Below are 281,170 nucleotides of genomic sequence, written 5' to 3' on the forward strand. Positions count from 1 at the left end.
AGGGCAGCAGTAACCTTGTGAGACACTAGAAGGGAGAGATGTCATAAACCCTATGAGAAGGAACACTCGCTGGCCCAGACTTAGACCAGCACCTCTGTGGTGGTGAAGCACAGGACCTGAAGACTGTGACAGACAGACTCCCAGGAGCAAGTAACACCACCAGCCATGGGCAGAGGCCAGCACAGGGGACAGGGAGGCGACATCGCTGCACTGAACCCTGCAAGGCATGCACTGACGAGGAACTCCACTGGCTTATCTCCACATGCTTCTGCTGATGTGATCACAGCCTCTGGTCCACCTGAGCCTCTCTGTTGCCTGCCTAGGTGTGGCGGCTGTTTGTTTTTTAGCAGCTCAGACCTTTCCTCATCCCTTTACCCAAGGTGATTAAGCTAACCCTTTGACCTGCTATACCCCATCAACATGCCCAGGCTTAGCCTACTCACCTTCCACAGAAAACCAACTAGGTGGAAGGACCACAGCCACAGAGCTTGTTCTCCCTGCCAACCTCAACTTCTGCTGCAACACCTTGGCCAAACACAGTTCCCTTGCCAGCAGTCCCCTTTCTCTTAGCCCTTCCGTGGCCACCAACTTATTCTAGGAACTGCAGCTCTTCCTGAGACAGCCAACGCGTCTCCTTTTAGAGGGATTTGCCACACTCCTAATTTATGCAATGCCACATTATTAGCGTACAAAATGCAGACACAGAGCCTGTTGGGGACAGGAAAGGTGAGGAATGATTCATGTTTTCACAAGTAGGTGAGGGGAACTTTCCCTTGCTGGAGCACGGTGGGAAGAATCACTGAAGGAAAGACAGGAAGAATGGCCTTGTGAGGCACAAGCATAAAAAAAAAATTAATCCCAGCTACAAGATTCTGGGCATACTATAAACCCAGAGCTGCTTCTCCTGCCCCAGGAGATGGGATTACAGAAAGAGGAATGGATGGGCTGCAGAGACGTGCAGGGAAATAATCCTATCAAGGCATTCAGGGGACATTGTGAACCCTGAAAGCAGAGCTCCAGTCACCAGAAACCACACACAAAACACTCAGAGGTGGAGTCCCCTCACTTAGTATTTACTTATGCATGTGGGTTTCTATGCGTCTAAAGTCTACAAAACCCTGTGGCTATTTCTGACTTTCTTACTACAAGGAATGTAGGCAGAGCCTTGGGAACCAAACCAGGAGGCAGGTGTACCTGGGCAAAGGTGCAGCAAATAGACATGATTTTTATCCGCTGCCTGCTGTTCTGTATAACCACATTAACATACATCTGACTTGCTTATGCTTCTACTCCAACAAACGATCAAAGGTCTGTGTCCCCGGGAACCTGTCACACCACCATCAGCAAGACAGCTCTCAAACCTCCTTCCTTCATGGCTACGTTTGCCCAGACCTGCAATCCCTCAGCGCTTCCGCTCAAGTCCAACTCCCAGCCCGGGCAACCACAGCCAAGTGAGCTGCAGAGGCCAGGCAACAGGTCCTGGCAGGGTCCCTTCCCCACCAGGGCACAGTGGTCACTGCTCTGCAACACCACAGTCTCAAGCTTAAATTTGGTCCCACCCTTCTGGGACAGGCAGGAGCCAGGTTAAGAAGGGTTTTGCACACAACGAGGCAGCAGGCCTTCTGGCTGATTAAGCAACAGGCTCCAAAGGGGAATCTAAAAAATGCTCCAGGGTGAGGGGGTGGAAGCGGAGAGCAGAATAATGGAGTGAAAAAATCATGGTCTCGCACAGCTGTCATTTTGCCTTATCTCCCCCCCAACACACACACACACAAGTGTGCTTAGAAAACACGGGCAGAGGCCAGCCGGAGAGCAACAGCCTGGATTCGTGGTAAGGGGGCAGGACATGCACATCCCACCCCCAACAACTGCTCCAGGAGTTCAAACATCCACCACATTTGCTTCTACTTCACACATGTACCCCCACCATCTACAGCTTCCGCCCTTACCATCTGATCTTCAGGTCTGTTACAAGAAGACAGTCAATTTATGAAATGTATATTACTCCCTATGTATTATTTATACATGTTAATTTTTAAAAACTGTCCCTCCCCCCAACAGGCTTAAGCCCCCCTGGCCTGCCACCCTTCTTGCACTCTCCAGCCAAGGCAGGTTCCCAGGGGCTGCAGGGCAATCATTTAGTTAAACCATTTAGTTTTCCATAAGGGATTAACACACACACAACCTCAAAGCAAGTGTGTGCTCTGCATGAGCGTTTGCATACGTGAATATCCAACATTACGCAGACACCTACGATATACTACACAGCCTCAAAAAAAAAATATTACTATCCAGCCGCCAGCGCTGCTTCCCCACACACACCATTTTGCACCAATCCCCTTTTATATAATATAAAATACCCACGTACAGGCACAAAGGCCATTATATAAACACATGATAGAGTTGATCTCACACTGTTGTGCCAGCACCGATGGTGACTGAAGATGCGGGGATCATCTCGAGGGGTGTGGGACAGGAGGGCCACCTCAGTCCCACCTGAGAGGGACAGGACTAAGAAGACGCCCTGCCTAGCAAAGGCCACGCAAAATGTAAACCCACAGCTCCATCATGGAGGCTGCCGAGCCCAGCACCACTCCGGCTTTCAGGGGAAGTGTGGGGAGCAGGGGCTGCCTTGCCCATAAAGGCTTTACACGGCTTTTTTTTGTGTGCGTGTGTGTGTGTGTGAAGAGAATAAAGGAACAGGCTGGAAAAACAGTAATTTGAGCAGGCTTTAAGAAAAAGGGAAGAGAAAGGAGAAAAATTACATTTTGATTGAAATGCAAAACATCAAACCCCTCCCCAGCCTCTTTCACACTTGCAAAAAAGGAGAGCGGCAAATAAGATGGGGGGGGGGGGGGAGAGAAACCCCACATACAGGGCATTTGGACTACATCTGAGGAAGAAAGAGCCACAATAGGAAAACGGGGGGAAACAAAAAAATAGTAATAAATATGTCCCTTACACCCCCACCCCCTACAGGCAAAACACTACGAGAAGACAGCCTTACCCGGGCTGTTATTTTTCCGGGTAGGTAACAAAAAGCTGCCACCCCCGAGAACGGCGCTGAACTTCTCCTTGTACCCCCCCACCCGGCTCCCAGCCGCGGACCCCCGCCCCCACCGCCCCCCACTCCGCACAAAAGGAAGCGCCGAGCCCCCACACACCCCACACAAACGCAGACCCCCCGAAACAGCCGATGAGGGGGGCTGGGGAGGGTGACAAGGAGCATCAGTGAGCGGGAAGAGTGGGGGGGTTAAACCACTCAGGGGGCGCCCCCCGCGGGGACCCCCGCAGCCCCCCGCCGCGAACGGTACGGCACCCCCTCCCGCTCGCCCCGGCCCCGCCGGCAGGCAGGCAGGCAGGGCCCCGGCAGCGGGGGAAGGGGAAGGCGAGGGGAGCCCCCCCCCCCCCCCCAAATCAGCCGCCGCTGGGGAGGCGACCCCCTCTCTGCGCCCCCACAAAGGAGCTTTTGTCCCTCGTTGCCCCCCCCCGGCCCAGCGCATCGCGTCCTGCCCTCCCTTCCCCCGCCCCCTCCCCCTTCCTCCGCGCACACAAAGAGCCGGAGGGGCCGCCTTTCCCCCGGGGTTTGCGCCCCAAGATGGAGGCGGGCGCCCCCCATACCCACCCTGACGGAAAGGGGACCGTGTGGGGCTGCTGCTCCGCCAGCTGTCAGGGGGCCAGGCGGCCGCGGCGGGGAGGATGACGGAGGATTGGGGAGGGCTGGTGGCGGCCGTGCCCGGCGCGTCCCTCCTTCGCTCGGCTCGGCTCAGCGCGGCGCGGCGCTGCCTGCCGCCTCCCGCCCGCTCGCCGTCCCCTCCAGCCGGCGTGTGCTCGACACAGCCCGGCTCTCACCCAGTTTCCATTGAGCCCCGGAGCCAAACCCACTGATGTCACCCAGCGCAGCCCCGTCCCTCCTCCTCCTCCTCCGCCCGCCGTTAAAGGCGCAACCGCCCGCCGCCGCTCCCACTGCCCATACGGCCGGCGACCCCCTCAGCCCCAGCGAGGGGGAGGCCAACCGGCCCCCCCACACGGGGCGGGTTTTGGGGGACGTTTCTCCTCAGCGGTCGCCGGGTTCCCCGCTGAAGCTTTCTCCTCAGAGGGCTGCTGGGGGCGGGGAGCGGGGAGAAGTGGGCAATGGCCCACCCGTGGCACCACACTGGGGCGGGGGGCAGCCCCAATATGGGGCCGTTGCCACCATGTTGGGATCACCGGCCCTCAGCTCTGCTTGGCGATCCTCACCCAAGGGCACCGGGTCCCACCGCGATGGCGGTCGATGCCAAGCAGGGGGTCTGGCAGGAAAGTTCGTGAGGTGTCGGAGGAACCCCAGCCCCATAGAGAGAGTCAGGGCTCCTCAGCCTGTACCCCTCTGAAGCTGGGGGCACCCCTTGAGTGAAGCACCTGCAAATCCCCACAAATGGCACCATGCGTGCATTAAACCCTAACGCAGATGGACAGGGGCTCACGGGGCACCCACCAGTGGACAAGTGCAAAGCCAGGGGTACCCCCCAGACCCCAGGGTGTCTGAGGGCCAGGTGGCCACTGCGTACAACAGTGAGCCCTGGAGCAGCTCAGAAAGAGCCAGTTGTGTCAGAAGGAGTCAACCAGGGTGTCCCAGACTGCATGGGGGTGTAGGAGCGGAGCCCAGTCTGGGGAAGCATTTGGGGCGCGCCAGGGGTGCAGGGCTGGGGTTGGATGGGCAAAGGAGGAGCGAGGCACCGCTGTGCAGCTTTGGGAGCAGGAGTGTGGGGGGAAGCTGGAGGCCAGCGTGGGGTGAGAGAGAAGGGAACAGAGGTTGGGTACTGTGGAGCAAGAGCCAGGCATTCCAAGCTTCACAGGCATCAGGATGCCTCATTATGGAGGGGCTGCTTCAGCGCAGTCATCCCAATGTCAAGAGCTGCAGTTTCTGTGGTCAGGCTAAGGATGGAGGAGATAAGTGTGAACAGAGGAGAGCTCAAGAGCTGCCATGCCAGGCCAGCCCCTTTGTGCATCTATGCCAGAATCCCCATGTCGACTTTCAAATGGCACAACATAAGCACAGGCTGCTGTCACCAAGAAGCCCAAGTTGCAGCCCTGCCGGCGCTGTGCGGTGCACAAAGCTTCAAGTTGCTTCAAGTCATACCAAGATGGTGGGACGCAACGCTCTGAATCCCGCTGCCAGTCAGCGCCCGTGCTGAGCTGATGGGCTATTGAGACCTGAGAATGGTTCCTGGTTTATGCAGCCCTTTGGGAACCAGTGCCATTTCCTTCTCTCACCACTGGGCCAGCTTTATCACAGAACTTTGTCTCCATTCTGAGAAGTTAAAATGTAATTGAGTTTCTTGTAGTAATGACATTTCCTTACACATGCTCCATTGAACCTCTGTAGTTTCACAGCTTACGTAACAGTGAACAGATGGGAAGGCAGGTAGTAAAGTACGCAGCCGTTGCTGAATCCAGCCGAGGGCTTGCCCTCCTACACTGGTGGGTGCACACCAGCCGAGAGGGAATTTGCTGGAGACCAGCACTGCTCACGACCTTGCTGTAAGAGGCAGGCTTGTATGGGCACTGAGCGAGGTGGGCTCTGCCAGAGAGGGCTCCTGGAAGGATGGATCCAAGTTGGATCCCAGGAGAGCCGGCTCTCAGTGTGCCAGGTGGGAGTGGAATTTGGGGTGACGCTGCCTGGCAGGTGGGTGCAGGGTCTGGGGGGATGGTGGCCACACCAGATCTGCCACTGTTGCTGGCTGCAGTGGCGTGAGGGAATTTGATGAAATCCCAAACGTACATACAGCCCTTGGGGATGAAATCAGAATGTGTGTATGGACACCTCAGCTACCTTTATTTTAATCATTTAGGGCTTAAAATAAGAAGTCTTTAATTAGAAACATTCCCTTAATTGAATTGTAATCAAGCTTTTAGTACTGTTAGCCAGGCTAACCATGTGATCTAATAACACCCACCTTCTTCTCTCCAAGCATTGCCTAGTTACATCTCTTCTTATGGAGAGATTTGTTGGGGAGCCTGGGCCAGGGGCTGCTGGTTTTGGTTAAGTGTGTAGCAGTCAGTACAGCGGGGACCCTGTCTCCATCGGGACTGTCGGTGCTTCAGTGGTACAACCGGTAACTTCTGCCCCAGTGTCTAGAAAAGAAAAGGTAGGTGTTATGTATAATAGAAGCAGCAGGACCCTGCCTAGAGGGAGGCTGGGGTTGGGTTAAGAGGGGAAGAAATTTGAGGGACAGGTAGAATCCATACTCAGAATCTGTGCTGGGTCATCTCCATTCCTCTCCAGTTGCCAAACCAGTGTGCAGTGGTAGCCACAAGCATCTTTTCCGCTTTGTGTAACTCTCCAAAAACGAACATCCCCTGAGGTCTAGCCCTATATTAGGCAACAGAATACAACAACAAAGGTGCATTAAGACTTTGTTTAAATGACAGCACCCGGAAGGATGTTTAACCTCCTAGACCCAGCCGTGACCTGTGGCCACACTCGCAACCCCATGCCCGGATGGCACCCCAGGAGGCCTCACCTCACCCCTTCTCCTTGGTTTGCCTGGGAAGGATCTTTGGTTATGGAGCATGAAAGGGAGGTGAGGCTCCAGCCAAGCCCCTTAGCTTTGCAATTGGGGGATCTACACATGGGACACCTCACGTCTACCTTTTGTGGGGCTCAGACATATCCAAAGCACCCCTGAATGATCCAAGGGCTGCTGCTGCTGAAGGCAGGCAAACAGAAGATGGTTGGGTGGCTTTGCTTGCAGGTCTTTTGCCTGCTGTCCTGTTTGCATGGGAAGGACCTTGGGCAGTCCACGGTGCTCATGCTGCAGCACCGTAGAGGGAACCCAAGGCAATGTGTCTTGGGCTGACTCTTGTGGGCTGGTGTATCCAAGGGGGTTATACCTCACTGGATACACACACAATCTCACCACTGCCTGCCATGACATTCCTCAGGTGGGAAAGGAGAAGAAGGGCTAGATTTGCCCTGTTTGTTCACACTCTCACTGCTGGGTGGCCTTCCAGTGTCACCGTATGTGATATTCAGAGCATCTAGTAAAACTCGTGGGAAAGCTGAGCTCCAGTGATCTAGCAGACCTCTGAGAAATGCCAGGTCATATTTGGCAGCTCTGCCTGATCCACAGTGAGCAGAATCCCATTTCACCCACTATCCAGAGAGGGATGTGCTGCTTTGAAGACCAAAGCCACTTCTTCAGGGAGAGACTTCTCCATGCTAGGAAAGTGCGAGGAAGCAGAGAAAAGAGCAGAGAAAACTTCAGCTCTGTGCTGAAGTTCTACCTCTGCAAGGCCACTGAAAGCAAGAAAAGATGAGAAGTGAGAACAAACATATTTCCACCTACAATTTAAGAGCAGAAGTTCCTGAGGAGGAAGGTACCTGTGGCTTGACACATCCAACAAAGCAGGACAGAGTTGTTCAAAGCTCTAACTCACAATTTACTCAGAATGTGCAGCCCCCACTCAAAAAACCCCCAGTTATTACTGTTCACAGGGTCTTTTTTTAGAGGACACACACTCAAGTTTTTCAGTACTTCCCAAACAGTAGTGGATTTGCCTTTTCTGTACTCATACCAAGCAAGAGAAGAGTGTTTTAGAGAAGACCTCGGATTCCTGAAGGGAAGGTGAAATGCAGCCTGCAAGGTGGAGATGCTGATCTGAGTGCTTTGCCAGAACACTCTTAATTTTAAAGCCTTTTCTACAGTCAAGTGTAAGTCCCCATTCAGATGTAGCAGGGAGCAATAAATACTCCTGCAAATGAGACATCAGGATCCTAGGATAGCACAAGGCTAAAAGCAATGCAAAACCCAAAATAAATAAAACATACCTAATAGCTACCTCTGAAAAGGCTGCTGTGAGTGACTCGCTCAGCATCAGGTAGGAAATCCGCAGCAGGGGCAGGGATGCAGGCCAACACACAACTGTCTCAGCAATGAGTCACTCCTTTTTCTTCACACTTTTTGGGGAAAGAAAAAAAAGAAAGATGACGCTGAGTCCAGGCAAAGGGCCTTCTTCATGACACAACCCAGACTCATCCAGAGCATAATCTAACCTGTGTGCTGCAGGTGTCCTGTGGAAAATAAGTCTGTGGCCACATAATTAAAGACTAAACCATAATTTGTATGCATGAGGACATTGAAGGGTGGTTCTACAGCCAGCCTGGGTGCTGCCATTTCTCAGTGATGAGAAATGTGTAATCTGATATAACAGATAGCAATAGTGGCTTGTTGCTCTCAGTGAGGAGCAGAGCTGGTGGGAGGTGGGATGCACTGTTCGATGGTGTTTGGGGTAACAGCACTGGAGCAGTAAGACTTGGGAATAAGACTTGGGAGAAGACTATTGTTCGAGCTCTGAAGAAATGTGTGGTCCCAGAAACACAATTTAACATGGCTGCCCCCCTGGCTCCCCTCGTCACCTGCAAGCTTTCCCACTGTTGGCTTCCCTTCTTCAGGCTTGTCAGGAAGCCCTTGGCTTTGGGCTCAGCCATTGCCTCTCCCCGGACCCACTTCACCTGTCTCTTTGCTGTACCCCCAGCCCAGTCTCCTGCTCCCACAGTACCAGTATGGCTCAGCGTCATAACCTGGCCAGTCAGTCCCAGTGTTCCCACCACATGTTGCTCCCTGTCACCAGTCCAAGTCCTCCTGGGCAGTGGGTTGGTGGCAGCCCCCCTCCGTCCCCAGTCCCCATCTGCCACCAGGATCCCCCACTCCCCAGGCAAACAGTTTGGGTGCTGCCTGACTCCCCTCTGTTCCCCCTGCCCACCCTGTTGCTGATCCCCCTTCCTCCACCCTTCCCGTTCTCACCTCCCTGCCCCAGCCAGCCCTGCTTTCAGCTCCCAATACCCCTGCTCAGCCAGCAAGTCACTCCAGCAGCTCCCAGGCAATAACCCCTCACCCAACCAGCCCCAGCATCTCCCTTCAGCTCTCTCACCCATCTCCCAGTCTCTTTTGCTTTGCCCCAGATTTTTGGTCCTTTCCCTTTGAGTTTCATCCCTTCCCAATCAAATCAGGGGCTTTCCTCCACTGGGCTTCCCAGAAGCCGAAAGAGAGGTGGCCAGGTGCGCAGGGCAGAGAGAAGCACCGAGGGATTCAGCCTGGTGTCTGACGCAGAACAGCCCTAGAAGGGAAAACCCTCTCAGTTTCCTTTAGCCCTTCTCTGTGGGAAAGCCCAGACATCGTCACACCAGCCTCAGAAGCCAAGTGAGGGCTGGGCAGTTTAGCAGAGGCTGAAATCTTTGTAGCTGTGAAGCTGTGACAAGTCTTCCTCCTGCCTTTGGCAAAGCCATGTAATTTATCCACGCTGGTGAGGGAGAGCAGCGGTGTTTCATGGAGTTGGCAAAACACAGTCTCTGTGACACAGTGTCCTGCTCAAGGCCAAGCGCTTGCTTGAAAGCCCAAATGATCTGCAGCTTTCATCCCCAGGGCCATATGTATACCTTCTTCCGCCCAGAAAACCTAGCAGTGGGTCAGCATTTTCAGAAAGAACGAAGTAAAAGTACTCAATTCAAACTGAAGCAACCGCTTTCTACAGAAAATTTCTGCTCCAGTGTTGAAACTTTGACAAAGTCATATGCAAGTGAAAATAGGGTCTTAAAAGGGGAAGTGTTGGCAACCATAATAATAGGAGCTGCTCCTGGCCACACCCATAATTAAGGGCCTTTATTGCTTTTTTTCCCATATACCTTGCCTTTTTTATCCTCATGGTATTTCCAGCTTCTCTCAGTTTGTAACTGTCTCTTTGTTACACCCACACTGGCTTGCTTTGGTAAAAAACAAACAAACAAACAGGAATATTCAGAGCTGCATAGGGCCAGGGCAGACTTAACAGAGGACTATAGAACAGGGCCAAGGTTCCTCAGGAGGAGCTTGGCTCAGGGCTGAAGCAGCAGGATCTTTGCTTTAAGACGTGTAACCTTACCTTCCTCACCTGCATGCTGAGTGCTCCCCAGGCACCAAGGCATCTGAGTGCCTGGGGATGGTCCAAGAACCTGGCCCAGCATCCTGGGCAAGATGAAGGGATGCAGGGGAGGCACCACCTCTGCCTTGCCAAGTCTCATGGATTCCTCCTCACCTTGAAAGCAGCATGTATCCCTCTAAGAAACTCCGAGCCTCTAATTTTTTGGAGAAAAGGAGCTGAACTGGTCTCTCTCTCATAGCCTTTTGCTCCATGTCCTGTGGCAGAGCCATCAACTGAGGCAGCCCCATCCCATCTTCCTGCAGGGGTGGTATCAGGCTGCTCTGCTCCCTTTCCCTTTCTGCATGGCACAAGGGCTGGCTTCTGGCAGCAGTGTGAACATCTCAGAGCGTCTACTGAGAGGATGTGCAACCCAAGGAGAAAAGGAGCAACCCTGGGGCTCAGAGACACAGCCCTCTGTCTCCCTGAAGAACCGCGTGAGCAAGGCAACGAAGAACTGAGAAGCCACATTTGTCCCTGCAGGAAGATTTACAGGTCAGACCAAACGAAGTACAGGACTGGTCAGATGGGAGACAATTCAGCTGTTAAATGACTTATGTTTGAGAGGCTGGCTGGAGGACAAGCTAGATAGAGAAGCACAGATCAAAAGAGGTCTCACATGACTGGAAAAAGGCAAATCCTGCATTCTTCTTAAAAAAAAAAAAGGCCAAAATGTTGATTCTGGGAACTACAGGCAGGTCACACTTGTTTGGGCCCTGGAGCAGGCCCTCTTGGAACACACTCTTCTGGACACGTGAAGAAGAAGGTGATTGGCAACTGTCAGTGTGGATTTAACAAGGGTAAATCCTGCCTGAACAACCTGTTTACCTTCTTTGATAAAGTGACTGGATTTGTGGGTAAGGGAGGAGCAGTGGAGGTTGATTATCTCTAATTCAGCGAGGCTTCCAACACCATCCTCTATGATGCTCCTGTACCCAAGTAAGGGTGTTGTGGTCTTGATAGGTGGACAAGCAGATGGTTAAAAAACCTGGTTGGCTGGCCAGGCTCAGGGACAGTGGTTAATAAGTTGTGCTCTGCCCAGAGGCTAGTTCCAAGTGGGGTGCCTGTCCTGGGACCTGTCGTGTTTAACATGGTTCTCGGTGCCCTCAGGAGGTGATGGAGTGCATTCCTGCCAGCCTTGCAGATGACATCTGGTTGGGGAGGGAAGCAGCCAGCATTCCAGAGGACCCAGCTGCCTCAGAAGGACACAAGGAGGCTGGAGGATTGGGCCTGCAGGAACATTCTGGATCCAGCAAAGGCAAATGCACGGCTCTGCACCTGGGAAGGAAGGTGCCCTGGCCACAATATGGGCTGGAGACCTGCCAGATGGAGAACAGCTCTGTGGGAAATCACCCAGGACCCTTGGTAAAAGACAGAGCCAAGCTCTTCACAGTGGCGCACAGTAGGAAGATGAGAGACAACAAGTCTAAGTTGAAAAAAGAGAAGTCCAGCTTGGATATAAGGAAAATCTTTCTGTCCCGAAAGACAGTCGAGCATGGGGAAAAGTTGTCTGTACAGTCTCCATCCTTAGAGATGCTGGATAAGATAAAGACAAAATCAGATAAAGCTCTGAGTGACCTCATTTAACCTCTTTGCTGACCCTTCCTTGAGCAGGAAGCTGGACTAGAGCTGTCCTGAGGTCTCTTTCAACCTGAATTATCCTCCGACCCTATGATGCGCAGTGCCCCATTTGTGTATGGCCTGTGCTTGGCATATGCCAGGTACATGCCACACATGCGTGTCCGTGGCAGGGCTGAGGTGCAAGTCTGTGGCACAAGTCCTGTGTGCAGGGTACAGTTGCAGGAAGGCAAAGTATCACACACATGTGATGGGCAATAGGTGAGAAGGAGCAGCTGGGACAGAGGCTCTGAACACGTGTGACAAGCACGCCGGTTTTGCGCTTCCTGGAGAGCTCACCGAGCCCCACGCGTGTGCAAAGCGAGCTTGCGATGTAAGCATGTGGTGGCAGCATGTGCCAGGGGAGCGAACATGGCCATAGTAGAGAAATGCATATGCAGTGTGCAGATACTGTGTGCATCGAGGGGGGGAGCGCAGCGCTTGTGTGGGCTTGTTATTCACAGCGGCGCAAACCGGCGGTAACTAACAAGCCTCCCATGTATGAGCATCTCCCATGCGGACACCGGGGGTGGGGGAATGGGACGTAGTGCAGGCGGTTATGAAACCAGCTTGCCCAGTCAGGATAATTCACGTACTGCTGTGGGAGGGACAGGAGAGATAAACAACGCATGGAGAGAAGGGAGGGCAGGGACAATGGCTTAAAATGCAGCTTCCCAGCATGCCGTGGTGGATTAGTTCAGCATCTCAGCCCAGCTCCTCTTTAATTCTTATGCAAGGGGTTTCTCTGGAAGGGACAGCCTGTCCTCGCCAGCGGAACACCAGGCACAGGGCACCAATTAACAAAAGGCCATCTCACCACCCATCCCACGCAGCCAAGGCAGCTGGGGACTCATTCCCTGCAAGGACAGAGGTTGTGGATTTTCACTTCTGCTTCGCATCGTGCTGTTTCTCACCAGAGACCTCAAAATATGCTCATCTGAGCCTGCCGTGGCTTCCTGTTCTCTTTTTGGTGTGATTTGAAAGTGCTGATTTGTATCTGTAAGGCCTCATGAAGGCCATTCTGGGGGAAGCACTGCACCCCAACAGCTCCCAGTTCTGGATGTCTGGAGGCCAAGGGTGTCTTGAGTTGGGAATATGCATTGCACTTGGTCTGTCAGAGCTGTGATTTGGGGTCATAAGCAGTGGTACGAAGGTGATGGGTGTTGTGTACATACCTGGGGAGTTCCAGTGTCCTGGCTGTGGCTTCACTGCAGCTGTGGATGCACGATGGGCAGAGAGCTATCCTAGGAACTTTTGTGGTTCGTTTGTCACTTGCGACATCCCAGGCTGTGCAGAGAGGTGGCAGGTTAAACCCACAGTGGCCGGTTACATTCCTCCTTGTGCCACTGACTGCTTCATGATCTTGGGCACGTCACTTTGCCTTGCTGTCAGTTGCTTCTGTTGCCCTTTGCTTTCTTGCTGACCAAGACTGGAGTCTCTCTGGAACAGGAGCTGCCCCTTCTCTTGTGACTGCAGAAGCAAGCACAATAGGGCCACGGAACAGCTGAAGGCTCTGGAGACTCCTGCATGGAATAAATGATCAAAAAATTACAGTAACTCAGAAATTCTTGTGTTTCTCACAAACCGCTCTTGCATTTTAACAGCTGACAATGCATTTTTAGCTCCATGAGACCATCTGACCACTGCAGGAGAGCTGTGTCCCAAACAGAGCAGCAGGGAGCGTGCAGCTTCATCTGGCTGGTACAACTCCACCAACACATCTTGTACCTCCTCTGCAGCAACTGCTGCTGTCTGCTCTTGTCCTGACTTTCCTCCTCCACTGACTTCAGACTGCTCTGTCCCACCAACCCCTACCAGCTCGCTGAGCACTGCTGGCTGCTTGGGCACTCCAGTGCTCCCAATTACTTAACCCTGGCACTCCGGGCACAGCCAGTCACCCTGTGGCTGCAGCTCCCTGATCCAGAGTTGTTTCTCATCACAGCTCCTCCTGCTTCTCCAATAGCCTCATGCAGTGCTGGATGGGTCACCTAAGTTTCTCTATTCAAGGCAGCCTGGTTGTTAGTGAGCACAAAGTTGTGTCCTGGAGAGCAGCAGCCTGGAGCTAAATGGAGGCTCTGCTTTGCTTACATTTAATCAGCTCCTTCTGTGTTGTACCAAGTATTCTGCTATAGGTCTGCCTTGCCTGTCACATGCTCTCACCCACTCTCCAACAGATTCATTATTTTATCCCTGAGAGAAGCACGTGCAGGCTGCAGGTCATGTTATATAGATCTTCAAAGTCTTTTCTGGAGTTTCTGCAACAGCTTGTCCTCTGTTTGATACCCCAGGAGAGGTGCACAGGCCTGTGTCAGGTCCCTGATAGACATGCAGAATCTCTTGCTGGATGAGCAACTAAACCCCTGTCCAGAGCAATTTCAAGCTCCTTATTCTCTCAGTCACACGGCTGCTGTAACGAAGCTTTGTATCATACAGGCATTCAGCTGACTCCTTCAGTGACTGTAGCACTGGGACATTCAAACAACTCCATCAATGCATTAGAGCCAGGGCCCTGTATATTACCAGGTCCCAGGTTTCAAGACATGCTATTTCAAAGCTGGGGCCAGTACCAAAATAATCCTGCTAATTTCAGACGCCAAACAAACTTTTAAAGCTCAAATATCCAGTGTCTCACAGACTATTTCAGGATGGTGTTTATGTCCATCCTGAATTTCTTTTCGGGCATCAAAGTAGTGAAATCACACGGCTCCTCTTAGCAACACGCGTTTCCTCTTTCCATGCTGACCTGACTTTGACAGCCAGTCAGTCACTTGGGGTCTGTGTGCTCAGGCTGCCCAGGGACTGGAGACATTGTCCCCACAAGGTGCTTCCCTCTGTAGAGGATGTCCTCAAAAGTAAGCAAATACACTAATGGCCCCACTGTCTGCTCTGTTGGTGTTGCTTTCCCCCCGAACTGAAAGAAGCCTTGGAACTGAGGCTCGGTACAGTTTGCAAGCCAGGTTGTCATTATCTAATGTCCCGAGGGGGTATGAAAAGTTTGGTTGCCAGAAGAGCTCTTGGGGCATTGCAAACCCTCTACCCGAGTGCCCTCATGCTGGTGTGGATGAGTTTGAGTGGGGCATTTCTCCACTTCCACGCAGTTTCACTGCCCATGGCCTGTGGCAGGGGAAAGGGAACAGCACCCTGCTACAGGCCCCAGATTGCATGTGCCATGTTGAGATACTGAATAATAGGAAAGGGCGAGCAAATCTCCTACATTGAGCACATGCAACCAGGCAGGGCTGTAAGGCACTGACTGAAGGGCAGGCTGGCAGCAGCAGCAACCAGAAGGAGCTGACTGCAAACCCAGATTGTCTCTGTCTAATTGGGTTGGACTAGGTGATCTCCAGAGGTCTCTTCCAACCCCAACCATTCTGTAATTCCCAGGGCTGGACCGGCTTTGCAGGCTTCTCCCTAAGAAGAAATCAAATTGGTGGCAGATATCTGAACTGCTTTCAGAGTCAGTGGCCGCTCTGTAAAAGCCCTGGCCTGGCTGTCAGGTGGGCTGACCTTTATTGCAGGTTATGGGTGCAGTGTTGGGTGCCTGTCCTCTCAGAGCCTTCCTTGCCTCAGGATCAGACGTTTCCACCCTCAACACCCAGCTCTGACCCACGACACTGCCCGGGGAGCCAAGTCCCATCTCCAGCCCTGGGCCAGCCCAAGAAGCTGGGACCTGCGATTTTACCGGGACCTGCAGTGATGCGGGGACCAGCGGAGATGTCAGGACGTGTGGGAATACCGGGACCTGCGAGAATGCCGGGACCTGCAGGGGTACCGGGACCTGGGGGGGATGCCTGGACGTGCGGGGCTGCCAGCTTTGCTTTCATCTCTAGATGGAGCTCCAAGGCCGGGCAATGTCCGGGCTCCCCGGTTTGTGCGGTGCGGCTCAGTCTCCAAGCGCCGCGTCCTGCCGGCGGGAACGCACTGGGGCTGGGGAGGGCAGGACCCCCACCTTGCTGATCGTGGCAGGAGGAGAAGCCTGTGTAGCCCTTCCAAGAACCTGCTATCGTCTCAGCCCCTGCTGGTGTGGCATCCCCCAGCTGTGGGATACCGCACTGTGTCGACAGCCTGGCTCCTCTTCCTCCCCATCCCTCCACTGTCCCCTGTCACCTGCCCCAGCCGGGCTGCCCTAGCTGCCCCTACGCTGCCCCGTGTTTTCAGCATCCCAGCAGACTGCCTTTCCCTCTCTCCTCTCCTGCACAGCCGGCAGTAGTGCACCCCAGCTCTGTGGATTTAGCACAGGGCCAGCGCCTGCGGGTTTTTCCAATAGTGGTGCTGCTCCATTAGGGCCCAGCTCTGCTCTTACCACAGGCAATGGCAAAAGTCCCATTGACTTCACAGGGGCAAGAGCAAGGCCTTAATGGCCTGGGAAAGTAAGGCTTATTTTTCTGTTGGACTTTTTTTTTTCTGGCGTGATATTTAAATCCATGACCACTTCATATTGCCCGTCCAAAGGCTGTGAGACACCTCAGGCTCTCCTGAAAGGCAAAGAAGGGCTGCTAAAGCTCAAACAGAAGAGGCATTTTGCCCTGCAGATCTCACGAGCTTGTACCCAGCTGCTTGGACAGTGCCGTGCCTCGCTCTGCTCCTGGCCAGAACCTGGACAAAATGGAGCTGAGTTGAAAAGGAACGCATTAGTTCAGTGGCACAGAGGTTTTCAACACCATTTCCTGATCACGGAAGTCCAAACCCATTTTCTCCCCATTTGAAATTGTTGTTGTGTTCCTTGAAAATATTTTTAGTTGCAGTGTGTATCAAAATATTTTGCTGAGCAAGACTTGAGTGAGTTGAAAGGTGCCAATGACAGTTTCTTTTCAAAAGGGCTGTCCAAAAGTGCCACCAAAAATAAAACTTGAAATAAGTTTCTCAAGTGTCATTTAAAACAACAACAACATTCATCTGGAAGCTGGGAAGAGTGACAGCAGCATCGTTAGTTGTCATGGGGTGGAGGATCTGAACGGGTGCCTGGATCTTATTCATAGGGAAAAATTCCTTCCTCTGCCCATTATCTTTCTGGTGTTTGAATAGCTTTCAATAACGAGCCAAAGAAATAGTTCAGAAGCAAGACTGGGAAAAAATATAGATTGTGGGCAGATAAACAAAGAAGTAGTGTCTTCTTCCTGAAAACCAGGTTGCCAGCCCCTTAGGATTAGGGGCAGGTCTCGGGGAAACAGTCCCTCCATCAAATCCTGGGGCAGGGAGGGAGCCTGGGGACATCGTGCCCTGGTGTGCAATAGAGGTGTCCTCTCTGGAGAGCACAGGACAAGAAAGAACCTACCTGGAAGGCGATGCTCCACATATCATATGCAGAAGCCAGACTATCAGATGTGTTTACAGTTGTGAATCACTTGGGGAGCTGATTTGCAGACTCCTTAAAAATGTCCAGTGAACAGCTTTCCAAGGCGGATTCTCCTGGTGGCCTTTCATGGGCTGCATGAAGGACTCTCCAGCACACAGCCAGAGAGTTACTTGTTGAGATGGATGCTGCTGTTTCATGGCATTTGTGTCTACGTTGTTGGGTGTTTATGGGATGCAGTTCTGGTACAGGATGCGTTATACCTGCATGTGTGGCATATGCATGTAGGTATGTGCAGCGTGCACTTGGACATGACGAGCACTCTGATTTAGGTGTGCAGATACAGAAGTACCTGTGCAGAAGGATGCATGTACCACTGTGTATCAGCAAAGCCTGTGTGCAGGTGTGCAGTTGCAGAGGCAGGAGAGCACTTTCTACTGGGATGAATGACTGCACTGTGCCATCGGATGGGCTACGTGCTCCCGAGGAATGTGTCATTTTGGCAACATAAGCACAGCTGCAAGAGTTGTGCCTGATGGGAGGAGGTTTACCCATCACCTCAGTTCTCCTGCACTCTGTCTGCTTTCCTCCTTCACTCTGCCACATCCCCTCCACCTGCTTCTATCCCTTGGGTCCTCGTCAGCCCTCTCCCCTCTCTAAGGATGTGACAGCATTCCCAGCCTTCTCTCTATTTTTCTGTGAATAGCAGGCGTTTAGCTGGGTTTTCCTCAACGCCTCCATGTCCCCTCCACTGTGATGGCAAACATGACATGAAAAGGTCCAGCAGGTTCAAACATATGTAAGGAGCTGGGATCCCAATGTGGCTGCATGATATTTTTTCCCTTAGCCTTATTGCAACCTTTACCCATCTTTCCCCCAAGAGTCCTGCCATGTGAAGTGGGGGGCATCAGTGCTGACCTGTGTGCCACCTCAACCACCCCAGCTGTGCAATGCCCACGACCCTGATGCGCTTCAGTTGCTCCATCCTTGCCCCTCACTCTTTGAAGATGAGCATCCAAAGAGTGAACAGACTGTGGGCACTTCATCCCCATCAAGTGCTGCCATCTGCCTCCAAAGGATGCTGCACCTTGGCAAAGTGGGTGCCCAGCCGTGTGGGTTCCCCCTCTCATGAGGTCCGCCACCCCAGTCTGTGTCCTGGATGCCTGTGTCCTCGCACAGAGTCCTTCTCTCTCGGTCCATTAGTTTGTTTCCACTGCCATGGACAGTGGCAGGCACCCGGCTCTGAAAGCTATATTAAAAGCCAGGTCAATACCAGCTCCTGCTTATTCCCCCTGGGGAAAATAAATAAATAAATAATGAAAGGAGGGAGAGACTTCATTAATTAGCAATGGGGACGAGAGGTGGGACAGGGACCCACATGGAAAAAATGAAGCTGCATGTCAAGTCTTACATGATATACCCAGGAGGCACCAGGATCCACGAGCTCCTGTCCCCACTCTGTGCCTGACGTGGAGAGAGGGAGGCATCGAGACTGAGGTCTTTCCTTTCCCCCTCCTCTCTCCTGATGCTCAGCTCTTTGGTTCTCACCTGTCTGCTCTTCTCTCATCCTCCTGCCAGCTCCTCTTCCCTTCTTGGCAAAGCTTGTCAAAGGTGTCAGATCACAGCATGGGTGCAGAGCAAACGCATATGCAGGGTGGCTGTCCCCACACAGGACCTCCGCACCAGGACATGAAATGGCCATGTCTGGGTCTAGACCCATCTTGTTAATCTATCCCTGCTCTTTCTCAAATACACTCCCATATCACCCTACTTTCTCTTCTTCTTTTTCCCTTCCTCCTCCTCCGCTTGCCTGCTGTGCCTGCTTCTTCCTCTCGCTCCTGCTATTTCCTTCCTTCCCCTTCTGCTTCTTTCCCCCTTCCTCTTGCTTCTTGAACCAATTCCAAATTGACATCGAGATGCTGTTTTTCTGCTTTGTAGATCATGGGTTGGGTGAGACATCGTTTCGTCTGCCATTCCCCCTACAGCACAACCACAGCACACCCCAAGCAGCTTCTCGAGCTGTTTGTCTTTCTGTCCTCAGATCATCTACAGTTTTGAAGGACTGATTCTGCTGCTCCTAAAGAAAAAGGTTCACCAGGTTTTCACATCTGTTGTGACATGACAGGAAAGGGATGTTACACATCTAGTTCTGGCTGACGTCTTCCCTCATTTTCCCTCGTTCTCACTTGCCTCTAGCACAAAAAAAAAAGGTTTGGGTTTTTTTTTTGAGCCTTACATGTAAAGCAGTGTCTTGCACATCTCTGTCTCTTCACCAAGCATATCTGTAATCCCTCCCTGGGCAAGAGTCTCATTATCTCCAAAGCAAGCAGGATTGTTTGACCCATCCTACTGGTACTTCTAATGCAAATGCTTCCCTCCCTCCATGCATTTTGTATGATGATCTCCCCAAGCAAATTCTCTGAGCTTCTTATTGTAGGTCTCTACTAGGGAGGCCCCGAAAAGGGGAGCCCTTGTGGTGGAGCTTCCAGGCACCAACACCATACGAACAGCAGACACCAGCACTAATAACTCTCATCAGTCTCTATACCAGGCTGCAGCCTTGGGGTCTCTCCTTTGCTTCCAAACCTCCCCCTGGGATATTAGACTTTATTAAAAATAAATAGTTACAAATTCAGTTTTACAGGGAGAAGAACGGAGGAGGTGAAAGGAGCAAGTTGAGGGTCTGCTGTCCAGTCAGGTCTCTTGTCTGTCATCCCAGCCACACTGTGCCGGGGAGCAGTCCGGGTGTGCGGGCACGAGGCCCTGCCTCCTCTGCCAGCTATCTCAGGAGAGGAGCAGGACGTGTGTTTCAAGAGGACAGGGAGAACTGGGTCTGAGTCTGTGGAGCCGAGCTGCTTCTGGAGGTGACAGACGCCAAAAACCAAGGAGAGTGCAGAGCAGGCTCTGTAGAGTGTCCGTGTCTCCTGGCTTGGCATTTTGCAGTGGAAGAATATGGATTTCAGTTCTCATTCTGTTTTATATACAAAGAGAGAGTCATGTGCAATAAGCAATAAACATGCAAGTAAACCCTTCCCTTAAAATCCTTCCCCACTCCCCAGGAGTCCTAAACTCTCCCATCCATCCTCATCTGTCAGTGCTTAGGTATCATGGCTCTCCTAGTGACGGTCACGACTCTCGACAGCCATGTGGCCTACCCATGTCAAGAGGGAACAGAAAGTCTGCTGTCGTCTCAGCAGCAGAAACCCTTGCTGCAGGTCCTGGTCTGTCCTGTTGTGAGGACGGACTCCTGTCACCTCTCCAGAGATGAGAAACCAGGTGTGCTGCTCTCCTGTCTCTGGGCAGGAGAGGGATCCCAGCACAGGCTGTGCACACTGAAAGAGTTGTGTATCCTCACTCCTCTTCCAGGCAGCATGACTTCATGGAAAAGGGAATATATCAGAGCAGCTCCAGGCTTTGATTTACTCGGAGGCTGAGAGGCAGTCACAGGAGGCATTTTTTTGGTGGGCAAGGGGCTTATCCAGCTACATAAGGGTGCAGAACAGAGGAGGAGACGGTGGGCGATGGGTGCGGAACGGGGAGGCTGGAGGAGTTAGATGGCTGACTCCCTGCGGTATGAGATTGTGTCTAGGGGCAGAGTTGCCTGGATCCGCTCTAGGTCCAGGTGGCTTCCAAAATCCATCATCTGGATGACACCTCCCTCCTCCTTGGTGTTGCCCCCCAACACCACACCCACTTCATCATCATCTTCATCTTCATCTTGACTGACAAGAGCCAGCTCATTCTCATAGCAGAAGGCACTGGGAGGTGGGGGAGAAGGTAAGATAGTCATCTTGCTTTCTTGCAGCTCCCTGGCCGAGCAGCAAGGTGTGCCAGCTACCTCGTAGGTCTTGTGAAAGCGCGAATAATCCACTTTGTAGTGGTTCTTCTCCTCAAACACAACTGGTTCAAAACGATGACCCCAAAGGATTTCACTAGCGAGGTAAGAGCTTCGTGCCTGTGTAGTCATGGCCGTGGCTTCCACCATCCCTTCCAGGATAACAACAATCTCAAAGTTCTCCGTCTCCAGCTCTTCCTTGCCAATCCCATAGAGCGGGCTCTCCTCATCAATCTCATGAACAATAATAATGGGTGAGACCAAAAATATACGATCGAGGCCCACGTCGTAGCCCACATTTAGGTCCCGCTGGTCCAGGGGGAGGTATTCCCCTTCCTCTGTCATATAGGGCTTGATGAGCTGGGCTCGGACATGGGCCTCTACGATGTGGCTCCTCCTCAGGTTGCCCACCCGCCACATCAGGCACAGTTTGCCATCCCGCACAGAGATGACCGCATGGTGACTAAAGAGAAGGGTCTGGGCCCGCTTCTTGGGCCTCGCCATCTTGGCCATGATGGTGCCAATCATGAAGGAGTCAATAACACAGCCCACGATGGACTGGACCACAACTGCCATGATAGCCAGCGGGCACTCCTCGGTCACGCAGCGGAAGCCATACCCAATGGTTGTCTGTGTCTCCACCGAGAAAAGAAAAGCCCCTAGGAAGCTGTTCACGTGCATGATGCAGGGCTTGAGGAGAGAGGGACCACCTGCCACTGCTGGTGCATTGAGGTCACCATGGAAGAAAGCGATGCACCAGAAGAGGAAGCCAAAGAAGAGCCAGGAGACCAGGAAGGCAGCGGAGAAGATCATCAGCATGTACCTCCAGCGCGTGTCCACACAGGTGGTGAAGATGTCGGCCATGTAGCGCTGAGACTTGTTGCTCAGGTTGGCAAAGTAGACATTGCACTGGCCATTCTTCTTCACAAAGCGGTTGCGGTGCTTCCGCCGAGGGGCATGACCCTTCCCATTCCGGCTGTGCCCATTCATGCTGCCCAGCGCAGAGACCTTATGTCCATCCTCTTCGGTCGAGACGATGCTGTACCTGCAAGAGAAGAAACAGGCATTTCCAGTAGAAATACATGAAGAATAACAGCAGCCACCGAGACAGCGAGGGTGGGAGACATGTGGGTGGCTCACAGGGCGACAGTACCGTGCTGCCAAATATCACAACCACGTGTTTCCGTGGTTATTGCACCATGGTGCCACCCTGACTGAATTAGTGAAGCTCGGCTGTGACATTTGCCAAGCCTTGCTGCCAGAAAGTTGTATTTAGCAAAGTCCTAACTGGGCAGCAAAGCAGGAGAAGCTTGTAGCACTGTGCTTCCTTCCAGTTTTCGTGGTGAGGAGGGACCTCAGGCTTCAAAACCCATGGCAGCTGGGACAACTGGGAAGCCTGGGAGCAAGCACCCATGGTCTGGCCACATTTTAGCCCTGACATGATACAAGGCTGGGAGTTTCTATTCTCTCCTCTGCCTTCCTCAGTGATTTCATGGTGCATCGGTGACAATGTTTATACACTTCCTGCGCTCAGGACAATTCTGTTGCCACAGCAACATGTGTGGCTCCCAGCATCCTGCAGCCAAAGCCAGAGGTGTAATTTGGAGATCAACAGCCAAAATGCTGGCAGATTTTCCTGGGAGAAACTCCCCCCAGCGCTTTCTGGGAGACTTTTGCCCCTCTGGGTCCCCTCCCTGCCAGGTGGCACCACTGCTGCCCCTCATGTGCTGCTGGGTCTACAGATGCAGATACTCCTTGAAGACATGATGGCAGGAGATGCTCTGACCACCGAGGAAATCAAGGGAATGCACAGACCCACCAAGACCACTCTGCTCTCATGACCACCGAGCTCTGGCTTCCCAGGGCCTGTTGGGCTGGCAGTGCTTCCCTCCCACCTTATAGTGTTGACAGGTCAGCTGAAGCCCTCCAGCATGGCCTCCATGTCCCTTGTCCTCCTCTCATGGGAAAAAGGAGTAGGGGAAGCACACGTGGCTGGAGTTGTGACTCTTGGGGACTCCTGGGGACAGGGGGCCTCTGCAGTACTGCTTGAATAGTTTTGGTTCTGAAACAGTGCTGGACCAGAAATTCTTGAATAGGATTTCTGGTCCAGCACCACACAGGGCTTTGCTTCTCCTCTGCAGCACTCCTCTGATCACTGCCCCGTGTATGTTGTGTCTTGGATTGGAGAAGCAGAGAGGAGTCAATCCTTGAAGCAGGAAAGCCCCTGGCAGATAATTTGGGAAGAATATACCAAGAGGCAAGGTGAAGGTAGGGCCTGAGGGGCCACATGAGGAGAATCAGGGCAGCAGCCATCCTTGAGAAGGGGGTCACTCACCGGTTGACACGGACGCTGCCCATGGCTCTCTGTATCATCAGGTGTCAGGGGGCGGTGGGAGCTGGGGGGGCGTGGGATCTCATGCAGCAGCACTCACATGGGACCAGGCGGCTCTGGGTTTCACCTCTGGTGAGCTGGGACCTGTGCTGCCATCGCGATTGCTCCTGAGCACGCACCTTGCAGAGAAGGATGAAGCAAAACCCAGTCAGAGCCTCACTTGAAACAGCCATCCCAGTCCTGGAGCGGGGCTGCAGGGCTCCCAGCCATTTGCTCAGGAGGGATCTCACTGTGCCCATGGCCACTGTGTCACAGCCTGCCTTGGGCAGGTGAGGAGCTGATGGACAAAGACTGGGTTGCACAGCCTGCAGCCCCCAAACTCCCTGGCATCTACATCTGGGAGAGGTGCAGAGCCGGCTGGTCACCACTCTTCAGATCAAGGACACAGCGACTGAGCAGCTTGCAGGGCCCTTGCCCTGAGCTATTGTATTAATATCATAGCTTACAATAGGACGAGAGCTCAGCCAGGCTAAATACCTTGCACACAAGGACTAACGGAGCACAAACATGCACGGCAGCCCTCAGGGATCCCCATCAGCCCAGCCTCACCCAGAAGGGATTTATTTCCAGGAGGGAAATAAATAGAACATCCCCCCTGTTTGAAAGAGAAGTGAAAGATAGAGCCAAAAATGAGAACTGATGGAAAAGAAGGACTCAAGGGTAGCCAAGAAGAAGCCAGTTAGAGCAAACAAACCTTGCGACGTGTCCTGTGTGGAGCATCCAAGGAGCAGCTCAGCAGCAGAGCCCTGGGCAGGATGTCCAGGAGATGTTACGTCCTGACCTGGTTCTCCCGCAGCTGAAGAACGGAGAAATGGAAGACTCAAGAGCCACCCTATCCCGCCTGCCCAGAGCTGCTGGGAAGTGAAATGCAGTGAGGGGTAATGACTCACAGATTAGGAAAGGCTTTGTACACCCATGCTAATCCTGCACTGTAACCTTTGGATTACAGCAGCCAGTGGGGAGCACAGGACACACACACAGCCAGCAAGTTTGCTGCCTCCTAGTCTCACCTATGAGCAACCAGTGGTTGCCATATCTGAGGCAAAATCAAGGATTTCTGGGTCAAATCCAAGGTTTAGAGCTGCTTGTGAGTGGTCATGCACAGACAGCAGAGAGCAACAGCAAGTGATGTTGTCAGGGAGGGAAAAGCTGGTGAGAACCATTCTTGTCTCATCATCAGTGTTGCAGAATGGAGCTTCGTGTGGCTCAGGGTGACCACCAGCCTTCCCAGTTAGAAGCACAGACTAGAAGGCAGCAAGTAAGGGTATCCAGACACCATTTCTGATGTGCAAGCGCTGCTGTTGTCATGTCTGGGCTGAAGATTAACCAGTAGTCTCTCCTCCAGAGACCAAGGTTACTGAGGCAGTTTAAGCCCTGTGGCAACACAAATGTGGTTGTTCAGGCCAGGGATATTATGGCACCAGGAGAAAACAGCAACCTCATAGTCCACAATTCACCATATAGAGGTAAATGGAACAGCTGCCCAAAAATTCCCATCAGGAAGAAGTGCTTTGGCACTGACCTCTGCCAGCACCCTCACTGCCCTACAAGGTCCAAGTCTCTGAGGAGGGTCAGTTTGGGCACATATGGGAAATTTTGTTGTGCAGCTGGGTAAACCTACAACAGAAACTGCAGTCAATAACCTAAATAAATGTTGAGGGATGATCAGATGATGAAGAAAGGTCACTTCATGCCCACAGATGGTCCCACTAGGATAAAGCTAAGATATATCTTCAGTGATTATGTGGTAAGTGTGGAATGCAGAGTCCCACAGGTCTTTAGGAGGTGACAAAGGCAGGCAATTTGGGTATACCCTTCTATATCAGCTCCAGCCAGGAGAGGAAGAGCATCCGCTCCAGCTCGCTCATCCTTATCCAGCACAGACACTGATACTGGAGAAAGGCACTGACACAGCTCACACATGGATACTTCACAGCTTCCTAAATGTTTCGGACCACCACTACCACCCCAGCTGCAGGAACAGGTTCACAATTGCTAGAGACTTCAGATTTCTGGCCCAGGTGGTTGCCAGCTCCAAAAGAAGAGGAAGGAAGACCTAAGGAGCTTCTGCCCACTGGAACCATGTCTAGCAGCACCCAGATCTCTGCTCTTGCCTTCCCCAGCTCATCGAGAAGGAGCAAAGGAAGTAGATGAAATGCAGGTACTGCAAGGGCTGTGTTCATCTCTGATTCTGGCTGGTACAGCTAAGGGAATCATAGAATAGTTTGAGCTGGAAGGAACCTTCAAAGCCCATCTAGTCCAAGCTGCTGCAATGAGCAGGGACATCTTCAACTAGATCAGGTTGCTCAGAGCCCCGTCCAGCCTGGCCCTGGAATGTCTCCAGGGATGGGGCGCCTACCACCCCTCTGCACAACCTGTGCCAGCGTTTTACCACTCTCACTGGAAAAAATTTCTTCCTCATGTCCAGCCTGAATCTCCCCTCCTTTAGTTTAAAACCATGACCCCTTGTACTATCACAACAGATGCTGCTAAAAGGTCTGTTCCCATCTTTCTTATAGGCCCCTTTTAAGTGCTGAAAGGCCACAATAAGGTCTCCCTGGGGCCTTCTCCAGGCTGAACAACCCCAGCTCTCTCAGCCTGTTCTCATAGGAGAGGTGTTCCAGTCCTTTGATAATTATGGTGGCAATATGCAGAGCCCACCACGGCTGGACCTTGCAGCTCAGAGCCTGGCAGACATTTGTTGCTGGCTCCACCCTGCCAGAATAGAGCACCAGCAGCTAAAACTACATCACTATCTGCAATTTGTACTTAATCCCAAGAAAGGTATTTCCATGGAGAATAAAGCATAACCATTTGAACACACATATTGCAGCACATGAGAGCAAATGGTTTTAGTAGAGGCTGTAGTGAAAGACCAGTGGTTTCAGTCCATACACTCATCCGTAGGACCCACACCAAATTCAGCTCATAGCTCTGTTTCTGCTTCAAGTTCAGAAATTTTTCCAGTAGATTTAAGGACCTCAGCAACAAAATGCAGGGACTCTGCTCCAGAGGTGAGCTGTCTGATGGACCAGTTTGCACCTGTTATTATCTTGTGGAGGTTCTGCAAGGCGAAGTCTATGTTGCCCTTCACAGCCCCCAGGTCAGTCATTTGGCCTGCTCTCAGGTTTTCGTTCTCCATCTTGCAGCTCTCCAGCTCTTCCTGGAGAATAAAGATCTCTTGCTTCAGTTTCTCCACATTGTGTTCTGCCTCCAGAGCCCGTTGGGACATTACATGGAGGCTCCACTCCTTTTGCTTGACAAAGGACTGTAGCTCTTGGGCTTCCCTCCTCTCTTTGTCCAAGGTGACCTGTAGCTGCTTCTCCAGCTTCTGCATCATGCACGCCTGGGTCTCCAAGGAGTTCTGCATGCTCCTGACCACCCTCCTGAGCATGGTGTTCTCCTCGCTAAGCATATCATGGGTCAGCTGCAGGGATGAGAACTCCCTGTCCCCGATGGCCTCCTCATGCAGCATGTGTGGATCTGCTGACCTGGTGCGCTCTGGGTACCCCAGGTAAGGGTCACTGGCATGTCCCCAAGGGGCAAAGGCGTCCACCCCCGAGTGCTTTCCCCCACCACACTGGAAAGAGTCATAGGAGCCACATGATGCCACACTGGCGGTTCGGAGAACATGCGACCTTTGATGCACAGGAAGGTGGTAGGTCCAGCTGTGGTTCTCATCTTTAGACAAGCTGCTAGGATTTTCCATGTCTTTGTGAAGTGGTTCCTGAAACTCCTGAGCTTCCTTCTCAAGCTCCTGTGCATGCTCAGCCAACTTCTTGGCATATATTCTATTTTTCACTTCTTCGTCTTTCACCATGTAAGAGTGCCTGGGATTTACGGAAAAGGGGTTGGGATCCCCCAGATCCTCCACCTGAGTTTCACTTGAGCTGTTGTTGCTCTTGCACTGGAGTGGAGGATGTGCGGAGTGGCAGGGGTAGCTGAATTCATCGTCATTATCATCATCTTCCAAGCCTTGAGATTCTGGGCAGACACTCTCCATTTTCCCAGAGCTGTCAAGCAGCCATGACATTTTTCAGGATGCTTTGGGCTGCAGCAAGCAGGAGGATCCAAATTATCCTCCTGGAGCCCAGGTCACGCAGGCAGGTGGCACTGACAAGCAGTGTGCCAACTTCTGCAGCCTCAGTGATGCTCGTAGGGGAAAACGAGTCACCAAAATCACTCCATTTAGATCACCAGGATGTTCAGGAGGGAACGGAGAGGAAGAGCAGGCATGTCTGTGTCTTTGCTGTGAGGAGGAGTCACCAAGGTCTGTGATGTCATTATGTGACTTCACTGCCTGCTGTCAGGTTATGACCACGGGGGGAGAGGAACCAATCAACTGCAAAACTGGTTTTTTGGCAGCAGGAGGATAAACTGGATCCTCATGACAGCAGCGCTGGCCCCAACTCAGGGATGATCCAGTGGGCAAAGAGGAGCTGATGAAGCCACCTGAGACCTCCAGCATGCAGGAGGGATAGGGAGCTGCAGGCCCCATGCAGGCAGAGTGGGCCAGAGGAGACAACCCTGCCCTGCGGGCTACCGAGTCATCTCCAGCAGCAAGACCAAGGTGCTGGCACTTTGTTGCCAGGGCTCAGCCTGGGCAGAGGGAGGAGACATCACCAGCGCTTTGCTCAGAGGCATCACCCCAAGCCAACCAGCCAGTGAGGGGTCCACGCCATGGTACTGCCGATCTGATTCATCCCCTGATGCCAGCTGGCACAGGGAAGTGTTCGTAATACCGGGCACCACAGACTCAGAGCGGCACGAGCCAAGAGACAAACAAAAATAAACCCACTTACCACTTCCACCCCAACACACCCCCGCAGCGCGCGGTGCCGCCATGGAGAAGACAGACGGGCAGGTGAGGAGCCCTGTGCTGGGGACTGCTGGCATGAGCCCCCCGGAGATGCTGTGCCAGGAGGTGATGTAGCCACCATCCATCCTCAGCAGCTGGTGGCCCAGGGCCATCACTGACAACCCTGCCAGAAAAATGGGTGCTGAGAGCTCAGCAAGGCCAGGGGCTGCACCAGGAGCCTGTGCCCTATGCAGACTCCGTGCAAACATCCATGAAAGGGTCTTTTTGCTTCTTGGAAACCTGAAATGCCAATGTGATGAAGACGGAAGGCTCAGGGATGCCTCCAGCAAAAAGAGATGCCATTCCCATCCTGAACAGGCAGCTGCCTACTGTACAGGAGCGGGAGGAGGAAAGACTGACCGAGGCCAGAGGTGCAAATGCCAGAACATGCCTGAGGACTTTTCTTGGAGCTTTCTCTGCCTCCTGGGACCTAGATGTGGAGGGGGAAGCTGGAAGGTCAGCAGCAGCTCTTGGGGAGTGGGATGAAACCTCGCCAGTGGGTGCAGCATGGGGCACACTGGGAGATGCTAGGCAGGAGGCTAGGATGCTAGGCAGTCCTGAGAGATGTGTCTCCATCCCTTCTGTCCCCAGCATACATGAACACCCACGTGTTTCATGGCCTGAGGAAACCCCCCCAGCACTTTAGGAAGCTGCTGCTGGATGGGCATCACATCCCCTGTCTTGCAGTGCTGACGCTGTGGGACTCCAGGGGCCAGCAGCAGCCTCCAGCCCTGCAGCCTCGGCTGCCCTTCCCTCCCTCCCAAACACTTTCCCCCTCCTGTGCCCTAGATTGAGTGACACTGGGGACACTGCCACCGTACTGTAGTCATCCTGCGCGGGTGACACTGCGCTCCACAGCACAAGCCATCACACCAGCCCACGCTGCCACCCTGGCGCTGCTCTGACCCCGAGCAGAAGCGTGAGGCCAGGCTGCTGCCATCGCTCTCCAAGGGATCTGCAGGCTGATAATAACATCAGGGCACGCGGTGCTGGTGCAATGCCTACGTCACTCCATCCCAGTACACGGTGCAGCGCCTTGCACATCCCAAGCTTTCTCCAGTCCCTGCCAGAGTGGATCATATTTGACAATCCTTCCTTAAATTTGCAGTGGAAGAGTCTCATGAAACAGAACAGAAAAGTCCACGCTGAAGCACTCCCCCACTTCTCTTTTTATAACAACCGTATCTGGTGCTCTGGAATGTACACCGCAAACGATGATGATGGAAAAATCCCAGGGTATTTTTACACTCTTAGTCTTTGCTTTATCTGGACTCGTCTGGCAAATGCATCTCTCCTGTCTGTGGTCAATACCGCAGCTGCTGGTTCTGCTGCACCTTGTGCCTTAATTCCTCTTACCAACTGGGTAGCACTTTCCAGTTTTGAGGATAGCATCCACAGACCCATCCTGTCAGCTCGGGCACAGTGACAGCATGGCAGACGTCTTTTCACCTCTTGGAGAGTCAGGGTAGAAACACCCGCAGCAGAGAGCGGACCCTTTGGCTTTTTGCCGAGCCTCACAGACACACAACATTCAGTTTGTCCTCTTCGTAACTCCATCTTGTACCCTGTTCCTCGCGAATACTCCCGGGCTTCATGCTGGGGCTCGGTGCCGTGGTCCACGAGAGGCAGCGGCCGAGCTCTCCATCCTCAGCACCGGCAGGGCAGGGTGCTGGGCACTGGGTGCTGGGTGCTGTGCAAGCACAAGCAAAGGCCTGGTCACCGTGCAGGAGAGCTTTACCATATTAAAAAGGCAAGTGACATATGGAAGGTGAGTGGAGGAAGCTGTAATCAACTCCATACCATTTTTATATACACACTTCTGCCTTTTCGTTCAATAATTATAAATAGATCGAGTAAGTGCCAGCAGTCCCCATCTGCCCTGCAAGGCACGATCTGCTGACCAGTTTCTCTCGCCAAAAGGTAATTTTATTAACATGCCCCTGTCCAGTTTATATTTTGGGATGGAGTGAAGGGGGGGGATTTTTCCCCTCCCCTGGTGAAGCCCTGGAGCTTGGGGATGGGTAATATGAAAACAAAACAAAATGATTTGAAGTTAAACCATCTCAGTGTGTGACTCAGAGCTATTCATAGCTCTCTGAAGCCAGCTGCAGCAACGGAGCCAGAAGGATTCTGCCCGTATTATTATTCCAATTACCATCTGAATTAAAAGTTTGAGCAGTGATCAGCCCACATACTGACGGGAGGGGGAGAGAAGAAAGCAAAGAGAGAAGGAGAGAAAGACAGAGAGGGAGAAAAAACAGATAAAAATGGGATCCACACAAAGGTCCCCGGGATGACAAAGTCGGGAAGAGGCACGGAAAGGTGACAGCATCACCTCCTGTCAGCTCCCACACCGCCCTGGCAATCCCTGCTCCGGCCACACCGGCTGGGCCACGACTCCGCAAGAGCAGCTGTCTGCTCCCCGGGATCCCGGCTGAGAGCAGGGGAACCCCACAGGGGGTTGGTGGGACTGGCACAGGTGCCTACCCACTTTCATCTGGCCAAAATGGGGCTGGGGGGCCAAGAGGCAGGAGCCGGGGATGGCCAAGCAGCAGCGTAAGGAGAGGATGCTGCTGGGGCAGTGGCTGGGGAGGAGTCCCCGCTTTTTCTTATTGAGTGAGGTAGGTGGGTGTTATTCTTTGGGGCCGGCATCACAGGGAAAATTAAATGCTCAGAAGAAGGTCCCTGGCCTTCCTTGGGTGGTGTTCTTGGCCAAAGAGAAGCTGGGGTTTGTGGCAGCCAGTGTGCAGACCACATCCCACCTGCTTCCAAGGAAGCACTGGGGCTGATGTCCACCCCGGCAGCCATCCTGCCGAAACTGTGGACTAGACCCCGGAGGGTTGGTGCAAAACCCTCAAGAGCTGAAAAAACAAAGCGGCTGGGGTGTCCCCAAGGTCCCCATGTCCTAGATGTCTGCAGTGTGCTCAGGCCACCTCCTCCAGCTTCCCAGCATGACTACATCAGCAAAATGGGCATCTCCCCCAACCCCCACCCCAGGAGCTGCCTTCACTGAGCATCCTGCCCTGCGGCAGCTCTGCCAAAAGGCTGTCCCCAGCAGTGTCCCCGCGTCTCCGCACCTCTCCAGCACGGAGCCCCTCTTGAGTCCATGCCAGCCTGGCCAGGACTGCCTGCACATGGCCTCTTGATGGGTCTTAGCTAGTTGGGGAAGAGGGTTGTTATCCCTGCTTAGGAAAAGGGTGGTAAGAATGGCCAGTGTCATCAACCTGCCTGCTGCCATTGCACTCCCGACAAAGCTCCCAGCAAGGAAAGCACCTGCAAATGGGGTTTGAATGATGATAACAACAAAGACAGCAGTGACAGCAGCAAAGGGTGAGCAATGGGCAGTGCAAATCTTGCTCTGCACTGAGACCTGACCGAGAGAGGCCACAGCCGCAGCTCTGCACCCCACTGCTGCATGAGGGCTGAGTTCCCAGCCTGATCTGAATGCTCAGCGTGAAACCATAAGGGACAGGGAAACAAAAATTGTCCCCCAAACCCCTTGTTGCTATTCTAACAAGGATCCCAGCGGAGCCACCAGCCTCCTGAGGGGGTCCCAGCTTCTCCCCTTTCAGTCACACCTGGTCAGCACCAGCAACAGACCTGAGAGAGCATCCTGGGAAAGCTGCAAAACTGAGTTCCTGCAGAGAGTGGATTGACTATTTCAACTGCAAGCCTGCTGACTGCAGCTTGCTTGGACCAGTTAGACAAATGCACCTGAAAGATATCAAGCCTAAGTGCTGCCCAGTGCCGGTGGTATGCAGGACCGTCCTCTCCTGCTCCCATCTGTCCCCCAGCTCCCCAGCATGGCGGAGGCTGCTGGCACGAACAGGCTCCAGCGCAGGGGGAGAGCGGTGCGAAGCAGGACATGGCTGCCATGTTTGCACACTGCTAGGCCAGCGATATCCCCACCACAGGTTGCTGTTTTAGCCCTGCTCCTCTGGGCTGCCATGCTCCCCCCAGCACCCTGCCTGCTCACCTGCTTCTGGGTGCTGCCTGTGGCTTCTGCCTCCTCACCTCCACCCGGACAGGTGTCCCTTGCTTGAGCAAGGGACAAGGACAGGAGAGGAGAGGACTTCTGGGTCCTCTAGGTCTAGTCCTGTAGCAGGCACCATCTCTTCATAATGCAATTGAGCTTCTTGGAGGGATGAATCTCCTGTCTGTCCACGCTCTGGGATCCCTGGTACCTTCAGCCCCCATGCTCACCATGCTGCTGGCAGGGCCAATCTATAGAGCACTCATGGGGCTATAGGGCTGCTTTACCCTCCTCTATAGCACAGTCTCTTTTGACATCCTCTTTCTATAAGTCTCTTTTCAGCTGACCCCACTGCACAGATGCCTAAGCAGGCCTCCAGCAAATGCCATGGCCCAGGGCAGAAAGGGAGCAGACGAGAGGAGAGGGGGGACCAAAGATGAAGGCAGAGGAAGGGAAACATGCAATGGAGGGGCAGATGGGACAAAGCTGACAGCTCATTGCACCAGCACTGGCACTGCTCACCAGAGCGGGAGGGAGGGAAGGAGACGAGGAGGGAGGCAGGAGAGGTGTGTGGGGGTTTTTCTGCAAGCCTTTCACAGGGGACAGAGCGCAGGACGCTGCCTCTCTCATTTTCACACAGCACCGGGCTCCCTCTGAAGCATTTCTGGAGAAATGTTGCCATAGAAATCAAGCAGCCGTCCAGATTGCGAGGGGCAGGCCTGCCGCCATGGTGGCAGGGGCTGGCGCAGGCGCGGGCAAAGCAGCAGCAGGAGTCCCTGGCTGGAGGACTCCTCATCCTCCATCCTCCGCTCCCCCATCTCTGCTGAGAGCGGCAGTGGTGCTGCCATGCCAGCACGGCTGGTGCCTGCCACAGGTAGCATCTCCTCCCCACATGCACGGGTGTGTGAATGTCAAAGCCACCCCTGCAGGCAAGCTGCCTGCCACCAGCCTCCCGAGAGGCCAGGCACGGAGGTGCACGGGTCTCCAGGACAGCTGGGACAGGGTCATGCTACAGCCATCTCCCACCACTCATGTGCTCAGGCCATGGCACCTCCTTGACTAGTGGAGAACAAGCCTGAGAGGTCTGAAGGCGAGACCCAGCTCAAAGGCAGCCCTTGACCATCCTGAGCCCACTACTGCTGGAGGATCAGCATGTCCTCCAAGAAGGGGCTTCAAGACTGTCCACGCCTGCTAAAGCCACCTTGTTTGAGGAGGAAAACCAGTGCTGGTGCCTCCATGAGCTCTGTGTGAGGCCTCTCCACCCCAGCAAGGGGCACAGAAGCAGCTCCATTGGGGAACATGAGTTTAGCCCGACGTGTCTCTGCAGTGCTGCGAGACAAGCGCAGACAGCTCCTCTCGGTCCTTGCCATTCACAGAAAAATGCGCGCCAGCGGGAGGCTGGGGAGCCACGCGCCTGTGAGTACAGGATCGATCGCTAAGACACGAGCATCCATCTATTGATCCTGGGCTGCGCTGCCGGGTTAAGCCAACCCAGCGCAATAACGAGACAGGACAGCGGGAACTTGCTGAGGGCAGATTGCCATTAACCACTCTGCTCTGCGTCTGCACTGATGTCAGCACGCGGCAGGCACAGGTGTCCATCACCGTGTCCTCCTCCCCCTTGCTGACACCATCTCACCAGCAATATCACCCCAGGAACATAGCTGCTCCTGGGGTGGTGGCCAGTGGCCGAGCTCGGGGTGGCCAAGCAAGCAAGAGACCAGCAGGGACCTGTTCTGCCAGCTAAATCCATCCTCCCACGGACACCTTCTCGCTTTTTGGCTTTCCTTGCAAACCATGGCGAGGGGCTGCAAGGGGCACAGACCACTGCCAGTCCCTTGCCAGCACCAAATGATGTGGCACTTGGTCTTGGCAGCTGAGGAGGGTGAGAAGTGGAAGAGGAGAAAGGTGGAGGGGAGGAAGCCCCACTTTCCTCCAGACAAGCCCTCTCCAGCTCATCTCGTCCGTCCATTGCCATTCTCAACATCGCTCCTCTTCCTCAACATCCCCTGTCCCCACCAGCTCTCATTTCCTTTCTAAGAGATGTAATTCCCAGGGACTTATTATTGTTATCAGTGGCTAAAAACAGGGGTGGCCATGTGCAAGGGTGACTCAGGCATCTGTGGTTGCCACTTCCGATGGCAAATGAAGAGGGAGCATGTCCCCATACCTTGGGTAAGTTGTTCTCCACATGCACCCCCCCATCCTCTTCCGGGCTCCAGGTGACCCCAGTCCCCGGGTCCCTCTCCACACCTCCCACCTCCAGCAAACACCTCCTCTCAAGAAGCCAAGGAGGGCAGGGAGCGGGGGTTGAGGGGAGACTTGGAGCCATGTTGCCTCGGCCACACGTCCCCCACATGTGCTGTCACCACCTGCCCTTGGCAGCACAGTCCTTGAAGGGAGGAAGGGGAAAAGGAAGAGGCCCTGTAGCTGCCATTCACTTTGCCACAGATGGAGCCAGGGCTGGGCAGAGGGGATGGGAGACTCCAGGCTCTTGGCAGAGGGATTTGGTTGCCTCCAGGTGATTTTCCTGGGAGGGAGGGCATCAAGGGCTGAAGGCAGGTCACCAAGGGTGTTCGAGGTGACCTGCCTGCACCATGCAAACCTGTCTGCTCCCACCCTGGTGAGGACCCTGGCCTTGCCAACAGGGAGCAAAGAAAGAGTTCCTCTGGCATTTTCTTCATGGCTTCCTCCTGAGCTCCTTCACCCAAATCCAGTATCCTGAAGAACCTTTGCACCATGCCTATCTGAGGGATGTTCAGCCACCACTGGCAGGATCAGCCACACTGGGGCTAGAAGAGGTGGAAGGCAAGGGAGAGGGGGGAGGTCTGGAGCCCCAAAAGCTCCATAGGTAGGGGGAGAACCAACATGGTTGCTTCAGCCCTGGTTGTGCCCAAGTGCTTGGAGAACAGGTCTCCAGTTCTGTTCTTCTCTGGGAACTGGCTGGGACCACACAGAGCAGGAGAAATGAAAGGTGAGACCCAGCCCCAGCTGAGAAGGTGCTAAGGAAACATGTGGAGCTAAAAAAATTGAGAAGTTACCTGCAGAGTGACTGAAGTCAGGGCAGTGAGGGGAAGGGAGGGAAGTTGGGGGGGTTCACAGGTAGTGCCCACCCCTGCCTCTCGGCCCATGGCCACCGCAATAGCTGCATGTGCAGACACCGTGTACACAGGCAACTTTATTATTCACTGGCACGCTCACATGAAGCCACGCATCTCTCCCTAAGTTATATTTATAGCTGTTCCTCAGAGCGAGCACAGATGAAACAATACATTATTTTCCTAAGGAAAAAAAATAAACCCTTCCCGATCTGACGCCGGTGAGGGGAGCAGCGCGCCCCAGCGCCGCCTCTTACCCGGGTCCTGCCGAGGGCTGCCGCCTGCTCCGGTCCTGCCGAGCCAACATCAGAGGAAGGGGAAAGCGGCCGGTTTCTCCATCTCACCATGAAACGCCTCAGCCGGACCGGTGGAATCGGGGAGGTCTCTCTGCAGCCTCTGGCTTGGGTTTCCCCCCCAACACACTCACCCCGAGGAGCTACTTCTCCACCACGACCTGCTCCTCTCCTAACTCTGCCCTGCCCACGCCAGCGCTCTCCTCCTGCCTCTGCCTCTCCTCAGCATTTTTTGCTCCCGGGAGTGTCCATCCCACAGAGCTCCGATGTGCCTTCACGGCTCAGCAACGAGGTCAGGTCTCCCCATCCTGCCTGGCTCCCTCCTTCCTTGGCATTATTCGCCTGTGCCCCTCGCTGTCCCCCTGCCCTGGTCCCCAAATCCCTCCTCTCTCCCTTCCACTCTTCCTCCCTTTGCACTCCGCTCCCTTTCCCTAGCTGCCTCTCCCCCTCGCTGATTGCTATGCAGTCTGTAGCTGAGAAGTCAGTAACTCTGTGGTAGGATCCAACAGCTTTCCGCTCTACTTTAGCCCATCCTCGCGTGTGAGCTCAGAGCCACGGAGGCACCGCTGCTGAGCTGCCGTGGGGGAGACGAGAGCGCAACCATCAGCAGCGGGAAGGGGACGGCGGGACCACCAGATGCCCCGGGGAGGCAAATCCTCTCACTGGGCTGGCACAAGGGGCTGAAATATCCACTGTGAGGGCTTTTTTCCCACCTGGATTTGGGGTGCTGGGCTGACACCTCTCCCTGAAGAAGGAGCAGGCTCGCCCAGCTTTTGAAGAGCATTTGCTACAGGGTATGAGCTCCCCACATCCACAGCCCGGCCTCCCCACCCTGCAGCGCTGGGGCTGTCCTGCTGGGACAGGCGAGGATGGGGAAAGGGACACGGGTAAGGAGGGACCTGCCGTCAGGGCTCCAGGATGGTGCACGGCCACCTGGCCAGGAAGCCTGGATCTGGAAACCTTCCCTGGGTCTCTGTGGCCAGCAGCATCTCAGGGGCTTTGAAGAGGTCAGTTCTTCATGGCAATGCAAGGGGCCAGGGGACCCTGTGGCAGTGAAGATGCCCCTTTGGCGCCAGAGAGAAGGTGGAAGCTGAAGAGAGCCCTGACCCTGCAGGCAGCAGCTGTAGGCACGGGCTCCCAGGGACAGCCCTGCAACAGCCTAGTGGTGTCCATGGGCATGGTTTCCATCTCAGTGTCTCATCTGCCATCTCCAACATTAAGGTCTCTGCTGGAAAGTCAAAAAAGAGCAAAAACCCCACTTTTTGAGTGCCCTCCGGGTCCCAGTCCTGCAGCAATCATGACCCTCCCTGCCAAACCTCATCCCAAGATCCCCTGGCGCATGGATGCCCCCTTGCACAGTACACTGCAGGGACCTCTGTCTCTCACCTGTGGCAGCGAACACCACCATGGTGAGGACCATCTGCTCTTGCCTGGCAAAGCCACCCCGCGGCAGGGCAGAGGGTGTTGTGGCAGCTCTCTGCACAGATGGGGACCGTGGCAGCCTCCCGCGCCAGCCAGCTTGCCCCGGCCCAACCGTGGCCTCTGCCCAGCGCTCAGCCTGGGGTCCCAGGGAGCCATGGTGCTTGGACGGAGCAGGGTCAGCCTGCTCCCTCTAGCCGCTCTACAGCTGTCCCTACAGGGACCTTGTCCAAGTTCAGGGAGGGGACTTACTTTCCCAAAAGCCGCACTCCCAGTGCCTGTGGCACTGCATCCCAAGAGCCACCACCTGAGAGCTCCACAGGCACCCCATGATAAAGCATCGCTGCCCTCTGGCACCACAACAGGCCTTTCCTCTCCATGTGGTAAAGGGATGAAGATGCTGCTGAGACATCTTGCCCCTTCCCCAGGTGGGTGAAGCCGCCAGGCACCCACTCACACCTGCAGCTCCCTCAGGTTCAGGCTGGGTTTCACCCTCTCTGCCTTTCACTCCTCATTGCCAGCTCCCCCCAAGACCTTGCTGTATTTCTCTCCACCTGGGCAGTAAGAGAAACATAGAATGATAGAAGGGTTGGAAGGGACCTTCAAAGCTCATCTAGTCCAACCCCCTGCAATGAGCAGGGACATCTTCAACTAGATCAGGTTGCTCAGAGCCCCATCCAGCCTGGCCTTGAATGTCTCCAGGGATGGGGCATCTACCACCTCTCTGGGCAACCTGGGACAGTGTTTCACCACCCTCTCTGGAAAATGTTTATTCCTCATGTCCAGCCTGAATCTCCCCTCCTTTAGTTTAAAACTATTAGCCCTTGTGCGGTCATAACAGGCCCTGCTAAAAAGTCTGTCCCCATCTTTCTTATAGGGCCCTTTTAAGTACTGAAAGGCGGCAATAAGGTCTTCAAGATCAATAGCTGGCACCTTGTGCATGGCACAGCACCCTAGCATGGCCAAGAGGCAGCCAGCACAGCCAGGGCCATTGTCAGGCACATGGGGACATTGCACCAAGGATGTGACCAGCCTCTCGCTGTCCTTGTGCCCCAGAGGTGCCGTGCCCTGGCCGCCCCAGGCCCACTGGCCCTGGGAGTGGGGTGGCTCACAATCACCACCCCCGCCCGTCTCCACCAGCACCGTCTTTAATAAGAAGCGTGGAATATTTTAGCACCTATGGAAAAGCCACCACAGACGGTGGTGGCAGCCGTTGCCAGGGAGACGCTCCCAAAAATAGCCCCACTCCGCCAACCTTTCCCGATGCTGCTGTGGGGATGGAGGAGGCAGAGGGATGGAGGGATAGAAGGGTAGAGGGATGGATAGAGGATGGAGGAAAAGGGGGAAAGGGAGATGGAGGAATGGATGATGGATGGTTTGGAAGGATGGATGGAGGGATGGATGGTTTGGACGGATAGATGGAGGAGTAGAGGGGCAGATGGAGGGATGGGTGGATGGAGGGATGGAGAAAGAGATTGAGGGGAGGAGGGATGGATGGAGAGAGATGCGGGGGCAAATGGAGGGTGAAGCAGGAGCTTCTGGAAGGTGAGCAAGCACTACCTGCCCCTTCTCCTGCCTGGGGATGAAGAGAAGCACAACCACCATCCCAATAGCCCCTGCTTAGGCACCCAGGGTACAGCTTTTCTGTGACACCAGCTAAGACAGCACAAACCCTCTCTGTCCTGGGCAGGTCTGACCACAGGTGTTTAAACCACACAACACAAATTTGGAGTCCTTAGCACCTGTCAGGCTGCCTCTGCCACCCTCCTCCGATCATCCCTTCTCTGTCCCAAGTGCTCCAGATCTGCCCCAGACGAGCTGCCCTGGTCATCGGGGCAGAGGTGGCTGATGAGGCTCAACCCCTCTGGGGATGTCAAATCACCTCCCGCTCTGTGACCTCTACAGAACAATTCCTGGGGGCTGCCCACCCTCTTAGGGAGGCTGGAAGTGGCCTGAGATATGGCCTACAGCAGAAACAGAGGGGGACTCCAAGCAGTTGCCCAGGGGGAAAAGCGCAGAAGCCTTCCTGGTGGTAGGAAACAAATGCTTCAGCGAGAAGGAAACCTCCTTCTCCCGCCTCATGCCATCGCAGGACAGGCAGAGGTGGGGAAGGGCCCTCCATAGAGCTGCTGCCACCTGGCCCAGCAAAGGCAGAGAGCAAAACTGAAAAACAGAACTAAAGGCTGGGGGGGGGAATAAAAAGAAACACAAGAACCCCAAATTCCCATTTTTAATGCCAAACCCCAGCTTGCGCGCCTCCCTGTAACCCTGAGGACATTCCTTGTGGTCGCCATGGAAACAGGAGGCATGGAGAGAGCATCACCGAGCTGGGCGGTGGCAGCGCCCAGTATTATTTTGGGAGGCAGGGAGACACCCGGTGCAAGGCGCTTCGTGTTGTGGCAGGGAGGGAGGAGGGAAGGTTTATTTTTACTTGCTCCCACCTCATGTGCCATTTTTTCCTTCTCTAAGTGGCCGGGTGCCCCTCACCTTCCCAGCAGCTTTCCCACAGCCCTCCTGCAGGCCACACAGAGATATCCCACGGGGAGACCCCTGCCCCACCACCGTGTCACACCTGGATAAGCTCGGCTGGGCTGCTCCCATGAAGTCCCTCTGGTGGTCACCTCACATGATGGCTCCTGGAGCCACAGCAGGAGATAACAGTGTGGCTCGGGGCCAATCAGCTCTTCTTGGGAAGGTGCAATATGAAGAGAGCAAACATTTGCCACCCACAACAGTGTTATCCCTCTGCAGGAGGGAGGCTTCATCCCTTGGGTAGGGCAAGAAACTGCAAAGAGGAGCAGAGGACAAGAGGATGACGAGGTGTCTCAGATGCTGTGCCCCAGGGGTTTGGGAGGGGATCTGTTGCAAGAGAGGACCTGAAATCTCTTTCTTCCCCCAAAACCTCCCATCCCACTCCATGGCTCAACCCTCTTTCCGCCGACCTGTGAAAGGACCTGGGCCACCAGAGACCTGCTGGGCCACCAGGACTGGGGCTTGGCTTTCACCTGCATGGCCTTGCAGGGCTCTGCTGAAAGCCCCAGTGGCTCCGCTCCAATGCCTGCAAACCAAACTTCAGCCAGTCCCTAAGCCGTTGCTCCTTTGCCGATGCTCTCCTTCAGCCTAACCTGCTCCGCTCCCACCACACCCCCCTCTGCCTCGATGCCCTGGCAGGGCCAGGCAGGGCCCTCCCCAGTTCCATGGATCTGAGCGGGTGTTTTCCAGCCCAGCCTGGGAACACGGCTGGAAAAGCTCAGTGCAGCAGGTGCTGGAGCAGCAGAGAGGGAAAACACGGCAGCCAGCCTAATGGGCAGAGAGGAAATGTATGCAAATGTATTCAGAAAGGAATCCGGTGATGCTAATAGACTTGTTAGTCCTCTCAGTAAGCACCAGGAACAATATTTTTACACTTTAATCATTAAGGATTTTACTCCAAGCGAGCCCATAAGGACATGCCGAAGAGGGGGGATGTGGAAGAGATGGCCATGGGTGACAGCTGGGGACAGGGAGGGTGGCAGCCAGAGCCAGCCACAGGACAAAGTCACACAACTCTTGATTAACGAGATTAGACCCATGGCCAGATGCGATTTGCTAAGGGACGAGGTGACAAATTAAAACATCCATTTGGTTGCATTAAAGCAGCTTTATATTAGTGATTAGATAATGAACATCTAAAGGCCCTGTCTCAACACGGAGGTCCCTTCGCTGCTGCCAAGGGACCTTCCTGTGTAACCGCAGCTGCAAGGACAAGATTATCCCAACCAGGCTGGTCCCCCAGGGCTGTTTCTGAATACATTAAAACTTTATCACCATCACTACAAAGTTCCTTTCTGTTAAATCTATAAAACCAGCAGTACCTACGCGCTGCTTCCACGCAAAGCATATATTAATATTACATTGTTAGTAATCCGTTTGCAGGAATCCAGGATTAATATATTCAGCAAAGTTTGTTTCCAGCCAGTCTTTGGGAGGATCTTCTCTTTCCTCTAGGGCTGGGCTGTGGGATCTGTACCACTCCGGACAGGACACTCGCAGGCAGGGGGGGCTGGTGGGGGTCTGGGGGAGAATGGCTGTGCATGACCTGCTGTGGCAGTGGGGTGTCACATACAGCCTGATAATTCACATCTCTCCCCACTTCTTCGTTTTATCCAAGAGACAAGGCGGAGCACCAGGGAGAAGGTGCTGGAGGCGAGACAGGGCTGAGGAGGGCAGAGGGCAGGAGGCCGCCGGCTGCGAGCAAGACAGAGGTTAATGCACACATGGGGACCGTCCCTGGAAAGCTTGCCCCTTGCGGGACTGTGTATCCCCAAGGCCAGAGGATGGGGATCCCTTTCCCTTTGCCTTTTCCCCTTTAACAACACTTCCGTGTGTAACTTGAGACAAGTTGGGGAAGGAAAAAAAAAAGAGGAAGGGGAAAAAAAAAGAAAACGGGAAAAATAGCGCAGTTATTCCCGCCTCCGCCTCCTCCTCTCTCTCCTCCCCGGCCAGCCAGGAGCCACGTCACCGTCACCCAGCGCTGGCTCGGGGCTGCTCGGGAGGCTCAGCCTGGGGCTCTCCGGGGGACAAACCACAACTTTTGGCCTGGAGCAGGGAGAGAAAGGCCCTGGGGTTGGGAAGAGAGAAAACTCACCTCGGGGGAAAAGTGAGCAAGAGAGACGTCCAGCTTGAGTGCCTGCAAGGGGAAAAGTGCTTGCGGAGAGGGGTGAGGGGAGCCTGAACTTTTCTCTCCCAGAAGAGAGGGATCCATACTCGGGGAAAAAAGGAAAGTTGAGCTGGAGGAGAGTGTCCGCTTGGACGAGGATCAGCGGTGAAACACTCCCTGCCCGCGCTCTCCCCGCCTGCAGAAAGCACCTCGGTCCCTTTGCCCCGGAGGGGCTCCCCCAGCGCCATGAACGTCTTCCGCATCCTGGGGGACATCTCCCACTTGCTGGCCATCATCATCCTCCTGGTGAAGATGCAAAAGTCCAAGTCCTGCGCTGGTGAGTGCTTCTGTACCCCAGGGAAGGAGGGGGGGCTCTTCTCAGTGAGAGGTGCAAGTGAAATGGGTGCCAAAACGGCTAGCAACAGCCCATGCAAGCTGGCAGCCCTCCCCAGTGGACTCACTGAGGGAAGTCATCCTCCTCTGGGAGGTCTCCCTGGCAGGAGAAGAGGGCTGCGGTGGAAGGATGTGATGTGGCAAGGCGCACGGCCTCACACAGGTGTTGGTGGCGGGGCAGTGAAGGGACGGGAAGGGCAGCAAGGCCAGAGGGAGGTGGAAAATGAGTGTGAAAAGGTGTGGCAGCACCAAAACCGGTGACCTCGAGAGAAAGGTGCTGTAGGGCAGCCAGCGGGTGGGCAGGTACCAGAGGCTTCCCCGGCCCTGTGTGAGGAGATCAGGGCAGCAGCTTCCCAGAGGACTTTGCTCAGAGTTCGTAGTTTCTTCCCCAAGAGGCCGTGGGGCCGAGCTGCGGCACCACGGCCACTGTCACAGGTAGAGAAATGGGTGGGTGTGACTGCATCTCCCTGCCAGCAGTGACAAAGCTCCATCAGGGCCCCTGGGCTCCCTGATCCCTGGTGTAGCAGATGTCATGTCATACAACCCATCGCCGAGGTGAGCAGGCGAGGGAGAGGCAAGGGAGGGGAGGGAAGAGAAGGGCATTTTGATGACAGTAAGAATTGAATTGGCCAAAGAAGTGGAGCTGCCCACCAAGTGCCAGCCCCTACAACCCAAGGCCAGGCTCAGGAGTGTCATCAGGAGCCTGCCTTGTTACTTGGAAGACTCTGGCCAGTCCTGGGGTAGGTCTAGAACTGCCACAGCACCTGCGTGCCAGAGCAGGCTCACAAAGCAACACGCACGTATACAAACACTTCCAAAGGCATAAGGGGGGACCACCATCCTAAGGGTCTTTCCTCTCACCTGCCTTACCTTCCTTTCTTCTCCCTGCCACGCAGGTATCTCTGGGAAGAGTCAGATTCTTTTCGCCCTTGTCTTCACAACGCGCTATCTGGACCTGTTCACCACCTTCTTCTCTGTCTATAACACTGTGATGAAGGTAAGGAGAGAGCAGGGCAGAGGCAGAGGTTCCCCTCAGCTCGTCGCGGTTTCTCGGGCAGGGGAGGGTACGTGGTCACTAAGTTTTTCAGTCAGAAGGAAGAAGGAGCAATTCCATTTTCTTCACCTGTCACCCACGCTACAGGGGGTTATACACAGGAAAGGTGAATAAAGATGCTTCTTTTGGTGTCACTGGCCCTTCGCTGGCCAAAAAAACCACCTCCCCACAGGCAGTGAGTGAGCTGAGCCCACCACATTTAGTACCACCAAAACCAGAGAGGTCAGGAATCAAGCCTGGGCGCCCTTGCACAGCAAGAGCATTAACCAAAGTCTACCACCAAACCAGCCTCTTCACACAGAGCCTTAGAGGGCTCAAACAAGTGTGATTCTCATGGCTGGGCAATCTTCAGTTAGCCGCTAGAGTATCTCCAGCAGAAATCAATTCACAAGCCAGTACAGAAGAAGCGTTCACCACCATCTCACCTTGGCACAGCCCCACCAGAACCAGGTTAACAGGTCTTTACTTTGGCAAAGCCATCTTCTCTTCAAGCACAGAAGGTGCAATTACAGGTAAGGTCTTTCTGCCTCCCTTCCCTCCTCTAGGTAATTTTTTTGATATGCGCCTATGTCACTGTGTACATGATCTACGTGAAATTCCGGAAAACGTTTGACAGCGAGAATGACTCCTTTCGCCTTGAATTCCTGCTGGTCCCTGTCACAGGCCTGTCGTTTCTGGAGAACTACAGCTTCACCCCCTTGGAGGTAAGGAAAACATGGGGCAGGAGAGGGGAGGGGAAGCAGCAGCCTGACACCAGGCCGCAGAGTTAGCAGCACATTGAATGGCTGAGGATTTTAACAGCAAAAGCAGGCAGGAAAGGCAAGGCGGGCTGGCTCTGAAGACCCCACCATCTACAGAGCAGCTCAGCGCCGTCTTCTCCCAGTCCCAGCACAGCAGGCTCATCTCCCCCGACACCAGCAGCACTACTCATCAGCGCTCTCCCAAATGAAAACCTTTGGCTCCTAACACGTGTTAAGCAGCACCAAGACTCTCCATTGCCTTCGTTTTGTGTCTCACAGATACTCTGGACCTTCTCCATCTACCTGGAGTCCGTGGCTATCCTTCCCCAGCTCTTCATGATCAGCAAGACGGGGGAAGCAGAGACCATCACGACACACTACCTTTTCTTCCTGGGCCTCTATCGTGCTCTCTACATTGCCAACTGGGTCTGGCGCTACTACACAGAGAATTTCTACGACCAGATTGCTGTAGTTTCTGGAGTGGTACAAACCATCTTCTACTGTGACTTCTTCTATCTCTATGTTACCAAAGGTAGGTGAAGGGGTTGGTATAAATCCAAAATGTTCATTCAGCACTCCTGCAACGTATGGTGGAGCTGCAGCTCGCCATACATGAACCCTCATACAACTTTATTCTTCGCTGTATTTGCGATGCACATTTTCCACCTAAAATGCATTTTAAAAAGCCTAGTTGTTGAACTAAAGTGAGTATCTTCACTCACAAGGCTCCAGACATGCATGAGAAACAAAGTAGAAATTACCCCAAAGCTAAGTTTGGTTTAACCTCACTTCGGGAAGTTAACAATTGAGATATATTCAATTCTACGCACATTTTGAAAGATTATGAATCACGCAGAAACACTTGGGGAGGGGGGGGAGTGTGGAAATAACTGTAGGCAGATTATGTACCTCAGAAAGCAACTGCAGACATATGGAGAGATTATTAAGCCTACTTTTTCTTTTGACGGAAGAGATGTAATGTTCCCAAAAACTTATTCTGTAGGAAGACAGGCATCTGCACGGACAAGACATCTCTGTTTCCCCAAATCAGGTACCCCTTCCACTTCAGCTTTGGTAAACGGCTGCAGATCAGAGCTACCAAGGGCATCAAGGGCATTAAATCTGGTAGAACACACTACAGTTTGCTGAGGCTGAAGTATGCTTTAAAGCACTTTTCTGTTGAGGAGGGTGGAATTTGATGAAATCTAGCTGAGCAAACAATATTTTCTTCCTCCTTCACGTTCCCAAACCAGCCTGCCAAAAGCAGCAGTGACAGCCTGTGCTTGAGGGATGGATCTTTGGTGGCTTCATGCAATCTACCTGCTGACAGAGAGGTGACAGGAGCACTGAGCAGGTGGCTGGCCTTGGCAGATTAAGACTTCCTTCTGTCATTAAAACATTTTTGTAGCCAGAAAAGTACTTTGTGAAACTGCCATCAAGGTGCTCCACATCAATTCCTTTTTATTTTTTTTAACTAATTCCTGTTTTAGCTTCACTCGATTAACGTATCCCATGTCCCTCTGTATTTTGTCAGAAATCCATACCCTTTGTGGTTGCGGATTGTGGAACAAAAGGGGGAAAAAAACAACTGCTGGCTTTCAGTCTCACATCGCTAGTGATAAAGCTGCAAAATTTAGATGATACGGGAGGCAGAAGAAAAAAACATTAAACCCTGGGACATCACAGCAGGAACAGAATTGCCTATTATATTTTTTTTGTTGTTAATTTTGCACAAACGTTCTGGATCATGAGAAAAGGTGACTGAAGATATGCAAATGCTTTGCAGACATTTATGAAAGCCAGCAACATTATAGCAGGTTGCATCTCTTGCAAAAAACCCCATCTTTTCAAAACATTTCTAACACAGACGAGCTCAGACAAAAGGGCAGCGATGCTGAGAAAAAAAGGCAAAGAGGCGTTACATAAAGCAATGTATTTAATAAGACTTCAGAGCCTATACCAAAGCATTATAAAGGGATTTTTATAGAACGTAACTTCTCTTTATCTTGTTTTCAAAACTAGATGAGCTCCTTTCTGTTTAACACAGGGACCTGAAATATATTCTGAGGAAGCTTTCAGCTCCCAAAAGCTTCTGTTTGGCAGAACAGCTGAGGTTGGGAGCAACTGAGGAGGATCATCTAAGCCACTCTCTGCTCCCAGCAGGGTCACCCAGAGCAGGTTCTTCAAGGTCCTATCCAGTCAGGTTTTGAGGAGCTCCAGAATGGAGGCACCACAGCCTCTCTGAGCAACTCGTGCCCATGTCTGATCACCCTCACTGTCAACATTTTCTCTTAAGTGGAATTTCCCATTGGCCCATCACTGGTCACCACTGAGCAGTCTGGCTCCGTCTCCTTTACTCCCGCCCTCATGCACTTATACACATGGAGAAGATCCCCCTCAGTCTTCTCCAGGCTGAGTGCTCAGCTCTCACATCAGATACTTCAGTCCCTTCATCATCCCCGTGGTCCTTCTGGACTTGCTCCAACATGTCCCTCTCTCTTGGACTGGAGAGCCCAGAGCTGGACCCATCGCTCTGGCTGTGGCCTCACCAGGGCTAAGCAGAGCTGAAGGACAATCTCCCTCAACCCACCAGCGATGCAGCTCAAGAAGCTGTTTGCATTCTTTGCCATGAGGGCACAGTCATGGCTCACCTTCAACTTGGTGTCCGCCAGCACACCCAGGGCCTCTTCTGCCAAGCCGCTTTCCAGCTGGGCAGCGCCCAGCAGGTACTGGTGCATGGGATTGCTCCAGCCCAGGAGTGGGATGTGACATTTCTCTTTGCTGACCTTCATGAGGTCCCCACCAGCACATTTCTCCAGCCTGGCACGGTCCCTCTGATCCCATCAGCCACTCCCCCTCGCTGTGCATCATCAGCAAATCACTAAGGGCGTACTCTGCCCTTTCCTCTGGCACTGAACAAAGACCTTGAGTAGTACTGGACCCAGCTCCCCACTGCCCCCACCAGTACCAGGCCACCAGCTTGGACTCCACACCACTAACCACCACATGGCCAGGGCAGACAGTTCCCATCCACCTCACCCAAGCCTACAGGCTCCTGGTATTTCCAAGAAGCTGCCCCCATCCCAGCTTTTTATTGGACGGAGTGGGGAAGGCTCAGGGGGTTCAGCCACAGATCATTTATTCAGGTCAAGTTCTCTATTCAAAGGAGCAAGGGGCAGAAAGCAGTGGGGGTAAAACAGCAGACTCCACTTGACATCATTAAGAAAATATGGGGAATTTAAGAGGGTTCACACATGACAGAGTAACCATGGAAGAGGAAACAAGAACCTTTTCCTTCAGCATGATGAAGAAAAAATAGATTTGGGGTGTTTGCCCCCTTAGAAGCAATTTTGTAGTGGTTATCTCCCATCAAGGATCACATAAACCCTTTCCTTTTCTCCAGGTTCCTTAATTTTACCCTTCTCACTAAAGATGCTCCTTCCACAACGAGCACGATTCTCCAGAGCTTAGTGTACAGTCATAACAAAGGACAAGCAGCTGTGACCCCGAGAGAGCACAGCTCTGCTTCTACCAGCTACAGCAGCACACAGAGGATGCCTGAGAAGGTCCATTCCACAGCTGTAATTTCACTGCCATTTGCAAACATAGCAACCTGCTACCTAGCGCTATAAATAACAAGTTCAGAAAAACACTTGTTGAAACAATGGAACAGTTTAATTATCCCAAGTTCATTCATTACCTTCTCTTTCTCTTTGCACAGTCCTGAAGGGCAAGAAGCTAAGTCTTCCCATGCCTGTTTGAAGACATTTCCACAATACCACACCAGAGATGCCAAAGATGCAGCTCTTAAGACCGCGGCTTTCCTCTCCTGGCCATTTTTCACCGAGGGATGGCTCAGCTGAGTCCCACTCCAGTGCCAGGAAGACAGCGAGGCCTGGAAAGCTGATGCGCTTTTCACCTGCATGAGACATTCCCTCTTTTTTATTTCTTTTTACTTGAATTTGGTGCTAGTAAGTAGTGCTGGCCAATACTGAAGTAGTGCAAATGATTCTATCCCAGCTCTTCCCAGCATCTGCCTCCAAAACACGGCTCCACCCTGACCCTGAGGCAGCACAATAAGTACAGGGGAAACTCACTACCTTTAGACCTTCAAAGAGTGCCCACGGTAAAGGGAACATAGTACTATTAAGTGTGATACCATACACAAGGGCCACTGACCCATTTCACACAGCAGATGGAACAAACTATTACTTCAACTCCGTATGAACTAAAATCCTCCTGGAAGTTAACCCTGCCTGATCCTCTAATTCTATTCAAGTCCCATAACATTCAGGAGCAATACATTCCCTTCAACTGACATGAATCTTCCAGTTCCACAGGCATTCAAACACCCTCCCCACTCACTTTCAGTGACAGCAGTTCCTCATGTTCTATAAATGGGGATCATTTCAATTAAAATTCGGTGGGTTGCCAACAGGTGTTTTCAACTCCTTGAAGTTGACTTTTTTTAAGAACTGGGAAGAACGGGGGCAAAGATGGTTTTACACTCCAAAAATAAAGACAAAGTTCACAATTTATTGACAACAGTGTTTTTATTTATACCTACAAAAGAAAACAAGATGGTATCAAAAGGACAATTTACAAACTAAGAATAGTAACATAGCTCTTAGTATCCTGTGTCTGAACACCACAGATCTATGGATCTCTCAATTCAAGTCTTCATTAATACAACAGGAATGTGTTCAGAGACCAGCACGTGTGTGAAACAAGCAGCTGATCCCACACAAAGCCACTAACTCTTCCATTGTTCAGAGAAGTCCAAACAGTAAATTGCTTCAGGAAGTGGGAGGGGAGGAGACACCCAACTTATCTGACACTCCCACAAGCTTTTACAGATTGAAAACAACGCAAACGATACTAAAAGCTAATATGCTTTATCAACATGGGCTCTCCAGCTGGTACACGGGACAGAGCAGCGAGCACCAGGTGGGACAGGGTAGCACGTGCCATGGGGCGTTCATGGATTCAACAGTCTGGTTAACACTCTGAACTGAACCGAGACCCTGGGCTTCCGCTGACCTCAATGGCAATAAAGCACCGCAAGACTTGGCGTATGTGTTTACACGTGCACAAGTCCTCCCCCAAAAATAAGTGAAAGCTATAGCAGACTGTAAGGCAGCTTTGGCGGTCCAGAGACCCTTTATAAAGCCAGTCAGTGAGATGTCCTACCCCTACACCCCTCAAACACATTTCTGCATTTGAACTCGCAAATTAAAAATAAAAAAACACAACAAAAAAGTCCCCAAAACAGCTCTACGTTTGCTTGTGAGGGAGGCCAAAGACAGGTCAGTGCCTGGATAAACAAAATGCTTCTGGCTTTCACTTAACACAAGCAAAGGAACTTCCCGTCCAAGCACTGGAATTAGAAGATGGGATGAGGGAACCAAAGTTCTGGAAGATCTCTCTCCCTTTTCCCTCTGTGTCAGCAACCTACCTGTGTATCGCACAAAAAAAAAAACCAAAAAGCGCATTCGTCCCCCAAAATTTTACTCTGGGAAGAAATTAAATTGAAAAAATAAATCACTTCTGTATAAGCAAACTCTTTTCTTGGGCTCTAAGAATTGCCACTCTCCTACAGAAGGAGTAGGCTACCTTGGTCATCCATATGCAAGAACACCAACAGAAGAAAAAAAACAAAATAAAAAAACCCCTGCATTCTTGTAATATAAAGAAAATGCCTCACAAACCAGGAGATGTATCCATTCTTCTGTCACATTATCGGATCAAGAGCAGCCAACTCCTGTTATCATCTACTGTCTCTGAACCGTCTGGTATTAGAAATAACAAGTCAACAACATGCTTTACTAAAGGGGAACCCCCCCTCACACCCACCTTAGCCAGTAAAACAAACAAGTTTTATTTACGTATTTACTAAAATTTCACTCTTCTCTAACATTTTCTAAAATGCTACCTACCTGCGAGAGCTCAGCTCAAAAGGACCAATGGAGCAGGGAAATGCACTCAAAAGCCAGGAAAAGCAATAGTCAGAGCAAGGTACAAAAGAAAATAAGCTTCAGAATCAAGATGCACTAATCAGCTCACTGCTTACCTCATGAAAAGGAGATTCCAGGCAATCTCCCCTTCTTCCCTTCCTCCCCTTGCCCTCCCCCCAGCCCACCCTATTCAAACCTCTTAAAGTAAAGTGTGGAAAACTCTGTCACATTTTATTCACTGCAGCAGAATTCAAAGCACTGCCCATGGCTAAAGGTAGTTTGTTCATGGACAAACAAGATACGCTGTTCACCATCTCTGTTACGTTTCTAGGCTCTCAAATAAGATTTTTCCTCCATAAACTCAATAGGAATTTGAGAGCAGAAACTAAATTAAGGATAACCAGGTTCCACACATTTGCAATTCTGCAATTTTACAATCGTAAGGAAATAACTTACTTGGCTAAACATTGTAGCAGTGGTACCTACAGTGACTATCTGGTTTTCAGCTATCAAATCCAAGACAGGTTTGGTCTCTTGACACTGGGGTTTCAATCCCAGCTTCCCTACTGCAGGCTGCTAGAAGTACCAGAAGATGGGGCCACTGCTTCCAGAGCTGCAGCAAATGCCAACATTGTACCTGGGGCATTACTCTGAACACTGCCCAGCTCAGACAAGTGAGCAGAGTTTTCTTATAGAAATTCACCTATGATAGATTACAAGCAATAATAGTGAGCTTTTTTTTAAAAAAAAAAAAAATTAAGATTAGAAGTGAGCATTGCTCCCTTGCATTTATAATTTTAAATGAAGTGCTCTTGGTTCCCCAAAGTTTCCCACCTCTCTTGATACTTCCTGAAATTAAGTTAACATGTTACAGAATAGAAACTTTCACCTCTCAAAAGCAAGTTTTCACACAAACCTTAGACACCAAGATGATCAAGCTGGGACCTATCTGCCTTATACCCATTTCTTTTAGAGAAAATAAGATTTCAAATTTCCTCAACATGCAAGACAAAAAAATTAATAAATTTTCCAGTCAACTATATATATCTCTTAAAAAAAAAAAAAAAAGAAAAAAGAAAAAGAGGACAGGGTCAGCAATGTGGACTGAGGGCCATTTTCGATGGGCTTGAGGGATTTGAATGGTGAATTCTAAGTCTAACCTGCATGAGAAGACATCACAATGGGAGAGAAAGAAAAGGTTCCTTTAAATGCAAGAGGTCTACACTGGTCACCACCAGGTGGGCAAGTGGTCTCATTTGCGGGAGGGGGGAGGGGGTGGGGGAGGGGGCGGATACTGGTAGGTGGCAGTCTGTCCCATATAGCCCATCACGCTAGTGCCAGGGGGCTGCGGAAACTGTTGTGACATGAGCGGCTGTGGCTGCTGGCCCGAGCGCCCCACCATCCCTGCATACTGCTGTTGGGTAGTGCTCTGTGAGGTTCTCCCAGCGGTGGCAGCTGTGGTGCTGGCACCATAGCCACTAGCACTGTACTCTGCAGTGCCATAGCCACTCGTGCCATAGGCAGCTGCTCCATAGCTCCCTTGAGCGTAACCATACTGGCTCTGTGCTGCCCCAAAAGCAGAATTTGGGCTCCCGTAGGCACTGCCATAGGTCTTGTTGGCTCCGTTGGCATAACTGTCACCACGCTCACGGTCTCTGAAGCCACCCGAGTCTCTCCGGCCCTCCTTCACTCCCCGGAGCCTCCTGTCACACTCCTCCTGGTACATCAGGTTAGGGTTGTTTACCGAACTGCTCGTTCGGTAACGAGAACGACCTCCTGGCGATGGATATATTAAGATTTAGTACCATGAACAAGTTTTAAATTATGAACTCTGGTACAATTATTACCACCCTTTCTCCCCATTCTATGTCCACAATTTTGCCCACAAGGAGCAAGTTCTCTTGACTGACTATAACTTCCCTACATCCATCTCTTTGTTTTGTTCAAGGTGTAAATATGAAGTTCAAAATAGGTTCCTAAGGCATGTGCTCAGAAACAAAAGAAATTCAGAACTAACTTAGAAATATAATGAAATTTACTACTGCTTCAGGGAATGGGAGGAAAAGTAGCCTCAGTCCCTGAAGGCAGAAGGCAGTGTAGCCCTTTCGTGATTTCAATTTCGCATGTGCATGCACGTACACCCTGTTGTCTGTGTTTAGGTAGGAACTGAAAGGAATCACAGAATCATTAATTCTAGCAAATTAGTTCCGTGATAACCTTATCAGGAGGAAAAGAAAGAAAAATTTAAAAATCCCAAACGTTATAGCTAAGGCAGAACGGTGGACTACCTCTTCTGGACAGAAATACTACACCTATGAAACAGTCTTATTACTCATGTGCTGTGTGTTACCTTAGACTTGGGTCTTCTATTCCTCTACCCTTATCTAACCCTCCCTCCCTCAAAATGGGGACTCTATTCCCTGTGTAGCCCTTTCCCCGTGTGCCTTTACCTCCACCACCACCTCCTCCTCCTCTGTGGTCCACAAGCTGCATCAGTTTTGGATTGATGGCTTGATTGGCTTCTTCCAACACTTTGATAAGCTCCCTGGCTTGTTTCAGGTTTCCTGGTGTGAAGAAGGTGTAGGCAGTACCTTTGTTGGTACTACGTGCGGTACGACCAATACGGTGCACATAATCTTCAGAGCTGTTCGGGTAGTCGTAGTTTATCACAAATTTAACATCTTCCACGTCTTGTGAAGTGCCCAGGTGCGAAGCACAGTGAAGGGGTGGGGTTGAGGAAAGGGGAGAAGAAGAGAGGACGTGCCAACGAAAGGTGGGGAGCACGAATGCAGGTGACAGTAATAAGAAAAAAAAATACAAAGTTAGTAATTGCACGGAATAAATACAAGACAGACTCATCCCAAAAGAGTAGAAGGCTCAAATTTAAGATCATCAGGAACAAAGATCAGTGTCCTGAAAAACAGTGGCAATTTTAAAGCAGTTTTGCCCTGCACTCAAATTCATCCTCCCCAGAATGCATTTCTTTGTCTTCCTGTGTCAAAAGACATCAAGAGTTGTGAATGAGCTAATTTAATTCCATACTTTTTTTTTTTTTGCTTTTAGAGAAGTGAAAATGCCACCATCAGACAGAGCAAACTGGGGTGGAAGAAGGGCAGAACTGCCATGGCGCAGCTTTTACTCTGTTGGGAGAAGTCTAACAAATACTAACAGTAATGAGATCACTTACCTTCCACTTGGCAACATGAAATAAAAGGCAATCTTAAAAATATTTACTATTATAGGCCTAATAAAAATACAGTGCTTTTCCTAGCCTACAGCTTAAGACACTCCAATTACATTATTATTCAGCCAACTCATTAAAAATTATTCAGACCTATAATATCTTAATTCAGCTTTCTAGTTATCACTAGAATGCATTGCACTAACATTTCACTGTGCTGTTCCATCCAGTTCTGGCAAGCTTTTGTGATCTGGACAATCCTGAGTTACATTAGCAATTCTTTACTTCTAGTGTCAGATGAAAGCAGGAAATGAAATTATCAATTGCTTCTTATTAAAATTTAGGAGATCAGAACCATGTCTCTTACATGAAGCCAGACTTCACAAACTTTTGGGACAGAAACAAAGTAAATGTTAGTGTAACACTTCAGTGAAACCACCTCAAGTACCAGAAGCACCTAAAGCATGGTATTACAGTAAATGCCCTAACAGCTCATTAAAAAAAATTTAAAATCTGCATTTTAAGAATATTCTGAAAATATCCAAAATAAAACACAGATTTTTGTGATTCCCTTTTTTTTGTTTTAAATAGAGAAACATTCTCTGTTTGTTACCAGACCGATGCACACTCCCTCCTCCTGTGGGCAACCGCTGCAGCCGATCCCGTCTCTTTGCCTTTTATTTTTGGCGGCCTCCTTTCGAAAACTCCGCCCTCTGACACGGGACCACTGGAGCGCGGGGAGCATGCATCAAGGGTCCGTGGCAGCGAGAAGTCCCCACACACGCTCGCTCTGTGAACTGGCTTAGATGCTTCTCTGTTGCCCCATTTGGTTGTGAAGCGCCGGAGAACCTGGGTTCAGGTAAAAGTTTCAGGTCCTCCAACGCTTTTTGTCCCCTATTCGGGGCTCTTGGGGGCAATTGTCAAAAAAATGAAGATACAAAAAATTACATCCAAAGGGTCAGGCTGCATCTATTGCCCAGACTGCATCAATTTCAAAGGGGTTATAGGAAAAATAAAAACAAGAGGGTTGTAGTGACAAGAGGGGGACTTTACGTCTGTTTCTTATTACAGCAAAGGGGGGGCTCCTCAGTCTTTGCTGACTCCAAAGTCCTGAATCACACCAAAAAAAGGGAGTGAGAAGGCAGGTTTCACAGGGGGCTGCGCGAGTCTCCAGCTAGGGTCCTTGATGCAACAGTTTTTTTATAAAGGGGAAAGTGAAGTAAAGAGAGGAGTACGTGTGACAGATTGCATCTTCACAGCCAGGGTGTAACTAGTCTGACAAGCTGCAGGGTATGTGATCCTCAGCCAGTCCCGTTTTGCTCATCCATCAGTAGCAAAGTGACTTGAATTACCACAGAGGATACGAGGACATGCTTTCCCAGCAGAAAGCACAGGGAATTTGTAGCTACCGATGCAGACGGAACTGACTTGACTGGGGAGGAGTGGGAAGAATGGGGAGGCAGGAAAATGCAAGGGGTGATTTCCAGGCTAGACAGTGGTCCTGGTAGAGCACGCAGCTTGCTGAAGAAAGACCAGAGCAAGACTCGGCTTCTCCAGTCTAGCATGCTCCAAAGCACTTGCGCACATTCACAATCTTCCTGCGCTTTTAGAAGATAATGTAGCAGGATCAAGAACCGAAACTGTAGATCATTTTTGACAGCTACCAGGTAAACATTCCCTTTGTCAGACCATCAGAATACCTTATGGCACCGACAGTCTCTGATAATTTATCAGGAGAAATATAAACTAGCAAATATGCCAGTCTAGAGAGCTGTTTAGACCGCCAATGTAGATGTGCCCCAACCCCTGCACTGAGAATGATCTGCAGCTGATATCAAAGCTTCTGTTAAAGAAAACAAAACAAAACAAATTCAATGTTTTTAGTTTAATAGACTGAACAAAAAAATAAAGTAAAAAAATAAAAATAAAAATAAAAAAAAAAAAAAATCAGTGCAGAGAGAGGACCTCACTCCAGGGAATTATCACAAAGAAGTCGTTACGGGACTCGGAACTTACCTGGAAGAAGCTTTTTTGAAACCAGTGTTCCATTAGGAAGAGGGAAAGCCCTGGTGACTCAGCCAAAAGGCGCGCGCCCCTGTGTTATGTTATTTAGGTAGAAGCCTTCACTTGCCAGGATCTTGGAGGAAGTCGTCCAGAAGTTTGCCAGTTAAGTGACTTATTTTAAGAAGCAGCAAACTCAGGGCCCCAAAACAAGCAGAGATGTTGTTCAGTAACAAGAAACAGACTCTGGTACCTTTCCCCCTTAGCTCAGGTGAAGTGGAGGATGGGAAGTGGGGAGACTGTTTTCTGAAGTGTATTCCAATTGAGTACTTTTGCAGGGGGAGTGTCAGTTGGTTTTGGTTTTTTTTGAGGTGGTGAGGCTGTTTTAAATGTCTAGGCAAGATGCACAAAGAAGCTACCAGCACATAGCAAGCCTGTTTAAAAAATGCTGCTCCATAAAGCAGCTCTCTTTCATATAAACTGGTTTCAGGCCTCAGTCCCTTCTCCCAACAGGCCCAAGTTCTAACTGCACAGGTCCAGACATGACCCTAGAGGGCAGAGACTGAAGTCCATATAATCACCTCTCTGAGGAAGTGTTGGATGTTTTTTGAGGGGGAGGGAGGGGAAGGAGGGGTGAAGGTTGTGTGAACGAAGGCTGCCAAGTCTAGTAATGGTCTGCCTGTATTAAAGTGACCATATGATGCACAGCACAGCCACCCTTTCAGCACATAAAAAAAAGAGAGCTCAGATACATGAGGATTTTAACAGCTTAAGACTTTTCTGAGCTTATTTGCAATGACTTGCAATAGTATTATCTAAAATTTACTACAACGAGACATCAACCCCCAAGTAGTTTATCTGCTACCAGACTCAGGGAGGGGGCAATATTCAATGTCCATTATCAAGCTCGGAGCACTTCAGAAGTCATCCTCCTCTTCTAGATGTATAAGGACTGTGCTTACTTGGCACAGTGTGTTTCACTATACAAATATGCTTATTAAAAAAGGGGGCACAACTGATGCATCCAGACAGATCATTTTCATACCAAGAGAACAGAGCTGTGCAATTTTGATTCAATTATATGTTTGGGTCACATGATGTTAAAGACCATATATAATCTCAGTGGTCCTGCCCAGAAGGAACACAGAGGAGGGAAGGTTACACGTCAAGATCAAAGTCTGGAGCAGTGCTTTCTCAGATGTGAATACATCTGTGGGGTAAACATGCGTGTACACTGGGGTTGGTATGTTCAAATCTGTGGTGTGTCATATGGGGAGAATATTAGCTATTGGCTGTTGAAATGCTCTCCCACAACTTCCTACTTGAACTTTAATCTGGCACGCTCTGAACTGAGAGCAATCCATCCCTATCATCCAGCATCAAAAGCTGGATTTGGGGAAGAAGTGAGTGTGGTGGAAGGGTTGGGTTGCATAATTGGACGTCTCTTCTCCCTCTTGGCGATCGATTGGTCATGCCTAGGCCTTGCTGCAGACCAAAGCCTGTTCATTAGGAGCAGGAAGAGACTTTGAATATGAAAGAAAAAAAAAAGATTAATGTTAAAAAACGTATTTCACATGTGGGGGAAAATCACGCTTTGAATTTTTTTTTTTAAGAAAACATATTTCAGTCCAAAGAAGAAAAATATGCAGCAGTAGGCAAGAGTGGTCTATGTGTACAAACCTAGCCCACGAGATGCAACGTCGGTAGCAATGAGGATAGGAGCCTTTCCAGAACGAAACTCTGCAAAACAAAGCATGCTATGAAGTAATTTTTTTCAAAATGATAAAGTTACCTGAACTTGATTTACACTAAATGCTCATTTTCCACAATCCAGGTAAGAAGGGTCAATGTCAGAAACCCCAACAAGTCAGATACAAGGTGCCAATTATTTTTCAAAATCCAGCTCTCTGGGTTAAGCAATTGTCTCATTGTGTCTTTGTCAAATGAAAAAAAAAAAAAGGCAAATACAAGTACCAAAATTAACAGTACAAAGGTAAAAGGAGTTCTTCTGAAATGCAATTAGGTACAGCAGCCCAAATTATTCTCCCCTCAGTGATGGACTCACCATTAAGCACCCAATCTCTTTCTGGCTGACTCTTGTCTCCATGGATACACATAGCTGGCCAACTGCCAAACAGAGATGCACATTAGTATAGACAGAAAGTACATACCATACCTTAAAGGCAAGAGGAAACTCTATTGACATTTCAGGAGAAAGAACACAACATAGAAGACTTGGGAAATATTTTATTCCCTGTCCTCTTCTGACCTCTAACTACCTAGCACATATACTGTTTTGTTTCCTCCACATTAAATCCACTACCTACATAAACAACCATCTAAGCCAAGTCACATTTGCTGTATTGATACAGTCTCAATCAGTGCATATGTATCCTGATACACTAAAAGCTGCCCAGCTTTACAAATACTCTCTCTCGCACTAATGCTCTGAGGGACTGGAACCTTCTGGGAAACCAAAACTCAAGTCAGACAAGAAAAGAACAGACGAGTTGTTCCCAACAACAGCATCATGGACATTTAAACCTTTCTGATTTTGCTTACAATTTCTGTTTCCCACTAGAAACAAGAGGAGGGAAGGGGGAAGCTAATCACCCATCTCTGCGCATCCTTCGAGTGAGATCATCACATCGCCTCTTTGTCTCCACAAAGATGATAGTTTTGTTTTCCTTCTCTGCCATGATTTCTTCCATCAGTTGTATCAGTCTAAAAGAGACATAAAAGCTAAGATGTATATCCACGTACACAAGGAGCACCCTCTCAGCTTATGTTGATAACATACAAAACATGCATCTGAATAGGTAAGTCAGTATCACTTATACAGAATTTAGGTGTGTTGTACAACAGTGTGGTTAGAATATATGTAATTGATTAGTTAATTACAGGAGTCACTCATTTTATAACATTCAAAAGTTAAATAACACTACAAGTAACTTCACTATTCAGAATTCACATAAAAAAGAAATGGCAGGAAAATCAGCTTACTTGTGGTCTTTCTCACTTTCCATGCATACATCCACTATCTGCAGGATATTGTGGTTGGCACTCAGCTCCAGGTTTCCCACATTGATCTGAACATAGTCCTGCAGGAAGTCCTCAGCGAGCTGGCGCACTTCTTTTGGCCAGGTGGCACTCCACATCAGAGTCTGTCTGTCAGGCTAAGAAAAAGGGAAAAGAGATTTTAAGTACTGGACTTGAATGGGAAACCAAAGGAGGCTGTCCTTTTACAAGGTACACGCACCCTTATCTGGTCAACAATTTTACGAATTTGGGGTTCAAATCCCATGTCCAACATCCTGTCCGCTTCATCCAGCACCAGGTACGTACACCGGCGAAGGTTGGTCTTTCCTGCCTCAAGGAAATCAATCAAGCGGCCTGGTGTAGCAATGCAGATCTCCACACCTTCAAAACAGAACGAGGAAAAAAGAGTAAGGCTCTTCATTTGAATGTCAATTGGTATTTTTAGTCTGAATGAATCACCTTCCAGAGCAAAATAGTTTTTAAAAAAAAACAGCACCACCCTCATTCGTACCCAAGATTGAGTCATTTCAGTAGAAGCCCTAGTTTCTTTTTTTTTTTTCATTCTGAAATTACTGTTACAGTGCCATTAGAATAATAAATGCAGTATAGAAGCTAAAAGCTTACTGTCAGAAAACACCTGTGAAGAGCTGTCCAAAAATCAGAAGTAAAATAAGCTTCTACTCAAGTCTGACCCACCTTCATCCAGAACTATGCAGTCTAGAGAGCTCTCTAGAAAAATAAGAGCCAATTCCAGCTAAACTCCCCATTTTAATCAAACATGAAGTGCTCCTCTTACTATACAGGTTAAACTACTTCCACTTTTTTTATTTTTTTTTAATATATAAAGCCAAAACATGGGCTTTAATACTAAGTAATTATGCACCAATGGTGACAGGCAACCATCCTGCCTGTATTTGCTAGCACAGAAATGGAACTCAAATATTCACAAACTAATATCAGGTATGGCAATTTATACATTTCCTAAAAGGACAGACTGGTTTCCACCAATTCCCAAATCTTACAGGCAAGTCCTTCAGTGGCACTCAAATGTCCAAAGAAGGTAAGTTTAGGGAAGCAGCAGGGTGAAAAACACCAAAACCCCAATAGCTTTCTCAACACTACACTTACAGATGCAGAGTGTTTTGTGGCAACCCATATTTTTTGCCTGTGTCAACTTGGAGTCCTCAGAGCTGACAGAGTTGGGCATGCTGCTAGTTCCTATAAAGCTCACACAGATTAGGTTTCTAATGGCGACTCGTCTGCCAGGGGGTCTGGATAAACTGCAGTCAATGATGTACTCCTCTAAAGTAAATTCACTAAATACCCCAAAGATCACAACTGAGGAAAAAAAAAAGTTTTGTGGACTCTTAACTACTCAATAATCTTTGCTGCAGAAAATACTAAGAAATCATCCAAAGTTAACACCTGAAAGGACTGAAAGCGCTTAGCCTGCCCACATCAGAACACCTGTTTTAGAGCACTCCAGAAAGGTGTGCAAAACCCCACCAAGCTGGTCCTCCCAAGGTCTCTTTGTGTAACTTCATGTAACATGTCTCTTCATTTGACTCTTCCACTGAAAATGCTACTTTTGAATTGCCATGCACTACCATTTTCTTGAACAGAGCTATCCCACAGCCTTCTACCATGCATATCTTTATCCCATTACTGCAGTTTTCAATAATGACTCTGCAATCTGCAGTGGTAAGTAAAATTTTCTGATTTCTTTAGTAGAGCTATATATATATGCTTAACTTTATAATACTTCTTATATCTTTTCACATAATTCTATTATTTATCTAGTGAAGATGAAAGCCATTAGCACATTCCTGCATTTGAAATGATGTGTAACTAGTATTGAAGGTTAGGTTGCTTGAGCACTACTGTGTTACAGTGGTTGGTGCAGAACCATGGTTCCTCATCATTCCCAACTCCAGTCCCTTGCTAAGTATAGAAAAGGCACTTACAGAATGTTATGAGATACACGAACAGAAATACAGCTCAGTGCTTGAGAACAAACGAACAACAAGAAAACAACCACAAAAAACCAAACAAAACCACAAAAAAAACCCCAAAACAAAAAAACAACCAAACAAAAAAAACCCCAAACTACCAAATCTCATTGTCTCAAAAAGTTTCTATACATTCAGAAATTAAGTTTTATTATTTGAACAAGCCTCGGCAGAAAACTTGAAACCTGTTTTTTTAAAAAATTCCTTAAACTTGCTGCTACTGCATTTCCTCAAAATAACCTGTTATCTTTCTTGTAAGTTTCCTTTTTCTCCTTCCTATATCCTGATGATCTCCACAAGTTCAAAGAGAAAACAGAAAGGAAATTTAATATCTGAAGCTGAAGTTGCTATACTACAAAGAAGCAAACTAACTCATGAACTATCACTGCAACTGGAGAGATAGCCACTCGCCCACACATAACCCCTTCCAAACAGATTTTAAGGAGATTTTTTCTTTTTCTTTTTTTTTTTTTTCCCCACACAGATTTTACAATACCACCTCCACCAGAAACTGCAAACAGCTATTTTAAAATTACCTCTTTCTAGATCTCTGATTTGGGGACCTTTGGGTGCTCCTCCATATATGCAGGTACTCTTCAGTCTTGAACATTTGCCATAATCATCAGCCACCTGCTGCACCTGCTGAGCCAACTCTCGAGTAGGTGCTAGAACCAGACACTGCAAAAGAAATCGATTCAGGATAGCCAAGCTGCACACACAACTCAAACTTAATGGCTTTGCAGATACCGTAAGCAAAGATGGACCATCTGCTCTTCATTAGCTAAAACATTTAAGTATCTTTAGACTATGTCAGCAATTGCACAGAATTTTAACTAATGAGTGGGATGTTCATCACACTGTGATAGTAAACATTTCTCCACCTACTATTTTGAAATACCAATTAAGCAAAGCACGCATTTCATTAACAATACCATGTCATACACACAAAGAGGAAGACAAATGACAAGCACTTACAATAGGGCCATCCCCTCTCTCCAAATACGGCTGGTGGTTGATGTGAACAATTGCAGGCAACAAGTACTGAAACAGAAGAACTTCAAGTCAAGGCACAGGACTTCAATATGCAATGCCAACGATCACCTGACATGACAAGCGGATCATGGCAACAGCCCACTTAGCCAAAGACCCCTTCGAGAAGCCAACACCTGATGTGCGGGACAGCAAGAAACCTTGATTATCTAAAACCCAGGATTCTGAAAAAACAGATACTTGCTATCCAACAGAACATAAGATTTTCAGACCTGCTGACCAATCACATTTGCTTTGACATAAGCACAAAATATAGCTGCTCAGCATCTCTGAAAGGAAAGCTCATTTGAATTTGGAGTTTAAGTTAGTAGAATTGAGCAACCCTGGCTCTAACCGATGTTTTTCATAAAGGATAAAATGCCTCCTTAAGCACTGCAGATAAAATTAATGTATACCTTGAAGAATAAACCATTTTTTAATTTTGACTTGCATAGTTAAGAAAACAAGTATGCTAAAAAGCATCTACTATTTTTTTTAAATCACAAGGTAAGTATAGACCAAAGAGAAGTGACTATGCATCCAAACAGAAAATGTACGCAAAATACATGCCTGTGAATAAGGCAGGCTAGTCGAGACTTAAGTATCACCCATGATGCAATAAAGTAAGATTTAAAAACATGTAACCATCTCACTTTATGCTTGTAGTACTGAGAAGCCCAAAAACTACTAACAAGTAGGCAAGGGTAATTTCTGCAAAGCGACTAGGAATATTAACTGCATAAAAGAAGGGAAGAATACATACAGCTAGTGTCTTCCCAGAGCCAGTCTGTGCAATGCCCACCATATCACGACCACTGAGGGCTAAAGGAAAGCCTTGGCACTGGATTGGAGTGGGTTCCGTGAAGTTCTGGTCCATCAAGGCATCCATCACATACTCTAAGAAATTAAGAAAATAAAAAATTTCTTAAAGGATAATCAAGGCTTCAGAAGATCTTTGAAGAAACAGAACAGGCCTAAACAGTTATTGTTTTCAAGTAATCCTCATTATCTTAAAGAATGGTAAAATACTTACGTGGAAAGCTACACTGGTGGAAGGCAAACACTGGCTTGGGGCAGCCTTCCATTCCTCGAATTGTTATCTCTTTCTTTCTTCGCAATTCCTCAACTTCATACTATTGGGGGGAGGGGGGGGAGCGGGGAGGAAAACAAAGACAAATGCCAAATGTCAGCTGGGACTTAAAGCACATGATTCTAACTATTAAGTCACTTCACACTTCTAGCTAACAGCTTAGAGAAATGTGAATTGAAACATATCTAAAAAGGACTGCTTTCTGAAGGAGTTTGAGACTCAGCTACCACATAGCTCCTTCAGTCCCCAGAGATCTCCATGATCTCTCTATGCAGCCCAGAAGGACCAATGCCTCTGTCTTCATCCAATCAGCCCTTTTTGACAAAAAGTGTCTTGAAATATTTTTGTAATAATTTTACTCTTCTTCCAGAGGCTAGAAATTATCAACAGCTGCAAAAGTTATTAAAAGTAGAGGACCAGATAAGAAATGTGATTTATGTGACGGTCCCAAGAACAAAGTAAACAGACCCTAATATACTACAAACAAGCAGAAGGCAGGGCAGTCCCCATCCTTCAATTAACACATTCCAGAGGCGGTTAAATACAGAGCTCTCGTGGGACAACTTGCAACTCAAATGTTGCCTTGAATATTTTCAGAATCAGCACTTTTTTCTGCACGAAAGAAGACCAGGCACTATCATAATGGTACCTAAGACCTCACGATTTTTTTAATCATGGAACTCTTCAATTATTTCTGAAATGTCTGTATACGTAAGTATAATTTTAGCAGTAGAAAAGTGTTTTATCTTTTTCTAGATTATCTTGCAAGTCCAACTGCACCTTGCAACAAGCCTCCACGATTCATGACCTTATTGTAATGCTCATTAAAAAAAATAGAAAGATATACAACTCCAAACACGCACTTTATCCAAAGCAATAAATTTATTGTTCATGAAAATCTATTGAGCTTGAATAAAACGTAAAAAAACAAACAAACAAACAACTTCTGATAAAAATGTGAAAAGTCTTTTTAGTAGGCTAAGGCAGACACCTAAAGCAGCTGACACTAACTCTGATTCAGTAGTTCAAGTTCTTTTTAAAAAGCCAGTGCATGCTTTATTTCCTTTATACCACACAAGTATCTCATTAATATTTCACATAAAGATTTGTAAGTCTATATAACTGGATAATAACATTTTCTTTGTTTGTACTGTCATGTCAGGAATGAAATCTCTTAATTTATAAATATAAAAATACATTAAAGAGCAGAAAAAAGACTCCAGACGTAAGCTGGGTAGGAAGGGGAAATGATTGTATCTACAGAATAAACACAAAGTATTGCATCCACTTTTGAGTCACCAATGTAAGATGGGCATTGTTTATACAATTATGGGGAGAGAGCTAGAGGCTGAAGTGCAGGCAGTACAAAGAAAGATCAAGAGCACTGGATTTGTTTAGCTTGGCAAAGAGAAGACTAACAAGGGGATTTAACTACTATTTGACGGGTCATTATAGAGGAGATATTGCAAATAATTATTAGGGGGGAAATACCATGAGAAAAATTAAGCCCTGGGACATCACCCAGAGAAGATATAAACTCCCCCCATCCCTGAGGGTAATTCAAATTCAAAAGGACAAAGCACTAAAGAACCTGCTCTACTTTTGTAGATAACTCTGCTCTGATCAGAGGATTAAACTAGACATCTTGCATGGCCTCCTTCAGCCTGAATTACTATTATGATGAAATACAGAGTGTTTCAAAAAGATGGACCCAAATTCAAAGCAGTATATTGGCAAACTGGATCCACCTTTTTGAAAAAAAACGTATTCCTTTCATGTATTTCTGCCACTCTTAGTTCATTATTTTAAGTTCTTTCAGGGCCTGTCTAGTACTGCAGCTCTCAATTCCTTCAAGTCTTGTCTACATTGACAAAGAGCTAGACCAGACAAGTATTAAAATGATTAATTATAAATGACCAAAGGAAAATAGCTCATATAAACACGGCTAAGAGCAGAAGCATCACCTCTGCTAATGTTAAATATCAAGCACAACTAGAACCACTATCTTGCAGAGCACAGAGATACCAAACACACTTAATAAAGAGACAGCTCTATTACACACAGTCCCGGACTTCTTAGGACACATTTTTTCACTTACCACATTTTCTGTTGTAGGCAAAATGGAATAGACAGCACCTGAAAACTTACCGGAGTAAGCCTGGCCACTTCTGGATGTTCCACGTAAAAATTCTTCTCAAACTTGGGCAGCTCATTTAAATCCCATTTTTTCTTACGTAAACGTTCCCCTGGATTACCAAATTTCTTTGGAGGAAGAGGACCTCCACGACTTGCTCCAAATCTGGGATTGTCAATGTTAGTTACAAAAAAAAAAAAAAAAAAGAATATTTCATTACTCTGGAATTTTCAGGTTTCTTAAGCATTTTCAACTCTTTACCCAACCTCCAAGTTGACAAATGAGAACAATATTCTAGCAAAAGTCACCCCTCTAACAATCACTATAATGGCAAACTACGCTCTTAAGTCAGTTCTAAACCCCAAACCATCTTAAAGTTTCCTTCCACTACAGTCATTTGTAAGTCACTGCCTTACACCTTCTGTCTTTAGGTTCCTCAAGGTTCCCTCCCTCAGGACAATGCTGTGGGTGCAGTTATAGCATTTATCTTTTCTTCAAACTGACAGTAAACACTTAAAACATGGCTTCACAACTTCCTCAAGGTTAGTTTTACACAAAAATAGCTACTTCACTGTCTTGCTCTCTCTGTCTTATCAAGCAGTAGGCCTCAAATGAAAAACATAATAGTGAAGAACAGAAAGTAAACAACTTCCAGCCAAGCCTGCAAGTTCCTGGAACCAAAGCAATAAAATTCTAAAAGAAGTATTTTTAGACCAGAGCCTAAGAGAGGGGAAAACAGAAGAAAAATTTTAAAAGTAGCTGAGAAAAAAATCATATCCTCTCTCAAATGCTTTTGATGAAGACTCAAGAGAGTAAGAAGTTAACATTTATTCTGCTCAAAAAATCCCTAACTAGCAGAACTACTCAGAAGTTACTGCTCTTTCTCTCTCCTAAGTTTTCTTCATCCAGTTGATTTAATACACTTAAGAAGGTTAAGTACTAACTGTAATGACTAATTGATGCATTAGACAAAAGAGCTGGCAATAACCTGTAAGAGTAACTGAAAACTGAGTGACATAAAAAGATTATTTACTGTAAATATTATAAATTATGTATTTTAAATGCCACAAAAAGTTATAGCTCTTTCATTAGTATCATACAAACACAGCAGAAGGTACTTTTCCAAATGCTATCAGGTCAAATTTTGTCCTATTAGAAGTTCAGATTTTGGTTAATAAAGCTACAGCTTTTTGCAAAACATTCATTTATGAGAAATGCCTGTTCAAAACAAGACTTTAGATAGCAAATCCAAAGTGCCTGCACTTCACCGAGGAAGTCCACTAGTAAAAAATATGTAAGATCTGAAATAAATTTCTGAATTATCTTAAGCACAAGACTATCTGTTCAGCCAGTAAGAAAATATGCTCTCTTGAAATCACTTTCCAATCAAAACTACAAAGCATAGTGGTTAAGAAAGAAATAAAAAAAACAGAACTCAAATAAAGGTATTAACAGGGAAAAGGGATCAAAATAACAGCTATTTCTGTATCCAAGTAGTTCTAACAAAACCCACAGTCTCACTGAAGTCAGCCAGAGGTTCAAAGTGCCAATGAGTTCCCTTATCGAAGGAAACATATTCAAGAACCGATGGCAAGACTGGACACTGAAACAGCTGGGTACTAGGAATATTTGCTCCACAGCTATCTAGAGGGAAGAATCGATCTATTTTACATAGAAGTCACATAGTTTCAGTTTTCCATTCCTATACACAACATGGCTGTACATGGACCTGAAAGAAGCAAGCCCTGCAGCAGCCCTCACATGCTGCCTCTGCTGAAGCTTACCCACTAAACTGGCAGTAACTGACACTTTACATTCCAATTACAAGTAAAACAAGATTCCAATCCCACTTAAACTGATTGAAATCTATGGTTATTCCACCAATTTGCCAACAGTTCTCTTTTCAAGTAGAAATTCAGACTGACTCAAAACATTCTTCTCCAATAGAGTGTGTCATCATTTCTGGGACAGAACAGAATGAATTTGTTAAATTCCAGAGCAAAACAGTACAACTTTCAGTTCTAAGAAGTCACCTACAACTCCTTCCTGACAGGAAGAAAACAGAAAGCCTGCATTTGTTTACCCTACCGGAGAATCAGCACTACAAAGCTGATAAACTTTTAACTAGCATGCTTGGTGGCCCAAAAGTTTACAGAGGTTATGAAGTATGAGGGTTGTTAGTGGTTACAAATATTTTCACACCTTAAACAGACATACATAACAAACTGAATCCCAATGCATTAAAGCTTCTGATATAATATGCCAAGAAAACTATTTTCCATGCAAATGTCAAAAAACTTCATAAAGCATGTAGGCGCTCCTTTTACTTATGCAGAATCCCTGATCTAAAAGAGAACCACTCACCTATAATCAAAGTCTTTGCAGAAATAAGATTACACAAATTTTAAGGCATGTCAAGTGGTGTAACAATGCTTTGGACAGTGTTAAGTAACTGTATATAAATCTGCATACTCAAACTCACTCCCTAAACTCCAAAAACAGCTGGTGTCTGAACTAACTCAGACTTGCCAAAGCATTTACTCCAATGTCCCTGTGTTAAGCTGAGCTGGAAATCTCATAGTGGAAAAACACCAGAACTCTCCTGTGAAAAAAATGAAATTATCTTTTATTTTCATAGTGTGAAATGTGGGTGTAAGATAAAGCAAGGATACAACTATATCTCTCTCCACAGACGACAAGGAACTAAATGTTAAAATGCATTGCAACATACAAACAAAATATTCCCGAATTTGCCAGCAAAGAGGGAAAACAAGGAAAAAAAAAAGGGGGGGGGGGGGGGGGGGGGAAGGATTCATTAACCAAGCTCTAGTCTGCCATATTAAGAATAACAGAACCCAGGTAATGTGTTTATTGTTAATTCTTGAGAATGGAAGGCTGACGACTTGTGATCTAAAGGACAGAAAATGCCCCTCTCCTAAATCACTTCTTTCTCTTTAAAAATGCCTGGGATGAACCTTTTAATACTGTCAACCCTAAAGAGGAACCTCAAGTCTCAAACTAGTTATATACTATAATACCATTGTATTTATTGTTGCCATCCTCGGGAGTGAAAAAAAAAAAAAAAAAAAAAAGAGATAAAGAAAAAAGAAGGAAAAAAGAAAAACCTGCAAAAACCTCTTCCAAGTCAAGCTTCCTTTAAATAGCAAAATAAAGAACATCAAGCCCTAGGCCTCTGCATTGCCACACAGACAGCTCCAGTCTGACTGCTACACAAGCTTGGCCAAGCTCATTAAGTGTGGTCCAGGGCCATGTTCTCCAAGATCAGCCGCCCGAGCATGCAAGTCCCCGGCATGGTAGCAATTTTCAATCTCATTTCCTCCAACGATAACCATAGGAGCGCAACTGAGAAAGATCTTTCACCGCCTGCCATCTTTCTACTAAGTTCAGAAGGAGCAATGACAAACAGAAGGGCAGAGTGTCCAACCACCACTTGCCAGGGCCACCGAGACCTTGGTGGCTTGGGGGACGTGGGGGATGGAAGGGAAAGGGGGAGGGAGGAAGAGGCTGGAAGAAAATAAATTAAGGGTAAGGGAGAAAGAAAAACGTAGGCCTTAAAATTGCAAGCAATGCACACACGGTTACACATGAGCGATGGAAAAGCTAAATAAAAAAAAAATAATAATTAAAAACAACCCACCACCCCCCCCCCTTGCTGCCAGAACAGTACTAATGAAATCTCTAGCTCCCCGCAGCCCCTACACGAGAATTTCAGAGGAAAAAGCTCCTCAAATACCGCAAGCAAAACATGGACCCCTCGTCCCCACGGCCGCCCCCCACCCTTCCTCCCGCCAGGCCCCATGGCGGGGTGACTGCTTTCCCCTCCCGCCCCCATGCCGTGTCCACCCCCCTCCCCCCCCCCCCCAAACCCGGCCCGGCCTGCACTCCTTCCCCCGGCCCTTACCCGCCGCGGTCTCGGTCGCGGCCCCGGTCCCCGAAGCCTCTCATCGCCCCCGGAGGGGTGGGAGAAAGGCAGCGGAAAGCCGGCCGTGGGGACGGCGAGGGGCTAGGGGTACGAGGAGACGGTCCAGCCAGGGGCGGCTGTGTCTCGGAGGAATCGCTTTGCGCCACCTCGCTTCTTTGGTGGGATACAAAAGGAGAAGAATTGGTCAGTGGGTCAGAGACCCGCTGGACGTCGGTGGAGGGAACGGCGGGGCTCTCGGTCGGCTCCAGGGCCCGTGAAGTGTGGAGACACCAGCGTCTTGCTCCTCCGTGCTCCCGGCACAAAATGGCTGCCGCCGCCCCAACCCGCTTCAGTTACGCTACGGACGGCCCGGCGCTGCGCAAACAGCGGCCCTCGAAAATACCTACGCCTATTCCCAGAAGCCAACTACGCCCTGAGCCCTCTTGGCGAAATACTGCTCCGCGCGGCAGCCGGGTTACGAAAGGTGCGTAGCGTTCTTTACTAGAGCCGGGCCTCCTCGTGAGGAAGGGAAGGAGGAGAGTAACGCTGTACCTATTCCTCAAAGTCTGCTACGCAAGAAGTCAACGCCGTAACCCCTTCTGGACAGTAGAGAAAACCCAGGCCGAGGCGTACGTTACGTAAGTACACGGCGTGCGCAAGTTGCGTAACTCAGGCTGGCGTAGGGCAGGAAGAGCCCGTGCGTTTTGCGTAAAATTCTTTGGCGGATTGTGGAGCCAGGGCTGGCGGAGGGTCGGAGTGTTACGTTACTTTTGCAGCGTAGTCGCGTTTCCCTGGCAGATCATAGGGGATTTCGGCGCTGGGGCAGGAGCGGCTGCGGCCATGATGGTTGAGTTCGCCTGAGCGCCTGGAGCGGGGAGAAAATGGCAAAAGCGGCGCCACCGTGCAGCGGCGGGTCACACACACCCCTCCGCAGCTGCAGGGGGATCATGGCAGCCTCTCCAGAAAGTAAACTGGTACACAGTCACCCCCCGCTGTGGCAGTATTGCAGGTGTATGAATAAATGATCTGAAGTATCGAAGGACAGCGGGCACACTGTGGGCACCCTGTTCGTGTTCTGCTGCCGTTTGATACCCAAATCAACCAGAGGCTCCTAGTTAAAATATAAAATAAGCCATGAGGCAGTTATGCGGGCCGTAAGTTCCTTAGTGCTGTGCATATACTTGTAGCAGCTGCTTCACTTTCAGACCCTTGAAAGAAATAACAGCCCAAAATGAGACACCGATCATTTACCATTCTAGCTTTGCTTGCTGTATGTATGGGATTTGTCAGAAAAAAAAGCAATCTTTGTGCTTAAAATAAAATATTGGAAGAAACGTGGGCCTTTCTAAGTAGGTGGGAGGGAGCCAAGTGACACTGTCAGTGACACTTGGTACGTGGCCCTTAGACATGAGGGCCTGGTGTGGGAGAGACTGGTACACACACAGAACTAGATGTTACATGAAATAACAATGGCTGATCTGTTCCTGGCTCTCTCAGATCAGCCGGCCTCCCAGCCTTTGTCCCTCTAGACTTCACGGTGAAAAATAGCACTTTACCTCAAGAAAAATAGCAAATGTAAGAAACCACTCAAGGAAGACAAGCAAGGTGAAACCTGGCTACAGTGTCAGGTGTTTCTTGGATGAGTTTAGGGTCATTGCTGTCTTTTTACTTTGCGTTATCTAACATGCATTAATCAAAAAGAAAAAAATATCAGGACAAGCTCTCTAACCAGATACGAAAGTTAGTCCCATACTAATCAGCATTTTTATACAACAGGACAAAGTAAGGCCTTCCCTTAAAGTGTCCAATATATAAATTGTTGTGTTTATTTTTAAAAAAGCAATTCCACCAGCACTGGAGGTAATATGAACTGAATTGGTATTTTGTCCCCGAATCCCTCATTTCTTTACTCCTGGCTTCACCTTCTCCCCCACCCCCCGTGATGTACAACTCTGGCTAGTTTGGAGCAATGCCTGTGCTGTCTGGCCAGACCCTCTCTATCCACTGGGTTTGTTTTCCTATGCTTTTTCGTAATAATATTTAATATTCCTACTCCTGTTAGGAGGCCGACAAACCAATTATGTGAAGTATGTTTCTTTTGAGAACTAGACAAAAGGTTTTAAAATATTGGGTTGCACCCGGTTTATTTCTCTCCTGAAAGAGCAGTGAGATTATTGAGAGCAGGGTTTGATTCAAAGCAGCCAAACACAAGCAGAGTGCTGTTCTATTTCATAATCTTTATTTTTGATTTTAATAAGAACAGTTTTAAAACATTCTCTTCAGAAAGTAGAAAATGCTAAATAAAAGTACAAAAATTAGCTAGTAAAAATAAAAATGCTTGAAAACATATTTGTTAAAATAACTTATACCATCTATGGTACATGAGAGTCCATCCAGTTCTTGGGCTGTTCCTCCTGCCACTGTCTTTTCCATCTATTTATGTCAGTTTTATAACTGAGGTTATTCCATTTCTGTTCCATTTTCCACTATTAAATTCTACCACATTGACCTTCTCTTTGAAAGAAACTAAAAGAGTCTATTAACCGCATATAAAGCTTTGATTTTCACAAAATACACAAAAAGGATTATTTGAACAATTCACAAGCTTATTTCTTAAATCTTTGTCTGCTGGAAGTCCGATTGAAAAATTAAGACCCTAAATGAACCAAATTCTGTTCAGATCAATATAACTGAACTGTACAAAGTTCATCCCAATGTACTCTCGAAATATCTAAAATGTTTCACAAAAGGCAGAAATGCAGCCAGGCAGTCAGTGACCTTGCACAAACAAATCTTCATGCCAGCTGCCCAGGGGGTTTTCAGCTGTACATTTACATTGGTTTTCTGCCTATTCTTTGGCATCCCCAATCCCTCCAGCAGTTATTGCAAACGTGGCTTCGTTTTCAGGCATCTCAGGGCTGTGAAAAAAATAAAGGAAGCAAAGAACTTATGGGTTTGCCCATGTTAATTGCAGTTGAGAAGCAGTCCTCAAAATGTTGTAAATGTAAGCAACCTGGAATACTTCAGTATCTTTATGTGCAAACTGTAGAATGTTATCAATATTATCAAGATCAAAAAATGTAAATCCACCTCTTGGAAGATGACAAACACAAGGGAGGGGAATGGAGAAGGTGCAGGAAAGGGAGAGATTCTATCCATGCAAATTCTCATTTCAGTTTCTTAGTTCCTGACCAGAAACACTGGTCTCTCCATGCAGTTCCACTAGTACTATTTTTAATTACTTGAGTCTGCCACAACTTTCTAGGTAAACTGATACTAATTGTGTCAGCAAAATTTAGTAATTTAACAGCTCTGCAATTTTCTTGCCAAGGGACCACCAGTCTTAACAAACTATGTGATGGCTCTTCTTTAAGAGATGCGCATCTAATAGGATTTATGATGAAAGATTATGTAACTTAATGTATATGATATGCAGGACAACTTTGAGTCCATTAATTCATTTGTCCTTTCAGATCTTCTCTCAATTTACCATTCAGAAATGTGGTTAGTTTGAAACTTTGAATTGGCTGTCAAGCCGTTAAGTTTCAGTACCATGAACTTCACTGCTCGATGGTTGCTCATATCACAGCTTCTTTCCTGTGAAGGAAAACTGATTTACCTGTCGTATATCTTCGCAATACGCAGCTCCCCTCTCCCTTTCCTCAAGCTAATCCTGGTAGTTGAAGCATGAGCAAGGATGTGGCCCCCAATAGGCTTTTTTGGGTCCGCCTGAAAGCTAAATTAGCAAGAAAACTGTGGATGATTCACTGCACAAATTCCGTAGGTTAATACTGTGTTTAATTTTCAGATGAAGCATACTGAACGCAGTGATGAATAATAAATAGGTAAATATATCAAAAAGGGACTTTAACACACTTGCCTCAAGATAGGATGTTCAAATGCTCAGTGCTGTCTTAATTTTCCTTTCATTAAATTCAAGAGGTTCAAGGAATACACAACTTAAACTACACATAGATAAGCTACTCCAGAAGAAAATGGGGTGATTTTTCAATGCTTTTTATGGCTTGTTTGCTTCATTCAAGTCACAGTGAAAGAAGCCATCATGCCAGGCAGCAGGTAAATATAAAAAAACTCATTACAAACACTGAAACATATAGGTGTCGTCCATTAATGATCCATCATACTGGAGAAACCAAAGACCCATCCAAACCTCCATTTCAGTGCCTCTTTCTCCACACAATCTCAGTTCTCCTCTCTGTTACATCAGTAATACAAAAGAGAAGAAACTTGAAATAAAGAGAAAGATAAAAGGTATCTTACGTCATAGTGGCTCCTGGATCAGCAGTCATCTGGTTGGTCACAAACACAGCCACATTATATTCTGCAATACAATGCAAAGTAGGTGGACTATATCCAATTAGAGTTCCAAAATATTCTCCCATCAATGGTAAAAGCAAGGCTGCTGCTGCTGAAGCACTTCAAATTTCAAATTAAAGAGAAGCAAATATTCTTTATGTCTCATGGCTGGAGTTAGTCAGGAGACAGCCTAAATTTGCTCCTGTGTGAGTTCAACCGTAATACTTATGCGAAAAATGTGCACTTTTCAGAATTTCACTGAACAAGTCTTTCTTAGTTCCCATCTCTGTTGGCTCCCTGCCCTCAGCCCCCTCTACCTCCTTTGTTCTATACCTCTTTTTTCTTTTATTTTCTTAATTTACTGCATGACTAAACATTTTCTCATTGATCATCAATATTTCTGAGACATTCCAAAGAGGAGGGACCCTGTTCATCCTGTCATCATCCCTCAGACCATTGCAAAGCACTAGGGCACGGCTTTCCTATCTCTCTGTGCCTTCATCCTTTTTTTTCTGTTCTTCATGTTTCTTGGTTATTTAGACTGTCAAAATCTAGGGAAGACAATTTCTCTTACTGGATATTTGCCCAGTTCTACAATCTGTTCTCTCATTTAGAACTTCTCTTCATGGTATTTCTAGGAAAACTCTAAATGTTGAATAGTTCTAAAGAATCCTTAATGTGTCATCCTGTAATAATACATCAGTTTGATCTTTTTGTTAACTGACAGATACGTAAAGTGAGGAAAGATTCCTGGGCCAATGCCTGATTGATGGTACTCTCGGACTCCCAGGTGGTCATGCAACCAACAGCTACTGTTTCAGTAACTCCAGTCCATGTTTTCCAAATTTTGCAATGCCTCCCTTACCTTCTGATATTTTTTGGAGCCTTGACAGCATCTGAGCCAGTTTCTGTTGTCGTTCAGCCAACTCTCCACGACCACTGAAATCCACACGGAAAAGTGCCATTATGGAGTCAATGATCTGCATTGTAATTATGCTAGATAAGTAAATATAGTGAAAGAAAATAGGAAAACATATTCTGAAAGAGGTAAGCACACAAAAAAAATTAGTCTTGTACCAGTAGCTTGAAGATACCAGCTTCCTCATGGAACTTGGCTGCTACATAGTCAAGCAATTCCATCTGGTGTTCACCTGGTGGGATGTACAGTTGCCAAAATAAATTAGGACCAGAAAGAGCTTTGCAGCAGCAGAAGCCTAACATATAAAATCCCACTTTAAACATTTCACTGTTTGTATTTTCATTTCCAGCAGTTTAAGATCCAGTGTCCAACAACAAGCTACCCCTACAATAACCAGCAGTGCTTGTGCTTCTGCAGGTTCCAGTTTCCACTCACTCAGCTAACACAACTTCTTTGTGAAAAGCTGCACAACAAACCTATGCATGAAGACAACTTTTTTGTTGTGTTAAGAACTGAAAAGCATTATAAACATTTGAATTTAATGTTGAATTATGCACAGAAATTGTATTAATCATATTATTCATGTTCATACTGTACTCTCAAAATAAAAGTCCCATTTAAAACTTCCTTGAAGTTTTAATGCAGTATCTTGTGAGAGTGAGAATTTCTCAACAGCATTTATAGAATTAGCTTACATTCAGGCTACATTAATTGGTGCTTCTCTTACTAAGATGCTATGCTGATGCTCATCAGATACATGGCAAAGTTCACTTAATGTTGCATCAAATTGCAAAACTTGATTGTTTATGTAGTTCAGCAGAGCTGGAATACTTACACTGTCTTCTCAGTGTACAACATCGGTCTGCTCAGTGTACAACATCAAAACTAGACAAGCTCATAACTTCTTTTGTTAGAGAAAAAAACCACGGATATCATGCCACTTGCAATAATGGTCTTACTAGTATATGCACGTGCATACAGCACGTTGTCAAGTACTGCGTCGTGGTCAACATTGAAGCGATCAGCGATGTCACGGAGACGATCTGGTCGGCTGACATTAGTGAAAGTTAAGGATTTCTCTTTGTACAAACCATGCTCTGAAAATAATAAAACTCCATTCCAAAATAGAACTATGGCGAAACAAAGAAGAGCATTTATTTTTATCCTAGAGAAGACTGACTTTTTCTCTTCATGCTGTCCCACATACCCTAAAGATAGTTTAGAGCTCGTGATGATCATTGTTTTGTGTTTAGGGTTTGAGGCGGGTGGGGGGCTGACAGATGGATCTCTGCACTCTAGCAATTTAGCTGTGAGCAAAACCTATTTATACGCAGTCTACCACAGATATGAAGTGTTAAAAATAGTGTTTAGTACTTAGATGAATTTTTCTTGAAGCAAATGGAAAAGCTTCTATCACCTGTATCATTACCAAGAAAGTATATTAGATCTCAAAATACCCAAACCAAAACAATACAACAACAAAATGTTAAAATAAAATCCTAACTCCCTTTTTTTTCCAGGTTGGATTACATCAAATTACAGAGAAAAAAGTAATTGCCTGTGGGCCACTACACACCGTGCTCTCCAGACTTTCTCTGTCTGTCATAATGTTTTACATGTATGAAGCTCTCTGGAGCCTCCTACTTGCTTATAACAAAATGAACTGTCTTTCCAGTTCACCATACCTGTAGCTTTCAAGAGTCCAAAAGATACAAAGTGTTTTCAGTATCAATGAAGATAATCTTTCCACCTGTGTAGCCGTTTGATCCTGGAAGCTGAGCTGTCACTACAGTGAGTCATAGAAGATCAAAACGAGAAAGTGGGCAAAATATTTTCTTACTCCCTCTATTATTACTTTTTAATAAAATACAACTGCTTTTCCATATCACAAAGAACCACCAGTTTTAATCAATGTGGTAATCATGAGTATCTCAAGGGTTACTACAGCTTGATCAGAAACTCAAGCCACTTTTCTTGATTGGAGATCAGATCAGGTTTAACTAATGGTGTCAAAATTGTGCCTTACTCAGTACCATCACTAAATCTGTATATTTTGTATTGAAAATAGGTGAGGATATTATTGATAAATTCTTACGCACAAAGCATCATATTAGTCCTCTGCCAAATTAATGGTACTGATTTAGTAGGGTTGTTTTTTTCAGCTGTAACTCATATGATCAAAAATTCTCTGAATATAAATTTTTCCTGATATGCAAATAGTTACTCATTGGGGGATTAGTCTCTTAGGAATGAATGAGCTAAAATACTCAATTTGTTCAGTTGCAATCATGCATGCAAAAGGGTATGACTCTGCTGACCAGCTGACTGTACTAAATGGAAAAGGCCATATTTTTCCAGAAGGTGCCATAATTCCCTTTTAAATATAGGGTTCATTTAGGGGAATGTTTGCCTATCCAGTGTCTGGTAACTATATTCCAGCAGCATTAGTAGTTACATTAGTTATTATTTACTACTATTTACACATGGAGATATATGGTTGGGAAATCAGAGTCCTGCTGTATTGGGCACTGCCCAAATACGGTGACTGCCAAAATCTGTTTATCCAGTTCCTGTTAGTCAGTCACATCCTTTTAGTGTCCCTTCAGAAAGTCACATTCAGCAAAACCTCTTGAAACTAGGAAATTAAAAGACTCATTAAGAAAGAATCTTGCCTTTGCCCTTTTCTGAGCAATGGCCCTGTCCACCTGTAACCCATATTTGTGCTCTGCTTTTCCAGACAGTGTGTTTCACTGGTTTCTCCAAGATAATCTGTTACCTTCTCTCTCCTTGTGGCAAAACTTAGGTTGATGCGAGCAGTATTAAAACCTAATAATTTCTATGATTTCTCTATTCAAACACTGTTTATGGAGGCAAGAGTCACCAAGGCCTGTTTCACTGTATTTCTACAGATAAAATATTCTGACTTGCCACTTATGTGTTTAATTCTGATAGAATTGTAACAAATGGATTCACTGAGAAGAAACAGCTCTGTTTTAAGTTTATGCACCTACCACAAAGGGTGTGAGATAGCTGGGTTTTGCCTGTCCGAAACTCTGTTAAATAAAGAAAAGAAAGGTCAGGGTTTATTTTTCTGTGTTTTTCCAGATTCAGGAGTTACTGCAGTTAGAAACACTCTTACTTACAAAATTCACCTCTATCTCTACCTTTTAAAATAATTTAGCTGCAGTTTATAAATCATATTCAGTGAAGTAGAAATGTGTTACATGAAAAGCAAAATCCAAAATGCTTTCATTTGATCATGCTTGACTGCTAAGGTAATTTATTTTCTGACTAGAACATAAAACCACATGACACCTGTGGAAAAGTATGAACTGAGGGAAGGGGAAGAAAGAAATGGTTGATTCCACTGACCTGGCCCAGTATTATTTTCAATAAATGATCAAGGAGAAGCATATGAATTTATTAATTTCATATCAAATCATGTCAGTCTCCAGTATACCTTTTCTAAAGGGAAGAGTACTGTGTTTTGTGAACTGTTGTTGGAGTGTTAACCACTAACAGATCAGGTTTACCATAACAGTAGCTTAATTGTGATTTCAAAGTCTTATATGAAATGCAGTGTATCCTAAGTGTGCATAAATAAAATATATTTTGTGGCAGTTTTGTTACTGGAAAGGAACACAGATTACATCAGCAAAATTATTCCTGTGTGACACGTTAGTATTAATAATGCAATTTTGTACTCAACCTGTATGCCCCAAGTCTAATGATTACTCAGCTCAAACTTAGACTGCAAGTAAATGAAGGGGGAAAATGGGAAAACATTAAGAGAAGTGAATTCTTCTTACGCTCATGCAGGTATTCATCTTTATGACTACAACATGATAATTTTAGTTATCCATCTTGATTTAAATCTAAATCTAAATCAAGTTGCAATTCTTTATTCAGTAATAGTCATTTAATGTGATTGTCTCACCTCCAAAGGCCTCAGTGATTGCCATGCTCTCAATACCACCACCCAGAAGTTTACTGGAGAAAGGGAGAGGATTATGATATAGCTAAACCCACAAAATCACAAGAGGAAAGTAAAAAGGATATGTTTTTGCTACTTTAAGAAAAGTTATTCCTGCCCCAAAGCCCCTCACTTGATGCATTAAGTGCAGGGCACTAAATGATCACTGATTCATCAAGAACTAACTGTATCTTAACCTTCCTTTCTGTGTGCAAGATCTATAGAAATTATTACAAGAGAGAAAGAGAGAGAAATCGGGAAAAAGAGAGAAAGAAGGAAAAAGAGAGAAAGAGAGGGAGAGAGGGAAAGAAGAAAGGGAAGGGAAGGGAAGGGAAGGGAAGGGAAGGGAAGGGAAGGGAAGGGAAGGGAAGGGAAGGGAAGGGAAGGGAAGGGAAGGGAAGGGAAGGAGGGAAGGAAGGAAGGAAGGAAGGAGGAAATACCATTGAAAATATAACAGTCCATAAAAATATCTCAAGGGAGATCTTGAAGACTTATAATTTTGAACTGAAGCGTGCAGGTTGTTTTGACTAGGCGTAAAAATGCTGATACATTCAGGATTTCTGGATGCAAACTGTTGATTTATGCTGACTGTACAAAGTCCAGTTTCCTCTCAAAAAAGGGGGTTGATTTTGTTGCTTACTGATGCAGGTATCTTTGAGCCAGCACTAGTTCCAAATGCATGGTAAGGTGTGTTATAGCTGGATATTTGTTCCTTCATATTTTTGTGTCTCATTAAAGACAATAAATATGATTATTGGAACAATTTGGACTAAGGAAGTATTTAAGTAGACATGAACTTACTCAAATTCCTGGCTGCCAGTAGTAATGTGAAAGACCATCTTCCGTTTTTCACTGTACTCAAAGGCGGTCAGGAAGCCTGGTTCCTACGGCAGGCCAAAGAGAACATGAGAGGTTGATTTTAGCTTTAATCTGAAGGTAAAGTGCAATATTCCACCTAAATAATTTTTCTCCACTCTAGCCACTTTTACACAGGTGGGGTATGAAAGGCACCACAGCATTTGTCTGGTTGTTGCAGAGTGTAAAGTACTATCCTTTTAGAGTAATAAGCAGAATAATTTTCAAAATTATCTTGGTGATGTGGTGAAAAAAAATCTGTAAAATGTTGCACGGCATCTTGGAGAGGCCAGAATAAGTTTAAACTGTCAGGAAAGTGATTGACTTACAATAAGCTTGTTTGCAGCTTCTTTAATCTTGTCCACTTTGGCTTCTGAAAGCCCTTTTACATTGCACAGTGCCCGTCTGGTGGTCATCTGGATTCCTTTGATCGTGCAGATCCCAACTGACTTCAGTTTTTTAATATCTGCTACGTTCTGTGAAGAAAGATCTCTTCTGTGAGAACTTGTGACAGAAGGCGAAGTAAACATTTGAAACATATTTTATTATACATTCATATGCATGTGTATTTTCGCCAAGAAACAAACAGATGTACAGTAAACTCTTTGTTATGTAGTTTGTGACACCAACAACAGAAAATTTGAGTTAACGTTGGTGTGAGGGACCATGTTGCAGACACCGGATTCTGGTGCTTTTGAGAAGAAGGTGTCTTGGGTCCAGTTGTATTTACTTGTCCCTGCTTAGTGTCAATGTTTGTAGATCCAAGCTGGTAGTAAAGAAACAGTACAGATTATTTCAGATACTGTGGAGCCCAGCCTAGTAAACCATAGAGCACTGAAGCCCTCCTTGGTCCCTTAGCACAGATAATCTGATCATGGGTAATTGGGAGCTGACTATAACAGCTGTGCTGTTTCTGCTTGCTCACAGTGTGTCCAGTTTAAAACACACGTATCTTCCAGATTCGACCAACTCTTTGGGCTGGAATTAATTTACTGTTTTTTCATAAATTTGGTACAGCATGACTTCAGTCAGGGCTCTGTGGACACATTTGCCTCTTCTCACCTCATTTTATGATTATGACATCACTGGAAACTTAAAGGCAAGCAACAGATTACTCACAAGAAAATATACCATGTGAAAGCTTTGGGATAATACTTCAATTTACCAATTCCAGCCAAGTTTTTTCCTTGAAAAAAACTATGAACTAGATGTATCATCTATTCATCTAGAGTGTGTGGGTGCATAAGACATAAGATTGGAGCAAAGCTGTGTTAGAAATTAGTCATGTTCATTGGAAAGCTTACTTCTCATCCTGTGATGTGTTTTTTGATTATTACATCAATAGAGATGGATGAGGTAAAATCGGTCACGAATAAAAATTGCTCTTACACCCAAAAGAATATCATACCCATATAAAAAGGACTGAGCTTTTTTTACTGTGTTTTTCTATTAAGACAAGACACTACTGCTGCAAAGATGATTTTTCCGGACCAAAATTTTAAATGCATTATCCTGCTTCTGCATTTCTTCCGTCTTTCTTGTCACATCAAACTTAGGGCAGTTCTGCATTACAAGTCTCTGCGTGGCAGGCCTGGTTATAGTTCTTGTTCTTTCTCTCACAGATATACCTTTCACCAACAGCTTATGAACCCACCAAGGTTTTAGGATATTCTCCTCCTTAGTCTATAGTTCAATGCTACACATTGTTCAGCTGTACTCCTGAGTAACATACTGACACACCTGCCCCCTTACACCAGCACCTTCGTCCTGATCCTCTGCCTCATGCTGCAGCCCTGTCCCAGTTGTGGGCCGCTGAGTTGGAAAAGAAAGCAGACTGAGAATTTACAAAGCAAAAAAACCCTAAACCACATTTTTTGTTGCAATTGTATTTGGACTAATTGATTCACTAATCCACTTCACAGGGTGGCTGCAAAAGCAGATTGCCAGAAGAAGAGATAGCATGCTCCATGGGCAGGAATACTCAGCAAAGGCTGCGGGGTCACAGCACCTCAATTCCTACCTTTTGAACATCAAACCACAGCCTGGGTTGTGCTAATCTGACTCTCTGACTATGAGATCTAGTAAATATTTTTCTCTCCTAGGGAAAAAAATTCTAAACCCACAAAAAATACTTGTTTAAGCAAATGAATTTAACAGATATGGGTCATCATATGTTTATGCAAACATTTTAACTGGCACAGCTGAGAACAAAAACTTCCCCTGGGGTGTAGGAATAACCACTTGGAAGGAAGAAGGGAAAAAAAAGAAAGTCTTATTAAGCTAGAAGAACAGCCCAAGTCATTATTCTTTATTTTCAAGATGTTTCATACATTAGTATCATTCTCTGCATACCATGCCTCATTTAATATTGACAGGCTAATACAGCTCCTTTCCAGCTCAGGAGGTCAGCCTGGTCAGCCTCTTTGGTCAACTTGTTGAATTTTTAACACAGGAATTTGTGTATTATTCATGTGTCGCCCCATAGTTAGAGTTCCCAACCTCATTATCCATCTTCGTAACTCTCTTTAAAACCATCAGTGAATTGCCAATAAAAAAAGTTGACAACAATTACACTGTTGACATGCTGAGCCCAGTAACTATAGGGCTGACTAACGCCATCTTGTTGTGTCTGTATCCTCCCATCCATATCTGTCTGTAGGCATTTATATTAAAGTTAAATCTTACAATACTTCAGGCAAACCTAACTTTCTATTATGCTTCTATGACACTGGATGTAATAGATTTCCAACCCATGAGCCAATTTCCTGGATAAACATATAATAATAGTAATTCAAATAAATAGGCGATGTTTAAGTGATAATAATAACAATTATAGGAATTCATATTTGATTAAGAAAACTAACCACTTTTTTTCTCTAGCTACTAATATTTTCTTCACTCCCACTTTCCCCCCTTCACCAGCATGCTGACAATAATATAGCAACAATTGTCACAGTGTAATTTCAGAGGCACCAAAAATGCGGGAGTAATTACAAAGATTGGCAGGAACAGGAAGGAATCTATCACACAGTTTTCAAATAAATTAGCAACTAGCTGGTTTTTCAAGAGTGCTGGGTGCTAAATACTTTGAATGTATTGCCACATTATTTAGGAATCTGGTGGGAATGAGATTTTCTGAAAACCTGTCTTATCACCAAAGGCAAAATTTGTCTTTACATGACTGATGTAGAGTTTATTGCACGGAGGAATTTCAGTTATTTGTATCAATGTGCATACGCTTTTGGAGAAGTAACCTTACACTAGCTTTATGTAGACAATTATTTGTGGTTAAGTCATTGGTAATACTTACAATTCCATGCTTCTGCAGCAGGTCAATATCCTGAAAAAAAGATTCCTAAAAAAATAGCAGAAAAAAAAAGGTTTTTGCTTTTTCTTCTAATTATATCCGCCTCATTATGTGTCTGTTTCAAATTCATAAACACTTAAATTATTTTCCCTAATAATCCATAACTTGTCGGACTACCCAAATAAGCAAAGCCACAGGGAGCCAAGAAGGCCTACACATTTCCTATCGCTTTCTTCATAAACTGTACATTCACAGGCAAGCAATCCTATACTGTGCTAATAAAACTTGTGTTATGATCATCATAATCTTGATTCTTTCTGCCACAGTTCCTCAGTCTTTTCAAGCTGATGACCATTAGTTGGAAGCATAAAATTAATCAATAGTTCCCTTGCATTTAATGTAGAAGTGTAAAATATAAAGAAATAATGATAATCTCATTGAAAACTGAGTATAGCTTTTGAAAGGCTAATGAAGAGTACTTGAAGAGCAAGGTTGTACAGGCATTAGGAGAATTAGATTTTCTTGGTATTAGACTGGGACAAAATTTTAAATGCATTGAACTCCCTGATCATCGTTGGGGACCTCCTGTCTCTTCTTGGATTTCATAATACTATCAAAATACCTTCAAACAGCATTTGCTGCACGTATTTTACAAAGAACCATAAGTTTACCTCATCATCTTGGTATCCTGGTTCTTCTTGGACTACTTGATCATCCATGGCCTTCATTGTGAAAGAGCAGGCAATAAAGTGTTGATCACTACTGGGAAATGCAAACAAATATAGTATTGGGGTGGCAATAAATGAATAAATGACTGTAAAAGGACTTTTAAGAAGTCCTTGAACTACAGAACCTTCTCAGTATGCCATTACATATGCATTTAAGCTTAGATTCCGCTTCCAACTTTTTGTTATCAGACCTACCAGACCAAAAGGAGAAAATCTGTTGCATTATTCTCAGACAAACCAGTTTGGCTAGAAAGGGTTTAACAGGTACTAGGAAAAGAGGTCTCATTCCCTTGGAAGAATCTTGGGTCAAAGTGTGAGTTTGGAAGTGGGAACATTTTAATTGAGTTCTCATTAGTGGAATTTGGTAAGAAAGTGAAAGGCAGTCCGTATTTTTATAACAAAAGTCAGCAAAGTTGCAGACAGAATGGGTAATGGAAAGGCAACATCTCAGCTTCCCCATCTGTGAGTGACAGAAATCCCAAAGAATGGTGCTATGAGCAGGCTGCAAATCCTTAGCCACATATCTTGAGAGCAGGCTGTAAAGCTGTATTTGTTTTCAAGTTCGTGCTGGAGTCCAGAATACCTAATAAATGCTGAAAATGTGCAAGTAACACCTGTAAGAAGTATGCTTGCGTGAAAAGAATAAAAGAAGGGTGATGAAAATCTGAGGCTTTTATTATGCAAAGACACAAAGAGAGCTTATTTCATGTTTTTTCACGGTTAACTTGCAGTACTTTTGGAGTGAAAATACGATGCAGTCACTTCTGTTAGCATTTAATGGAAATACTCCTATAAAGTCAGTTGTTTCTGATAGTGCCAGCATATATTTCATTTCTATTTCAAAACCCTGGCAGTTATGGAATAAGAAACTATGCCTTCACATCATGCTTTATATCAATCAGAAAAATAATTACAGTAAAATATTAATTAAAAAATACTTGAAGAGATTTTTAAAAACCCTTCGCTTCAAATACTGAATGAAGAAAAACAATGCTGATTAGGGGCCTAGAGCACCTTTCTTACGAAAAGAAACTGAGACAGCTGAGTCTCTTCAGCCCAGAGAAGAAAAGGCTGAGAGGGGATCTCATCAATGTTTATAAATATCTCAAGGGTGGGTGTCAAGAGGATGGGACCAGACTCCTTTCAGTGGTGGCCACTGATAGGATGAGGGGCAACGGGCACAGACTGAAGCACAGGAGGTTCCATCTGAATATGAGGAAAAACTTCTTTACTTTGAGGGTGCCAGAGCACTGGAACAGGCTGCCCAGAGAGGCTGTGGAGTTTCCTGCTCTGGAGACATTCAAAACCCACCTGGACACATTCCTGTGCGATCTGATCTGGGTGAACCTGCTTTAGCAGGTGGGTTGGACTATATGATCTCCAGAGGTCCCTTCTAACCATTCAGTGATTCTGTAATGCAAAAGGCATTACAATTGTATCATGATCCCCTACTCCATTAAAAATATCCTCCTGAAATGCACATAATCCTGCACTCCAAGCGCAGCTGAACAGGTTTTGGGATTGCTCTCCTACTCCCCATCCTTAGGCAACTGGCATCTCACAGCAGAAAAATGAGGCAGACCCAGACCTGTGCCTTCCCATGGGATAGGAGGTAAAACTGAGAAATCATAACACACCCTACTAAAAGCTTTAGGGTTGAAAAAAATCGTCCTGCTTAGTGGAGAGTCCTCCTGCTACTGGTGTGTTGGAGCGCCGGAGACCCCGAGGATTCGAGCCACCAGTGCCTGCAATGAACCAGATAAAAGGGTGAAAGTCTGGGACAACACAGCGAATCCACGAAGAAACAAGATCTTTGTGAGGAAACCCAAACACTTTTGTGTCACCTCGGGTTCCCTGGCCCTGCCGTTACCGCCCTGGGAGCCACTTGTTAGGGTAGGTGAGCCAGGCCTGTGTGCTGCGCTCCTGCCAACAGACACTGGCTATTGTGACAGGGTTTAACAAGCGGGTTTTGAACTGACAGAAACATGGCAGCTGGCTTGACTGAGCAGAGTCTGCGCCTGCATTAGGGCAGGAGGCGACCTGGCCTGCCCCGAGCTGGTGTAATTTCATGGTAAATGAGTAATCGTGTATCAGCACATAGATTTATTTGGCTTTTCCTTGCCAGCTGCCTTTTCAGAAGATGGGAATTTCTGTTCCCAAAGGGTGAGGCGCTGCAGAATTTCACACACACGCACACGCGGTGGAGCACCAAAAAACTCCCTGTCTAAATCACAATAATTAAAACGCAGCTCATCCCCTGGCACCTCGGGGGGCGCGGGGCTGTCAGGGGTTACAGCACCCCAGCGTGTGAGGATCTGAGCTGAGCACACCAGCCCGGCTGCGGTGCCCGCCCGGCCGCCTCCCGCTGAGGGAACAGACCCGGCGCCTTTCCCGCCGCACCGGGTTGGGGGGGGGGGGGGGGGGGGGGGGAGGCGCTGCCCTCCCGCCAAAACAGGGCGGCCGTTGCTGCCCGCCCGCCCGCGCTGCCGCCGCAGGGAGGAACGGGGGCTCCCCCTTTTCCTCACAGTTGAATTATCATCTTCAATCCTTTTATCTTCTAAGATTTATCAACCGCTATATTTGCCACCTCTAAGGAGTGTTATTACCCTTATTTTACAGCTGGCTTAATTAGAAACACAGAGAGGTGGCATTTTGGAGGGTGTTCAGTTTAACAGGGCTCAGCCTTATTTTTTCGGGGTGCCACACACGTGTCTTCCTAAACAAGGCACGCAGCGTTTTTGGATGGGATGGCCAAAACCTGTCAGAGCACATCTGCTTCCAAAATCTGGATGAGAAGCGACTTGCCTGAAGTCACAGGACAAGAAAATGAGGCTGAGTCATACACATGACTTAATCTGCCATTTTAAAAGGATGGAAAAGGTGCTTTTTAGGATACGAACACTTCTACAAGTCTCCAGTGTTCTTGGAGGGAGAATTTGGAAAGCAACCACCTGTTTTAGCTCTCCTCCCGTAGCACAGTTGGTACAGGCCTGTATATTAAATAAAGGGGATGTGGGTGCCCCCATGGCTGCCCCTCGGCAGCGGGGCCCTGCTGGGTGACCGCGTTTCAAATGGCTGTGGGGATGGGAACAGCATCTCAGCGTCTGCCAAAGTGCTTGTGAAAACTCGCCCACAGGAGGCTGAGAATGCACGTGGGTGCTAAGTTGGGAAACCACCCAACAAAACCCAAAGCCCCTAAGCACCAGCAGCACACTGCAGGAGTGCTCACAGGTCCCTATTGGAGACATCAAGCCATTTAGGTAAGTACCTAAAGCCTAACTCTAGGTGCTCAAGGCTTTGTCTATACAGAGAAACTGGCTGGCACTGCTTTTGAAAACTACATTATTCCGCGAGAGCTGTTCCAGAAGAGCACTTAGGCAGACAGTCCTTTAAAGATGAATTCCTTCACCAAGTATGCTTTTATTCCAGAACAGAATGCACGTGCAGAGAGTGATCCTTGTGGTGCTGCTGTATGGCTCTGCAGTGGCTAATGCTTCTGTAGACAACCTTTCCTCCATTAGCCTTCTAGTTCATAAAGTAGTTCTCAGAGGGGTCAATGAATACACAGAACCTGAAGATCATTTCCCACCCCAAAGTGCCACTTTGGGTGATAAATTACATTCTACATCTTCAAAATGTGTGATCATTAACTGTGCATGCAGCTTGCAGCTGGTGTTGTGCAAATAACCCAACATACCCCATCATATTATACCCCAGCCAAGTGAGCTGAGGCATCCTGGAGGCTGCTCCTGCCCTCTCACAGGTTTTGCTGCTGACCAGTGCGCCTCTGCCTGCAGGTGAGGTGCTGGCAATGAGACACACCACTGTGATCTGCATTTCCTCTCATTTGAGATCTTACACCAGTTCAAAAAATATAAGAACCAAGTCAAACCACTGTCATAAAATACTAAGTATCCAGCTGATTTTTTTATCCTCACAAACCATTTTTATCCGTGGTTGCAGCAGGGAAATCATGTAGGGTTTTTGTTGGTTGGTTGGATTTGATTCAGATTTATGTGGATCAAATGGACTAGTGTAAAATATACAAACTAATGCCTTCTCTGAACTTTGGAGTCGGCAGTTTGCCTGTTCTTAATCAGGGCAGAATAATCTGATATTTGGCCTTCCAGAATATAACGCATCAAGATTCAGCCTGGGATATGAGTGTACATTCATGTCTGAACTGTTTTGGAAGAACGGTGCCTTGTGGTTTCCATAGGGATGCATTTCACATGGCAATCCAAGTATTAACAAGGTAAAAACTTTCTTAGGTCTCCTGCACCAAAGCAATATACAGAATAGAAGTGCAGCACTGCTTTGGAAGTTATGTTAGCTATTACCTCCCCCAAATTACCCAAACTCACAGATAGTGATAACCTTGCATTGACTTCTCACTTCAGCTACTCCCTTAGTCACATCAGAATTAATGATCACTGCTTCCAAAACAAAATCTGACTAAAACCCTTCTATGAGCAAGTACCAAGAAAGCAGATTGTGGCTTCGTCAGTCTCAGGGAACGGCCATGCTGCTTTTATGTGCCCCATGGAATTTGTACTAAATGCACACACACATCGCAGCTCACTCCTCTTTCTCCACGCCTGAAAGCTCTTCTGAAAGCCACTGTTAGCTAATGGGTTATGCCTCTAGCAAAAGAAAAGAACAGCAGGATCGGACTCAGGTTATCAGAACACAGGAGGATGAATTTGTACTTAAGGAATTCTTGCTTATCTTTCTACCGCTTCTGCTCCAAATCCCTCATTTATCCACAGTGTCTCTGGTACACTTTGAATGCTGTGTCCATCTTGTGAATATGCCTGAAACTGTCTGCATGTATGGGAGCAGACTCTCAGTTTGACATAAAGGAAACGGCCTTGCCTATGTTTTCCTTCGCTTTGGTTACAAAAGCTGTAGGTGTACAGTGAGTCTCGGGATACAACTGGCAAAACATCAGACCAGCCAAGCTTCATAGTTCAGACTGGAGTAACAAGAGGGCTACATTTTAAAAATGGAATTACTGGAAGGAATATAGATGGTACCGTGAGACTGAGTGATGTCTGTGTCCCAGTCTTGAGATCCTTAGGCAAGGCCTTGACAAAATACTCAATACTTTGCTGTTGGGAGTGATCCTGCATTAAAAAGACACAGATTTTGCCACCTCTAATTTACCTTGAGTTAATCATTAAGGATGTGGCCAGTCAGGCACTAGGCCTAGGCCTGAGTGGAACAGGAGCAAGGCCAGGCTCATATATTCCCTCTACTTTCTCCTGTTGCAACTCTCAGAGTTGGCCAAAGCTTTGGTCTGAGCCAGCAGGGTGTTATGCTCTCCCTGATCTAAATGGATTTTCATTTCTCTTATGTATATTCACTCCAGGCTCATCTGAACAGTAAAGAAGATGGGTACAGGCAGCTGGGGGATAGAGCAGAGAGACAGGGAAAGACTAAGGACTGCCTCGGGAAGGTGTCAGATCACCTCCAACACCAATGGACTCCCACCACTCCTGTAGCCAGAGGGATTTCTCTGGGACTGAATGCAAAAACAGGAGGTAGAAATTGCATGGCAGCAGCTGTACACATTCGTGCATGAGACAGGAAAAGAGAAAGAAGCAATGCGGATTATTGCTTTAGGAGCAAACCAAGGCAGAAAACTTGATTTAACCACAATAACTTACCAGAAAGGGTGTTAAAACAAGAAAATTCCTCATGGATGGATCTGCTGTGCTGCAGAACACAGGACTGTCTGTGTATTCTTCACATCAAAGAAATTCTGACTCTTACTATAAACAAGCCAGAAGTACTGCAAATATTGTCTTAACTGTTATGTCCGAAAGAGTCAATGCTTTGTAATTTATTCATACACCAGCACTGAAAATTAATCTGAAACAGACACAAAGCAAAGCCGCTTTACCCACAGAACATAGGAAAGCAGAGTTTTCAGTGTTGCAGCTAAAAAAGGATAATTAATGGAATTTGTTTTTCTTTTTTTTTCTTCCCCCTCTAATACATTCCAGCTCACAGAAGCTGAGTGCGTCTGTTGTCAAGCAGGTTGAATAATGACTTCAAGTAATCTGCTCTGTTTTATACTCGGAACAACATTTTCATTGACATGCTTCAGAAAGAAGAGTATATGTAAAGTGCAGCTAGTAGAAAATTTTTAATTTCTAGGTCAGCAGAATTCACTGGTCACATCAAAGAACGGCATTTTACAAGAAAAACATTTTTAAATTTACACTTTGAAGAGGTTCAGCACTGGTATTTAAGACATTTCTGCCTTAAAAAAACCCCAAACTTTGAAGAACCTCTACTTGAAAAATTAATAATTTTCACAGCATTTCCATGTACCTTATGAGTTTGGAAAAGTTAAGGCTTTCTAGTTCAGTTGGTAGCAACTTTTCTTTTAAACCAGCCATGGTGCAGAACTGAACATGCTCTTCTTTTGGCTGTTTTTCTACTCTTGGCTTTGCCTATTGCTTCTGCAAGTGAGTTTGTATATAAACCACAGAAAAACAAAACAAAACAAAACAATCTTACTCCATTTGTATTCTGTTTGTTTGCCAGGCTAGTGGCCAGAAGAGATCATGAGCAGTTTCTTTTCCAAATCGTAAAACTTGGATAGGCACCAACTGCATCATCATAGAGTTATTTTCACTTTAGGATAATTTTTAGAGCTCTTAGGAGTTGTAATTAACTTTAAAATACTGTGTTTGCTTGATTTTGCTACACATAGAGCCTATATTATCAGTAATGGTCTGGCTAATAATTTCCTTAAACCTTGCAGCTTTAAACTTCAGAGATTCATTAACCTTATTATTATTGTTTTATCCTTTGTTCACCTTTCCTTGGATTATCCTGGTTTCTTTACCAGCCTTACTGGAAGTGTGTCTATTGCTTAAACATTTCCTCTGTCCATATATGAAGAAATATTTTAATGTCTCCTCCTCAACCTTTTTTGGCCGAATCGTGATTAAAAGTGACATACCAGTGTATCTGAAACTCAGTACAGCTGCACAATTCCCACTGGGTTCAATATGTCCCAGTACTTCCTACTGCAGTCGTCCTGTTTTGTCTGTGGTTTGTCCCCACTGTTATTTTCCCACTGGATTATTAAGGCATTAATTCCTACTTTAACGGCCAGGCAATCCAAGACAGAGGAATAGATCAGTTTCTGAGACCAAATTTCACACATGGCCTCTGTTCTTAGGGTGATGAGTATGAGACGAGTAGAAAACCACATAACACTCAAATCTTTGATTTCAAAATAGTATTCAGTATTGTAACTGAAGCCATGAGATGTCCCTAACTGACCAGCCACTGTTCCCCATCCCCAGCTATCACAGTGCTAATGCAGCAAAAGCAAACTGCAATAAGAAGCTGAGGAGAATAACAACCATCTTTCATCCCAGGCATTTGTAAGGAGTGACTGAGTGTCTTTGAAGGAACTCTCTCTAAACTAAAAGCATCAGCGAATCAGCTCAAGAGTCTGAAATATCTGGGTGGAGGACTTTTCTGGGTGTTGCTTCAGGAGGAATGAACGTATATTTAATAGGGAAAAAAACATACAGGGAAGGAAATTCCAGGCACAGCTAGAATAAGTATGCAGTATATGGTTTGTCATGAACACTATATTAAAGCTCCTAAACAGCAACTGCTAAAGGAGGCCTGTTGAGGAGCACACATTGATATAGACTTCAGAACTGTCATAATTATGAGATTAAGAATATATACAAAGCACTAAGATTTGGAAGCTGTACTTGTCAATAGTTTAACACAACAGAAGTTGCTTAAACTCTCTTAGAGGACCTGATTCCAGAGAAAGGATCAAAGTCCTCTCACCCGTTCTTCTCAGGAAGACAAAAGGTTTTAATGGAGGATGGGGAAGGGACCTTACTGGCTTAGAGACAGAATCTGGAGAAAAACCAACAAAAACATTAAGAAGTGCAAAGCAGTCCTACTTACACACTCCCTTTCCAAGAGCAACTGCCCTTAAGAATCTTTTCTGTATTGCAGGGCATACATGGATGCCAAGAAGATCAGCCATGGCAGCGGGAGAGAGAAAAATTCACTCAATGTTTCACATCATCTTCCATCCTTTTCCAAACACTGCATCACCTCTCTAGGATGAGGTGCTATTTTTAGTCTTCTAGTTTTAAGGATATGTTGAGACTGCTTCCAAACACTTTCATTCTTATCCTTTTCAAGCTTCGCATCTTGAGTCTGGAGGTCTTAAATATTAAACATTAGCAGTCTGATTCCCCTTGCCTACCACGTGTCACTGAATCTGCTACCTTACCTAAGGAAGTATTTGCACTAATTAGACTCACACAAGAGGATACACAAGCAGCTCTGATGGGTTCCAGCTGTCTAGGGTTGACAAATATATACACATATATGTACACACACTCTCCTGCTTCTGGTATGGGAAGCACATATTACAGCATAGCAAAGGCCTTCAGAACAATGAGTCTGCAAAGTCTTCATAAAATAAACAATATTTTACCATTTCTTCCCCATTCTATACCTGGAAAAGTCAGTGTTTTATATTTTACCCGTTTGGACTTGGAAAACTTCGCTGGTTTGATGAAGCTTGTACTTGCAAGAAGCTTGTCCATGTTTCAGTTCCTTCAAGTAAAATTAAAGGAAAAAAAAAAATTGAGTATTTTACCATGCTGGTAGGATTAATGCCATAATTTTCCTGTATTCTCTTTAAAAACTCTTGCCCATACACAAGTGAAATGTAGCTGTTTCTAGAACAAAATGCAGCAGCCACTAGTGCTAGCAGCACCACATAGCAGTCATGGGAAAGGGAATAAAAGCATCCTCTTCTGCTGAAATGGCAGGAAATATTTCAGGGTGATAGAAGGCCATTATAGGCTTGCAAAATAACTATGACACCAGGGTAATGACCTTATATGGTAAAAAGTAACTGATGGAACTGTTCCATAAATGCCCAGCCAAGTCAGCTGTCTCTAACAGAAGCAAGTGTGGAAGATTCCCTCCCTTCAAGATTTATTGACTCCATAAATTGCTTTAACAAAATAAATGAAGCACAACACACTCATATGTGTTTCAACACACAGATTTGGGTAATAAATGGCACTAACATCACATGGTTACTGTTGTTTCTCTAAGCCAGTTTTATAAGCAAACTAAACTCTCCCAAATATCCACTTCCCGCATAATTGCACAGTGAAATATTTTTCCCCTTGCCACTCCACAGTGACAAAGCAGCACTGGTGAGGGGTCATCTTCTAACACTCTGTAATGGCAAGACCCTTGAGGCAGTGAGACAAACTGATATGCTGGCAGTGTGGCAGTATCACTTTGATGATATTTAAATATAAGCAAAGACATGGATTCCAAAGAATAAAAGTGATCTGGAGCCTGGCATGGTTGCTCTAATAGTGTACATTAAAAGAAAAAAATACACCCAACTCAATTTATCTTTGTCAAGAGAAACAGAAGTTGTTGTCTCTACTTGTTGACAGATGTGTGACAGCACAAACTTTAATTACAAAAATAGTAGAAATCAGCAAGATGCAAGCTGAGTAAATTGTGTCTTATGCTGAGAGAAGTAAAAGTCCTCTGCAATACAAGTAAATACAAAAGAACATGCTTGATATAACTAATTTCAGATTTTAAGGAGAATAACTTGCTCTCCTGCCAGCTTGTTTTCCAGGACTTTAGATTTTAGCAGCACAGGCAGACATTATGACTGATCACTTATTTCTTTTCCCTTTCTTCAATGTACAGTACAGGAAAAAACCCACAAAGTGTATAACAATACACACATTGTTCTTAACTTTGATTTAAGAACAATATAATTCAATTTATTTCCAAACCATTTATAGATAAATAAATTACTATCATTACCAACTTTGAATGTTCTCACTGGCCTCTGTCTCCCAGCCTCCCATTCCACGCAGCCTCTGTGTACATTTACTACTACCATTCCTTCCACCATTCATACTTTTTTCCATGCTACTTTGCCCAAATACCCTTCTCTTGCTTTTTTCTTCTGCTTTACTTCGTTTGTTCTCTATGCTTAGAACTTTGCCTTTCTTTATATGACAAATAACCATCTTTTCCTTTCTGCTAAAATACTAACAAAAATATGTCTAGAACCCAAATGAATTAGACATTTCAAAGTAATTTGCTGCACTGTATCAAAGTACAGAGGTAATGCTTTTGCATTAGTCCATCATCCAGGTCATTCAGCTCCCAAGATTTCAAAACAGGAATTCAATCAGAGGCTCAGAATTAAACAGCCAAAGCTTAAATGCCAGGCATCTGCCATTCCCATTTACTGCAAAGTAAATGCTTAGAATGGAACATTTTGGAAAATGTCACTACCTGTCTAGCTGACAAAATATCAAATTAGGATATTTGTTTTGGAAACGGCAATCCCCATTTTTTCACTGGCTTGATTATCCTTATTTGCAGCCTGTCGAACACTGGCTCACCTGTCCCAGTTTAGATTACACACTGTCCTGTGTTCTACACAAGGCTCGACATACTAACATGATCCCTGACAACAAGTTATCACTACCAGTTGTTTAATCTTGGAACTGAAGTAGCACATCGCTTTGGCAGTAAATGAATGGATGAATTGTGAGAACAGCCTGTCTGCTGACCCATGAAAACAATTTAGCTTTCTTTCAGACTGACAAGATTTAAATCTTCAGAGACTCAGATTTTCATCTGTTTTTGTTTCCAAAATGAATCAAATTACATAGATGAGTGAGCTGGGAACTGTTTTCTAAATATGACACCCCTTCCCTCCCAGTAAGGTTAAAAATACAAGATTCTTCACAATATTTAAGGACTTGGAGCATAAGTCAAAGTTAAATATAATTTTCCTTGTGCCACATTCTTTACTTACTTCTTTTCTAAAGGAAATGTCTGCGGTATCTTGGCTGGAGAGTACCATATAGACAGTGAATGTTGCCTGTGGAATGATGACCTGCAATGAGCAAGAATCCCTAAACAACAAGGGAAGTGTAAAAAAAAATGCTCGTGGGGCATGTGATTGAAATTAGTAAGATCAAACTTAGAAAATGAGAAGAGTCCTGATGACTTCAAGGAAGTATTTCTGAATGGTTAAGGAAAAACTCCTTTTTAGTGTTATCTGACAAACTGATCAAAAAACCCTAAACCAACAAACTTGTCCCTAATAGAAACAAGATGAAGAGGTCAGCAATGGATACTTTTAATTAAAGCCTTAGCTTCTGTGACACATCCACTTGCTGGCTGCACATCTTTGTGAACCTATTTTTATCTTACATTCTTCTACAGAGTGCCTACCAGTCTTCTCTGGACTGCTTGTCATCTTGAAGGAATCTGGGGAAGGGAGGCAGAAAGAAAAACACAGTTCATACATTTAGAATCCAAGACATGAAACCAAGTTTACACAGAGAGAGCACCCTCTCCATACAGCCTCACTTTGCTTGGACATTCAGTGCAAATTCGAAATTAGTATTTTCAGCGTTTTCTTTCCCGTGTGAACTACTGAAGATCCTGCTTTACTGCTGTTGAACACATGGACACCACATCCAGCTATTTATACAACAACTGCTGAGCTATCAAGACCTCCTTCTACCTGGTCCTAGTATGTCTCATATTTGCACCCCTGGCTACTGCAGGGAACAACGCAAAATTAAGACAGGAAAACAAAACAGAACAATCGGATCTTCCACTTTCTGCACTACAGCACCTGGCCTTCATGGGTCTCATGGGAATGGGTTCTAAATCTCCTGGTGTTCCTCAACAGCTTTTACCTCAGGCTAGTTCAGGCCATCGGTGAGCAGTCATCTGCATTCCTCAAAAGCCCAAAAAGCTACTTCATCTACAGATGAGCTTGTAGCAGACACTCAGCACTGGAAAGCATTTTTTGGGCCACGCAGTCCATTCTCATGCCACTGCAGACACCACATCATCTAAAGCTCACAGTATTTTCCATTTTTGCCTTTGGTAAAAGGCCATCCACAGGCATACCTTTCTTACACAAAGAATCAGTATAGAGTAAGACCTGTAGATCAAGGCATCCTGGGGAGAAAAGTGATCACCTGGTTTGGATACAAAACACCTATTTAGATTAGCAGGCAGGGAAAACTGCTTACAACGGTGTTCTTACAACTCTCCTCTCCCTTTGGTGACAGCAAATTGTTCATTTGAATTTTTCTGGTTCCAACTGAGAATAGCCCCAGTTAGTGTAGCTTCTTGGGTTGGTAGTGTGCCAAAGTGGAGAGAAGGAAGGAACACTGAAAGAACATGGAAGAGAAAAAAGATACTTAGCACTTTTCTCCTGTCTTCATAGTGTGCTAACACACCAAGCTTCACATTTTCTCATGATGCAGTTATCACTTGTTTGTACAGACAAAGCACAGTTGACGTTAATCTAAGCCATGAGATAAAATAATCTTAGGAGGGGATTTAGAATGCAGGCCCTGTTTGTGCTCCCTTATACACAGCAGCTCAGCCCCAAGGCCCAACATCTTTTCTCCAGCAGCTGCCAGCTGTGGACGGTTACAACAGAGCATAAGAAACCAGCCCATCCTGAGAGATCCTTTCTGTGGTGCAGCCTCCCTCCATCTACTAATTGGGAACCTACAGGCTAGAGGTTTAATATTTCATCATTTCCCAGAAAGGACTTCTTAAGTGACCCACAGAAACAGATGGCTGTGAAAGCAAGAGATAAAGAGAAGAATGGGAAGACATAGAAACAAGGAGTACCCAGCTAACAGGAACAGAATGAAGTAGAGCTGAACAGTGGACTGTTCAGGACACTGTATGTGTCCTCTGAACCTTCAGTTTCCCAGTCACCGAGGGCAGCCTCATGGCAAACTCTGTCAGGAAGTAAAGGGTTCTATCCAGAGCACATGAGTGGCTGAACTGCCTGTGTATTTGCTTAAACTCTTTAAGGTGAACTATGATTGGAAAGGCTCTTTAGAGGCCTGGGATCTTTGTATACAACATAATGGCTTCATATACACTTTTTCTGCTTCTTAGAGGATACACGTTTTGCACGCCACTACATATAAGAAAGGCCCAAGTAAACAAATGTAAATGTGTGGAAAGTATATGTGTGAATTCAGGGAAGGAGGGCAGAAACAGTTTGAAAGACAAAGGATAACTCAATTTGCAGCCCACAGATGGCACCACCTGCATTGCCACTCTTACCCATCATCCAGTCTGAACTGCATTGCAAAGCTGTGTCTTGGACTCGTCAGTACTGAAACATGACCTTGGAAACCGAAACAGAAGCAGATATAGAAGGCTTGACTCAGCAGTGAAGAGCAAAAGCTAGGATTTAAGAAAATAAAAATTGCAACTCTATATACATTTTGGTTAAGATATCATGGACACATGGTTCTTTTGAATAACAAAGTCTACATTTCAGCCAAAGGAATGACTACAGCTTTGAAGAACCGGTGATTAAGAAGTGCACAATTTAGCAAAAAAAAGGGATGAAAATATTTCTCCTTCCCCCTTTCTTTAAAGAAGGTAATGATAACACAAGAGAACAATTAGACTGTTACTGCAGTTATTTAGAACTTTTAGGAGACACTAAAAGCCTGCTGTGAAAAGTGAAAGAAAATTAAGAACCCAGGAATAAGTAAATAAGAGAGAAGGCAGAGGTGAATTTAGACAGTCATATTCTTTGGGTGAAAGATAGAGGACAGATGTGAGTAGAAATCAAAGCCATGTGTTACCCATTTTATTATTAGTTATTAAGAGCTTTACTATGCAGAAGATAAAGGCATTAATTTCCTGGCTATTGCTTGGTGATTCAATGCAGGGATAACACCCATGACACCCCAATACCCTCAGAAGTTACAGTACAACTAATGGATGGATATTAGGATTCCTGGAAGGATCAATTAATAGATGCCTACACAGCACTCTGAGAATCTCTGTTTATAGGACAAGTATTGTCCTATGGGGACAGGTTTCTCAATCTTACTTCACTGTCCTCCTGTTTTCTTTGCCGAGCTACAAGCTCTTTACTGAGGGCCTCCTGGTGGTGGAATCTGCGACAGCCAAGCAGGAGCAACGTGTAATTCTTTGCAATGTGGTGAAAACAGCTGTTCTCTCTCTTGAGTTGGCTATAATGAAAAGAAGAAACATAAAGAGAAAAAGAGGTGTTTGCTTTGTCAATAAAATGTAGGTGAAATATTCTAATATCTAGGATACTACAGGAAGGGACATAGTTAACTGCAGAGGACTGAAGCAATGGGAATTCTCTCACTGCTGAAGAAATTAATCGGGCATGGAATGCATTTCAGTATGCCAAAAAATCTATTTTATAGGTTTTAAACTTAGTCTCAGTCTACCAGTCAATGTGGCAAGCTTCAAGCAGCAGTAATTCCAATAAATATTCACCTTGACATCAGAGCGATCCCAAAGTATACTGAATTCACTAGTCAGCGGAATTTACCTATAATTACTGGTATAACAGAAAACGATAATAATCCCACAGTATATATGAAAAAAGGCAAGAGACACCACAGAGTTAAAAGTGGCTTTGAGACCACCTAAGCTATAGGTTCTGTATCGCTTGTGAGCCGAAAGAGCTGAAGGGAATGCTGCAAACTAGGCTACCAAAAACATTCCAAAATGTCCATGTCATCATGTGCTACAGCCCTATCTGCTGCCCTGTCTGTCTCTCAGCCTTCCGCCAGCGTTCCCAAAGATGTCGTCATGAAAAGACTTGCAGTTTCCTTACACGATGGCTGCAACAGGGAGGTTCCTCACAGTTTAATGAGCTTTTCCAAACCCTAAGTGATATCTCTTGTTACTGTACTGGGAGAGAAGAGTGCCCGCTACGTGTTTGCTTCCCCACAAAGAGGGGCTCTGGGGCTCCTCGGGTCTGAGATTTGTTTGGAAACTCAGAAGTTTTCAGTGCGTTTAATAACTAAAACTTAATGAAAGCAAGTGTTCAGAGCCCATTTCCTCACTGTCCTGTATAGTCTCTGACTCTTCTAAGCACTTAGGTTAGCTACAGAGTTTTTTTCAGTTCGAAATTGTAATTCTCCCAAATTTTCTTCCAAGGTTCTTGCCCTCAATTCACTTCTGACCCTTCTTACTTTCATCTTTGTCATCCAATATATACACATGCACAGTCATACGGTGTTAAATGCTGACAGGAGCCACAACTACTTCACAAACCCCTTGATCAGAACTGCAAGTTTTTATTCTACTTTTAAGGTTGCTGGTTCTGCCCTTCCCCCTAAATCACTCATCTTATTTAAAACCAAACAAAAAAAAAATCAGTAATTTCCAGTGCACAGACTCTAGTACACAGGGTCAGAAAGATACTGTTTTCATGGCATGTGTCCTGGAAGAGTCAGATATTGCTTAACTGGACTACCAGCAGATACTGCAGCCCCCGAGATAGTCAGCGGGTTGGTACTGTGGTATCTTTCCAATTCTCATTCCAAATGAGCAGTTTTCTGGTTCGCTTCAGGTAGGGTGCCCATTAAACACTCTGAAAGACTGTTAAAAGAGCTTTGTCCTTTTGTGGAGTATTAATACATGTACAAACCAAATTAAAAGGTTGGTGATTCTCTTATTTTCTCTTCTTTCCAGATACTCCTGTTTATCAGTCTCCCTCCTTTTTTTCTTTTTTTCTTCTTTATCAGCATCCTAATATCTCATTAATCTAAAAATTTTCAAGAAACCCTCAAAAAGTCCTCGACAGAAGTTTTTCTAACAAGGAAGCAAATATTTTCAGATCACTAAGTTATAACAGATTGGAGAACTACTTCAAAATTTAGAAAAAGACTGGTATTTTGCCTCTGTGATATAAAAAAAAAATCGGTGGTATGTGCCACATACCCCTGCTGTTCATTCAAAATATCAGCCAAATCAACTACCGAAGCCACCTCCTACAGAATACAACCCAGCAAGTAACACAACAAACCTTAATTTATCCCAGCATGTGCTGAGACGAGAGGACTTTGCAACACGCACAGAAAAATCAGGACACGGGCACTGCTTTGGAGGGCGGTTTGATAAAGAACTGCCTGCTCCTCTCTCTCCAACTTTTAACCCAGAATTCATTGTGTTTGCGCAGCCCAGGACCCCAGAGTTTCTCCACTTTTTCTCCCGTGTTCCCAAGCAAGGACAGATTCTCTGCCTTATGGCGTTTTATTGTTTATCTGAAAAAAAAACCAAACCAAACCAACCAAACAAAAAAAAAAAACAAAAAACAAAAGGTCTTGAGAACAGCTCAAGCATTTTAGGAATCAGCGAGAGGAACATCACAAGCTTCCTGCAGCCCGACCACGAGAAGGGCCCCATCTCCACAGCCGCAGCTCCACCACAGCCGGCGGGGCTGAGCGGGGCTGAGGGGCCGGAGCGGGGCGCGGAGCCGGGACGGCAAGAGGCCGCCGAAGACACCCGTCAACGAGGCCCTCCGGCACGGCCTCCTTGTGCTCCCGGAGCATCGCCCTCGGCCACCGTCCCCCTGGGAGCTACCGGCCCCGCGCCGCCCGGGCCCGCCGCGGCAGTGGGGAGGAGCGGCGCAGCCCCGCCGTCGCCATGGCAACGCGACGGCCGCAAACCGCTCCCGGGGCACGCGGCAGAGCCCACCGGCGCGGGAGGGACGCGCAGCGCCGGCTCTCCGGAGAGGTACTCTGCTTTCTCCCCCCCGCAGTTAAGGCGAACCCCGATGGAACAGCCCGGCCGAGCCGCCCCCGCACCGCGGGGCTGACCCTGCACTCCACTGTGGGGCGGGGAGGGAGTAGCGGGTGTTTCGCATCTGCTCGGCCGTCGCGGACGGGTTTCGCCAGTGAGATGCCGAGGGGGCACACAGGAGGAGGGACCATCCGCGTGGCGGGAACAGCGCGCGCCGCTGCTCCGCTCGCTGCGCGGCGCTCCGGTTGGGTGGTACGGCCCGGTGCCGGGCCGCGTGGCGCTCAGAGTTGCCGAGTGCGCCTGCGCGGGGGGCTCCGGGTGGGGGGCGGTTTCGGGGGTGCCTGGTGTCGTTCGCCCCCCCCCCCCCCCGTGTCCCCTGGTTTGGTCACGTGGCGCAGAAGGCGCGAGGGGCGCCGCGTGCGGGAGGCGTGGGTCCTGTGACAGGGCAGCGGGCGGGCCAGGCCCCAACCCCCCGGCACTGGCCTCGCTGTGACGGGCGGGGGTGCACGGCTGAGGGAAACGGGCCTGGTTTTAGCTGGACACCGGCTGGCAGCCGCGGAACCGCCGAGAAACGGGCCTCCGTAAGAGACCCTGTCACCGCTGACCTGGCCGCCTTGTCACATCGCTGCTTCTGACCCTCGGCCCGGCCGCATCCCCCCTGCTCAGGGAGCAGCACTAGGTCCGCGGGAGCACCCTGGACCCGCGGCTGGCAGCGCGCCATGCCGTTCTTCGGGAGCACCTTCAGCCCAAAGAAGACCCCCCCCAGGAAATGCGCCTCCCTCTCCAACCTGCACTTGGTGAGTCCTGGCGCCTCTGGCTTGCCTTGGTGAGCAGGGGCTCCTGCTCTGAGCACCAGAACCCTTAGAAGAGCTCACAGCTGTGCCTTCCGCCTCCTGTGGTGCGGCACCATTTCTGATCACTGGTGACTATGTGCAGAGATGAAAATGGGATAGCCTAGGGAAGGATCGTAATCACCCCACACACAGTCAGAGACTTTCACCTAGAACTTCTCACCAATGGTCTCTAAGCCAAGGGAGATGAGCGTATCTTTGGACGGGAGAAAGTGCAGACATGGTGAACTGGTCCTCTACTGCAGTAGTATGTGTCTGAATTAGGATTTCAGGGTCCAGGGCCAGTGGGATTAGCAGATTCCATTGGAATGCCAATCACTAAGAAATAGGGGAGCTGGCTTTGGGTTTCTGTAAAACTCTGAGTGTGATTTCCTTCTTCCAGCTGGATCGATCGACCCGTGAGATTGAGCTGGGCCTGGAGTATGGCACCCCCACCATGAACCTCGCTGGCCAGAGCCTCAAGTTTGAAAAAGGCCAGTGGGTGGCAGGTAGCGTGCAGCTCAGCGTGCTTTGATCTGCAGTAGCCATGGTTGGTTGACAGTCCATATTTTGACCATGTTCTTTACTTCCAGAATCAGGAAGCTTCACGGGGGATCGCAGGGAAATGCAGCGTTTGCGCAAACGGAACCAGCAGCTCGAGGAAGAAAACAACCTCCTTCGGCTGAAAGTGGATATTCTACTGGACATGGTGAGTCTTTGCCTAACTGCCGCCTGCCCATAGCAGCAGAAATGTCCAACCAAAGGGTGCTGGGACTGCCGAATGAGGCCGTTCCTTCGCTTCATCCTGCTGCACAAGACAGCTGGCAAAGTGACTGTGGGGTTAAAGTCTGATCTCATCTGCGAGAAGAGGGGAAAGTTCCCCCTCTCAGCAGAGCTTGACTTAAGTGAACACTGTGACCTGATTAGGGAGCAGCCCCTGCAAACACCACATCTCTTCTTTCCTACTCTGGCCTCTGCCCTTACTGTGAAACTGAGTTATAGTCACTGCTTCTGATCTCAGAAGATAAAAGCTTCCTTCTGCTGGGACAAGTGGTGCAACATCTATCCTATGGGTAAACCTGTGGGTGAAAGAAATCACAAGCCCTAAATAAACAGAAATTCAGCCTTAGCCAGAGATCACAGCTTTCATGCTGAAAATCTGGAGACATTTTCAGTGAAACAGAACACAGGTCTCAGCCTGTTGAGTGGTTTAGCCTTTATGTCAGTCTGAACAAACACTTATTCCTTCAGCGTTTTCCCTCCTTACGCTCTTCCTGTGTTGTAAAACCGGCAAGCGGCTTCTTTGGCTGGAGCCCCAGCTGCTCCTCAGGTTTTCCAGGTGACCTTGGTGAGGTGTGAAATCCTGGCTTCCCAGGAACAAATTCCCTTGCATGGGGGCTGGGGGGCTGGCTCATGGCTGTGCCTCTCTGTGTCGTCTCTGGAAAATGTTGTGCTGTGAAATTGGAAAAGCTTACGAGGCACAGACGTCTCGCTGCGTGCCCTGCGGTGACATGAGGTGCTTCTGCAGAGAGAGAGCAACCTCTGAGCCCGAGGGTCTCTGATGTCCCGCCGCGCGTGTCCGGGTCCGTGGCAGAGTGCCGGGAGGCAGACCCAGTGTTAGCCTGGCAGCATGGGCTGCAGGCTGGAGGAATTGCTCACTCTTGCCGTTCACTGTGTGTTGCAGCTCTCCGAGACCACAGCTGAGTCCCACCTGATGGAGAAGGAGCTGGAGGAACTGAAGAACCACAGCCGGAGGAGGAAGTGAAGAAGGAGTGGTGGCTGGGTGGTCGGGAGCGAGGAGGCAGCTGTGAGTCTCAGCAGCGGCGCGAGGTCTGGCTCGTGCCTCCTCGCCGCGTTGGTACTGTGTGTAGGTACTTTGTTCCACAGAACCATGAGTAAACAGATGCCCCCGGCATCGTGTGGTGCTGTAGGTACTGTAGCAAACAATTACCTTTGCAAATATAATAGGCCCAGGCATGATCTCTCAGCAAAGCATATTTTAATAATGATTTTGCAAGATCAGGTGTTCTGCCTAAAGGTAGGCACATGAAATAGGGCAAAAAGCCCCTGCTTATAGCACCCTGCAAATCCCAGCCACAAATTCCCTCCCCTGTTCCCCATTGCTTGGTACTTCAGGGTTTACAGACTGCCTGACACCTGCCTCAGTTTACCAGTCTTATTAATCTAATTCTAAGAACCTCCTCCCCTTACTGATTTATTTAAAATATGGATTCCTGGCTCTTTGGTTATCCTTCCCCCAGCTCAACTTTTTAAATACAGCAATCCATTTGCATTCCAGGATTAGTTCAAAGAGACTTTGTTTTATATTAAGGATTCATAATCTGATGTCTCTCAGTCCTTCCCCGCCAGCTGGGGTCAGGCAGCAGGTTCCCAGTTCGGTAAAAACAACACTCCTTTGTTAAACGTTCCCTACAGGTACCGTGTGGCAGCTGTTGGGACACCCTGACATGTCATTACGCTGTTCATTAACACTCAGGTGCTTTCTCAGAGCGCTTTGCTTTGGTTTCCTCACCGTGGCCCAGCGGTTGGCACCCTCTGACCTAAGGCAGCCTGACCACAGACAGTGCAGAAGATCCACCCCCGGGGGGGCCTCTCCCTGCCTGCTGTGCTTAAAACCACAGGGAAACTCCCGACCTCCCCAAATCAGTCCCCTCGCCGGGGCCCACGGGGGCTTGGACAAGTGTCACCGTCTGCCTTTGGGGAGCAGGATGCTGGAGTTGCTTGTACTCGAGGATTTTGCATACTGTACATAAAAACTTACATTGAAAACCGGATTCTGCGACTGTTTTGTAAGGGGTCTTGCTGCGAGATACGGGGGCGGGAAGGGACCCGAGGTGGCGTGGGGAGCCCAAGTGGAGACAGGCGGCCGGCGCTCCTCCCGGCCGCCAGGGGCCGCTGCCTCCTCCCGAGCCAGGGCAGCGGGAGCACCGCTCCGCTTCCGGCGGCGCTCCGGCCGCCTTTCCGCTTCCGCTGTCTCTCCGTCCGTGTGTGGTGGTGATGGCTGCCGCTGCGTCCCTGTCTCCGGAGGAGCTGCTGCCCAGGGGCGGCTCGGGGGGCGCCGAGGAGCTGGAGGACGAGCTGGAGGAGGACGACGACGAGGAGGTAGCGGAGCGGCAGGCGGCGGGCCGGGGCGGGCCTGGCAGGCCGGGCGGTCGGGGTGACCCCGGCGGGCGGGCGGGCCTGACGCGGCCGTGTCCCTGCAGCTGGACGAGACGCTGGCGGAGCGGCTGTGGGGGCTGACCGAGATGTTCCCCGAGAGCGTCCGCTCGGCGGCCGGAGCCACCTTCGAGCTGTCGCTGACGGTAGCGCAGAAGATGTACAGGTGAGGAGCGGCGGGCCGGGCGCGGGGCCCGGCTGCGGGCGGGAGGCCCTCTGGAGCGGGGCCCGGGGGAGGCGGGGCGGCTCCCGCGGCGGCTTCGGCCGTTGGTGGTGCAGTGCGGGCCGGGCGGGGAGTGCACGGCCGCGGGGGCAGAGCCGGGTGGGGAGCGCGGGGGGAAGACATTGCGGTGCTGGGGAGAGTTCAGAGAAGGGCAGTGAAGCTGGTGAGGGGTCTGGAGCACAAGTCTGATGAGGAGCAGCTGAGGGAACTGCGGCTGTTCAGCCTCGAGAAAAGGAGGCTGAGGGGAGACCTTATTGCTGTCTACAGCTACCTGAAAGGAGGTTGTAGCATGGAGGGTATTGGTCTCTTCTCCCAAGTAGCAAGTGATGGGATGAGAGGAAATGGCCCCAAGTTGCACCAGGGGAGGTTTAGATTGGGTATTAGGAAAAAAATCTTTATGGAAAGGGTTGTCAGGCATTGGAACAGGCTGCCTAGCAAAGTGGTGGAGTCACCATCCCTGGAGGTGTTTAAAAGGCATTTAGATGAGGTTCTTAGGGACATGGCTTAGTGTTAGGTTAGGTTATGGTTGGACTCAGTAATACTGAGGGTCTCTTCCAACTGAAATGATTCTATTCTATAAGCTGCTGTGGATGGGTCACCTCGCAGGTGGAACTGGGGAAGACTTTTGTGTGGGGTGCAGAAAGGAAACCCAGGAGGAATCTGGTGCCTGCAGGAAGCAGGTGAGGAGCCAATTCTTATTCCTGATGTGCTTTTTCTTCTCTAGATTCTCCAGGGCAGCTCTGTGGATTGGGACCACTTCCTTCATGATTCTGGTTCTTCCTGTTGTCTTTGAAACCGAAAAACTGCAAATGGAGCAACAGCAGCAGCTGCAGCAGCGACAGGTGAGGCGGGAGCACCCCAGTCCTTTCCCTCAGCCTTTAGAGTCGGCTCGGGGTGCCCACAACTCTTTGTGGTGACCATCTGTGGAAAGAGCTTAGGGAATAGGAACCAGAGGGTCCAGTTTGTTGTACATGGTGGCCTCCTTCATCCTGCCAGATGCTATGGTTGGATTTTCCAATGGTATGATATTGTTGATTCTCAGTAACAGGCTGGTGGTAAACTCAGGCAAATGTGACCCGGCTTTCACTGGGCTGAAATGCGCAGCAAAGAGTGCATGTGGGCCCAATGCAGCACTGTCTGGATCTGCCCCCTTTGTGTTTGGAGTGGTTGAGTGAAGAACCGACGCTGTAGAACAGTGCCGGTACCTGGCTGGGTGTGTGACGTGCCCGGTCCCTGGGGTGCCGCGTTGGGGAGGGCAGCCACCCCGTGTCCTCGCAGTCCCTCACCCAACTGTTTTCCTTCCAGATCCTCCTTGGACCCAACACGGGGCTCTCGGGGGGAATGCCGGGGGCCCTGCCGCCGCTCTCTGGGAAAATCTAACTTGTAGAAGCTGCGTTGGATTTGTATCATGTGGGAAGACCTTGAGATTATGATATCGAACTGTTGATTTGTTGGGTCAGGGCATTTTTTTTTTCTGGTTTGTTTTTGGTTTCGGTTCTCCTTTGGGACATTGACCTGTTCATAACTTGGGGGGAAAGCCCCCTCTCTGGACCTGATGACAGCTCCTGTCTGCATCCTCCCCCTGTAGAAGCTGTGAGTCTTTCCTTTTATTTGCTCAGCACACCATAACCAGTTACAGACTCAAACTGGGGGAGATCCTCTCCTGGACTCCTTGCCCCCCACAAAACCACCCTGGGGCACAGGTCAGGCTTTGAATGGTGACAGTCAAACAAACCCAATCCTTCCTGGCTGATTGGGGACCTGAGGACACCGGTGACAGGAGCTGCTTTCCCAGCAGGCAAAGTGGAGGAAGGGGGGGGTGCAGGGAGCTGCACCCCACCAAAAACACTCTCCAGGAAGACACATCTGCAAAAATACTGTCACAGCATCTTCGTGTGCATGTGAGCACCGAAGGAGCAGCGGGCCAGGTGCAAGACGATCACATCCATGCTGATCCTCATAAAGTAGAATTTCAGATATCAGCTGCATATTTTTTTGTATTGAATATTAAATAAATCCAACCTGAGCAGTGTGGTTTTAATAGACGTGCTTTAGGGAGGCTCAGTTCTTTTTCTTTGCAGGCAAGAGACCTTTTGGTTTCCTGCATGGTCTGGCAGTTGGGGGAAAGGGAAGGACAAGCAACCAACATTCAAGGTTCTTGACTCTCAGAAAGGCTGCACTTTTATAACCAAAGAAAAAAATTTATTCTTCCTTTACATACTTTGTTACAGAACAATTCAGTTGAACATACAGAAGTGATAGGACATTTATATGGAAACTTTTTTTTTTAATTCTATTTTTAATATTTGGTTAAACAAAATACATCTCTGTAAACAAACCCAAGACAAGGCTCTAACAAAACCAAACAAGCAAGAAAACAAACACAAGCTTTCCCACTCCCAAGCGGTGGGACTGGACCAGCTCGCCCACCCTCTTGGGCCCAACAGCCTCACCTCCTGTGGGGGTGTGAGCACACACCTTCCCTTTACCTGAGCAGCTGGATCACACTGTTCCCCCCCACAGGAAAGGTGCTGACATACAAGGAAAGTAGCCCCAAAATATTTTAAAGCATCTTTGCATATTGTGCACTGATCCATTGGCTTGCAGTTTCCATGCAAACAGGGTTTCTCCAAAGTGCGACTTTTAATCAGCATAGAAAACATTGCTGTTGAGATTTACTTTTTTTCCCCCTCTTGAAGAAATGGCTTCAAGTCATGAGCAGGACGTCTGCACATCCTGCCTGTAAAGTGTTTAAAAACTCTGCCAGCTGGTATTGGTCAGTGGAATGTGTTATGAAATAGGACCTTTTTATAGAAATGTTGGGTCTTTAAAATGTTAAGAGCCATTTGCCCTTGACTGCGGGAGGCTGTGCTCAAAGGACTGCAAAATGATGCTGGCCAGATGCCCAGGGGCCAGCGAACATTGTCCACCTGCTGCCCCATGGCCTCTGTTCTGAAGGTGCAAGCATGGGGGTGTCTCAGCTTCAGGCACCCACTCGTGCTTTGTGGAGCTCTCAAGAAAAAACGACTGAGAAAAGGTAGTTATAACCCCTCTTTTTGCAAGCTCGCACACCAGAAGTGAGACCTGCCTGCGTGATGGAGCAGGACCTTCAAGCTCCATCACATCCCAGAGATCACTGTTTAACTGAGACATCCCATGCATCGAGCGTGGAAGCAAACGGCAGGAAGAGTTAAACACAACGAAGTCTGTCCCAAATTCAGCATTTCCCCCTCCTGCTGCAGAAGGCGTGACCAAGCTACAGCTCGTCCAGGTGACTGGGGAACAGCCGGTGGGGATTCCTCTTAGCATCTCCATATCTAGTCACCCTTCCCCATGGAAGGAAGAAGCAATTAGTCCACTAACGGAATGTTTGTCGGCCACCACTAAAGAGAGGTTGGTTCAGCTACCAGGCCAGGGTCTCTTAACACCCAAAAGTTCTGGTGGACCCTCTGCATCTCCCACATTATCAGCCAGCAACTACAAAAAGGGCAAAACCTGACTATTATAAAGGCTTCCCACCTCAGCCGATTTTTGCTTTGTAACTTTACTTCTTTCTGGGATATTTTGCATGACATTCCTGACTGGGCTGGACCTCTGGAAAGAGGAAAATAAAAGCGAATTAATTCCTCTCAAAACCCCTCTAGTTTTATTCTTTTCTCCAAGCAGCCTCTAAACTATTGGGTGGCCATGTAGAAAACCAAAATAGATATTAAAAAAGAAAAACAAGACAAAAAGAAATATATAAAAAAAACCCCAACCACGAACAATGTAGCACAAAGAAACTCAAGCAGACTATGGCCTCTTTCCAGTCCAGAAACTCAATACTTCTCAATTAGCCTGTGCTCGCTGTTTCCGTGTCGCCTTAGTGATGCTCATGATGCCCAACAACCACTCACCACAGACACAGTGCCTGAGACACTGCAGAAGAACCCTCTAGCTACCTGAAGAATTTCTTGTGAGATGACACTTATTATTGTTTTCCAATTCCTGGCACAAACCATCCCTAAGAAGCAGAGGGGCGTGGTGAGCACCGTACCATTCCTAGTGTTTGAGAGGATCCCGAGAGACCCTCAGGAATTGCAAACATCTTCACAACACCTTGTTTTGGAAGGAGAGACTTGTGAGGAGGTGGCAGTGTGCTCAGCCCCCAAGGGAGCAGCATCACACCACACATGGCCTTGAGTGACATGGGGAAAGGGAGGCCAAAGGCTTCCAGACACCCTCACCCCAGAGCTCAGTTTTAAAGAGCGGAATAGCTAAAGGGCATGCAGCTCATCTGCCTTTGCAATTAGAGTGATTGGCTTCCAGTTTCCTCCACTCTGCCCTCAGTTCTTCCCCACCTGCCACCCCCAATGTCTTACACCGTTGCCCTATTGCACCAAGGAAGGAAGAGAAGAGCCTAACAAAGGAAATTCCAGAGGAGAAGAGTTGGGGCACCCATTATCCAGGTTTCAGGACGTCGGGAGTTCAGTAAAGGGGAAGAGCTGTAGTGGGAGGACAGAGTCAGTCCGGGTCACACGTCAGCTCTCCAGCTCTGATGTGCTTCCACCTCCTCTGGCACCACCAGCAGGAGTTCACAGTTCTTTCCTCTCAGCTGGTGTTTCAAAAATTTCCTGTCAGAAAGAGACACAGAAACAAGCACTACTGAATGCAGAATGTTGTCTTCTACAACAACTAAATGCAACTAACTATGCAAACGTGACAAGAAATGGGGAGGAAATCCCCACACATTGTCTAAAGTTATTCTCTGACAATAAAAACCCACCCTAATGTTAAACTTGCCCCATGAGATCCAACGCACCTCTACACAATAAGTTATGGCAGAATCAGATAAGCATGACTTTAACTTCAGCAGAGAGGCCTATTTAGATATCACTTTCCAATTTTCCAAGGTGGTAAAAATAGAATTAAAACCAAGTTCAGTTTCTTCAGATCTGAGATCAAGAATGCCACTGTATTTTAAAATAATTCAAACAAATCCAGAATACTAGTGGGAACCCCCCTGCCCCATCACTTCAACGTCCTTCTCACAGGCCACAGCAGCAGTGTACCACCTGGTCATTTGACAAGGTTCTGCAGCCCTTTTCTGCCCGTAAGCTTTTTCTAATACCAAACCTGGATTTTCTCCAATAACTGTGACAGTCAAATCGATGTTTTCGCTGATATCTTTCGGCCTCGATTCCAAAATTCCCTATATATGAAGCCCTTATTTATTGCTGAAGAACAGCACACCCAGGATAAAATCCACCAGAAGCTCTGCACAGCAGTTCCAGAACCATGTTACTTTACTCCAGAAGTTCAGAAAAGGCTGGCATTCACTTTCCCAAGACTTTAATGGCTTGGTAAGCTCTGCAAATACTGCTCATGTGCAATCCCTGCCTCAGAACAAGTCTGGCTGAGGCAGCAAAGCTGCCTGTGGGCTTTAGAACAGGATGGAATGGAAGATGAATGGCAAGTAAAAGCAGGTGAGACTTTATGATCAAAGTAATTACACAAACCATCTCATGTTAAGATTAAAGATGGGAGGGGAGTCAAGCCAGAAGTACAGCACGTGCTTACATGGGCAGGTGACTCCCAGCAAGCAGCTTTCACTGTTGTCAGGGATACGGCTACACTTCTGGTCTGGAAAGCTCTCTCTTGGGAACATACACCCAGGTGGTTACTAAAGAGGCAGAGGAAGGCTGATATTCTCAGGTTTGAGGAGAGGGTAAGAGCAACGAGCACATCTCATTGCAGGTGTCACCCACTGATACCAGACTTGGCCTGTATCTCATCACTAGTGACAGAGCCCACCACTGAGAGACAAAGGCTCTCCTGAGCTCACAGAGACCACCACTGCTGAAAGCATCTTCCTAGCTTCGCATAAACAGAGTATAAATCTAAGTGGAGGCACAAGAGCCTCATTACTTTCAAATCTTTGCTACTGAAGATCACCCCGAAATGTTTCCACTGATAACTGTTCACAGACAGCTTCCCCACTTCTAACAGGAAAGGATTAGAGGGGGAACAGAGTACAAGAAGTCCTACCTGAGCTCACTTTCACCCCCAATCCACTCGGGCACCTTGAGTTTGGAGTCAAGGTTGTAGTAGGTGCCTCCCACCTCCCGGACGCAGATCCAGTGCTGTCGCTTGAGGGGGAGCTTCAAAGGGCCCCAGCAGAGGCTGGATGGCAGATTCATGATGAAGCCCATCACGTTGGACAGGGCAATGACGTTAACATCCCTGAAAGAACGCAAAAAACCAAGACAGTGATAAGATGATATTCTGGTACTTTAAGTTAATATCTTTCCTGCTTTTACAAACAGTGGCCACTTCCAGAATTACGTGACCCCTCAGTACCTGCGCTTGTCCCACCAAACTGCCTCATAGCCTTTGGTCTGAAGCGCTGCCATGATCACGTTCACATCATAGTTTCCGTTTCCCAACATGCTCTTCTTGTGGGGCGTCACCATGGTGTTGGGAGACAGCCTGCAAACAGAATGGGAGACTGTCGTAGCAGGTGTTGGCTGAACTTACATACCACAGCTGGAAGGGGCTACTCACTGTATAACCTGAAGCCCGCTTTCAGGGCTTTTGTGTTTAAACACAAACTACCCTGTTCCCCCTCACCACTCAACAAAGGGGCAGAGAGAGCTAAATAACACATTAACAATAACTCTGACATACAAAACCTCTAAAGATCCTAGCTTTGATGTGAAAGAAACTGCAAAGCAGCAAGCTCTTTTCCCCTTCCTGGAACTGGTACTTCTGAAGGATGTTTCAATTATTTTTTTCCTCAGTTCATGATTGGAGTAAATGCCAGTTTGCCATTTAGAACAACAGCTATCACTATTTCATGAGTTTAACATTCAACACCAGTCTTGAAGACTGGGTGAGATAACAAGAGGCGGAACAGGTTCGCTGTGGAAAAAGTTGCTCTCCCTCACCCCCCGCCACTTATAAATGAAAAAAAATATTCAGATAACAAAGCTGTGAAGATATTTGGGTTTGGGAGCTTTCTAAAGTATTGCTGTTGTTGTATGATAAAAAATATCTGTTGCTGTAGGTAACTAAACAGCTAACCATGTTGGAAATTAATCTTTTCAGCTTCAACCTATACCCTTGCCTAGACATCACTTGCATTACTATAGCATCTAAAAATCCAAAATCATGCTCCATCACATTACACACAGAAATATGAGACAGCCTTTGCACAAATGTAGATAATGAATGCAAGGTATAAAACATAGAGGGGGGGAAAAAAAACCCCACCCTAAACCAAAACAAAACAGTTAGACACTTTTAGGCTTTATGTCTTCCCCCCCCCAAAAAAAAAAAAAAATTGTAAGGAGGGGAAACGACAAGGGGGTGAATTAGTACGAAGGTGACAGACGGGCTTCAACAGCTGGCAGAGCAAGCACAGGGGAACACTGGGAGCAGAGAACAGCAAGGTTCTCGTGCCAAACTAAAGAAAGACAAGCCCGAGATATATTCTGTTGTGATGAGTTGCTCTTTTAATTGGTAAGGACTCCATTAGCTCTGCTGGCACAAGGTTCCGACATTTCATATCATCTGAACACCCAGGTTTCACCTACTTTTCCCTCATGTCAATTCCCTTCCCAAAACTCATGATGTTTCTGCACATTTTTCACTTGCAAGTGCAAGTTCACTTTTCACAGTGCAAGTTCTGCATGCATATTTCTTTTAGTGAAAATCCCTCAACCCTGCTGCATTCCTCCCCTGACAACATAACGCATCTGACAAGAAGAAGAAAGCAGTGGATTGAGTAGGGAATTTCACACCAAGCAAGGCTAGAGAGGCTATAGACAGGGAGCTTCTTGCATCAGCTGGGAGTTTTTTTGCAGTGGAGCAGACTGCAGAAGAACCGCCTGGGAAGTGACTTAACTACAGAAGGGAGAAGAGTCTGAAACAACGTGGTAATAGGAGAAGCTATTAATAGCCACCACTGGGCATTTCTTAGCCAGGCAGTGACATTTTCAGAGAACCATGGTTTCCAGTCTCTAAAGCTCTACTGTACTTTACTAATCACAGAGATGCTACTGTAGCTTGTCACAGCTCTTCCACCACCTTCATAAATCAAGATCACTTGGCTACAACTAATTCCTCAAAATCATTGCATCAACCTATTGTGAATGCCAGTGAGCTAGAAAATCCCCCAAATTAAAAAAGCCCTTTGGGTTGCACAAGCACCTCTGGTGGCACCATTTTTCCAGCCACAAGCTTATCTGAGAGCCGAACAAACACATTTATCTTTGTTCCTTCCCGTAACTTTCAGAGCCCCAGAAATGAGACTTAGAGATCAGGAGCTATGACACACTCAAATAGAGCGGTACTCATCAGCAAACTTTAACCAAGAATTGCCTCAACATCCCTACACACACACCTAAATAGGGTCCACAGCTGAAGGATTCTGATTATACAAGGAACTAAGCTGCCCCCCGCAAAGTGGTGGTGGGTTTTTGTTTGTGTTTTATCTAGACACTAATCTGAGGAAGATCAACAAAGCTGGACAAAAATGCAGGTAATAATCCTCCAAGCTTTCTAAGTTAGAAACTTTTATCAACATGTTGTCTTAACACAACAGGCTCCAAGATTCCTGTACGCAGCTGTCTTTCCTAATCAGGTCTCAATACACAGGCTCCAGTGAAGCGAAGAGATTTTGTTTGTATCTCCATGCAACATTTGGTACATGCAATCTTTCTTCCTGCAATGAAAGCCAGAGGAACAGCAAAAGATATTTCTTGTGCTAGAGGGAAGACAAGAGGAAGGACTACAAAATCAGAGAGAAGCCTGGACCAAGTTTTGGGATACACTTGAGATTATAACCATCTGACTACACTGGCAATGGGACGCAGCAAAAGAGAAATTAATGGTTAAATAACACGGTTCAATCATTCTTCAAGGGACATAGTAAAAGCTAGAGAAAGTTTAAGCTTATTTGTGATTTTGTTACCTTGTCAACATCACGTTTAAAAATCACACCTCACCACATTTTGGTAGCTTATTAAAAAAATATTCATCAGTCCTTTATCAGAGTCATCAACACACACAACATGACTAGACACAAGAAAAACAAACTGAAAAGTGACGTGTGAAGGGCAACTAAATCCACACTTCTTAAAGGCAAGTCAAAGAGCTGGACATGAGTAGCAATCCAACAAGGGTACAAAGGTAATGGCAATTCTAATGCAAAGCCAATAGCTCATCCATTTCTGAGAGGAACTTCCACATTATTTCCATACTACCATGGGGCTGAATCAATCTGTGTATCGTGATCCAAATATTAGGGTGGAACAATACTAGACTGCAATCAAAGACAAATTCTCCCTTCGAGGGCAAGAGGTCCAACAAGATTAGCATCCCAGCTCTTTCTAAGAAATTTCATGCTGCACACTAATTCTCCCTCACAAAACGCCAATTAATTAGATCATCACACTCCTCCTACCACATGAACTGCCTTTGTTTGCTTCAGGCCAATAGCAATCCATCTGTGACTGAGATTCTGACAACTGCTGCTCTAGAACAAAACGACAGCGTCTTTGCATGGGACAAAGAGTGACCTGAGCCTGCCACAGGCCAGCTCCACTTCTCCAACAGGAGTTTTGTTTACAATGCTATTAAAAATAGCATTTCAATCTTATATTTGCTGTTGTCCATCACCACATTTCTTTTGCCAAAGGAAGACAGGCAGGTGTTTGATGAGTCAAGCACCAGTTCCATAAATCTGCCAAATTTCAAGACAGCAGCAACAGGCACACGGTTCCCTGCTCCTCAGCACAGGGCACCGCGACTGCCTTGTACAACTGTACCTGAGAACCGCTGTCATGAAGTGCGATTTTCTACCTGTTAGAAACACAAGATGTTGTCAACTGCTGGTAAGGGCTATTCAAGTGTAACCTTTGCAATGAGTACAACATGCACAGACTGAGTATCTGAGGAGACTCCTTTTCCTATTTGACTGCTTAGCTTCATTGATGAAAGCTCACCAGAATTTTCAAAGGCACGCACACAGAACAATTTCCACAAAACATCAAAATAGTGAGAAAAATAGAAGCTATTGTATAGGCCACATTAATAATTTACATTTAACACAGTAAAACTCAAAACCACTTATTAATTATCTGAAGCTGCTGTGAAACACTTAGCAATACCACAGAAAATGGGGATCTAGCTACTGAAATTAACTCCAGTTTGAGACTACACAGGGTCTCACTGTATTGAAAAAAATCCGTAATATTTGAAGAATTTCATTTAACCACTTGAATAAGGAATCACTCACTTGGCAAAGCTCCTAATTTCAAACAAACTTGGAAGTGTTGCAGTAATAAATCAGTAAGTTTTTATGATGACCCATTTGTTACTCCTGCTGCCTTCCCTCTCTCAAGCCAGTCCCAAAACCTGCTATTAACATCAATGAGACAGGGGCAAAAAATAGGGAAAATGGGTAGATGATGCATTAAGGTTGGTGAGGGAGAAGACAGCAGTCCAACCACATGACAGCATCTGCAATAAAGCCCTTGGACACAAAATCGGCAGCTAGAACAGTTTAAGTAACAAGGAGAATTTCTGCATGGAGGGGAAAAAAAAGGAAGAATTTTCAAAAAGCAGCTACACTCAGTTCAAAGCAGTGGCATACTCTGAACCCTTTCTTTGCTCTAATCTTCCCCCCCAAATATGATCTGAAAATTCCTCTGAGCAACAGAGGACAAGGGGACACTAACACCAGTGCAGAGCATATCCTACCTCTGGAAAATCTCCTGCAGGGTTTCCCTAGTGAAGGCATTGCTGTCCTGGAAGACATTGTTGAGGGCATGCAGGGCACACAGCTCCCTACGCTGCTTCTCATGGTAAATATGTAGTGGTGGTGGCTGAGGTGGCTCTGGTGGTTCCGATTTGGTCTTGTCACCTTTCCATGGCATGCAACTCATTTTCTCGCAGGGTGGATGGAGAGTAGGTGGTGAGAAATGAAGGAGGCTGAAGTTTCTTCCTCCACAGTCACAACAGCGACCCACTGTCCCTTTCTTTTGCAGTCTAGCGCTGCTTCCAGCTCACAAACCCTCCTCTTGTGCTTCAGTTTATTCAGTAATTGCCTCTGATTGCTGGTTTTAAAAACCACATAAAGATCTGTAAAATATTTTTCTTCCCTCCTCCCATACCCCATAAAATGTAGCACTCCCAGGCCCCACAGAAAAAAAAATAATAATAAAGTCAAAAGATACGAATCCCCTTAGTCTCAAGGTACCAAATGGAATTTATCACATCGCTCCTTTTCTTCCATCTCCTTTGGTCTGTAGTGCCACTAAAAATGTACCCAGAGCAGGTAACAGAGAGGCCCGCTCCCAAGGTGCCAGAGTGGAGAAGAAGATAGCTTTTGGTGCTGCTTGTGGGAGCACAGGGTGGTTAAGGACTTATCAGCTGCATTCTCCCATTTCTTTGGGAATGCCTGAATCCAGGCATGAAGATGCCAACAGTTCGAGAAAGGAAACTGCCCTTTGCTAGGCCACAAAAACACACAGGTCCAGGCTCCGGGGAAGGCAATTTCCTCACAAGTCACCCTGCACGCCGACAAAGGGAAATCTCCGTTAGCGAGGAGAAGGGGCGGCACCAAGCCCGTGGGGACGAGAGGAGGGCAGGCAGTGGGCGGGACCAGCCCCAAGGCCTCGCACTCCCCACCGCCCCGGGCCGCAGCCGTTGCCCACAGCCAAGGCCCAGCCCCGCGCCCCGGCCCCAACAGCCCCCCGGCAGGCCCGCGCTGGGGAGAGGACCCGTCTCACCTCCCCCGCAACGACCTCCGCCTGGCGGCACCCCCCCGCCCCTCGGGGCTCGCTGCCGGGCCGAAGCGCCCGCCCTTCCCCTCCGGAGGGACGCGAGGGGACTCGCCAAGCCCCGCCGCCGCCTCACCCGCCGCCCGGCCTCAGCCGCCCCGCCCCAGCCGCCCCTCACCGGCACCGCCCGCGCCTGCGCGCCAGGCCCCGCTCGCGCCGCTGTTACAGTCCCCCCCGACCCGTGACCCCCGCCCCGCACGCGCGCCCCCACCCCCTGACGTCAGCGGGGCGGCCTGAGGTGGGAGGGGCCCCGGCGCGGCGGCGGGACCGGACCCTCCCGCCTGCCCCCGCCCCGGGGCTGCAGCGGGATCCGCGCTCGCCGCACAAGCGCGGCCCCGGAGCGGGGCAGGCGGCCGGCTGGGTGTGCTGTGCTGGGAGGGGAATGCCCCGGCGTGCTGCAGCTTCCCGGCCCCGCCGCTCATGTGCTGCATGGCCTGAGGCAAGTTAATTTCCCTGAGCTTCAATTTCCCGTCCCTTCCCTTCTTGCTGCTTAATTAATAAGAGCGTTGAGTCTCACGCTGCGATAAATAAGCCGGGCCGACTGAAGTGGTTTACCGCCTGGTGAATAAATATAAACCCACCCCGCGTTCGCAGTGTGCCGAGCTGGAGCCCGCGGCGGCTGAGGAGCTGATGCGTGACCCGGCACAGGAACAGGACGGACCGCTTCCTCCCCGCCGCTCCGGGGTCACCTGCCAGCCCGCAAAACCCCTCAGCGGGCGGGATTTTCTCCTTCTCTCGGCTCTGGCGTCCTGCCGGCGTCCCCCAGGGGCTGCACCTCACGGCCTGAGCGCCCTGGGCTCTTATGGCGGGCAGGCGGGGAGGTGGAGGGGCCGTTCCTGTTCGTACCGCGGGCGTTGGGCTCCTTTGCCGACCCCGAGCCGACTGCGGGAGCCGGAGGTCTGAGCAAGGCGTGAGCGCTGCCGGCACGCCGGGCCCCCGACGCCCGTCACCTCAGCGAAGGGCCCGGGCGGGACAGCCTGGCCCGCGGCTTGCAGACACACCAGGCGCGCTCCCTCCCTGTTCCATTTGTCTACACACCTGTCCGTGAAAAATCTTCTCTTTCTCATTGGCTATCCTTAGAGAATATCCGCCCATTAGGGCGGGCCCTGCCCCTGTGTGTGGCAGTGGTTTAGACCCACCCAGTCCCTGGACCTCTGTTATTCGATTGGCTCTTAGGGTTGTTTGTCACGAGGGGCAGCTCTTCTATTGGTCAGAGAGCACCTGACACGTCGAGCGGGCTCTGTTGTGTGTGTGTGTATATAGAAAACAAGTCGAGCTGGCAGTGGTTTTCCCATTGGCTTCGCGCGCTTCGCGGGGGCGTGTCCCTCTGTTCTGAATAACAGCGACCCCGCCCACCGTCGTCATGGCTACAGACTAATCGCCCCGTTCCCCCGCCGGCGATTGGCTGGCTCCGCCGCGCCCCGCCTTGGAGGGCCGGGGGCGGGGCCGCCGCGCCGCCCGGGGCGGAGGGGCGGGGAGGGGGTGGGGGAGGAGGGCCGGGGCAGGGAAGATGGCGGCGGCGGAGCGGAGCCTGTCCCCGATGGGGGGCTCCCCGGTGCCGGCCTGTATGTTCGCCCCGGAGCCCGGCTCCCCGGGCGGGGGGCCTCGCGTAGCGGCGGCCGCATGTCCCCTCGGCGCCGCCTTCGACGGCGAGGACGGCGAGGTGCTCAACGGCGAGCCCGAGATCGACCTCACCAGTAAGGTAGGCCCGGCGGGGGGGCGGCCGGCGGCGAGCGCCATCGCCTCGCTGGGTCCCGCGCTGCCCTCTCTCCGGCGGCTGCCTTCCCCGTGTGGCTGCCCCCCGTCCCGGCTGGAGCGGCGCGGCCCATCAGCCGGGGCCGGCCCAACGGGCGGGCCCAGCCCCTCTCCTCCGCGCTCCCCTCCCCTTCCCTCGGGAGAGTGAGGGGCCGGGGACCCGCCGGCCTTCGCCGGGCTGGGCGGTCACCCAGGGGCTTCCCCGTGGGCTGCAGTTGCGTCCCGGGGGCTGTCCCGGGCCGGGCGGCAGAGCCCGCCGTGCCGCGAGGAGGCGGCCGGGAGAAGCGCGGAGAAGTTGAGCTGCGGGGAGCTGAGAACCAGCTGCGCCCTGGCCGGGAAAGGTGGGTGCTGGCGGGCTCGTCCGCCCGGCTCCATGCCCTCCTGGGCTCCCCGGGGAAGCGCCTGCAGCGGGTGCCGAAGCGTCTCGACGAGCGCGGGGCTGGAAGCTGACAGCCCTTTGACGTCTCACCAACGTTTTTCCTCTTCGCCGGTTCTCTGTAGTTATCTCTGCTGCCAGTCGTACTGGTTCCCAGGGCTTTCTTCGCAATCTTAAAAGCAGGTCAGAGCTTGTAACTTTCCAAGTTCAAGGGCTCAGTGACAAGGGTGCAAACCAGGTTGCATCAACACAAAAAGGTTTGTTCACCTTGCATGGTTGCTTGCTAGGATCACACAGTGGTAAAGCTGTGTGGTGGTCTTACTCTGTCAGAACTTGTTCTTGCTTCCATCGCGTCCGAAGGTACGTTGTAGTAACAGTCCCACCACAGGCTACATTAGCTGCCCTCCTGTGCCGTCTTCTGTTTCGTCCCCCAGTTGGCTCGTCTCTTTAGCTGTGTGTCCTTTGCTGTTAAGCGTTTGATGTATCGTGATGCCATCTCCCATTCTAAAGTCTCCTGAAAACTTGGTTCAGTCCATTTGTAGTTATGTGATCCCGAAGTCAGCATAGCTGGTGTTTCCTCCTGGTTTTCTGCCATCCATTCTCTTCATCCTTCCAGCTGGAGTTGTTCCAAAGTCCTGGATTTTCTTGCCCTCTGTGATGAAATGAAGGTAGAGGAATTGTGGTGTGTGGATGTGGAACCGTTTGTTTTTGAGGGGATGACTAGATATTTTACAATGTGGTGCTGTATTAAAACAAATGTTATGAAGATGTCTCGTAAGAAAGTAAAGGACATAAATCAAACCTGCAGTATCTATTGAGCCACCTGCTCGTGTCTTAATGAGCTGGACAAGGTTTTGATACAAGATGCCAATATTGATCTGTGCTTTGTCTTGGATGTGGCTGATGTGGAAGAAGGCACAGGAGGAAGCGGAGAGCTGTCTCACCGATTCTTGCCAGCCAAGAACCTGACCAAAACTCTGACGAAGAGAGAGGAATGCTGTTCTCCCACAACTGTTTGTGTTGTCAGCCCATCTTCCACTCCTAGAAATCTGCAGGTGCTATGGAGGAGATAGGTAAGCGGGTTTTTTTATATATTTGTTACAAGTTAGTTTTCCATACAGCAGTGTACACCTGCTGTATTTCCCCTAGACCTTTCATTCATCCCCATCTTGGATGAGAACTAAGACTACAAGCTGTGCCCAGTCTCTTAAAGTTAGTCTCCTGCTATGTGCTCAAAACAGCAATCCCACATGGTGATAATGCAGTAGCTAACCTGCCATCCCCTGATCTCCCCATCTTTTCTGCTTTCAAAGTTAAATTGCTCCCCTCCAATTCCTGCTTGAAATGGTGATTCCTACTACAGTCAGTTTATTTGGAGCTGCTACTTCGTTCTGACCCACCCCTTTACTGCCTTACATACTTTTCTCCCAGTCCTTCCCCAGTGCGTTCATTGTGAGGTGTGTTCTTTTTTAGAGGGGAACACTTTGGGATTCAGTTATGAAGTGCACCTTGTCAGCTGGTCAAGCAAACAGTTCTATTCATCAGCACAAATTCATTGTCATGTCAATCTTAATGGGTATTTGCTTTCCCTTCAATACTAACACACTGCAGTAGTAATCACCTTTCAGGTCAAAACCGTATCACACAGGCTGTTAGTGAAGCTGATACTTATATTAAATCTATATTGACAACAGACCATTAATAGCACTTGAACTATGTAGGTCCACAGGAAATAGAAAGCAAAATATGACATTACAGAAGGTGCCTTTCCCCTGATTTCCCAGTGGCTGGTGATGGCCTTCCAGCCGTCAAAAATGTCAGGCTGTGTTATTCCAATAAAGAGCAGCACTACGTACCACATAGTATTTGGTTTGCCCTTAATCTTTATAGTTTGTCCATCTTATGGATATGGGATGCTTCTTTTGTAAGGTCTCCTTATAGAGCTGATACAAACTTAGCTCAATCTCAGTGGTGTCTTGAAATTGCTATTAATTAGTACTAAGGCCTCTTGCTTGCTGTTGGGCAGTGCAGCATGGTGCAGTCCAACTGTCCCCCTGGAGAAAGCTCAGTCAGCTGTAGCTACTACCTACCTGTGGTCTGTGTTCATCCCAAAACTGGTCAGAGGAAAGGTGGGAAAAACCACCTCGCCCCAGAAATTGGGAAGGGACTTTAGAGATGGCATCTCAAGCTTGTGAGATATACTTCTTTCTGCCGTCATGAGAATAAAACAATAACTGGTTGTTACTTTTTTTTGCCCTATAGGAAATCTGAGGTTGCTAGACACACATGGCTCCTACTCTTAACTGCTCAATGCCTGGCAAAGTGGGAAGAACAAAAGTGAAAGTTTTTGACTTGTGAAGAGCTCTGAAAAACGCAAATACGTGGTGCAAGCATGGAGGTGCAGGCATGAAAAGGAAAAAAAGCGGAGAGACCAGGAGAGAGGGCCTCTGTCCGACCAAGGAAATGGCAAAGAACAGGCCCGCTCTGTCCAGGAAGTGAAAGACCTCTTCAAAACAGCAATTAAAATCATGCAGTGACCTGGGAAATTGCAAAACTGTCTGGGCGCTGAGAAGCATTGGAAGGTGTCATCCACATCCTTCTCTTGACATCCTGCTATAACAGATCAGCTGGAGGCCTCATCAGCCCCGGGACAGGCTTTGGAGGCAATCTGCCGCTGGAACACCCTTCAGCAGCACCTTTGCGTGGCAGTGAAAGGCGCCAGGTGGAGGAATGGTGGTTTGAGCTGATGCGTGTGGATACTGTGCTGTTTCAGCCTCCAGCCCTTCTGCCTGGCACCAAGAAGAAAGGCTGCACCGAGCTGCTCAGCTGAAATGTGCCTTGGTACTTCAGACAACACCCTGCCCCTCACACTGCTGAAGCATTTGGACTTGTAGAAGAACAAAGTTAGTGATGAGACTTGAAGGAACTGAAGTTAGTGTGCTTCTGCACTGGTGGCCCCTGTTATTTTATTGATCTTTATGTATATGGCAACCTGTTTAATAGATATTCCTGAGTCCCTGACTTGTGCTGGGGCAGTAGCCTTAGCAGTGAGCTTGTCTGCTCTGCTTCCAGGAGTTCCTGAAAGTGCTTGCTGGGCAAAACAAGCCCTACACATCAACACACAGCCTTCCATTCCTGTCCAAATCAAGCCTCTGAACAGTTGCTGATTTTCCTCTCAATACATTTACATCAGTGGTCTCTTTTAAGAAGAAAACAAAACCAAAAGAACAATTAGTATAAGGCAAAACTCGATCCTTTGTAGCTCTAAATAGAAAGATTATGTGGCCTTCCAGATCAGAATGTTTGCTGCTCTTTGCAGACTGCACCAGGTGGTTCAAAACCTTAGGGAGGGCATGCATCTAAAGAAGGCACGTGAAGGTGATTGCTCCTCATAGCTCCCTGGCCCTTGCAGACACATCCCTGCTCTGTGTGACCCTGAACATCTGGGGAAAGTGTTGCTTTGGCTGCCTTAAGCCTTCTAACCAGCACTTGCTGTCTCTGCTTCGGTTTTCCAGATGCATGCGTTGCTGTAGTAGTCGTGAAAGCCGCTTAAGTTGAGGGGTTTTGGGTTCCCTTACACTCGAGATTTCTAATCATGGTCTTCATTACCTGTGAAGTAGCAGTAGGTGTGAAAGGTAGTTTTTCTTTGAATGCACATTGTGTTAGCTGTGCTAGCAAGGCAGGCTGTGTTAGTAGAGATTGCTGGGCAGGCTTGAAAATGTGGTCATTTACAAACTGCTGTAAACCATATGTCTTAGGCAAATCTGGCACAGATTTCAGACTGACCTTGGTGCATAGATGTACTAGAAGTACATCTTTCTGGGTGTGACTTTGGAATGTGTGAGAACAGCTAGTGGAAGTATGGAGTTCGTTGGGTTCTGCAGTGTGGCACAGGAGTGCTTACCCATAGGGCTATTGTTAGGCGATAACTTTTATGGCTCTTAATAAAAGTGGCTTTTTAACAGAAAAGCACGTCTCAACCACAGCAGCTGTTGAGCCACTGTACCGGGATGCTCAGCCTGCAGCAGGTTTGTAAGACTGGACGCAGGCAACTGTTGGTTCTTGATGGATGTTGAAGGTCTCCTTGGTCAGCCACAGCCACGCCACCATTGTGGCCACTCCGTATGAGTGTTTTCACCTTGATTGTATGTGTGACACAGATTTTTGCCTGAAATGGTGCTACACCATTCTGTTCTAAGAAAAATCCTCTCTGAAACACCGTCATCTTGCCCTCATCTTCTGATTTGTTTCTGTTTACTTTTTTCTTCTCTTGATGCCTCTGCAGGGAAGGGCAAAGGAAGTTGAGGTGGTGCAGTAACTGTAGTCAAAGCTTGTTGGTGACACAGCTGCTGGCTGGCAAAACTGCAGCTCTCCACTATAGCTTCCAAATATATGTGTACAACCTGCTTTGTATGTCTGCCTTTCAGCATTATACTGTAAAGTACCTAAAGTCTTGTCAGCAGTTGGAAAATAATCTTCATTTGTGTTTTAATCTGCCCCTTTGGAAAACAAAAGGAGACATTAAGCATGTGAAGAACTTAGCAGATGCTGTAGGTTTTGTTGCCTGGGTGTGCTCTGCAGTGAGATCTTCCTGGGTTCCTCTGGCTGGCCTGTCGTGCCTTGGACAAGCAGCAGCACTCTATGCAGTGGAGATGGTGGAGCACCCACCTAAGGGATTTCTTTGGAGGAAATCTCTCCTCCCCTTTCTGTTTTCCTTGCACGGAAACGTGTATTACACAGAAATAGAAGTGGGATGTTCGCTTAAATGTGGCTTTTAAACATTGGTTACTTCAAAATGAGGTGCTTGGTATTCTTATTTGCTTTGAAGTCAATCTTCCAACATAAATGAACTCTGAGCTCAGACAAATAACCTTGTACAGTGTCATAAGGAAATAGCTGTCAGTGAAGCTGCTTTAAAAAAAAAAACACACACAAAACCAAAACACCAGAAAGCGGTCCTTGCAAAAGGGCCCTTGTGTTTCCCTAAAGCACATGGATTGATTGCCTTTTATAAGTGCAGCTGGTTGTGAAATTGTTTGCTTGACATCTGCAAATTGGGTATTTATTTTCTTTTTCCAGCTAGTGATGGTGAGTCCAACTTCAGAGCAGTATGACAGTTTGCTCCGGCAAATGTCAGAGAGAATTGATGAAGGATGTGGGGAGACCATCTATGTCATTGGTCAAGGATCAGGTGAGTATAGCTTCCTCAGGAAAACAGCAAAACCCATTGAAATTAAAAGAAAAACCTAGTTCATCTAACTGGCTGCTGCAAAAGGTAGTATTCCTTCTCCAGAATAACTTGGAAACCTCCATAAAGCATAGCAGACCATGTGAGACAGATTCTTTTTTATTCCTGCCAACAGCTGTCTTATGTAGTAGATCTAAACACATTTTTGTATAAAATCATACATGTTCTTTTTGGAAATAAGGCATAAGTTGTCTGGGCACACTAGGAAGAGATGAGGGATCTGGAATTACAGTAACAGTTTTGGTGTAGATGTCTGCAATGTCTGATGGAGGTTCTTGTTCTGTCTGGTTTTGTTCACTTCTCCGTTGTAAATAACGTTATTTTTTACCCCACAGGAATGTATTTGAGATACTTTGTATAGCCAAAATCTTTGTTCATGTGTGTCTGTACTATGGAGAGAAAGGTTTTCCTTTTCTCAGTGTGAGGCCTTTATTGTTGCATTAACTCGGGTGTGACTATCGTCATTTGCCTTTGCAGGTTTTAGCAGTTAGCATGGGTTACTTTTTTGTTCTTTTTCACAATTTGAGTATTTGCATCTGATGCTGTTAGAACAATATGGAACATGGCCTTGCTTTGAAATCTGGATTTCTTTTCTGAATGCAAAAAAATGGTCTATGGCTGTCATAAGGCTAAAGGCACGTTTCAAATACATTAGATATCAACTGGATTTCAAATTATGATGATCAAACATTCCACTAGTTACTGCATTTGAGGAACAAGACAAAACTCTGGTCATCAGTGCCAGGGTTGGCTGAGATAATGGAGGGAGAGAGTTGTGTTGCCTCACAACTGTGTGCTTTTGAGGTTTTCCTGGTATCTTGTGAAGCAGCCAAGGTAGAAGAGAAGCCAGGATTAGATGGCCAGTGGTCATGCAGCCAATATCACAGGGATAATGCTCTTGTGTTCAAGTGAGCTTCCAACGTGTAATCTGAATTCTTACTGTTTGGGATAATCACATCTGCAGGCTAGTAACTGCTTTCTCTTCTAGGATACCTTGTAAGTCTGTTAACTGGTGGTTGTTTCTTAAAATGTGAGCTAAAATTCTGACTTCATTTTAGGTTTCTGCATAGTCAAGGAAGGTGGGGATATTTTCTGTAAACTGGAAACAATAGCCAATAGAAAAAAAAAATCTTGATATCCCTGCAGCCATCCCTCCTCCTCATTTGAGTGTCTGTGATTTCTGTCATCACGGATGCCCAACTGAGAAGCGAGTGAAACCTGCCAGGAGGCTCAGAGCTTCCTCAGCAGTGACCCTTCCCTTTCTCCCTTGTCTTTTCCCTTCTCCTGTCTACTCCTTCTCATTCGCCAGCCATGGTGCTTTTTGTTTTCCCCACCATCTCAGCAGCTTCTCAGCCAGCTTATGAGCTATGTTGGGAATCACCCAGCAGCTCTACTTGTAGAGCTGCGCAGTAGTTAAAATGCTGATTAGTTCATGCAAACTGCAGTTGCTGCTCACCAGCTGATGAGTCAGCCATGCGTATGAATGCGCACACAGCAACAGTATTGCTCATCCAGGTGCCATGTGCCTCTCCACTTTTGTTGGTTTTTGTTTTTTGGGGTTTTTTTGTTTTGTTTTGTTTTCTTTTACCCACAGAGGAGATTCTGGCCTGAAATCTGTGCAGCTTCTCAGCACCTGAGTTAGGAGAGAAGCTGAGAGCTGTGCTGGCCTTTAAGCTGTCCAGGTAGTTGCCTCTGGCTTGCTCTGACTGTCAGCTCTTTGCTTGGGTGGGCTGTTCAGAGACAGCAGTTGCTTCTTGTTTTTTTTCTGGCCTCATGTGCTGTCAGTATTGCTTTCAAGTGCCAGGACAAAGGCAGTGAGACATAACAAAACTGTAATTTTAACTGGAGTATTTGGGGGCTAAAGAAAGTGCTGTGCAAGCCAGACTTGCAGAAAAACTGCACTTGAGATGTGGTCTTATAAAATAAGCTGATTGTTTAAATTGGTCCCACGTTCACTGGTTAATTGTGATGATATTTCAGGTATTCTCTTGTTAATATTTTTCCTTTTATTGCAATGTGAGAGGAGATGTTTTATCTGGCCAAAGGAAATTGCACGAAAAGTACCTTCAGCATGTGGAGTAAGGGAATTAGACAGAAATGTGTCTTGCTTGCCAATACCCAAGTATTTGCTTGTAGAAGTTGTGAAGAAACCTCCTCTAGATGAAAGATGGTGATTTTCTAGTATCTTTTAAGACTTAGAGTGAAGACCATCCTTCTTAATTGTGGGCAAAGGGTGCTTATTCTGTTTACATGGCTAACATCTCCAGTCCACATACAAATCCCAATGGGTGTGCAAGTCCCAGGCAGGGTGACATTGCCAATGGCCATTGCCAGGTGGTGCTCACCGACTGTCCTTTGTCTCCCCAACATCCTCCTAGACGGGACTGAATACGGTCTGAGCGAGGCAGACATGGAAGCGTCCTATGCCACCTTGAAGAGCATGGCGGAGCAGATGGAGGCCGACGTCATCCTCCTGCGGGAGCACCAGGAGGCGGGGGGCAAGGTGCGGGACTACCTGGTTCGGAAACGTGTGGGTGACAACGACTTCCTGGAGGTCAGGTGAGGAGCTGGGTGGAGACAGGGTTAGTCAGCAGCCCCAGCTGCATTTTTGCCCTGTGAACAGTCCATGATGCTGAGCCAGCAACGCTGGTTCCAGTCTGGGTGTTGTAGCAACAAAGGGAATTGAGCTTGACCACTCCTTGCTAATGAAACCGCCGTTTTGTTGTTGTTGCTGTGTCTTTTGTGAACAAGCTGTTTGTGGGGATTTGCCTGTGTTTAGCTCTGAGGGCTCTTGATCTCTGGGTGACATCTTTGCAGTTTGAGAATTTTTTGTGTGCTGGAATCCCTGCAGGGAGTCACATATGCATGTATCTGTGCATATGCACACACTGCTGGCATACATTACTTTTGACTAAGGGTTAAATTCTATTCCAAGACTGTGATGATCCAAGTCACCTTTTAATGGACATAAAATAGCTTGTGCAACATGACTTGAGAGACTGCCCAGACCTGGGTGGAATGGATTTCCAACATTTGCCAATAGCCATAATAGCCACCTCTATCAGAGACAAGGAAGGAGGTTGCTGTAGGAGAGGATTTTCCCCTGAAACATTTCATTGTTCTTTGAACTTTTCTGGAAACAGTAATTTAAATTTCTGTGCTCTCCCTAGCACCTGGTGCCATTGTAACATGAGGGATATGAGAAAGACAGAGGTATTCTAGACCAAGTTGAGATTTAGCCTTTATTTTGATTTGCCACAGCGTACGTTTTGGATTGCAGAGACTCGGAGTTGGTAAAGAGAGATTGTGTGTGGCATCAAGTGATGTTGGGTTCAGCTGACTGTGTTCTGGACACCAGTGACGTTTCCACAGTCTTCCACATCCCAGTCTCCAGAGTCTGGGCTCTCTGCTGCTAACTAATAACTGTGAAAGAATCTCTGCTCTGCTTGTGGAGGTCTAACATTTTGGATCTCTGTTTGAATGTTAGGGAGAAAAAGTTCTTTGCACAAGCAGTGGTGTTTGATGGTGGGCTTTTTTTTATTTGTTTGTTTGTTTTGATTGCTTGTTTGCTTCTTTGGGTATCAAATTTTACCAGGTTCCTTTTTGCTTTCCTCTCCAGGGTAGCAGTGGTTGGCAATGTGGATGCAGGAAAGAGCACACTGCTGGGTGTCTTGACACATGGCGAACTCGACAACGGCCGAGGCTTTGCCCGGCAAAAGCTCTTCCGCCATAAGCACGAGATAGAGTCAGGCCGCACCAGCAGCGTGGGCAATGACATCCTGGGCTTCGACAGTGAGGGCAACGTGGTGAACAAGCCCGACAGCCACGGTGGCAGCTTGGAGTGGACAAAAATCTGTGAGAAATCCACCAAGGTCATCACTTTTATTGACCTGGCTGGTCATGAAAAGTACCTGAAAACCACTGTCTTTGGCATGACCGGCCATTTACCTGACTTCTGCATGCTTATGGTAGGTAGCAAGAAAGATGTGTGGTACCAGCATGAGTGGGGCTGTTCACAGCTTTGACAGCCTCAACTTCTTTCCTTTTGCAAAGTTCCTGTGGGGTTGTGGAGGGAGGCAGCATCTCCCAGAGCTGGAAGGCAGAAGCCAGGACTCTGACACAAGTGCCCTGGGACTCAGTCCCAGACAGACCCAAGATGTGTGATTCTTGAAAACAGAAGTATTTCTGAATTCTAGAAAACTTTGTTGAAACTGAGATGAAATGAGTCCTTAGCCAGTGTCCAAGAGCACTTGAAATAAGCTGGGTCCACTCATACAGTCCCAGCGATGCATCTAAAACCTAATTACAGTCTGCTGCATGTCTTCTCTGTAACCCACCTCACTACAGGAGGAACATTTCCATCACCGTATCTTCTATCCCTGGTGTAGGTTGGTAGTAATGCCGGGATTGTTGGAATGACCAAGGAGCACTTGGGCCTTGCGCTTGCACTTAACGTTCCCGTCTTTGTTGTGGTGACCAAGATCGACATGTGTCCTGCCAACATCCTGCAAGGTGAGTCTCACAAGCTCTCTCTGGGGCTGTTTCTTACCTCTGTATGTGCTGTTGTCCTCTGCTTGGGTTGAGAAATTACTGCTGGAAGAAAACTGCTTTATCGGGTTTTGACTGTGTCTTAAACACTTTCCATAAATCTGTCCTTTTCCCTTGCCAATTTTGCAGGCAGTTCACTCACAGTCACCATTTCAAAATTACCTGAGTTAGGGGTCTCCACTGGGCAACCCAGAAGTGTTTGCTACAAGGTTTTGCATTGCTGAGCTGTAAGGGGTGAAGCAGGCAGTTGGGGTTCTGGTTTTACTTGCCCTCTGGGTGTTTAAACCTGGGGGGAAAGTCTGTAAGTTCTCTTGAAAGCTGCTTTCCTCCTTGCCCACAGTTTGAGTGTGATCTTAAGCTGTGATCAAACTTCTTTTCTGGCAGCTCTTAGGTGAAGGGGCAGCTGCTTGTTACATTCTGTTCACCTGGGCACTTTTCAAATACGCTGAGAACTACAGCAGCTCCTTCCTTTCTCTGAACAGCCAATAAATCATGATTCAAAGCAGCTCCCTGTGGTAGCAGCACTGAAACTGAGCACAGGCAGGGATGGTGATGAGCAGCAGGGGCTTGTGACTCTTTTGCTCAGCAGCAGTTAAAACAGCAACTCTAAACCCCAGCAGTGGCCCTTTGACCTCTGCTTGACATTTTTTTCAGGCTGTGACCCGCTCTCACCTTTAAAATTCTCTTGATTCACTTCGCACCCCTTCAGGAACACACAGTGGTTAATTGGAACAGTGCTTTTTTTGATAAGCAGTCCTGAGAACCAGGAAAGTGGATGCTCCCGGTACTGTCTGTGGTTAGTTAATTATTGTAAAAATCCTAAATATGTTTCAGGTAAACAGACACATATGATCAAAAGATAATCTAAATATCTTTGTAATAGATGTTTGGTAAATAAATGTAAGGCCTGACCACAACATAATAACAGGGAAGGAAGGAGAATGGCTTAGGGTGAGAAGAGCTGCTCTTGGGAGAAACCACTCCTGTGTCATGTTCTGTTTAAATTAAATAGACACGAGATTTGGCTCAAGTGTATCAGTGAATAGCAGATGGCATGATTAGATGTTTGTGTTTCTGTATCCAAAACATAGCTTTCCCATAGGCAATCATTTGTTCACAAAAAAGTCTAATTGGATGACAATTGTAGAATATAAATTATTTGCTCTTTTAAGCCAGGCTTTACTAGCCGCCTTTTTTTTTTTCTTCATTTATCATAAGGCACTTTGCAGGAGGCTGTTGCTAGTGAATCAGGTGTTGCCCCTGCTGGCTCATAGATATGAGGCTTAGAAAATACATGAAAAAAGAGGCAAGAGATCAAAGTTGGAAGCCATGAGATTTGTCCTAAAACATTTATTTATGGATCTTCTCCACCTACACTGTCATATTCTGTGGTGGTGATCTTTACCTCTTTCATACTCCTCTAACCTTTTAGGGCAGGTTGATTGCCAGGCAAAGTGTGTTGAGGTTTGTTTGTTCAAAATTGTTTTCTAATTCACATATTCTCGGTTATGTCAGTTCCTGAGTGCTGCTGATTTTCATTGAATTCAATATGGAAAATCCTTTATAGTAATAGGAAACACCTCATAACTGCTTAAAGCTACTTAATAGACAGCTGTAAAATGTCTACTTCACAGCATTGCACTTGCAGATGCAAATGTATGTGTCTGTTCATGTATGGTGTCGCTTGGCAGCAAGCTAGCTGGCATGAAATGGAAGATGGAATGGCTCCTGAGTCCCACCTGGGCTGCAGCAAACACATGGTCTCGCTCACGCGCCTTTAGCCATCTTCTCCTGTCTATTTGTGGCAAGAGCACCAGTCTCCCCTTGAGGAGAGACCCCACAAAAGCGATTTGTAAAGACGGGAGATGCTGCCCTAACAATATTCATTTCACCCTTTAAGAAACCCTGAAGCTGTTACAGCGACTGCTGAAGTCCCCAGGGTGCAGGAAGATCCCCGTGCTGGTTCAGAGCAAGGATGATGTCATTGTAACAGCCTCCAACTTCAGCTCAGAGAGGTAACGGGAGTAGAGGAGAGTCGTTTCTCTTTCGATCCTATTTGGAGACTGGGTGAGAAGGCTCAGAAAGAGAGTCACGTTGTCTAGATGTGTGAAGGTTGCATCTGCCATCTGGTGTGTTGATTCCATAAGAATGTGTTCATTCTGAGACTGACCTGCTTGTGTTCCCCTCTCTGAGGCAGAAATGAGAGGCTGCTTCTGGGCAGTCAGCAGAAGATGGCAGGGTGTTCGCTTCCTTCAGTCCTGGAACCTTACACCTATTCCTGAATGTCGTTAGAAGGCAGAGGCAATGTTGCAGGGTTTTCAAACATGGGGTGTTGTGCATCTGACTGCTTGCCAGGCCTTCCCTTCCTACCACTGTGTATTGAATTCAGTCCCAATATTTTGGATGTCTCCTTACACGTGGAATTCCAGGCAGGGAGGTTACCTGACTCCATTTTCATCAATTTTCCTTTACAGGATGTGCCCGATTTTCCAGATTTCAAACGTCACTGGGGAGAACCTAGATTTGCTGAAGATGTTTCTTAATCTCTTGTCTCCACGGACCAGTTACAGGGAAGAAGAGCCAGCAGAATTCCAGATAGATGACACTTACTCTGTCCCGGTAAGAGGCCTGGCATTTCAAAGAATTTTCTGCTTCTTTTAGGACAAATAAGATCTCTTAGAGCTCTTCTGCTAGCATGATTTAGTAATCCCAATTATTGTTTTTGATTCTTTGGCATAGGGTGTAGGAACAGTTGTGTCTGGGACAACACTGAGAGGCCTGATCAAGCTAAACGACACCCTGCTGCTGGGGCCAGATCCCCTCGGCAACTTCCTACCTATTGCTGTCAAGTCCATCCACCGCAAAAGAATGCCCGTCAAAGAAGTGCGGGGAGGCCAGACTGCCTCCTTTGCTTTGAAGAAGGTGAGGTGATCTGCTCTAGACCTCCAGAGCAGGAACTGCCCTCCTAATTTTAGAGTGCTCTTGGAGTTCAGCTGCAGTAAGACTGCTTCTGCAAACCTCAGCTGCTTCGTTTTGCAGCAGAATAAAATCCCATGGAACCTCTGTGGTTCCCGTGTCCTGGTTGTTCCACCTGACAGCTGCCAGGTAATAGCAGTGGGACCCAAGGTAGTGAGGAATAGTGCTGCAGATGTGTAATGAAGTGGAGGCATTTCAAGAAAAATGTCCTCTTGTGCTGCAACTGCATTAGTATCCTCTACACTATTCCTCTCAGCTTGTAGGACCAGCTGCATGATTTACTGGTTTAAAGTTAGCAAAATTTGATGCAAATGCTCCTGTGAAAGGCTTCTGACAGTAGATTCTGCACTGACTTTAAGGGGTTATGGATATAGCTATACCAGACTTCATGTGTTGAGACTTATCATGTTGTGTCAAGAGACATCATGCTTCTGGAGAGATCATCTGCTTGGATAATGTGCAACCAGGATGTATGTTTTGCTTTTAAAGGATCAGTGACTTAAAACTTCTGTGTAAGTGTCCAGCATTCCCAGCACTCTAACTGAAGCTTCCTTAGAAACTTCAGCTGAATTCGAGTTTTGCAACCTTTGCATAACATCATCACATACTGCTAAACGGCTCTTGTTTTGCCTTTTGGTGAGCACAAGTTAATATCTGTGAAATCCCTCTAGGATCCTTCTGGATGCAGTCAGCCAGTGAAGCACATTTCTTCCCCAGAGAACTATGCTAAGGTTTTTGTATCTCTGCTTCTCAGATCAAGCGCTCTTCCATCCGGAAAGGCATGGTAATGGTGTCACCGCGCCTGAATCCACAAGCATCGTGGGAGTTTGAAGCAGAGATTCTGGTCCTCCATCACCCCACCACCATCAGCCCACGATACCAGGCCATGGGTACGTGTCTGAGTGTTGTCTCATCTTTGTTTCCCAGTGATAACAGGTTGTATCAGCTCTAGCCTGAGATAATTTTGCTCCTGATGACTCTGTTAACATGAATATAAGCCATGGCTCCTGGTTTTACCTTTCCCAGCAACATGTTGAAGAGAGGGAAGGGAGCTGACAGTGGGGGAGGTTGCAGGTAAAAAGGACTTGTGTGAGTCCAGGTGTACCTGGAGCCTGCCTGAGCCAGATCTCTGTGGTGCAAAGATCCTTCGACTTCAAATGCTGATGGAATGGCTTATTTAGGGTCCTACCCTCTGGACCAGCTGCTTGGTGTGTAGGATTCTGTTGAGGGTCCTTCAGGAAAGTCTCTGTTTTAAGGCAACTGTTCTAGCTTATGTGTTTGCTTTCTGTAGACTGAATAAAGGCAGCCACATGACCCATATGGTCTTCGGTACACCATAGATTTTTACATTGCAAACTCGGTGCTGTTAGCTGCAGAGTAGCAAGAGCTGCCTGAGATTTCTGTCTGAACCTGTTTCCACTAATGGCACTGACTGCTGAAAGCCTTTGTACATTACATTTGCAGTGCATTGTGGCAGCATCCGTCAGACAGCCACGATTCTCAGCATGGACAAGGACTGCCTGCGGACAGGGGACAAAGCCACGGTGCACTTTCGCTTCATCAAAACCCCAGAATATTTGCATATAGACCAGCGGCTGGTCTTCCGTGAGGGCCGCACCAAAGCTGTGGGTACCATCACTAAGGTAAAGGCTCAGGAGTCCAACTTTTTTGTTTTGTTTTGTTTTTACCAATAGACTAGTTTTGGCGTGGAGAAGCCAGCAGGAGAATCCAGATGGCTCTGGAAAATTGAGGGAAGAAGACTTCCTGTGATCACAAACGTCAGCCCTGACGTGGGTTGCTTTGTTGTATGATGGGTCTTTAGCTGGTGTGAACCGGGGAATGCAAAGGTGGGTGGGGGTTGAGCCAGCTGCCTCTGATTCTTAAGGCTCAGTCTCTTCTGACAGCTCGGTCCCTTTGAGTCATGCTGTGGAGGGCTGAGTGTCACCTCAGCCCAGTGGCCCTTTGCACCTTGTAAGGGTTCTTGAGGACAGGTCAGAGACCCAGGTTTCTTTGAACAGCTGCTGTGGTGTTCTCCTGATGGCTATTGGTATCAATTTTCTCAAGGCTTTTTGTTAAAAAGCAGCATTGGACCTTGCTAGGTAGGCCTAACTATTTTAATGCTGATTTTGACCTCTCCCTTTATAATTTTCAGTTACTCCAGACCACCAATAACTCACCAATGAACTCCAAGCCACAGCAGATCAAGATGCAGTCAACCAAGAAGGGAGCAGTTACGAAACGAGAGGATGGTGTTCCCCCATCTGGGATGGCAGCTGGGGGCCCACCACCGGCGGATGAGGCCCCCTCAACAGCAGCGGCACCACCGACTCCTACTGCCCTGCAACCATTGGTAAGTGAGGAAAATATTGGGTCTGTCCTAGCTGTTTGTATCCAGGTTTCATCTGTTGAAGGAAGCGCAAGCATTATCTCCTCATACCCTTTGAACTCGACTTGGGACTCTCTGTGCAATGGAAACAAATAGGAGTACAAGTACTCTCACAGCAGAAATCAGAATTCTCTGATGACTGGATGACTCATTGTCTGACCTTTCAGCAGCTTAGAGTCCTGGGACAATTCAGGTTGCACCTCAGGAAGTGTCTAGTCAAACCTCCTGCTCTAAGTAGGATTAGCTGTGAGGTCAGAGCAAGTTGCTCAGGGTTTTATCCAGTCATGTCTTGAAAACATGCAAGGAGGAAGATGGCACAACCTCCCTTGGCAACCTGTTTCACCGCTTCACTGGGTTCATGGGGAGGAAGCGTCTCCATATACCCAGTAGCTGAACCAGCATAGCGTCTAACAACCGGTCACAGAATGAGTCTCTGCTGTCTGAATGAGAGGTAAAACATCCCTGCACTAAACAAACTACAACTTACGTAGTAGTATTAGGCACAGGTTGTCTGCCTTGTCAAGGAGGGAGGATGGAGACATCCAAGGAAAAGGAAAGGCTTATCTCTTTCTAGATACATTTATCCAAGTTGTTTTGTTGGTTAGGACTTCTCAGCTCAGCTCGTCTGAGAAGGATACTTAGCCCTTCTGGTCTGAAAGCTATGAAAGCTCTAACTGCCAGCTTTGGGAGCTGTTTATCAGCTTTATTACATGGGTCTTCTCCTTTTAGCTTATTTATCTAGGAACTGATTCTGTCAAGAGACCTGGTCAGTGTTACTCCCCTTTAATTTTAGGAATTTTAGTTGTCTTTGGTCAAATCTCACCCTATTGAGCCAGGCTGGCTGCTGAAAGAGGGCCCTCTGGCAGGGGTTCTCTCCCTCTGCACATGCCTGTGGCTTCTTACCGATCCCCTGTCTCCTCCTTGTGTCTTGTAGCATCACCGTGGTTGTAAGTAGTGCTCCCAGCTTGCCCTTTGTTTCATCCCTGCCCCTGAGAGTCTGTGTTGCTTTTATTCTTGCTTACTTCTGCCTCTTTCTCCTCGCTGCTTCCCCTCAGCCTGCTCTGGATGAAGAGCCCCACATCCGTGAGGGCAATAAGGTATTTGGCTGCTTTAAAAGAGAAGAGTTGGCTTGCTGGCCTGAGGCTGGGAACAGAGTCAGATCAGCAAGAAAGCCCTGGTGGTGGGGTGGGAGGGCTCTCCTTCCATTCTCCACAAAGCCAAGGAGCCTGAGGCTTCAGTTTGCTGGATGCTGAGTCCCATAACACCTGCTGATTCTCATGGGAGTGAAGCATTGCGAAAATTGAGGAATCCTCCCCAGCTTGAAGGGCTGAACTTCATGGTGTGTCTGTATCTCCTCCTTCCTCATGGTGTGTCTGTCTGCCTTATTGCCTTCCTGCAGCGGTGGGAAGCTGATCAGTCACAACTGCCCTCGCACTGTCTGGACGTGTGTGCAATCCATCTCAACTCTGTGTTGATGCTCTGATTCAGAGGGCGCTGTGCGCTGAAGTGTTTCTTCTTGTTTTTCAGTCAAAGGTCGGAGGAGGAGGCCGGCGACGTGGAGGTCAGCGCCATAAAGTGAAGTCTCAGGGAGCCTGTGTGACTCCTGCCAGTGGCTGCTGAATTTCTTACTCCTTCTCCCTCTGAGGAGTTCCTCCCTTTCCCTTCATTTCTTATCCAAAAGATCCAGAGCAGCTTAAACCAAAACCCATCCCAGCTGATTGGCTGCAGAAGAATCGTCCCTCCTCCCAGAAGGAAGCAACGAAGAGGAGCATAATTTATAAGCTAATGAAGGTGATAAGACACACAGAACTGAGTAACTGACACCTTCCTCTTCCCCCTGTCAACACATTTTTGTACATCATGGGCTTAGTTTTTATTCTTATTAGTTTTTATTATATTTTGTGTGCATGAAGATGAGAGGAGAGTCTGGATAGAATTGGGAAGAGCCAGTTAGCTGCCTCCCTCCTCCCTCACCCCATTCTGTCCACAGGACTTGTTGCTCTCCTCCTATGGGCCGTCTCAGATCCAGGGGTTATCAAACACTTGAAATTTCAGACTTGCAAAGGTTAAAACATGTTGCTTCGGGTGGCTGCGTAGGGCATTGTTTCCTCAGCACTGTGGCCCCATGCCAAATATGTTTCTGGATTCCTTCCATCTTAAACTATTTCTAAATGGATTTAATGTTGTGGCAACTGAAGTTTGAAGGAGATGATAAGAAAATTCAGTAGTTGGAGACCTAAGAAGGAAGCAGATTGGAAAGCAGTTCTTGATGTTAAGTTGTGGAATCCTATACTAAATATCCTTCTCGAATATGTTGATAGCACTTAAAATTTTAAATAGAGACAGAATTAAATGGGCAGTCATTTGCCCATCCTGTTCCCCTTCCATTATGCTGCTTTTCCTATTGTCTGTTCAGTGCACATCGGAGCAAATCTAACCTGTCTCTCAAGGCAGTGGCAGCTCAATTGACAGTATTAAAAATACAGTGCAGGAGCACTCACTCTGTCCCTTGAGCCGGAGGAAGCTGCCTTGCCTCGACAGACAGAGATCACAGGTGGGAATATACTTTTTGGAACAGAGACACCAGGCAAACTTGACCTCCCCTTGATTTTGTTTACTCCAAGATTTCCCAGATCTTTTGTGGAACTCACTGGCCAAGCTTTGCCATGGCAGAGGTATGGTTTGTCACCTCCCCTCTTGGCCAAAGAGGGAAATGATGAATTGTTACCAAACTTAGAGAAGTGCTTTCAGGTTTGGAAGTATGTGGTAATTTTTCTGCCTTTCATTTAATTTTTTTAAAGATTGTATTTTTTTTTTAATGATAATTTCTGATTTCTCCAGGAATGCCCTGCAAGGACAGTCTATGAATTAACATTGTTATCACGGTGGGGGTTTTGTTTGCCTTTTTTTTTTTTTAAACCCTGGGTTATGCAAGTGATCAGTCCTCTGCTTATTTTGATCTCTGTTCTTCTAACCTTGCCCCTTCCCTTGGCTCCTGTGAGGACAGGAGTTATCTATCTTCTGCCAGCTTGTGGTAGCATTTTGAGGAGGACATGGCACCCTCAGCAAACCGTTGCTCTCCCCAGCATGTGCGGTCAGCCTCGGTTTCTTTGAGGGGTTCATCCTCCAAGGAAGGACTTTTATATTAATTAGAGGGAGACTGAAAGGTTTCTGTCCCTCCTTAGCGAGTTGTTCCCATTTCTCACTCTGTGGCACCCATGTGAAGTTCATTCCAGTGCACCTTGTGATTCGAGGCAGGCTTTCAAGCCGACTGACTGACAGCAGGCTCGGCGAGGCTGGAGCGCATCTCCCCATGCCGGCACCAGCATCCAACAGCATTAAGCGGCGTGGGAGAGGTGAGGAACGTGGTTTGGAGATGAGGGTACTTTGCCTTAGAGCCTGCAAGGGCCTGAGTGTGGATGGAAAGCAGGGGGAGGTCAGACGGTCCTTTCCAAGCTCCGTGCCTAAATACCAGCACTCTCCTGGTGAGGGGGGAACTACAGGCGGCTACAACACTAATAGCACCCGCGTTGTGAGGGGGTGTGAAGTGTGGCTAAGCAGAACACCAGGGCCTGGTTCCTTGTGGCCCTGCAGCAGCATCAAACTGCATCTGATTTCACTGCCCTCTGCTTCCCAGGGGAGCAGGGAGCTCTGGGTAGTGTTCTCTTTCTCCATTCCTTGTGCTCCAATCGAAGGAGACAGCCGAGACTGGAAGAGGGTTTACTTCAGTTTGTGCAAAGGAGGTGGTGTGATCTCTCTTTTGTGACCAGCATTCAAAGATCACTCTGGCTGGTGTGATCTATAAAATAAATTTTAAAGAAAAGTTTGTTCCAAGTTAAAGTATGTCTTTGTTGCTTTTTGTCCCTCTGAAAAACCAGTGCTTGCCACTTTAATGCCGAAAGTCAGACTGACTGGGTTTGCTTGGCACTGTGCTCCTGTGCTGGCTATGAGAGGAGGCTGTGTTCATGGTGACAGCAAGGGAGGACATGCCATGTCGCAGGAGAGCTGCCACTGAGCCTCTGCCCAGCCCTGACAGCTTTTACACTGCATAACACTTAGTGCTTCTCGGTGACGGAGTGTTGGAATGAGACTACTTGCATGGTGCAAGCTCTGGTGTGTGATGGGTACGTATGTGTGCGTGTGAATAGCTGCTATAGCAAAGCATTTGGGGCCAGCTCCACTGGAGACCCTTTGCTAGAGGACACAGTTTTAGTACAGCATGTCCCCTGCCTGAATGAGCTTGTGCTCCCTGGGCCCTCGCTGTGACTTGCACCTCACCTGTTTCTGCAAATAGAGGGACTCTCCAGTTCTTGGAATGGGCCTTTTCATGTCTCCTGCGTTGGTCTCAGAGGTTCGTGAAGATTCTTCCTGCCCTGTGCAGCCCTTTCACAGGTAAGTGTTGGGCTGGTGGTAGCTACAGCAAAGGCCCTTCTCCTCCTCCTGGAGGTGGCAGAGAACAAGCCTTTCCCTGGGGTGACCTTTTGCAAGGAGCTGCATGGGTCCTCCTCAACATGAGCCTGCCTTCAGCCCATTCTGGTTAAGCAACCACCAGTGTGAGCCCTGAGCCCAAACGAATCCAATTTTCCTTTTTGCAGCCTTTTTTTATGCTCTAGGTTAAGTTCCTCATGCTGAGGACAATTAAGTATTTCCTTTCTACTCGCTCTTAGCTGCCTGTTGAGTAATTTACAGCTCTTGTTAAGGAAAAGACAGCAACACACAGCTGCCCTTATTTGTGGTTTGCGTTAAGCCGAGCCTCATTTGCCACTCTAGGGCCCAGCTGGGTTCTGCTTATGGCCATAACAAGGTAGAGGGCAGGCTGATAGCCAGGGACAACTTTGAGGTCACTGGAGGATGGACTGAGGACACAGCCTTGGTCTGTCACAGACCTAGACTGCTAAAAGTCATCAAAAATGCAGTATTTTAAATGCCCCAAGAAATTCAAGTTTTTAAGAAGAAGTCTTGTTTTCACCATTGCTTGAAGCAGCTTTTGCATCCTAGAGCCTACCTGATGACAAGGTGAAAACTGCTGACCCTAGGTTCAGTATGTCAGGCTGGAAAATAAGGATTTGTGTTCTAGAAGAGCTATAACAATAGCTCTGTCTACCACCCCTGTATTGTTCCCACCAGCAAACACCCCTGCAATGCACCCAGAACACAGCAGTTTTGATATAATTTATTTGTCTTGGTCTTTTTTTTTTTCTTGCATAGGCATAAATTACAATCTGTTGATTAAAAAATAAAATGAACAAAACGGTGCAGCATTTGCAACAGGCTACAGCATCAAATACAAACTCATCTCCTGCCTGTAACCGTCTGTTTCTGCAGGGCTAATTCGTAACACACGTATGGGGCAAACTGACGAGGAGGGAGAATAGAAGAGGGAAATAGAGTAAGTAAGGGAAATCTGCTCTGACAGCTGTTTTGCATTTCTCCTGCCTCACCAGCTTCACCTTCTGCATCAGCACTGGGATTAAATATCCCTGGGCGGAGATGCACGGTGCTGAAGCAGCAGTTAAGTGCCCTCTTTTCCTTTGCAGCTTGGGAAAACGCCACAGAACGCTGTGAGCTGCTGCTGGCGCAGGCAGCTGCCTGGGCCCCTGTGCTTGGGCTGCAGGTAGCCTCAGCACGTCCCCCTGGCAGCATGGCAAGGAGGCCTCTAAAACCAGCACTAGCCCCTGGAGAAGGGTGTAAACCCCAGGGGTGACCTCTCCCTGGTGGCTCCAGGGGGTTTTACCCCAGAAGAGTGTTATTTTCATCTCTAAAGGACCAGTAAGGCTTGCCCTATAAAGCCATATGCTCCCTACACCAGAACCTGTGGTTAACACCCCCCTTGGAAGGAGCAGAGACCCTGCTCCAGCTCCATTCCCTGGAAAAGAGGTTCCCCCTGTTCCCCACTTCTCACCAGCATGCCTGATTTACCATGAAACTGTTTATTCTTGGGCAAAGACCCAACAGCCCAGCCCAGAGACCAGGGAGCCAGAAGGGAGGTAAGAAAAGGGGTTTTCCAAACTCGTGGTTACAGCATTTGCTCCAGGTACCAGAAGACCCCTGGGGAAAGGGGAGAGCTCCATCTCTGCTTTCTGTTTCTCATTCAATTAAATACAGGAGCTGCTCTGCCGAGCCCAGGACAGGTCTAGGCATTCATAAAGCACAACTCTGTGCACGCAGGGCACTCACAGACATGACTCCAAGGCAAGCAGGCAGCTGCAGACAAGTTTAAAATAACTTTGGCAGCAGATGCCAAGAATTAAGACTATGCTCAATAGAGGAGAGAATTTATCCTCCCTGGATCTGGCTGTGGGTCTGCTTTCTCCCAGCAGCAGGGCCTCCCAGCTCTGCAGGGGGCTGCACGGGGTAATTTTAACTTGTCAGAGATGGGGCTGCACCCTTCAAAGTCACTTCCCTTGCTGGAAGGGAGGAGACCTGTCCAGAAGGGACACACCACCATCGCCCTGAGCCCTTTGGGCTGGCACAGAGGGGTGCAGGGCTTGGCCCTGCTGCCCAGCACCCATCAGGGCATGGTGAAGGGAGATGCTTCTTCAGCCCTTTCCCCTCCTCTACACCCCTCACCCTGCAGCACTTCAAACAGAGAAGACCGGAGCAGGGCTGGATTTGGGGTGCTGCCCCAGTGCTTACAGATGATGCCAGCATCAGACAGGGCTGAAATGTTAAACACCAGCCCTTTAGCTTTTCTTTCAACAAAACACAAGACAAATGTGGAGGTCGTAAACACTGTCCAAGAACATAAGCCAAACTCATTGTGTGCTGCAAGCAGCCAGGAGGTGGAGTGGCCAGATGGCCCTGGTACTCCTCAGCTCGGTGAAGGTCCCTGTGCATCCTTCCTGTGGTCCCCTGCCACAGCTCCCCCATCACATGCAGGGCACAGGCAGGATTTACATGCCCGATGCAGGCAGAACTCCTTGTCCTGCTCCACCACAGCCCTTTGCAGCCAAGGCTGAGCAAACACAGAGAGGAAAAGGGAGCACTTCCAAAAGAAAGGAGGCCAGCCCGCACCAGCCATCTGCCACAGGGCACCGGGAGGTGACAGAGGCAGCCCTGAGCGCTGCAGGTGGGGGAGGCCCTGCTGCCACCACCCTGAGGTGCAGCAGCAGCACACCTGCACCAGTAACCCCTGTGACTGCCCCATCTCCCACCCCAGAGACCACCCAGGCACAGAGACAGCCGTGCAGAGCAGCAGCTCCCACTCGCTGTGAACAGTCACTCGTGCACCGGTGCAGCCACGGGTGACAGGCCACAGCCACACGCTGCAGTCTCGGAGAACATCTCCGGAGCAAGGAGGGCAGCAGTGCCGCCAGCACCCTGCCAAGCAGCAGTCCACAGAGGACCTTGTCTCCCAGGTCCAACCACCACGCCACTGACAACCCAAAGCTTGTATTTAAGAGCTCCGCTCATCTCGTTCTAGCTTATCTTACTGTGCATGTGCACTATTCTCCTACTAAACAAAGCTCTAGCCCTCTCTGCATCTAAGCTACTCACCCAAGCGGCACCACGTAACATTCTCTGGTTAAGTAGAAATTACATGGAAAAAGTATTTTTTTTCCTTTGTTACTACAAAAAACAAAAAACAACAACAACAAAAAAATCCTCAACATCTCAACAGGAAAACACTCCCCTCCCCACACCCCAAAAAAAACCAAAACAACCCCAAAACAAAACAACCCCATTAGAACAAACCCAAAAGGAGAAGCAGGCAACAGTAGTTTTCAATAGCATTGTCAAGCTTAACATGGGTAGGCCAAAGGCATCATCAAGACCCAACACAGCCACCAGCAGAAGGGCTCAAGCGGATGGACAGCAGCACTGGGGCAGGCTCCGTCACCAATGGCTGCTGAATTTCTCCCCTCCTGCTGCCTCAAACTGTTACTTTTATGTTAATACTTCAGTAATACTGTCTTATTTCCCTCCTGCCAACCCAGCATCGAAGGTCTGGAGATCTTTACATCACCAACACCAAGGGAGGAGAAATGACCTCGTGCATGGAGGGGAGAGACTTGGTGGCCGTGTCGGCTCCCACCTACTCTGGCAGCACCAAGCCGGTCACCACGGTCCCGTGCACCGTGTTGCGCTCAAGCCTGCGTGAAGCACATCACAAAACTACACACCCCTTTCCCAAGCCCTGGCCACGCTAGGCACGCCATCAGAGAGGAGCAGGGTAATGGGGACTGGGGGCTGCGCAGACCCAATAAAAAAATTAGCTTAAAAAGTTAAAAATGTCCAATACGCACTGAAAACAAGCCAGGCTGCGCTAGGACCCACGTAGGATGCTCTTGCCTCGCCACCCCGGTCCTTGGAAGAGTGAAAGCCTCGCCCCTTAAACACCAGCTCTTCCTCCCAGAGGGGAGCATCTCCCCAGGGCGGCTGCTGGTACACCCCGGGATTTTTATGTGCGAAGCAGCAAGCCAGACGAATCTCCTCCTGCTCTCAGCCTGGCACCATCCTCATCTCACGTGGGAGCCGGGGATCAGTGCACCGGCTCTCCATGCACGCGGAAGCGGTAGATGCAGGTGTATTCGGGGTGGCCCCAATTGCTCAGCACCCGGAGCTCCACCAGCTGGTACGCGCCTATGGCATCACCCTTGGGGAGAGGAGGAAGAACAAACCTGAGCTCTTGAGGGCTCAGAGACCCCAGATGCCTCATTGTCTTCTTGGTGTCAGGTGCTCCAAGGGCAAAGCGCTTACCTCCAAGTAAAATGTTTGGATGGGGTTGCCATCATGGTTGTAGGTGAACTGCCCCAGGAGAAGTCCCTCCTCCTCTCCCTCCTCCTTCAAGCCCTATGGGGCAGCAGGGAGGCAGAAAGTGAGAACCAGGATGGTCAGAGAGGGAGAACCAGAGTTGAAGAGGACACCCAGGATGGGAGAGGGAGGTGGAGACACAAGCGCACTTTGGCCCCTGCTCCTGCTCTTCCAGGCCAAAAGAGACAAATGGGGTCAGGGGCCAGTGGGGAGGGATGAAGGGCGAAAATGGAGAATTATGCCCTTCCCATGGATATTCCCCAAAATCCTTCCCGAAACCCCTCTCCTCTCCTCATACTGCTTCCTCGCCCTCTTCAGGCTAACACCCACCCCCCAGAGCACCCCACAGGTGCATGCCAGGTATGGGGCTCACTAGCCTTCCTGTCCTGTGCCCTTCACCACAGCACCCTCCCAACATGTAGCCCTTCTCCTCCCGGGTCCGGGCGAGGGCACTCACGTAGACAGCGAAGTCCTTGGGGGCGCTGGGGATGGTCCCCTGGGGTGAGAGCGCTTTTGGGATGTGCTCCAATGTCACAGCTGTGGGGCGGATGATGCTGGAGAGGCGGATGACGGCAAAGCCCTGGGACCCGCGAAACGCCCAGCAGTTCCCAGGGTTGACATCTGGCTACGAGCGCAGGAGCGAGACACCAACGTTATCACCACCAGTACTGCTGTTCTCCCCCCAAAACAGCAGCCTGGCCGCTTGCTGGGAGTGACAGCAGGGGCCCAATAAAACCCACCAAACTCACATGAGAAGCAGCCTGGACCATCCTCCCCCTCAGTGGGGTCTTGCCCCAAGGGTGCTCACCTGCAGGATGACACGGGGGGACTGCGAGTGGTACCACAGGGGGATGCCGAACAAGCTCAGCAGTGCCGTCCGTGTCTCGTAGGTTTCCGAGCAGCGAGTGTTGATGACGCTGGCCCCTGGGATAGAGAAGGGACGGCAGCTCGTAAGCTGCACACAGCACCCTGCGGTCCCCTCCCCAGGACAGCTGGCTCATCCTGGGCAGCTGAGAGCCCCCACCACCTACCTGCTGACTCCAGGGCGTAGTCAACCATCCCCACGCGGTCCTCGCTGAAGCGCTTCAGGGCCTGGTCCACAATGAGGTGCACTTGCTGCAGTGGGAGCAGAGGGGACAAGAGCAGTGAAGGGCCGGGGCGGGTGTCCTGCCCCAAACCCGCCTGGGAACAGACTTCCCACAAAACAGCCGGGGGATGAATCACCATGGCAAAAATGAGAGGACACACAATTGGTTGAGAAGCCTTGTTAGAGGTTGCTAAAAATAGCCCAGACGAGAGGAGCTGTGCAACCAAGGGGCAGTACCCAGACACACTGGCCTTGCCTGTCCCCATCCCAAAAGAGGGGCTGACCCTCTGGGGAGAAGGGGTACCCCCAGCAGGGACCAGACACAACCTGACATGCCACCCAGTCCTCTCCAGGATCTGCTGGTCCCTCCTGCCCCATCTTGCAGGATCAGTGGGAGGAGAAAACAGAGGGCTGGCCAGAGCATCCCTCTGGAGACAAACCCAGCCCCAGGAGCTGGGACCCTGCAGCACCACTCTAGGTCAAAACTTTGTGGCATGTGCAGACTGTGGGGACTGCTAATACCAGCCTAATCCCTCCCTCTGCTACCTCCCCAGGGAACTGCCAACAACTTTTTCCAAAGCAAGCAGGCTCATTTTTTCCCTTGGTGTCATTCTGCTGAAATGCTTTGCCCTGAGTGACTCAGTGGCGCTGCTGAGGACACAGTTAAGCAAAACACTCAGCTCATGGAAACCTTGCTGGCACCTGCCCCACCTTCTGGGTGAAAGACGCATGAGCAGAAATTTAGATTTTAAGCCAACAAGAGCCTCGCAGGACTGTGGATGTAACCACTTGCAACCCCTTCCAGGGCAGGGCCGCAGCCCAGGGGAGGCTGGTGGCAGAGAAGGAATGGATGAGTTCCAAGAATGCTTTTGCCTGGTGAGACGTGAGCCCAGGATCAATGTCCCAGCTGTAAGAGCTGTCCCCACAGCTCTGCTGTCTGCCAGGCACGTGTCACCTGCCCCGTACACACACAATGGGACACACACCCTGATCCCACACCTGCTGTCACCATCATGTCCCTGGGGCTCAGGCCAGCACTCACCTCCTCTGTCACCCCCGTGGCTCCCCCTTGTCGCAGGGCTACTCCGATACCGGCCTGAGCATCCCGTGCTGACAGCCTCCTGTCTTCCAAGACTTTAGCCAGGATCTTGCTCTCCAGGGCCTGGAGCTCTGCTTGCAAGTCTTCCCGCTGGAGAATGAAGCCAGCGGTGCCATCCCGTTGGGACTGCAACAGGAACCGACTGACCCATGTCGGGAACTGTGCTTCCAACTGAAACGATGGGGACAGAGCTCAGTCCTGGGGCAGGGACTCTCACGTCTCCCTCTGACAAACAGGGTGGGGACCAGGGACTCACATCAGCCCGCACGGCCTTCAGCTGCTCCAGCATCCCCTCCAGGTGCTTCCCCATCACCTCCTGGTCCGACCTGAGGCCCGCCAGCTCCCTCCTCAGTGCCGCCACCTCCTGCTCCAGCTTGCCCACCTCCCGCTGGAAGCTCCCTCGCAGGCTCTCCTGCGCCGAGCTGTGCCGAGAGAAAGGCAGCAAAGCCTCACACCACCAGTCCCAGCTGCCTTCTGCAGACTGGGGAAGGAGGTTCATCCCACATCACCTATGCTCAGCCCCATCTCCAGCCTAAAATGGTTTCAATTCCTGCAGCAATGACCTCTTCCACTGCATCCTGTGGGAGAGCATCCCCAGCTCACCCCTCGGCTGAAGGGCCACAGCAATGCAAAAAACAGTGGTGAAGGTCATTTTCTGCCGCTGCCCTTTGAACCCTTCTACCAGCCAGGGTGCTTTCTTGCCAAGATATCCACATATCCATCTGTCTTTTCTCCCCCAAGACTGAGCATCTCGGCCTCTTTCACCCCAAGCAAACCAGACCTGGAAACCCCTCCCCAAGCCCAGCTGTAGGGATTTCACCCTGCTACTGTCTGTCCCTAACAAAGGCTCTGCCCAGACAGCCAGCATTACCTCTGCCATTCTGAGTTCAGCTCCAGCAACCGTGCCTCCATCTCCTGCCAGGAGAAGGAGAAGGGTTGAGAACCGTGAAGCCAGTGGTGAGGATGGGTACCACCTGGGTACCACCGCATGCTTGTCCCCTTACCTGAGAGGCTTGTGTCATCTTCCCCAGGCGCCCATCTAAATCCCTCTGCACCTGTGCTCGGAGGGCGGCCAGCTCACCCTGTGGGGTGAGGAACAGGGGAGAATGTGAGACCCCAGCCCCACATTTCCCCATCTCCCCGTGTGCCCCCCACACCCCTCACCTGGAGGTGGCTGGTCATGTCACTGCGGAGTTGCTCCTTCAGCCCTGTGTCCCGGCGGCTCATCAGCCCCTCCAGCAGCGCCAGGACATCCCCAGGGGGTGGCTCTCCCCCTGCCACCACTGCTGCCGCCCCCCGCTGCAGCTCCCACCGCGACACCTCGGCCTCCAGCGCCTCGAAGCGCTTCTCCAGGGCCTGGAAGCGAGCCAGGAGCCGGTGCTCACCCCGCAGCCCCTGCAGAGACAAAGGCAGGGTGCAATGCAGCCCCGTGGTGGGGTACAGACCCTCACGGGGGCAGCTGCTCCACAGGGACCCCTGTGAGAGGAGATCCAGGCTACCCGGTCCTCAGAGTCAGTGACATCTTATTAATCTGCTGCATCCCTGGAGAGGGCAGATGTTACCCCTGCTCCATCTCTGGGACACCCTGAGAGCAAGATGGCCACAGCTGAAGAAGCCATTTCCACCAGCCTGGAGCCACCATCTGCCTCATTCTCCACCCCAGCATCTGCTGGTCCCTCCTGCCCCTTTTCACAGGATCGATGGGAGCTCCTTCCATCCAGAAAAGGGAGAGCTGGCCAGAGCATCCTTCTGGAGCCAAACCCAGACAAACTTCCCCATTGGCTGGAAGGTCCCCTTCAGCCACGGACCACGCTGTCCTGATTCTCCCTGCAAGGCACCCACCCAACCTGGGCCCCCAATGTCCCTTCCCCAAGGCTTACCTGGTCCAGCGCAGTCAGGTCCCCTGTCCCAGGCACATCAGAGGAGGAAAGCTTTCCTGCTCCCCACCACGGGAAGGCAGGGAGGCTGAGCGTCGACAGCCCATATGGGTAGAAGTACCAAGCTCCTGGACATGCAAGGGAATGAGATAGTTAAAATGGCAGGCCAGTAATGGGCTGTAGCAGGGGACAGGGTGGATGTGCAGGGGCTCAGCCACCAGCATGGCTTGGGGTTACCAGGAGGACCTAGTGCAGGGGTGGGGGTGCACCAGGGTACCAGGAATCACGAGCTCAGGGCCATCCTATCCCCCAGGTACATCAGAGGGATGCTCTGTGCTGCCCCAGATCTCAGGCAACAGATTGAGCTGGGTTGACTTACCATAGGCAGCAGCAGCAAGGAGCAGGAGAAGAAGGAGCAGAAGCAGGGACCTCTTCACCCATGGGTAGCGCCTGGAGATGAAAGAGGTGCCTGAAGGACAGTAGCCACCTTCCCTCACCACAGCACTTCTCTGGATGGGGGCCAGGGGGAAAGCAAAGCCCAGCTGGGCCTTGGCACAAGATGCCCACCCCACGCATGCCAGGGTCTGCAGGGCACCCCCTCTCCGGGGTCCTGCGGGTGTTCCCCACGCCTCCCCCATACTGCTGTCCCACCACGCCGCTCACCTGGAGAAGGGGACGCTGCCCAGGCGGGGAGCTGTGCCGGTCAGGCGATGCCAGGCAGCTGCCAGCCCTGAGAACAGCCACCCCACGAACCGAACTGCCGGGACAGAAACTGAGCCTCAGGCAGGGTCCCGCCAGACATGTCCCCTCTGTCCCCGAGGACTCTCCCACTCCTCCACCCAACCAGGGACCAGCACACACAGCGTGTGGGGAGGGGAGATGCTGGTGAGGAAGAAAGGTGCTGCTAGAAACCCCCCAGCAGGCCCCCCACTCACCCGGGGAGGTGAACACATGCCAGAGGAAGGAGCCCACCCGGGACGCTGCGGTCCTCAGCCCCGACCCGGAGCTACTCTGGCCTGAGTAAAAGTGACCTGGAAAAAAAGAAGTGAGGCATTAAGTCAAAAAACAGAGCCTGCGTCCCTGTGCGTCACGCAGGGCAAAGGCTGTGCACAGGAGGTGGCATGCAGGGGGCGCTGGCAGCACCCTGGGCACAGCCAGGCCCCGGGCTGGTCCCCTTCGGGAGACCTCTCCAAGCATCCCTGTCACCACAGAGAGGCTAGTGAGTCCTTACCATTGTAGTCATCTTCTGAGGAGTACCCAGATGAAGAGGCGTAAGTGTCATATGTCTTGCTCTCCAGCAGCCCGTTGATCTTACTGGATTCAGTGTCCCCTGTGCCTCTTCTTCTCCTGCTGGAGAGCTCCCCGCCTGCCCCCAAAACAGAGAGTCCCCCTGAGAAACCACCTACCACCATCCGCACATGGGGCTAACCCAGCCAGCTGGCTTGGGTGGCAGTCCCAATGCCCCTTCGGTGACCAGGGAGGTCCCCAGATGCCATGAGAGGGAGGGAGGGCTCACCCCAGTATGTGCTGCTGTCCAGGGCATCGTCCAGCATGGAGCTGCCCAGGGCGGCGAGGCCCCGGCTGCCTCCCAGGTAGGACTCGCTCATCACGGACTCGCTGTAGTAGGAGGTTTGGGTGCTGGGGGCAGGAGAGAGGCGCTTGGTGCTGCTCGACTTCCTCCTGATTGTCCTGCCCGGGGTGAGAACGGGCTCATCAGCCATGTGTGCTTACACAGTGGGAGCTGTCACAGTGCACCCACGGGGGAGAAGTGGGGAATTCACCCCAAACCCTTGTCCAGCACCACTTCCTTCTGCCCCACCCCCACCGTACCGGACGGTGACAGGTTTCGGAAGGTGCAACCACTGCTTTGCAAAAGGCCTTCCCGCGCGTCCCCGGGCAGCTGCCGGCACCGCTTCCGCTCGCACCGCTGCGGTTTTCCGGCCCGGCACTCGCAGCACCTCCCTCCCTCCCTCCCGCCATCGAGCTGCAGGCGGTGGCAGCGGCGGGGAGGGGGCACAGAGCCACCCCGAGCCGCCCGCGCTGGCCTCCTGCGCTGGGGCACGGGGGGCACAGCGGTGCCAGGGCCGGGAGTACGGGGCTTTTGCCAGAGCGGGGGCACAGCCGGTGCCAAGGTGGCCGGCAGCCATGCCGAAACGCAGCAAGCTCGCTGTCATGTTCCCTTCTGCAAGCTGCTTTGATGCCCCACCCCAGGAAAGCACCTGGTCCTTGGTGTGGGATGGAGCGTCCCGGCCACGTTTGGGAGGAGGTTCCCCGCCCGCCCCTGCATCCCACTAACCTGCCACTGCTCTCCTTGAAGGGGAGCTGCTGCCCCCCCAGCAGGGAGCTGCTGCTGGTCGTGGCATCGTCGTCCTCAGGGTAATAGCGAGTGGTGACGAGGCGCTGGCTGCGGCGGGACATGGTGGTGACACGGGGCGGGGGGGGTCACGGTTCACCTGGGGGGTCCGGGAGAGAGGAAAGTGTCGGCGGCAGGTAGCCCACCTGCAGCAGGGGCCCGGCACACACCGAACCCCCGCGCAGGCGGCCGTGGGGGTGCCCGTTGCGGCCGGGGGTGCTCCGAGCCCGCCGAAGGGCACCTGCTGCGGGACTGGGCCGGGATGGAGCCGCCGCCCCCACGCCGCCAGCGCGGCCGCCTCCCTTTACAGGGTTAAAAACCTCTTTCCTTTCCTCTCCTCTCCCACGGGCCACCCACGCCAGCACCCACCCGAGCACGGAGCCGCTGCCCCACCGGACCCCCTGCACGAGCCGGCCCACCCACCCGCAACTCCCCCTCGTCCAACCCCCCCGCAAACCCGCCGTGCCCGCGCCCCACGCAAACCCACCGGCGAACCGCGCAGAGAAGGAGCGAAACCCCCGCGGACCCTCCGGGCTGCCGCCGCTCCGCTCCCTTTTGTTTTGCAAGGGAAGGCGGCCGCCACCCCCGCCCCCCCCGGTTCCCCCCCCCGCCGCCGCCCCGCCCCGCTGCACCGCGCGCGCGCGCCGCCGCCACCGCGAGGGGGCCCCCACCCCCCGTAGGGGTCTCTTCCATACCCCCATTATTATTATTATTATTATTGTTGTTGTCATTATTATTATTATTATTACTACTACTACTATTACTATTGTAATATTGTTATCATCGTTATGGAAATATTATTGTTATACTTTATTTTACTATTATCATCATAATTTGGAGGCGGTGATGGGGAGGGTCCAGCCCCACCCCCTGGCTGACCATGGGTCACCAAACGCCTCAGCCCCCATGTGGGCTTCCCCCACCCGTGCCCACCAGGGGCCACAGCCACCCACACTGCCAGGCAAGGGCAGCCCCCCCTAGCAGGCCCTATGGGTGATGCTGGCCCAAAATGGGGGGTGCACACCAGCACCATTTCGGTTTTGCTGGGGTGGCCGGTTTGCCAGCCCTGGCCGGGTGGGAAACACCCAGCACCCCCAGGCAGCAGCTGCCACAGCCGAATCTGTCCCCGTGGCGCGGGCAGCCCCGCTCGACGCCTGTGTGCTCATGCCGCCTTGACCGGGCAGGCGGGTTCTACTGCTCCATGGGCCCGTGGCCTCAGACACCCCATTTACATCCCTCTCTCCACCCCGGTGGCTGGGCCGGCTCGGCAGAGGGGTGCGAGCCAAACCTGGCTGCTCCCGTGGGACCTTGAACGCTCTGCGGCAGCACAGCCAGGACCTTGTGCAAACTTGCCATGCTGAGAAAACAGCCACCCTCCCACGTCCTGATTTCTAAATCTGATGGTGCCTCGGAAAAAGATTTGTCTGAGGGGAGAATCAGCTGCCTGTGTCCGGACATGGTTGTGGGGCCACATCCATGGGGCACAGGGCAGGAAAGGCCCTGCTGGCTTTGAGTACGGCAGCAAAAATGCATTTATAGAAAGGGTTACAAAAACACGAAGCCGGCAGAAGGGGAGTAACCTGTTGCAAAACAGCCCTGAAACCTTTTCCTCACCATGCTGGGGTTTGGTGCAAAGCTGGGGCAGCAGCAGGAGGATGTGCTGCCAGCTTTGGGGGGGGCACACTGCAACAAACCCCAATTCAGAGTCCCCATGCCCGTTGTGTAATGCAGACAGATCCTCTTTGTCTCTTTTTTTTTTTCTCTCCCTTTGAGCTCATTTTTCATTCCAGCCAAAATCTCCGCCTGGCTTTTCCAGGGCAGCTCCATCTCCTACTGTGCCAGCTGCCCTTTTTCACCCTTTCCTGCGGCTTCCCATCGATCCGTGAGTCACCAGCCCAGCCAGAGGACATCTCTCCTCCCCGCCGGCACCTTTATCTCTGGCCATGCTGATGCCAACCCCATGTGCTGCCATGGGGACACTGGTGGTGGCCGTGGCTGTGGCACCTGCCCTGGCTGACGTAAACCTACTGCGGATTAACCCCCCTGGGAGGCTCAGGGGATAAGCTGGGTGCTGAGCCACCAGGCACTAAATAGGGTGCGCGGCCCTGGGTCAATCTGTCCCCTCCCAAGAGCCATTTTTTTGGGCAGAGAGGGAGTCAGCAGCAGTTCCCAGGGAAACTGGTGAGGTACTGGGGGGGGAGTGGGGCCAGTCCCCCTTGCTGCACCCCCAGTGCTGCAACAGAGGTGGTGATGCCAGACCTGTGAGGGTTTTCGGGTGGGTGTGGGAAAAGCGAGGCAGGGATAAGTGGCAAGTGCCTGGGAGCTTGTGCCTCAGTTTCCCCACAGCAGCGGGGAGCCTCAGCTCTCTTTTTGGGGGTCACCAGGGCATTGCTGTGCTTGGGGTGGGGAGGGCATAAGGAACTTGCCAACTGCTAGAGTTTGGCAGCTCTTGCTGGGGAAAGGCAGGAAAAATCCCTACCCTTTCCTAAAAGGCTTTGGAGGGCTGAAGTGACGCATCCAGGCATGCAAGGACAGGCCAGGGCTGGGAAAACAGCCTGAGTAGGGGAGAACTCAGCTCGCGTCTCCTTCACTAGGCCAACCTTTTTATTTAAATACCCTCCACGTCCTTGCTATCCTTACAGCCTTCTTTCCTGGTGCATGGCGTCGCTGGCTCCAGCACCACTGAAAGCTGACGCTACACAGAGTCAGAGCTCCATGCCGGTCCCCCTCAGCGTGTCAAAACACCCCAATCCAGCAGGGTACCCACCCCCCATCACACCCGTGACCTCAAGTCATTCACCAGCACCTCGTCCGGCTGGGCTGCCCCGGCCAGGCAGTGTTCCACCACTGCCAGCACCTTCCCCAGGCGGCGGTCCAGTGCCCACAGGTGGGGCTCGGCCAGGACAGGGGCCAGGGGGTCGGTGGCCAGCGCCTCCCGCAGCAGGTCGCTCAGGCGGTAGGGCTGGGTGGCCAGCAGCTGCAGCCGCAGGTAGGTTGACTTCTTGATGCTGCCAAAGATGAGGAGGGAGAGGTCTCAGCCTGGGGTCCCTCTTCCCAATGGCCATCCGCAAGAAGGGCGACGGGAGCCCCTTACCTGCAGCACTGCTGGAGGGGGGCCAGGATGGACATTTCATCACGTGAGTGTGTGCCAAAACTGGAGGGGAGAAACCTGCCAGTGAGTGTCAGGGCAGCATCACCCTGCAACTCAGAGCCCGGTGAGGGGTACATTTTGGGCCACAGTTGGCGAGACCCATGGTCTCCCTCCTCCCCTTAGCTGGGATAGTTTTCCCCCATCCTGCTTTACCCACGGCCATTGTCCAGGTGGAGCAGGAAAGTGTCATTCCCAAATTTCTCAAAGGTCTCATAGTGGTGCCGGTCCATGTTGCCTGTGGTGAGGCAACAAATCAGCTGTTGAGTGGTGGCCCAGGAGGTGCGAATGGGGATGTGGAGCATCCTCCTGGTGCCAGATTGAAAGTGGGAGGCTGGGGACACCTCTAGGGATGGTATGGTGGCCACAGCTGAGGAGGGCACCCAAGCTGCAAGCATGGGGCCTCCAAGTCCCTTCTCACCCCAGCAGCTCCCAAGCCACAGAGGGACAACAGCAGCAAATGGAGCAGAAGTAATGGCAAAGGCATGGCTGTGGTGGCTGGAGATGAGGAGATGGGAAGCTCTCCAAGTCAGAAGAGGGGGGACAGGGCGGAGAAGAAGGAGAGGCCCCAGGGAGGGGAGAGGCAGCATGAGCATCATCACTGGCCCTCGCTCCACAGGGGCTACACGTGGGAGCTTGATGGGAGACGCTTCCCATGCCCAGGGTGTTTAGCTGGGATATCCCCAGCATCTCTCATCCTTCAGCTTCTGCCCAGAATGTGTCAGAACTGCACAGACTTTGGCTTTCATTTTGGGTAAGAGCACAGCTCTCTGCAGCATGAGCAATGATTTGTACAACAAAACTCGCAGTGTGTGGTACCACGGGACACAGAGCGCCGTCCCAAGGAGCTCATGCAGCCCATGGTACCAGCACAGCGGGGCTCACCCATAAGGAAATCGAGGACTGTCAAGTCGATGAGGTCAAGCAGGCGATGGCCCCTGTCATAGGGCGGCGTCTCTCGCACCTGGGCACAGTAGTTGGGGTTCAGCTCCCACCTGTGGGCAAAAGCCAGGGCAAGGGAAGGGGCTGTGAGAGCAGCTGTGGGGCAGCCCCCTCCCATCCCACAGCTCTACTCCCTTACATCCCCATTCCCTTCATGTCCCCCTTGTCCCAGCTCACTCAGCCTTCCTGCTCTTGTGGTAGGAGCGGCGCCAGGGGCTGCGCCAGGAGCGGCGCTTGGCCAACGTCTTGTCGGGCAGCAGGGTGGCCATGGAGCCCTCCAGCTGGTCCGGCTTGCCACAGAGGGCATGTTCGGTGGAGCAGTAGTAGGAGCACTCCCCGTAGAAGCAGACATTTCCAGCTGCCGTGGGGACAAAGCAAAGGCTGATGAAGAGCTGGAGGGCAGTCAGCCTCATACAGCCATGCAAGGTGGTCCGGAAGGCAGGCAATGATGCTTCATGCACCATGGCCACATGCCACCAGGAAAGCAATGGCAAGGAAGGCCTTGAGGAGCAGAGCCCCACATCAGGGGACCTGACGGGAGCTGGAGCAGTCCCGAAAGGGACAGTTTGTCCTGGTGCATGGGGAGCTGGGTCGGGGGCAGACAGCTCCAGGTGAGCTCCATGTGGGTGGCCACAAGAGAGGATGGTCAGCGTGAAAGCTCACCTGGGGAGATGAAGAAAGTCTTGGCCAGTTTCTTGTCTGTGGTGATGTCGCGAATCTCCTTTGTTATATTGACCAAACGGCCAGAAACTGGGGGGATTCGCCGGAAATCCAGGATCCTGAAACACAGAACTTGGAACCATTTCTTGATGACCTTGTCTGGTTTTCACAGCAAGTTATTAAAACTGCCATGAGGTGGAGGTATCCCTTGCAATGAGGCCAAGAGAAGGAATGAAGGAGCAATTTCTCTGCCACTTCACTGTTGCGGGAGGGCAGAGTTGAATGCAAAGCTGCCGCTCACCTGTCCAGGTGGAAGGCTGCAATCTCTGCATTGTGCCGCTCAAAATCTGAGAAGTAGAAGAAATCAGCAGGGGTCTCCTGGTCCCGGGTCTGCCTGGGAGGAGAGGGGTAGGTGGGGGAAATGGCCACAGACAGGGTCAACCTGAGTGCAGGCTTTGCCCCAAACCAGCCCTTGCCTTGTGTCCCCAGTGCCACCAGACATGTGGTCAGACTCAGTCACCTCCAGTTGCTCTAGGTTGGGTGGTGAGGCTCCAAAACCCCAACCAGGACACCATGCACCCTCTGCTCCCAACCCAAGGGCTGGTAAGCCCTCATGGGCTGGGTGGGACTGCATGGCCTTCCTGGACTACCTTCTTTCCACCACTGGAGGTCACTACCCCATCACAAGCTGCAGCTACCTTGCCGCAAGCATCACTAGGGAAGGCGAGAGGAAGGGGACCATCCCGATCATCCCCATTTAGGGTGGAGGGTGCCGAAGTGAGGCAGCACACGAAACATTTCACTGTTCCTCCCTCTGTGGTCTTTTCTGGCCGCTCCTCATCACCTAATGGGGCCGTACAGATGGGATATGGGGTTGTCCCCACCTCTACTCACTTCATGGGCTTGAAGAGGGCCTGGCCGTAATTTGGGAACGTCATGATGAGTTTGAGCTGGGTCCCACCGGTCTTCTGGACTGAAAGGGGGCACATGGGCATGAGGAAGGCATGCAACAAGCAGCAGGGCAGAGCTACGGGCAAGGGTGCAGGCAAGGAGGTGGTACCTGAGCTGACGATCCTCTGTGTGGCCAAGTCCCGGAGGAGGATGGGCATCAGGGGGTCCTGGCGGGGGTACAGCTCATAGCGGTTGATGCCAACGTGGAATTTAAGCCAGGCAGGGTAGGTGTCATAGGCCGTCTTCCCTGTCGGGAGGAGCGTCTCGGCTTTACTGCTGCTGACCCTGCAGCCCAACAGCCACCACCACCCCAACAACAACGACAGGTTTAGTTGGGATGGGACGGGTCCCACATCCCCAGGCCCTTCCCAGGAGCTGGTGCATGGTGGGTGAGGCTGGGGGAAGGCCCAATTCAAGCCCTGGTTGGTGGCAAAAGCCCCTGCCCCATGTGCCTTCCTTGGGGCTGCTGGCACCTGGGCAGATCTCACTCGTGGGTGGGGAGACCTGCTGGCATGGCTGGAGGAGGCTGGTGGCTTCCCTTGCAACCCCCACAGAAGAGCCCCAGGCTGATCCTCCTCCTCTCATCTGTGCCTTTTTCTTCCCTGCTGGAGCAGCTCATCTTGGTGTATTTCCCTAAGGGATTAGTTGCCAGTAATACCACTGGCTATACCCCCACCGTGTGCTTGCTGGGGCCACACGTGTCCGTAAAACAGTGGTGGAGTGGGGGCTTCCCCCTACAGCCATCCCTAGCACTGACCTGAACTCCTACCCTCAATGTCCAGTTCCCCTTGGATGGTTTTGTCACACACTATCTCTGTCTCGGTGCCTCTTGCAAACTTGCGGTTTGCTGGCATTCAAGGGGGGCTCCTGGGAGTATCTACCCCCCTCTGCAGCAGCTCCTACCATCACTGCAATGAGACAGTCCAGCTCGGGGTGTCTGTAACACAAATCCATGCCTCTCTCTCTAGGAAAATGCAAACTGTGCCCCAATTTCATCAAACCAGACCCATCTCACATGGTTATCCGTAGGTGATGTGGTCCTCAGAGCCAAGGCAAGTGCCCATTTGTCAAAACCGTCTCTTAAATCAGCTTTTATTCTGTACCATTTTTAGCAGTCACCACATTTGGAAGGTGTGCTTTCCATAAGGAAGCTGCTACGTGTTATTGACGCTGGAGCTTTTAATATCTTCCCTCCTAATTAGAGGTTAGTAGACCAGTGATAAAAATAGGCTGTCGGCAGCAGTGAGTTCACCATACGGCCAAGCCTAAAGAGGTCAGGCGGTGTCCTGCGAAATGCAGGACGGTAATGGTTTCATGGTTAGAGCTAAGCTACACCTCCAGCATTTTGGGAGAAGAGATAAAACTGGTTAGAGATCTGGAGTGGGGACTTCCTCATATGTATATCTAGAGAGATCAAAGGCTAGAGTCTACATTGGGGAAGGAAAGGAGATGAGGAGATGACCTAAAACATATCCTACATCGTACTAGGAATAAATCAAGAGTCTCCTTCAGCTTTGTCATGTTCCACAGGTTCCCAGGTAGAAGCCCAAAAATTCAGGGCTAAGGGAGGATTTGAGGCACAAGTAGAGCGCCTGCAGCAATTCAGGCTTCTCTGAGGTGGGATGCTGGTCTACACAGGGAAACAATGTGTTTGGTCCCTGCAACTTGTCCCCTCAAACCTACATATCCCCCAAAAGCAAGCCAGGGCTGAGTTTGCTCCTCACCATTCGTCACTCCTGCTGCTGTGCAGGCTGAATTTCTCCAGGGGGTTGACAACAAACAACTTGTCTTTCTCCGTCACTTCTGGGATCGGGATGTTGTAAAGAGGATGCTTGAAGAGCGATGCCAGCTTTGATCCCTTAGTCTTTCCCAGACTTCCATCTCCGTGCTGGAGCTGGGCCCCCAGCTCTCCATCCCTTGCTTGTGGCCCTGCTCCCTGCAGCTGGGAGCTTTTCTCCAAGGAGCTGTTGCTGCCACTGAAATCCTGAAGGATTCTCAGGCTCAGCTTTTTGCAGCCAGCAAGCACAGTGCTGCCTGAAGGGATCTCTGAGCCTTTCGCTGCTTTTGCATCACAGCCACAGGGTCTGCGGGCTGTGGGGAGAGACAGATCCATCGTCAGGTGCACCACGAGGGCCAGGAGCAGGAGAACGAGGAGGCTGTCTTTAAATTTCCTTTGGAAAAGTGTTTTCAGCCGGCACCGCATTCTTCCTCACTTGAGATGCTCAGCAAGGGGTTGACACCCTTGCGGGGCTAAAAGAGAGTTGATGCAGCTGTGGTCCCCTCTCTCCTCCGTGGAAAAATAAGAGCAAAGGGTCCTGAATTTAGAGCATCGCAGCAAAAAAAGCAACTGGTGCAAGGGAAAAGCCAGAGGAAGAAAGATCTGTCACCTTGTGGGGTGATGCTGCTGGGCTGGCAGTGGGATGGGGCAGGAGCTTTTGGTGGGGTTTATCAGTGCTGATAAGGGGTGAGCTGTCACGCCCAAGGTTAGAGTGAACAGGGTAAGTTCCAAACCAATAGCTGCAGGGCTGGCTCAGGGACAGCGATGGCCAAAGATAACCCATGTACTGTCCCATCCCTCCATGCTGTTACCTGCATGGGGCTGCAGAACATTTTTGGGTGTGCAGGGCATTACAGTGGTTCTTCCTCTCTTCAGCACCCACCCTGCTCAGCACTACACAGACCCATTACCTGTGTCCATCATATCCACACACTCAGAATCCAGGAGAGTTTTCTCGCTGCTGTTCAGCCAGAGCAATTTTATCATCCCCCCTATATATCCAAGGTCGTTTGTGCACACCCCATTTGAAAACCCACTCGAATTAGGCAAAATGAAGGGGATGTGAGCAGCAGCATCAGTGGGAGCAGTGTAAGGAGCTGGGCCAGGGAATGCTGCCAGGGCCTCTGAAGCAGGCAGGGAAGGTGGGCAAGCAGGAGCTGAGGTGCTGCCTGCTGCCTCAGACATCAGCACAGAGGGGCAGCAGGACTCACTGAGCACTGGGAGGACCAGCAGCTTGTAGTAGGGAAGGGCAGGAGGTCCCTTCCAACCCAAACTATCCTATGATTCTATGATTTTTCAAGAAATTCACTTTTCCAGTGACAGCCAGGGTTACAGAGCTGGACAGCATGGGCAAAAACTGTTTCTGACTTGTGAGGAGGAAACTTTGGATTTGTTGAGGGACAGAGTAGCACGGGACCAACCTGCAATCAGCACAGCACTCAGACAAGCCCGGGACGCTTGGGCAGAGTCCAGAGTGATGTTTTTAATCTTTTTGATTTCCCAAAGGATGCAAATGGCACGTGAAATCCTGTACATCAGGCAGTCCTTCCTCACTGCGTGATGTACCAGCAGCCAGCTGGGACATCCTCACTCCAAGCCAGGGAGGGGAAGGTGAGCTGCGGGCCAGGGGGATATGCTGGAGACCACCCTCCTTTGCTGCCATTCATGCACCACCCTCTCCACACCAGCCCGTGCTGGCTCCGTTTTTGTCAGGTTCAGTCCCCTCCTGGGTGGTAGAACACGGTGTTCCTTCCCGGTGTTCTCAGCTCCGTGTCCCACGACGCAACAGTTGCCTGGAAACTGCCTCCGGCTGACACCATCAGCCGTCCCAGATTCAGCCAGCCCCGCATTCCCTTCCCCGTGCCTGACACAAGATGGCCGAGGGGAACCAGGCCTGTGGGGAGGAGGAGGAGGAGGTGAGCTTTCCAGCCCGGCTGGCAAGCTCCAAGCCCTGCAGAAGGAGCCGGAGGGGAGCAGATGGCTTCCCCGAGGAAGGGAACGCGGCGTCTTGCTCTGGGAGGTTTGCTGGATCCAGTCCGGACGTATGGTTTGGAAAGAAGGCATCTTAGGAGGGGTTGTAGCTGGAACATGGGATCATTAGGTCATTTCTTAGCAAAAAGAAAACACCAACAAAACCCATGTGCTAATGGTTTGCATCAAAGGAGCTGGGCTCGGCTCCTGGAACAGAGCCACAGGTTTCTTTATTACAGAGCCAGCCCTGAGAGACTGAGGAGAGAAGCAGACCCCCCTCCTTCAAATGCCCCAAACCAGCTCCAGGCTGGGCTGAGGCGGGGGTTAGAAACCCCCACTCCCATGTCCTAGAGCAGCACAGGGACACTACGGGCTGAAATCGTCCTTCTGACCAGGAGTCCCATCCCGGGGGTAGGGGAGTTCACAATCTCCCCAGCCCGATTTAGCATCCCCTCAGAAAGCAGAGGCAGGGGGATTAGGTGGGGCACTTGCCACCCTTAGCTCTTCAATGCCGGCACTAAATATTAACCAAAAGATTTTTCAGAGATTCAAACACAAGCGCACAGCAACAGGGAAGAGCTGGAGAGCTTCAAAGCCTGCCTTGCCGGCCTGACAGCATGTCCATGTACCTTGTTGCCATGACATCATCACAGAGAAGCGGTTGAGTTTGCATCTCTTTCTTCCCATCTCCACCCCAACCCCAGCTCTGTCTCCACCTCCCCAGTGCCTTCGCCCCTTCCCAGCAGGTTCCAGTCACCCTTGGGGTGGAGGAGGAGCTGTACCTCTGAGGACATTTCCACTGCTGGCATAAGTCCGGGCTCCCTGGCAGCCGATAATGATGTTGTCCATCTCCCCTAGGTGGGGAGGGATGAAGTCATGAAGCACAGCCCTCTGAGCTGCTATCACAGCTTCCTGGGACAGGCAGATAAGGAAGGGTCATTTCAGCTGGCATTGATGCATCACCCTGTGTTTTTCATCTCCTTTGCTACATCTGACTCAGCCTGACGCTTTGATGGGTAATGGCAGCAATATGCAGGGGGCAAGGAATGAGAGGGAGAAGAGAATACAATAGCAAGCCACCTGTTGTCAACTTCCCCAGCTTTCTGCTGAAAATTTGTACGGTAAAAACCTCCAGCAAGAGACTGCAGTTTTATAGTCAAAAGCAGATAGGCCCTGGAAGCTCCAAAACATCAATCACAGAGGGGTGTTTTTTCAGGAAAACACAGGACAAGGGTCCATACCATCTTGGGCTGCATCAAAAGGAGCGCAGCCAGCAGGCCAAGGGAGGTGATTCTGCCCCTCTATTTCACTCTGGTGAGACCCCACCTGGAATCCTGTGTCCAGCTCTGGGGTCCCCAGTACAGGAAAGGCATGGACCTGTTGGAGAGGGGCCAGAGGAGGCCACAAAAATGATCAGAGGGCTGGAACAGCTCTCCTGTGAGGACAGGCTGAGAGAGCTGGGGTTGTTCAGCCTGGAGGAGGCTCCAAGGAGACCTCACTGTGGCTTTTCAGTACTTAAAAGGGGCCTGTAAGAAAGAGGAGGACAGACTTTTTGGCAGGGCCTGCTACATTAAGACAAGGGGTCATGATTTTAAACGAAAGGAGGGGAGATTCAGGCTGGACATGAGGAAGAAATTTTTTACAATGAGGGTGGTGAAACACTGGCACAGGTTGCCCAGAGAGGTGGTAGATGCCCCATCCCTGGAGACATTCAAGGCCAGGCTGGACAGGGCTCTGAGCAACCTGATCTAGTTGAAGATGTTCCTGCTTAGTGCAGGGGGTTGGACTAGATGAGCTTTGAAGGTCCCTTCCAACCCAAACTATTCTATGATCTCTGATCCATTAGTTGTGCTCACCTGAAAATTACAGGCATGTGCAAAAACGTGCCAGTTCCACAGCAAAAAGAGAGTGAAAATCTTCCTTCTAACACATATAGGCCACCGCAGCATGGCTCAACTTGCAGCGGGCAGGAAAATTGATCTGTCTTACTGAACACTTGCCTCAGAGCAGGGGCCTTGACACTCACAGCAGAATTTTGGGAAGCTGAGGTTTGTGTTTTCACATACAGTGCCGATGACAGGCACACAAACCAGTTAAGACAGGTTAGCTTTTTCGTGGTAACTTCTTGTGGGAAAGCTGTTACCCTTGGAAACAAAAATAGCCCATAAGCCACCTTGCACTTACCTTGGGGGAGTTACAGCGTGGGAGCTGACTTGCTGCAAATTCACACCTAGCTTACCTCAATCTGTTTGCACACTCGTGATTCGAGAAGGCTGAGGAGCGGTTAACGTTCACCTATTGCCGATACAGGTCATGGAGACATTAACTTTGGTCAGCTGGTGGCCAAAGAGATAACAGACTGGCAGCCAGGCCAAAAGATTGTGTGCTGAGGTAAGCAGGTCCCTATGACCACCTGCAGGTCAGCATGACCCTGCAGAGATGCCTATGACCAGCATGTCTGTGCGTATGCACACAGCAGATAATTATTCATTAGTGTGAAAGAAGCATAATTAAAGCAACTGTGGTATAGCTGACAGTATCGTCATGCTCCGTGGTAAGGCCACTACTCCAAAGATGCTTGCTTTACCTTTCCCTCCGGATCTACAGGGGTAAAACCTAGAGGAGATAGGAATTTGTGGAACAACAAATCAGCTTTTCCACCTGCCAGCTGCAGAAAGTGCCAGTCAACATGTAAAGGGAGCCAGCTGGAGTGAGTAACCACTCCAAGAGACAGCTCAAAGGATTTGGACTCTTCTACGCTGCACAGTGATCCTGCCACTGTGGTCCACCACACAGAGCAGGTATCACGGCACCAGCTACCTTCTGATACTACCCTGTTTCCCTGAAAATAAGATAGGGTCTTACATTAATTTTTGCTCCAAAAGATGCATTAGGGCTTATTTTCAGAGGATGTCTTATTTTTACATGAACAACAATCTACATTTATTCTAGAACAAAAAAAAAATCAACATTTATTAAAAAATAGTCATGCCATCACATTGTCACATCTGTCACACTGCATTCTAATTTTACTTTTCTACGTGTATATCTGCCTGGACACTATTTAAATTGACTTTTTAAATGAACTGTAACTAGGGCTTATTTTGGGAGTAGGGCTTATATTTTGAGCATCCTCAAAAATCCTGAAAAATCTTGCTAGGGCTTATTTTCAGGGTAGGTCTTATTTTTGGGGAGACAGGGTAGTTACATGTCCCCCCTGCCTTGCAGTTCCCTTCCACCTGATCAGTAAGGAGTTGTGTGAAAGGATGTGAGGCCTAGCCAGCACAGATGGTCCGAATTTGAAATAATTTCTAGTTGTCTTCATATTATTCCAATTCCTGGATTATATAAGAGCTCCTGACATGTTGAAATGGAGGGAGGACATCTCTACCATCACACTGAGGTTCAGAGAAGGAACAAAAGGAACCATAAAACGCTCCGCCAGTTTGATCCACCACAGCCACTAATGCAGAAAGGTCCTTTGGAACTGAACTATGGACTGGACAGTGAACTCTCATAAATCACAAGGTGTCAGTGGTACTGCTGGTGATGTTCTCCATGGAAAGTCTGAGAAATCATGGAAGACCCAAATGCAAGACCCTGAAGGTCAGAGCAGAGGTGCACTGCCTGGGCAGAGGACACATTAGTTTTGCTGTCACTGCTGACACCTGTCTGGACTTTGGCCAGCAGCACCACACGTCCGGCAACCTTCCTCAGCATCGTGGCTTGCGCTGGTGAAAGGAACCGAACGGTGAGAATGAGAATGTGTCTCTGGTACCCAAATCACCCAGGAAGCACATGTGATGGAGACCTGTCACTGTCCTCCACCTGAGCTACACCACTGCTTGCTTACTTCCACATTTCCTGAACTACTATTCTTTCTCGTCTTCCACTTCGGGATTTTCATTTTAGAACACACACAGAAAAGGACGTTTTACTAAAGTTTTATTGTAAAAACACAGCTCCCCAGATTTATATAAATAAGCCATATACGTAACATACAATTATGTTCACTCCATCCTCCGACACTGACAGCTTTAAAAAAATGAAGCAAGCTAAAAGAATGCAAGTCCAAACAGACGTTAGGTTTCTGATGACCAAGTGATATCTCACATGGAGCCTCCTTCCTCTACCAGCCTCCAAACAAGATGCTGAAAGTACACAGCACTTGCAACACCCCCAGGAACTGACAGGGAGGCATTCGAGCCTTATGAAGAGTTCTCACCCACTCCCCAGGCATCGTCAGCCGCCCATGTTTTCATGCTGTGTCAGTGTGCGGTGGGTGAGAAAGGAGGGGGCAGTTTGCATAGCAACCTCCTACACCCAGGCAGCTCAGCTGTTGTACCCTCAAAAAGAAGCAGAGAAGAGCAAGCAGAGTCTGCTTCCCTGTGGCTGACACCTCCAGAGGCAGCCCGAAGGGAGACCCTTGGCACTGCCAGTTCTGTATGGATATCTGGGAAGCAGGGAAGAAGGTATTCTCAGCATTCGGAAGGAGGAGAGACAGGTGCTGGTCAGAGCCTATACCACATGATAGTGGGGAAGGCAAAGAAGAGAGGACACAACGTTGGGCAAGTGGGAGGAAAAAAAAAATATAGGGCTAGACAGCACCTTTTCTTATTCATTTCCCCCTCCTAGTGCTGCTGTACAGCTCTGCAGCGTGTCACGAGACTACCTGTTCCTCATCTCCTTCCTGCTTTGGCTCAAACACCAAGGAAAGAGCCACAGACAGATGAGAAATCCCACAAGCAAGGACAGGAGAGCTTAGCAAGTTTATACGCACGCACACACCAACTATATGTATCCCACGGAACTGTTAGTCAGTATGAAAAAAACCAATCTTGACGTTTAACTATTAAAAATAAAGCCCCACCTCCAGATTGTACAAAATCTGTCAAGAGAAGGAAGAAATCTCTTATATGAAACAAGTCTTGAGACCCAGCCAGATGTCAGGAGCACTTCCAGACACACACAGCCAAGCTGCCACCAAAGAACATGTACAGTAGATTCTTCACCTCATGAGTGATCTCAAAGCCAAAAGCTTCCCCGATCACCACATGCCAGGAGGACCCAAATTTCTTGTCCATCATCTCTTTGATCATCTTGGCAGCACTCTGGAGAATGTTAAGAAGGAGAGTGTAGGGTGAGACAGAGCAAGCAGTGAATTTTTATGCAAACAGCCCCCTAATCATCTTCTCCTTTTATTAGACTAATCAACAGGTACAGCAGTTGCACCGCAGGAACCAGGACCTCCCCAGAGCTATGCTCAAGGGTAAAACAGATCTCTGTGTTCCCAGCAGCCCCTGACACAGCAGCCAGAAGAAATTAAAGAACCGCATCTCACAATCACTTCTCTTGTTCACACAGTCTGAAGCGAGAGTTCTGGTTCAGCTGCTGATGGAGTTATGCTGGGCAGCAAGCGTTGAGAGGAGATTCAGGTCACTAAGCTGCAGCTATTTTTACAGGAGTCCATTTTTTTCCTCCAGCTAATTACCAAAACACTGAAACTAGGCTGACTTTTTAAAGGCTCACTTCTCCTAGATCACACCCTGCTTGATCTAAAAAAGGAGAGAGGAAGATCTTGCAATGACATGAGGTGTCTCAGGCAGGATGGGACAGAAGGAATCTCTGGTTTCATAGCTTTACCTTGCTCCAACACAAAATTGCTCTGGCAACAAGCAGTCTGTGCCCTGCCCATAGAGCAAGGTGTGTTTTCCTTTATCGTTGCTTCTCAAAGTTAAGGGCAACCTTTCTGAAAACTGTAAGTTCTGCATCACACCCCATTTATATAGTCTCAGTAATTTCATTCAGGAGGCTGAAAGCCAAAAGGGAAGACTTAACAGACTGTACCTAAAGGTTCAAAGACTTTGAGGTACCCATCCTCAAAACAAGAGTCTCTTCCCCACTCCAGTGGGGATGGCCTTGCTCAATGCTGAGTAACAGTTGAGAAGGGCCCATCTCTACACAGTTCTGAACCAAGCCCTCAGGACACAGGGCACTTCAGGAACCAAGTGGAAGCATGTCACAGGCAAGGCAGGATCAGGAAGAAGGTAAGGTTTGGGAAGTGTCATTGCTACTAATCTCTACAGCTTGCAGGAAAGCAAAGTGCTGTTATGGGTCTTGCTGACAAAGGGAACTGAATCTGAGTTCTAGCCAAGCTCTTTGCTTTCTTCTACCCTTGCTCAGTGCAGAGAGAGAGTAATAGGACATCAGTGTCTGACTCCACTCTGCCCCGCACCCTTAGCCCTGCTCCTGCAGGTTCCCTGAGCTGCAGCAGCTGAAGGCTGGCCATTTTGGGATTTAGCTAGTACCTCATTGTTGGTGGCGTATTTCTCACATGCTGTGACACACAGCTCCATGGCCTCTACACGCATCTCCTCCGGCATGTCTGTGTGCTAGAGAGAGCAAACAAACAAGAGGAACTAAGCAGAAAAATAAAAGCTAGACACAAGACAATAGCAAATAGCCCTTACTTTGCCCAGGCTATAGCTGGGGTCTAGACTGCTGGGCATGGGAAAAAGGCAGCTGGTCCCTGAGACTTTTAATGCTTGCTTCAAGATGGGGGCATCACCAGCTGCACAGGCTTGTCTGTACACCGAGTATTTCCACTGTTTCAGAGAAGGGTAAACATAAATATGGCTTATTGCACTACAACTGACCCCTTCATTCCTTTGTCTCAGACAATGTAGAATTTTTCTCTACCTAGCATTAAGACTAGCACTAAGTAAGCCCAGCTTAGAGGAGTAGATAAATACTTTTTTCAGTTTTTCTGTTATAAGATGAAGGGAAAATATGTTAATACTGCTCTAACCACAGTACTTAACTATTGCTATAAGCATAATAAAGAACTCTAAATTACATAGCCTTTTCTTCCTCTTCTGTTACCTGGCTGGTTAGCAGGATCTTTTACTCCAGCTCCTCTAGGAAAAAAAGCTGTATCCAGAACACAGGACAAGGCTCCAAATGCAGCATGTTCAATCTATTAGATGGATCACTTTGCCCCAGGCTTCCCCTGGCTGATGGGTGGAACAACAGTGCTAATAAATTTCCCTGGCAGAGGTCAAGGACAGGTAGAAAGTAGTGGTGATGACTGGGATCCCTCCACAGGACCATCAGTACCCAAATTCTCACAGCAACTTGTCAGGGGAGAAATTCTAGTTTGGAAGGTTGGTAAGAATCACAGAAAGTTAGGGATTGGAAGGGACTTTGAAAGATCATCTAGTCCAATCCCCCTGCTGGAGCACAGGAACCCATTCAGGTGGGTTTTGAATGTCTCCAGAGAAGGAGACTCCACAGCTCCCTGGGGCAGCCTGTTCCAGTGTTCTGTCATCCTTACCGTGAAAAAGTTTCTTCTCATATTTAAGTGGAACCTCTTGTGTTCCAGTTTGTACCCATTGCTCCTTGTCCTGCCATTAGTTGTCACTGAGAAGAGCCTGGATCCATCCTCCTGACACTCACCTTTTGCATGTTTATAAAAATTAATGAGATCACTCCCTCAGTCTCCTCCAAGCTAAAGAGACCCAGCTCCCTCAGCCTTTCCTCATAAGGAAGATGCTCCACTCCCTTAATAATCTTTGTGGCTCAGGTAGAATTTCATATCTATAACATTGGTAAACACATAAGGCATTTCTCTTCTTACCCTAATCAGTGGAAAGCTGTGAAGTCTTTTATAATCAGACTCCTCCTTTTTCCCCTCCCCGGTGTCTGCCATGGTCCTTCCACAGGGACCCCGGGAAGGGGTGGAGGGGCTGCCTGGAGCTCAGCAAGGTGCTGTGGCACTGACAGCCGAGAGGAACACGGCTCTGAGGGCACGAGCAGAGCAGCTTCAGCAGGATGAGATACTTCTTAGCTCAGAGGACACTGCTTGAACAAAAACACAGGAAAGAGAAAGCAAGCCTTGAATTAAAATGGAAGGCAAATAAAATTGTTACAAGAATATTGCCCCATCTCAGTTACTTACTGTTTTTCAGTACCATCTTCGCACGCCACACACTTAGAGAGTTATCCTACAGATCATTAAAGCAAACAAATTTAAAACCCCTATAATTTTCCATAAATGAGGCTTCAAGATCACAGCACTTCCTAGAAGCACCAATTGAGCTTGAGGTAAGAGCCGCATCAGGGTACAGCTTCCGACAAGGGATGAGGGAACAATACATCGGCCATTATGGCTATTGATTAATTCCAAAAGTATTCTCCCAGGATGCTATTATCTGCGAGGGTTTCAAACTGTGCTCAACAAGCAAAGGGTAAGAGTATTTAAGAATATGATCAGTGTACATGTCTGGACGGAAATGTTTAACAGGAACATTTTGGTCTGGTTTGTGCACTTGCTCCTCACATCCCCAAGCATTTGTCAGCTGGGGAGGACCATATGGGAAAACATTGGACCATGGCCCTGGGCCTAATTACCAACCAGCCTCTTCTTGAGCAATGCAGAGGCACAGCACTGTCTGACTGGCCTCTGCACATCACTGTGCCCTTCCCTCTGCTACTCTCACTCAGAACTAAGCACCTTCCTCTCCTACCCAGAGGAGGTAAGGATGATCCCATATTAAAAGGGAAAACAAAACAAACACAGTGTCAAGCAACACCACCCAGATGAACCATTTATGCCAAGCATGTTGAGTTGCTGGCTAAAGTATCAACTCTGACAGACTACCGGCTCTCACATGGGAACATGGAACCTGTAGATGTCCCCACCACAACCTCCACAGGACAAAAAGGCCACCTGGCTGGCACCCGCCTCCCGCAGCGGAGCAAACCCCGTGAGCTGCTTCAATACCAGCTTCTCCCTGAGACGTGCCCGGGGCTGCAGACCGAGCAGGTCGCCGGGGGCTGCCCCACGGACCGGCGGCGGCTTTCCCGGGAAGGAGCCGCCGAGCGGCGGCCGCGGCGGTCAGAAGACAAGGCAGGGAGGCGGTCTGGGCGCTGCCCGCCAGCCGTGAGTCCAGATAGACGCCCACAGCCCCGGAGGTGGGGGTGGCAGCCGGGATCGGAGGCACCGGGCACAGCGGCGGCAGGGGCAGGGCACGGGGGAGCCCCCTCTGCGGCACGATCAAGGGGGAGCGGAACACGGTCTGGGCAGGCCGCACACCCGAAGCAGTCCCCTCACACCAGCCCGCCGCTCTCAGCCCCGCGGAGTGAGAAGGAAGGGCTCGGCAAGCGGCCCCAGAAACAGCAATGGGAAGGGGACGAGGGAGCTCCGGTCACAGCCTCACCTCCGCCGCCGCGGCCCGCACCACCACCCCAGCGCCGGTTGCTAAGGAAGAGCCGTGCTTGTCGTAGCAACGGACGCAGGAAGTCCCGCCTACCCCGCCGTCCATTGGCTGTGAGCGCACTGCCTGGCGCACCTGATTGGTGGTCCGTATTGCCGGCTACCTCGCGGGGGCTTGGGACGGCGGCGGTGAGGTGTCCGCGGGCCGCCGGTCCTGCGCCGCCACCTGTCCTGGGCCGGTGGCCCTGGCGGAGGCGGGGGAGCGGCCGCCGGTACCGCGGAGCTGCAGTCGCTAAACACCCCGCCGTGGCCTGGGGAAAGGCCCCTGAAAAGGGGCTTCCACGAGGCCCCGGACTTCCCGCCTTCCCCAGGGTTCAGGGGGGGTTTGGCCACAGCGACGGGGTCCGAGCCGCACCCATGAACCCCCTTGTATCAGGAGACTTGACATTTTTATGACTTAAAACCCTTTTGGGGCCTAGTTCTACCTTTAGATTTAAACAGCAAAGATAAATATTGGAGCAGTTTGGGGAAATTAGGGAGGTTTGTGTGTTTTCATTCTATGGGACGGGCTCACGTTTGCATGTTGATGCAAATGGAGAAAGTGATGCTGTGAGGGTGGGTTATGAGTTTGCAAACAGCTCCTGTAGCACTAACGCCCATCTGCACTGGACTCGCCACCCCTCTGCTGCCTTCCACGGCCTTTAGGTTTTTAATGGCTGCTTTGGGGTTTTCCTTGTCTCTCAGCTCTCTGGGAAACGTGTGTTGCCTCTACATCGCACTAGGCAGACACTGATTGCCTCTAAACCAGGGCTTAAATGGTTTCCTAGGGGTCTAGAATTGTATTTGTCTGAAACCAGTACAGGTGGAGAAGCAGCAAACTCCAGGATAATACGGAGGGCAAAGACATATCCTGTGCAAAGCCCCGTCTGCTGGGCGTGGTGCGTGGGTTTCCATCAAGACCCGTCCTTGTCTTGCAGAGTAGCTGGTGGGCCAGATCTTCCATGTGGCCTTCTGGCTGGTGTCTATTTGAAATGTCCTCATTGCTGGCAGTCTGCTAAAAGAGTAATTGCTTTCTAGCTGTCTGAGGAGGAAAAGAGTGGGGGAGGAACAAGCTGGGCACTCTCCTGCCCCTGCCAGCTCATGGAGAAGTCCTCTTCACTCACCATAATCTCCAAGCCCCCAGCTCTGCCCTGTAACCATAGGGAGGACATTTTGTTGTCTCTTCCACCAATATAACAGTGAATCAGACCTCCTGGTTGTCGTTTGCCTGACAAAGCAGTGATGGAGGCAGCAGAGCTGCTTCTGGGCTTGGAAAGACGACACACATCATTTGTTTTTCTCTGCCTTTGCTGCCGGTGGTGACAGAAATGAAGTGCTGCCTCCTGTCCCCCTTGTTCTCCAGCCGCTCCTGCCTCCTGCAATGATTCCTTCTCTTTCCTCCTTTCAGTGAGCGCTGGCCTCTTGCAATGAGGCAGGCACAGCACTAAAATTGTCAAGAGACAGATAAAAGCTGGGAGATTTTTAATTTTTTTTAGAGGAGATAATTAGAAATAGAATCTCTATGAGGAAGATCTTTCCATCATCATTACTTTATCTCCAGGCAGCTACTCTAATCTCTCTGGGGACACAGTGCTTTCAAGCACTGTATTCTTGCCGTATTTTTTTTAATGCTTTAATCCCTATGTAGTTCACCCACTTTTGCTACTAAGCAGCAAGTCAGCATGAGCTGCTGTGTTTGTGTGTGTATGGCTCTGGCTGTGTGTGTGGAGGGGAAGCACACATGCATGTATGATTCTGGGTTCAATTAAATGTGGTTTTTTTTTTTCATTAATGTGTCCCCAGAGAGTGTTTCCCTTGGGAAGTGCTGGTTGTAAGGACTATTCATCAGCGGTTCCCAGGTGAAAAGCTAAGGAAAAATGGCCAAACCCAAAACTGCAGAGGATCCAAAGATGTGGACACTGGTTTTTACTGTGGTGTGTGATACAGCATGGATGCAAGGTAGAGATACCACCTGAAGAAGGAGAGCATCCTGCTGGCACGTCCCCATCTGCAATGGCTTCAGTTTAGGAAAATGTAGGCGGTTTGTTTGTGGACCCTCAAGTGCAGGGTTTCCATGGGTGCCCTCTCTACAGTGCCACAAGCCAGTCAGAGCCTTGTTGGGCCAACACAGCCAGCACATCCCTGTCCCTTTAGCTGCTAGTGCAAAAAGTAGATACACAGCTGGCTTCACATCACCTGATCTTTAGTTTCTGTAGGTGAAGGTGAGTCCAGAGCAAGGGTTTGATTGGCCCCTCTGGATCTTTAAGGAACTGCAATGGTTGCTCTGCTCTGGCTGGTCCTTTCTTACTTGCCACTAATCACAGATGGGAACTCTTCAGCCCTTTGCTCTCAGCAGCCACAGTGAAATGCGTTAAAACAAAGAACGGCTGTTTGCTGCCTGACATTAGATTGTGTTGTACTCCTTAGCTGAGAAACAGAAATGCAACTGCTGACCGCAAAATACATGTATCTAGAACATATATACTGCCTCATGTTTTCTTTTAGCTGTCTCCATCATTGATGGTAGGAGACTGGATGGCAGGCTGACTCTTCATCAGGCTGAGGGCACCCACAGACTCTTTCCTTGGCCACTTCTGGCCAGGTTTTGGGACCTCCCCGTCATCTCATGGGCACAGACCTTGCCGTGCCCTGTATCCTCTCTGCAATAAAGCAGGGGGCTAGAGATTGCTGTCCTACCTGTCGGCCACAGGCCGAGATAGCACCAGAGGGCCTGGGGAAGTGGAGCACACCGAGCTCTGCCCTGCAGCTGCCCCGGGATGGGTAAGATGGTCACAGCTCTCTGGAGGCAGGAGGAGCACTCAGGAGGCCCTGTGTGGATGCTAAAGCCACATTTCACTGGGATTAGAGTCCCACCATGTTGTGCTGAGCTGAGGGAAGGCAGTGATGGGGAGGCTGGTGTGCAGGAGCGGTTGGCAGCCAAAAGCAGCCTGGTCTGCTATGGAGGAGAATCATAGAGTAGTTTGGGTTGGAAGGGACCTTCAAAGCTCATCTAGTCCAGCCCCCTACAATGAGCAGAGACGTCTTCAATTAGATCAGGTTGCTCAGAGCCCTGTCCAGCCTGGCCTTGAATGTCTCCAGGGATGAGGCATCTACCACCTCTCTGGGCAACCTGGGACAGTGTTTCACCACCTTCATTGTAAAAAATTTCTTCCTCACATCCAGCCTGAATGTCCCCTCTTCTAGTTTAAAACCATGACCCCTTGTCTTATCATAACAGGCCATGCTAAAACGTCTGTCCCCATCTTTCTTACAAGCCCCTTTTAAGTGCTGAAAGGCCACAAAAAGGTCTCCCTGGAGCCTTTTCTTCTCCAGACTGAACAACCCCAACTCTTACAGGAGAGAGCAACCTGCTTTGGGAGAGCTGGATCCCCTGGGCTGCTGGACAAGGCAGTGCCCTGTGCGTGATCCCATACCTACTACCTATAGTAAGAGCCACTGCTGCAGCACCGGTAGTCGCATGAGGATGTTCCTGTGCCAGATCCTCTGGAAGCCCAGCCCCTTCCCCATGTGAGTGCTGCACGAGTCTTAATGAACCTTCGTGGGGAGGGAGCGGAGGAGGCTCCTGGCAGGATGGAGAGGCACAGGAAGGCAATTAGTGCAGCCCCCCATTGCTAGGGCAACGCGAGGAAAGGGGATGTTGGAAGTGTCACCTCCTGGGGGATGAAGTATGGGCTGGCTTGACCTGGTTTGAGGGGACCGGGACACTGACGCACCACAGGGAGCCATGAGCTGCGAGCATGGAGTTCCCCGAAGCACAGGAGCTCCCCGCAGCCCACTCTAAATGGAGGTCCCGGGGCTGCATGTGTCCCGGGGAGACAGAGCCTGGTGGTGCCCTCCAGAAAATCAGGCAGGGGCTGGAGGGGTTCAGGAATCCTGGTGTTTTTCTTTTCAAACCTGATAATTAATAGCCATCAGGCCTGGAGGTTTCCTGTTGCCACGTTTGACCTCATTGGCTTCCCTGCAGGACAGCTCCGTTCAAGGGGAGTGGTGTTTGAGTCTGGCTGAGCCCTTGGCTGACGGAAAGCCCCACAGCAGTGAGACCCGCAGATTAGGAAGGGCAATGGCCGTCCCTCTCCTCCCCTTGAAGCATGTTAACAGCCCCTTGCTGGGAAGACAGAGGAGAGCATACAGGCGGTATCCATCTCATCTGCCTGTCTCCCCCAAAACCTTCTCCATGCTGCTGTTAAAATTTTCCTTCTTTAACCTCCCCTCAGGGTGACTTTGTTGTTCCTCGTCTCTTCTGTGTGCGACGTGTTGTTTTCCAACCGGCTCCCCTTAGAGAGATGCAAGGCTTCTCCTGAGTGCTGCTGGTTAATTTAGAAGCAAGCAATATGTGTAAGTCATTGTAATTACTCCTTCCAGCCAGCAACGTCATTGATTTGTTCTCTCCTCCACCTTTTAAGCTCCATCCTAGGTTTACAGCTCTTGAGAGGCTCAGCTTACCAAAAATAAATGGTCCCTTTTTGCTCTCCTCCTCCCCAGATGGGTGAGAAGCAGCTTCTGCTTCCTGCAGAGAGCCGGGGCAGGATGGAAATCAAATATTTATTCCTACTCTTGATTTTCTGTCTCCCAACCAGTTTCTAATCTCTCTGTAATGCCTTTGGTTCCTGAAGAGCCTTATACAGAGGCTTTTCCTGTAAGCTTTTAAAACATCTGGATAAATTACATCAAGTTTTCCTGCGTCCCCGCTGGTCTGCCCAGCCCTCTGGGAGAAGAGGTCACCCTGCAGAAGCCGTGCCACAAGGCTCCTCCATTTCTCCTGTCCCAGCAGTGACAGATCCACATGTGCCAGGGACATGGCTGGGGTTGGGATCGCACCAGCATTGTCTGACAGGGAGGCTGAGGGCAGTGCCGAAGTCCCTGCCTGAGTATCTCTTGATGTCCCCTTTGTTTCTGCTTTTCTGATGGGGGTTCACACGGATTTTGGCATGGGCTGGGTTTCCAGGCTCCAGAGAAACAGCTTTGATGCCAGTAGCCCACCCCAGCAGCCAGGCTGTTTCCACCTTTGTACATCCTCCTGCAGGTCTTCTGCCATGGCTGGCAGCCCTAAAAGCCCCCTTGCAGGGCTCCTGCAGTCTTAAGAAGAGAGTTTTCCAGACCGGTTCCCCCACTATTTCACCTCCTCCTAAGTTTGTGGCAATTGTTTTGGACATTTCCTCCTCTAAAAAGTGCTATCCTTACTAATTAGGCTGCTGTCACTTGGGCACAGGAGCAGAGGTCACCTGTTGAACCCCCTCCTGTTAGCGACATGAGGGTAAGCCTCCAGCTTAGCAAAGCCCTTGAGCTTACACTCCAGCTGAAGTACGTACTTGGAGTTGTTATTTTCTTCTTCAAAAAAACCCTACCAGCTTTGATGAGATGTGCTGAAGGTCAGAGCCCCAGACTTTGCTTTATGGCATGAAATACCCTTTAGAAGAAGTGGGAACAGTTCTAGCTCAGTGAGGAGACCCCACCAGCACGCCAGCGATGTCAGAGCCCTGGGAAAAACTGAGTCCTCTGGCTTTATGCTGTTTTCCCCAAATATTGGTGAAGTTGTGCTTTGACAGGACCCACCGAGGGGCAAAAGCATTATGCAGAGCTGGCTACAGGTAGCTCTAGAATAGACGGCTCAAAGAACTGTGCCGCGGGCAAACCAGCTGGAGCCTAGCTAGGTCAGGAACTCATTACTAGTACTTAATTAGACTTATACCCAATGTGAGCTCCTCACCATCACAGTCTGACCTGGGGGCCATGATTTCCCACTGTTTTCTGCTTCTTTGTCATGGGGATGGGAGTTCCTCCTTCACAGCGTGGTGCTTCCCCCCCAGCCCTCAACAGCAGCCTGTACCCCATGCTGCTCCATGACAGGGTAGATGAGGGGTGCCCAAACTGTGACATCCATCCCCCAGAAGGCAACAATACCCAGGTGCTCATGATGATATTTCTGTAATGCCAGATACGCAGCTGTGGGCCAGCTGTCTCACTCCAGGGATGCCACCCTGAGCATCCTGGCAAAGGACACCTCAGCTTGGGCCGGCTGGTCCCCTCTGTCCCTGCAGCAACCTCATGCCCCATGGGAGGTTTGAACAGAAAACGTCACGTTTATTGTCCACAATCAGCTTTACAAAAGAAACGTCCCAACACAGGCGCACATCAGGGGCCCCTTTCACGAACGTGCACTGGAGAAAGCGCGCAAGCGAGCGAGGAAGAGGGGGCAGCTCAGCAGGGTCCACAAAGGTCACAGTGTTTCCCACTTGGCACAAGGGCTATAGCCGTCCCCACTGTGTCCCCCCACAGTGGGCTGAGCTGCGGCACTGCTGGTGGGGATCCTGCTGGGGGGGTGATGGTGGCAGGGCTGTCCTCTCTGCCCACTTCATCTGCCCCAGTCTGGGGGGCAGCCGTTGCCGAAAGCACAAAGTGGGATTTGGGGTAGCGGGGAGTGCTGGAAGCTGGACATTGCATTTAGCAACCATGAGACCCCTGAAATAACCCTCACACCCCCCTAGACACACACACACACATACACTCACATATCAAGACGTTGGTGACCACGTGGCGTGGAAACAGCGTATACTCAGGCACTCCACAGGGAAAATACCAGCCCACATCATCACCCCTAGTCCCAAGGCTGGCAGCAGCCCTGTCCCTGGCTGGCAGCAGCTCAAAGCAGGGAACCCAGGTGGAGGTGAGGGCAGCAACCCCATCCATTGCCCAAGAGGCTGGGGGATGGATTCTGGGGCTCCTCCAGCCACCACCATCCTCCATTTCTTTCTCTTTCTTGCTTTAATGCCCTTTGATGGCAGTGCTGCACTCCCTCCACCCCAGCCAGGGCTGGGGAGATGCTTTGCTCCTTTCCCCCAATCCCTCAGTGCCCAAATGACCCCCCAGCTTGGGGGGGGTCCCACTCTGCTTCCCTCTGCCTCAAAAGTCTGACTCCCCTCGGGCAGCCCTGCCCAAACAGGCAGCAGAGGCAAGGGAAGCAGCACAGGGGTGGAACACCACAGCAGCGACCCTCTATCATCTTCCCTTGGACCCCCCAGGGCTGTGCTTGGAAAAGCAGGGAGGCAGGAAAAGGGATGGGGCCTGAGGGGAAGATGCTCCCAGCTGAGCCTTTGGATTCATTTGGAGTACGAGCTCACAAAACCAGACAGAGGGGCACTAGAAATAAATAAGGAAAGGGGATGTGCCAGGGGAATGTCTGCACACTGGCATCCCACCAAGGCCGGACCGTGCTTGGGGCAGATGGAGGTCTCCTTCCCATTCCCCATTGGGGCTGACAAGGCAGGGACCCTTGCCTTATCAGAGATATCTCCAGGTACAGCGAGGTCATCCTAAAACAGACACGGAGCAAGACAAGACCCTGCAGCAGGTCTGCTGGAAGGGTGGACAAGCTGCGCTGCTGGCATGAGGGCAAGAAGGAGGCTGCCAGCCCACCCCCCCATCCCAGGACGCCACCGCAGGGGCCTTGAGCATTGCCCCAGTGCAGTGGCAAGGCTTGGTGGTCTGGGAAGGGGAAAAGGGGCTCCCCGCTGTCCCCTCCGGGGCTGGTCCGGCTCCTTGGCGCTGGGGAGGGGGTGAAGGGCCACTCATTCCTTCCTCCCTTCCTCACAGGCAACAAAGCCTGCCTTGCTGGCGCCCCCGAAGACCTCCACCGCCTGGTCATCCCACTGGATCACGTTGCCTTGGAGGTGGGAGGTGCAGTTGGCCAAGCCCAGGATCTCCGCCGGTGCCAGCATGTGGTCCCACACGCCAAACTGGGCCAGCTCCCCCACGAAGGCCTGCGTGGCATCGAAGCGGCCACCCAGCGTGTCCTGGGAAAGAGCAGGAGAGGTGATGGGATGGGGATGAGAGGAGGGACACACATCCAGTGGACAAACAGGTCAAGGGGTAGAGGGAGAAGATGGGGCAGAAGCGGAACAAGATACTTCGTGGCAAGGAGGGGAGGAGAGGGATGTGTGGGGAAGATGGAAGAAGGAGGGGAGCAAGTTGGGGACAGAGGGATAGAGAGTGGGAAGAGAAGATGACGAGTGCATGTGCCACCCCCTGGAGGTTGAATGAGTGGGCAGAAGAGCCCCTGGCCCACGCTGCCAATGCAATCTGCCTGTGCCATCCCCTGCCCTCACCCTGTTTGGCAGCTGCTCCCCCCATCTGGCTTCACACCAGAGCGATGTGAACCAGCAGCCCTCGGTGGTGAGCCAGCACGTACCTGCTCCTGGCCCAGGATGATGACGCCCTGGGGCTTGATGGCATGCCAGGAGGCCAGGTTCTCACCGGCAGCCCGCTGCTCACCGTCCTGGTACGCCGACCACTTGCCGTCCCGGGTGGTCCATGCCACACAGACGTGGTGCCAGGCCTTGTCCTTCAGGCTCAGTGGCAGCTGGGCGACCTTTGCGAGAAATGCAAGAGCTTGGCACTTAGTGGCACTGCCAGAAGACCCCATTGTCGTCCCAGCACCTCACAGGACAAGTGGTGCACCCCTATGACAGCGGCATCTCAAATTCTACAGACATCTGGATGTGCTGCTTCTCCCTCTCAAAACCCACCTTGGCGAGCCATCCTCCTCATCCTCCTGCCTCCATCTTGAGCCCTGTCCTCTCAGGTCCCCCACCCTGGTACCCCCAGGAGCATTGTTTCCCAGGGGGGTTGAAGTAGGGGAGATGAGGGCAAGAGCTTTCCCTCCTGTCCCCACTCCAGCTTGACTGACCTTGTCATTGATGAGCAGTTCCAGGGGGTTGCTGCCCCACTCCAGCAGCACAATCTCATTGGCTTGGCTTGGGACAGAGTAGGAGAAGGGGGTACCAAGCCCACCTAAGGCCTTGGACTTCAGCCACATGCAGATGGTGAAGGCATACAGCTCTGGCAGGCTCTTTTTCATGCGGGCGTACATGTAGTTGTTCTGCACTGGGATGTTCACCTTGAAGGCATCAGGAGGGCTATAGCCTGGTGGTCCTGCATGTCAAGGACAGGGAGGAGAGAGGAGGATCAGCACCCACCGTTGAGATGAGGGTGGCTTGTCCCAGGAACCCCTGTGCCTCCTCCATCCCCGTTGGGCAGGACTCACCATGCTCCAGCTCCATCACCCGGTTCTGGAGGGAGTTCAGCTCCTTGTCGATGTGGTGCTGCTGCTGGCTGCGGTCGGTGCTGGCAGCCTGGCGCTCCTTCTGCAGGGTCAGGATCTTGGAGAGGAGCTGCTCCTCCAGCTGCTCCATCTTGGTGTGGAGGGCGTCGCGGGCGAGCGCCGGGGCGGTGGGCGCGGAGCCGTTGGTGCGGGCTGGCAGCTCCTGCTGCGCTCGGCAGCAGCCACGACGGGGGGCAGGGAAGGAGGGAAAAAAGAGAAAACTCAGCGCAGTGTCACTGTGTGAGATTAAATAAGGACGTGCTCAGCCCGTGCCACTGCTGGACCACAACCCTACATCTGCAGCAGGGTCTTCTCCAAGAGCCTCCGGCTGACTTTGTACCTCCCCTCCCAGAGTCCCCATTGAGTTCATTGCTGCAAAACAAAGCTTGGCTGCTCTTAATGACTTCCTGCTGCTTCAGAGACAGAGCCAGAACAGGACGCACGGGTGCTCAGGTCATCCCTTGGCTCTGCTCCCACAAAGAGAGGACAACAGAGGAAGGAGCTTGGGACACCCCTTTCCCACTGCACGTGAGGCAGCTTCACCACAGCCAGCACATTAACATCACATAATGGGGCTGTAATCCTCTTAGCTCAGCTCAGCCGGCACGTGGGGTGTGTGCACACGTGCCAGGTTGGGCAGGTAGCTCTCCGTAAGTGTAAGCCAGGTTCTGCTGGGCCATAAGGATGTCACAGGGAAGTGGGGAAAGTGGTAGGTCCTCCAGTCCTCAAGACATGGCCCATTACTTGGGGATATTGAGCGCATCTTGTCCTATAAGGGTTAAAACCCAGATGAAAACTCTTCCCTTGGCTGATCAAAAACCCAGTGCCTGGCAAGGATGCTCCCAACCACTACTGTACCCTACAAAGATCCCAAATCGCACCTCATTGAGAGACCCCATTCCAGCTAGAAGAAAACCAGGCTGGAAGGGAGAAGGTGGCCCTTTGCCACACTCCCGGTGTTTCTCCATAAATAGCAGCCCTCTCCCCACCCTACGTCCTTGGGGCATTAAGCTCTCTGCCACAGGCTTGGGAAGGTGGTGACCACTTTCTCTGTGCTGCCAGACCTTCCTGAAGGTGCCAGAGCAGTCATGGTGGCCAAGGCAGGAGCCACCACAGCCATTGCAGCACCAAGAGGGGTCTGCATGGCTGCTTCAGCCCTGGACATTTGCACAGCTTGTGCTGGTGGTACATGGGGTGATGTCATCCCTACTGGTCTAGACAGGCTCCCCCCGTCCTTGGAGCTGGCCTGGAGGAGGTCACCATGTTCATATATAGTTGCGGCTTCCAGCTTTTTCTTCTTCCCTATATCTCGCTTTTCCAGGATGGACAGGACTTGATGATCCCACATACAAAGGTGCAAGGGGGGTATGCCCCCCATGTCACCCCCAATCTTTGCTATCCATCATCAACAACAGAGGGGAGGGAAAGGCTGGAGGAAATCTGGGTTTGGCTGGGCAGGATGGAACCTTGGCAGATGGGAACAGCAGGGAGAAGGTAATAGGAAGAGGGGAAGTGAGAAGATGGTGTCGGTGTGAGCACAAATGTCCCCACGCTGGGCAGGAACACTCGGGCTGTAGATAAGAGGATGGCTGTAATGCCCCAGGGTCTGCAGAAGCCTCCAGCGGGGTCTGCTGGGACAAACCCACAGGTTTTGTGAGGAAAAACAATGGGGAGAAACAAAACCCAGCAAGAAAAAAGAGGTTGTGCAGGGGACATCTGCCAGCCCTGACCAAACGCCAGCTCTCACTGCCGGCTGGCTCTGGCAGCACTGTGGATGCTCTCGTGGAGAGAGCAAAACCTCTCTGGGAAGGGAAGAGCACTCGGCAAAGGGCATCCTGTGTTTGGTATAAAACAGGGAGGGATTAGCCGACAGGGAATGGACTTTAGCCCTTTTTTTGTGAGGGGTCTTAGGTAACCACCAGTACAGTGGCTGAGACGCAGGGAAGGGACGGCAGAAGGGAAGGAAAGAGGAGTGGAAAGGTTAATTCCCATCCTCAAGCCGGGATAATTCCCACCCAGCATTGCCTGTGCTCATATCCACACAGAGGAGGCTGTGCTGGTGGGGGGCAGTGCAGGCAGGATGGGGGTCGCTTTCTCCTCTTTGTCTGCATCCCGTGGGCTGCGAGAGCTTTTCTCATCCCTTCAGGGTGCGGCGGAGGCTGGTGCGCGCCTGTCTGCCGCACGCTTTGATTGCTCGAGCTGCGGGTTTGGAGCCTACGTCCCTGCTTTCGTGCACAGCTCCATCTGTTAATGACGAAAAAAGAAAAGGCTGGGAGCTTTTGTCACTCTCGCTAGCCCCTGATAGCCTGCCCTACATTATTCAGTAGTGACTGAGTGCTTTTTTATTTCCTCCCTCTTCCTCCTGCTTCTCTCCCCGCTGCTATTTTCTTCCCTCTGTAACTTTTCTCCCTGTGGCTTTTTCATTTTTCTGGCTTCAGAGCATCTCCTGATGCACCCCTCTGTGCACACACACGCTACCTCTCCCCTTTTGCTCAGTTCCTTCCCCTTTCCTGAGTTTTTCCCCATCCAACCCTCTGTCCAGCTCTCCCTGGCCCCTCCAGCCTGACAGTTGGGGCACCGACAGCCAGAACCATGTGCCCGGATGAACCATTGCCACCCCCATGTTCCTCTTGGCAAGTGATGCAACTGGTACCCTTATCCAGCAGAGTTTGGGGGCCACCCCATCATCCTAGGAGCATCCCAGCAGCCACCATCCCCATCCCCGAGCCAGACCATGGACCCTCTGACCATCCTCCATGCCATGTCTCCAAGCTGCCGCTTGAGCATCTTTCTCCCAAATCAAATTATTTGCAAAATTATTAATGTTAGCTGTGCAGCTGTTATCTACCAGTGACCTTTGGGGAGGGGAATGGAGGGGGAAGCGCCTTCTTCCCGACTGTTCAGCAGGCACCCGGCTTCCCATCTGCTGCCGTGCAGGCAGCACGGTAGTGAGCAGCGGGTGCGGGGGAGGCTTGCTCGACGCTTTTTGGCCACCGGAGCCGGCGAAAAAGATTGAAAGATGCCAGGTAATATTAATCACGTTAAATGTCAGTGGCTGGGGGGGGTAGGGGGGAGGAGGTAGGAGTGGGGGGCTGCAGGGCTGGGGCGGCCACATCAGTGTGCACTTGCTTGGGCTGTAGCCCTCGGTCAGCAAATGCACTTTATGTAAGGAGATCAGAGCCTCATTTACTAATGCACCAGCAAATCTGGGCCCTGCTGCTCCCCCTCAGCTGCCGGCACCCAAGTGCCCACCTCAGCTGCTGGGACAGGGTGGGGAAGACCGCAGAACGATGCCCAGGGGATAATGCCCCATCACATCCCAGCGAACACGATGCTGAGCTGGGTGTGCGCACGTAGCAGCCTCATTCCCTTCCCCGGACCCATGAATCCCCCCAGCCTGCCCGCAGTGCCTCCATGGTCACCAACATGCAATGCTCACCGCTGCAGGACGGTGCACCTGTTGCACCAGGGTTTTTGGGGCCCTGCCACCTTTTTGGACTGTTTTGGACTCCAGAAAGAGCTCGGGAGTCATTAAACTCCAGGGTGGGTGTGAGCAGGAATGCATTGGCCTTTCCCTCCTCCTTGCAAGAGAAGAGCTTGCTGCTCTTTCCTGTCCTTAAACTTCGCTTGGGGCCCGGGGCTGTCAGGATTTGGGGCTCTCCATCCCTGCTTTGCTGGAGGCAGGAGGGAGGCAGCCACCCCACTCCCATTCCCAGGCCCGTACCCGAGGGTTTCACACCAGCAGCCAGGTCACCAGCCACAGCAGCACAGCCACACGCCAGCTCAGGAGCACACAGGCAGGTTCGGCTCTGCTGGGCCGGGTGTCCCTCAGGGCCCATCAGGCTGTCGCCCCTCTCAGACAGCCAAGGGACGATAGGGGCGAGGAGGGCATCTGTACCCCAGCACAGCCCAGGGTGTGATTCCCTCCCCCCTCCAAAACCGCTGAGTTTCCATTTGCAGCAGTAATTACAAGCGTGGAAAAGGAGCATTTTGGCCCCCCAGCTCTGCAAGCTAAACTGTGCCTGAGCATATGGATATGAGCACACAGAGAGCAGGCAGGTACTCCTAAAACCTGGGAGGAAAAAGCCCAGCCAGGCTGCTGCACATGAGGAAAGGATGAGCAATGCCTGCGGAGGGGTTAGGAGCAGGTGAAGGTGTCCCCATGTGAACACCATGCCAGCGTTAGCCCATCCCTGCCAAAACATTGGAGAGCAAAGAGGGGAGACCTTCTTTGTGCTGTCCCTCGGAAACCTTGCCATCAAAATTAAGAATGAAATGACTCAATAGGTTTTTCGGCGCATTGATAAATCTTGTTATGCCTTACAGCTGCGGCCGAGAGCACCCGGATTAGGTCAGTGATCTTCTGCCAGCCCCCTTGCCGCAATCCTGGCTCCGGAGCCTCCAGCAGTAATCCCTGCCGGCAAACCCGGTGTCTGTGGGGAGATGCCCTGGGATGCAGCGATCCCGGGGGGACCCACAGCATTTTGTGTCATCCCTCTCCCAGGATTAAGTCATCCCAAACTTCAAGTGTGTTTCCTCTCCTTCATTTCCTCCTGTGGGATTTCGCAGAGCCTCCAGTGCACTGCAAATCACCCCAGGACCATCCCCATCCAGATCACCTTCTGGGGTGATTGCCAACTCCCTTTAGGAGAGCTGGGGGTGCCCCCCATGCCATGGAGTACCCCAGAAAGGTTCTCAGATGATGGAGCTTCATGGGATGGAGAGATGCAAGCAGCCTGTCGGCAAGTTTTGGGGTGTCTGCTTGTACAGGAGAGGGCAAAGGCAAGCCAGCGAGGAGAGCCTTTGCCTCACAGCCTTTGCCTCACAGCTGAGGTGTAACCCCAGGGCTCGGCTGTCACCAGGCTGGCCCAGGTGGCACATTATGGCAGGCTGGGGCCAGGGTAGCTGAAGTCCAGTCCCCCTGCAACACACTGCCTCATTTCTTGAACCTGGAGGGCTTGCTGAGCTGTGGGGTGCTGCATCTCCCCTGCAGAGTACCCTTGGGACATGGAGGTCACCAGCAGAGCAAAATGGAATATTTTTGGTGACATCAGTATGTGTGTGCGAGCCTCGACCCAGCATTGCTTCAGGCTCCCATGGTGCACATGGGAGCCTGCTCCAGCCCTTGTGAACTTCACCTTCCTGCACCCCAAACCTCCTGCGATCCCCAGAAACCGCAGAAGAGGGGCCAGGGCAGCTCACAGGTGACGCAGCCCCTCAGGGAAGGGGAAGAGTGTAACCGGAGAGCAGCTAAAGGCCCTGATGCTCCCTGAAGTTCAAACTGATGTGTCAAACACTTTCCCACCGTACATCATCAGGTCCTCAGGCACACGCTGGTGTGTGCGCAGGGGGTTATTTTTCCCCTGTTTTATTTCTGGATGAGCACATCTGCTGTCTGCACATCCATTTGTTAGCCCAGTTGTGTGATCCCACTTGTGGCAATCTACTTGGGGCTGCAAGGGTGTTCCAGGGTGGCTCTGTCTCTCCCTTTGGCTGTATCAGGCTGTAGGCATCATGCTCAGCCAGGTTGCATGCCCGCCCCCCGACGTGTGCCTCCGTGTTTGTTTTCATTCACATGTGTGCATTAGCCTGGCAGCTCACAGGTGCTTCCTCCAGTCTCCAGCTCTTTCCCTTCACACATGCATGTGTTTACTTGCCTGTCCCCCATCTTTCTGTCCCTTTTCATATCTCCATCCATTACAATAACCTTCTCCCGGTCTCATTTCTCAGCCTGTGACCACAGTGGCTCTGAATTTTCCAGCCATGTCCTGCTGCTGCTGTGCCCACAAGGCTGCAGTGGGGGGAAGCAGAAGGGCAAAGCTGGAGAGAGGGACCTAATGGGGTGCTGCCTGACCTCACTCTCAACTCCAGGGAGAAGTGGAGAGGGCAACAGGGAACCAAATGGGAAGATGAGGAAGTTGAAGACTCACAGGAGGCTCCTTGCAGGTGGCTCTGGTCCCCAGTAGACCTCAGGGGACAATAAACCCCCCAGAAAAGACAGTACATCTGGAGCAAACCAGACAACACCCCTCCAGCAGCTCTCATGTGCCCAAACTACTGCCTCACTACATGCTGCAAATTCTGCCAAGGTTCTTGCAACTGCTGAGCCCACATCAGCCCAAATAAATCAACACACATATGCACCCTGTGACGGGTCCCATCCACAGCATCACCACAGAGCCTTTGGTGCTGCTGGTTCACAGTCGGGCCAGGGCTCAGCCCACCGGGCACACGCTGCATAGATGCTACAAAGTGGGGAGCAAGGGTGCACACCCTAAATGCCAACAGCCCGATGCCACTGTGCTGGGCAGAGCAAGTGGCTCCAGCTGGCCCCTTCTCTACAGCTTCTACAAACCATGCAGGGAAGGGTTGTTGTGCTTGCGGCAGGTGGCATCAGCCTTTACTTTGTGACATGTCCCATTCACAGATGCAATGGGATCAGGTAAGATTTACCTTTCCGCTAAAGAGCAAGATCTGGTCCTGAGCCGTCAACCTGCTTCCCTTGCTCAAGCAGAGGCCTTGGTGGGTGCTACAGGGTAAGCGAGGTGCCCTACCTGGGTGCAGGCGAGGGAAAAAGCAGGGCAGCCCTGGCCCCTTGGGATCATGCTGCATGGAGGGAAGAGAGGGGGGCTGAGGGCAAGCCCCTCACCCCTGGGCAGAGGCCTTGTGGAAGAGCAGGGCAAGGACAACCTTCCTGAAGCCTCACGAGGGGAACAAGCTGTTTTGGGGTGCAGTTGGCAGCAAACACTGGGAATGGTGTGTGCAGAGCATCCCCGCCAGGAGCATCCCCTTGCCCCCCAGACCCCTGGGAGCATCTTCCCCCGGGAGCATTCCCCCGACCCTAGCAGCATCCCTCGCACCTCTATCCGGTCGATGCGGTCCTGGAGGGCACGGACGGCCTCCTCCAGTTCCCGCACGGCGGGCGGCTCGGCCGGGGGGTGGCCCATGGTGCCGGGGCGCGGGGCGGCGCGGAGCCCGGCGGCAGGGGGGACGGCGGCGGCGGCGGGGGAGGTTCGCAGGCCGCCCTCGCAGCGGCTGAGCTTGCCGGTGAGCTCCCGGATGGTCTCCTGGTCCATGCGGATCCGCTCCTTCTGCTCCAGCGCCGTGCGGCGCAGCTCAGCCGCCGCGCTCCGCAGCGCCAGCAGCTCCTCGGGGCCGGGGCCGCTGGCGGGGCCGGTACCGGCGGCCGGGCACTCGGCGCTCAGGGGCGTGCAGACGAAGCGGCTGAAGAGCGGCGGCGGCGGCCCCCCGGGCAGACGCGGCCCGGCGCTGGCCAGAGCCTCGGCGGGGCCGTGCAGCGCTCCCAGCCCCTTGTCGGCGGCGGGCAGGAGCGCGGCGGCGGCCGAGTCATTGTCGGCGGCGGGGGCGGCAGCGGGAGCGGCGGTGCCGGCCGGGTGGACGCTGGCGATGATGCAGATGATGGCCCCCAGGAAAGCCAGCATGCCCGCCGCCAGCAGCACCGCCAGAAACTTCAGGGTGGCAGCGGCGTGGGGGGCCCGAGCCCGCGGACAGCGAAAAAACAAAGCGGGAGGGGACGGGTGGATAGAGGGACGGACAGCCCGGAGGGAGCCGGCGGGGAAGGACGGTACCGGCAGCAGCACCGACGCCGGGGCCCCGGAGCGCCGCGCTTATATGTGCCGGGCGGTGCCGCACGCACCGCACCGCCCCCGCCGCTGCCCCCGCCCCGGCTCGGCCGTGCAGCCCCGCCCGGCCCTGCCCCTCTTAGGGACCCCCTCCACCTCCAGCATCCCTCCTCGGGCTGCAAGTGCGAAGCGTCCGGATGTGAGCGGAAAAGAGGAGCCGGAGACCAGGAGTTGAGGGGGGCACTGGGGCCGCCTTTAGGGCTGCTGAGGGACGTTTCCCGCCTTGCTTTTCTCCTAAAAATTAAACCAACAACTTTCCAGCTCTTAGAAATGCCTCCTCCGGGAGGACAGCGGGGTGGCTGCCCTGCTCTCCCACCCCAGACGCAACTGTTGCAGGTAGCAGCCATGGGATACCCTCGCCTTCTGCCCTGCACGCCCACACCATCCATTTGGAAAATAAATATATACATTTAATCTTCCTCTACTATCACTTTACCCTAAACCGCTTGTAAAGGAGATACTTCAGGCACCTGCTTTCTCCTTGCTCTGACAGAGCGCTTGCCCATCCAACACAAGCCCTGCCCTCTCCCCTCCCCAGGTATGCCGGGACCTCAGCTACGCAGCCCAGCCAAGCAAAGAGGAGCAGTGGAGGGAAGGCAAGCAACATCGATTTTAAGCTCTGCTCAGTAAAGGCAGGGAACCCTTCCTAGCCAGCAGGAAAGTAGCAGCATATGTGTTAAAACAGCTCCAGCGCTCGATATGAAACACTGGTAGGCATTACATCTTCTCCCCCTCAGGCATGTATGAGTGGATTGCAAGGGAGCCAGAGCTACAAAGGCTCCTCAAATTCAGCTTCATGCGAGCAGGGAACGGGATGCTGCTGTCAGGGCATGGTCACCCTCTCTCCTCAAAGAGTACATTGCACCCCAGCCCCCCCAAATCCTCACCTGGGAGCCAGCAAGAGGTCTTCCCAGCTTGTGGTGCTAGGAGGCTGTGGGAGGAGGAGAGGAAGTCAGATGGGGCAGTTTAAGGAAGAGATGAAGGGAACCATGAAGAGGAAAAGCAGAGGTGGGTATGGAGGAGGGTGAGAAAGTGGGTGTGGAGAAAGCCCAGCGACAGGCACCTGGCCCGGCACTGAGGCCAGCAAGTGCTCTGGCCAGGTGAATGCTTGGTGTGCTGGAATGAGTGGGTACTGATGCAGGATGCACAGAAAATAGAATCCTGTGCCCTGTGGCATAGAGGAAGGCCACCAGCCTCCAACCTGCCCCTTCCTAGAGGTAGCAAGGGATTGCACCCCCTGTGTCACCCCTTCCTGCAGCATGCCTGACACTGTCAGCGGCCAGGCAGGAGCTGATTTGAAACGAAACCATGTGGCTGCTGGACCAACCTCCCCTATCGCACAGCGTGCAGCTCAGGGTGGGAGGGATCATAGAATCACAGAATAGTCTGGGTTGGAAGGGACATTCAAAACTCCTCTAGTCAAATCCCCTGCAATGAGCAGGGACATCTTCAACTAGATCAGGTTGCTCAAAGCCCTGTCCAGCCTGGCCTTGAATGTCCCCAGGGATGGGGCATCTACCACCTCTCTGAGCAACCTGGGACAGTGTTTCACCACCCTCATTGGAAAAAAATCTCTTCCTCATGTCTAGCCTTAATCTGCCCTCTTTTAGTTTAAAACTCTGGCCTGCTAACAAGTCTGTCCCCATCTTCCATCTCAGCCCCTTTTAAGTACTGAAAGGCCACAATAAGGTCTCCCTGGAGCCTTCTCTTCTCCAGGCTGAACAACCTCAACTCTCTCAGTTTGTCCTCATAGGAGAGGAGGGATGTCCTTACTTGCAACGCTGCACAGAATATCCTGTATGCCTCTATGAGGCTTTTTGGTTCCCAGGCTGGGGGAAGCAATGCTGTGCTGGGGACTGTGCACTGGACTGGACTGGCCAGCCAGATTTTATTGCCAAAGGCTGCAGGATCACGGTGGCAAGGTTTATCCCTCCAGCTGATGCCGCCGTGGCAACGGGTGGGGTGGATGAGCCTCTCCACATCAGCCGTGACCCACTTGCCCGTGCCAGGAGGTGGATGAGTTTTTGCCACAGCGGGCAGGGCTCACTGCTCCCGGGGTCCTGACCTCTCCCTCTGCCTCAGCAGGGGCCACAACTTCTTCCCAGAGGCAAAGAAGTGGCAAAAATAGATTTTCGCAGGGGGTGATGACTCAGGCTGGGGAGTAGTCAGAGCAGCCTCCTTGTCCCGTGAATAGCAATTCAAAGATTCTCAATAGGCAGCTGTCTCTGTGAGGATGCAGTGATGCCAAAAACCTGCCCTCCCATGGGTGACGGGGTAGGGACAGGCAATGGGAGGGCTTTGGGGAGCCCTATTTTTGAACAGGATTGGTGGCAGAAGCTGGTTTTCACAAGAACTCACAGATTCAGCCCAGAGGGATGTGGAGCAAGTGATTCAGGGTTTTTCTTCCATCTAGTTAATTCCCAAATGGTGTCTTGGGCTGGCAGCTGTCCCCAGGGGATGGCTGTGGACAGGTCAGAGTGAGCCAAGAGGCCATCTTGCTGTGGTCCCTGGGTGAGCAGGACATTTGGGATGGGCTGCTGGCATGAGGGGAAGGACACCCCCTGCTCTGAGCCTGGCAGACATGCTGCCCCCCATCCTACTCTCCCTGAGGGAACGAGGCAGCCCCTTGCTGGCCAGGAGGGATGCTGGCCCGTTTGTGATGCTCAGGCCCACACCGTGGGGGTGGTGAGGAAAGGAGGGAGCGTTTTTCTGGGGGAGGGTAACCCAAGGCTACTGCCCAGCTCAGGGGCACACCCAGGGCCACCCTAATGAGGCAGAAGGGTTCCTCCACACCTGCCACTCCACTCACCCAGCTCCACCTCCTCCTTAGACCAGGAGCCTTCAGTCCATCTCACTGAGGGATCTGCAGACTCCACGTAGCATAGAAATCCTGGCTTTTTTCGTCATCAGGTCCCATACCCCAGCAGATGAGGCTTGTGTCACCTCAGCCCTGCTACAAGCTCTACGTGCACCAGCACACTCATGCAGGACCTCGTTGGACATGTATGGCCAAGGCTGGCATCTGCCTCTCAGCCTTCCTCCAGCTCCAGAAATCGTGGAGACATCTGAAGAACCCCTGGCCTCAGCTGACCAAACAGTGACTCTCCCCCAGGAATCCCCAGCTCAGCCCAACCTTTCTCTCCAGGGTGTTTCAGTCAGAGCCATCTCAATGGTGACACTGCAGCTGTCCCCAGCTGCTGCCCTTTCCCAGCACCCAGAAGCACCCACTTCCCACTCTCCTCTCCTGCCCGCCTGGATTTCCTCAGCACCCAAAATCCATCCACTTCCCCTATCACATCTCACACCAATAGCACTTTTAATACAGCTTCCATGGGCTAGAGACTAATGGAGTGAGTTTGGGGCTTTGATTGCACACATTAGGAGTATTTTTCACCATATTTTGTGGATTAGCGTGTCACTTAGGCATGCATTTTGGAGTTGGGAAAAGCCTAAAGCGTTTTTCCTGCCACAAAGTGCTAGGCCATGCTCAGGTTCCATTTCATTTTTAAAAGAAAAGGATGTGTGAGGCTCATGGGAGGCTCTCCAAAGCACATTGGAGGAAGATGCTCAGACTCCACTTGCCTTCCCGAAGTGCCCCCACCTCCCCTTCCCTCAGCGTTACAGTAGTGTTACTTGTATGTTGTCAGAGCTTCTCTGTGCCCACAAAGGTCTGAAGACCCAAATCAGAACTGACCCACAGTGTGCAAGAAGGGACTACGTGAGTTTCTGACTGACGCTGGCTTAGGACAGGTGTTTCAGGATCTCACTACCGGCTCCACAGGTCCCTCAAACCCCAAGCAAGTCCCAGCCCAAGCAAGGAAGAAAAAACAACAGGTTTTGGAATGTAACAATTTATTGGGGTTAATTTTTAATTTTTAAATTTTTTTAACTCCCCATTTCTGGCATTGATACAATATCCAAGAGCAGCAGAAAGAACAAAATGTACAAGAATACAAGAGTAATCAGCACAACCCCCACCCCCAAACCTGGAGCAAACCATTTTCTTGTGGGAAGCACCAGGGGAAGGGCTGATTCAATCACCCCTCCAGTGGCTGCGTCTCCCACCCATCCGCTCTAGACAGAGTTTAGCCAGCTGGGAACTGGATTAAAAACAAAACAAAACTGAACAAACACTATATTTAAATGAAAATTGCAAGACAAAAAAAAAATATAGATATACAATTCATCCGTGCACAATCCTTAAATGCATTTTTTTTTCAAAATAAAAAAATTACAAGATACATATTTAGGTTTATTTTAAATTAAAAAAAAAAATTACCACCTTCACTCTGTATGCCAGGTGAGGGGAAATAAAGAACCAGGTGGGTTGCACCAGAACCCTCAGCACTCTAGGAGTTAGGTCTGACCTTCTCTAAGAGAAAGGATAAGGCTCTGATGCTGCCAAAACTCAAGCACAGGCAGAATCTGAAGCACCCAAGTACCACAGAGCTCAGTGGGGTAACTCGCCTGCTCGGAGTTCAGTATTTGCAGGAATCTTCAGGATTTGAGGCTAAGCTTGGCACTGGGGAAGGTGAAAGGAAGGAACAGATGAGGCAGGCCCCCCGCCCTCCACCACCACCGGACAACTTCCTATCCAAAAAGCAAACAAATGGGGGAAAAAAGTATCCCAAAATAGAGATAGTCCTCTATTCTTGAGCGTACAAGGCTTAACGGCAGGGGAGAGGAGAAGAGGAAGAGGACAACATAACCAAGTTGATTAGCTTGGGGAAGGCATGGGCACAACTTTTTTCCTGAAGAAAGTCACCACAATGAATACTTTTTCTGTTGTTCTGTTTGAGAACTTGACCTAAGAAAACATCCCCCTTTGCAGCTCAGGGGCTGGAAGCAGCAGGTTCCCTCCAGGACAGCTAAAGAGCAATAGACCTGCTGCTCTGCCCAGGAGGAAAGCTCAGCACGCCCGACAGCGGGGCACAGCTGAGGGGCCGCTCGGGGGCACGATGGGGCCCTGCTAGTCCTACAACGCCCCAGAGCCCCATGAAGTGCTTTGATGCACACCCAGCCGTGCTCCCACGCGTTAGTGCAAGCTCTAAGTGCTTGGCTGAGCAAGAACGAAGTCAAGAACCAGGGACCTGCAATGGGAATTAACACTTCAGCTACTTATCCTGACCAAGCCCTTTCCCTCCCATCAGATATATCTATTTTCTGAGCTGCTGCTGACACTGGTATCCACCTTGACTGCATCTGGCTGCTCTTCTGTCACCTCGCTTCTTCCCTACGCTGCAGCACGGTGCTTGCTGCCCACTGCCCTGCTCTGCTGGACCTGGGAGCACAGAGGACATCCCCACTCCTCCATCCCCAGCACCATGCCCTCCAACGGTCCTGGAGACCATCACTTCCCACCATACAGAAGCTGGAAGGGACAGAAGAGCTGCCAGAAGCTGCCCACCAACATATGGGAAGGGCAAACTGACTACATCTCCCTTTGTTCCTGGAAGGAGACATTTAAAGAAAGGGAGAAAGAAGAGCTCAGGGCTCTGTGATGTCCTTATGAGCGAGGCAGGTGGGACACAGGGCACCCCAAGGCTGCTGGCCCTGCGCAGACAAGGGCACAGACCCCACTAGACACGTCAGTTTGATACAGGGAAACACAGAAAGGAGAGAGAAGTAGAGGACGGAAGGGCAAAGGTGAGGATGGAGATAAGACTCCAAACATCTCCTCCTGTCTACACCCCCAAAAAGAAACCACACACATTGCACTCTGGGGAAGGACCTAAAAAACAGAAGAAAAGAAAACGAAGCCACTTACTCACTCAACCCCAAAGCATTGATGCAGTTAAGATATTTGCTGGAGTTACCTCGGGAAGGAAGCACGGAGAGGGAGAGGGGGATTTCTGAAGCAGTACTCGGCACTCCTCCGGCGCTCCTCTGTGCAAACATGGCCGGGTCGGGCTGCCAGCACCCTCGGCAGGATGGTCCCATCCACCCACCACCCCCTTCGGGTGAGGGAGACGAGGCAGCGGGCAGTGACATGGCTGGCAGAGAGGCCACAGCAAGCCAAGAGGGAACAGAAACCAGGAGGCACCAAATCCCCAGCCCCAAATCAACCCTCTACAGCACCACCGCCTTCAGAGAGGACATCAGGAAGGCTGCGCGGGGGGTGAGACAGGGGGAAAAGCGGGGAGAGGGGGGAAGGTTTCTTTTATATTTATATATTTATATATAAAAAGTAAATAAGATCCCAGCTCTTGCACGATTATTGGGCGATTGAAAAATGCAGCAAAAGCAAGCGACATTGGAGTAAAAGGATGTGCCAGGCAAGGAAGAAAAAGGTCTTGTTGGAAGGTGGGGAAGGAGGCGAAGGGAAAAAAGAAGCACTTAGCCAGACACGCACTCCAGGTTTGTTACACCTCCCTGGGAAAAAGGACCTGCTCCTGAGAAGCCCCAGTAATGCCACAGCTGATGTGGGCAGAAGCGTGAGGGGTCTTGGGACATCATCCTTCAGCACGGTAACCTCTTTGTGCCAGGAGGTCCTCAGGAAGGTGATCATCTCCAAACACCGGGAGCTGCCAAAACCTCCTCTACAAAGAGGGGCTGGGAAAGGGAGTGAAATCCCTAGGAAGACTCAGCTCAGAGACAGCTCCTACCTGGTAAAAAGTAGGATTGTGGGTTTGTTTTTGTGTTTGTTTTTTGTTTTTTCTTTCCTTTGTTTATATCATAAAATCTCCCTGGGAACTTCAGTAAGGGGAGACGCAGAGAAATGCTCCCTTTCTCTTCTGAAAACAGAAATTAAGCAGTGGCTCACCACAGCTGGGCCTGCTCACCACACTATTTCTCTGTTTTCCATCCCAGAAGGAGCTTGCATCTCATTTGTTTCACGCCTCCCCAGTCCCGCTCTGCTCAGCGAGTAGACAGCAGGAGACAGGAGGCTGCCGCACCAAGCTAAAGGCCGTGGGAAGCACTGACAGAGCTCAATGGGCAGAGGGAGAAGTTCCCATAAGCAGCCCAGGCTATGGAAGGCATCGAGACATCTGTCACCTGCCGCCACAAAGCCAAGGGCACCAGAGAAGTCCAGACAAGAAAAGCTGTCCTAGTGTCCCCTGCCTGCCACCTTCTGTTCAGACACCAACATCTGGTGGCTTTCCTCTTCCCTGCAGTCACCCTACGTACCAGATGAATGCCCAGCAGAGACACCTTGGATGAGGAAGCCAGCACACAAGAGCTGCCTTTTTGCTTTGAAGAAATGTTCGGGCAGCTCTTCCCCACCACCCTGCAGGAAGCCAGAGCAGAAGGCAGCAGCCCTACTCGAGCACAGTCCTATTGGGGCACTCCCCAAAACCTCCAGCATTTGCTGGCCTCAAGAAGAGGGTCATTCCTCACTCGGCAACAACTTCAGAGCACACAAGACAGCCCTCTCATCCGCCTCTGAAGATCCGACAGCTGTCAGAGATAGGATGTCGGACTGCAGACTTGGTTCTCTGTCCTGATGTGGCGAATCCTACACGGAAAAATGCCACTCCCCACCTGATGCTGGAAGAAGCTAAGAGACCCTATGGAGGGGAGGCGTATCTGCTTCCCGGGAGATAAGCCCACTGTGTTTTATCCCACTTGGATATGGGGGAGGGAAAAAGAGAAGAGACAGTGACTTGGCAAGGAAATGTACACGCCAACCCCAAATCTTAGCAGCTTGCTGTGCATGCAAAGTAAGTCAACTGTTTCCATGTCGCTGGCCCAGTTCACGTTCTAGCAGAATGCAACCGGCCTTTTCTGAGGGCTGCTCAGCTGGAAAACCACTTGGAGACTCCACCTTAGCTCACAGGAGAGGTATGGGAGGGAAGGGAACTCACTCCAACACTTGGGAGGCAAGGACGGGAAGGGTTTGTAGACAGGGTTCCTCCAACACACAACTTGCCTTTTCAGCTCAGAGATCGCTGCTCAGTCCCAGAATGCCTTTCCCTCCAGTTCAAGCAAGCCAAACACCATCCCAGACACACATGCTTCGATACTACAAAATACTCTTTTCTCTAAGGACCATCTAATACCACTACAGTTTGTGCAATCACTGCATTTATTATTCATTTTTAAACTCTCTCTCACTCTCTCCCTGTAGAAATTTTTTTTAAACTTTTCTTTTTTTATGCAAAACTAATCATTTCACTTTTTCCACTCCATCATAAAATCTCCTCTAAAAACACGACGACAAGAGAACAAACATGGCACAGACACAGAGAATATTTCCCTGTTTTTGTTTCTTTTTCTAGGGGTTACGGGGAAGGGAAGGGGATACTTTCAAATAAACTCCTCCCTCAATCCCATACCCTTTTTTAAAGGGCATGGATGGATCTTCTTTCCCATCTCCGTTAAGGAGCAAGGGCAAAAATTCAGAAGGAGGAGTGTAACCCACGTGAATACGAAGGTAGGTTAGTCAGCCCCAAGTGGCTTGTCCACCTGAGGGAACTTGAGGCTGCTGCTGCATTGAAGTTAGCGAATGTCTAACTCAAACCAGCACGGGATCCTCATTTCGGACCCAGAGGTTCAGGGTTTGGTTCTCCCACCTGGTGACCAGGGAGAGATTCGTCACACAAGCAGTCGAGCTGTGTCTGCAAGCCGGATCATACTCCTTTCTTCCTCCACAAAGAGGATCTACTGCACGAGTTCCTCTGCCACAACAAGTCCCTTCGTCTCCTCGCCACAGGAAGAAGGTCCTCACGGAGTATCCCTACAACGACCCACTGTTTTGCTCTTCACAGACAGTCCCCTTGCTTGTCACTCTGGAGAAAGGCAAAAACCCTTCGATTAAACAATTCCTGTCCCCTGCCCCCAAAGAACACCATACAAGAGACACTGGGGAAAAGAATTCTGCCAAGCCAACACATCTTGGCCAAAACACATCAAGAGTTTCCTATTAAAGTTCCCTTTTATCTCCCACTTAAACGCTTCAATATTTTTTTTCAGAACCTCAATACCACGAAACAAAACACATCACCACATACACACCAAATAGCAACTTAACAACCTAAAGTGACTGGCCAGTTTGCATCCACCCCACAAAGGAGCTCCTCTTATCTCACAGCCACAGACTAGTTCTTGTTGAGAAAGGTGTTGGGGGGGGGGCAGAGAAGAATCTCCTCGAGATTTCCCTAAGAAAGAGCTTTTCCCTATGCCTACAAACCGCTCATCTTTGAAGCTGCAGTCAAATGGATAGGCTATGCTAAAATAAGGGATCCCCGGGTGTGCCAGGCACAGGAAAGATGCAAAATAAAGACACAAAAAATACAGGCAGTTATTAATACAGACACGCACACAAGTCCAACAAGTTATAGGAAGCCTTAGCTTGGTGAATGGATCAAGGAAATCTCTTTCTCTGTACCCCTAGCTTCAGCTGTGAATGCAGCAGCATCCACTAAGCTCTTTAACCAAGGAAAGAAAAGGAAAGAGGCGTGCAAAGGGTGGCGCTAACAGCACCTGGAATCCCCCTCGGACTGTCTGCGCAGACACTGGGCTGCAGCTGGTGTGAATTCTCTGTGCCCCACGGCTTTGAACTGCACCCGCTGCAAGGCAAGGCTTGTGGGGAGGGCAGCAAGGATTTTATTACACCAACCCAGGCGCTGGAGGCGGGGAAGAGACAAGCTGTGGGCACACAAGCCCTAATTAAGGTCAGAAGCTGGTCTATTCCCCTACCGCCCCAACAGCACTCCTTGGGCAGACAAATATTACTTCTCTCCCACAAACTGCCTCCCTTCTACCCTCAGACCACCGAAACCACAAAAATCACTACTCCACATGAGAGCACTCCTCAGCCAGCAGCTCCGGAGCATCCTCATGTGGAAGCACCAGAGGGGGTAATTCCACCCATGTTCACCCACCTGGGGCATGTTTGTAAGTAGCTGAGCCCCAGCGCAGGCGAACTTTTTTCCACCCTTTTCACTTCTAACCGTGTTATGTATAAGCAACACCCTTTTGCCCATCCCAAATACAGGGGACAGGGCTGAGACGGTGAGGCTCTCCCTTGATTGATCAGCACCTCTTTTCCTCGCCCCTATGGGCCAAGCCCTGTGCGAGTAGGGGCAGAAGGGAGAGCACAGGAACAGCATCTCACCGTGAAACTCAGGACCCATGCAGAAATGAAACAAGCCAGAAACGGCAGGTGAAAGAGAGCTTATTCTGGATGTGAGCAAGGGTGGCCAGGGAAGGAGGGAGCTGTGGGTGAAGAACGGCAAGCTGTGGTCTTGCTCGCTCCTACCTGCTAGGGGTGAAGAGAAGAAATTTCTAGATCAGCTCACAGGAGCTCTGGGGGAAGAGACCCAGCGCACACATGTACGATGTGAGACGGTTATTTCTTATTAGCACCTTTGGTTGACAGTTGTAAGGGCCATTTCAGATGCTGAAAGGACAGAGGAGAACCCTCTTCCAGGCCATCCACCACATGGAAGGGAGAGCCCGAGAGACAAAAGGAAGCAGGAAGAGCAAACAACCCACCTTAGCATCCATCCATCCCTCCTTCCGAGGGTGCTGGGGAAGCAAAAGGAGTTGGAGGAAGCCCATGTGCAAGGCAGGAGACCAGCCTCACCTGGCTGGGGCAGCGTCACGCCGTTGGCCTATCTTCCCCCAAACTGAAAGATGGATGCACGGCCCACTTCCACCATGGTAAGGCCGGGGGAAGGCCTCTCCCTCAAGTAAGTGCAAGTGACGAACACCAGGAGGAAGATCTGGGCCAGATCTGGGCAGGCTCCCATTTTTCTTCCCTTCCCCCTACCAGGCTGAGCAAGTTGGAAGATGCAGGAGAGGAGGAGGGACCAGGCCACCTGAAAATGCCCATACAACTGCCAAGGTAGCACCAATAGTCAAAGGAAAGGGGAAGCCAATACAGGGTGTATGCTGCATGGGGCACCCCCCCGTCACCCCAGCTTTGTCTCAAGCACCTTCCAGGTATGACGCTTCACCTGCCCCTCTCCCCCTTGCTCTGGAGGCATCTGGATCAACCACTGCCATGAGGACAGCAGAGGAGATGGCAGATCCAGGCCAGAAGCCAAGAAGCAGAAGGATGGCAGGATTGGAGTCATGGCAAGGGGGAAACATAGGAATGGAAGAGACTGCATGCACATTGTGGGAGAAGATTTGGGGGGTGTGGGCAAGGGCTTCAAGCCTCTTACATCCTCCCCTCAAGGGTCTAGAGCTCCTCTTGATTTCTTGTCACAGACAGAAGGGGAAGGAGAGGGAAGAGCACCTTCCCCACCACCCCCACAGGCACACAGACACGCTCACCCATCCCTCATCCCCAAAGGCTTCACCGCCCGTTGGACAACACCACATTCAAGGACAAACAACCACTCCCCAGCCCCACCACGACCCTCCCTGCCTCTCCTCTGAGCAGCAGGGACACCCAGGAACGGTGGGTGCCCCACTTCCCCCCCACTGACACCCTCCAGCCTCCAGACAAGAGGGAGCGGGGCAGGAGGAAAGGAGAAGGAAGGGTGGCAGTGAGGGCAGAGGGACAGCCAAGGGGAGAAGGAGAGAACCAAGGACAGCCATTCGCACCACGACTTCTCACAGGTACGCTTCCCCCCACGCCCCTGGAGCTGGGGGGAACCTGGCTGCTCACTTGCTGCCTCCTCCGCCACCACCGCCTGCCGCCACCTTCTCAAAATCCTCTGCGTTGCAGAACTCCTTGATAGTGACGGTGAGGAGGTTGCTGGTAACATCTGTGACCACCACGTTAGAGCAAGGGGACATCTCGGGACGCCAGTCGCCGGCCTCCTGCTCCGGGTCAGAAGAGGAAAGGGACAAGGAGGGCGTCTGCCCCCCGCCGCACCCTCCCGAGGGAGAACGCTTGCTGGTGGCGGCTGACTCAGGTGGGATCGAGAGGTCGAGGACCTCCGACTCGCGCCAGTCGGGGATGGCCGGGCTGAGGGTCTCGGGGAGCAGCTTCGGAGGAGAATCATCTGGGTCAGAGGAGGAGTGGGGAGCAGGTGATGGGCAGCCAGAGGAGCTAGAGCTGGGGGCATCATAAGGTGTGGAGCTCATCATGAGCCCGCAGGATGCTGCCTGGGAGCCTTCAGCCTCCCCTTTGCCCTCCAGAGAAGGGGCAGGCGCAGTGGATGGCTTGTTGTAGAGTGAAAAGGCGCCAAACTTCATGTGACGGATCTGGGTGCGCAGGACGCTCTCGCTGAACTTTTTGCTCTTGCAATGACGCGGTTTCGGGACGGGATCTTGGGCCGAGCGAGGCCCCCAGCCCCGTTGGCTGGCTTCCCACCTTTGTCAATGACTTTGAGGTTGAGGATGATGCGGCTCCGCTTGGGCTCACGGGGTTTCACCTTACGGTTGATGATACGGACGGTCTCCGAGAAGGGCGAGACGGGAGGACGGATGCCAGCCCGACCACCCACGCTCCCACCGTTCTGGGGGTCTGGACGGGGCAGGGGACGCCGGGACATGCGGTGGCATCGCCGGATGTCTTTCTTGAGCCGATGCACCGCGGCGCTGGAGTGGAGCTTGGGAGAGGAGGTGCTAGAACCAGGCTTGACAGAAAAGTGTACATCCCCAATGTGGAGGGCCTCCGCTTGGGCCCGAGCCTGCGGTGGTGGGGAGAGAGAAAAAAAAACAGGGTCAGAGAAGCTGCCTCTCTCTAACTTTTTTCCAACTTACAAGTCTGTCTCTCTTTTCTCCTATCGCCTCTCTTAGTGGAGAGTGATAGAAAAGCATCTGCCACAGTTTATTGTCACCCTGCAATCAAATGGTAACATGCAGTCAGATCTCAAATTGGGCATTGCTCACCTCAGGACAAGCACTTACCAGCAATGCTGTGTCACATTTATACCTGCATTAATGATAAACACACATATGCACTGTGATAGCTATCGCACAGCCTCCACACTAGCATGGGCACTGTCTGCATCCTTTTTGGGCAACTTGTTATGCCCAGGCACTGCCCCTGTTGACATGTGCTTAGCTCAGGAGGAAACTGCCACCCTCCAGCCATGTTTCAGGATTACAGTTAATGGTTTCCAAGGCTCCCTCCCAGTCATCATCAGACAATGAGCACAACCTTCCACTGCCAGCCAAACAAGCAAGAGTCCTCCTAGGTACTGGGGCTGTTACTGTTGAGTTGGCATCTAAAAATCACATACTAGTCCAAGACAGAAGACTGTATCCAGTCCTCTACAAAATAAGCACAAGACAAGGGGGAGAGGAACAGTAATGCACTTGATTATCTCTTCCTCTCACACAACCAAACTAATCTGCTTTGGAAAGCATGGCAGGAAGGGGGCCTTGAGGTACACAGATGGGGGATGGGAGAGGGTGGTCTGATGGAGCTGTTTTAGCTAACCACAAGAAATGCAGTGGCCTGAAGCTTAGTTTTAACTAGAGACTACAACCAAGCTGCATATCTAAGCTCTGCCGTGGGAGCAAGGTCCAGTGTTTAACACCAGAGACCAGGCCAGCTGGAACTCAAGTTTTACTGCACCTCTGAAGAGGAGATTGTTCTTTTGAACACCACACTTGTTTGAAACCTACTAATGGAACTGAGCAGGAACAGCACTGTCAACTGCTTGGTGCCAGCCCTCCCTGACAGCCAAGGAAGGTGAACAAGACTTTTAAGCTCTTCTGGAGGTTGGAGATATAGTGCCAAAACCCACTCTGGTTCATGCACTAGAGACAGGAACACTTTCTGGCAGCAGGAACAACCATTTTGTGGGTAAGCTGCGGCAGTATGACCTGAAGACTCTGTGGGCATGCAAACCCAGAGTACACTCTTACATTCACACCTTGCCACAGCACAGTTGTTCTGACACCTGCACCCCACTCCTTGCCCAAACAAACTCCCTTCCTTAATCCCTCTCAGCAGTGGTCACAGGCAGAGGTCACCCAGGCCTGGAGGGGACAGACGAGCCCCCTGACTGCCCATCGAGCGAGCAGCTTCCCCCATCTCGTGGGCACATCAAGAACTGCAGTGCTGGAAGCAGACAGCTGCTTTTCCTCCCCAACTTTTCCATTCTGTTGCCCCCCCCAACACACACGCCAAGATCGGGATGGCTTCTTGCCAGCTAAGAGCTTAAGCACTCCAACACCATCCCCTTTGTCACCCTGCAGGCTGTGCTTCCTACCAGAGAAACGCCTGGGGAAAAAAAAAAGCGCATGTAAAGGCAGGGATCTAACCCATCTAAGCGAGGGGCCCAGGACAGCTCTTGCACAATAAGCTCAAAGCCCTGGCCCTACATCACCAGAGCTTTCCTGTCACTCTGTGCCCCTCTTCTCCCACTGAGATCCCCATGGGAACTGCAGGAGATCCTGAATGAGCAGAGAACAGAGATGTGAAGACATTTTGTTCCTCCCTGGCTGACGATGGATCATGCCGGGCAGTACTACTTGTATCCTGGCTTTAAAAGGACTACAAAGATGAGGCCTCCTTCCCCAATCGTATGTGAAAATGCAGACCGAAGGTTCAGCTGCACCGGGGACTCAAGACTTTGTATTACTGACTGACAAATAAACAGGGATGAGTAACATGACTGCCAAGGCAGTCACAGGCACTGTCCACCTTAACCCTGGTTTGCACAGGGCTGTTTTACCTACCCAGAGGGAAGCACCCCCAGCCCTGGCAAACCCCAACACGTCCTGCTGTAGCAGGGAGCATCCCAGTGTCCAGCCAGTTTCTCTTTGCTCAGCCTCACACATTACTCCATGGCCCAAAGTATTCAGAAAATGAACAGTTAGACCCAGTTCCTGTTCCAGGCATCCCACAGGCCGGAGCACAGCAGCAGCAGCACCAGACAGACTCCCTGCACCACGTGTCAGCTCTCCCCCTGCTATCCCTGTGATCCGCAACTTAAGACACTCCACAGATGCAGTCAGGAGGTCACAGGCACAGACATGCATATCTAGGGCTGCGCTTGCTCCCTGCCTTCACAGGTCCCTCTGAAGCAGACGGCAGACACCAAGACAAGCTACAGTTTGCTTTCTGACATTACATACCAGCACAGCTTGCAATTAACCATTTTATTCTTTCTTTTTCTCCCCCTTCCCCACTACAGCATGGCTGCTCTTGTGCTTTGGGCTTCTCGCCAATTTACCACTGCTCAGCAGAGAACAAAGTGCAACACAATGTCCCATTCCAAAAGGCTCTTACCTTTTGGTTACCCTCAGAGAAACCAGGCTGAAGGTACAGACAGATGCACAGGCAAAAATCCCTGATCAACAGCTTCAGTGGACTGACATATGCATCCTTGAGGGCTCCCTCCTGCTGCCAACACCGCATGTCTTCTAGATTAACTCCCTACCCTGTAATCATGCCTTGGAGTGAGGAGTTCTGCCCCCTATGTGCCCCTCTGCTCGGAATAGAGTTTAATTGCCGCCTGCCCACGTCCATCACCCACGTGAGAAAGCAGCAGGTCATGTGCCCCACAACATCTCTCCAGAGCCACAGTTGCCTCATAAACACCAAAACTCCTCAGCAAAGCTTCCCATCAACCACATTAAATGAAAAGTGATAATGCTGGGATGGTCACTGCCCAGCCACTTCCGTACTCCTGCTGATCTTACTTTCTCAGCGTGTGCACATTAATCAGCTCCTGTCCCATTTTGACAGAGAGACCTGTCTTGGTTTTGTGCTTACATGGCAGCTAGCACAGCACCCTGGTACGTGGCTAGGACTTTGCCCGTGTGCCAGAACCACTAGGTCTCTTCTACTCGCTATGTGTCTGTGTTTCCAGTTACTTCTGGGGCACCTGCTAAAGGCTAAAGTGATTTCTCACTCATGTTTCAACTCTCTGCATTTATTAAATTCCAGTTTCAATAGTCTCCAGGTAGACTACATGCACCATCAACCTCTTTGGCCAGACTTCTAAGAGAGAGGGTAAGCTAGGACCCAACAGTTCCCCCCAGGAGCTACACTGCTGTCCCCAGGGAGCAGCTTCAATGTGAGTTCCAAAGAGCAATATGCAAATATGCAGCTTACCTCGAGCTTGTTTTTCCAGGTAAGGTTTCAAGAAAAATAGTATCAGATGCTTTATCTAAGACCAGCCCCCAGAGCCCTCTCACTTGCAAAGCTCAGTATTCCTACCACAGGATCAGGTTTATTCAGGCATTAACTATACAAACTCAAGTCTCTTCCCCGCAGAGGACAGCACATTTTCTGGGCTCTCCCTCTCCTGCTTCCAACTTTACATTAAGCAAAAGAAGACTCAGCACTCAGTTTTATCTGTTGGAAACGTACTTCTCCCTGCTACGGATCCATTATTCGATCACACTCATGAACCACGTGAGCATGAGGTCTTTGAAAAACAAACCCATTTAATTCTTTGAGCTCTGTCACCACAGTTTGCTGCTTAACTCAGAAGTTTTCCGAATGGAAACTACCTCTCTGGGTTTTGCTGTTTTCACCTGCAGGATTTGCTCACTGCTGAAGAGGTACTCAGCATGTACACGAGTAATTCACTCTCTGCTTACAGCTCAGCCTACATTAGGATGCAGCTTCTGGAGGCTTGCTGCAGTGCTCTGTCACGAGAGCAAGGCAATTGCTAGGATTGCTTCCCTTCCCCCCCTTCCCTTTTGGGATATGCATCACCTTTATTTAGCTTGTACAGCTTTCCCTCATTGCCCCTGGGAACTAGTATATCTCTCCTGTTCCCTACTATTTCTGAATAAATGTCCCTTGAGGCCCAGCAAGCATATTTGTTCATTCATTCCCTTAACGCACTGAGGCACACAAGCACGTACATGGACACGTGCTTAGAAAAGGCCCCCCTTACCTGATCTGTATCAAAACCTCTGCAATTTGGAAGAAGAACAAAAAAAGACCATGTAAGGCAATAGATTTCTAGTTAATTATTTCAAAATCAAGTCATTTCCAGTAGCACTGCTGCACCATAGTAGCGTTAGTCTCTCATAAATTACTGGTTCTGCTTTGTCTTTTATTCTCCACCTGCATTCCCACAGTCCTTGCTCCAAACGGCATTCGTGAGAGCTCTTCTTTCCCCTTTTTGGCTGCCATTCTGCCTTTTTATCGCCCTCTTTCTTCTGCAGTCTTCCAAGTGACAAGGCAACAGCAAGCCAGTTCATAGCACAGTTCTCCCAAGCAAAAACTGCCATAAACTAAAGTCTCCCTACTGGATGGGGAACAGTCTTGTTTTCAAACCGCTTGGGGGATAATTTACGAACAGGGAGGAGATCAAAAGAAAGCCAGCTCCAACTTCAGAGTTCAAGAAAGGGCGAAGCGACACAGCACCATGCTGTTCGGCTCCATCTTCCCCCGGTCTCCCACTAAGGCCTTCCCTTACTTTGCTCTCTGTTATCTTTTCATCCTCATTAAGCTTCTCCCGTCTTTTCCCTTCAGTATTTACAGCCAGTCTTCACTACCCACCCACTGAGCACGCAGAGTGGCCTCTGTCTCTTAATAGCACTTGCTGGACTTTAGTTGGTGAGTTTTGCATTCCTCTCAGCAGAGCGCCAAGGGAAGAGCAAAAAGAGCAACCCAAGCAGGGGGAAAGAGGAAGATCACTATAGCACGGGCTACATCTCTTTCTAGCCTCACACCAGCTTCCATTCTGACCTCCAGCTCACAGGTCTGTCCTCAAGGATGACTTCTGCCAGACACATAAGTAGCAAGGTAAGAGCCTTACATACAGTGCTGCCCGTTTCAGGTGAAGGATTCCGCTCCTCGTACGCTCAGCACAAAGCCCGCAGCATACCAGCAGCCTCCCAAGAATTACAACCTCCTGCCAAGCTTGGTCTCAGCTGTGGGAAAGTTTACCCCTAGTATGCAGAGGATAAAGACCCATTTCCTGCCCAAAACTTTGCAGTTGGAGTTTGCAGGGGTCACTTTCAACACCGGCCATCTTGATAACGATATTGGAAAGCCTGAACTGTAATTTCCTTTTACAGCCTGATCAAAAGGGCAAGTGTTAGACAGCTTTCAGCAACAGGAGCCTGGCTTACAAAGGCAGCAGGTGGCTGAAGATGCAGCTTTTCAAAGCTTTTCCAAAGGTGTGGGCCACTAACCTGCTGGAACGCTTTCTGCAAATCCGCCATGGTGCCTATCTGCAGCTTTTGAGGACTAATCCCAGGATAAACCTAGCCCCAACTGCAGACCAAAACACCCACACGAGCCAGGGGACTGACTGTTGTATCAAGGCACTTATTTCAGTGCATCACTGGAGGCTTGGAAGCCTACATTTAAGCACTGATACACATAAAAAAATCCTAGCAAACCACTGAGTTGAGGCCAGACTAGTTTACCAAAGCAGTCCTAGGTCAGGCTCCTGCTTAAACGTCATGGCATCCAGGCCTAATCTGTTCAGTTAACAGATCAAAAAGAATATTGTTCTAACTGCCAACTCCAGAGACTCCCTCTGGGATGCAAGAGTCAAATTTCTTCCCCTGCTTCTGAAATTCTCACTGGCAAGAGATTCTGCAGCTGAAAGAACCAAAAACATCATTAGGGAAGCACAAGGCAGAACCAAATCCCGCTCCTCCTGCAGCAGCACTGGTGCTGCAGGGCTGGCAGAGGTCAAACCCGCTTTTTCAGCAGGTTATAATAATTGACTGAGAGATGCGCTTGACACAGGCTATCACACTGGTCTTGGTCACGTTTCTAGTGGTTTGCCTGAACAGACCTCAAACTGGTTCAGATAGGGCTATAGCCGAGATAGGGTTACTTCTTGCTGCCTGGCCCAGGGGCGTTATTTTTAGGGTAGGATCTGAAGTCACAGAAAAACAGCAAGTCAGAGTGCTAACAGTTTCACCAGCTCTGCTCCCCAGAGCTGCAAACCAAGCAGCAGCGTTCAGCCCTGCCAGCCTCTCCCACAACGTGCCATCAGCCTTCAGGAGAGCTCATCTCGCTCCCTGTCGCGATCCATCTTCTGCAAAGTGCCGAGCCAGCTCCGCAAACCTACGGGTTTTCAGTAGCGTTTGAGAGGCTGGCAGAAGGAAGATGCGCCACAGAAACGTGTCAGGGACATGATTCAAAGGAGGCTGTTGAATAATTCAGGTTCCAAATTTAGGGGGGCTTTAAAGGGCAAGGGGAGAGGAGGAGGAATGAGTGGGTTTTATTTTTGAGTTTGGGGGTTGGTTTTGTTTTTTTTAAAGGAGTGAAAAACTGGCAGTGGATTTTGCCATATCACATTCAGAAACAAAAAGAAAACAAACTGATTACACACAGTAATATTAAAAGCACAGCATAAACACTCCTCTACTGCTCTGAACAATGTCAGGTGGTACAAATACCAGTATTTTTTAATTCAAGCAGAGAACTATTTTAAGGTGGTGGTTTCCCTTTAAGCGTTCCTCTGCATTGTTGGAAACCTAAACACAAGGGTTTCATGTAATGCATGACTGCCAGAAAGAGAAAAACCAACTAGTCTAGTTTCCTGAATGAAGAATAACAGGTAGTACATATCAGTTCTGTTTGTAGTTCTCAGCCTCCAGTTACAGAAAACTGTTAGCAGAAAAACAGGCAATGAGGGAGAAGGACTGTTCCATCAGGACTTTCCAAGGTTTGCTACAGTTCCATTGGGTTTTACTCAGAGCATCAGAATACGCCTGTTCCTGCATTTCTTCCACGTGCTTCGTTATGTCCTCTTAAAGCAGAGCAGAGGTGACACCCTACCCCTCACCGCTCTTTCCGGTGCTCATACAGTTAAAGTGCTGCACTGACTTGAGTAAAGCTCCTACCACTGTCAGGCAAAAGAAAGTATTAACCTGTTTCACAGATGGGGAAACATGCACAAAGGCTAAATGACTTGCCCAAAGCCATAGGATGACTTAGTGACAGTGATGCCTTACCACAGGGTCCACCCTGGCTGTTCCAGGCTGTGAACTCCCTCATCCATCTTAATCATACAAACGTGTATGGTATTTCTATATTCATTTGAAGACTGAGATTGAGATAGCTGAAGAAGGAAGGAGGAAAGAGGGGAGCAAAGCAAAGAGTTTCGTCTGTAGACTAGTAAATCCACAGAGCTCCCATAGTGATCACTCAACTACCAGATTTCTTAATTAGACAAGAAAGTAAAAAATACTGGGGGGCAGGGGGGCTGCATTAGGGATTACCTTCCTTGTTCTTTACTGTAAGCAAGCAGAGATGCTATGACAATACCTTCTTGCAGAGATGCTGGGTCTGTCAGAGGGGAAGTGGAAACTTCAGCTGCTATCCTACACAGAGGTCAAACACTCCTCCTCCCCCCAACCCCCCAGAAAAAAAAAAAAAAAAAGAAAAAAAAGAAAAACAAGCCTGGAATTTACAGATCAAAACATGAACCCCTCGTGAAACTCTCGTGGAACACCTACATCCTGAAACAGGATCGGAGGGGCACAAGTGGCAGCGGGACTCCCACCACAGCCGCCCCATCGCTCAGCATGCTGCAAAGTTGCAGGACGCAGGCTGCATGGGACAGGCCGCCAAAGGAAGGGGGAGCGGGGCAGGCAAGCTCTCCAATGCAGCAGCAGAAGGGCGTAAAGAGGCAGAGGATATTGGAAAGGAGACCGTAGCCTCCCTGCGCACATCCGCGTGTACCGACCGTCCTGCTGGAGCACCCCTTGCACGCACACACGCTCTCCCCTCGCACGCTTCTGCGTCCCCGCCCCCCACCCGCTCTCCCGGCCAGTTGTCCCCGCGTTCCCAGAGCCAGGCACAAGTCACTTGAACATCCAGCTCTTCCAAGGGCATGAACCAGTGAGGTCTGAGAGACATTTGGCAAGGCCTAAGTTATTTAATTAAGAGTTACCTTCAGGAGAAAAGTTTTAGGCTTAGGTCCTCTCTTCTTGGGCCCATACAGCTCACGTTCTCGTTCCCTTTAGGGGGTCAAATTTGTCAAGAAGTTAAAACTTTTCCCCAAGGGGGAAAGGGAAGAATACAAGTTTAAAAGGAGGAGAAAAAAAAAAAAAAAAAAAGAAAGAAAAAAAAAAAAGAAGCGCCGGACGCCTTTTCCCGCTCATCCACCCACCACCCAAAGCCAAACCTGCTGCAGCCCCCCCAGCCCGGCGAGGGGACCAAGCACTCACTTCTGCTCGAAGGCGGCGATGAGGCGGGAGTCCAGGATGTTCTCCTCGGGCTCCCAAGTGCTGTACCTGCCGGGGGCACAGGCAGCGGTGGGGGGGACACAAGCGAAAGGGTCAGCACCCGAATCCCCCCGCGGTCGCACACAGAGAGACCCATCCCATCCCATGCCATCCCATCCCATGCCACCCGCAGCCCCGGGGGCGGCCCCCGCAGGGCGGCGGAGGCGCGGCAGCCCTTTCCCCCCACCCCCCAGGGATGCACTCACTTGATGGCCCAGCCTTTCCATTTCACCAGGTACTCGATGCGCCCCTGCAACACACGGGGGGGAAGAGGGGGGATGAGGCGGGGGTCCGGCGGGCCGGCGGGCCGGCGAGCGGTACGGCCGGGGCCCGGTGGCAGGGAGCTGGGGAGAAGGGATGTTCCGCGGCCGGCCCCCCACCGGCCGGCGCCTCACCTTTCGGATGCGCCGCTTGATGATGGACTCGGCGGCGAAGACGCGCTCCCCCACTGCAGACAGCTCCATCTTGCTCCTCGGCGGCGGCGCCCACAGCCCATAATAATCCCGCCCGCCCGCGCCGCCCCGCCCCCTGCCCCCCGCCCCGCCCTCCTCGTGCCGCCGCCGGCTCGCGCACGCCCGCGCGCCCCCTCCCGCCGCGGCCGCGCGTGACCCTCCTCCTCCTCCTCCTCCCGCTGCTGCTCCCCGTGGGGAGGGGGCGGTTGCTAAGGGAAGGGGGCGCGCGCAGGCGCCAGCCCTTAAAGGGGCCGCGCGGCCGTGGGTGTGAGGGCGGGGGCTCCGCCGGGACCGCCTGTGGGGGGGTGACCCGCGGCCCCTGCGCCGGGGGCCGGTGTTCGAAGCCAGGGGCCAGCGGGGAGCGGGGCGGGCAGCCCGGCCGGGCAGCCCCTCGGCATGGCGGCCGTGGCGCCGTGCCCCTTCCCGCCCCGGCGGGCCTTTTCTACTTAAAACAATGGCGGCAGCGGGGGCCGCGCAGCCTCTTCTGCTCCCTGTGCACACACATGCACCGTCACTGCCTTCCAGCCAGCGGGGTGGCTCTGGGGGAGCAGGCGATCTTAAAGTACTTACGGAGGCAAAAACTAACAACAAAGGCGCTTAAACCTTTTTTTTTCTTTTTTCCCCATTTTGGCTGGTGCTTTTATGTGGCCTTATTTTCGAACCAGTATAAGGTACTGCAAGGTAAATGGGCCAAGTGTGCTACAGAAACCTTTAAAAAAAACAGAAAAACGTTAAGTCACTTAAAGGAATTCCCTGTCCCTGAGTGTTACTGCAAAATCCTGTTTAATTTGCAGTGTGCTTTACACTCTCTCGCAGGTGCTAAAAAGGCAGAAAGAAACAACCTCAGTCACAATGAACTCTGTGCGATTCAAAATGGAAGCTTGCAGCCCTGCAGCTGACTCCACGCAGAGCTCACCGCCCCGCGCTGCCTGGCACATAGCAGGGCCGCGCGCCCTCCTGCGCCAGCTCCGCTTTGGGGTGAGGAGGGGATGCGCTTCAGAATTGCACCCTCTGGGAAAAGGGGAACTGCGATGAGGGCTGTAGGCAATGGCCATCCTGCTTCTGCTGCCTTCTCACCCCAATAGCTGCCTGCAGAGCACGGGCACCCCTCAGCTACCCGCTTTTCAGCCAGCCTGGCAGGGAGCACTTGTAGCCCCTGGGGCCTTTGCTAACCCCATTTGCCATTCCCCTTTCCTTTCCAGCTCTGAAGTTCTACCCAGAAGGAGAATATTCTGGAAATGGCTCTATATATCAGTACCAGCAGGGATGTATTTCCCAAAAACCAAGGTGGGCAGGTAGGAGAACTAGCCCTTTCATCACTGCCTGTGATTCAGACAAGATCTGTCACAGTGTTTTGTTCTTTTTCACCTTAGCAGATGAAACGTTGCAGCCAACGCAAGCTCTCTGGCCAGAGGAAAAGTGACTCAAGAGAAGACACGTTCCCCACCACCTCATCCTCATTCAAAGGGGGGTGGATAGAGAGGTTGCTGAATGCTGACAGAGAAGAGCTGTCAAATGGACAGTCACAGGCCCTGATTCAGATAAGAATAATTCAGAGAACACCGTGTTTCCGTGGTCAGGGAGTGAACCACAGTGTACTTCACCACTGGTAATTCTGCATTTAGGTCATATCATTCACTTCAAGCATAGACTGCAAGAGGCCCTTTCTGAGGTATTTACCACCATAGGCCAACTGAGAACAAAACCCCAGGCAGATCACTCAAGACTCTCACCTGGAATGGAACAAGTCCTTCTGGACTGCCCCATTTCTCTAGGGACCACTTTTTTAATCTCAGTTCTTTAAATGTCGGAAGGTGACTTGAAAAGAACAAGTCGATCACACCCGTTGTGTTTTGCTTTTCACTTTTTAAACTGCTTTTAACTTTGCACCTTAAGTGTTCATTAACACCATCCACATTTAAATTGGCTTATTTGTTACTGTTCACTTTGTTTAAACGACTGCTTTTACACTTGTGGCTGAGCGTCAAATAACTGAACTTCCAGACATCAGTATCATCCACCCTATAGAGCAGGCACTCCCAAATATAAAATGGGAGGAAAGCCCCGACACAGCTACACAAACACACATGCAGCAGCTGTGATTGGTGGCCTTGTCCCCAAACAGATGTGCAGGTGATGATCATCACACCTCACCTCAGGGCAGGCACACAAGGCAACCCCAATCCATGGACCAGAAGGGGCAGCAGTATTTCAGAGAACTCCATGTGCTCTTCCCAGTTATTTTCTCCTTTCACCTGTCAACAGGACCTTCTTTCCTGCCATAGCAGCTGCTCAAATCACCACAAGCAGCTGTTGTACAGGTATTGCCCAGCCCCAGGCTCTTTCATCTAACTTGAACTATCAGAAAGCAAAATAGCAGCAGAGTACCCAGCTGTTCAGAGCATTGTTGGTTATTTCCTTTGTTTCATTCACATTTCCAGTAAAACACTTAAGCCCAAAACAACCTGGGAAGATGGCACTCCCAGAACAGCTATTGTTCACTTCGAGCACTGAAATAGAGTATTTTTTTGGCACCTCACTGCCCTCAAGACCGTGATGCCATAGGATACACCATAGCACATCTTGCTAGCACAGACAAGCCAGAGCACAGAAGCAATAAGCTTTGTGGAAGCAACAAGACCTTTCTCAACAGAATCACTGGTAAGTTGTATGAACGTAGGTAGAAAGCAGCAGGTGCAAGAATATTATTTTTTTTTTAAATAGCATTGATAATGGGAAACTCACCTGCTCCAAGCCAGTAGCTGCCTCCAGGCTCGTTTTTTGAGGACCTGTGACCTGGCAGGAGTAGCAGCACTTATCTTTGCTAGAGCAACTCCAAGGGTTGATCAGCCGACTCCGCTGCTGCTTGCTCCGGGGAGGCTGCTGCCAGGAGCAGCAGATTTCTGTAAAGAAACGGTCATTCTCTCGCCTATACTGGGAGCTGGTGCACCTGTACACACCTCAGCCCCTTGAGCAAACCCTCAGTGCTGTGTCAAAATGCAGTGAGTTTTCCCAGCTGCAACTCTGAAACAGACTCAAGCAAAGACAGGCACCTCAGAGCTGACTGTGTCCTTCCTCGTGCAGCAGTTACGGGTGGCTCAGCATGACCCAAGCAGTAGCCAGAACATCCATCCTTCCAGCTTGCAGAGAGAGGAGAAAGGCCGTGGGGTTCATGCAGTGCCCACACCACAGGGTTAGTACGATAGCCCTGGGGCCTGCCTACGAAGTTCCCAAAGCAGACACAGCCACCCAGGCTGCCCCTGGATCAGGGTGATTACATGAGCCCTCAGGTTTCTTCCATCTTCACTTTAAAAACAATCGCCTGGAAAAAAAAAAACGCTGGGAAGAGAAGGACCAAGAGCAGGGGAGGCGAGTGGCACTGAACAGACAGGACGTGACTGCCAGGCTCCTGTCAGCACTTGCCATCCTAGGGGCCACACACACTGTGTTTTGCTCCATGACTCTCAGAGAACACCGAGCTGCCCAAACTGTGCCGTTTCCCCTCTTGGGTGCTGCCTGCCATAGCAGGGCCCCAGGGGTCGTCCTGTGTCACAGCTGAGTGACTGTGTTGTCAGGCATTGTCTCAGGAGAGCTGCGCGAGGCAAGCCAGCAGCACTGCATGGATCAGAGGGGCAGCACAGCAACAGATTATTAAAAAAAGAGAAGTACTATCCAGATTAACCTTTAATCCAAGCAACACATGCATACACAAGGACAAGCCCTTATGAGTTTCTAGTGACAGCCAGTCTCTGCAGCATTGGCAGGGGTAGGAAGAAACAATCTCCAGCGTAGGCTTTCCCGTAACACTGCACTGCAGTTTCTTACAACTTCACCTGACTCACTAGCTGCTGCCAGAAAATAAGTGTCTGGCTGGAGTCCTGCTCCAATGCCATCATTGAAATCCAGCCTCCCTGGCTCTGGGAAAACATGCTGACTGCACTTTGGTAACGCAGGCAAGACCTAACCATGCTACCTTGAGCCATGACTGACTCAGGAAACGCACCCCATTTCCTCCCACTTTTGCTCGATACGTTTTTGTAAGTGACGTCATAGCTGCATTTAGATGCAGGTCTGACCCTCACGTTACATCCACTGAAGACATCTTTGCCCCATTTGCTTGCTGAGGTACCTCGATTAATGGCTAGCCTCCCCTCCACAGGAGATGGAGAGGCACACACCTTGAGGGACCAAGGTTTAGACCAACACAAACTACATGGCCCTTTGGGATTCTCTCCATGAAGTATCTGCAATCCCAGGATTGAGGCTCCTTAGCCAACTCCTCCTGAGCAGCAGCGAATCAGGGGCCCAGCTTCACTGCTGGGCTCCTGGGGAGCTCATTGAAATCCCTGCAGGCCAACCCACTGGAGGCTTTGGCTTGGAGGAGAGCAGGCTTCCCCGCTGGCAACCAGTGCACAACATGTTTGGCAGCCCAGGCCTTGCCTCAGATTTTCTGTTCCCACAGAGACGCAGGATTTGGGGCACTCCAGAAGAGCTGTCCTGGCACCGCAGCATTGCGCGAGGACGTCAAGAACTCCCTAACGCAGAGCAGCAGTCACCCTGCCATCGGTGTCCTCCTCTTCAAATTCTAATCCATCAAAGACCAACCGTCCCCAGGTCACCTCTGTACAGCCCTAGCGCAGTGGGTTAAAAATTAATAAAAACCTAACCTCCTCAAATCAAAGTAATGAGTAATGTCAGAAACAGCCTTTTGCAGGCTTCATTCTTCATCGATCCTTCTTTACTGATCGTTTCTCACCCATGCACACACACACATTTTCCATTCCTTTTCCAGCCATGCTGCATGTTTATACCAACAGAAGCGACCAGTGGAAAATAATTCAGCTGTAGAATTAAAGCAAGGGGAAGTAAATGACCACACGAAAAGACCATAAGGTAAATGTCAGTTCTCATATTTAATATTTTAATAATGTTGTTTGCAACATTTACCACATAAATCATCTAAATAAATAGATGCTGTACAGTCTCTTATCCATATCAGTACAAAAATAAAACCACACTTTGTGTCAAATTATACTTGAACCTGCCCTCCCTTTGCTATTACAATCTCCTTTTACAGCACATACTCACTCAGAAAAGGCATTTATATTCCAATCGGTTTGTTTGGAATTGGTTTACTCCCTGTTTCCCCCCCACTCCCCAAATACATTCAGTTAGTCTGTACAAAAGCTAGAAGCTCATTCTGTGCAAAAGGAAGCTTTCTGTGTGCAAAGACTCAGAGACTCTAGCGTGCTGACAGGAACAACAGCAGCAACTGAAGAGATAACAACAAAAATCATGGAGGACTCTCCCCTCTAACTGACCCCATCCTCCATTGCCCCCCCAACAGAAAGGAAGCATACCAAATTAGATGAGCCGGTGTGCAAAACAGTCCTAACGATGTGCATACACCGAGGGGAAAGGTTGGTGCTGAAAACCCGGCAAGAGAACTGGGGTTCCCCCAGCTGTAGAGCTGGCTAGGTGAGGAAAAAAGATTTTCTTATCTCAGCCTGCTCAAAAGGTTTCTGAGTTTTTGAGAACAAAAGCACCATCTAAATCATTTTAGTTCTTTTGTTGCCATTCTGTTGGAGATGGAGTGAGGAAAATGGCCTCTGGAAAAATCCAGGAGGTACTGAAGACAGCTCCTGGTTCACCCTCCCTTCCTCACCCCGCCCCTTGTAGATCTCTCCCTGTTCCTCAAGTAAGCTAATAAGGTGCAATTTTTCAGATAGGAAACTCTAAAAAGATGTCTCCAGAGCTAGAAGAAGTGATCATAGTTCCAGACTAGGATCACTCAAATTGAAACTCAGCTTCATTTTTCCCTTTCCTCAAACAAAGGAGGTGGGGAGGGAGGAAGGCGACCTGCACCCTGAAGCAAGCAAGGGACTTTGCAGGTCTCCTCTCCTCCCTGAGGGAGCCCTCCTTTCCTTGGCACAGCCGGAACGCCCTCCTCTTCAGCCATGGGAGGGAGGCAAAGGGCTGGGTGGCAGCTCTGGAAAAATGATAAGGAGCAGCCAGCATCCTGAAACAGATACATCTTTTGCTTTTCAAATGCCACTTTTAGACAGACGATAAGGAGTACTTAGCACTCCTAGTACTTTGCATTTCCAAAGTGCTTCAAAATATACTTCAGATTTAAAAGCAAAAAAAAGCTGCTTAACATTTTGACAGATTTGCAAAAAGCTTCTTTGTGCTGACACTACATTTTCTGGTTAAAAAAATAATAATAATAAAAAAGGCTTTCCACCTCCTCCTTCTGCAAAATCTCCCTCCTAGTCAAAACTCTGCTACCCCAGTAACGACATACGTTGTGACAGAGGTTCCAAACCATCTTATGAGCTCTCCCCTTCAATATCCGTCTGGCACCCTCAGACCAGAACCCCCAGCATCTTTGCAGAGCAGCCCACGGCAGATGGAAACAACCTCAGCAGCAAAGCTTCTACCCCATCCCAACTTGGTAGCAATCCATCTCCCCCAGCTCAGCCATTACATGCTCCCACTGAGCTCTGCTCCTCTTTACAACACACAGTTAACTAGGGATCATCTCCCACTGCTCCCTGCTAAGCCACTGTACTTTAAAAAATTAAGAGTGCAAGGGAAAGAGAACTAGAAGAGAAAAAGAGGTCATCACTCCAGGAAGTGCTTGTTAAAGGAAAGAATTTGGAGGGTCTGGATTCATTTTTAAGTGATTGCTTCTCTCTCCTTCCAATTGTCCCGGGGCTGTTTTGTAGGCCTTCCCATCTTGACCAACTGCTTGGGTAGAATGCAGGTGGTTCGACACCCAGAAGGTTCAGTCTCTCTCTGTGAGGACAGCAAATTCAGCAGGCAGAGGACAACATGGTCTCTTGATCATAAGCTATTGTCTCCAAACAAATTTACCATGCCTTTGGGAACAACTGTTTTATGAAAAGCATGGCAAAAGTGACATGTTCCCTCTACCTTTATGTTCTAATGCTATACATTTCCACGTAGAAGTTACCCTACGCAAGCTGTCAATGTACGCATCTCCTTTGCTTTCACAAATGATAAAAGACAGCTACATAAATGCAGCACTGACCACCTCCTCTACACAGGGCCCACTCACAACTCCAAGGGGCATCCACCCACTGATGCAAGGAACCAGCTTCACAAGTTCTCTGCACTTCTAACATGCCTTCTCAGCTGCACCCAAAAGCCTGTCCTCAGCCACCTCGGCACAGCAACTCTGAGGCAGCTGCCCCTGCTATTTTTCTAGAAAGGCTCACTGCCTTCTTCTTAGGCTATAGTTAAGCAAGGGAGGAACAGAAGATGGGTAGATACCAGTTAGATTTAGAAAATTAGGTTTTTGCACTTTGCCTAATTCAGAAAGCACAAAGCTAAAGTTTGAGAGGAGAGGAAGGGGTGGAGAGGTGGTGGTAGATTTAGCTTCGCTTAAATACGTGGATGTGGCTGACAACTCTTGCCACTGCCTTCTGCACCCTGGCCTCTGTTGTGGCTACCACCGAGGGTCCTGCATGAGCTACCTTGCCTATTTTTTGACCTGTGTGAGGCCTCCCTTCTCTGTTCCAGTGAAACCATCAAACAGCACTAGCTGGCGTACAGCAGGAAACAGCACTGGGGCCAAGGGCCCCCTGTGAGGTGAACAAACAATTTTATACATTCAGTCACAAAACACCAGAAGAACAATTCCAGACAGTTTCACAACACTAACAACAACAAAAAAAGCCACTCGTTTCTCAATAAGCTTCTTTCTGTCTGAGGCTCCAACATAAGCAAGGGTCAATTCACTAACAAATTTGGTTTTATTTTGGCAAATGGAACTGCTTTTGGGTGTTCTCACAATAATATCCTGGCCCTGCTTGAAAAAGAAAAAACATAACAAAAACCAAAACCATCTTGGTCTGACTTCACAAGCAGAAGGGTCCCCAAGCAAATGCAAGACAATAAGGAGCATGCAGGAGCTAAAAGGCTACTTAATGCCACTATTTATGTGTTAAAACTTGCTGTTCCAAGGTATCACATGTATCAGTACAAAAATATCTAGTTTATAACCATCCAGGAACAGAGGCAGTCCTTTCCTTTTTTTTTTTTTTAAAGACAGCATTAACAATAAAGGTTTTCCAATCTCATGAAGCCCCTCAGTTCTGTCATATCATATATACTGAGATCACTGTGAGAAGATCTACAAAATAAAATTTTCTGTCCCCAAAACGTGGCTGGTAAATTCTCACATGGAAACAGTTCTAAGAATCACTATTAGAAGAGCTCTTCTTCAAGAAATTTGTTTCTTGCATACAGTTCAGTAATTTCCACTGGCTGAAGTTTGGTTTTCTTGTTTACAGCCATGGAGCCAAAGGAGGTATGGGAGAGTTAACCCATTTCTATTCTTGGCTTGTGCTTTAAATAGAATTATTAAACTCAGCTTCAGCTGGATGCTATTCTGGCTCTTCTAATCAAATGGAATGCTTAACGAAACTCTGAGCACAGCATCTGATTTTCATGATATGTTAGTCCAAGAGGTCCCAACTCAATTTTCAGATTTTGGGTTGAACTGGCAGATGGATCGTGTGGGGGAGAAGAGACAAGTAAACCCAGACAACCTCTCTTGCCATTACAAGTAAAACCGACATACATCTCTACACCTGCAGAAGTGGAATAAAGCTCATTTTAAAGTGGGTGAGGACCAGCTCTACCAAGAAAGTTTATGATATGTCACCAGATGATATGGAACAGAGCCACATTTTAAAAAGATCAAGAGAAGAATCTTCTCAAAAAGATCTTTAACATGAGTAAGAATTCATGAACGTCAAAAAAAGTCCACTCCAACACAGTAACTGCTTAGTTTCCTACCACAAACTCCTCCTCACACACACAAAACCAAACCCACGCACATGCAACTTGTTGCATCTTAACCTGATAAGGGTTAACTCCTCATTGACCTGTACGCAAAGCAGCATGGTAGCCAGGTACTTTGTTCAACACTTCGTATAGCGAGATGATTAGTCACCAGCAGAACGCATGCTAGCTTCATCCAAAAAATGATTAAGATACGAAGCTGTGGGTGGATCCTCTTTGAAAGACAAACACAGGTCTTTGAAAACTCTACTGCAAGAGGAAGAAAATATGTTTAAAGAGAAATGCCAAAACAAAACATTGAGAAGTCTCAGCTGGTGAGTGGCGAGAAAAACAGAGGATGGAAATCCAGTTTATTAGGACAAGCTCTTTCCTGCTGCAGGATTGGTATTGCTTCCAATGTTCGCCAAAGCCAGGAACTTTGGTAAACAGGAAGCTTTTTTTGGTGTGTTTGTACACTGAGATAAAGACAGGACAAAGGCAACAGTAGTTGCATTAGAATAAAGAAACCAGATTCTATAAATGCCATGAAGATTTAGCAGGATGAGCTAGAATTCAAGACTTTAAAAAATAAGCTAAAATATTGTACTTCTGCAACCAGAACTACCTGACCTGCTACAACCCTCAAGAGCAGACTCAGACATGTGGTACATCCACTGCTCACACCCAAAGAAAGATGCAGGTATTCAGATTTGGCAAATGTTGGGTAGAAAGGGTATGTGGGTATGTGTGGGGGAGTGATGATGACAACACAGTCTGACCCCACATCCTGCAAAAGAGGGTGCAACTCCAGATACAGACGCCTCGCTCTGGACACCCACGTTCAACAAATATCCGGAGCCTGTATGCTCACCTCATCAATTTGCCCTTGCTAGCTATTGCAAGCTTCTTTCCCACTCACTCTTCCTCCCACCACATAATTCCCCCCTCAGCTTCCACTTCTCACCCTCTCAGATTTCTCCATAATAAAACTCATTTGTCAGTTATTTGGGAGACAAAAGGCTAGTCCAGAAATTCAAGATCTTCCCAGTGGTCCCGAAACTGTTGTGACACAGTAGAAGACAGGCCTGATCAAACAGCTCTCTGAGATGGAAGGGGAAATCCTAAGTCTACACTGAGCTGCCATATCCTATCTGGGGTAAAACCTGCTTTTAGAAACCACAGGGGCAGTCCAAGCACTTGGCAAAAAGTAGATGTGTGGAGGACCAGATGCCCCAGAGCTCCCAAATTCCGCAGGCCAGCAGCTAAGCCCTTCAAAGAAATACACTGAAGATTTCCACAAGTGTCTTTAGCTCAGAGCTCAAAAGGCTCGTAGCTTCATATAGAATAAAGACAGCAGATACGAGATGCTTCAGGTGGGGTGAGGAAACAAAGGATTTAAGGACAGTAATAATAACAGTACCCAATGTTACCCTGCAGCACTCTGTCCTGCAGTTCCCACCTTAGACTCTAGCTTACTTTTCTTGCTTTCCATAGGAAAAGGACTATATTTAAAAATTTAAGTTATTTAAATAAAATTTGCTTTTAAAAATATGGAAGAGAACATGCATGTGCAAGAACAGATGCTATGCTAAACTACCAAATCAAAATACAGCAATTCTTCAAAAACCTCAAAGTGTCACAGGCAGTCCAGCACAAGGCATTTTAAGTGCAAGATCAGGCAGGGTCTATTGAAATGCAGACTGCTTTCCTTGGCAAAGATTTTTAAGCCTTCCAAGGGGAAGTTCCCATCAGTAAGTAGTACAGGATCACAGATACTGTGAGGAGACTGGAGTCACGGAAAAATATTACTTGGGCAGTACAATCCAAGAATTCTCATTGCTAAGATTTAAGATTTTTTTTTTTAACCCTCCTCAAATCTAATACATGCCTTCCCCACATGTTGTTTACCTTGGATCTCTCAATGGGATCCAAGAACAGAATTTGCTGCTAATCAAAGGTCCATTTCTAGCTCAGTTCTGTCCAATTCCTGTGTCCTGGGCCTGTGCCAGTATCCTGGATATCTTTGCAGTGCCAGGCAATGCTTCGGTTGTCCTCTTAGCCTCTCCTCCCAGGGGAGAGGAGTCAGTTTTCAACCAACTTATTACCAGAGATTCAGGGCAGCATTTGTTATTAATACTGAATTTGGCAAAGGGTAAGAACACCCCACTTTCCATAACACATTCCTTACACAACTCAGCCAAGACTAGAAATCCTGTTTAGCATATACAGAACGGTATGTCTCGACTGCGCTGCATTTCTGAGCATTTAATGAGGGCAAATTGAATTTATGTCGCCAATCTAGATTTCAGAGATGCATTTCAGTCTTTCCACATGATCAACAAACAAAGGGAGAAACCTCTGCTGTCTATACAGACCCATGCTGCAAAGACTGAGTTAACCACAGACAGGCAAAGATGGTTCTGATGTCCTGACAGCAGGCCACAGGGAAAACAGCACTGGAGAGAAAGTCTTAATAGGCTGGAGTTATCTACACAGGTAGGATACATCACCTCTCACTGCTGCAGGAAGAGAGGGAGGAGGAAGGTGGGAAGAGCAATGCACAGAGAATGATCTTTATCCAAGGGATCAGTTGCAGAGCAAGGCGGCAAGCTAGAGATCCAGCTCTCTTTCCACCTCCACATGCCCTCTCCCCACAAATGCAGCTGCCACCACTTAACAGGATAAAAGGCAGACTGTTCAGCTTGCTGCTTTCACATCTAGGAGGGGAGTCTTTGCCAGGGAAAGGGACGTCAGTTTTTCAGATGGACAAAGCAATGACAAACACACACCCCCTACACTGCTTTTTTTTTTTTTTTGCGTATCTGAAAGGGGAAAAAGGAAAAAAAGAAAAAAGGTTTCTGTAAACATTTTAAGAGGTGACATTTTGGATTTTTTTTCTTCAGGGTAAAATAACCCTTACCCCTAGCCCCACCCTAAAAGTACTAGTTTTGGGGAGCACTGAAAATGGAGATTCAGAACGGTGCGCTCCGGTCTCGGAAGAAGCCCTCAGCCACTTGTGCTTCTCTGAAAGTGACGGTAATGGAGTTTGCAGTGATGTCTGTCACTGTCACTTCGCTGGGGGGCACAGTGGGAATCCAAGGGAGACTGCCATCCACATCTGCTGCAGAAGGAGAGGCAGACAAGAGCATGTTAGTGACAGTGAAGGAGAAGGAGGAAGGAAAGGATGGAAAAGGGGCCTCCTTTCTGACAAACAGTAGGTGAAATCAGCCTGTACTGAGTCTGCACATACATGGCAAGAGAGAGCATGGGCAAGCCCTCCCCTCAGAGGCTCTGAGAAAATGGAGGATCACTGCAGGGAATAATGTGAAAATGAAGGAGTAGCAGAGGTGTCCAAACACAGACCAGCATTGCAGCAGACTACAGAGAGGTCAAAAGACCCTGTAACACAACCCAGCTCATCTAACCATCCACAATTCCCTGACACCTCTCACCCCATTTCAGCCCTTAATTTAGCTCTGTGTCAACAAAGTACATTCACCCAGGTGTGAGCTCACCTGCTTTTAAATGATCTACCCTGCTGAAAAGTCAAAAATCACACACTCTTACACACGCTCTTCAGATACTTCTATGGGGGTCAAAGGGATCCAAAATGAAGGGTCTTCCTCATACTGCATGTGCAACACAACCTGGGTGCAATTCTGTCAAAAATCCATCAATACTGCTTAATGGAGAGGCTGTTCTCCCTTTCTCATACCTTTCCTTTGCTCACAGGTTGCTCCACACAAGAAATCCAAGCATCCCTGTACCTTCTCACTGCAAAAATAATTATTAGTCCTTCCCAGAGACCACCACAAAAATACACAGAATGAGGAAGGAAAGCATACCCTTTTCCTGTCAGTACACCTGTACTACAATACCTTGTTGTCCCAACCTAGGCAAGGAACAAGGGCCCCTTGAAAGTGTACTTTCTGGCATCTGTCTCAAATACTTGGGGTGCCTACTTTCTTCTCAAAAAGAGTCCAATCCCTGCTAACAATAATTGGAATTCCATGCAGGACATGTATCAAGGGGAGAACAAAAACAGTTTTACATTTCTGTAGTGCTGTGCACTCTTCCAATCCCAAAGTGTTTTAGAGCCCAGTGCTTCAAGGGATGAACAGCGCCACACACTTGCCCATTGCCAAATGCAACATCAGGTTCCTCTGTGCTAGCCCAGTTGCTGCCTTGCTGGATTTTGGGTGCTGTTTGAATCCCTCTCAGAAACTAAGGGATAGCTTTGATTCTCAGCATTCTCCCCAACATCCTGCCTAATCCTGCTTGGCTAACAGCTACTCCTAGCAAGGAGTAACAGGATTCCCTTAGCTACTACAAGCCACGCAAACCCCAGTTTTCCACTCCTCAGGAAAGCTACGCCTCCTGAAGCTTTAATAATGCAGGGATAGAGTTTCCCTGGTAACTCAGAGCAGCAAGCACATCCCACAGACCTCCTGCACAAGATGCTGGTATCCCTCCCCAAAATGCCAAATGTGCTTGGACATCTCCCATGCCTACACCCATACTGCGTACCCAGTGGGATCAGGCAGGAGTTACCATCCTCAGCTCATTTCTCTCATCCCCCTCTCCCACAGCTCCATAAGCAAGTAACTTTAGAGGATGGATGGTGTGAAGAGGAAAGGGAAGGAGGGGGGCAGAAGAATGCACTCTGAGTTCCTAGCAGTATTCCTGTGTGCTCCCCAGAGCAGCACTATGAGGAGTGGTGGGATCTGAGCTTGTCCACTGCCAGCCAAACTCCTTTTAGCAGAGCAGCAGGCAGAACATGTGCAGATATGTGGACAGAGGCAGAATTCATCACTACCACACCTGCACGTCACCTCTGCTGGGAGGAAACTGAGAGTAGAGTAAGTTGCAGTATCTTCTGCAAGTTTGCTGAAAGAGGCATCGCTGATATAAAACTAGAGAGGCAATGGCACCAAAAAAATAGGTTAATTATGCTATTCATCCAAACAAGAAAGGAACTTGCAGACAAGAGGGCCACGTGAGCCAGTGAGAGCTGCTCTGAGGACCCGACCTAAACCATGATCCCAGGATGAGGCAAGCAAGGAGGAAGCATGCAGAGCATCCTTCACATGTCCCAGAACTTCAAAGCCAAGGGGTCTCTGGCCTTACCTTCTTTGCTGGTGTGCTGCATGGCCTCCCAGTCCTCAGAGCCCTGGCTGCCCTCTAAACCCACTGCATCATTCAGGAAGAAGTCATGCCTGCAGTTTCGGCTCTCCAGGCTCGCCATGCGGGGGAACTTCTTTCTTGACAGTCGCAGATACTTCTGGTTTTTGCGTTGCTTCCGAAGAGAGAATGGCAGGACTGATCCTCCAGTCTTCTCAGAGAACTCTACCTGTCCTGGCTTGGCCCCTGGCAGGCTATTGTCTCCTCCTCCAAACCTCCGTGCAAGAGAGAAACAAAGCTTGTCCTTTCCCTTGTGGGCACTCCTCAAGTCCATGCCATACAGCCGCTGACAAGACATGAATGCAGCAAGGGTCAGAGTGGAAATCTGATAATACAGTCAGGGGTCCCATTTGGGAGCCAGAAAACTACTCTTTGTTCAGTCCCCGAACGTCTAGATGAGCTAGGATAAGTTGTGCTGTTTCTACAACACTGTTTTTCTCACCTCTTGTACTGTCATCTAAGCTCTTCCTAATATGTGCTTCCTAGGATTGGCTGCTTAGCTTGGCAATTCAAAGTGTGCTGGAACTCTGCATCCAACCAGTGGCTGTTTTTAACATGATGGAAAGTCCAAGCCTAACGTGAAATTAAAAGAGCACACAAACCAGGTAACCTGCAACCACCCAAGCCCAGAGTTTATAAAATCCTAGTCCAGAAAGAAAGACCTGTTGCTTTTTGGTTTGCCATTTTAAAGACAAGTTATCTCGCTCTTCAGCTAATAGGTTAAAAATATCTGCCTACTCACTGATTTCGTGTTGTTGTGTTAGCTTGTTACCTCTAATTTTGTCCACGCAACAGCGAATCAACAGTTTCTACCTCCCTGTGGGCAGAGGAGCAGCACAGCAGCTAACAAATTAGAAATACATAGAAGAGCAAGAGGCTACCTGCAGTAGGAGACGCTTTGGTTTGGGGCCTCTTTTCCTGTACCCTGATGCACGGTCTCTCTCTTCCCTGTAAAAGGGGAACACAGATCAAACTGAGTACTAAATAGCACAGCACAAAACCTGCTTAAGACTTTCCGCCTTTTGCAGCACAGCTCCCTCATTTCACAGAATCACAGAATGTAAGGGATTGGAAGGGACCTCAAAAGATCATCCAGTCCAATCCCCCTGCCAGAGCAGGAACACCCAGATGAGGCTACACAGTAATGTGTCCAGGCGGGTTTTGAATCTCTCCAGAGTAGGAGACTCCACAACCTCCCTGCGCGGCCTGTTACAGTGCTCTGTTACCCTCACTGAGAAGAAATTTCTTCTCAAATTTAAGTGGAACCTCTTGTGTTCCAGTTTGAACCCATTATCCCTTGTCCTAACATTGGTTGTCACCAAGAAGAGCCTGACTCCGTCCTTGTGACACTCACCCTTTATATATTAATAAACATTAATAAGGTCACCTCTCAGTCTCCTCCAAGCTAAAGAGCCCCAGCTCCCTCAGCCTTTCCTCATAAGGGAGATGCTCCACTCCCTTGATCATCTTCGTTGCCCTACGCTGGACCCTCTCCAGCAGTTCCCTGTCCTTCTTGAACTGAGGGGCCCAGAACTGGACACAATATTCCAGATGTGGTCTCACCAGGGCAGAGTAGAGGGGAAGGAGAACCTCTCTCAATCTACTAACCACTCCCCTTCTAATACATCCCAGGATGCCATTGGCCTTCTTGGCCACAAGGGCCCAATGGTGGCTCATGGTCATCCTGCTGTCCACCAGGACCCCCAAGTCCCTTTTCCCTACACTGCTCTCTAACAGGTCATTCCCCAACTTATACTGGAACCTGGGGTTGTTCCTACTACCCAGATGCAAGACTCTACACTTTCCCTCGTTATATTTCATTACATTTTTCCCCGCTCAACTCTCCAGCCTGTCCAGGTCTCACTGGATGGCAGCACAGCCTTCTGGCATGTCAGTCACTCCTCCCAGCTTGGTGTCATCAGCAAACTTGCTGATAGTACATTCTATTTCCTCATGCAAATCATTGATGAATATATTGAATAATACCAGCCCCAGTACTGACCCCTGAGGCACTCCACTAGATACAGGCCTCCAACTGGACTCCGCCCCATTGACCACGACTCTATGGCTTCTTCCCTTCAGCCAGTTCACAGTCCACTCACTACCCAATCGTCCAGACTGCACTCCCTCAGTTTAGCTGTAAGGATGCTGTGGGAGACTGTGTCAAATGCTTTACTCAAGTCAAGGTAGACCACATCCACCACTCTGCCATCATCTATCTACCTTGTTATGTCCTCATAAAAGGCTATGAGGTTGGTCAAGCAGGACTTCCCCTTGGTGAAGCCATGTTGACTGCCCTTAATGACCCTCTTATCCTTGATATGCCTTGAGATGACACCAAGGATTAGTCGTTCCATCAGTTTCCTAGGCATGGAGGTGAGGCTGTCTATAGTTACCCAGTTCCTCCTTCTTGCCCTTTTTGAAGACTGGAGTGACATTTGCTTTCCTCCAGTCCTCAGGCACCTCTCCCGTTTCCTAAGACTTGGCAAAGACGATGGAGAGTGGTCTAGCAATGACCTCAGCCAGCTCCCTCAGCACCCGCGGGTGCATCCCATCTGGACCCATGGATTTATGGATGTCCAGATTGCTTAATTGCTCCCTAACCCAGTCCTCATCAACTGAGGCAAACTCCTCCATTGTCCTGCCTTCCTCTGGGGCTTCAGGGGTACAGAGTTCCTCAGGACAGCTTCCGGCAGAGTAGACAGAGACAAAGAAGGCATTCAGTAACTCTGCCTTCTCTTTATCTTCTGTCAGCAGGGCACCCACCTCCTTCATCAGTGGGCCTACATTGCCTGAGACTGATTGCTCTGTGGGTCGGTGTTGCTTGTTCTTTGCCTCATTTCCTGAACAGTACCAATCAAAGCTGCTTTAACCCTGTCTTGTCCACCTCAGCCAACACCAGCGCACAGAGATCAAGCAGGATTCATTGCTATACATTTCAGCTTTGATCAAAGTAGGGCAACAGGGGCACTATATGCACACTATGAAATAAAGATACTATTTCCTTTCCCTGTATCCAGGGAGAGAAACAACATGCACCCTTACTTTTCTTCATAAGCCACTACCAGGCGAGGGTCCAAGATATGATCCTCTGGCTCCCATGTGCTGTATCTGAAGAAAAACATAAGAAATATAAAGTAAACAATACTTTAATGAAACATTCTCTCTGCAGGCCTGCTACCAGTGTGCTGCAGCCCTGGATACTGTCTTCACAAGGGTTGGTGGGGCCTGTCACAACATTGCGAGAGCTCTGAGGAATCCCAGTCATTCCCTCCCCAACTTCCCGCATACGCCACCTCCCCTTCCCAAAACAGGCAGGGCCAAGCGTCAAGCAGCTCTTTGTAGGAAACAGGGAAGACTTTCCTCCCCAGGGCCCCCTCCATGCTGTTTGCAAATCCTGCGCAGACACTCACAAACTGATTTTAAGTCAACGCCTAAACAGGTCTCATCTGCAGCACTCCCTCAGATTCAGTGAACCCCATGGAACAATTATACTTGATCTGATACAGCTCTCTGAAAAATAGGTCTCTCTTAATTTAGAGTGCTCGAAGAGTAAGTACGCTCTCTCACCTGCGTTATTAATTACCTCTAATCACTGGAGCTGAAAGTATTCATTTAAGAAGAGTTTAATTTTTCTCCACTGATGACATTCAACTAAACATGTTTAGACCTGGGCCCTGAGGCAAGTTGATGGCCACTTTCCAACTATTCCTCCCCTTGCTCAACTCCCCCTGCAGGTTATTTCTGTCTAGCAGAGGTCATCAGTATTTCTGCATCAGCGCAGGAGGAACACATCTGCGTTGTTGTGAGGGCTACCAAAACTACTCAAAAGAAGCCTGATGCTCCGAAAGTAGCCTGTGAACAGTGTCACTCTGCCTACTTCCCCTCCATTGCCAGACAGCTGTGACAAAAGTTAGATACTCAGGAAAGGACTGAACTCACCCAGCAGGCAACACTAAAACCAATTCTCAAAGGGCACTGCTGCACTTAATACCAGGGAGAAGCAGCCAAAAACTCCTATCTGAAAGGATCACAAGGTGGTCCTCATGGCACATTTGCTTCTAAGGTGTTATGTTTGCCCAGAAAAGGTGAGCGGCATGTCTCTACCATGCAAACTCAAAGGAAAAAAAATGCAAGTCTGAAACCACGAATTCTTCAGAACATTAATTTTTCTGGAATGTGAAGTCCAGGGCCTGGAGGCAGAACTCCTCACAGCCCCTGGGGAGGAGAGCCAGAGAGAAGCCACATCCAGGTGGGCAAGAATACATTTGAATCAGTGACTTTTAAAAAGGGGAAAGCATTTTAAGATGTTTACATTTCTGAATGAAGCACAGGCTGTAGATGAGGGCACATGATACATGCATGTATGTACACAGGGAAGGTGGTCTGGAAATGCTTTTTGCTTTCATCTCTCCATTAGATAGAAGAATATTACTGAAATATAAGAGCATTCCTGGAGAATGGGTCTAGAAATGGAGTACAATTCTTTTACAAAAGAGAAAAACAAAAGTATGAAATTCAGATATCCCAAGGTACACTGTACATCAGAGAGTTAAGAACAGATATCTTCATAACCAGCTGATCCCTCTCTCTCTCCTCTGCTCAAACCTCCTGCAGCAACCTGACTGTGAGCTGCCAAAGCCAAGAGGCTCTTTGAACAGAGGAAGGTTTCCTCCCAGCTGCAGGGATTCTGGCAGTCATTCTATAAATTTAAGAAAAATAATAACACAAAGGAGAAAAAAAGACATTGGCTTTCTTTTCATGGGCAGGAGAAGAAAGAGGATTTACTTTTTTTAAAAACTGGTGGGTGTTGCCCGTTTCTCTGCAGCTCAGTTTCTGGCTTCACTGCAGTGGCAAAACACTGCGTATAAAAAAACATGGTTCAGTTTGCCACGCGCGCGCACACACGCAGAGCTATATATACGGGTACACACAGCCCAGGCTGCAGCAGAACTGCAGAGAGCAGGCACTCTGGAAAACATAGATCATATGATCTTCCTTTCCCCTCCTTCTACTCCTCCTCTTCCCCCTCCCCTCTTAACTCCAATACAAGTTGTAAACAAGCTTGTAGCTAGAATCAGATTGTAACTCCTCCATTCCTTGACTGCAGCAGAATCCAGAAATCTGAGGTGCAGGACATAACAATTTTTTTTTTTTTTTATTAAAAAGGGAAAAAAAAAAAAAAAAGGAGTGAAATACTAATTATTTGGGAAAGCAGCAAACAACTGACCTGTCCTTATTCACTTCCATGAAGCCTCCAATGGGAATGGTGAGGTAACTGGCACAGAGATTACAAAGAGCAATGCGACAAGGTTGGGGAGGGGATTTAAGAGAAACAGGACCTGGGATGAGGAAACAGAATATACTGGAAGACAAAGATGCAAACAGCTTGTGGTGCTGCCTGCCATCACAGGCATGTGTATGTTTAGAAACAAGGAACAGACACTGCTAGCAGGATGAAAGCTACTTCAGTGCTCACACCATCCTGGTCTTAAGCAACTCAAACCACTGAATGAACAGTTAAAATGGAGGCGGGAAGTGGGGGGAGGGGGGGGAATCAGTGCTTTTCAGATTTGGAATTTGGAGGAAGAGAGAAGGTATTTGGACATGTCACAGCATCAAAAGAAGGGAACCCTGACATCCCCTTGCTCCCTGGGCAGAAGGCTGTGTTTTTAATTTCCAAAAAGAGTTTCTGGCTCCCCAGAGTTTCAAGGCGCAGGGCTTGGACAGGCAGCAGTAAAAATATGGGCTGCTCTGTCCAAAGAAACATTACGCCATGCCTCAGCCCACCTTCTTAGCAAGTGACTTTACAAGAGAAGGACCTCAATGCATTTGCTCAGAGGAGAACAGGATAAACATCAGTATTCTGACCAAAAGGGGGATGGTGCCTTACAGACTATGAATACATTTCCCAACATCTACCAGTGATTAAATTAGGCTTGGCAACTTAGAAAGCTGAAGGAGTCCAAGAACTGACCCACACTATATGGCAACTCATGCTCAACAAGTGCACAAGATGACACTGTGACAGCAGAATTTATAATGAAGAACAAAGTCACCCTTTCCCACCATCACCACCAGCGAGGGGAAGCTGCTTTTATTCACACACGCCCTACAAACACAAGGATTAAGCATGAGGATTAGGCATGCAGGAACACATTTCAACTTCTTGGACACCAAGTACAATCTGGCAGGACCATCCTAGCAGGCCTTGCTTTGCAACTGCAAGTATGAACCCATAAAAGTAGCCCCTTTTGCTTAGCAACACACAGTGCAATTGCATGTGTAATGTCGTTGTACCCACACACATTGTGTATGTACACACACGCAGTTCCAAACAGAAAAGCAAAGACAGCGCCCCATATGGGTTGGCTGGGAGGCTGTTGTACTAGGATGCTAGCTAGCAGTAATATTCTCCAGTTACCTAATCCTTTTAATCTCAAAGCATTTTACAGATTGTTTAGGCATAGAGCAATCACTCTTCTTCAGAGCCAGCTGCATTTTAACAAGAGAAGTATCTGTAAACAGTACACAGCAATGCTGCAATTTTTTTTTTTTCCTTTTTTCAACATAGCAATCAAAGCGAAAGTAGAAAAGGCCCTCAAAATAACAGACCGTTTCAGACAAGGAAATGAAGGCATGGCTGTAATTTCCAAGTGACAAAGATCACCAGCATTTGGCTACAATCAATAAAACTGAAACATTGTCCCTCTCCATTTGCAAATTGTATGGGGGAAGCAGCAGGACAAGAAGACATGACCATTGACTTGTTTTCTATTTCTAAAGACTGTCTATAGCTCTAAAAACAAAGTGGGGTCCTCTTGATGCCAACTCAAAAAAGCAGGAGCCCTTCCAAGTTCAGAAGTCAGGGCTCCTTGTTGAACTCAATGAAACTAGAAACATAGGTACCTAGAAAGCATCTCAGTGGAATACTTCAGTGGTGGCAAAAACCAGTCAGAATAGACTGGCACACAGTTTGTATCACTCAGCTGCCAGTCCGGAAATAGGTTTGGTTTTGGTTTGTGGCTTTGTTTTTGTTTATCGTTGCTGGAATGAGGCACAAGAGATTACCCACTAAAATGAGATGCTCAGTTGCAGAGCAAACAGTGTAAGCTACTACCAAATATTTAAAGGAAAAAAGACAAGTAAAGCACAGCTTACTTTGGAGGCCATCCTTTCCACTTCACCAGGTATTCTACTTTGCCCTAAATGTGAAAAAAGAAAGAAGACAACAGGTAAACTCTGCAACCAAATATGGGCTACCATAATATGCAACCAGTCAACAGACTAAACTCTGCAACTGAAAAGCCTATTTCCCATTACTTTATTTTCAAAATAAACCTACTTCCTCATTCAACTACACTTGCTATACCTTTTTCCCTAGAAAACGGGCACACAGGGGTATTTAAGCATGCTTGAACTACCGTCAGCTTGGGATCATGCCTTTGCAGACGCCTAGCAGGCAGAACCCCAAAAGCCAACTGGAGAGCAAGACTGCAACTACTCCTTCATTTACAGGCAATCCTACAAGGAGTCAGCAGGCATAAACATGAAAAGGAGATGTATGCCAGGAGCAAGTGTCAGAGAAATTTTTTTAAGCAAAGAGAAGAAATACAATATTTCAGAACCTATGAAGCATCTCTTTGGCATGTTCCCTTCCAGCTGCTACATGCTTTACTCAAATACTGTTCTATCCATCATAGTCACTCAACCTTTCTACCTAAGCAAATAGGAGCTCACAGCTGAAGTTCAGAGTTATCCATTTATTTGTTCACTCTAAGTACAAGATTTAAAAAGAAAAATAAAAAAGCAAACATAAGCATAGTGATTAGAAACCATGCTCAAAGGCTCCACGAGCAGTGTGCACAACTGCTAAAATCTTTAATAAGCGCTTCCCAAAGCATGGCAGAGGCCTTCATCTGTGCAGGATGATCACACCTCAAAGTGCCGCTATTGCAGCTGCAGACACATTTACAGGACAGCATAGCAAGCAAAGCACTCGGGTACTTGAGCCAGAGAACTGCTTTTCTTTTCCTCATGGGGGGCTCACCAGCTTCCCAATGTTTGAAAACACTGCCCCTATAAGGAACTTTTCATCAGAGGATCTCTACACTCTGCTTGTTTACGGGTTAATCCTCATAACACCCTGTGGGGATGGAGAGCGCTTTCACCGTTGGGGAAACTGAGTCACTAGGCTAGGCCGCCAGGTCTTCCAAACCCTCTCTGGATTGGGGCTGTCCGGCTTGTTGTCAGCAGCACTGACTCTGCAGAAACTGAAACCCCTCAGCAGTAACAACCTCTGCCTGTCCCGGCTGCCCCAGAACCTGCCCCGCGGAGACCCTCGAAGCACCCACCCACCCACCCACCTCACGAGCAACTCTCGCCAACACGCATGTCCCCCGCCCGCCGGCCCCAGGCAGGTGCCGGTGCCGATGCCGCCCCCGCCCCGCCGTCCGCGCGGGGGAAGAAGGCAGGAGGACCACGCGCGCGCCCACCACGCCCCCTGCCCGCCGCGCTCGTGCGAGGCAGGGAGGGCGGGGGGTGTCCCGGTGAAGCGCCCCCTCCCCGAGGGGGCCCGCCCCGCCGCAGCCCACCTTCCGCACGCGCTTCTTGCGGATGCTTTCCACCGCGAACACCTGCTCCCCGATGGCCGACAGCTCCATGCAGCGGGCGGGACAGCGGCGCTGGCGCCGGCCACCGGCGGCCCCGCGGCCGGGGGAGCTGGCTGTCGCAAGGCGGTGGGCGGCGGGGGGCTGCCTCGCGCGGTGGTGGCGGCGACCGTTACCCGCTGGCGGCCGTTACCCGTCGCTCCCCCACACACGCCCCCTCGCGCGCGGCCGCGCCCCCTCCCCTCCCCCCGCCCCGCTTTAGAACCTGCGCAACGTTTTCCCCGGCGCGCGCGGGGGGGGCGGAGCGCGGTGCGGGTTGGGCGGGAACCGCCGGGGGGGCCGCTGCCGCCTCAGTCCCGCTCCGCGCCGCCGCTGCGCCTCACCCCGCGGCCGGCACTCGGCCTCCCCTCTCCCGGGGACAGGCTCCCGCTGGCCCCTCGCTTTCCTCGCAGGAACGGCCGTCGGTTCCCAACACCCCGGCGCTTGCGTGGGGAGCGCCGTGAGGAGCCTGTGCCCACCGCCCGCGCGGTCTCCGGCCGCCACGAAGCGGTCGCGTTTCCGAGTGTTTCCCGCAGGAATGGCCCTCGGCGATCGCGTGTCGTGGGCGGCGGGCGGGAAACCGGCAGGTGACAGAGTGTGGGAGCAGGAGGAGCACGGTGCGGCTCGGCTGTCCCGCTGCTGCCACCTCGTCGGGAAGTGCTGAGGGGTTCATGGACACAGCACACACACGTAGCTGTTTGACACCTTGAAACAGAAGGTGGCCAAGGCTTTCTTGGGTAAGGCAAGAGAAAACATAATAGGAACATGGTGAGCAGGCTTTCAGCACCCAAGCGTCCGGGCTCCTCTGCACACCAGCCTGGAATGCAGAAACGTGCTTTTGCTTCCCAACCGCTACATTAAATTACAGATTATCTTTTTAAAGCCTCCTAGGGCATTTTTTCATCAGAGCAAGGACTTATTTCCGTATGTGTAGCTACCTTCCCTCCCACAAGTGTGCTGAGTTGCTCCTCCACTGAGACTGGTCGTCGCTGGATTTGTATGTAAAGCCTGAGATGGAATAAACTTTACTGTACAAATGGCAAATATTATACAAACAGGAGTCTACGATGGTAATTTAATACAAAAACGTTGATTTTCACACAACGTGCCCAGTTCCTAGCTGTGAATGCAACACATGCTTTATTCTTACGGCAGCCGTTTAAGAACTCAAAGTTCACTGTTGGGAATTGTGACCGTTGGGCTAACCATTAAGCAGACCTAGCAGTTTGTAACACAGTTTTGGTTCTATAGCAGCGTAGCCATTGAATGTTCAGATTTGTTGTATTGCAAAATAATAATAAAGCTTTCATCTTTTTAATCCTTCCTTGCTTATATTGTTTCTATGTTTAGAGAGAATAAAGAAAAATGTTGGAGATAAAATTACTTTGTTTCTCAAAATTAAGACCTTCAGAAGAAGCAGAGACAAAAGAAGATCAGAACATTTCTCTGAATTGCAATGACCTGTTTGTAATCCCTCTCCTTGCACTTGAATCCCATTGCTGCGCTGCCAAACTGAAAAATGGAAGAAATTGTGCTCCAGTGACCACCTTAGGATAAACTAAAAGAAATAAATAAATCCAACAGTCACAACAAACTTGCAGATTAATCCATTATTGATAAACTGTTGCACTTCTTAGGATAGGATATTTACAACTTGTTATTTAATATGTCTTTTTAAGGTTGAGGATTTTTTTTTCCAGATGAAAGAAACTTAGTTAATGAATGCTAGAGGAATTTTCAAAATGAATCAACCTGCCTTTTGATCTCAAGTTATAATACTCTTCTTATAAACAGAGGTCTGCAGCAAGAACCTACATGCTCTACATCATCAGTGGAATTTCTGCCTGCTTATTCCTCTCTTTACTTCTGCTCTCCCACAACCCCAGGTTCCAGTGTAAGTTGGGGAATGACCTGTTGGAGAGCAGTGTAGGGGAAAGGGACCTGTGGGTCCTGGTGGACAGCAGGGTGACCATGAGCCAGCACTGTGCCCTTGTGGCCAGGAAGGCCAATGACATCCTGGGGTGTATTAGAAGGGGGGTGGTAGTAGGTTGAGAGAGGTTCTCCTTCCTCTCTACTCTGCCCTGGTGAGACCGCATCTGGAATATTGTGTCCAGTTCTGGGCCCCTCAGTTCAAGAAGGACAGGGAACTGCTGGAGAGAGTCCAGCGTAGGGCAACAAATACGATCAAGGGAGTGGAGCATCTCCCTTATGAGGAAAGGCTGAGGGAGCTGGGGCTCTTTAGCTTGGAGAAGAGGAGACTGAGGGGTGATTTAATTAATGCTTATAAGTATGGAAAGGGTGAGTGTCATGGTGGTGGAGCCAGGCTCTTCCTGGTGACAGCCAATGATAGGACAAGGGGTAATGGGTACAAGCTGGAACACAGGAGTTTCCACTTAAATTTGAGAAGAAACTTACTTATTCTCAGTGAGGGTAACAGACACTGGAACAGGCTGCCCAGGGGCGTTGTGGAGTCTCCTACTCTGGAGAAATTCAAAACCCGCCTGGACACATTACTGTGTAACCTCATCTAGGTGTTCCTGCTCTGGCAGGGGGACTGGACTGGATGATCTTTTGAGGTCCCTTCCAATCCCTGACATTCTGTGATTCTGTGATTCTGTGATTCTGTGATTCTGTGTAATTCTGTGATTTTCTTATGTCAGCAACTCTCTCAAATGAAGTTTAAGCAATATTTGCATCAGTTATGTCACAGCTTTCAAAAAACAACACTCCTTTGCCTGGAAGGATGAGTGATGAAATCTGTCCTGTGAGACGACATCAGCATATGGTAAAGTTCTGGGCAAATTCCACGACAAACCAAAAATATGTATTCCTTGTTTGCCGGGGGATTTTTTGCATGCAAGTCCTTCATTCTGCATGGGGCCGGGGCGGGGGGGTGTTCTCCTGTGCGGTTGTACTGGCTGCGGGGAAACCTGTGTGAGCCAGAACTGCTGGAACAACCATACTTCCCTAGTTCTGCAAGTGCCATCAGTGCCACAACCTGCTTTCATTTTTCGGAAAATGCTACAAAGTGTCTCACTCCGACTGGTCAGTTTTTTGCAAAGGTTGGTTGTTGTTTGGTGTTCTTGTTTCCAGCATTCTGGACAAAAATGTTACTTTTTAAAGCTGTTATATGGCAGTTACTTTTCCTTCTGCTAGTGGTAAGAATGTAATTTGAGTAGGATTCTTTTTGCATTGACAACCAAAACGCGAACCCTAAAGGTGAAGAGTAGGAGCTTCTCCCTTCCTCCCTTCCCATCCGAAGTTCTGAATTACCATTAAGTGAATGTTACTAAGCCATTTATGGGAACTAGAAATAATTAAGACAAACAATTTAAGCAATCAAGTTTTTCAGATCTTACAGCCTGTTTCAGCAGTACTTTAAAAGCCATTCTGTGATAATAGACGTTTCCTAGAGTATATCAAGAACTAGATTACAGAAATCTTTATTGGAGTTGTTCTTGTTACAACTAATTGTACGGTCACACCAATATGTAGCAGTGAACTTAATGTGGAGAAAACCAAAGCAAATATTGAACCTTCCTTAGTACAAATTCAGAGACCCAGACCCAGGAGCCTTTAATCAAAATTCCAATTAACTTCAAAGAGTTTTTACTTTAGCAAAAATTGCAAGCAAAATCCAGTACAGAAAAATTATCATTTTAATTGCTACTAGCCTGATTAAGCAATGCAGCTTCCAGTTGATACAAGCACTAAAGAGTTATTAATGGTCATTTATATTCTACAAAGCCTAATCCTGCCAAACTTTCATTTTTTAAAATTTTTTTTTAATTTTTTTCTTTTTTTTTTTTTTGCAGAGGACTGCAGCAGAGATCAGCATAGCTTCAAAACAACCCAGCACATCCCTGAAGAAATGCTGCTTGACGAAGCTTCAGGAAACCACCCTGCAGGAGAATCAAACCTTGACAGCTGACGAGCACAGTGCTGCCACAACTTCGTAATGTCACGAGAGCTGGCAGCCATGAAGAGCTGTACTGCCGATGTCATTTGCCATCTATCAGTAAATTGGTGACTGAACTGGCCTCTCTCTCTGCGGTGCTGTATGTTTAATTATCAGTAGATGGCACTCATTGTGCTGCTCTGCAAATGCAGGTCCATTTTATACGCAGATCACGGTTTCGGTATGCAGCCTCGTAACACATCAGAAATAAAGGACAGCGAAAGGGCACTGGAAAGTAGCCCCCAGACCCCTGGGCTGGCTCAGCAAGTGGAGTGGGCTGGGGCACAGGCAGGATGCACGGGCTAGCAGTGCAGTTAAACCCAATGGCATCAGAAAACTACCCTGTTGGTATGCCCACATCAATTAGTACTTTTAATGGAAGTGCAGCTGCCCTTGGCCAACTGGCATTTCCTTGGTTTACCCAGAGCCCTTGCAACAGCAGCCAGCAAACAAAGTGTTTAAGGCCGCACTTTTGCTGTGTGTTTGTCACCTGGCTCTGATCTGCTCCCAGCACAGGGATTTCCCAACAGTGGATGGATGGCCAGTGAGCCACAACCCCCACACAAAGCATTTCTGTGCCTCCAGGGGTTACACAACACACACAAGGAAAACAAACACAGAAGTCCTCTTGCCTTGGCCAAGGGAACTAGTCCCAGGGCGTAGAAGGAAGATAATCTGATCCAAGCTTAGGTCCCTCTAACAGCTCTGATTGGGGTCTGCCATGAAGAAATATACCTTCTGTGGTCATTTAACTTCCCTCTGTAGACCCTTTTTGCACAGCACGGGGTTTCTCCTCTCTTTACAAGACATACATGAGACTTGTCTAATTTAGCCTTTCATCTTCTTTAGATCAGAGCACCCCGCATTTCTCTTTCATTGTGGCCGTGCCTTGAGCACAGATCTGAGGCACCTGGAGTACCACCTAAAGAGAATGGTAAGTACTGAATCCCAGACCGTGGTCCTCTAAACACCGCACAGCTGGCACTTCGTCCTTAGTGTCACCTCAGCTTAGTGGGCATCTCAGCTTTCCTCTGCACCATGGCTCACACCCAGGTGTGACTGGGAACCAGCAGGTAGGTGTTTCTTCCCAGTTTTCCCAGAACAAGATCAGTGCAGAAAGTTGCAGCTACTGTTTTTCTTCATAAACGCTGCTGGAAGAGGACTTGTTTTCTTACCTGTTAAACAATAGCTCAATAGTTATAGCACACAGCAGCAGTGCTGGCAATCAGGGTCCAGTCCCTCCTCTCTCTTCAGGGTTGTGAAATTCCATCTTCTGGGAGACTGCCCAAACACCACATTATTATCTGTCTCAGGAGCAAGGGGAGCACAAATTCAGCCACTGAAGTTGTGTCACTCAGTGCAAGACAAATTCAGAGTTCACTGGACTAAGGAATGGGTGTCACTCATCTCATCTTCATGGTAATCTTCCTGGGCAAGAGGAGATTTTTGTCCCGGTCCTGATCCCTGACTGTGTGTACATGTCTTCTGGTGCCTGACTCATGTGAAATACCTAAACAGGTCCTAGTGAAGGTGCTGAAACACCCATCTCCTCTTCCCAAGATAAACACTTAGCTAGAGAATGATTTTCCTTTTCTCTGGGCTGCCTTGACTGCTGGGTACTCCTGTGTCACAGCAAGAGTGAAGTACACTGATTTGGTACACAAAGTACACAATTCAGATAAATTCCTCTGTGGGAAGCTCTAGTAGAATGTTCAAGTGCTCTGAAGCCTAGACGAGAAGTGTGGGTGGGTAAGGGAAAATAAGTACTTTTGTGTGGTGTTTTTTTGTTTGTGTTTTGGTTTGCTTGTTTGTTTGTTTGTTTTAATATATATATATAATTCATGGTTTCAATGAAATTGAGATTTGTTGTTTCAATTAATCTGAGTTTTGTTTTTTTAGTGAAAGCCTGCCCATCTGTGGACATATGATATGTCTTTGAATAGCCTTAGCTCCCACATTCTCTGTAGAAACTTCTTCAGCTGTTCAGTTGCTTAAAATTTCTGAAGACTCCCACCCTCATGTACAAGCCTCTTGTGGCATCTCCTGACTGCAGAGCACCCAGCTCTAAAAATGTTTCTTTTCACAGAGGACTATTTGCATGTGAGATGGTGCACATCCCCCGTTCTTCCACTGTACAGGGGCCGGAGTTGCATTGGTCACTTTCTTCATGCCTGAAGCAGCCTGAAAATTTTTAAATACTTAAAAACCAGGTGGAGGGGCAGGGAGTCTTGCAAATCTAGCTAAGGGGTTCAGCATCTGTGCAGGCCATGATGTAACTGGTGTTTGAGTTCAGATCTCCTGCTTTGTTGCCAGAAGCAGGCACCCACCCTTCAAGGTAGGACCAGTCTGGGTTGTGCCCTTGGCATGCAGGAGCTGGCAGGTGGTCTTCATTCGTATCACAGATGTAGCATATGAAACCATGCCCTGCTATGCCAGGCCACACAGGGCAGAGCAGACGGGACTGGTGGAAAGGGTGGGCTGCGGAACCTCCAGGCTGAGGAGAACGCTTAGCTCAGACCTGCCACTTTCCAGGTGAGAGGAGGAGGGATGCTGTGGCCGCATGGCTACCACTTGCATGCTGCACTCTGTGGTAGCACCTTTACAGGAGGCCTCTGCTTTGGTGGGTGCCTGATCTCAGGTGACAACAGAAGAGGAAGACAGAGGAGGAATGCACAGCCCTAACTTCTAAGCTCCAGGGAAGGACTGAACTTGCACATTTTCTGCTTGCTTCCTCCAGGCAGCTCTCTGTCTGGGTGATGGTTTGCCCTTTGTGGGGACTCCTCATAACAGCAGAGACCAGAAACCTGAATGCAGTCCTGGGAGGCACCTTGGGACCTCCGTGTCTTGCTCTCTGGGCCTGAGAAGGCAGTTGGTCCCAACAGCACCAAGCTCATGCTTTGTGTGGAGTGTTCATTGTCCTTCTCATCAATGATTTCCTATGAAAAAACTGAGCATTAGCTGGTTTCATCCTGAAGGAATCTCCTTTAGAGCTATGCTGGATTCTCATGCCTGACCATCGTCCTCACCAATCAAATGGAGCACAAACTCCTTCCTAAAACATGAGATTTCACAGCTTGTCACTCAGAAGGGTCCTGGTGGTGCATGGGGAACAAGTCGGTGAGTCCCAGGAGGAGGGCGCAGGTTGCAACACTGCACCGTGTCTCTGCTCTGTCCCTTGGATGCAGCATTTCCAGAAGTGATGCAGAGAAAGGAGTTACTCTAATTTGCTACTCAACTGCTATTGACTTGTCTGGTGTATTTGGGTTATGCAAAAAGCTACTCTGTGACTTGTCTGCAGAACAGGATTATTGTTATCTGCTGCCTAAAGGCTGGGTGCAAGGATCCAATAAGTAATTTTTGAAGCCCTGGAAGAGGTACTAAAGGAGGAATGAAGCACCCTAAGGAACCCTTCGCCTGATTTCCTGGCACGCAAGAACAAGCATGTGAACTCTGAATGTCACTTGTTCATTAGGTGGCACTACAGGCCCAGGATTTCAACAGCGAGTGCAGTCTCCAGAGGGCCCTTCTGGGCCTGACTGCGGGTTTGTAGGCTCAGACTTTTTATTGCCCTATTTGCGTTTTTGTTTTTGTTTTTGTTTTCCTAGGGAAACATGCTGTCCTGACAAATCCTGGCAGAACACAGGTACTGATATTGCAAAAGCAAAGCAGCCGCAATCAAGACTTCTGATACAGCCGCCGGGCCTGAAGTCTCCAAGAGTTGCATAGGAGGGCCTGGAGCTGCTTGGGGTAAAACCCATGCCAAGGACCTGCCATCCATCCACTTGCCCTGGCTGCAAAGGGCAGCACTATGGAGCCGCTGCTTTCCCCTGAACTGGGAGACAGCAGAGCCGGTCCTCTCAAAAATCTCATTCTTTCTCCAGTGGCCTGCGGAGATGCCTTAAATGCTGCTGGCGATCTGGAGAGAGACATGAGCTCTTTGAGGAGAGGGCACCTTGTTGCTGCACCCATGCCTCCTGCCTCTGCTGTGGGGCTGGCAGTGGTGCCCCGCACCTGCTCGGGGGTCTGGAGCCTCCTATGCTTCTAACTAAGTAGAAGATACCAAACATGTTTCAGGTTGTGTCTCTTGCACTGCAATGTCCTGAGCTGAACTGGTGTAGGGAAGGCACCCGTGTTCTACAGTCCTCCCAGCCACCTTCTTCCTCACCTTGATTTCCTTGGCATTTCCTTGGGTAAATGTTTATACAAGTTTTCAAAGCCGGTGAGCGTGCAGGCAAGATCTGAGAGTGCTTTCCTTGAACAATTTGGTTGAGGTATTTTAACTCCCTCCTCCAGCACTGCCAGTTATTCCAGACATGGCTCAGTCCTTGCAAAAACCTGGCTCTACCAAGGCACACCTGACTTGGCTGGCAACTGCCACAACTATTCCTGTCCCAGAGCCCCGATAGAGCTGGGCCTGGGCTCCTCCATCCCAGCTGGTAGCTTAGTTATTCTCCAGCCCCAGGTCAGCAACCTGCAGCCTCCTCAGTGCCCCTCTGTCTGAAGCTGAAAGATAAATGCCCTTGAAATCTGAAGTAACCATGATAATTTTATTTTGAACAGGAAAACGGACTGTTTTTTCCCCTTATCTAATTGATTAGGAATGTCAAATATTCTTTTCTGTACACTGTGCATGCCTCTTATTTATGTAGGAAGCAGCTGGTCTAGGGATTGAGCCAAACACTTTTTTAAACTAGGAAAAACTGGGCTTTCTTTTGGGGCTGGGGTGCGGGGTTGTCACTGTATTTCACCGTGAGCTGACAGATAAAATCCATCTCTCCGCCTTTCCCTCTGAGTCCTGACATGTCTCTGGGAAACTCTCACTGTGTCCCCGCTTCAAAGAAAACTGCAGGTGTCTGAGAGAACGGGGATGGGGAGGGAGCACTGGCACACGCTCAGGTTGATGGGATATTTGCAGCTCAGGAGCCACATCTGGGAACCTGAATGACATCAGAAGAAGAATCTTGGCTTTTGTCTGGGTAGATTTCTGACCACTTCTATTTCTGCACATTGCTGAGCAGTACTAGATGCAGCAGTGACTATCTAGGGGACGATATTAGCTTTGCATCCTCGTGACTCTCTAAGTAATTCCTTTGTGTAATGGGCTTAAAATGGAGTGTATGTTCCCGTTTTTCTCAATAGGCAGTTACGCTTCCCATCTGAAATGATACAGCCTTAGACTGCATTTCAGAAAGTTTTCTTAGGAAGAGCCTGAAATCGCAGCATAGTTAGATATGTTGCTGAGGAAATCTGTTCATTCCGCCTCATTGATGGATACACCACTGTCTATTTGCAAAACCTGACAGAAAGATGGTTCTTGGTACAATTTGGTCAAATGGGCAATGGAACCCCCCTAAAAGATGTAGGACTCTGTAGAGTCACTAGTCATCGTAACACCTAAAAGTTCATGCAAAGGAAGTTGCCAGTCAATAGAACTATTTTGTAGGATAAACATGTAAATAAATTAAACATGAGGAAAAATACACAATCAATTCTAGGTGTCAATGTGAAGCTGTCACTAGAGATGTGCCTCATTCCAAAGCAGCCTGCTGTAGCTCCGCATGAGCACGGCCAGTGGTTTTGGGAGTGGGTAGTTTGTTAAAATGGGGTGTACAAAAGAAATGGTAACTGAAACACTAAGAAAGGCCACATATTGCATAAGGAATGTAAAAATATATCTCCAGTAACACCTCTGTTCACAGAAGGTGAGAGTAGTGATGGGTCATACATTGGGGGATCGTTGAAATAGTAATCTTTCATTCAATGTAAGGTTGCCATCATCTGCAGGAGGTTTATACCTGAGTGGAGAAAGCTAGGAGATACCAAATAAGTGGAGTAGTGCCTTATGACTCCTTTTAACAATGTTCACATGACTTTTCATCATTCAGGCATGGCTGATATCACCACCATTGCTTCCCACTTTCTGTGATACAGATCAGCTCGGAGGGGTTTTCATCACATATCTCAGATGTGTTCCTGCCTCCGTAACCAAAATGGGATCTTACTGGACTTTGCTATTGCAGTTAGCAGAGCAACCACAAATGGGATGCCAATGGGGAAGAAAACAGAGCTAGAGATGGATTTTTCCAATCAAAACAGCACGTATTCCCTGTGACAGGTTGCTATGGGAAGTGATTGTTCTGATAGTCACCTTGAAAATGCCTCAGTCTGCTGAGTTGGCATGACACTGATACAGCTTTCAACAAGCTTGCAAGCAAGGTGTCCCACAACCAGCCAAGCCATCACTTACCTACACAGGCCTCCAAGCTTGAGTCCTGAGACCATTAAAAATGGTTTGAAAAGCACGTTCGTAAGAGTATTGAGACAACCTGGACTATATCCACATGAATATTTCCCTTTCTTTATCCTAGTTGTGCAGCATTTCCAAGGGCCATTTCAAAGCTGAACTCGTGGCTGCCACTAGGGCTATGGCCAGAAGGACATTCTGTGCCCCAAAGCTGAACATTCAGCAGTAACTGAGCTGCTGAATGCTGCTTGATGAGCTGGTAGGGACGAGGCAGCTGAAAAGGTTTGTGTTCACCTGGTCTGGCAGGAAAGGCTGGGATTTGTTTAATCAGCTACCCAAACAACCTCCAGCACCTGCTCCTTTAGCAGAGGAGGCCAAGCAACAAACAGTTTGCTGGATAAAAGTTTCCACCAAGTTCTTGCTGGCAGGAGGGAGATCTGCCAGCAGCGCTGCTCTCTGTCACTGAGACGTTCACAGGAGCTGACCTAGACATAGAGGCAAATACGGTTAACCTGGTTGTTCCCACAGGATGTGAGGACACATACACACAGCAATTTGGGCTAAATGTTTGGGTTTGGCTATTCCAGGTTTATACTTGTGTTATCAGGAGCTGGTGAATTGCCAGAAGTTTGGCAGCTGATAAAAACAAGTGCTGTGCCAGACCCAGGGAAAACCCCACGCTCAGGAGCAAGTTGCTAGCCCTAGCAACTCTTTCCTACATGTTTCGAGGTCCCAGTGGGACATATTCTTTGACAACGCTGTTGGAGGACGAGGCATGCTCTGCATGTTGAGCAAGCCGGATTTTGCTGAGGCAGCGGTTCCCATGATCAAATTTTAGCACTAACTGTAGTTGTTAAATAAATCAAGACAGGCGCTGTGCTCCTGGACTTGCTGCTGCTTGTCATACATTGGCACATTGTTCTCCTGAGGTGGAATTCACTGTTCTTGGTGTTTGCCAGCTAAAAATTAAGCACCTTAAACTGAGCTGACTGAAAATTAAGCAGTAGAACAGTAGCAGCCATTGTCTCCTTCTCTAGACAAAGCAGAGCGTTGACCGCTGCCACAGCGTGGTTCATCCCAACCTTAAACAAATTAAGCCAGGGAATTGACCTGCTTTCTGGACATGCCCATCTTGCTCTGTTGACTCTCAAGGGAGCCAAGATAGCTGGCTGAGAATTAAGAGCCAACGTTTAGGTGTCTGCTGTGAGGTGAATCCCACTGTTGGCCAAGAAGGTGAGCTCTCTGCCCTGGTGAGTGACCAGGGTTACTACCGCACACGGATGGGTTTGAGTACGCACGGGGGCACAGCAAACACAGGGGAAGTACAAACACGCAGCCATCTGCAAAGCCATGTGCTGCACCCCGTCTCTGCCCCAGTTTCCTGCCTAATTGCCTCCCACTAATCCATCTCCAAAACCTCTTGGACATGGCTCACGTTTGCTCAGAAACCAGCTTTCACTGATAAAGATGTTACCCTGAATGCTGATGTCATTTACCACATACACCCCGTAGCAGGGGACAAGTTTTATCTTCTGGGTGGGAGAAGAACAGACCAAAACAGTGCCAAGAAGATGTCACCTTCACAAGGCATTTATTATTACCCAGAACACAAATCCTTCACGCAGGGCCAGGACCTGACGTTGGAGCCCAGACAATGCAGGTAGGTGGGACCTCGGATCTGGCGTTTCTGGAATGTCACTGCACAAAGTCAACCCTTGAAACAAATGAGTTTGCTCAACTGAAGGAGTCAGCGGACATGTACGTCAAATGCCTACTTAGACCTGCCATCTGCTGGTCCGCTGCAGAGCCTGGCCTTCTTTCCCACTGCCAGGAGAAGGCTGCCCAGCTGTGCCCGCTATCAACAGGGCGCTGAGCCTTCTCAGTAACAGAAATGTGCCGGGTCTGCGAGCACCCAAGAACTACAGCGTCCATGTTGCCCAGCAGCCCATGTCCTCACCTAAGAAAGAAGAAATCTGAGGACACACATATGCAGCTGAAGTAATGCCATTTTTTACACAAAGAAAAGGGGCAACTCCTTTCTTCCATGCACCTGCTGTTTAGTCAGAAAGCCAAATAACCCTCAAAGAAACATAGATCTGATCAGCTCCCTTAAGACTGTTGATTGACAGTGCCGACAAATGAGAGGTGTGGTGTCTCAGATGCTAAATTTCTCAGGAAAGAAGTTAGAATGAACAAAAATGGTTTTACTTGCATTCCTCAGCAACACAGACATTTAAATTCAGCCGGTTGGGTGCCAGTGACGTTGTCCTTGGGAAGAGAAATCCCAAAGAACAGAAAGCAGAGCACAAGCCAAACGGGAACTGAAGAGCCAAAGTGCAAGTAGCAGGGATTGCCCTTGTCCCTGCCTGGACGCCTGGCCAGGGATGCCACAAAACTCTTTATCCCACCTGTGCTGTATATTGCTTTGTTATTCTGTTCTATTTCATCTGGCAGTAAATTGATGTATATGATATGAGTGCTGTATGATTAGCTTGTATGGATGGCTTCATAGCTTGGGCATGGGTAGGCAGGGCTGTCTGGAGACGGCCACCTAGCTTACCTTGAGCAGATATTATCCTGCAAAGTGACAAAGCCTGGATCATGCCGGTGGGTAGGAGAGGTTTGGAGAAGCTCTGAAGAGCCCCCCGCTCCGTGCAGAAGAGGCAGGGGGTGGCGGGCAGCCCAACCGCAGGTCCCTCGTTCCTCCATGGTACTGGGAATGGGAGACCTGTGGCAGTGGGGGTCAGCAAAGTGCCAACGCTGCCATGATGGGAGCCATCAGTGCTGACTGACCCCGTGCATTGGGGGAGAAAAACAAAAACCAGCCCAGGAGGGCCTTGTTGCGAGAAGGAAATATTATTTAATGTGCATTGTGTTGGGAGAGGAAAACAAGGGTCCTGGCACTGGGCCAGGTCCATTGGCCTCTTTTTTTTTTTTTTCTCTTTTCTTCTGGGCAATTGTTTTAGTGAGGCCAATTTTTTTTTTGGTTGGTTGGTTTGGTTTTTTTGCTTTGTTTTGTTTTATTTGGTGTTTTTGGAGTTGACAATGCACGGGGTAATTTCTCGGCGCTCTTCCTGTGTTTTGGCACAGGGGCTGCCTGAGTGCTCAGCCGTGCTTCCTGCGGCAGAGACGCCACCGCCACGGCCACCAGCACCGGCACCAGTGGACGGGTTGCATCATCGGGGGCTTCTCGCCTGCCCTGGGGCCGGGGGGCAGGAGGGAGAGGCGGGAGAGCGGGCAGCGGCGTGAGTCAGTGTGGAAAGGCAGCGCACATTTCTGCAGGGTGACTCACCAGCCCTTAGGAAGAAAAAAAATAATAAAAAATAAATTCCAGCCAAATTCTTTCGGGGAGGTAAACAAGGTCATGCAGCGCAGCGAGATCCTGTTTACCTGAGACAGGACGTCTTTGCAGAGCCCGTGCTGGAAGCGGGGATGTGTTGACATGACTCAGGGTGGCTGATGTTGGGAGATGGGGCTGGGGGCACCGCTCAGCCTGAGGGTCCCAGCTTCACTGTCATAAGGAGACGGCGAACCCCCACCATGGCGCTGGATGCTCCCCTCCACAGAGTCTCCTCCTGCTGCCCTGCAGCTGTGCCAGGAGGGAGGGCAGAGGGCGAGGGACCACCGTGTGACAGCAGGGCTGTGCTGGCACTCAGTGCTCACCTCCAGACCCTGCTGTGCCAGCAGCTCCGGCGGCTCCAACCCACTGCTGCCCGCCTGCCCATACCCCATTGCGAGCGAGCACTTTGCCCGCGGCCCAGTGAGGATGCCCCGGTGGCCACACGGTTAATCAGAGCCCATTCCAGACGCTGACTGAGTGTTTTTTCCTGATAACAAGACGTGTGTGAGTGTACATCGCTCAGGCGAATATCCTGTTCTTGCAACGGGACAGAGAAGCGGGGGGCAGCCGGGGAGGGGAACAACAACAGGGCACCGGGCAATGATTTCGCATTCCTGGCATTCTTGCCTTGGCCAGCGACTGCAAAACAGCCCAGCAGGAGGGACATGGCACCCATGGGTGGCCACCCTGGCCACCTGCACACCCACGCTTCACCTCCACCACCTGCCCACACTGTTGGGGTGAGTGGTCAACATGGGCCACCCTCCCATGGTCACCAGGTCCCCGGATGGAAGCAGACAAGCCGTCTCAGCGTCTCCTTTTTCCCTGATGGTCTTGTCCCCTCTTCTGTCACCTATCCCTCAGTTTGTCCTTCCTGGCCATGTCCTGGGAGTGCCTGTTCCAGCACGGCCCCCACGCTCCAGCCCTGCAGCAGAGCATGTCGACACGAGCCCATGCTGGGGGTTTGGGGTACCTGCTGTAGGATGACAGGCTGTGTGGCCTCACTGAGTCCCCATGTCCTGCCCTTGACCACCCTGGCTAGCCGGCAAAGATGTACTGCAAGGACTTTGGGCTCAGGTCTCACAGTTTGGGGTTTCACTGCATGAGAAAGTCCTGATCTCTTCCCCACTGGGGTGTTGTGCATGGGGAGGACAGGGATATACAGGAGCATGAGTTACCCTGGTCTGTGCAGTTGAATTTAGCTCTCCAAAAACACGGTTCTTCTGCTCTTTTCTCTTCTACAATCCCTGACCCACCAGCCAGACTGGGCTTCTCACTTGGTGCTTCCCCTGCTCCCAAGCTGCCATTGGGAACCGACACAGTGATGGAGTAGTCCACAGGACACCCTCCTTCTGCTGGCTCTGCTTCAGCTTCTGGGGGTGCAGGAAAGCACCCACAGCCTGCTTCACCCCCAAACGAAGCACGGAGCCCAGGGCTACCCCTAAGCCAGCTGCCTGGACCTGCTCCCAGCCCCTCCACCCTTGCACAGGTGAGCCAGGATCTCCAATACAGCTATTTCAAGTGCTGCAGACAGAAGAGTTTGCTTTTCTTTCTTTTTTCCCCCCTTTTTTTCATTGACATGACAAACCAAACAGGGCTGCTGCTGATCCTTGGCCAGAGCTACGTCATGGTGGTTTTGTTTCACAGTCAAATCAAGATCCTCGGGGTCTTGCACAACCAGGTACTTGGGAAAATAAAGATTTCTTTCTTTCTATAAAACACACCTTTATTCCACCTTCTCCCACTTCCCGCTTTCCTCTTTCACAACCTGCCAGGGTTTGGTAACTTTCTCAATGAAAGAGGCACACTTCAGAGCCACACTGACCACTAAAGAGAAGGAGAAGGAGACTCCCCGGCTCCCATCACCAGCTGCACACACGTGTTGGTGGAAGTAGAAAAGACCAGAAGGAAAGAGGACGGTGCCTCTGGTCACACGCAGAACCCCGTTTTTGAGGAATTGAAAGCATGTTATATCTGCAAGATTTCAAAAAAGCCCAAGGGTTCTTCTGCATTTTAGGAAGCGGCCAGTGCAGCCATGCCCCCAGGGGCTGGGCAGGCTCTCAGGGGAGTCCCAGCAATGGCCCTCCCTGCACACAACAGGGACAAAATTGGGACACGCTGGCTGCAGGTTTAGCCCATGACTGGTCGTGCAGCGGGAGATCAGCCTCATCCCAGTGCCTGGTGCCTCTGCCCTGGCAAGTGGCAGGGTGAGGAGCTGGCAAGGTTTGGGGTTTCTCTGGGGCTTGTCTGTTGTTGGGTGGGGAATTACCACCAAGCCACTGCAGTTTGGGTAGATATATGCATTTCTTCGGTGTATTTCTGGTGGTGAAATCCCCACAACACAGGGTCAGGGTATCTGTGGGACTGCGGTCACTGCCAGAGAAGCTGCCTTCACTCAGCATGGAGGCAGGTCCTTACTGTCCCAGGCCTGTCTCTGTATCTGCATCTATCTGCATCTAAAGATCTGCCCTGCATCTATTCCAATTCTCTTCCCAATGTGAAGGGCCTTTTTACACCTCCCCAGAAGGGGACTAAGCCACACTGCAGATGAGCACGCAGTGCAGGACAAGGCAAAGGGGGCTGCTTCACTTTGAACTCAGCCCAAAGTCTGTGCTCCATACAGAGCTCCATTTATTACTAAATTCTTAAATTCAACTTCTTTTTCACAGCCTCTTACATGTGCAGCTGAGGAGACCCCTTGTGTAGGGAAAAAGTGGGAAGATTCTGGACACCATGTTGACAAGCACCTTATAACCCAGGGTCTGTAGAAGAACAGCATCAAGGTCTGACACTCACTAGCAAAGCCCATTCCAGCCCAAAATTATTTGGGAAGGGGTGTGCCTGAGTCCTGTGCTGCCCAGAGCAAAGGTCCAAAGATCAGGAGCCTAACCTGAGGAGCAAATCTCCAGTTGCTCGAGGATGTTGGCCCTGCCAAGGACTCTCAAGTGAACCGTGTCCATGGGAATGGGAAAACTCCAGCAGGAATTCGCTGGGCTCCCAGAAGATTACAGCCTGTATGACTAAACCTGTTAGGTCACCCAAATGATCTGCTTCCTTTTATGGTCAAAGTCAAGTGTCAGAATCACAGGTTTCCTCTTTCCTTAGAACTGGACTTTCTCGATACCACAAATCCTTCTTGAAATGCTAAAATTAAATGTCTGAAAGCACATGCATAGTGTTGCAATCTTGCCGCTCTGCTTACTGGTCTGTGTAATGCATGAGTTGAGTAACAAACAATAGAGGTTGGAAATAGCCGGGACTGAGATTTCCTCTTTCAATTGCAGAATTGTTTCCTTGACTGGTGCGTGCATAAGCCAGGTGGCAAAATGCTTGCCCTGACCAAGTTTCCTGGCAAGCAGGAGGGGTCTTTGGGTGAGGGGTAGAAAGGAGTGAAAGAAAAAGCTCCCAAAAAGCAACTCTTGCCTTTCTTGGGCTCAGCTTCACCCTCCTACTCCTCTACAAGTTCACGCTGACTTTCAGTAGCTGGTTCCTGCAGCTCCTCATGAACTTCTCAAGGCCATTTTCAAACCCGTGGATGGGAACTATTGCCACTCCATACGAGTGCTAGAGACCTGAGATGCAGATGGCCATACCCAAAGCACCTCTGATACTGCCAAAACCTGGTGCGGAGACCTCTTCTATTTGGTGACACGTGACCCAGGGAGCCAGGTCCTACCAGCCCTGTGGAGCAGCAGAGTTTGTTGCTCTTCCAAATTCAAGCACTGTGGTGACCACTTCCACCCTCCCTTAGACCACAGTAAATCCCAGATGGTACCAGCTCTAGACGACCATAGGCATCCAGGTCTCACCAGGCCCTTATTTCCTTCCACTCCAAGTCAATAAGGACTCATCACATTTGGGACTCATGGCCCACCTGCCTCACCCATGGCTTGGTGGGAGGCCTGGCAGGGAAGTTGTCCTGTCCTGGTCTCCAGGGGACCTGCCAGTCCACAGAACACAGGTGGGAAGCATGCAGTGCAGCAGCTTTCCTGGTTGCTGTAGACCCAGCTGGGTGCTTCTGGTCCTGTTGTGCAGGTAGAGTCACCTGCACATATGTGTTCCTGCTTCCAAAAAACCCAGCTGTTTGAGGTCTCCTCCAGACTCTGGTGTTTGCATCTCATCTGACTAAAATGGCTGTCTCTGCTGCATTGTGGGCCAAGAAAAGGACTCTGGGCTGAGAGGTGTAAGGTGACTGCATGTCAAGCTTGTGGCACTTTGGCTTTGTGGCCACTGGTGCCCCAAATGCCAGGGATGCCATCAGCAGCAGTGACATCCTTCCCCAGCTGCACCCACAGCCCAGGCAAAGCACCGCGGTGGGCATGGCAGCTCCGTGCCAGCTCCCACCATTTGCTGCCCGGGGGCCTCCGCTTCCCGGGTGGGTGTTCACATGCATCCAGATTCCTCAGAGGTGTTTTTCTTTTTCTTTTTCTTTTTTTTTTTTTAATCCAGGTTCATAAATATTCATGTTTTCCAGCTCCCAAAAATCCCCCATTTCTGGCTGGCCTTCCACAGGAACTGGTGGAGTATCAGCACCTGCTCTTCCTCCCTATGGCACTGAGAAGCCTACGAGCTGCCAGGGCTTCTTCTACACCCATCCACCCAACCCAGCACTCTCTCCAAAAGATGATGAAAGTCATTGACCACAGGCACTCCAACCAGCTCACCTATTGCTTGGAAAAAAACACACAGGATGAACTTGGAATCCAATATCCCACTTTCTCATGGCTGGGTTAGAGCAGGGAGGGAAGGGAATTGGGTTCAGCTCTGGGTTTGGGGGTTGCACTTGGTTCTGCATCTGTGTTCAGAACATAGTTGCTCCTTCCTGGCCACGAGCTTTGAAACCATCAGCAAAACCTGAGTAAATAAGTAAGTACAACAATAGGTCACAGCGTACCCGGTGGGACTATCCATGGAAAAGGGAAAATTCATATCATGGGGAAAAAACTGCAAATCCTGTTCAGCTGCTCCTTTCTGTTTCATTTAACGCAGTTGAAGGCGCCCATGCTGGGAAAATGCTTTATTCGATTACCAGGCTGTTCACATCAGCCTCGGCTGAGCCAGGAAAGCCTCCCCCCAGCCAAACCTGAATGCAAAGAGCACCCACTTCAATCCTTTTACAACAGTCATGCTGTGCTTCATTCGCAATGACCCCAGGCAAACAATGACCGGCTGACCAAGCTGTTGGGATGCTCTGACAAGCAGAGCATCCCCCATCCCTCCCCACTGACAAACCTGCACCACCACCAGCAGGAAATAGTCCTGCCCGTTGTGGACCGAGAGGCTCATCTGGACTTGTACATCCTTCTCGGGGGGAGCTGCCTCTCGCCCAGGCTGGGGTGCTCCAAAGCGGGGTCCCCCACCAGTGAGAGGTGCGGTTCCCCTTCGCACCGTCAGCCAGTGCTGCCTCAAACTTTCCAGGGCAAGGCTATGCTGCGATTGTGGTGTTTTGTCCACGGCCACCGGGTTTATGGGACACCAGGGAGACCCCCCTTTTCCTCCCCTCCCCCTTCCAGCACAAGCGTTTTGTTTTTCTTCTTGATTAGTGGAAAAAATCCCTGAACCTGTCAGAGGGAAGGAAGGTCTTTTTTCTCTCTCTCTCTCTTTTTCTCTCTCCTCAGTCAATTAGTGAAATACAAACAATTTCCATGGTGAAACACTTTTTCCACCTAAACAACCCCTCTGCAGGCTTTAATGGTGCGGGCCCCTTTGCACAGCACCCCCAGCATGCGACATGTCCTCCTAAGGGGGTGGCTGTTCCCTGTCCTGCTTTACCTAGACACGTGCAGCCAGCCCAGGGCTTGTGGTATTGCAGGTACCTCCCAGGGCTTTTCACAAAATCACACAGAATCACAGAATGGCTGGGTTTGGAAGGGACCTCTGGAGATCTTCTAGTCCAACTCAGTGTACACTGGGCTGTGTATGTGCCAGACCCACATGAGGTGGCGTCTGATGTTGCTGGGGGAGAAGATTGGCTACCAGGCAGCCAGAGCTCTCTGATGAGCCATCTCCTGGGTGTCCTTCCTGGACTGCAAGCAGGCATGCGTGTCTGAATAAGAGCTTCGTTCTTGGAGCACACCTTGGTTGATTAATTACGCCCCGGTTCATTAATCACTGCTTTCTCTGTGCTGACTTCATTTGCTTTTTCCTCTGACATCATCACTCACAGCCGGCTCTGCACTGCAGGGACAGCAGTAGTCAACACCTTCTCCTCTCCTCTTCCCCAGGTCTGCGCTGGGATTCATCCTGAAAAATAGTTTCTCCTCCCACAGAAAACACCTGAGAAGGGCCTGGGTTTGGGGAGCAGAGCTTGCCTTCAGTGACTGCGTTGACCGGTGGTGGTCAGGGCCAAAGGTCAGGGCATTTGGGAACTTGGGGGTTTCCAAAGCTGCCAGGGCAAGACCTGCACTGGAGCTGCTTACCCAGCATCTCTGCACTATCCGCTCCTCGTTTTTGCAGCACATGCAAAATGCAAATCACAGCAAACATTTTGAAATTCATGTTGACTTGTCAAGCCACAAACCTCTCTGCTGCCCAGCTCCCTGCCATGTTTGGGTTTCTGCTTAATTGCTTGCAAACAGCTTCTTTTATTGAGTTAGTAGGGCTTTGCTTCCCTGGAGGCAGCTTTCTTCCCAGCCTTGCTATGGCCTTTGCTGTGAACCCAAGGCCATCCATGGCACTGGAGAGTCCTGTTTGGTATCTGCCTGGCTGGGGAGGAAAAATGGATGGTAGGTGAGCTCTGCCATAATTTATATCCTGATCTCTTCACCCTCCTGGCTTCTCTGCCAAGAGCCCCACAGACCCACCACTATGAGTGGGGGTCTTGCGTTAACCCAGTGCCCACACCACTTGCAGGGAGGTCCCTCCAGTTCCCACTCTCCTTCTGCTCATTTTTTGGGGAGCTCCATCATTCCTTTAACCTTGTGATGAAAGCTGAAAACAGCCGAGGCTGCCTGGCTTCCTCGCAATGTCTTTTAAGATGGGAAATTCCCAAGCCCCTAACAAGTTCAGTTGGTCACGGGCAGATCATGGCTCGGTACGGGGGATGGCACCGTTTGGTCACAGGCTGCATGGAGGCGAGTGGGGAACAGCTGCGTGCTTGGGTGAGGAGGTTTTGTTGTGGTTTTGTTCTGTTTTGTTTTGTTTTTTCCTAAATATTTTAAAATTCTTCATATTTTCCTCCCTCTTTTTAGTCTGCCCTTGCCTTGGCACAGCCAGCTTCTCCACCCCCAAGGCACATCAGGCATTCACACATGGACAGTGAGACGGGGCCAACCACCGACACATCCCCATCCCACCCCAGGGTCCCATGGGATGGCAACGGCTCCCACCAAACCCTCTCCCAGCCGTGTTCAGAGTGTGTGCAGGTTGGGCAGTGGGACAAACTGACTGTCATGGGGACCATGGCTCACACCAGGGAGGGAAATGCCCATGTGGGCTCTGTCCTGCATGGCTGGGCTGAAGAAGGCTCTTCCTTCAAGCCATGACCAGTCGTGGGGGTGAGCTTAAGCTATTTGCATTCCTGAGCGCAAATAAAATAAGCAAAGAGTCAAGGGTTTCCCTTGGCACAGCGATGAAACTCTTGCAAACTGATTTTTCACTTCATTTAGCCATGCAATGGCTTTAGCATTGCAAACCCTCAACGCTAAAAAGCCTGAAGCCTGGCTTTAAAACACAGAGGGCTTGCTTTTTGCACCCAAATAGCCCACGAGTTCCCCCTCCCATCTGCCTGCTGCTTTCAGGAGCTGTGTTCTTGCAGGAAGACCCACTGCCGAAGCCTCTCTGCGAAGGTTGGCTGTGTTCCCTCCAACGAAAGATGAATCTCCCGATGAATAACATATCCTGAGGCTGGGCCTTTAGGTAAAGCAGCAGTCGAGCAATTAAACCAGGGAGAGCTTCCAAGGCTCCCCAGTTCCTCTGAGATCACCTGTAGCATCAGGCGAGCCAAGCTGGCACCCCTGAGCAGAGGAAATGCTTGCCGGCGGCGTGCTGCAGCCCTCCTGGGGCTGATTTTGGGATTTCTTTCCCGAGCCTGGCTTTACGGGGTGGATGTAAACCACCTGCTCCAGCCCTGGGCAGCGGTGCAGGCGTCTGTCTTCCTGAACCTCGCGCCGCCCTGTGCTGAACACACGCCAGGGAGCTGCGAGCAAGTGGTGCTGCTGAGGTGTGAGCTCAGGCGCCCGGGCCCACGACTTCTTTCGGCACCACTTCATTTTGAGCTGTGCAAAGCAGAGGCGCACGCTTGCAGCTGGGGTTGCACATCTCCCCTGGGGCCGCCACCGCCAGGCGGTGTGCTGGCCCCTGCCAAACCCTTCCTCCCGCCTCTGGTCCAGGCTGATGCACCCACATCTCTTGTGCCTTGTAGCCCTCCCTGCACCCCTTGCTCCCCAAATTCCCTGCTGACAGGCCCTCAAGCCCAAAGAAGTCTCATGCCAAAAATCCTTCTTCTCACTGTGTTATCCTAAAGAAGTCAGAGCAGGGATGGGATTATTACCCTCGCTGTGATTTTGCCCATTTTCCATCCTCAGGAGCAGATAGAGCTCACCCCTACTCCAGTTCTCTTTGGAGGATCATGGAAAACAAACCCTCATCCCAAAATGAACCATGCTGGAGTGAGGCACACGCCAGGCGTGTCCTTGAGGCGAGCCTGGAGCACACTCAGGCACCCAGCTCCCCAGCTTCGCTGCTACAGCATGAGTCCCCACTTGGGTCTGTGCTCCTCGGAGCTGAGCCACAGATTGGGGGTTCTATGTATGTGCCAGGGGACCCCAAAACTGATGCATGGGGCAGCAGCTGCCTTCACTCCCCACAGCCTTGTGCCCAAGTGTCAGATGTGCGATACCTCCCTTGCTGGGAGGAAAGGGAAACGCAAAGGCCTTTCCGAGGGAGGGAAGGACCGCCGTTGTCTAGACGATGTGACTAAGGAGGGAAGGGGCCGACTGTTTGTACAGCTTTGGGAGTGTAAACACTGCCGACTGTCCCAAGCCCTTCAAAGCAGAGGAATCCGGAGATGGGATGAAAGCACAGGGAAATTCTGGCCGGGTGTCCAAACGCAGCAGCTAAGGAGCAGGGGACATTTTTGAGATGAAGTCCCAGCACCTGAGTCACTCCAAACCAGTCCGAGCGCGGGGAGACAGGCGGGAAGGAGAAGTGCGGCCCTGCTGGCCGTGGGCAGGGCTGTGCGTGGGCTCCCAGGACGTTCCCAGCTTTGGTCGCTTCTGTCTGCAATCTCAGAATAAGTGTCCTGAAAACGGAACTGGAGGCCCTGGGAATCCCGCTGTACCCTGCAGTGAGCTGGTTTGGCCTCTGCATTTCATTCAGCTCCACAAAAGAAAGAGAAAATGTTGAGAGGTTTGGTTTCCCTTTTTTTTTTTTTTTTTTACAACTTTAAATACAGTACTGAGTATAAATTAATCTTACATTTTTTTAAAAAAGAAAAAAAAAATTCTTAAAATAAAACCTCACCATCTTTACAAACCAAAGGAAACAGATTTTGGAACAGGAAAACAAAGTGTCTTAAGACTTTGAGGGCTTGGAGATGGTGGGAGGGAGCAACGTGCTGCCTCAGCAGTGGTGCGAGAAGTGCTCTGGGCTTGCAGGATGCAAGAGCAGCATCCCTCCGTGATCTGTAACAGCTTCAGGTTGTGGCTTCTCCCCCTTCCCCTGGCTCCCTCTGGGGCTTTGCCCCACAACAGGGGTGTATGTGTGCATGGGGAGCAGCAGCTGGAGGCAGGAGGGGAAGCGGAACACTGCCACGCCAGCTCCAGACAGGCATTTTCTGCATGCGTAACTCTGTAGTGCCCAGCACAGCACCAGGACACCAAGGTGACACTGCACATTCCCTTCATGCATAACGTTTCTGCTAACAGTGACTGAGTACTGGGTGTGCAGAAATAGCCCCTGGCTGCAGAGCCCTCCCTCCTCTGGAGCAAGGACTCTACAACTGACCCTCCAGTCGTCCTCTGAGTCCTCCTCACTTAGAAGAGCTCACCTCTGTCTCAGACGGCTGCTGCCAACTGCAGAGACCATCCTCATTTCTTTCTCTATACCTACACACAGCTGCTACGTCTTGGACCAACTCGCAAGCTAGATGGGCTGGTACCATCTAAGGGGCAAAATCCAGAAGGAACGTGAGAGAGAAAAGGTGAGGAAAAAAGATGGGACATGTGGGGACGTTGGCACAGAGAGAACAGCGAAGGGTATGCAGGATACCGTGAAGGGGTTAAAACCCTCGGGGGAATGACATGATTCTGCTTTCAGGACCACAGCACAGGCAAGGACAGCTCACTGAGATTAAGTCATGCTTCTAAGTTTGGCTGTTGCTGGTCTCATCGTGGTGCCGCTTCACCTCCTGCAAGGAAGTTGTGCTGGAGGGTTGGTGGGGAGGGAGAGAAAAGGGCAACAAGACGGAGACAGATCAGATGATGTCTCTGCCTGTCCCATCCTGGGCCTCGCAGGCACGTTGCAGTAACACTGGGCTTTTCTGCCAGCCCAACAACGCCGATGCACGCACATGCCTCTGAGCTTCCTGCCACTGGGGAATGAAATCCATTTAAGAACATATATATATATATATTTATATATGCATGTATAAATACACATACACACACGCACGCATACGTATATATATATACACATATACACAGATATACACGCACACACATACAGAGCGAAGTTAAAAAATAATCAGAGTCCGAGCCTGGAAAGTTGAATTCTCCACCAGCATGTGCAAAGAGGCTCCTCTTGGCAGGGGCCAGGGGTGTGGAGACGATTCTGCCACCCTCTGCTCCTTCCCCATGATCTAAACACCTTCCAGTCAGCACCAGGAGCAGGAGGGGAAAGGGGCAGGGGAATGCATTTGGCTTCTTTGTTTTGTTTTGTGGTGGGTTTTTGTTCTTGTTGTTCTGTTCCCCGAGATGTTGTATATCTTAGTGGTTTTGGTTTTTCTTTTTTAAAATAAAATATACACACGCACATTAAAAATATATATATCTGTCCAGGTAGGGAGATAAAAGTCCTTAGTGCATTTTCCATCACTGGTTGCCACTCGCGATCTGAGATATGCCTGTTTTCAAAATGTAGGTCCGGTGCAAGTGTTGATCTCAGACGGGCCCCCCAGCCTTACGAAAAACACGAGAGGAAGGGAGAATACTCCCCTTCCACCCTCTGTCCATTTGTTTTTCTCCTCCCTTCGGAAGAAATTAGACCCACTTTTCTTTTCACGTTTCCCATCCTGTCCTCTGGAGCAGGGAAGGCATTGTCCTTGTCCTTGTTGCATGTTGCGGCTGTTGGGGTTCATGGTTTTATTTGTACTTTGTTCTTTTCTGATATATATATATATATATAGGTTATGTTTGTTCTTTTTTTGTGTGTGTGTGTGTAAAACTTTAAAATTATGCTAATAAATGAAAGAAAGGAGAGGCTTTGGTGGGAGAAGGTCCACTGATGGAAAGGGAAGCACCATTTGCTGTCTGAATCAGACGTCGAGGCAGATGAACAAAGAGGAAAAGTTATCACTCCAAGGACCCCATGGGGGCAATACAGCAAATATATTAAATAAACCTGGAAGCAAAACAAAAACAGACACTGCATTAGAATATGTAACCCACTCCTCCTGCTACTCCCCTCCTCTCCCATTTTCTCCTCTGGAAATGTTCACGTCCAAGTGCCGGATTAGAAGCCGCGGAGGGCTTTTGACCTTCTCTATTTTTTCCCCTGAACGGAGCTGAGATTTGCATGAGTTTGCATTACTTCTGCCCTGGGAACCTTGGGCTGGCCAGGAGGATCCTGGGATAATCGGAGCCCTCGTCATGCTAAGCGTGGGAATGCTAATCCCACGACACTTGACCGGTGCCCCTCATCCCCAGCTCCTGACATGTCATGGAAGCCCCTTGTCCCCCTCTCCCGAGGTGAGGGGAAGCAGATGGGAAGAGAACAGCCCGGGCTGGTTTGATGGGCTGGAATTGCTGAGTCACAGGACGGGGCTTTCCCTGTGTAGGCTGTGCCACCTCTCTCTAAATTCAGCCCCCCAGGTCTATGTCCTGGCTAGTCTTTCTTTTCTGCACCTTCCCCTCTCTCACGGGGCACTGGGGCTTATTTTCCTTTCCCTTGTAGCAGTGAAATTCTTCTGATGACAAAGGAATTACTCCTGTTTACACAAGTCAGGGAGAGAAGAATCAGGCCCTGGACTGACAAAGTCCAGATCTCTTGCCAGAGATTCCAGTTCTCCTTTCCCCTGGTATGACCTTTCTTATGCACACAGGCTTCCCGCTAGGAGAAAGACGAACCAAAAGCATTGCTGCTTTTCTTTTCAGTCTTTCTGCCAACTCATCTAATGAAATAAAAAGAAAAGGGATCCCCAGAGCAACAATAATTCTCTGCTTTCAACGGAGAATCAATAGAGAAAGGAGAACAGGAGTTGTTTCACAGAAGAGATTAATTATATGGACCCCGAGTGGATTTAGGTGCAGAGAGAAGTCAGGCTCACTCTCTGCCTGGAAGGAGAGGCAGAGAGGGCAGGCCCAAGAGCAAGTAGGGTTGCAGCACAATCCTTCCACCTCTATGAAGAACCCTAAAGCCATAAATAAAGTGCATGCCTTGGGTCCCAGCCTAGTCCTTCCCCTTCAGCCCTGGTTTTATGACGCCCAGGCCCTGCAGTAGCCCCACACTGAATGAGCAGCTGGTGCTGTGCAAAGTGTCTGAGCTGCTCAGGCAGAACCGTGTCCCGGGAGAGCGTTGCTCCCGACTAGAAAAGCAGCTTGCTGTTACCTGCCTTGTGCTCTCTCTCCCCTGCCAGCACTTCTATGCTACGAGGATTTCTTTCAGCACTTTCTTATCGTTGACATGCTTGTACTTCTTATGTTTCCTCTTCTGTGCCGGCGGCCGGCGTACTCGCTGCCTCTGTGACGCAGCGGCTGTGGTGAAGGACGGTGACGAACCTGCCAAACAGAGGGGAGAGTGTCTGTACAGCGAGGGACAGCCGGGTCATGTTGAAATATCTTTCCTCACCCATTATCAACAAAGAACTCTGCAACAGGAGGGCCAGAAGGCCTCCTTCTTCCGTTCTTCTGTCCCTCATCCCCTGTTCTCCACAGTCTCTGCCCTCTCCCTTGTCCCCTTGTCCCTTCCCTTCACCTCTCACCTTCCCCTCCTTCACTCCCTTCGGTTCCATCCCCTTGCTGGCAGGCAGACGTCCCTTGGCTGGTACAAACCAGTGAAGGCCCATGGGATTCGCTGGAGTCAAGCAGATTTAAACCAGCTCTTTCCCCTCTTCCCAGCCTCCGTTCTCACCCCTCCCTCTGCTCTACTAACACCAAGACCCTTACGTCTCTGTTCACGTGTCCCTGGCCGGCTGCTCCGGGGGGGCTGACGGGACACGGCTTCGCACCGACACTGCACATGGTCCTCCAAAGGCACAACGACTTTTTTGAATTTGGGCTTCCTCTGGACAAATTCGATTTTGTTCACCTGTTTGGAAGAGAGAGGCACAGAGATGAATACAGCTGTAGCTCCCACTCTGTAAAAATAATCAGTGTCGGTATGCTTCAGTACAGGTTTTCTTCCTGAAGGTTCAGAAGGCAGTTTATAGAGCACGGTTCAAGTTCATGGGTGGTGTGTATGGCAGCTGTTCTGTACACAGCAGCAGAGCAGACCTAGACCAGGCAAGTTCAGATGTGACTGGTTGTTTCCTCGGTTCCTAACTACTGCCGCTGCTGAAGCAGGTTGACAGGTTGACCACAGACAGAAACATGGGACGTGCAGAAGATGCTGACCTGTTTCTGACAGACTGTGATGGCGGAGACCTGGGGGCAGCCAGAATTAATTCCCACAGGATGCTACAGGAAGGGCAAAAGGAGAAAAACTCGGGCCCAATGCAAGCAAACACAGCCTCGCCAGGGCTGCTGAGGCCTGTCTGAATTTGTCTCAAGCTCTTTAATGACTGGCAGGGCTGAAGCCCTCAGCTCTGTGTTCTGCGGGGAAGGCGGCGCTCTGGAAATTCCCTCGGACTCTCCGCTAGTGCTGACTCAGAGGAGACTCAGGGCTCCACATCCCACCGCAGGGCACCCGCTTCCTAAGGCATCCTCCCGCTCCAGGAGCAGCCGGGCCTGACCCCACTCAGCTTATCTAACAAGACCGCGGTCCCTGAAGTGCTCTGCAAGCTAAAAATACTTGCTCAGCCGCGCGTCTGGGATCGAATTCCTCTAAACCCACTGCCCCCAGCAGCATCCCTCAGGCAGCGCAGAAGCAGCCAGGCTGTTTATCTTTCCTTGAAAGCCCACTCCACACGCTTCAGACCACACGCTGCTCACTAGACAAACACTTCCAGCCAAACAATAGAGAGACCTCTGTCCTCAAAGAAACCATTTCCAGGTCACTTTTTCAGGCTGGCTTTTGACCTCTCACTTGTTTTTTTCCAGAAAAACAACTCCTGTTCCCCTCCATTTTTCCCTCATTTGGCTTGGCTTTTCTGAGAAAGGAATTTCCTGATAAAGAGGGCTGTGTGAATACAACTTCTCCCAGCCAACCTCTGCCTCCTGCCTGGGGGAGTCTCTTACGACTCAGGCAGAGGTTTAGTACGGGATGAGTATTATTTTTAAACAAGCTGTCTGGGAGGAAGCTGCGAGGAGATCGCTGGTGGCTGTGAGGAGGGCAGGATCAGAGCAAGAGGTTAGCCGTCAGGTGTCTGCTGCCGCTGGAGTGGGTCAAGAGGTAACTGTGGGGCTGAGAAAGAGAAGAAGCTGCTCTGGTGTGTGTCTTGGGAAGAAGCTGTGGCAGCAGCGTGGGGATGGAGCACTGACACTCCCAGCCCTCCTCTTTTTGCATCAAAACCAGTTCCCATGATGAAAGTGTCCTGTTTCTTCTACTCTAACACAGCAGCCAAGGCCACCTCCAGGCACAGGAATAGCCGTGGAGTGGAGCTGCAGCTGGGGACGGTGCCCTGTAGCTCTGCGACAGTGACAGTCCCCAGCTGCTGGACAGCACCAGCGCTCCGAGCAGCCAGCGCAGACATCAGCCCATGCCAGAGGCTCCAGCGCTGCGTGGCTAACGCAGGAGACGTGACTGCAGAGGGGGTGTGAGGCAGCAGTGTGGGCCTTGCACCCAGGACCCGCTGTGGTTTTGGTTTTGGGGGCTAGGATGGAGGTGGGCTGCGGGAGGAGGGAGCAGCGGGAGGCATCTCCCTTACCTGGACGTGCCGGACGCGGATCTGAGTGGGGCGACACTGCACGTTGCGGTTGTTGCAACAGCCGGAGCAGCGCTGCACCTCCACGCAGGGCGGCCACACCACAAAGTTGGCGTTGGTGCTGTCCACCATGTTGCGGGAGATTTCAAAGACCACCTCCCGCGTCTTGCACTCCGCCAGGACAGCTGGCTCTGCTGCTGCCAGAGCATCTATGGAGGGCCAAGAGAAGAAGGGCAGATGAAACAGGCTTTGCAGCTGTTACCAGCCTTCTGCAGCCACCTCTACTGGGAGAGAAAGACCCCACACAGCTCTCACACACACACATGTTCCTTCTCTTTCTCCCAGCCCTCCAGCTCCCTCCCTGCTGCACCCTGTGGAGGAGCCCACAGTAAAAAGATGCTTCTCACTGCAGCGGCAGTCCTGGGCAGAAGATGACACTTCTTCAGAGCAAATCAGCACCAAGTGGATTTAAAGCAGAGCAGCTTACAGAGCTCCAGACTCGCTCTCCTGCCCTCCTGGAGTGTAACATCCAGCTTCTATGCAAGGCCCAGACCTTCCTTCTCATCTGCCCACATATCCATGTGCACCATAACCTCTACCCCCACACATGTATATCTCAGACATGCATCTGCACCCACCACAGCTTCTCAGACGAGTGCTCCAACAATCACAAGGTGCAACACCCCCGGCTCACCTAGGCTTCGTCGCTCTCGAGACAGGGCCACAGGGTTTTGACCGGGCTGAGTTGCATTCAGGTCCAGGTTCGAGCTATCCTCCTCTGCAAAGGCAAAGACGTGACCTCATAGCACCAGGTAGAGGCAGGAGAAGACAGCAGCCTCTTCTGCTCTGCTCATCAGGCAGAGAGCAGAGATGTGGGACAAGCCACGGCCCCAGTACATGGTGCTAGGTGTAAATCCACCAGCAAGGTCACAGCTGTGCTGGAGCACGGGGACTCTAGGTTTGCTCCTGGCTCAGACTAGGCAGCTCAGAGCAACAAGCCTATCATGAAAGAGGTGTCCCGGTCAGGCCTGGGAGTGGAAAACTCCAGATCAAGAGTGACAAGGCCTACAGCAGCGCTTTCTGGTGTCAGACAGGAGTAACAGGGGGATTCAGATCAGCTGGCTGAGACCAGGATACAACAAGAAGCATCAAAGACTGGATGGGATCAGCAGAATGTTTGGTATATAACACTGAGGTGCCTTGCTGGGATGGCTTGGGACTGGGAGAGCTGGGGCATGAGGGGGCAGGTGAAGAGGATGATGGGTGGGAGGTGGGGTATTTGCTTTCTCTCCCCAACCTACCGCAACTGCTCTAGGTTAAAGTCAGTTTTATGACACAAGAACAGAAAAATAAAGTTGAAATGGCTTTTCCTCTATCCTACCCTAAGGTAAGCTGCAGGACCTGGAGGTAGCTCAGTCAGCAATGGGAGAGGAAGGCAGAAAGCATTCAGGCCAGCCCTGAGCAGTTCCCTCCCACCCCACTGCTTTTTCCCATAGGAAGCGCTGAATAGAGAAATGCCCGCAGTCCCCACGGAGCACTCCAACGCGCAGCCCCTCCTGAGCTCCGGACAATGGCCGCGCTCAGAGACAGCTCCCACCCAGCCACGGCTCTTTCCTTCTCAGACCTGCTTTAGCAGCTGAAGGAAGCTGAATGGACGTCAGCATCAAGGGAGCAATTTTCTTAAAGGGAATTTGGGGCCAGTGGAAGATCTCTGTTTATCAGATGAGCAGTGGAACAGACTTCCCATACCTATCATGTCCCATCCCTCTTCCTCAGTCCTGCCCTAGCACAACCCTCGTATAAGGGGAAGTGGGGATCAGCTCTGAGGCAACTGCTGGAGGATTTGGAGTGAGTGCACAGAGGCTGCGTTGGTGAGGTAGGAATCATTTGCCTGTGCAGTCAACATCTACAGATGAGGTGGACAGACAGAAACCCTTTAAAGTGGCTAGAGAGCTGTGATCAATTATAAGATGCCATTCATCTTGCCCTGAGGCAGACACCCAAAATCTGAGATCTGATGGATCGTGCTCTAGAAGGGCATATAGTTAGCCAGGGGTTAGAGAGGGTGTCTGGATGACTGGCTTAGATGGTCATGCTTGCTTTGCAGGCAGCCACAGTTAAGGGAGATGACTCTGACTCTACACACCTCTGTTGTTGGGTCTACAGTAGCATCTAAGGTCAGGAGAGCAATAGCTCATCCGCCTCCTGGAGCTGTCTAATCCTGGCTCCCTGTGCAGTCAGAGGAGGGCAGCAGCTGTGACACGTAGAGGGTGTGCAGAGAGCACAGGGAATAGCTCCAGTTGCTTTGGGATTATTTTGCTAATACCATTATTTGCTAATACAGTAATTCTACACAGGGCAAGCAAATGGTGATGCCCCTCAGTCACTATCTGAGAGTCACAGGGTATAACAAAGATACAGCTTCACTGGACCGTTTTCTGTTACCCTGACCAGCCTTTCCCATCTGGGACATGAGGTGGAACCAGTGACAGAAAGCTCTGCAGCCTTCTCCCATACCCCTGGGCTTTTCAGGCCAATAAGAGAAGCACATTCTGTTTCTTCACTGTGAGAGTGGTTAGTAACCGTGATATAGATGTATCTGTTCCTTAGACAACGGGACATGACAGACTGCACGCATCTTCTCAGTGGCTCCTTCCCCACTCCTTCATCCTGTGCCGCCTGGCATTTTATCAAACGAGGGTGGGGGCTGCCTTTTGTGCAGAGGTTGAATTGATGAGAGGAGAGGAAAAAAAAATAGCAACAACTGTTGACTTGAAACAAATCTCCTATTGAAAACTGGGTCCTTCCCTCCCCCAGGTTGTCCTTCTACACCCCGGGTCAGCACTGAAGAGGCTTGAGGCGGGGGGACCAGCCTGGGACAATCCAGCACAGCTAATTTTGGAAGTTGCCCCATTGTGTGGCTCGTGGATGAGGAGGAGGGAGCTGGTGAGGGCAGGGAGCGGCCGTGGTGGTGGTGGGGAGCCTCGTCGCCTCTTTCTAAGGCAAACAATAGCTGAACGCAGCTGGTGCCCTCCCCTTCGCTTTCCCCCCCCTGCCCCTCCAGGGCCGTTTTGAAAGGCAGCGGGAATGCTTTTGAGACTGCGCCAGTGGTTGGACTGGCATAGGAAACAAAAGCAGGAAATTCTGTTCCCCCGTAGATAGTGTCTCGGCAAGGATTACAAAGCTCCAAACAGACAAAACACGAGAGAGAAGGCGAGCTGGGGGGGCTGGGGGACGACGGGCGGGAGCAGAGTTAGAATAGAAAGGAATTTGCTCTGAAGAGACCGTTTATAAATAAATTCCTGGGCCAGCCCAGCGGCGGCGGCGCGTGCTCCAATTCCCACACGTGCCGACCCCTCCACGCTTTGCCGCTCCCGCTGCTCGCTGCCCTCAGCCCCAGCCAAGTGACCCCAGGCATCGCAGCCCCCGGAGCTGCGATCCAGGAGCAGGAGGTGAAGCGGCGACGCCCTGACTAAGCCCCTGTCCCGTATCGCACCTACGGACATGGGCTCTGTTGCTCCCGACTTGAGAGCCTCTGAGAGCCCAGGGCCTTTTGTGGGTGCTAAACCTGAACCCACTCAGCCCTGTCCTCTTCTATCATTATATTTCCACCTCCCATTTCTCCACCTCCTAAACTTATCTTTGGCTAGTTCAAGCCCTGCTGACTGTGGATCTTCCAGGGTAAAAAGTGCTGACCTCAGTTCCTTGCACTCACCTTGCCCATCTCTTATTATTTTTGAAAGCCTGTGTCCCTTGATAGACTAGGCAGTTAGGAAGAGAGCTAAAAATGCATCTAGTTGCCCAACTCCCACTGGTTTCAGGGGGGCTAGGTCTGTAAATAGCCAAGTTTGGGCTCCTGAGTGGTTCCTATATTTACAATGAGGTCTGTTGATAGTGTGCCTGCTGGAAAACAGAATATCCCCTCCCTCTCCCCTAAAGAGTTAAGAAAAAATAGAGGAGTGTTCGGTGAAGAGGAGATTTACCTACGGAGTCTATCCGCAGGGCACGCTGGAGGTCACTGATGGAGCGCACTGAGCTGCCACCCAAAATCTCGTAAATGTCTTCGGGTATGGGGTCCCCCTGCCAGATGACAAAAAGAAAAGAAGGGGAGAAACAAGCATTAGAGAGGTGATCTGCAAATACTGTGTCATGGAGTGGGAGTGGGGGGAATCGAAGGAGCACAGAGGAGGCACAATAGAACCAGACAAATGCAAAGGCACCCTCATGAAGGCATGAGCCTGAAACCTGAGCAAAAGCAAGACAGCTTGTCTTGCTGCCTCTCAAAAAGCGGTCAGGAGACTGAAAAAGCAAAAAAAAAATGCCTAGGCTACAGAGCAGAGCCCCAAAAGCCATGCAAGCAGCCAGCAAGGCTTCCTTCTCCGGTGCTGTATGACTTCTCCAGGTGGCCTCTCGTTCCTGCTGCCCGCAGTAAAGGCGTTTTAACAGACTTCCCTTATGCTATCAGATAAAACCTTCCCAATATTTCCCTCTGTTATGAAACTCCCTCACGGGCTTTGTCAGATATCGTGTGGATGTGCGTGTGCGTGCGCGTGTTTTTCAAACCACAGCGGCCCAATATTATCCATCATTTGCATACTCTTAAAAAAAAAAAGAAGAGAGGTGGGGGGGTGGAGAGGAAGATTGACCTTCACAGCTGAAGCTGCTCCAGCGTGAGCCTACGGTGAAACCACAAATGCTGCAGGGAGGACATGAAAGGCTGTTTGAGGTGGGCTGAGGAGCTGATTTGGATAAAGAAAACACATGGGAGCTTGGATGTCATTGCACCCCAGTGCCAAAAAACCTTAAGTACGCAGGTTTATAGGCATCAGACAATGGGTCAAGTTAAGGGTTTGTGCGGGCAGGTGCAGCACCATCAATCTCTTGGGAATTTTACCCTGCCACCAGACTTGAGTGGGCCACAGTGTCAGCACTTAACGCGACTACAAAGGAGCAGTGTGGGAAAGCAAGCGCTGATTAGAACATACTTCCGAAAGACTAGAAAAAGAGACAGGGGAAAGTACTGGCCAAAGTGTTTGCTTAGCTCCTAGCTCTCTTCTTTCAGGGCTACTCATGCGGAAAAGCTGCTCTTTCAGCCGGGTGCTGAGACGCAGCCCTACACATGCCCCTGTAACTGAGAGGAGGACTTGGCTCGTGCGCTTGTGAAACGCAGGGATTTTCCTGTGGGGTTTTATGGGCAGTTGGTCGCATGTGTGTGGTCCTTCCAGCACACAGCTATTCCCTCCCTGTCTGCCCTCATTTCTCTTCCACTTGGAGTCGAGGGAAACTGCCGGGCAGGTGGTTAAATGTCGGCTTTTAAAGCTTGAGGGCTTTAGCCCAAACCTGCAGCCACTTTTGCATGGCTGCTTGAACCTGGCAACCTCCCAGACGTGCCTGTCACTTGGCCACCCGCCCTTCGCTTCCACTAACAGTGCTCCCTCCTCAGCCCTGCTAGCCCAGCCTCTAAGACTATAACTTAAACTAGGACATGGTGGCTTGAAGGCTGCTGCAGCCCAAGGCACGGGCAGAAGCCTCCCAGGATAGCTGCAGAGCAGACAACACTAACGTGTCTTAAACCTCCGCAGCCAGATCCACCAGAGAGCTCAAGTCAGATCGAGCCTCTCTGTCCCTGTCACTGTCACATCTCACCACAGAGCTGGCTGTCTGCCTGCAGCAAAAAGCAGATTTTACATCCCCGGGCATTACTTCCTCAGTCTCAGATGGAGAGGGAAGCAGTGTCAGTGATGAATGCACAGCCAGAGAGAGACTTGTATAATTCAGGGATCACTGAGTAGCTGTGAAATGAAGATGCCTTCTGACAACTCCTGCTGCGTGAGGAAGAGTAGGACCAACAGCCCAGTGCTGGAGAGGCTCTGCAGCGCTTCCCTTCCTCGCAACACACACACACGGCGTTTACGGGAAAAGGGATCATTTGCAATTCCCAGTACTTGCAGCCAGAGCTCAGCACTGAGCGGTGAAATTGCAGGCTTTTAATGTTTGCACCTGTCAGCCAAACACATTTGTGTACAAATGCTGCCTTGCACGGATGCCCTTGGTCCTTCCTGACACTTAATACATGTAGGAAATGGAACTTTATTTTAAACTTCGGCACTCGCTAGGGGAGAGCGTGGGCAGGTGTTACGAGGCTTGGTGACTTTGGAGGCGTGCTGGTAGGTGTCACCTTGCTAACTGAGCAGGGGGAACAGACATGAGCCAGGGACTGCAAATACAAGCCCTCAAGAGATGGATTGCTGGAGATTGCCTGTGGGAATAAGCTCCCCTCTCTGCCCACAGCAGCAGTTTTAGGCGCAGATTTTTTCTTGTTGCAGATACTATCAGCATGGCTGTGGTGTATCGCCAGCCCACATGGCTCATAATCCTGTCCTCCTCTCCGGGGTCTGTGAGCTCTGCCAGTGACAACTGCAAGCCTGTGAAGCTCCTTATTTTCCTCTTATGCTGCAGAGCCGTGTCAGAGGCTGGCCTAAGAGCAGCCAGGCAGACCTGAGCTGCATGGCTCTTCCTTGCTCCCTTTGGGGTCTGTGATTTGGAACAGCCATGTCTTTGCCCCCCATCCCAGCCCTGTGCCAGGGAAGCTCTGAAATCAGGGCACCGCACACACCAAGGCCCTTGGTGGGAACGGGACACAGGGAAGCAGAGGTCCACCAGCCACCTCCACCTGATCCCATGGGGTCAGAAGGTAGAGAAGCAGTGCAGGAGGTGGGATCCTCAGCAGAGCAGCCTGAGCAGCTGGTGCTGTTTCTGCTTTGCAGCTCCTCTCGAGTTATTTGTCTAACACAGGTTAACAATCTCCTTTTTTAACTGTGCGGCAGATCAAAGAAGACTTTTGTCTCAATGGACTCCTGGCTGGCTGTCAAGAGCCCCAAGGCCTGGCCTTGTATTCCTGCGAGGCCCTGAATTCCTAGAAGAAAGTAAGTTTATTCTTCCCTCCCTCTGTCCTTCTGCACGCAGTGCCTGGCTCTCCCCTGAGCCACAGGGGCACTCCTCACTCCGCCAGTCCCCAGCAGCAACATGCCGTCCCCTTCTCCTGGCTGCTGGCACCTGGGGGGCGAGATCCAGGGCACACCTGAGCCCAGGCAGCAGAGCACCTGGGCAGGGGCCCTGCCTGCCCGGCAGCCGCTCTGCGCCATGGTTGTGACGCCGGGGCCTCTGGGCACGTCAGCTTTGCCTCCCTCCCAGACGTCAGCAGTGCTGTTTGGCTGCTGCAAACCCTGCAAACATGATAGACCCCCTGTCCCTGCTCCCCAAAATCAGCCTCCTCCCTAACCTCACCATCCACTGCCTCTGCGGCTTTCTGCAAATAGATGATCTGAGCACCAGGGCTGCTGAAAGGTCCCCTTGTGACCAGCTGCTGCCGAGGCGACACAGGGAATATGCAGGGCTGCGCTCCAGCCCTTCCTCCAGCTATTCACAGGCACGGGTTTCAGAGTCTTGCTGGAAGGTGTGTCTTTCTTGGTAGCACAGCAGATACAGAGGAGGAGGGAGCAAGGATTGTGCAAGTGGCACGGAAGGCAGACCCTCAGGGCTCAAAGAAACCAGCCAAGGACACTCCCAAGGTGAGGACTCCTCCGGTCCTCTTTTTTTTGGATGGTGTGTCTACACATCTATGTGTGACTGCACACAGAATTCCAGAAGGGTAGCAGCACCACTAGCCCAGGGCAGGGAAACACTCAGCTATCTGCTCCTCTACCCAGGACAGGAGGACTTTCCTGAGAACCTCCACAGAGACCATGGCAAGCGATCTTGGCAGCGGGGTCTTGAATGATCAACCAGGCAAAAAAGAAAACCCAAACAAACAGCACTTTTTAATTCCCTCTGAAGCTGATGTGAGGACCCTGAGGGGAGACTCTGCTGCATTCCCTGGCAGACAGCAAGACTGGCAGCACCTGCCACAGGCCCGCTGGACCCCGGAGGCTCTTGTTCCCCTGGCACAGGGCTTCCACCCTCCCAGCACCACTCCTGGCTACAGGGGACCCTGACACCCACACACGCCTCACCCACAACAGGCACAACCCTCCTCACACGAGCCCCTTCCACGTGGGACAGCGGCTTACATTTTCCCCCCTTAAAAGAATCAAACTTAACGTTTGATCTAGCCCACGTTCTTAAAATACATCCAGACTTATGCACCCTTTTCCCATTTCAAGGGGGACTCCGCTGCCCCACCCTGCTCCTCCACACACCTCCCACACCTCCCCTGGAGGGCTGGAGGCATTCCCACCCCCAGGACCAGCTGGGTGCCGGCAGCACTGGAAACAGCGCAGGAACCACTGTCATTCCCCCCTGCTGCTGCACATCAGCTGATGGTGAGGAGGAGGCAGGGACGACTCGCCTGGCTCCTTCCACGAGCTCACTCACCCCAGACATGTCATCCACCCCGCCTTCCACTGCTTTGTCCTTGTCACCACCTCATGCTAAGAAGACTCGGGAAGAGCCCAGGAGCCTTGCACCAGGAAGATGTGATGCGGAGCTGGGCTGAGATTACAAGCAAGCGCCTGGCTGCACCCCATTCCTTGGGAATTCCAGAAAGCCCTGACAGTGGGGCTTCACCCCAGCACAACCACACTGGGCTCAGCCCAACTCTGTAAATGTTGCAAGGCAACTATTACAGCCCTCAGGGCAAATGCAAATGGGTTTAGCATCCTCGCTTCCCAAACTGCAAATACCTTCCCTCTGAGGTGCATACTCCCTCCTGCTGGAAGAGCTCCAGGGCCCTCCAGCTCCAGATGGGTGTGATCGAAGAGGGAAAGGGACTCAGGAGGTTCCATCTCCTGGTTCAGGCCTCTGCTGATCAGTGTGAACTGCCGTTCCCCACGCACCTTCTCCTGCAGGGCTGGGGAGGAGGTGTAAGCCCCTTTCAGAGGATGACTATGGCTCAGCAACCTGGTAGGAGTTGTATGGTATGCATCTGGTGCAGAACACAGTGCCCTCAAAGTGGATGTGGGGACCAGCTGCAGGCAGAAGTATCTACCCAAGCAGAAACCTACTTGGTTCTCTGGTCATAAAATGATGAATAGTGCAATTCCTCTCAAGAAACCCAGAGCCGCAATTCCCAAACTCTAACCCTACTAGGCTGTCATAGAGCTGTGCAGTCTTTTAATGGGATTCCAGCACAGAATAACAGCCTCCTGGGATCAGACACTTCCATCTTCACCCTTCCCCAGCGCCAACCATAGCTGATGTTTCACGTTGCACAGGAGAAAGAGATCTGAGCCACCCACAGAGGAAATACCATCATCTGCCCAAAACAAACATAACCACTGGGCAGCCCACAGTTCTAACTGCTTCCCTTTGCGGCTTGGGCAAGGGCAAAATGGGCCCATAAGGAGGTGATGTGATGGTTCGTACCCAACCCCTTCCCTGCCGCCCACAAGAGGGGCTGCCTCAAAATGAGGAAGGAAGAGAAAGAAATTATGTAAAGGGAGGAAAGTCTTGGTAGAAGGATATATCCTGCCCCTGACAGTCCCTAAGCTGCAGATATAACCCATGGGTAGAGTCACTTTGGATGGAGCTGAAGCAGTAACCGAGCACTGTGGGTAAACGTGTGAGGGGCTTTCTGATCCTCTCAATCTGCTCACCATCAGTTGATAAAACGGGGCAGCAGAGGTCAAAGGATTTGGGGGTTAGGGGCTCCTATTCCTCAATCATGGCTCAGGGGAGAAAGAGGCTCTGGTTTTCATGTGGGGAAACCAAAGAGGGCTGGTGTATGTACATCAGCCAAATCCACCACCTGGCCTCCACCCTGTGCCCAGCCTCCCCCCGAGGAGAGCATGCAGGAGGGCTGCAGGACACTCATCTCTAGCCTCTTCCCAGCTAGAAACACACCTTACCGAACTACTGTGCCACCCCAGCAACAGTGTCTCCAGCCACGCTGTCCCCTTCCTCGCCCCTTTGAAAGCCCCCCTGCCCTTTTCCCACCAGGACCTTGGCGATGCCCAGTTGTGCTTCACCCAGTGCGTTTTTCTGGAGGTGGCAACTAACCAGGCTTGGGTCCCTGCCCCAGGCACGCCACTGTGATGCCAAAATAACCGGAGGGGGTGAGAGGCTGGGCGCAGCCGCCGGCTGGTGCTGCGCCCCGGGGTGGCAGCCGGTGGGCAAAGCCGGCGGGGCAGGAGGCTGCGGGCTCCGCAGGGCTCCCCAGCAGCAACCTGGGACTGCTCTCCCGCACCAGCCTGGCGCTGGCTCCAGCCCGGGACGCACACGGGGGCGGGCGGCTCTGCCCGCCATTAGCGCCGAGCCCTCCCCTCAGCAAGGCTCAGGAGAGCCGCCGCCCGCCCCGGGCTCCTCGCCCCCGCCGCTCCGCTCCGCTCCGCTGCCCCCCCGCCACCCCCGGGCGTCACCCCGCCGCACCTGCGGGCCGAGAGGCGCCGCCGCCGGGCTCCCCCCCGCCCGCTCCGGGGCTCGCAGCTCGGCAGCACCGCCCGCTGCCGGCGACGGAAACTCACCTCCATACGGGCCAGGGGCAGGGAGAGGACGAACGCGAAGACCACGCCGAAATTCATGCCGACTTCAGGCCCCGCCGGCTGCGGGCACATGGACGGCGAGCCCCGGGAGGGAAGCGCTTCCCGCAGAGAGCCCCGCGACCGCCCGGCCTCAGGCATGGGGGGCGCCGCGCGTTCCCATGTCCCCTCCGAGCTGGGCTGCTGGGGCGAGAGTTGCAGGAGCCCTCAGGAGAGGAGGTGGTGGTGAGGGGAGACAGAAGTAATTCGCGGTGACTCGCCTGCCTCTCTTGCTATCTCATAAGCCCGGTGGAAAAAAAATGCAGTCCCTCGAAATTATATGCATCCAGAGCCTACGTCCCTCTCGCTGCAAGGGATGCTTCGGTGTTGCCTTCTGCTAGGTGGTCCACATGCTATTTTTCTTCCCGATTTTCTTCCTTTAAAAATATATATATATGTAAAAGATTTTACATGCAGGTAAGAATGACTCAGTGTTCTTAGAAAAATCTGCACAAAATAATAATTATTTTTTAAAAACCCAACTTTGTTCCAAAGTTTGGTGTGAAATCCAAAAATAAAATCTTCTTCTTTAAGATGTCATTTTCTTAAAATGCTCCTTTTCTTCCTTACGGCTGCTTGCTTTTTAGCGAAAAGTTGCTGCTGCGCATTTAATTTCTTCCCCTTAGGTTAGATTCTGGCTTGGGTGCCTTCTCGTGCGAAGGGTTGGCAGTTTGCTTGGACCTGAGGTTTGCTTTGGGTTTGGAGACAGGTGAGAGCAAATGTTTTTGCTCTGGGTTGCGTGCATGTGTGTGTGTATGCGCTGAGCCTTGACAAGCCTCAGAGCAGAGCCGCTGCTGCCTCCCGCGCTCTGTTGCAACGAGAAAGAAATAAAGAAAAAAAAAAAAAGGCAGAAAAGGTAAAATTGCAAGGGAGGCGAGCAAGCCGGTGGGTCTTTATTTTAGTCTGCGAGCTGCAAGAGAGACTAAACTGGCACTTGGGGCTGCTCCTTTTATAAGGAGAGGAGATGGGTGGAGCATAACTTGCCATCCTCTTGGCGGGGGACCAAGGCGAAAAATCTAGTGAGGGAGTAGTAGTCCATTGCTGACAAAATAAAAAGTGTGGTAATTTAAATGATAAATTAATTTAAAATTACTAACGCTGTAATAACACATATAATGTGGCTTTAATATCGCGTTAAGGAATGGGGACAGAAATTCCTTCCTCCTCGACAAGAGATAAGAAGAAAGGAGTTCCCGGCACGGTAGTTTGTTATTTTTTGGCCTCAGGTTCTCTTTATTGCAGTCTGGAGCCCATTTCTCTAAGCTCCACTCACCTTCCCTGCCCTGCTGCACCACTAGCTCCAGGGAGAGAGATGGCTTTAATATCTTATGTCTCTTTGTGTGCAGGGGAAAAAAAAAACCAACAAACCAGAGAAATTTAAACGTTGCTACGAGGCAATCTGGTGTTGCTCATGGCACCGGGAGGTATTTTACTGCATGATTATCTCCACGATGTAATAAACATCTGAGGAGAAATTAAGCAAGCAGATATTTGCTGGGGGGGGGAGAGGGATGGGGTGGGGAAGGGTGCTAACAGGTGAGTTCAAGAAAGAGTCATATCCTATGGAGAAAACACCCGTACGCACACCCTCCTATATATGTACGAGCGATCTCCCGGTACAGGGTTGCACACCCGCAAAGCACGCTCTGGGCATGACCAGGAGGGGTTTCTGCACCATCTTTGTGCAGGCTCCAATCTGCCGATACGTTCCTGCACTGTCATGCACCGCAGGCGTTTGCTCTGAATCCCAAGCATCTTCCCTGCTTTTTCTATGCTACGCACGCATTTCTATTCGAGCCGCTCGCATGCACAGCTACGTGCAAATTTTGTCTCATTCACACATCCCTGGGTATCCATGTGTTCTCCTTCACTCTCTCCCACTCTCTTCCTTTCTCACATACATACATACATACATACACCCACCGGCATGCCAGTGGCCTCATCTCACAGCATCACACATGCTCCCTTAGACTAACTGGGTGACTGCAAGTCTCATGCAGCCAACCCACTCTAAAACACACAGTCTTGCACCAGCACTTGCTTATGCACCGTCCAAAGTGTCTGGATACAAGGACCAGCTACCAGAACCAAGCAGCAGGCAAGCCACCAAATGCTCTTCTGTGGTAGGTATCTGACAACATCTCCTAACTTGGCTAGCTACAGCCCTGAGCCTGACTTTGATGTTGGTCAGGAAGCACAGGGACACAAGGAGGACTGAGGGTCCTCCACAACTTTCTTAAAACAGCATAGCTCCTCTGTTCCTCCTGTCACAGGGACACATAATTCAAACAGAAAATGAAAGGTCCTACAGTAGGGCAGCATGTCAAGATGCTCTTGGGTGGCAAGGGATTACTGACACTTCACACTAACCCAGAAGAAGAGCAGGCAGATTTCCCCACAGGTGGGAGTTCATCAGAGCCATGCCAGCTACAAAGCATGGGCCATCTGAGGTGCATGAGTGCAGAGATAAGGAGTGTCCTGGGAGTCCCTCAAACCAAGTCTGAAGTGGCTCAGTCCCAATTTTGGAGCTCAAGTGTGAGGAAGTGGAAATACAGTGCATACCTTTGATGGTTTCCACAGCCAGAGACCTTAACAGGACTTTACCTTAGATGCTCCAGCCATTCTAGGCCTGTCCCACCCAAAATTCCTCACGGCACTCTTAGAATTCCCCACATTCTCTGTCCTGGCCTGCCAGCGGTGTACCAGCCATTTCATGTGATGACAGTTCGGCTCCAACCCCCTGGCAGGGTGAAGCTTCTACCCTATTGTCTACCTGGGTGCTGAAACTCTTGAAATCTGTAGGAGGCTCTTGGTGATCAGCAGGGGGAAAATCAAGGATTTGGGGTGGTCAAACCAATTTCTGGAAGTCCTTCTATGTGTGTAGAGAGAGCTGAGGGCAGCTAGGTCCCAAATGTCCATGAGCCCATTACATATTTAAAGCTCAGAAGGAAGGGGTAAATGGAGGCTCAAGTACTGTTTGAGGATCTCTGCCCTCAAATAACCTGGCGTGGCTCCTCCACCTCCATACCACCTTATTCAAGCTGTGTAGGGGGTCCCCCATGTCTTAGCGGCTGCCTGGCCAGGACAGAACAGCCTGTGTGTGGGAAGGTTGATTAAACTCCTCAGCAGGGAGAGATGTCGCCACCGGAGAGGAGAAGGACTCAGCAGTAAACTAGCAGGGATTGCTGCAAATTTCTTGCTCAGTAGCAACAAGAGTTACTGCAGGGCTTGCTTTTGGGGGGGCTACGCATGGTGCGGGGGTTTTTTTTACTTTTTTTTTTTAATATCCGGCTATGTTACATACAAGCTGGGATAGAAATAAAGTTATTTATTTTCATGTGGATGATGCTGGGCAGTTTTTAGAAGCTCGACATCAGAAACAAAAAGCTAATCCCCGTTGAACGTCCAGACAGCAAGGAAGAGGATGTTTGGAATTTGACTAATCATCTACCTATGAGCCTGCCTGGAAATAGAGCAAAACGATATTCAAGCTGCTCAGGCTTCAATCGCTTTTCCTTACTCTTTCTGCTTTTAAGATAGGGACAGGTTTTTCTCTAGTGAGGTCTTTAGATGCAGGCTGGCCCAGTCCCAAAGGCATTGAGTTCAACAGGGGTGCACACACTTAAAACTGCTGTGCCCTGAGCCAGGTGGGTGCTCTGGCTTTTGTGAAATTAGCTTGTCATTTATCCCGTGAACCCTTAAATCTAGTGAGGATGACTCTATCTTCCCCTCACCTGCCCTGCAGGGTGGGTGTGGAGGCCTTTGGGGCTATGGGCATCTCAGATGCCACAGAATAAGAGCTTGAAAGCACTATTTCCTATGGTGGGAAGATATTTTGAGGCTACATGAAGCAGCTGGACTGTAAAAATGTCCCGTCAGAACATCGCAACTTGACAAGGTCAAGTCTCAACTGTGCTAGCTGACAATGGCCTGACAGACAAACCACAACAAAACTAGAGATTTCATAAGGGCCTGTAGCAGGGTTTCTTATTAAAACACTTTCAGCAGCACTACGGCTTTCAAACCTGCGGACAGCTGAACTCATCTCCTCAGTTATTTTCTTATCGCTAGGGAGGAGGGCGACACGTGTCAGAGGACAATAGGCAGTTCCTTGCTGCAAGGCTGCTCTCCCCTCATCTCACGTTGGTGGAAAAAATGATCTCCTCGCCACCATCCACAGAGGCACGATGTGAGGGGTGAGATCTTTTTTTTTTTTTTTAAGAGGGGGAGAGAATTGTGAAACAGCAGGAAGAAAAACAGGACTTACAATGGAAAGCAAGACTCAGTCTGAACATCTGAGATGTCTCAGCCTCTCCATGATGAGTCCTATTTTGAAAAACAATCAATGGAAAGAAATTAGGAGGTGTTGACAGCCAACGTGTAGTCAGCCCGCCCACTCAAGGTGTCTGACTGAGGTGGTGCTCTTGCTCCGGTCTCTAAGTTCAGGAAGAACTATGAGCAATCCCTGTGCCTACTCTGCGTGGCTGCCAGAGCCATCAATGGAAAGGAGCAGCCATGACATTGAAATTAAGCACCTGGAGTAAGTTTTATGCCTACTTTACACCAGGAGGCCCATTCTGTGGGTTTTACACCATGTTGCCAGGTTGTATGAGGTTTATCCCAACCCAAGTGATCAGAATGGAGTCATCACATCCAGCTTACGCCGCTGTTTACACCATTTGCCCCAGAGGTTGCCACCCTGGGAGCTGCCCCGACTTCCTAATGGCTGAGTTCAGACTAATGGTGGAAGAAAGGAGGAAAGGAGAAGCAAGACCAAAGGAAGTAGACGGAGGCAGGCAGGGAGCTTGGTGTTTATATTTGTTGCTGGAGAAAGGCAGAGCCTCAAGGTGCCCAGGGCTTGCATAATTCGCCTTCTCACTCCTGGTGCTGGCAGGGAAAATGCTTTCCAAGGATGAGTAAAGCTCTCACAGAGCAGCTAGCTCCAGGGGAAAGGGAAGGTGTCACCTGGTGAGGAGGCGCTTGATGGGACCTGCCAAGCTTCCTCCAGGATCCCTCCCTCTGCCTGTCTCTCCCAGGTGGAGGGATTCCCCTGCCCCTCACCACCTCCCGCATCTCACCCAGTCCTGGCAGAAACCTGGCTGAGAGGAGAGGATGGGGAAGGGGGAAGAGAGCACAGACACAGGCAGAGGGAAGGGCAGGGACCCTGACAACAGCAGAAAGGGAGAGGGCTCGTGCCGGCCGTGGCTTGCTGCCCCACGCTTTGGGGTGAAGGAGAAGGCAAAGGCATTTCACATCTCTGTGGATGTGCAGCTCGAGCAGATTCAGAGAGAAGGCAAAGCTGAGACGACTGATTTCCCAGAGCTTTCCCGAGTGCGTACACATTCCTGCACCAGGTGGGGAGGAGGGGACGCAGCCTTGCCTGCTCACACTACGGTATATTTCTTTCACCCCCCCAGCCCCCAAATTTAGGGTAGAAGGGAACAATTTCCCTACTCTGGCAACCATCCACTATGTCTATGGATCTGCTCCCCACCCCATTCCCCCTCTCTTTCCTGTTTTGATGAAAGGAAAAAATGTTCTGCTTTCCTTCTTTATTTTTCCAGACTGGTGAATAGCACTCGAAAGGAATTTCTTTCCCTCCCCCCCTTCCCCTCTCCCAGTATAATAAATATATACGTGTGTGTGAATACACCACACATCACAGGTCATCTGTTGTTTTTCAAGAGGCATATACTATTTTTGTTTCCAAATTGATTAGGCGGGCAGCGGTCCCCCTTTCCACTGACACCACCCCAAACATTGCTTTCCCCTACCCTCGGCCTCTGCCACTCACCATGTCCCCATCCTTTGCCCCTGGGTCCGCAGCAAGCGGTGGCAGCAGCAGCAGCAGCGAGAAGGAAGCTTGCTGAGCTGGAGTAAAAATAGCCCCAGCAGTTACTCAGCTCAGAACGTAACATGACTCATGATGTGAAATGAAGATGAGGGTCGAAAACCAAAAGCAAGCATCTCTCTCTCTCCCCCACACCTGCTACTGCTGTTCACATCACAGAGCAAAACCTGCTCTAAATACCAGTCGCTGGGGGCCAGAGCATCGGCCGAGGCAGAAAGCCCCGTGTGTGCTGTCCATGGGCGCTGGTCCTCCCAACCATACCAATTCGGTTGTGCCGACACCAGCGGTGGGTAGATTTGGTGATGCTGTGCCCAACTTTCTGCTCATTTACCTCCTGCAAGCTGCGAGCCCCCAGCAAAACTGTCACCCCATTGTGATACAGTGGGACGAAACACCCTGCAACAACAGCAGGGTGGCAACAGCACAAATGCAGCCGGGCACCCTGGTTTGCCTGCACCCACCGTGGCCTGAGCCTGTGATGGGGGAGGAGAGCGGGTTTGTGCCCCATCCCCGGGCAGGGTGACCCCTGCATATTACAGAGGACACCTAGGTCCCCGGGGTGCAGGAGAGCAGCAGCCCTGGCATGGCGGGAGGCAGGCCGTTGCTATCTACTGGCCTGTGTAATAAAGGAGGGAGTTTAAAAATAGACTTTGAGCTGCGATGCCGGAAAGGCAGCGAGACGTATAGAGCGGGTGTGTATTTATCCTACACGCCCTGTGTCTGACATGGGGACCTGCCCCAAAGCAAAGGTGCCGCTCGCTGGTCACGGGTGCTTGCCAAGGGGCCCTCACGCTGGTCCTTAACACAGCCTTGACCATGGGTGGCAGTGGGTGCACGGGGTTGAGGGAAGCCCTGAGCTCAGCCTGGCAGGTACCAGGGCTGCTCAGAGATGCTCACCCACCACCACAGCCCAAGGGTGTTTGGAGCAGCGGAACACACGCCCCTCACCCATGCCAAACTGACTCGATCTGTGACTCCTCCAGCCCCATATGCCCAGACAAAGTGGCATCTCTCAGGACAAAGCCTTTCAATAGATCCCCTGCCCTCTGCCCTCTCCCGAACAATGAGAAATCAAGGAATATTGTCCGAGCTGAATAAAAAGATCTAAATTTAGAGTGTCTGATGTGTTCTTGGTTTCCTGCCATAACTCCCCTCCTCCTCCCTGGCCTCCCTCTTCATTGCTTGCTAGCCTTATGAACAGAAAGGTTTCTGATGGAGTGAGATCACCACCAAGACCCTGTCTCCCCAGTGATGAGACAAAGGGGAATTCCAAGTTTGAGTCTAGCCTCTATTTTTGTAGGGCAGGGAGGAGGAGAGCACACCGTTCTTCACCTCACTGTCTTAGATGTGCAGAGAAGAGAAGGAAGCCTAAGGTCAAGAGAGAGGGAACTTTCTCTTCCACTTCAGCCTCCTTGTGTCCAGGCCCTGATGTGCCCCAAACACTCTGTCCATGAGTTTCCACCTGCTCACAGCATCCTCGCCTCCAGCTCCGCCATGGCAAGTCCTTGGAGCAGTACTGCCCTTGTGCTGCTCCTGCTCAGAAGCCCAGGCTTGTAGGACTCTCACCATCCTCCCACTTTCCCCAGCAGGCCTGGCAAGAAGTAAGCAGCTTGGAAAGAGCAAATAGAGGCAGAAAAAAAAGCCCAACCCAACTGAAAAAAAAAAGCCAAGAGGAGAGGGTGTTATCCAGCAATGTACTCCTGATGTTTAAACAAGGGACTCCCTTGGGTTTGAGCCTGATAAGGCTGGGTGTCAGGGGAATCTATTCATTTGTTTTCCTCTTTAAACAAAAAGGCCTTCCCATAACCACAGTGAGGAGGGAGCCAACACCTCTTGACGATCAGGCTTGTCTTCGGTGCACACGTGGGAAGCCTTTCTGTCTTGCTCCTGGAGAGGAAAGAAGCCTAGACTGTGAGTGCTGACCACACCACCCAGTGTCAGTGGAAAGGGCAGCACAGGCCATCAGCATTTTCTGCACAGGGATGGACGCCAGGAGCTAACTCGAGCTTGCCAGCGTGTCTGTGAGGTGTCTGGAGGTGTAGAGGCCCTTTCCGACAGTGGGATCCAGGCAGATGGGCTGGGACACTGCCTCAAAAGCAAAGAAAGCTCCTCCTGCTCTCCTTCAGCTTTGAACAGTGTCTCCCAGGAGCCTTTTCCAACCTTCTCCAGCTTGGTGGTCAAGTAGGCAAGTAGGTAGAGCTGGGCTTTGAGGCCAGCCAGGCTCTCCCATGTTCCGCTCTCTTTTCCTGGCTGCATAATCTGGTGAAGGGGTGGGTTATGAGTATTTTAAAATATTATTATTATTAATTTCTTTTTTGCCAAGAGTTGTGGGGCAGGCTCTTTGCAATGACACTCGCATGTGTCAAGGACAACATGCCAAGCATGTCATAGCTGTCAGTGGGACAGTGAGGGAAAGGAGCAGCACTGGGTGCTCACAGGGAGAGGGAAGCTACCACAGCCCCTGCAGAGAAACTGAGCGAGGCTGGACCTGCTGGGGCAGAGGAGAATGCCCTCTTTCCTTCCCTTTCCTCTCAGCCAGGGCAAGCAGCACATGGGGCTCAAGAAGCGAAGGGAAGAGCTGGGAGCTCATTGCTGGAGGAAACCGAATTTAGTGCCTGTTCCCAGCTTGGAGGGATTGGCAGCGCCGGAGGATGGGGAATGGAAAAGTTCAGGTCTCCCGTTCCACGTGCAGCCACTGCCAGAAAGCATCGGGCTAATGGATGCAGCAGGGTGGGGAGGGAAAAACCAGCATCAAAGCCCCAGGAGATGAGGCCTCCTACCATGGTCTGGCTTGTCACCAGTGTGACGGAGCAGCACAAACAGGGCTTCTCCAGAAGAGAGGACAAGCCAGGAAACAGGAGTGACCTCCAGCCCAAGTAGTAACCTCACTGATCCACAAACAGTCCCTCAGTACCTGAGCAGAGACAGAGATGGGACTGAAGACTAAGTGACCTACAAAGTCCATTAGGAAAAAACAGTCAGTAAACCAGGCCAGTAGGAGACAGCACCAGGCATGGGTACACCTACAGCAGAGCTGGTGTTAAGTGGAGCCCCTGCTCCATGAGGATGTCTGGGTGTAAGTCCCAGGTGAGGCTGGCCAGGACAGATAGGGCCCAGTAACGCACTCATGGTCCTGACAACCATCAGGGTGTGTTCTCACACCTTGTGAAGGTCTGGGCGCAATGGACACCTCCTTGTGAAATACCCTGGCTGCTGTTGGTTGGGTCACACACAGCCGGGGCAGGGACATGCAGTTGGGTCAGGATGGTGGCACAAGACCAGGGCATGGTCACAGTATGGGGACAAGGGACTTAGCGCCAGGTTGGGATCAGAATCTGGAAGCAAGGCAGTGACATGAATCTGCTTCAGAGGCAGAAATAAAAAAGAGGTCCCAGAGGCAGGCAGACATGGAGAGGGGTGCCAAGCCTCTGCTTGTGGAGAGGCCAGGTAGTGGTTGGTGGCATAGGAGAGCCAGCACTGAGAAGCCCCAGGGACTGAAAAAGGGAAGGAGTTAGTACCCTAGGGTCACTGGGGAAGGAGCAGGGTGGAAGGTCTGTGGCCTTCACTTGAGATGATGTATGACCAGGTCCTGCACAACCCAAGGACCAGGCTCTGTGATGTGCAGCTGAGGACTGGAGAAACCTCAGCTCATGGCCAGCAAGAAGCAGAAGTGGGGCTGCCTCACATGGTGGACTGGCCCAGGGCCAAATATAACCCCAACACAGTCCCACAGGCAATCAGCACCTCCACGGTGATGACAGGGACAGATTCTAGTCACAGCCCTAGATCAGGCAAGGTCTGGTCAGGAGTAGCAGGAGAAAAGGCTGGTGGCGAGGCTGTAGCATAGCATCCTGGAGACAAAGCTACCACCAGTGAAGTCTGGAGTCTGTCTGGGACAACCAGTCAGGAAACTGAGACTGCCAGAGACAAGGCCAGGCACAGATACACCTACATCATAGCTCAGGTCAGAACTGGATACCTGGATCTGAGCTTAAATGGAGCCCCTGGGCAGTGGGATGGTGATCCTAGCTGAGCCTGGTTGGGTCATTAAGGCCCACCAATGTGCTCAGGGCATTCCCAAGCATTAGCCATCCCCACGGCAGGACATTCCCAGTTCTTCAGGGTGTGGGGCCTGTAAATCTGCCCCTGGTGAGGCTCACCATTCGATCAGGGTGCTGATTACCTAAACCAGCCAGAGGGAAAAGAGGCTCAAAAGCCAAGACACACCTGAGGAACACGTAGTCAAGCTGAACTATCCTTGCCTGGCCTCATCCTTCTTTCTTTTGCTCTCCTTTTCCCCCTGGAATGACAATGCAAGATAGTGTCTCCATCTCTGAAATCTATGCCAAGAAACTTTTATTTTTAAATTCACAAACAATGACCCAGCAGCTGCTCCAAGGCTTTTTTTTTCCTTTGCTAACAGAGTGGAAATTATATATATATTTAATTAGCTCATCGGAGCTAAATTTCCCTTCCCACCATTCTTCATTAAAGGCAGATGTAAAATGACCCCCCGACTCCAATCTCTATTGAAGGGGGTGTGACCCCTCTCCATCTAACAGAAGTTTCCAGAAAACCAGTTTCTCCCATCCTGCCTCTTTGCTTTGTCCAATTGTTGGTAGAAGGAGCCAAGAGTTTAAAATGCCATTTTGACTGACTCTCCATTATCTTGGGCAGAGGGAGGGTTGAGATACCTCAGAGAATGGAAAAACCCAGATAAAGCAGGCGAGCATGGTACATATATACCCTCACGTCTTGCAGGCCCTTGGACCCAGCTGGGATCCAAGGATGGTTTTTTGTTGTTAAAAAAACAAACCAAACAAAACATGTTTTTTAAAAATATCAGCCCTCTCAACTTCATGCTGGACTTGAAGTCAAGCCCAGCCTGCAGGTTCTTCCCTTCTGTACCCTGTGCATTGGCCATGTGCCCCTCCAGGTGACTCTCCTGAGCTCACGCAGGGTGAATGGGGCCCCAGAGCTCCCTGCAGCTTCTCGCTGCCCGGACAGGGCTGCCCGCACCTCTCAGGCACACTGTGCTGGTGGGCGACCATCACCGCCGCATCAGGATGTGCTAACAGTGCATGCATTCACTGGCGTGGGACATGGCAAGGGGATACAGTCTCCTGTTCATGCCTCTGATGAAAATGCTATTAAAACATGCAAAACATTTTGCTTTCTTCATGTTCCCCCCCGAAGGGATTCCCTGAAGGCATTACTTTTCTTCTCCTGCCTCCTTTTATGAGGAAAGGTGCTGGGCTGACAGCCCTGGTCCCTAAGGTCCAGAAGTGATGCAGGAGCACACATCCCGTTCCCCTCCCTTCAAACCTGCCAAGATATTTGCAAGCACATTGCATGCGTGTCCTGGACTACCACCACTCCGGTTTGAGAAGGGACATGTGCTCCAAGGTGACACAAGCCCTTGTCCTTTCCAGTGAAACAGTCAACCACAGACACTTGAAACATGGACTCTTGGCCCTTTGCTGTGTCTCAGAACACTGCAATCTTTCTGCCATCTTTCTTCTCATTATTCTTCCCCTGCAATTATTTATGGCCTGGATCTGGACTTGTCTTAACAAAGCAAGAAATAATAGCATGCCGGATGCTCCTGGCATGCTTGTGTGCCACAGTAACTTGGACTTGACTTCAAGCCATCGATCCAGGTGTTTGGCTCTTGCTTTGAGGGTGTCCTATGGGATTTTTGGATCAATGGTCACTGGATGTGTATGCTGAGAGGTAGACACTTTCAGATGTCCCAGTCTCCCAAGTCACTCTGCTTGGCACAGGTTCAAGGCAGGGCATGCCTGACGGGCTGTTTTGGACCTGGCAGTTGTTGGTGAGTCTGGACTTCCCCAGATCACCTCAGCCCCATGCTGGGTACACCTCAAAGTTTGAGATTTGTTTGATTAGTGCCTTAATCTCCTCCAGTGTCTGAGCCACAATAGAAGGTCAAGTCAGACGTAAAGGCCAGCTCCTGCCGCTGCTCCAGAGTGACTGCAAATAGGTCAGACTTATCTCAAGAAAACACAGCTAGAGAAATGGCGCGGCCCCTCTCGTCAACCTGTCTGGCCTCTCTTTCTCCTTCCCCCCGTACTCGCTCCCGATGGCAGCATCTGTGGGGCTGCCGGGGCCACGGGAATCTCAGCAATGCAGGTCGCACAAAGCCCTCTCTGGTGACAATAGCTCCTTCCTTCCCCCATTCCTTCTTCCACCTCGGCAGCTCTCACAAGCTCCCAGAGCTGCACCTGAGCCCTTCCAGAAGGTCCCTAGTAAAACCCCCCTCTCACCCTCCACCCCCTGCCTGGCTGGCCTTTGGTGCAGGGCAGCCAAGTGGGTGCTTTTGGGGAGGAGAGGTGCCCATGCGATGCAGTTCTGCTTGGGAACAGACGTATTTACATCTCTGTCTGTGACTGAGGGTGTGGTTTCAAAATTGGCGCAAATCACTTGGAAAAAGGCTTCTGGAGAAAGCGGCTCTCCTGCCTTGCCCCCTCTCCCTCCAGCTGTGCATTCCCTCTTTTTTTCCCCCAGTTCATTCATTTTGCTGGGATCATTTTCAGCCGGATCACCTCCAACTTGTCACCTTGCCACTTGCTCACTCGAGCTGACGTAGGAAGCTGGAGAAGGCACCATAAGGACAGAGGCACCAGCCCTTTTGCTGGCAGCAGAAGCTTAGACCAGCTGAACCCAATCTTTAAACCACTCATTCCAAGATCCTCTCCCTCCATGCTGGGGAGTATCTCTACATCTGTGTGGGATGTATTTATCTATGGCTCTGCCTCCATGCAGGGGATTCTCCACACACCTCCAGAAGGCCATATAAGTGCAGGGAGATTTTTGTCATATAATTTCTTGCACGGGTATGGATGCTGTGCAAATGGCCCAGAGGCTCTCTGTGTTCCTGCACATGTCCTCACATCTGTTCCTGCAGGATCATCTGTGTTTCTTATGCTGAGATGGCCATGCACAATGGCACAGCTTTGCCTTTTCCTTGCCTGTGCTGAATTTGACAAGTCCTTTTGATTCCAGCCTGGGGCTGGGTGTCAAACTGACTCGAGCTGCTCCGTTCTTCTGGACCTCAGTTGAGGGAAGCAAGGCTGGAAGGAGTAGCAGGGTTGCTGTAACCCCCTGTCTTCTCCCCCTCCTCCTCAGCCTGTTTCCTGACACAATTCCTATATAGGACAAGTTGCTGTTGCAATCAACTGTTAGGTTAATGAAACCCTGAATTAACCCCCCTTTTCTCCCCCCTCTGCAGGGAAACCGTCCCAGCAGGCAAAGCAAATCCCAGGTATCTGTTCCCCGCTCCGAGGGAGGCATGTTCCCAAGGACACATGTGGGAACTCGGGCTGGAGCGTCCTGAAGGGAGAGGACTGGTTGATACTGACCTTTAAACCCCCAACGCGTGTATGTGTGGAGATGCTCACGTGCATGCTCCCACTCTCACCAAGGGTGGTAGGAAGAGGGGGAGGGAGAGGTGGGATTGTGTAATTGGGATTTCTCTTACCCGACACACAGCAATCTCCCTGGGCACCAGCAGATATCAAGGCAGTGGCTAGTAAAGGAGCCAGAGCTTTTGGGCATTGCTTGGCAGGGCGTTTGCTGTCCCCAGACAGGCTGGTTTGCTGGTGGTCTGGAGGATGGCCTGTCTGCATGCTTTAGAAGAAATCATTGCGTTGGGAGAGGGGCTGCTCCCTTCTTTCGGGAGCTTTTCTAACCAGGAACAGAGCTAGTGCAGGGCCACTGCAAGTGCCAGCTTAGCCGGGGTGCTGAGCACCTTTTAAAACCTGCTGTGTATTTTTCTCATGCAGTGCTTTTCCTCATTCGAGGTTGGCCCTGAGGTTCGTGCCTGACTCTACATGTTTCCAGGGACCGTTTTTTTACCTGTAGCGCTTATGGAAATTACCGATCTAAAGACCTGAGTCTATTAATTCAATGTGTTTGTTTTCCTGGCTCTTCTCTGAATTGAGGTGTTGCAGCTTAGCTCATGCTAGGGGTAGAAAACTCTTTCCCTCTGCTTTTATGTTCAAGCTAGCATGGCTTCCCTCTCATTCACACCTTTACCACATCTCAGATCTGGAGTGACGCTGGCCTCCTTCTGCAGAGGGGCTGGGCTCACCAGGGTTATCTCTGGTCCTGCTCTAGCTCCAGGCAGGGATGCAGCAATGGGCTCTGAAGCATAAACACCTGTGTTTTTGCTGAGAGGTGGTGCTGGGTGGAAATGCCAAACACGAACTGATGTTTCTGTAAAAAATGCAGGCAAGCTGAAAGGGGTTGGGGGAGAGTGTGAGTTATACAGAACAGATCCTTTAGTCCTGTCTGGAACTAGGAATAATAGCAACAATAGTAATATTCATCATCATCACAGCATTCAGATATCAGTTTCCATCTTGCAATTTCTGTGTGTCACTGAGTCATTTATTTTCCCTGGTGAGACAGGGAGGAATTGTTAGCTCGTGGCAGATGTAGGGAAGCAGACATCCCAAGCCCTGTGGAGAGGGCCAGTGGTGGGGTTTAGTCAATAAATTGGTCCCTGCCTTCTAGTTCCATATCTACAAGCCTCAGCGTGATAAGTGCCCACTAAAAAAACCACCATCCCGTCATGGTGTTGGTAGATTGCTGCTTATTAGCAATGCTGCTAAGGCCATGAAGGGCTCAGTGAATCAAAGTAACCAACTCTCCAAAACTATTTGAGATTATTTTTTCCCTAGCAAGGCTGTTATTGTGTGTGGGCACATGGGAAGGTATTTATCACCACTGTATGCTCCTGAAGTCATGGTATGGGCTTTAATTTTCAGTGCTGAGGCTCTGGCACCTCGCAGTGCGACTAAATCGGGTAAGAAGCGTATCTAACCACAGAGCCATCCGTGTGACGCACGAGCGACCAAGTGCCATGAAAGGCGGGCTGGTGGCTGAAGCCTTTTTCCCAGACCAGCCTCCCCCGCTCCCAGCTGTGCTGGGCAGGACCCTCTTTGCAGCCATGGGACCGTTGCGTCTGCAGCTCCGTGTCACGGCCGGCCATGCCTGCCCGAGATTCAATAGTAGCCATTGTCCCCGTGAAAAGGTCACCCAAGCCAGGCACGCAGACAGCAGCGAGCGTGGAGGCTGCTGCTGGAACAACTGAGCACGGGGAAGGGAAGCGGGGGCAGAGGGCAGAGAGGGACGAGGGGATGGAAGGGGCAAGGGTGCTGGAGGAGGTCTGGGTTACCTCCTGCTTGGGGGAGGTTTTGAGTCCATACGTAGTGAGGAATCGGCCGATTTTCACAGGGTTAAGCTTGCATTTGTGTGGGCAGCACCTGGACCCTTACTGGGAAATGTCTAACACCAGAAAACTCCCAGCTTTCCTAGGCAATCTGCTTTTCCCATAACTGGCTGCACTTTTC

The 281,170-nt window shown here is 49.9% G+C and overlaps 16 protein-coding genes across 25 annotated transcripts; 4 read left to right on the forward strand and 12 right to left on the reverse strand.

The window, feature by feature from the left end:
- Positions 1–20,396: 20,396 nt before the first annotated feature.
- KCNJ4 (potassium inwardly rectifying channel subfamily J member 4) lies at positions 20,397–35,309 on the reverse strand (the record flags this gene model as incomplete). 2 transcript variants are annotated; one of them, XM_080362322.1, is made up of 2 exons in its annotated part: positions 20,397–21,726; positions 35,260–35,309. In XM_080362322.1, 2 exons carry the CDS (start codon positions 35,307–35,309, stop codon positions 20,397–20,399), a joined length of 1,380 nt encoding a protein of 459 aa, XP_080218448.1. The 2 variants fall into 2 exon arrangements, with proteins under 2 accessions (XP_080218448.1, XP_080218449.1); XM_080362323.1 differs by lacking the exon at positions 35,260–35,309 and adding an exon at positions 23,017–23,054.
- LOC308041415 (endosome-associated-trafficking regulator 1-like) lies at positions 26,000–27,106 on the reverse strand (the record flags this gene model as incomplete). Its single annotated transcript, XM_080346060.1, has 1 exon — positions 26,000–27,106. One exon carries the CDS (start codon positions 27,104–27,106, stop codon positions 26,000–26,002), a length of 1,107 nt encoding a protein of 368 aa, XP_080202186.1.
- A 6,211-nt stretch (positions 35,310–41,520) lies between the features above and the next one.
- On the forward strand, positions 41,521–47,302 carry KDELR3 (KDEL endoplasmic reticulum protein retention receptor 3; the record flags this gene model as incomplete). Its single annotated transcript, XM_080363973.1, has 5 exons — positions 41,521–41,690; positions 42,643–42,743; positions 43,346–43,504; positions 43,820–44,072; positions 47,262–47,302. Exons 1-5 carry the CDS (start codon positions 41,600–41,602, stop codon positions 47,300–47,302), a joined length of 645 nt encoding a protein of 214 aa, XP_080220099.1. The 5' UTR covers positions 41,521–41,599.
- A 772-nt stretch (positions 47,303–48,074) lies between these two features.
- DDX17 (DEAD-box helicase 17) lies at positions 48,075–68,244 on the reverse strand. Its single transcript, XM_080363970.1, has 13 exons — positions 67,900–68,244; positions 63,992–64,142; positions 61,787–61,886; positions 61,517–61,650; positions 60,700–60,765; positions 60,261–60,402; positions 57,936–58,096; positions 57,680–57,852; positions 57,290–57,400; positions 56,742–56,803; positions 56,357–56,416; positions 51,945–52,184; positions 48,075–51,270 (listed from the first exon to the last, which is right to left on the reverse strand). Exons 1-13 carry the CDS (start codon positions 67,941–67,943, stop codon positions 50,747–50,749), a joined length of 1,968 nt encoding a protein of 655 aa, XP_080220096.1. The 5' UTR covers positions 67,944–68,244; the 3' UTR covers positions 48,075–50,746.
- A 2,503-nt stretch (positions 68,245–70,747) lies between these two features.
- On the reverse strand, positions 70,748–81,998 carry DMC1 (DNA meiotic recombinase 1; the record flags this gene model as incomplete). Its single annotated transcript, XM_080363972.1, has 13 exons — positions 70,748–70,817; positions 71,519–71,635; positions 72,181–72,241; positions 73,082–73,196; positions 73,294–73,367; positions 74,095–74,186; positions 74,849–74,921; positions 76,147–76,188; positions 77,073–77,125; positions 77,910–77,992; positions 78,293–78,439; positions 81,274–81,318; positions 81,942–81,998. The coding sequence occupies 13 exons, from the start codon at positions 81,996–81,998 to the stop codon at positions 70,748–70,750; spliced, it is 1,029 nt and encodes a 342-aa protein (XP_080220098.1).
- A 17,351-nt stretch (positions 81,999–99,349) lies between these two features.
- CBY1 (chibby 1, beta catenin antagonist) lies at positions 99,350–101,225 on the forward strand (the record flags this gene model as incomplete). Its single annotated transcript, XM_080350963.1, has 4 exons — positions 99,350–99,427; positions 99,864–99,969; positions 100,054–100,169; positions 101,145–101,225. 4 exons carry the CDS (start codon positions 99,350–99,352, stop codon positions 101,223–101,225), a joined length of 381 nt encoding a protein of 126 aa, XP_080207089.1.
- A 1,237-nt stretch (positions 101,226–102,462) lies between these two features.
- TOMM22 (translocase of outer mitochondrial membrane 22) lies at positions 102,463–104,891 on the forward strand. Its single transcript, XM_080345019.1, has 4 exons — positions 102,463–102,583; positions 102,685–102,803; positions 103,585–103,702; positions 104,166–104,891. Exons 1-4 carry the CDS (start codon positions 102,479–102,481, stop codon positions 104,238–104,240), a joined length of 417 nt encoding a protein of 138 aa, XP_080201145.1. The 5' UTR covers positions 102,463–102,478; the 3' UTR covers positions 104,241–104,891.
- Positions 104,892–106,983: 2,092 nt separating this feature from the next.
- JOSD1 (Josephin domain containing 1) lies at positions 106,984–114,049 on the reverse strand. Its single transcript, XM_080363654.1, is given in 5 exon segments — positions 106,984–107,473; positions 108,888–109,082; positions 109,200–109,328; positions 113,604–113,883; positions 113,886–114,049. Coding segments are annotated over 5 exon segments (840 nt in total). The 5' UTR covers positions 114,022–114,049; the 3' UTR covers positions 106,984–107,373.
- A 2,143-nt stretch (positions 114,050–116,192) lies between these two features.
- Positions 116,193–135,800, forward strand: GTPBP1 (GTP binding protein 1). Of its 5 annotated transcripts, none has more exons than XM_080352071.1 (15): positions 116,247–116,781; positions 116,942–117,484; positions 117,729–117,889; positions 119,079–119,747; positions 121,896–122,007; positions 124,443–124,623; positions 125,684–126,032; positions 126,453–126,576; positions 128,513–128,627; positions 129,087–129,231; positions 129,352–129,534; positions 130,343–130,478; positions 131,053–131,231; positions 131,741–131,938; positions 133,502–135,800. In XM_080352071.1, exons 4-15 carry the CDS (start codon positions 119,727–119,729, stop codon positions 133,592–133,594), a joined length of 1,836 nt encoding a protein of 611 aa, XP_080208197.1. In that variant the 5' UTR covers positions 116,247–116,781; positions 116,942–117,484; positions 117,729–117,889; positions 119,079–119,726; the 3' UTR covers positions 133,595–135,800. The 5 variants fall into 5 exon arrangements, with proteins under 5 accessions (XP_080208196.1, XP_080208197.1, XP_080208198.1 ...); XM_080352073.1 differs by having other exon boundaries at positions 116,283–116,387; positions 117,433–117,484; XM_080352072.1 differs by having other exon boundaries at positions 116,247–117,484; positions 117,732–117,889.
- A 4,572-nt stretch (positions 135,801–140,372) lies between these two features.
- SUN2 (Sad1 and UNC84 domain containing 2) lies at positions 140,373–147,209 on the reverse strand (the record flags this gene model as incomplete). Its single annotated transcript, XM_080349169.1, has 17 exons — positions 140,373–140,570; positions 140,675–140,767; positions 141,186–141,353; positions 141,537–141,652; positions 141,760–141,844; positions 142,858–143,085; positions 143,171–143,336; positions 143,786–143,829; positions 143,919–143,996; positions 144,079–144,309; positions 144,795–144,919; positions 145,171–145,241; positions 145,455–145,548; positions 145,727–145,822; positions 146,023–146,157; positions 146,308–146,480; positions 147,088–147,209. 17 exons carry the CDS (start codon positions 147,207–147,209, stop codon positions 140,457–140,459), a joined length of 2,139 nt encoding a protein of 712 aa, XP_080205295.1. The 3' UTR covers positions 140,373–140,456.
- A 2,708-nt stretch (positions 147,210–149,917) lies between these two features.
- LOC308048962 (extracellular serine/threonine protein kinase FAM20C-like) lies at positions 149,918–155,048 on the reverse strand (the record flags this gene model as incomplete). Its single annotated transcript, XM_080358299.1, has 10 exons — positions 149,918–150,152; positions 150,239–150,298; positions 150,449–150,530; positions 151,178–151,287; positions 151,412–151,592; positions 151,898–152,013; positions 152,196–152,288; positions 152,789–152,867; positions 152,955–153,130; positions 154,570–155,048. The coding sequence occupies 10 exons, from the start codon at positions 155,046–155,048 to the stop codon at positions 149,918–149,920; spliced, it is 1,611 nt and encodes a 536-aa protein (XP_080214425.1).
- A 1,451-nt stretch (positions 155,049–156,499) lies between these two features.
- On the reverse strand, positions 156,500–165,480 carry DNAL4 (dynein axonemal light chain 4). Of its 2 annotated transcripts, XR_013922575.1 has the most exons (6): positions 165,376–165,480; positions 164,230–164,450; positions 162,902–162,985; positions 161,606–161,704; positions 157,376–157,501; positions 156,500–156,516 (listed from the first exon to the last, which is right to left on the reverse strand). XR_013922575.1 is itself a non-coding variant. In XM_080350798.1 (4 exons), the coding sequence occupies exons 2-4, from the start codon at positions 164,299–164,301 to the stop codon at positions 161,540–161,542; spliced, it is 321 nt and encodes a 106-aa protein (XP_080206924.1). In that variant the 5' UTR covers positions 164,302–164,450; positions 165,376–165,480; the 3' UTR covers positions 160,542–161,539. The 2 variants fall into 2 exon arrangements, 1 of the variants encoding a protein (XP_080206924.1); XM_080350798.1 differs by lacking the exons at positions 156,500–156,516; positions 157,376–157,501 and having other exon boundaries at positions 160,542–161,704.
- Positions 165,481–173,432: 7,952 nt separating this feature from the next.
- NPTXR (neuronal pentraxin receptor) lies at positions 173,433–182,406 on the reverse strand (the record flags this gene model as incomplete). The annotated part of the gene is made up of 5 exons (XM_080359521.1): positions 173,433–173,657; positions 174,053–174,232; positions 174,551–174,795; positions 174,908–175,130; positions 181,825–182,406. The coding sequence occupies 5 exons, from the start codon at positions 182,404–182,406 to the stop codon at positions 173,433–173,435; spliced, it is 1,455 nt and encodes a 484-aa protein (XP_080215647.1).
- Positions 182,407–194,163: 11,757 nt separating this feature from the next.
- On the reverse strand, positions 194,164–204,083 carry CBX6 (chromobox 6; the record flags this gene model as incomplete). Its single annotated transcript, XM_080359026.1, is given in 6 exon segments — positions 194,164–194,750; positions 194,753–195,137; positions 203,286–203,352; positions 203,563–203,628; positions 203,826–203,869; positions 204,015–204,083. Coding segments are annotated over 6 exon segments (1,218 nt in total).
- Positions 204,084–206,844: 2,761 nt separating this feature from the next.
- On the reverse strand, positions 206,845–226,894 carry CBX7 (chromobox 7). 4 transcript variants are annotated; one of them, XR_013922327.1, is made up of 7 exons: positions 226,658–226,894; positions 225,225–225,268; positions 221,109–221,174; positions 218,945–219,011; positions 218,010–218,349; positions 207,125–207,393; positions 206,845–206,974 (listed from the first exon to the last, which is right to left on the reverse strand). XR_013922327.1 is itself a non-coding variant. In XM_080347396.1 (6 exons), the coding sequence occupies exons 1-6, from the start codon at positions 226,724–226,726 to the stop codon at positions 209,384–209,386; spliced, it is 744 nt and encodes a 247-aa protein (XP_080203522.1). In that variant the 5' UTR covers positions 226,727–226,894; the 3' UTR covers positions 208,972–209,383. The 4 variants fall into 4 exon arrangements, 3 of the variants coding, with proteins under 3 accessions (XP_080203522.1, XP_080203524.1, XP_080203523.1); XM_080347396.1 differs by lacking the exons at positions 206,845–206,974; positions 207,125–207,393 and adding an exon at positions 208,972–209,541; XM_080347398.1 differs by lacking the exons at positions 206,845–206,974; positions 207,125–207,393 and adding an exon at positions 213,219–216,000.
- A 26,157-nt stretch (positions 226,895–253,051) lies between these two features.
- PDGFB (platelet derived growth factor subunit B) lies at positions 253,052–266,047 on the reverse strand (the record flags this gene model as incomplete). Its single annotated transcript, XM_080358006.1, has 6 exons — positions 253,052–253,188; positions 253,576–253,717; positions 255,435–255,640; positions 256,126–256,209; positions 259,415–259,511; positions 265,892–266,047. 6 exons carry the CDS (start codon positions 266,045–266,047, stop codon positions 253,052–253,054), a joined length of 822 nt encoding a protein of 273 aa, XP_080214132.1.
- Positions 266,048–281,170: the final 15,123 nt, after the last annotated feature.

This window comes from Nesoenas mayeri (genome assembly GCF_963082525.1).
Source record: "Nesoenas mayeri genome assembly, chromosome: 1".
Taxonomy (NCBI): Eukaryota; Metazoa; Chordata; class Aves; order Columbiformes; family Columbidae; genus Nesoenas; species Nesoenas mayeri.

What these genes read in the sequence shown, in the direction of transcription:
- CBX7 (XM_080347396.1), bottom strand. Translation starts at nt 226,726, where the DNA reads ATGGAGCTGTCGGCCATCGGGGAGCAGGTGTTCGCGGTGGAAAGCATC. An exon ending in TGGAAAGGATGGCCTCCAAA is followed by an intron (nt 221,175 to 225,224) that starts GTAAGCTGTGCT and finishes GTTTTTCTTCAG; the next exon opens with ATACAGCACATGGGAGCCAG. An exon ending in GCAGCACACCAGCAAAGAAG is followed by an intron (nt 209,542 to 218,009) that starts GTAAGGCCAGAG and finishes TCACCTAGCCAG; the next exon opens with CTCTACAGCTGGGGGAACCC.
- DNAL4 (XM_080350798.1), bottom strand. Translation starts at nt 164,301, where the DNA reads ATGGCAGACACCGGGGAGGGGAAAAAGGAGGAGTCTGATTATAAAAGA. An exon ending in ACAGCTTTCCACTGATTAGG is followed by an intron (nt 162,986 to 164,229) that starts GTAAGAAGAGAA and finishes TGCTCTCTCTAG; the next exon opens with CACACAGACATGCCGGAGGA. An exon ending in AATACGCCACCAACAATGAG is followed by an intron (nt 161,705 to 162,901) that starts GTACTAGCTAAA and finishes AACATTCTCCAG; the next exon opens with AGTGCTGCCAAGATGATCAA.
- TOMM22 (XM_080345019.1), top strand. Translation starts at nt 102,479, where the DNA reads ATGGCTGCCGCTGCGTCCCTGTCTCCGGAGGAGCTGCTGCCCAGGGGC. An exon ending in GTAGCGCAGAAGATGTACAG is followed by an intron (nt 102,804 to 103,584) that starts GTGAGGAGCGGC and finishes TTTCTTCTCTAG; the next exon opens with ATTCTCCAGGGCAGCTCTGT. An exon ending in AGCAGCTGCAGCAGCGACAG is followed by an intron (nt 103,703 to 104,165) that starts GTGAGGCGGGAG and finishes TTTTCCTTCCAG; the next exon opens with ATCCTCCTTGGACCCAACAC.
- GTPBP1 (XM_080352070.1), top strand. Translation starts at nt 116,196, where the DNA reads ATGGCGGCGGCGGAGCGGAGCCTGTCCCCGATGGGGGGCTCCCCGGTG. An exon ending in CTGACTTCTGCATGCTTATG is followed by an intron (nt 126,033 to 126,452) that starts GTAGGTAGCAAG and finishes TCCCTGGTGTAG; the next exon opens with GTTGGTAGTAATGCCGGGAT. An exon ending in CTACTGCCCTGCAACCATTG is followed by an intron (nt 131,939 to 133,501) that starts GTAAGTGAGGAA and finishes CTTGTTTTTCAG; the next exon opens with TCAAAGGTCGGAGGAGGAGG.
- DDX17 (XM_080363970.1), bottom strand. Translation starts at nt 67,943, where the DNA reads ATGAGAGGCTTCGGGGACCGGGGCCGCGACCGAGACCGCGGCGG. An exon ending in AATCAGAGATCTAGAAAGAG is followed by an intron (nt 58,097 to 60,260) that starts GTAATTTTAAAA and finishes TCTGTTTTGAAG; the next exon opens with GTGTGGAGATCTGCATTGCT. An exon ending in CGTTGCATCTCGTGGGCTAG is followed by an intron (nt 52,185 to 56,356) that starts GTTTGTACACAT and finishes GCACTTCACAAG; the next exon opens with ACGTGGAAGATGTTAAATTT.